At 37.6% G+C, this 288,358-nt stretch overlaps 11 protein-coding genes and 6 long non-coding RNA genes across 21 annotated transcripts; 7 read left to right on the forward strand and 10 right to left on the reverse strand.

Annotated features, from left to right (window-relative positions):
- The first annotated feature begins 1,456 nt into the window (after positions 1–1,456).
- On the forward strand, positions 1,457–29,687 carry LOC144200632 (uncharacterized). The gene is made up of 6 exons (XR_013327157.1): positions 1,457–1,574; positions 6,734–6,950; positions 11,721–11,833; positions 15,436–15,578; positions 24,954–25,129; positions 28,831–29,687. It is a non-coding gene; the product is annotated as an uncharacterized LOC144200632 (long non-coding RNA).
- On the reverse strand, positions 9,091–16,094 carry ankk1 (ankyrin repeat and kinase domain containing 1). The gene is made up of 9 exons (XM_077722875.1): positions 15,793–16,094; positions 15,441–15,723; positions 14,549–14,700; positions 14,413–14,462; positions 13,995–14,150; positions 12,840–12,964; positions 11,715–11,748; positions 10,552–10,792; positions 9,091–10,138 (listed from the first exon to the last, which is right to left on the reverse strand). Exons 1-9 carry the CDS (start codon positions 15,975–15,977, stop codon positions 9,103–9,105), a joined length of 2,262 nt encoding a protein of 753 aa, XP_077579001.1. The 5' UTR covers positions 15,978–16,094; the 3' UTR covers positions 9,091–9,102.
- Positions 20,515–27,217, reverse strand: LOC144200631 (uncharacterized). Its single transcript, XR_013327156.1, has 3 exons — positions 25,804–27,217; positions 25,541–25,703; positions 20,515–21,296 (listed from the first exon to the last, which is right to left on the reverse strand). It is a non-coding gene; the product is annotated as an uncharacterized LOC144200631 (long non-coding RNA).
- On the reverse strand, positions 28,787–46,649 carry ttc12 (tetratricopeptide repeat domain 12). 2 transcript variants are annotated; one of them, XM_077722876.1, is made up of 21 exons: positions 46,356–46,649; positions 46,121–46,275; positions 46,007–46,028; positions 45,791–45,868; positions 45,351–45,472; positions 44,319–44,378; positions 42,984–43,055; positions 42,397–42,457; positions 41,532–41,720; positions 38,704–38,773; positions 37,420–37,508; positions 36,958–37,126; positions 36,728–36,823; positions 34,089–34,152; positions 33,889–34,023; positions 32,774–32,866; positions 32,607–32,675; positions 30,991–31,092; positions 30,515–30,614; positions 30,217–30,445; positions 28,787–29,056 (listed from the first exon to the last, which is right to left on the reverse strand). In XM_077722876.1, exons 1-21 carry the CDS (start codon positions 46,405–46,407, stop codon positions 28,987–28,989), a joined length of 2,097 nt encoding a protein of 698 aa, XP_077579002.1. In that variant the 5' UTR covers positions 46,408–46,649; the 3' UTR covers positions 28,787–28,986. The 2 variants fall into 2 exon arrangements, with proteins under 2 accessions (XP_077579002.1, XP_077579003.1); XM_077722877.1 differs by lacking the exon at positions 46,356–46,649 and having other exon boundaries at positions 45,791–45,866; positions 46,121–46,270.
- Positions 46,650–49,901: 3,252 nt separating this feature from the next.
- On the reverse strand, positions 49,902–65,164 carry LOC144200601 (uncharacterized). Its single transcript, XM_077722844.1, has 32 exons — positions 65,035–65,164; positions 64,741–64,964; positions 63,695–63,856; positions 63,310–63,489; positions 62,821–62,941; positions 62,638–62,733; positions 61,995–62,184; positions 61,560–61,722; positions 61,291–61,479; positions 61,043–61,217; positions 60,438–60,568; positions 60,124–60,300; positions 59,854–59,978; positions 59,617–59,774; positions 58,948–59,175; positions 58,402–58,740; positions 57,904–58,052; positions 57,597–57,825; positions 56,856–57,026; positions 56,573–56,730; positions 56,362–56,503; positions 55,630–55,770; positions 54,634–54,788; positions 54,414–54,539; positions 54,063–54,249; positions 52,871–52,912; positions 52,714–52,788; positions 52,405–52,559; positions 52,211–52,297; positions 51,365–51,511; positions 50,370–50,474; positions 49,902–50,239 (listed from the first exon to the last, which is right to left on the reverse strand). Exons 1-32 carry the CDS (start codon positions 65,162–65,164, stop codon positions 50,153–50,155), a joined length of 4,944 nt encoding a protein of 1,647 aa, XP_077578970.1. The 3' UTR covers positions 49,902–50,152.
- An 876-nt stretch (positions 65,165–66,040) lies between these two features.
- On the reverse strand, positions 66,041–70,893 carry LOC144200936 (uncharacterized). Its single transcript, XR_013327226.1, has 3 exons — positions 70,763–70,893; positions 70,001–70,172; positions 66,041–66,155 (listed from the first exon to the last, which is right to left on the reverse strand). It is a non-coding gene; the product is annotated as an uncharacterized LOC144200936 (long non-coding RNA).
- LOC144200602 (uncharacterized) lies at positions 67,479–68,978 on the forward strand. Its single transcript, XM_077722845.1, has 3 exons — positions 67,479–67,670; positions 67,769–67,862; positions 67,990–68,978. Exons 1-3 carry the CDS (start codon positions 67,616–67,618, stop codon positions 68,753–68,755), a joined length of 915 nt encoding a protein of 304 aa, XP_077578971.1. The 5' UTR covers positions 67,479–67,615; the 3' UTR covers positions 68,756–68,978.
- Positions 70,894–72,198: 1,305 nt separating the features above from the next.
- laynb (layilin b) lies at positions 72,199–76,907 on the forward strand. 2 transcript variants are annotated; one of them, XM_077722594.1, is made up of 7 exons: positions 72,199–72,421; positions 73,864–74,170; positions 74,723–74,880; positions 75,113–75,163; positions 75,275–75,352; positions 75,413–75,527; positions 76,028–76,907. In XM_077722594.1, exons 1-7 carry the CDS (start codon positions 72,349–72,351, stop codon positions 76,356–76,358), a joined length of 1,113 nt encoding a protein of 370 aa, XP_077578720.1. In that variant the 5' UTR covers positions 72,199–72,348; the 3' UTR covers positions 76,359–76,907. The 2 variants fall into 2 exon arrangements, with proteins under 2 accessions (XP_077578720.1, XP_077578721.1); XM_077722595.1 differs by having other exon boundaries at positions 75,425–75,527.
- Positions 76,908–78,135: 1,228 nt separating this feature from the next.
- On the forward strand, positions 78,136–111,218 carry sik2b (salt-inducible kinase 2b). Of its 2 annotated transcripts, XM_077722324.1 has the most exons (16): positions 78,573–78,723; positions 78,954–79,021; positions 82,514–82,630; positions 85,131–85,194; positions 92,491–92,652; positions 94,659–94,783; positions 95,353–95,476; positions 97,301–97,527; positions 98,535–98,687; positions 98,986–99,144; positions 102,149–102,380; positions 102,465–102,758; positions 104,689–104,846; positions 106,611–106,724; positions 107,495–107,583; positions 108,530–111,218. In XM_077722324.1, the coding sequence occupies exons 3-16, from the start codon at positions 82,589–82,591 to the stop codon at positions 109,140–109,142; spliced, it is 2,556 nt and encodes an 851-aa protein (XP_077578450.1). In that variant the 5' UTR covers positions 78,573–78,723; positions 78,954–79,021; positions 82,514–82,588; the 3' UTR covers positions 109,143–111,218. The 2 variants fall into 2 exon arrangements, with proteins under 2 accessions (XP_077578449.1, XP_077578450.1); XM_077722323.1 differs by lacking the exon at positions 78,954–79,021 and having other exon boundaries at positions 78,136–78,723.
- Positions 111,219–116,062: 4,844 nt separating this feature from the next.
- Positions 116,063–122,997, reverse strand: ppp2r1bb (protein phosphatase 2, regulatory subunit A, beta b). Its single transcript, XM_077722164.1, has 15 exons — positions 122,755–122,997; positions 121,828–121,918; positions 121,609–121,709; positions 121,290–121,522; positions 121,067–121,214; positions 120,352–120,507; positions 120,112–120,226; positions 119,948–120,018; positions 119,480–119,614; positions 118,726–118,899; positions 118,585–118,645; positions 117,391–117,545; positions 116,758–116,900; positions 116,597–116,688; positions 116,063–116,515 (listed from the first exon to the last, which is right to left on the reverse strand). Exons 1-15 carry the CDS (start codon positions 122,830–122,832, stop codon positions 116,499–116,501), a joined length of 1,770 nt encoding a protein of 589 aa, XP_077578290.1. The 5' UTR covers positions 122,833–122,997; the 3' UTR covers positions 116,063–116,498.
- Positions 122,998–123,256: 259 nt separating this feature from the next.
- On the forward strand, positions 123,257–124,415 carry med29 (mediator complex subunit 29). The gene is made up of 4 exons (XM_077722168.1): positions 123,257–123,469; positions 123,545–123,603; positions 123,884–123,968; positions 124,034–124,415. Exons 1-4 carry the CDS (start codon positions 123,311–123,313, stop codon positions 124,262–124,264), a joined length of 534 nt encoding a protein of 177 aa, XP_077578294.1. The 5' UTR covers positions 123,257–123,310; the 3' UTR covers positions 124,265–124,415.
- Positions 124,416–124,821: 406 nt separating this feature from the next.
- On the reverse strand, positions 124,822–130,981 carry mlf1 (myeloid leukemia factor 1). The gene is made up of 8 exons (XM_077722167.1): positions 130,389–130,981; positions 129,759–129,909; positions 128,559–128,654; positions 126,941–127,024; positions 126,727–126,861; positions 126,058–126,217; positions 125,842–125,980; positions 124,822–125,303 (listed from the first exon to the last, which is right to left on the reverse strand). Exons 1-8 carry the CDS (start codon positions 130,430–130,432, stop codon positions 125,243–125,245), a joined length of 870 nt encoding a protein of 289 aa, XP_077578293.1. The 5' UTR covers positions 130,433–130,981; the 3' UTR covers positions 124,822–125,242.
- Positions 130,982–131,130: 149 nt separating this feature from the next.
- Positions 131,131–209,292, reverse strand: rsrc1 (arginine/serine-rich coiled-coil 1). The gene is made up of 10 exons (XM_077722166.1): positions 209,215–209,292; positions 208,645–208,839; positions 207,360–207,479; positions 192,423–192,608; positions 180,970–181,006; positions 171,682–171,733; positions 148,838–148,909; positions 134,286–134,392; positions 132,078–132,176; positions 131,131–131,628 (listed from the first exon to the last, which is right to left on the reverse strand). The coding sequence occupies exons 2-10, from the start codon at positions 208,827–208,829 to the stop codon at positions 131,536–131,538; spliced, it is 951 nt and encodes a 316-aa protein (XP_077578292.1). The 5' UTR covers positions 208,830–208,839; positions 209,215–209,292; the 3' UTR covers positions 131,131–131,535.
- LOC144200192 (uncharacterized) lies at positions 203,444–205,650 on the forward strand. Its single transcript, XR_013327061.1, has 4 exons — positions 203,444–203,609; positions 204,575–204,669; positions 204,747–204,814; positions 205,454–205,650. It is a non-coding gene; the product is annotated as an uncharacterized LOC144200192 (long non-coding RNA).
- Positions 209,293–211,433: 2,141 nt separating the features above from the next.
- Positions 211,434–217,937, forward strand: shox2 (shox homeobox 2). Of its 2 annotated transcripts, none has more exons than XM_077722646.1 (5): positions 211,434–212,132; positions 213,080–213,291; positions 215,105–215,162; positions 215,692–215,780; positions 216,836–217,937. In XM_077722646.1, exons 1-5 carry the CDS (start codon positions 211,856–211,858, stop codon positions 217,091–217,093), a joined length of 894 nt encoding a protein of 297 aa, XP_077578772.1. In that variant the 5' UTR covers positions 211,434–211,855; the 3' UTR covers positions 217,094–217,937. The 2 variants fall into 2 exon arrangements, with proteins under 2 accessions (XP_077578772.1, XP_077578771.1); XM_077722645.1 differs by having other exon boundaries at positions 211,435–212,132; positions 216,800–217,937.
- Positions 212,919–219,438, reverse strand: LOC144200468 (uncharacterized). Its single transcript, XR_013327116.1, has 3 exons — positions 219,317–219,438; positions 214,276–214,416; positions 212,919–213,309 (listed from the first exon to the last, which is right to left on the reverse strand). It is a non-coding gene; the product is annotated as an uncharacterized LOC144200468 (long non-coding RNA).
- A 19,316-nt stretch (positions 219,439–238,754) lies between these two features.
- LOC144200323 (uncharacterized) lies at positions 238,755–279,015 on the reverse strand. The gene is made up of 5 exons (XR_013327088.1): positions 278,907–279,015; positions 277,867–277,961; positions 269,421–269,534; positions 247,773–247,919; positions 238,755–238,861 (listed from the first exon to the last, which is right to left on the reverse strand). It is a non-coding gene; the product is annotated as an uncharacterized LOC144200323 (long non-coding RNA).
- Between the last annotated feature and the right edge of the window lie 9,343 nt (positions 279,016–288,358).

The following is a 288,358-nucleotide window of genomic DNA, read 5'->3' on the forward strand; positions in this document are numbered from 1 at the left end:
TTCTTTTTTGTTTAAACTAGTGAAATTTCGTTTCAATTATCATTTTAGGTATTTATGACGTATTTATTGACCGTTTATTTCTTAGGAAACTTTAGTTTAACCTTTTATTTTATAAATTCCTTTGTTTCTCCAAAATCGCAAATATCTGGAAACCCTTTGGAAAGATTATGAAAATATATATATTTTTTATGTAATTTTTAATTGGAATATTTAATGTATTGTTAATTTTGTAGGATAAAAAGCACTAAAAGCCATTAAAGATAGAGCTGTAGTTTGACTTTTATTTTATAAATTCCAAACTTTCTCCAAAATCACAAACTATATTTGTAAACCCTTTAAAAATATGATGATATATATATATATATATATATATATATATATATATATATATATATATATATATATATATATATATATATATATATATATATATATATATATATATATATATATATATATATATATATATATATATATATATATATATATATATATATATATATATATATATATATATATATATATATATATATATATATATATATATATATATATATATATATATATATATATATATATATATATATATATATATATATATATATATATATATATATATATATATATATATATATATATATATATATATATATATTAAAAAAAAAAAAATAATATATATATATATATATATATATATATATATATATATATATATATATATATATATATATATATATATATATATATATATATATATATATATATATATATATATATATATATATATATATATATATATATATATATATATATATATATATATATTATTTTTTTTTTTTTAAATCCCAAAATCCCAAATTCATATTTGGAAACCCTTTAAAAAGATGATAATATATATATTTATATATTTTTTAAATCATGTGGTCATTTAATATTCTAGCTCATATTAATTTCCCAGCCAAAACCCACATTATCTTTTTAAACAATCAGTTGTTTCTAAACATAGCCACATCAATACAATTGATCTTAATTTAGCGCCTTTCAATCTCAGCTCCATTTCCAATCAAAATCATACTTTGATTTGAATCCCATGTGTATATAAGTGTGTATTTTATATGTGTGTATCACCCTCAGGCACCCGTCTGATTGCTGATCATCCAGCACACCTGCCATCTATCATCTCATCAAGCCAGCAGAAAATCCAGCATGTTATTCACGGCGCCGCCCGGCCAGCTCGATGGCGTCGAAGAAGCGTCTTTGTCCTCTTAACTCGGCCCCAGATGTGATTGGATTGCAGACTCCCTTGTCAAAACATCATATCAGCATGCCCGTCCACGACAGTGCTCACTTCCCTCCTGACCTCCATGCTGTCCTCTCAAATTTTCTCCAGGTGATGTTTTTCGTCCGGCCATGAGACCCCGCCCCCCCCCCCCCCCTCACCTTGAATGACCTTTTCCTTCCCCCTTATTTTTTCACCCACTCCAAGACAACGTGACGACATCTCATAAATGTCCATCGTCTTTTTGGTGACCTCTCATTGGACGGTGACTGGAAGAGAAGACGCTCTCTTGAATGTAAGAATCCTTCATTATTTTCTGAATTGTTTAAAAAGTGCATTTTATGACAGCTTGTCATGCTGATAAGTTCAAATATTTTAAAGGGATAAATATCATTTTGAATATGTGCATCCTTGCACAATATTTTTTAATCAATTTGACTGTGTGTCAAAGTGGAGGCTCAGGGGCCAAATCTGGCTCGGCGCATTATTTTGTGTGGTCCGGGAAAGTCAATCATGAGTGCTGACTTTCTGTTTTAGGATCAAATTAAAATGAAGATTATAGATGTATATTATATTTCCATATTTTCCCCTTTTTAAGTTCAATAATTGCAATTTTTATAATTTTTTTTCTTTTGGGGTTTTTAAAATCTTAAGATTCTTAGAAGTATAGATGTATATTAAATTTCCTGATTTTTTTCCCCTTTTTACATCAATAACTGTCATTTTTTAATCATTTTTTCTGTTTTTAGTTCAAAAATAATTTTGTAAAATCTAAATATATATATAAAAAAAGCTAAAATAAACAGTTTTAGATCTATAAAAAACTGAATATTCAGGGCTTTTAATCCAGTTCTTTTAATTCATTTATATAAAAAAAATTAAAATATTATATCTAAAATGGTCCAACCCACGTAAAATCATGTTGACCCAAGAACCAACCGTCTGACACCCTTGAATTACCCCCAAAAACCTGAATTTTGTATTGAAACTGTATATCAAAGCCACAAAATGCCCATCATTGGTACAGTGTATCTTTTCAGTGATGCATTTATTTCTAGCCAATCAAATGCGAGCATCAGAATTTGCCCTTGCGTTTAAAACCGACTCTTTGTCATCATTGAATCACAATCGTCATAGAAATGACTCATAATGATGTGCTTTTCAATATTTTCTCCATTCAAAGAAAAGAATAATTGCCTCTGAAATGCATTATAAGTTGGCCATTTAATAACGACCTAAGCGCCAACACTTTTAAATAATATATCCATAAAAAAAATGTAGACATAAATTAAATGCACGTCCAATTCTACTTTACGACGACTTCTAGTCTATTGCCCTTGTCTTGTCGCTCTCTAACGTTTCCGTATTTTGACGTGCTGCTATTTAATGTCCACTTTCTCACTTTTATGTGACAGGATCTCCTTCTCAAATAGGTTAATTCCAGCTAGACAACACATATTTTTTTTATAACATATGCAATGCTTCTTAAAGCAATCGCCAGGACATGTTATGAATGCTTTAATTTCTGGAAATGACGTACGTGTCTTTTCCTTTGAGACCTTTAACGGTAAATAAATCCATCTGCGATCTGAAGCCAATGTTAGCCAATCAGCAAACGAACATTTTGGTCCGCCTGCCTTCTTTTGAAAGAAAAAACAAATTTGTGAGTGTTGGCCAAAGCAGAGAAAAGTCACTCCTCGGCATGAACGGATTTATCTGCCAGCTGCTTAGGAGCAAAAGACCAGTAAGGATCACAAATAGACAGAGCGCGTTTAATCCCTGGGAAAGACAACAACCTTCCGAAATCTTAATCCCGAGATTGACGGCATTTGGGGGTCGCGTTGAGGCCTTTTTTTTACGGAAGTTGTACGAGAAGAAACTGCTGGAAATTGGTACCATTAGCTTATGTGAAAGACATTTCCATACCTGGCAACGTATATGGTTTTCCCGTTTTTAGATAATTTCTAAATGTGTAGGCCGTATAACAACTTTTGGACAGGATTTTTTTAAGTATGTTTTTTTGTAAAACTGATTATGTTACCCATTTTGGCTCTAATCCGAATCGTCGCCTTTTATCGTAAATTCTACGAGAAGAAACTTCGGCAAATTGGTACCACTAGCTTTTGCGAAACACACTTCCATACCTGGCAACGTATATACGTTTTTTTCACTTTTTTTATGCTTTTTTTTTTTTATCAACAACTTTTGGACAGGATTCTTTTAAGTATTTTTTTTTGTAAAACTGATCTCGTGTTACCCATTTCCGCTCCAATCTGAATCATCACCTTTTTTTTCATAAATTCTACAAGAAAAAACTGCAAATTGGTATCATTAGCTTTTGCGAAACACATTTCCATACCTGGCAACTTTCCCCATTTTTCATGCATTTTTTTAATCAAAATTTTCGGACAGAATTTTTTCTACGTAATTTTGTAAAACTGATCTCATGTTACCCATTTCCTCTCCAATCCGGATCGTCTCGGTCCCTGTTAGCCACCAAAAACGTCATCTTCAACCACTAATATTGTCCTACTTGTCATTAAAACATTCCCCTTTCACCCATCCGCCTTTTCACAATATAAATATAGCATGTCAGCAAGCAATTTACCAGCAGTCAAGCTGTCAACATCATACAGCGACATTTACCAAATCTTGAATTTACTGCATACTGATTGGACGTCCACTTTGCAGAAGATATTATACTTTTAAATGCGCCCTATGTGAATAGATAAAAATTGGCCAAGTTTGACAGGTACACACTTCTTACATTAAATAGCAAATAGTCTGGATTTTTAGCTCCAAGTACAGCTCGGTGAATGCTACTTGAATTGGGAAGTAGATGTAATAAAAGGGCATTTAAAGTGTCTGAAAATGAGGGGGAGAAGTGAGAAATTGGCTCTTGCTGTGTAAAAAAAGAGGAGTGATTTGTACTATTTGGAGATTGGACTGAATTTATGTATATTTTCAACCTGAAGTCTACATTAGAGACGTGAAAAAAATGAAGTTAAAGCTTCTAAAGAGCCTTTGAAAACGTACTTTTTAGGCAAAGTCGAAGAAATGGCTTTACTGAAAGGATGTCAGGAGAAAAAATTGTAGTTCTTTTGGGCTTCTGAATAAACTACAAGCAGCTATTCAAGTATTTTACTCATTTTAATCAGCCTAGTTAAGTAAGATAAGTGCGTTTCTCTGTCAAAAAACCTGCAAATCAATTAAAAGTAAGTAGATGTGATGTACTCATTCATAGACCTGAGCACATGTTTTGACAGCTGCTTTTATTGTGGCGGAGGACTCCTAAAAGCTTAGAAACAAATTTTTACAGGATTTCCCAAGTCATTTTCTCCCTTAGAATTCTTAATAGTAAGTTTACAATCATGTAAAATACATTTAGAACAAAGGTAGTTAGTTATTAGTACAGTTAGCATATTAGCTTTTTTTGTCATTCATTTCTCACACAATGTATTTTCTTTATTACAGTAATCCCTCGAATATCGCGATTTATGTATACCAAACATAGCCGCAACTATTGAAAAATTGTGAAGTTATGATTAATACATACCATAGGATGACATTTAATGATAGAGTATCAGTGTATATTTGTAATACTCGTCAAACTTTGCATTTAAATACCTGGAGACAAAATGTTCTTGCTCGAGGAATAGAAATATTGCTTGGCATAAAAATGTGTCGTTTGCCTGCAGCCATTTTTCCCCACTTTGCATTTTTAAAGAAAAATAGATTTAAAAAAAACCACACTTTTTCTCATCAGTTTATCATCCATCAAAAGTTTTTGGGATTATACATGGGAATTTATTTATTTATTCAATTTATTCAAGATGCTCTAACCCCCAAAATCCTTAAAAAAACAGCTACAAAACCATTTTGCAGGTTTTAGCATATTTATTTTATAAGTGACTCTACTTTGGTGACATCTTGACTTTTAACATATTTTTAAATGCGTCAGTTTTTTGTTTGAAACAACATTGCAACTTTATTTTCATGATTTTTATCGTTATTTCTTTATTTTTGAAGTGGTTTTCAGAATAAAGCTTGAATTTTTGGGGTGCTTAAGTGACAATTTAACATGTACGATAATCATGCAACCAAAAATCAGATTGTACGTTTAAGGCCACTTCATGAACAGAACGTAACAATCGACATAATTTTAAATTAAAACAAAAATGAGTATTTCGATTTTGCATTTTTCGAGACATTTTAATTGCGGCGTGGGCGCTAAATAACGCTTCTGAAAGTTTGGAGCGCTCTGCAATGAATGCCGCTTAATTGAATACATGGTTAATTGGAAGTCCTCCAGGATGAAAACTTTGATTTGAGCTTAATTATTTAGACGTTATTTCCTTTGGAAGATTAGAATTGCATCAGTTAGAAGTGGAGAGAACACAATTTGCATATATCTCTATATTTATGTAGTATCTCTATTGTTGTTGACTCTCACTTCAATTAATGTCAGCTGATTGATATTTTTCGCACTATGTTCTGATAGTCTGTCACATGGTGTCAAAGAGGCGGCCCGGGGGCCAAATCTGGCCCGCCGTATAAGTTGTGCGGCCCTGGGAAGTAAATCATGTCCTCACTTTATGTTTTAGGATCAAATTAAAATGAAGAGTATAGATGTATATTAAATTTCCTGATTTTCCCCCTTTTAAATCAATAATTGTCATTTTTTAATACATTTTTTCTCTGTTTTAGTTCAAAAATCATTTTGTAAAATCAAAAAATATATAAAAATATTTTCTCTTTTCCACTCTAATACAGAACATAATGATTAAAAGAGATTTTCCTTTACTAAGAAAAACAGCTCAAATAAACAGTGTTTGAGATCTAAAAAAAAATGAATAGTGAATAAAAAAGTGTTTTTAGTTCAAAAATCCTTTTGTAAAATCTAAAAATATATTTCATAAAAACTAAAATAAACATTGTTTTAGATCTATAAAAAACTGAATATTCAGGACTTTTAATCCAGTTCTTTTAATCCATTTATAAGAAAAAATATCTAAATATTATATCTAAAATGGCCCAATTGAAATCAAGTTGACGTTCAAGCGGCCCGCGAACCACCCTTTAGTCTATGTTATATATCAAATAAACACACTCTCACTCACAAGGGTTCCTTTAAAGAAACACATAAGTGTGTATTGCCATTCTATAGCGAGTGTATTGCATTGAAATATTATAAAGCGTGTTATTTTCTGTCCCTAAGAGATAGCAGCCATTTCCCCGCCATTAATCATTGCATAGGAACATGACAAAAGCAAAGAAAAATCCTCTTGAAAGGATAATAAGAATAAACTAGAGACCACAAGGTTCTTCTGAGGCCACACTTCAATCGCACTAAAAATAAATTCATCCTCAGAAAGACAAATAAAATAAATAAAAAAATACTCACTCCCTACCAAGACGCCATTGTGAATGTGTTTTTTTGTTGTTGTCTTTCAGTCCAACGAATGAATTAAACCGCTAAAGCACTTCATTTCATGGTAACCTATGAGAAGCTGTCATAAGGACAACAGGAAACCTGCTTGGGTTTTTTTTCCACTGTCAAGGAAATGAGGTCACCAAGAAATGACAAAAAAAAAACATGGAGAGAGGATGGAAATGTGGGGTACCACGGTTTCATCCGCCAAAGCACAAGATGAAGCCCACTGATCCACCGGTAAGTACGTACACATAAAGCTTCGTTCTTTGAGAACATGTCGACTGAAGTCTTGAAAATTTTGCAAAAAATGGAACCCGAAATTTGCCCGTTTTGCTTCAATGTGTGAGGAAATTTCCCGTAGTAACCTGCCTGGTAACAGTGGAAGTAATGTACTATATTGAGAATAAAAGCAGCAACATTTTTTCAGTGATGTAACATTTTTTTAGGTATTTATTGGGAGTAACGCAATTTTTCCCAAAAAGTTTAAATGAAATTTAAAATTAAATTCAATTGGTTGATCATTTGGACTCGCAGTCCTGGGGCCGTGGGTTTGATCCCAGGTTGGTCTTAAATGTGTGGGAATTTTGTATATTCTCATGTGGGTTTTCTCTGGGTATGTCGGTTTGCTCAGACATCCCAAAAATATAAATGCTAGATTAATTGAACCCTCTTAACTGCTCCTAGTGATGATTTGGTTGTCATTTTGTCTCCTTGTGGCCTGCGATTGGCTGTTTTTTTGGATTAATTATATTTTTCCCCCAAAAAAATTCAAATTAAAATTAAATACCAATTTTGTCGAGCGGTTAGCGCATTGGCCTCACTGTCCTAGGGTAGTGGGTTTGATCCCACATTGGTCCTAATTGTATAGATTTTGGATTCTCTCATGTGGGTTTTCTCCGGGTATGTCGGTTTTCTTCTCAGATCCAAAAAGCATAAATTCTAGATTAATTTAACACTAAATTCAATGAATAGCTGTCCTTTGTCTCCTTGTGCCCTTGGATTGGCTGAGTATCAATTCAGGTTATCCCCGCCTAGTTATCTGTGATATACTCCAGCACCCCCGCGACCCTTGTGACGATAAGTAGTCCAGAAAATGAAAAAAAAATTTTCTTAATAATTTCATTAAATCACAAATTAACCAGGGTTGAAATCCCATAAGAATATTGAATTGAATTGAATTAATTATTCAATATTATAGCGTTAACATTACACTGCTAAACAAACATGTTCCTTATATTGGCCTGCAGAAATCTGGCAAAAACTTTCTTCCTGGCCCAAAATAAAATTAGTTAAGCCGCCTTAACAGAATTAGAGGCTAATCGAGGAGATCCAATGTGTCGCCCGACGTGTCCAAAGGTTGCAACAGCGCAATTGATCCAGCTGATTAAACCTACTTTCTAAAAAAGGGAGTCTAATGGCCGACTGCCCGGAATGTCAACATTACCCACAGAAAAGCCTATTTGACAGGCGGAGGCGCAAAAAAATGTGCTTGAACGCATCCGCCCGGGTGCGTATACGCGTGGCCTGTTTCCCATCCTGGTTTTTATGTAACTCGTAAGATGCGGAAGGCGTTATCGTTTTTTTTCTGTTCATAAATCATCGCAATAAGACTTCATAACGGTACACGTTTTCTGTAAAGTCTGGTTTGGAAAGAAATGATGATGGTGGACACAAGGTCGACTGATTGTTCGCTTTGACTACTTTATAAATCAAGCGTGTTGCTCATGGAAATCAGGGGGTGTTCTTTTGATCGCTATCTAAAAGCTCAGGGGGGAAAAAAAGAGGGTGGTTATAAATGGAGAGCAAGGGGTCATAGCAAGTTGGAAAGGACAGTCAAGGCGTTGTAATAAGAAGTATGAGAGAGAAATGATGTTTTATGAATGGAGATGGAGAAAATGGGAATTAATGTTGTAGTGATAAAAAGGTTTTTGGGTACGGATTTTGCCAGAGAATTGTTATTGTGTGTTAAAGTACTTGAGAAGGAAGCTTTTGGGAACATTTCATGTTGTCAGTTATTATTCATTATGACATTATGTCAGATTTTTAGCCATTTTATCACTTTTATTGTAAAAATAATGCATTTTTTAAGTTGAAATACATGAAACTATGTCCGTTTTTAGTCATTTTATCACTTTTAATGTAAAAAACATTTTTGAGAACATTTTTAAGTTGAGATACATGATATGTCTGTTTTTTAGTCTTTTTATTACTTTTAATGTAAAAACATTTTTGAGAACATTTTTAAGTTGAAATACATGAAAATATGTCAGTTTTTTAGTCATTTTCACACTTTGAATGTAAGTTAAAAAAATACAACATTTTTAACTTGAAATACATGAAAATATTTTTTTAGTCATTTTATCACTTTTAATTTAAAAAAAACTGGCTTTCATTCCTCCAACAACTGCACAATTTCATCTCTCCCATATTTCTGTGCCACCTCGACTGGTTTCAACCCTGAAGAATCTCGTAGACTAACATCTGCGCCATTAAGCAACAGCGCCTTAACAATGGACACATTTCCATGCAAAGCAGCCAGGTGAAGAGGCGTGGCTTTATCTGCACTGGTCGCATTTACCTTGGCCTGATGGGAAATCAAGTGCAGTACACTGGGGAAGCTTATACTGGCACATGCCAGATGTAATGGCGTCCAACCCTGGCCATCCTCGGTCACGTTAGGGTCAGCTTGGGCGGCCAATAGCTTAGCCACCATGTCTGCTTCACTCTGATGGCAAGCCAGGTGAAGCGCCGTCCATCTTTTCTCCCCAAGAGCATTCACGCTAGCCCCTAGACTTTTCAGTTCTTCCACAGTAGGTCCATGTCGCTTCATGGTTGCCAGGTGCATGGCAGTCCAGCCTTTTTGAGTCCGGCAATCCGGATTGGCGCCATTGGTTAATAGCTGCCTGCATATTCCCTTATGGCCGTTTAGAGCCGCCAAGTGAAGTGGACTCCGCCCCCTTTGGTCGGTGCTATCCACCACGGCGCCGTTGTTAACCAAGTTTCGTACGATTCTGTTATGCCCCGCCTCCGCGGACAAATGGAGAGGAGTTAAAAGCGAACTGTCGGAGGCGTTGGGGTTGGCGCCACGAGTTAGGAGCAACATGGCGATGTTGACGTGGCCGTAAGAGGCGGCTAAGTGAAGAGGCGTCCTTCCCTGAACTTCTTCTCGTTCTTTCATGGCGTTGACGGACAGCCGCGTCAAAAGCAAGCGGACTACTGGTTCGTGGCCGTTCTGGCAAGCCAAGTGAAGCGGCGTCCAGCCTGATTTTTCGCAGGCGCCTGCAGATGCACCGTTGTCCAAGAGTAGGCGTACGGCCTTGTCGTCGCCGTTCTGCGCCGCGAAATGGACGGCCGTCCAACGGTCTTCGTCTCCCAACATTGGATCGGCGCCGTGCTTCAGAAGCAATGAGATGATATTGTGAAGCCTGCCGGGAAGAGACCAACTGTCAGTCAATTGTCAATCAAAAACCCAAGCCAAAACCTTGAATTGACAAATTCACTTAGGCAAAAAATGATTCTCCATTTCATTCTAGAGTTTAAAAACTGTTTCAGAAAATGGAGAATGATTTAAAGGCCTTCTTGGTTCTCCACCAATCAACAGCCACTTGCAACAATGCTTAAAAACGTAGAAAGCCTTTTAAGCAAGGGTGTTGATCTCACACGTATTTTAGATGTGATATTAAGATTTTTTCAAATAATTGGATTAAAAACCCTGATTATTCATGTTTTTATAGATCTAAACAGTTTATTTTACCTTTTTTTATATATTTTTAGATTTTCCAAAATTATTTTTGACTTAAAAACTGAAAAAATAGCATCAATATGTCATCTTACAAACCTATTGAGGACCGCCACAATCAACGGCGTGTATCCTTTGTCCATGACGTAGTTGACATCAGCACCCAAACTCAAGACGTGCTCCACACTTTTCGCATCCCCGCTGGCCACCGTGTAGTGCAAGAGACTTTTTTTCCCATGAAAGTGCGTACTGACGTGCTCCCGTTTCACCGACGTTCGGAAATTACAGAAGTTTTTTCTCAGGAGCAGTGAAAGAACGGTCTCTTTGCTGCATTGCTCGCCTGTCAAATGAGAGCAAAAGACATCACAGTTACTTAAATGCTATTCCAGTCTTGTAGTTCTGGTTTATAGTAGTATTAGATGTTATTATGTCATACTTGGGCCAATTGCTCCCCTTGTTAAGTTATGGTAAACTATATAAATACAACAAGGCATATTTACTTACACAAGGCGCACACATTTTCCCAAAAAGTGGACATTCTGACCAATCAGAATGCACAAAATTTAAGATTCTGTTGATGCTGATAGCTTGACTTTCTGGGTACATTGCTTGCTGACGCGCTATATTTAGTCAAAGGTGGAAGTATGAGAAGGGAATGCTTATAGCATGTGTCAAAGTGGCGGCACGGGGGCCAAATCTGGCCCCCTGCATCATTTTGTGTGGCCCGGGAAAGTAAATCATGTCAACTTTCTGTGTTAGGATCAAATTAAAATGAAGAGTATAGAAGTATATTCAATTTCCTGATTTTCACCCTTTTAAATCAATAATCGTCATTTTTTAACCTTTTTTTCTGTTTTTAATTCAAAAATCATTTTGTAAAATCCAAAAATACATTTTAAAAAAAAGCTCAAATAAATATTGTTTTAGATCTATAAAAAAATGAATATTCAGTGATTTTAATACAGTTCTTTTAATCCATTTATAAAAAAAAATTGATGGTTTGAGATCGGTTTTACAAAAATTGTACCTCAAAAAATTCTGTACAAAAGATGTTCTATGGCCTGCACAAATTGAAATAATGAAATAATGCATTAAATATGGGAATAGCATGTCTGACGTCAACTGTGATGCACTGCTGTGATAAGATGATATTTTTTCTCTTTCATGCACTTAAACTTGATTTTACAGCGCATTTACGTATATTAATGTTGTGAAAAACACTTTCTGAAGTGCCTGCTTTGATGCTCTTTTTCTGTGCTTACCTGCAGGGGGGTCCGACAACTCTGGCGGAGAAATCTAAGAAGAAGATATGAAAAGAAAAGAAGATACAAAAGAATATCATTCTCCCTGTACTTCACTTCTACATCTGGATTAAAACCTGGTAAGATAAGAACACTACACTACTAAAGTTGCGATAGTTTCATGTTCTATTTTAAATGTCAATTGAGACCACAGTTGGAATACTAACAAACAACCTTAAGCGTGTATTATATCTCTTTTTTGGGAGAAATATTAGTCCAGTCTACAGGGATTAATGCTTTAAACTGTGAAGAAAAAAATATATTTTTGCTCATTGATTAAATAACAAATGAGGCAAATATGAATATTATTGGTTAAAAACCTTACAATCTCGTTATTTTAAGGAAAAAAACCCTTACTATACTTTGTCGTGGTTTACCAAAAAAGCCTTACTATACTATGTCGTTTTTTGGCAAAAAGCCTTACTATACTATGTCGTTTTTTGGCAAAAAAGCCTTACTATACTATGTCGTTTTTTGGCAAAAAAAAAGCCTTACTTTACTATATCGTTTTTTACCAAAAAAGCTTTATTATACTATGTCGTTTTCTTACCAAAAAAGCCTTACTATACTATGTCGTTTTTTACCAAAAAAAACTTTACTATACTGTCGTTTATTACCACAAAAGTCTTACTATACTGTCGTTTTCTTACCAAAAAAGCCTTACTATACTATGTCATTTTTACCAAAAACGCCTTACTATACTATGTCGTTTTTACCCCAAAAAAGCCTTACTGTACTATGTCGTTTTTTTACCCAAAAAGTCTTACTATCCTGATTAAATAACTAATGAAAATGTTAGGGAGGTTTTTTGAGGTGATTGGATCTCAGTTTGGTGGATATTTCTTCGTCTAGTACACAATGGGAATAAATTATGTCTTTTTTGAATACGGAATAATCTGACCTCATTCCACACTGAATAATTGAATATCCGAGCAAAGTATGACATAATCATCTTTACATTAGTATTCAAATGTAATTGTATGGTTATCAATTTGTGCACTGGCCCAGCGGTGGTTTGCTATTCTAATTGGGTCATGAAACAGTGTGAGACTTGATATGTGTTTATACTTATCAAAGTGTATTAACTTCATAAGTTGAAAAAATGGGTTGTTGCGCTTCCACAGTGCATTCGTTTGCGCAGTTCTCGGGACAATACATTGGTCCTGGGATCCTTAAAAGTTCACTTTGGGCTTCGGTTTTCCTCATAATTTCTGCAAAAACAACAGACAGTCAGGTGTTGGCATAAAGTTGCCGGATTCAAGCAAATTATGCATTTGCATTTGTTTGCAAGACTCTGTGGGGACGTTATTATCACAGCATAAAACATACCTTCACGCATGACTTGCAGTTACATGCTTTCAAAGACGCTATCTGTGTTATTAGCAGCTGTTTATGAATAACCATGACTTCACGTGGCTTTAGAGATTGCTGGAGCGCAAAGAATTCTCAGGAGCCAAGCTCATGTTATTAGCACTTGTCAGCTTTTCAGTAACTGACTGGAAATAGTATGCGTGTATGTATTTGTGTATCTAGGAATATATGTATTATATGTTTGGTCAAAAATTTAGAGATGGGTATACAGTGGTACCTGCGAGTAATTTGAGATGCGAGTAATTTGAGATGCGAGTGATTTGGGATACGAGTAATTGGGGATGTGAGTAATTGGGGATGTGAGTAATTTGGGATGCGAGTAATTGGGGATGTGAGTAATTTGGGATGCGAGTAATTTGGGATGCGAGTAATTTGAGATGCGAGTAATTTGGGATGCGAGTAATTTGGGATGCGAGTAATTTGGGATGCGAGTAATTTGGGATGCGAGTAATTTGAGATGCGAGTAATTTGAGATGCGAGTAATTTGGGATGCCAGTAATTTGGGATGCCAGTAATTTGGGATGCCAGTAATTTGGGATGCCAGTAATTTGGGATGCCAGTAATTTGGGATGCCAGTAATTTGGGATGCCAGTAATTTGGGATGCCAGTAATTTGGGATGCCAGTAATTTGGGATGCCAGTAATTTGGGATGCCAGTAATTTGGGATGCCAGTAATTTGGGATGCCAGTAATTTGAGATGCCAGTAATTTGAGATGCCAGTAATTTGAGATGCTAGTAATTTGAGATGCCAGTAGTTTGAGATGCGAGTACTCTGAGATGCGAGTACTCTGAGATGCGAGTAATTTGCGTTGCCATGCAAAGCTCAATATGTAGCACTCCCATTTGATTTGGGGTGAGTAGTATACATACCTGAGAAAGGAGGCCTCTTGTTTTCCTCCTGCTGCCAGCACCACTTCATGATGCTGATCATCTCATCACACTCTCGTGGACGTTGTTCGGGTATGATTTCCAGGCTGGGTCTGCAGCCATGGGACACGTTTAAGAGCACCGTGGTTGTGCTAAAACCTGCAAACAGAAAAAAATGCTAACTAAAACCATGCAAAAGCCCTTAGAAAATTAAATTGAAGAGTGCTCGATTTCAAAACGGCTTTTTGATTTTACCCTTTTGGCAGGGAATCCAATTTTTTTAAATGTCAACGAGAAATACGGCCTAAAGATGAGCCATTTAATTCAATTTTGTAAACTTTTACATCCATTAACGTACAGTGTGTACTTTGTTCTCTTTGCTTTTCTGTGCCATTGACTCAATTGATTTGTTTTTTTTTACCTGCGTAAGGTTTCCTCTGTGTCAGAATCTCCCAAATTAAAATTCCAAAACTGTAGAAGGAAGACAAAAATTGAGTTTTTACTAACTTCACATATTTGCACAGAAAAGTACAAGATTTTTCCCATTTGCAAATCACCTGTAAACGTCAAAGGGAAATCCAGGCGGATCACACAATTGATTAAAAATCTCAGGAGGGACGTATTTCAGGTTCCCTCTCGCTGTCAGATGCTCCAAAAACGACCTCTTGTCCATGCCCTCTTCCCAGTGGATTACTCCAAAGTCTGAAATCTAAACATTTGGGAAAATGTCTGTCACTTTTCTGCAGTATCATTGTTTTTTTTTCTCTACAAAATAAAGACATTGATGGCATGTCAAATGTGAAAAATACCAGGCACTTTATTTAGCTGCCCAACTGTTCAATCTCATCTCATTTTCTGAACCACTTTATCCTCAATAGGGTCCCGGGGGGTGCTAGAGTCTATCGCCATGGGCAAAGTATGGCGTGCGGGCCACATCCGGCCCGTTAGGCTTTTTAATCCGGCCCGCTGACATTGTCCAAATGTTTTTTTTTGTTTTTTTATCCAAGATGGCGCCGTCATGCTGATGCCAGTGGCAGTAGCTCTGTCCACTCTTATTTGTTTTTAGTGTTTTACAGCACCTCTATCTTTTTTTAAATGACATTTTAATATTTCTTAATACATTCCTTTTTACTTTATACTTTTTTACTTTAATGATGAGTATGTTAATACTTTAGTCCTTTTTTCTGTTTATGTTTCATATGTACTGTTAACGGATGCACTTTTTTATATGTATCATATCCTATCAGTACTTTTTAACTCATCGTTTATGATTCTTGTTGCCAGATAAACCAGTTCTCCTCTAAAAAATTAAAGCTTCAAGTTTGAAACGAAAGAAACAGTTTTAAAGTTATTAAAAGAATCCTAAAATTTGCCAAAATGCCTGACTTTAAACCCCAAAAATCATCAAAAATAACCAAATATCCACATTCTTATCCTATTACAGCCAACCTTGACATGGAGATGGTCATCTAAGAGAACATTGGATGGTTTCAAGTTGAGATGGAAGAGCGGCGGTTTCAGGCAATGCAGAAAATTCAAGCCTTTGCAGACCTCATGAATCATCTGGAACTTCTTGGGCCACAACAGGTTAGTGTTGTTGAGAAGATTACATAATGAACCGTTGTTCATGAACTCCATGACAATTCCTGGAACGTCGTTGCACATTCCGTAAACCGACACCAAGTACTTGAATTTCACTTTAGCGATTTCCGATACTTCCTCCATTGGTTCCCTGTAAGAAAATAATGCAATTCGTTGTAAAACACAACAGAAAATAACAATAATAGTGTTCTGTATTCACCTGTAAAGATGTTTGATAGGCACAGTAGTGTCATAGACTTTAAGAGCACACGTTTCACGCCAAATCTTGATCTTAACTCGATAAACATTACTAAATTTACCCTCTGCTACTTTAGTCCAGTCATTTTCAAAGTCATTTTTCTTAAAGCTCTTGATCTGACCGCTAGACGCATCCGAATAATCCATGAGCCACGTCCACTGTCCTCCACGTCACACGGAATTTCTTCGGGTGCTCTCTAATCGCGACCATCGACAGTGTTCCGCCTCATAATCCCGAAGCGTTGGTGTATAAACAAATGCATGGCGTTGAGGTGTCGACAACTCTTGTCATGTTAGGGAGGAAGCCGGCCTCCAAAAACTGGTTTGGGTTGCAAAACCGGTTTTTAGACTAGAAACAATACGATCCTACATATTACATGAATGATTCATATTCGCTGGCAGACTGCATTACAGTCACTTACTACTACTAAAAACACTTATTTTTCTTTTTTTTTTTACATTATTATCATTTATTTATTTGGTTTTCAATAAAAACGTGTTGTTTTTTTACTCGAAAAATATCGCTGGCTCATTATAATGACACATACTACTTTGGAAAAATACTTGTTTTTAATTTTTTACATTATTATCATTTATTTATTTGGTTTTCAATCCATTGTGCTCAAAAGCCATTTTTTGGCTAAAAACAATAAGATCCTACATATTGTATGAATGATTCATATTAGCTGGCGCACTGTAATGACACCTACTACTTTAGAAAAACACGTTTTTTTACATTATCATTTATTTATCTTCATTTTTTAATTCATAGTGTTCCAAAACCGTTTTTTTCCACAAAAAAAACAATAAAATCCCACATATTTCATAATGATTCATATTCCCTGGCAGACTATAAGGACACCTACTACTTTAGAAAAACACAAATATATATTTATATATATTTTACATTACTATTATCATTTATTTATTGAGTTTTCAAGCCATAGTGCTCAAAATATTTTAAGTTTAAATCACTATTCCTCAATACAAAAATGCACAAAGAGAACGCAGTACTATATCTTTCTAATGACATTTCCCGTATCCCCACAATACACATTTATCTTTAAATAATGTGCTTAACGAACCGACAAAATTAGCACTTTAACAAGCTACTTCATCTCAACTGCACCAACTATATTTCACATTAAAGCCATTTACGGAGTGCAATGAACTTATCTGTGAGCACTTGATATATAACCTGGTTTTAAAAAGATAAATAAACAAACTAGCTTTTAAAAGAAAAGCCAAAAACTTGGTGTATTTGCCAAAACACATGCGTATCTGTCTGCATATTTTGACCTCGTTCGGTTATTCTTTGTATTTTAGAAGCAAAAGTGTTTCATGTAGATAATGCCTCGAAGCCGATCGTTCTCGGAGATAAATTGCACGCTGTGGAATTCCGAGGTTCTCGTCGGAATGCTAACTGCTCTCTCAATAGAGGTGAAGGCGGGTGAAAGGATAAAATGGAAATGAATACTTTTATGCTATCTTCATATAATGTCAAAAGGGCACCAAACTTTCATTTACATTGTCTGAATAGTTGCCTAGTGTCAACTTATAGAATCTTGTTTTATACTTAAAATTCAACAAGCATCATTTGGACAAAAAAAAATACAATTTCATGTATTATTATATTTTTTTTGGGTCATTTGTGGGTTTTATAAAAATGCAAAACAACCTATGCCCCTCTCACATTTATTATCTCCTATTTTACATGAATCGTTGAATGTCTTATGATGTTTTATTTTTAAATTCGCGATTATTTGTTTGTTATACATGTTGCAGGGTTAAACATGGTTGTATAATTATTCTAAAAATGTACTCGACTATGAAATATTCACTAATTACTACCTAACCCATCAATTTAGCTACATTCTTGAAAAGACAATATTGAAAATTGCTATAAAACGGATTAGAAAATGCTTGATTGGACTGTACGTGATTAAAAACAGGTTCCAAATGAACTACGACTGTAGTTCTCGGTCCATAAATATCTAGTTAGGCCAGGGAAATAAAAATTCCATCTCTATTGGCTAATGAAGAACATATTTGTAACAAAAAGTACGCTATTTATTAATGAAAACTCAGATAAGTTGGCTTTTAAAATTATATCTTTTAAGCCTTTGGTTTTAGCTTCACATGCAAATAATGTTCATTACTCGTATTTCAACCGGCTTATTTTATTTTAACAAAGTTGCAACTCTACGACAATATTTTTTAGCCTGAGAGGGAAAAAGAAGTGTACAATTATGGAAAAACATAGAGTGGTTTCCGTGAACATGTAGGTTACTGCGGGCCAATTTCATCACGTAAATATTTGGGCCACCTCCCAAGGGTTCTGTCACCAAGAGTAGATTTCCATTCTGCGTAGATCCCACTGCGAGCCTGCTACATGACACTTGCAATCGCGTGCAAGCCTCACCGGGAAGTGGTCCATTTTTTGCTTTGTTGTTCAAGTGATTCATCGTCAATTTTAGCAGGCAGATTGTGTCTCGTGGGGGAGGAGTCACGGCTTGAGTGACTCTCGTCATCAACACTGTTATCCTTTTTGACGGCGTGGTGTCGTTCTCTTTTAAAGATGAGCTTGGCACATTAAGTTATTTCGCTCCAGGGGGGAATCACCGTCTTACTCTTTAATGCAATCGTTGCAGCGTTTACGCACGTCAGTTTACAGTACGCATGTCAAATAGCACCCACAAAAATGTTAGTACCTTAATTTTTCTACATACTTATGTACACAATGTATTTTTCGGACTGTAAGTCGCCAGGGAAGATGTATAGATTATAAGTTGTACCTGAGTATATGTCGCACTAACAAATACTGCATTATGAAAGGGAATATGTATATATTATAAGTTGTACCTGAGTATAAGTCGCACTAACAAATACTGCATAATGAAAGGGAAGATGATATGTTATAAGTTGTATCTGAGTATAAGTCGAACTAACAAATACTGCACAATGAAAAGGAATATGATATATTCTAAGTTGTACCTGAGTATAAGTCGCACCAGCGAATACTTTATAATGAAAGGGAAGATGTATATATAAGTTGTACCTGAGTATAAGTCGCACTAACAAATACTGCACAATGAAAAGGAATATGATATATTTTAAATTGTACTTGAATATAAGTTGCACTAACAAATACTGCATAATGAAAGGAAAGATGTATATATATAATAAGTTCTACCTGAGTATAAGACGCACTAACAAATACTGCATAATGAAAAGGAATATGATATATGTTAAATTGTACTTGATAAGTTGCACTAACAAATACTGCATAATGAAAGGGACGATGTATATATAATAAGTTCTACCTGAGTATAAGACGCACTAACAAATACTGCTTTATAAAAAAAATAATACTTTAAGTCGCACTGAAGTTCTATAATTTGCATTTTTAGGGGCAGCTTTTTAATTTATTAGGAACTAAGAACACCCGTTATAGTGTAAATTAATAATAAAATAATGAATAAAAAACTAAATAGCTACCTGTTAATGTAATATATTAAGTTTGTGGAGTTTGTATGTTCTCCCCGTGCCTGTGGGGGTTTTCTTAAGGTACTCTAGGTTCCTTCCACATACCATAAACATGCACGGTAGGCTAGTTGAATCCCCTAAATGGTCCCTGAGTGTGCCCTGTGATTTGTTGGCAACCAATTTAGCACCCCAGCGACCCTTGTGACAATAATGCCTAGATATTTTGAAATATGGCATCCCAGAATGGAGCCCGTTTTGATCTTGGCACTTGCGCTCCTTGTCGAAAGCCTCCTCTACCTTCACACCTGATAAATTTAACATTCACCAGCACCCCCAGTTTCACGCTCGACCAGCTCACACAATTATTCGGAACAGGCTCGTGAATAAATGTTCCGATGAACAGCCAGCCAATCGTGCCGGGATTTCCGATGGGCTACCCGAAGGGGGGGAAGAAGCAACGCGTGTCGGGGCGGCCCGACACCAGCAGCCTGTGAAGCGACCTCCATTAACCAAACTACTTAAATCCCATTGTCCTTGAAATGCTTCACGTCAACTTCCGAAGCCAAAACCAACGAATCCGCCAAAGCGTTGCCATGTAGCCATTTTAATGATTTTCTCCAAAACATACTTTAATTAAATCAAAACGTATAAAATCAGAACTGACATTGTACCACATTTAAATTTAAAAAAAAAGGAATTAAAATCTGAGAAAATTATGTACAATGGTACCTTGAGATATGAGCTTAATTTGTTCTGGGACTTCGCTCGTATGTTGATTTTTTTTTTTTTTTTTTTTTTTTTTGGAACTCAAATGAACCTTTCCCTTAGAAATGAACTAGAAATGAATTAATTTGTTCCAACCAACTGAAAAAAAAACCCCAAAAACAGGATATTCGATTGGAAAAAACGTTTTATTTGTTCTAATTCTCTAAAAAAAACCTGCCAAAAACAGGATATTGGATTGTAATTGTTTTCTAATTTGTTCTAATTCTCTTAAAAAACACCAAAAACAGCATATTCAATTGGAAAAAATGTTTAATTTGTTCAAATTCTTTGAAAAAAACACCCAAAAAACTGGATATTAGATTGGAAAAGATGTTTTATTTGTTCTAATTCTCTTAAAAAAACCCACCAAAAACAGGATATTGGATTAGAAAAACATGTTTTATTTCTTCTAATTCGCCATTTACGACTTTTTGCACGGCAACACGCTCGTAACATAACACAAACAAACTTAAATGAACTTGGATTACAATGGAGACAGACTCAAAAATGACAATCTAACTTCACACTAAATTTCATTCTAAATTTGTTTGAAATTTTGATACCTTGTTGGCTCTATTTGCCCCGCCTCCACCCTGACTTTCAAATCCAACCGATCAAGGGTTGTTTACTTTTGTTTTCCCTTCAAAATATTCCCAAAATGACTCCCACAAATGTCCTCACCATACATTAACGCACTACCACATGCCAACTACAAGTACTATATATACTACTCTCGTATAAACGAACAAACTCCGCCATTCGCACTGACTAAAATGCACAAAAAAACACTGAAAAAAACACCACTGTAATATAATAAGGGATACACAAGACATTGATAGTTTACAAAGTGAAAATATCTTTTCCCCAGATGGGTGGGTGGTTTTTCTGCAGGGTTGTTGACAACTTGTCCTGCAAATACCGTTAGTCATTAGTGTACTCAGTCTCACACCAGCGTGCATGGTAATTGATAATTAGCCTTAGGGAAAAAATACTAGATTGCTATCACCATGTCTCTCTTGGCCTTGCGTGAGTACTTTAATAGTTCTTTGTCAGGTTTTTTTTACTTTCTAAACTAGGAGAGATCAGTTTTGATGATAATTAATCCCCGCAGGAAATTAACTTTTGTGTTTTTTTTTATTTCTCAGATCACGTTGTAAACAAAGTGATTCGTGCAGTTGGTGGGAAAGTAGAGTCTTGCTCAAGGGTACAAGGCATCTGTCAGGGAATAAATATAACATTTATGAATAGGAATAAGTGGTGTCCTGAATCAAAATAAGTCAAAGTGGAACAAAAGAGGCTTTTATCTTTGAGAAAATGGGGTAAATCAAAAATAATTTCATATTTTTGTCACTTTTTGGCAGAAATCCATATTGCAGTGAATGTGTTAAGATACAAATGAGTGGAATTTTATTCATATTATCATCATTTACTTAATTTTTCATAATATCCGAGTTTTGGTGAAAGTTATAATCAATCTTTCATCTTCTGTCCTGCCTGAAATAATTATTTTTTCATACATAATTCAAAAGTCTTATAAAAACTCATTCTTATATCATCTTTAAAGGATTTTTTGAAGGAATATTAATACATTGGTTAAAAATGTATTACTCTGGTCAAGTTCTATACTGCTTCATATAAGTAAACAGCCTTAATAATGTATACTACATACTTTAAATTTTCATCAGAAATCCATATTCTATACTGCTTTATTTGTTAAAGGTCAGGGAGAGCTTGTGCTTTTCCCATCTTATTTTTGATTGGTCGCCAGTTGGATAATAAACAGCTACTCTTCTCCTATTCCATGTCATATTCAAAACTAACACAGTGTATAGATATGCTTATTAAAGAAGAGAATACACTTATTTTGACAAGAAAATTGATTTACATCCCGACACACACATACACAAGATTGTTTAATATTTTCCATATTATGATTTCTTTGTGAATATCATCCTTATTCAGTCATGTTTAAAATTCAAAGATCAATATAGACATTGTTATTTTCTTTCAATAATAAACAAGCTTGAATTTGCCCTTCTATCAGACACCCTTTTTTAACTGTATCAAATTGGCTCAAATATATGAATTGTATATGAATGAGAAATAATATAACAATTGATTTTATTCGGACCGTGACTCATTTTGACAAAGAATATGTTTGGAATGATGTGTAAAGTTTAATAGGAACAGACTTGATGTGTGAATAAGAACGTTTCATATCGGATTTAATACAATAGTACAGACTAATGTAATTGACTGTGGCTATTTTTGGTAAAGGACATGATCTGCTCAATTGGTAGTGGCCATTGTCATTGCAGGCAAATGTCCTCAATACGTTAAAAACAAAAAACAAATGGACAAAAAAAAAGCAGATGTGAAGGTTGTCTAAATCTCATTGAAATAAAGGAAGGTCAGTTAATACTATGATGAAAGAGAAACACTCCATTTGCTTAAAAATGTTTGATTTGATGTATTTTTTTTTTTTTGGCATCAGCTAAAGCACAGGTGTCAAAGTGACGGTCCGGGGGCTAAATCTGGCCCGCTGTATCATTTTGTGCGGCCCGAGAAAGTAAATCATGAGTGCCGACTTTCTGTTTTAGGATCTAATTAAAATTATAGTATAGATGTATATTAAATTTGCTGATTTTCCCCTTTTTAAATCAAATATTGTCATTTTTTAATCATTTTTTCTGTGTTTTTAGTTAGAAAAATATTGTGTAAAATCAAAAAAATATATTTTAAAAAAAGCTTAAATAAACATTGTTTTAGATCTATATAAAAATGAACATTTAAGACTTGTAATCCAGTTCTTTTAATTAATTTATAGGAAAAAAATATTGTAAAATGTTGCAAGGTCATAATATTAGGTACAGTAATCAGCTTCCATTACAACCTTTGATTTTTCTCCATTTAAATCTACATTTGTGTGAAATAATTATTAGTATTAGTGAATAATACAAAGGAAAAAAGTGGGCTTATTGTTAATTCTATGTCATTTTTACGTAGTTTACTGGTCTGGCCCACTTCATCTCAAATTAAGGTGTACTATTCGGCCCGCGGGCCGTATGTTTGACACCCCTGCACTAGACTATCCACTCGCATCCGGTTAACGACTCTCTATTGTCTTAGCCTTTGGCACCTTCCTCAGACAGCCCCCCCGGGGACCACAGTGCACATAGACTACACGGTAATTAATCATTCGCCGTCGAACGATAGCGAGAACGACCAGCCGGCGCCACTTGACAAGGCGGTGACTAACCGTAGAGTACAACACCGTCTCACTTTATACTTCAGTACAATAGGAAAAGACGGAAAATGTCCAATTAAAACGAGGTGGGGGTACTGTGGAAAGGTAGAGCGGCTTGTAATCAATATCGTAAATTGAATTGAGTTGAAAGGGTAAGAGAGATGAAATCATGTTAGGGAAAGGTCATCGTCTTTTTTAGAGTGTCGCGGCTGGATTCGTTTCTCCAATGGAGCAAGGCACTAAATAATTTGTATTGTCATTAACTTTGGGTAATTTCTTGTAGTTTTTTTCTGTTAAGTTTTTTTTATATTTCTATAGTCAGTTTTTATTCCATTATCAAATGGTTATCAAAGCATATATTTATATTTTTTAGTGATAAACAGATGGTTGTTCAGTACGTGATTTAAAGAAAGTGAAAATTATAAATCATTACTTAGTATAATGCTTATGCTTAGAAATATAATATTAAAGCAACTTCAGATTTGCTATCCCATAGTTTATACTGTAAAATTTTAATTACCCTATAATGTTCTACTTCAAAATGTTTTTTAATGAAAACAGGCTTACAAATATGTATTTTTGTCATTTTCACTGACTAACAATATTATGCTTGGAAAATATTAAAATAACTTCAGATTTGCTATCCAATACTTTATACTGTAAAATTTAAATTGCCCTATAATGTTCTACTTCAAAATGTTTTTTTTTTAATGAAAACAGGCTTACAAATATGTATTTTTGTCATTTTCACTGACTAACAATATTATGCTTATGCTTGGAAAATATTAAAAGAACTTCAGATTTGCTATCCAATACTTTATACTGTAAAATTTAAATTGGCCTATAATGTTCTACTTCAAAATGTTTTTTTAATTAAAACAGGCTTACAAATATGTATTTTTGTCATTTTCACTGACTAACAATATTATGCTTATGCTTGGAAAATATTAAAAGAACTTCAGATTTGCTATCCAATACTTTATACTGTAAAATTTTGATTACCCTATAATGTTCTACTTCAAAATGTTTTTTTTTTAATGAAAACAGCCTTACTATACTATGTCGTTTTTTTAAGAAAAACAGCCTAACAATAGTATGTTGTTTTCTTACAAAAACAGCCCTAATTTGGAACTCCACTTTCAATGTACAGCCTTTAATTTTTGTCAATTTTTAGTTTCTTTGTCTTAAATCAATTAATTTACCATAAATGGATCCCAGCAAGTTCTTTATTATATATTATAAAATTGTCAAAGTTGTATTTTTAAACCATACATTGACAAACATGTATTTTTATAATTTCTCACTGACTAACAACATACTTAACTATTCATTAACTTGCCTATTAATTAAAAAAATGCAATAATTCCAACCTCTCCTAAGCTAAACTACACCTCTCATCATTGCGAAAATATATTTTATTAGCTTTTATTTCAATATCCATAGTTCCTCCAGTCTAGGGTATCCCAAACATCTCTCCATAACTCATGAAAAGAAAATTACTCATGGTTGCTTATAGCACAATGTCAAGGTTGGTAGCTTGGGAGTCTTAATCTTTAAATTGTTTCATCAATTTCCAGCCTGTGCTGCATTAAAATAATCTTTTCCATTCCTTTTCCCTTTTTCAGACAATTTCTCTCAAGCTCTGTGATCAATTGGCCTTCCTTCAATTGATGTGTTGGCGGTGGAAAAAGGACGCCACAGTGGTCTGACAACTGTTTTAATGAATGATTCCTATAGGATAGCGAGCGCCCTGTTGTTCATCAGTCAAGGCTCCAAGAAAAGCTTGACTTATTGAGGCCATGTGAGTAAACAGATAGTTATTTTACTTTATCATCAAGTTGAATGTAGCCTATCATTTGAAAGTAAAATTTTCAAAGTGTATCTTTTTTTGATACAATTATAATTACAATTATAAAGTGTCCATGTAGAACTTATATAGTCCAAAAGCGAATAGGCATATAATTCAATTCAAAACAGATCATTTTAGAAAGGATATATAATGAAATAATATAGTGAGTAAGGCTTTTTTTCTTCAAAAAACGACAAAGTCTAGTAATACTTATTTTCCTAAAAAAAATGTCATAGTATAGTAAAACTCTTGTTTGCCAAAAAAATGATATAGTATAGTAAAACTCTTGTTTGCCAAAAAAATGACATAGTATAGTAAGGCTAAAGCATGGTATAGTAAGAATTAGTGTAGTGGTTAACTCACCTGCCTTTCATCTGGGTGGCCTGGGTTCAATTCCCGGGTTGGGACACGTTTTCACTTAATTCTTTCTGTTTGCTTGTAGTCAATATCTTCAAATGATGACAGAGGGAAGTTGTATCTGCTTGGTGGCGCAGAGGTTTATTCACCGGATTCCCGTGTGGGAGACCTGGGTTCAAATCCCGGTTGGGACACATCATTTTCCCTTAATTGTTTCTGTGGACTTGTACTCATAACACTCAAATGATTACAAAGGAAAGTGTAATCACTTGGTTGGCGCAGAGGTTAGATCACAGGACTCCCGTCCGGGAGACCTGGGTTCGATTCCCGCTGTCGACCTTTGGCTGATCACCGAACCAAGTAGTCTGGAAAATGGAACAAGAAGAAAAAAAAAAAGAAAAACTTTTTAATTTTTATTAAACACTTAGTCATACTTTTCAGCAAAAGGTTATATTCCGAACTGCCTTCGGCAGTTCGGAAGACACTTGATGGACCTGTATGTGCGAAAGGCGTTCTCGGGTCGGCCTTCGGCCGACCCTCGACCGCTTGCTTGGTCAGTGAACCGCCGACACCGGGAAGCGAACTCACGTTCTCTCGGTGCAAAGGCGAGTGTGCAACCCACTACACCAACTCGTGCCCCACTTATACAAGGGTGTTGAAACGCTTTATCCAAGGAAATGGGGTGAAACACTTAGTCATTTTTTGGATAAAATGCTTCATCCACCACTGAACACTTATACACTTATACATTGAAACACTTGGGCATTAGAAGTTATTCTTTTAACTGAATAACATTGGGAAAATCTTTGCCTGCACTGGGACTTGAACCAACAAACCCAGAGTCAGGAGACTGATGACTTAACCACTGGGCCACCACCCAGTTGGAAGGAACAGTAGTACTTGTACGTTTTATCCAAGGAAATGGGGTGAAACACTTAGTCATTTTTTTGACTAAATGTTTCATCCACCAATGAATACTTTTACACTTAAACACTTAGGCATTAGAACTTATTCTTTTAACTGAATAACATTGGGAAAAACTTTGCCTGCACTGGGACTTGAACCAACAACCCCAGAGGCAGGAGACTGATGACTTAACCACTGGGCCACCACCCTGTGGGAAGAAACAGTAGTACTTGTACTTTTACCTCTTTCATTTACCTGAATAATATTGGGAAAATCTTTGTCTGCATTGGGATTTGAACCCAGGACCACAGAGGTGGAAGACTGATGACTTACCCACTGGGCCAACACTCTGCAAGATTTGATTGTAGTATTTCTTGTTTTGTCCCTTTTCACTCCCAGATCATACTTAGTACTTTATGGTACATTCAAGGGGGAAAAGTTAGGTACGTTTACAAAGCAGAGCAAAGCAGGATTTGAACCCAGATCCAAAGAGGTGGGAGGCCAATGACTTATTCACTTATACACTTAAGACTTATACTTATTGTTTTGTCCGTTACAACTATTAGTATAGTAAGGCTTTTTTTTTCTTTCATAAAAACGACATAGTATAGTAAGGCCCTTTCTCTTTAAAAAAAACTACTTAGTATAGTATGACTTTTTCTTTCTTAAAAAAAACTACTTAGTATAGTATGACTTTTTCCTTATTAAAAAAACTACTTAGTATAGTATGACTTTTTCCTTCTTAAAAAAACTACTTAGTATAGTATGACTTTTTCCTTCTTAAAAAAATACTTAGTATAGTATGACTTTTCCCTTCTTAAAAAAACTACTTAGTATAGTATGACTTTTTCCTTCTTAAAAAAAAATACTTAGTATAGTATGACTTTTTCCTTCTTAAAAAAAATATTTAGTATAGTATGACTTTTTCCTTCTTAAAAAAACTACTTAGTATAGTATGACTTTTTCCTTCTTCAAAAATATACTTAGTATAGTATGACTTTTTCCTTCTTAAAAAAACTACTTAGTATAGTATGACATTTTCCTTCTTAAAAAAACGACTTAGTATAGTATGACTTTTTCCTTAAAAAAACTACTTAGTATAGTATGACTTTTTCCTTCTTAAAAAAACTACTTAGTATAGTATGACTTTTTCCTTCTTAAAAAAATACTTAGTATAGTATGACTTTTCCCTTCTTAAAAAAACTACTTAGTATAGTATGACTTTTTCCTTCTTAAAAAAAAATACTTAGTATAGTATGACTTTTTCCTTCTTAAAAAAAATATTTAGTATAGTATGACTTTTTCCTTCTTAAAAAAACTACTTAGTATAGTATGACTTTTTCCTTCTTCAAAAATATACTTAGTATAGTATGACTTTTTCCTTCTTAAAAAAACTACTTAGTATAGTATGACATTTTCCTTCTTAAAAAAACGACTTAGTATAGTATGACTTTTTCCTTAAAAAAACTACTTAGTATAGTATGACTTTTTCCTTCTTAAAAAAAACTACTTAGTATAGTATGACTTTTTCCTTCTTAAAAAAACTACTTAGTATAGTATGACTTTTCCTTCTTAAAAAAATACTTAGTATAGTATGAATTTTTCCTTCTTAAAAAAATACTTAGTATAGTATGACTTTTTCCTTCTTAAAAAAACTACTTAGTATAGTATGGCTTTTTCCTTCTTAAAAAAACTACTCAGTATAGCATGACTTTTTCCTTAAAAAAACTACTTAGTATAGTATGACTTTTTCATTAAAAAAACTACTTATTATAGCATGGCTTTTTTTTCTTAAAAAAACTACTTAGTATAGTAAGGCTTATTTCGCCAAAAAACAACATAGTATAATAAAATAGTTAGCCCACCCCTGGGTTAGTGCATTTTAGGTAAAACTTGTTAGGATATGTCAAGTACCTTTTTGCAGATTTATTATTTACAGTAGGGCATCCTGGTGTTTGTGGTTAGCGTATCGGCCTCGCAGTGGAGGTCCCCGGGTTAAAATCCTGGTCAATCCACCTGTGTCGAGATTGCATGTTTTGCTCAGGCTTGCGTGGGATTTATCCGGGTTCTCCGGTTACCTCCCACATGCATGCAAGGCTGATTGAACACTTTAAATTGCCCCCAGCTATGAGTGTGAATGTGAATGGTTGTCTGTCTCATGCCTGAAAGTAGCCAGGATAGACTCCAGCACCCCCCGCAACCCAAAGGAGTATAAAGCAAGAAAAATGAAATCTTTTTACCGTGTGTGTTGATGCAGCTCATTCATTTAGCCGTGCTGCTGAAGTATTTAGGACAAATAACTAAAAGAAGATTAATATAGTATCATATCCAGTATAGTTAATCATATTATAGTCTGATTTTGGAATTTATTCATCATCTTTTTTTTACAGCAAAGCTGACAGAACTGCTGCCACCTTCACTGCAGCTTGAGGCTAATGATTCTACATTCTAAACGAGCTCAGAAAACGAGGTCAGTCAAGAGCACGGTTAAAAGCCCCAAATAATAAAAAATCATCATAAATAAAAAGATGATAATTGCCACACTATTACTTGATGAGCTTCATACAGGAGTGCAAGATCTCAAAGCCGTGGAGTTCCCGAAGTCTACTCACGTGCCTGGAAGAAGAAAAAAAAGAATTTAAATGGTGACAAGGTATGCGCTTTTATGTAAAAAGGTCATCTTATTCTTTGGTGTTGAGATGAAGAAAGAAAGGAGGAAAAAAAGGACGGAGTTAAAAGAAATGGAAGCAGTGAGGGTGTCGCTGCGGGGCGATCACTTCCTCCTCATGCTTGACTTTGATTTAATACAACACCGGATCCCATCAAGGAAAGGAACTTGATATGGGGGAAGTGTTTGACAGGTCTCCCTGTGGATTAAAAATTGCATATAACAAACATATACCGACCACTAGGGTTTATAAATATATTGAAGATCATCGTCTTTGTTCTCCAATACTTTGTTCTTTATGCTGTACTTAATTGTGGCAGATTGAATAGATCCGTAGCGGCTGTCTAATGTGGACTTGTTATTCATATTAATTGTAGAAAATAATATGTAAGGTATAATCTGCATTTAGATGTTAAATTGCAACAGTAAGTCAATATAGTTTTTAATTTTTTTGGCAGTACTTTAAGAATTTCAACGGATTGCACCATGTCTGGGGCGACCAAACGTCCCGGGCGACCAAACGTCCCGGGCGACCAAACGTCCCGGGCGACCAAACGTCCCGGGCGACCAAACGTCCCGGGCGACCAAACGTCCCGGGCGACCAAACGTCCCGGGCGACCAAACGTCCCGGGCGACCAAACGTCCCGGGCGACCAAACGTCCCGGGCGACCAAACGTCCCGGGCGACCAAACGTCCCGGGCGACCAAACGTCCCGGGCGACCAAACGTCCCGGGCGACCAAACGTCCCGGGCGACCAAACGTCCCGGGCGACCAAACGTAACGGGCGACCAAACGTAACGGGCGACCAAACGTCCCGGGCGACCAAACGTCCGGCTGGAATGAATTTGTTCTTATTTTCTTTCCTATTTTCTTTCAGGTTGCCAGTTTTTGTTTGAATGTGTATACTACTTTTTAAGCTACCCTGTAAACACAATTTCAAAAATAAATGAATAAAAAAACTGGTAATGCTCATTAATTAATTGCGTATTAGCTAGATGTCCACTACAATTTTTGGGAGGGTCTTGAGGGTTGAAATGTGCTAACGTGGACAACATTTCATGCCATCTCATCTACGTTTTTCAAAGAATAACTCAAATTTTTAAGTCACCTTGGCTCTGATTGACACAGCTTCCCCAGCGCAATGGCCGAATTCTGCTGCACGGCTGTTTTTTTGGCGTCACCGGCAGCGTGGCGCAGCAGCAGCATTACGATATCCGTCCCCAACAAATTGCTGGCAACACCTTTTAATTCAAGACAGTGGGCCAAACACAGGGCAGCATTTCCCGACACCACCTCATCACGGCTCGAGCCAATCCATCGCCGGAGAACAGATAGTTCTGCAAACAACAAAAAAAAAAAATGAATTAAAAAGGATGTGAGAACTGCAAGAAGGGATTGTCACTTACTTTTGTCCGACTTCACCAGCTCCTCCCGAGCAAACTGGCTATCAGCCATGCACGAAGTCAGAATCTTTACGGCGTATTTGGCGGCCGCCAAGTCCGCTCGCTGGCAAACGGGAAGAAAACAAAAAGGTTATTTTAAGTATCTCAGTAGACTTTATTAGAACTGGTCCAAGGTACTTTTATGATTAAGGCAATGCATACAAAACATATCACAGGTTGACCTATAAATCAACTACAATTTCGCCTTCAAACATCATTTCATTATCATGTTGAGAGGAGGCAAGAAAAATAATCATTTTAGTCAATCAAGAATCAATTTAGACTACAATAATAAAAGTTTATAATGGAATCAACCAGTTATGGACATATTTTTTGATTCAATTCAATATCCATAGTATAGTAAGCCTTTTTTCACAAAAAAACGACATAGTATAGTAAGGCTTTTTCTGTTAAAAAAACGACAGAGTAGAGTGAGATACCTTGAGCAGACACTGCACCGTCTTCACAACATTTCGCTGAACAACATGATTAACGGCCTCCGAAGACTGCGAAAGGACGGCGCTCAACACACCCATGGCTCTCTAAAAAGGACAAAAAAGTGTTATAATTATCCCAACAATGGCTCTTCAGACAAAGGTATTCTACTTTTAGGCCATGGAGTCCATCAAGACATGTCTTTGAGTAAAAAAAAAAAGCAAACCGAGCAAAATCTACAAAGAAAATGACCTTTTACAGCATTGATAGGAAAATTGGTTGCAAATAGAGAAAAGATTGTATCTTATTTGGTGTTGCTTTAGTTTGCAAGCTGTATCTGTCAGCTTTCTTTCTCAATCAATAAGGATTAGCGCTGAATTTCAAGCAATCAAGACTAAAAAAAAAACGTTATTTGGGGTTGAGCGACGCTATAAAACGATAAAAAGGCCAAGATATTGAGAGAAAAATCAAGTCGCCCCGGGACTGCTCTGATTTGGCAGGCAATTTATAGATTAGGGACCAACCACTGCTTTAGCAACATGAAATTGCTTTTGTATTGTAGTTTAAAAATCACTTTTCTTTAAAAATGTGGACACCAAGCCTTATTTTTAAACCAAAAATCAATGGAAAATATTGTGATTGGCTAGCCTGGTGTGTATAGTTAGCTGGGATAGGCTCCGGCACCCCTCCACGACCTTTGAGGATAAGTGGTTTGGAAAATGAATGGTCACTTAGGGGTTTTTAATCAATTCTTTCTGTTTTTAGTTCAAAAATCATTTTGTAAAATTGTAATATATATATTAAGAAAAGCTAAAATAAACATTGTTTTAGATCTATAAAAAAACTGAATATTCAGGGATTTTATTCCAGTTCTTTTAATCCATTTATATAATTTTTTTTTTATCTAAAATGCTCCAGCCCACTTGAAATAAATTTGACATTAAAGCGGCCCACGACACCTTTTTTTATACAAAAAGAGCTCATCTAATATGCTAATCTGAGTTTTTCTTGACCTTTTTGTTGTCATATCAGTCTTGTAAAAATAAATCCATATATTAATATAATATAGCTTGAAATAGTCAAACTAAAATGTTTCTGTAACCTACAACACTACCAAAACCAGGTAAGAAAACAAACAAAAAAATGGCAATTTCTTTTAAAAACGACAGTAATTTTTCACATTAATGCTTTTACCAATTTAACAAAATGTTTAAAATAAATTAAGGATGTTGTTGCCGGGCAGAAAAGGCCCAGGAGGTAGATGGAGTGCTTTAAAAGCAAGCCACGACAAGACAGATGGAAGGAAGTGAAGTGTAGAACACACACATGGCGGCCGGCTCCTGTTTAGTCAGACTACAAGTGCTGAATTAGCCATTAGCACAGACAACAGCACCTGGAGCTGCACTTTTTAATCAAATATACTGACATGTAAACGGCGCTCCCAGCCGGAACTTGGAGAAATGCAATTTCCACCTTTACCGTTGATGCGCCACGGGCATACGAGTCAGGAAATGACCCACAAATGTCAGATGGCTTTGCTTTGGAAAATAAAACTTTGATAGGAAATTTCAATAGGACTCTACAAAGTAAAATAATTATCATCTGGTAAGTGATTGCTTACCGTTACCATGCCGACGTCGTCTTCTTTTAGCAGTTGGAGGCAGAGATCACATAAAGTAATGGCGTTTTCCTTGAAGGACATTTTTCACATTTTAATACACAAAAATGTATCTAATATTCTTTAAGTTTTTTCTGAGCTTTCAAAAATGAACTTTGAGGATGACTTACCTGTATGACAGGTGAGGTGAGAGTTGAGAGGTTTATGATGAGGCCAAGGAGAGGGTAGAGTATGTCCGCATCACTGCATGCGATACTTTGTTTCTGCCAAAAAATTGGTATTGTCAGACATATTTCAAAAAATTAAATATGGGGTTGTATGCGGTAGGGTGAGACTTTTAATCAGGGCGAACTATTCTGAAAAAAATGGAAAAATAGAAGCCGGAGTATTAATTTGTGGGACCAATTCTGTTCCAGAAATTGGCCGCTAATGTTAAATTTAGTATAACATGATTCACAGCTTTCGTCGAACGTGATGAAATGATGAAATAAATGAAGAATACTTTATATCGAAAATACTACACTGATTAAAACCATTGTTCCCAGACAGCAATTAATCATGTGAAAGTAATAACAAAAAGAATACATATAAATTTCATTATAACTATGCTATTCGACCCTTTGGGGTTAAGGCAAAAAACATTTATTTTAAGTTTTAACCCAAATGTATTTCTCTGGAAAAATATTTTCAAGCATTATTTACTATTTACTCGCATTTTTGTTATTTTTATGTAAATAAATTATTTAAATTAAGGTCCAATTTAAAACATCCGGGCGACCAAACATCCGGGCAACCAAACGTCCAGGCGAACCAAACGTCCAGGCGAACCAAACGTCCAGGCGACCAAACGTCCAAGTACCATGCAATTCTGTTAGAGTATTAATGCAGAAAAAACATTTATTTTAAGTTATTGACAAACTATATTTATCTGAAAAAATATTTTCAAACATTATTTACTATTTAATCGCATTTTTGTTATTCTTATGTATATAAATTATTTAAATTAGGGTCTGATTTAAAATGTTTCACCAATTCCCTAATGACCCCAAAAATATTACTCCATAATATTTTTTATTACTCCATAATATTTTTGAAACATTTAACCTTAGTGTGTCTTCCCAATGCATTTTCTGACTTATACCGTCCACCACTCTTTTTTTTAATTGGTCGGGCGTACTGATTATTCCTATACTTGTCTACAACGATATAAATAATGGTTGGTGACCTTTGACAATTCTGCCATTGTGGTTTCTATTCCACATTAAAGAAATGTGATAATACTTACAGTGGCAATTAGCAAGGCCTTCCAAGTTCCTCCATGACGAGCCAAATCGCGACGAATGACATCATCTTCGATCAAACTGCCAAAAACGGATAAAAGCGCAGGTACGACGTGCCGCTTGTCCTTGCTGATATTGCTCTGGAGAGTGAAACGATGAGAAAAAATGATATAAAGACGCATAAAAATCAATTTTGACATCTTACCATTATGTCAGTGAACGGCTCAGCGATGGAGTCTGTCGTCGTGGTCCTTAAAATGCGGCGAAATCTGCAAAAATACGATAACACACATGTAAGATAAGAATGCGTGTTGCCGGGTAGAAGTTGACAAGGAGCGTGATTGGCTTTGACGGGTACATGAACTCACATATAGATTTTGTTCATGTTACAGTGGGAAAATGTAACCTTTCCCCCAACGATAAATGCTGCATGAAATGGTCGTTTTGTACTCGCTAATTCACGAGAAATGTCAAAGCAATTAGGAAAAGGTATCTCCAAATTTGCTTCTTAATGATTGGCTAGGAAGATTAGACTTGGCATCCACGCTGCATAATTGATGAAGAGTTTTTTATCTATTTTTTTTTCCAACATTGATTTTGCAGCTGAGCAAATCCAGTTGGATTTGAGTATTAAAATTACAAAATTCACACTAGCTATCCATATTAAATATATTTTAAATCAAGGGCGTCAGATTCGGGTTGGTTTGCGGGCCACTTGATTTCATGTGCCATTTTAGATAAAATATTTCATTTTTTTTAATAAATGGATTAAAAGAACTAGATTAAAAGCCCTACATATTTAGTTTTTTTATAGATCTAAAACAATGTTTATTTTTAGCTTTTTTAAATATATTTTTTGATTTTACAATAAGATTTTTTAACTAAAAACTGAAAAAAATGATTAAGAAATGACAATTATTGATTTAAAAGTGGGAAAATCAGGAAATTTCATATACATCTATACTCTTCATTTTAATTTGATCCTAAAACATAAAATCAGCACATTTCCTTTCCCGGTCCACAAAAAAATGATGCGTCGGGCCAGATTTGGCCCCCGTGCCACCACTTTGACAGCTATATTCTAACTGATCACTTATTTACCTATTAAGCAACACCTGCATACTACGACAAGAATAAAACCTTTAAAAACATCTAAATATTGTCCTAACTTCATTTTTTTATTCCTATGTAATTTTATGCAAAAAAAATAAAACAACAACAGCAAGCTAATGACTCAAATAAGATATACTACCCATAAAAATACCACAAGACGCTTAAAAAAAACAAATATTTCCAAACGATTAAACTTGCAATCATATGCAAACATAATTCTATTTTACTTTTAGACCTTAAAAAGGCTTTTCCAGGTCATTTACCACAGAAGAAGAGTACCAATACTAACAGTATCCCATTTCTAATGGAGTAAACTCCATTCAACGAGACGGCCAATCACACGACAGTTCGACATAGTCGTCGCCGTAGTTGTCCCCGGTGACAAAATACCCGGTTTTGACCCCGCTGAACTTTGTGCCACATAACTCTAAAGGAAAAGCGAGCAAAAATTGATCACCTCGCGGCAGTGGTCGGCACGTCCACTTATTTCCCGCTGTGTTCAAGAGCCCCCGTTGTCCTTTCATGTCTCTTTTTATGAAGCTTGAGAAAGGGGAACAGCTTGAAAACAGCCCTTTTACCTTGAAAAGACATTAACACTTGGACCGCGAGTTGATTTATTAAGGATGCTACCTTTTTTTTCTATTCTGTGAGAGCCTTTTCCTCGACCCAGACGGATTTTAAAGTGCTTTTAATATAGATATGATGCATGGCGGTGTAATAGGCTGGCCTGTAGGTCAGATTGTGGGGTTTTTTCTTACCTTGTTCAAGAGTAGGGATCATTTGCGGGGATGTAAAGGGAATCATGTTAACTTTATAAGTAAAAAAAAGCAACGCCCATATATTTACTTACATAGGGGGCACTTAAAAGTCTAAAATTTTCTACAAAGTGGACGGGGTGCCCAATTAATGGGTGCACTAAATTCTAGATTCTATAGATGTCGCTGTATGACCCTGACATATTGATTGTCTGGGTCAGAAATGGGCAAAATACGGCCTGCGGGCCACATTTGGCCCGTGAGGCGTTTTAATCCGGCCCGCCGACATTGTCCAAATATCTTTTTTCCCCAAGATGGCGCCGTCATGAGGAAGCCAGTGGCAGTAGCTGTGTCCACTCTTATTTGTTTTTTTGTGTTTTATATCCCCTCTATCTTTTTTTTTAAATGACATTTTAATATTTCTTAATACATTCCTTGTTACTTGACTTTGTACTTTATACTTTTTACTTGAATGATGAGTGATAAGTATGTTAATACTTGAGTCCTGTTTTTCCGTTTATGTTTCATATGTACTGTTAACGGATGCACTTTTTTATTTGTATCGTATCTTGTGCTAAGTTTAGCATAACGTGATTCACTGCTTTCGTCTGACGCGATAAAAAATAATAAATGTTCAATGAAGAATACTTTAAATGTAAAATACTACGTTAATTAAAGCCATTGTTCATAATTAAGAGACAGCAATTCATCATGAGAAAGTAATAACAAAAAAATGTATCATTATAACTATGATATTCGGGTAGAGCAAAAAAACGCATTTATTTTAAGTTGTTACCCAAATAAATATTTTTCAAGATAAAAATACTTTCAAGTATTATTTACTATTACTTATTGTAGATTAAATTAGCTTGGATTTAAAATATCCACCAATCCTACACCATTTGAAATGATTAAAAAATGTATAAAATACGGGCAAAATGCATAAGTTGTTTGTAGTAGAGGTTGTTTTACGTACTTTTTGTCTTCTGCCAACTTCTGCAAAATGAGGAGCGCTCTGTTCTCCCGTTGCTGCTTTGGCGCCGAAATGCACTCCATGAGGCTCCTCATTAACCTTTAGATTCAGATTAAGGGAAGGACAGATAAATCAAAAAGTAGACAACATTCTACTGGAATTCAATTCGGCATTGCTTACACTTTAAAGTCACTTTAAAAACTTTCAAAAATCTGTGAATTATGACATCATACCTGCAAATGTCCAAGTTGTCCAACAGAAGACATCTACCATGGGACGTAAGAGAGTACAAAGACAACAATTCCAGACACTCCTTCTGAACTGCGTCATTTTTGGATGAAACCAAGGGAACAATCGACTCTTTGGAAACGGGAAATGACAGCAGAGTCTTCTGGTTTTCTTCTGAAAGGAACAAACAAAAAAGATCTTTAAAGCTACAACAATAAAAATATCAAGAAATGGAATTTTTGGAGAAAAAATGGCTGGCATTCAAAAGTGGAAGAAAAAGACTTCTGGGAAAATGCGTGTTTGTCAAATGCCGTCAAATCTTAGTCATGTTTTACTTCATTTGGCTGTTATGACCGGAATCTCATGAACTATGTCACTTTATCTTGTTATGCATTCCCAGTAGCTTTTTTTTTTGGTGATTTAATTTAAAATAATTGGCGTTTGAGGCTTGACTGACGGCAACGTACCATTTTCCCTGCATGTCGTCGTCCAAACATTAAGAATGAGCACACACAAATCCTGGCTGCATAAATCATTGGCTTCCTCCAACAAGCAACTATGGACAAAAACAGTAAAAAATGACAAAAAAGTCATACAATTGATGGTTGTTTAACAATGTAAGATTGCAAATGGCAAAAAACCCTTGGATATGTATTCTGTTTGACCTCTGCTGACCTTCATTCCTCAGCCTTCCACTTCTGGAGGTACTTCTCTACCTTGCCTGATCTCACTATGGATCACAATCTCATCTGCAAGTGCCTCTTCAATAAAATGTTTGCTTAGTGTGGAAGGAATGAATACTAATCTTAACAGTTCATTGGAAATTTGCTGCCATAAATCTGTTAAATATTGGTTCCCATCTACAAACCCCAGTGCTTAGGAAGGTCAAAGAGCATCAAAAAAGACAAAATATACCCTAACTTTGACTTCTCTGACCTCTGGCTTGTTCTACAGTAACATAACAGCCAAAACAAACAGACTTAAGGTCAGTTTTTTACCCAAAATCTGTCATTATATTCAACTTCTGTAGTCTAATCTTAGACTACTTACTATGTGACAACATATTTATTATTTTTCCATTATTTACTTATTTATTTGTCTTTTTGTTGTTTTTTGTGCTCTTCATGGTTAAGCTTTAAATGGAATCATACCATATCTGTCAATTTTTATGTTTTTCACGTATTTTATACATTTTTTAATCATTTCAATTTGAGTACACAGTATAACAACTTTTGTACAGGATAATTGTAAGTAAGTTTTTTGGAAAAACGTTTTTTTTGAATGATTTTGGCACTAATCCGGATCATTTCAGTCACTGTTAGCATACGAAAACATCATTGTCGAATGCCGCGTTCCAATTGGATGTATTTTAAATAGCACTTAATACGGAGAATTGCAATTAATAATAAAGGACAGCAATTGGGTGAGGTTGCCAGGTATGTTATTCCTACATAATGACCAAAAAAAGCATTGAATTCAATTCAACTGCAAATTATGAAGAAACCAGATTGTAATTGTCATTTGGGAGTGAGTCAGTTTTGGAGGTTTCATGGCTAAGGAATAAAATGTACACATGTTTCATTGTGTCATTTACTTTTTCCATTAAGTCAGGCAACGTGAGGCGAGTCAGGTCAGGGAGAGTCGGCGCGAGACTCGGCAATTATCGTTTTGCGGATGCGTGTCGTCTATCTGTCGCTCCATTCGTCAGAGCTCCATTGAGAGCTGACAAACCGTCCCTCCGGTCTCATTACCTCCTCGTTGTGTCGTTGGCGTCGATGATCCCGAAGCCGTCGTGCAATCGGAAAAGCGTCTGTCCACTGCCTGGTTGAAGGACATGAGACCACAAAGTAACTTTTCATTACGGTACTTAGCGGAAAGTGTTTGGCAGTGTGGCCATCTTCCGTTTTATTCGTCTTTGACCTTGTTAGCTGCAAATTCTATCGGCGGGAAGATTAAGATTGTGAATGCGCACTAACGATGAGCTGTCTTACTCAGAAAATCAAACTGAGGAGTGAGGCATTATTTTTTTTTTGTATAAAGCTATTTTGTCAACTCTACGGAGATTATTTCAACGGCAAGTTATGGAGGTCTTAACCTTTTCAGAATGACTGTCATGGGGAGATGGTTATTGTATTACTCAGTAGAAAAATGAGTTGATTTCAATAAAGTAGGGATACTTTAAAAACGATGAGAATGGGATATTACCTAATAGAAACATTACGATAAATATGGGAATGGGGAATTGTTATGTTGACCTGAAAGGCAACTATACAAAAGAAGACAGCTGTAGTTATTAAGATATCTGTTTTTTTGTTCTGTCTTTCTTTATGATGTTTGTTTTTAATCAGTGTTTAATTTAACATACACTTACCGCCCACCACCTTTTTTAAATTGACTCTCTAGTGCAAGTTTGCCAGACTTATTTTTAATAAATGGATTAAGAAAACTGGATTAAACACCCTGAATATTCAGTTTTTTTATAGATCTAAAACAATGTTTATTCTAGCTTTTTTTAAATATATTTTTAGATTTTACAAAATTATTTTTGAACTAAAAACTGAAAAAATTGATTAAAAAATGACAAATATTGATTTAAAGGGGGGAAATAATCAGGAAATTTAATATACATCTATACTCTTCATTTTAATTTGATCCTAAAACAGAAAGTCGGCACTCATTTACTTCTTCGGGTCGCACAAAATGATGCGGCGGGCCAGATTTGGCCCCTGGGCCGCTACTTTGACACCTGTGCTCTAGTGGAAACAGAATTCCAGAAAGCAACACGACCAACTAATTTCCCCCAAAATTCAATTTCTAAAAACAATGCCCAAAAATGTCCAACATGCAAAAATCCACCACCACATACAAAATATTCCAAAAAAAACATCCACTTCACTTGCATCTTTTCACATTATAATCCTTAAAATCCCATCATTTCTAATCCCATTAATCCAAACTCACAATGTGCAATATAATGACACACGGATAACAGCATAACTATAATTTTCATCTTACACTCACGACTCATGCCAATTCAACTGAGGGGGGATGGGGGGTTGCTCGTCACACTGGATGCCACGCACCAGGCTAAATATGGCCGTGCGAATACATTCCATCTCATTGACAACCAGCAATTGCCTGGAATCGCATTGGAAGGGGAAGCAAAAAAATGTCAAGGGAGCCCCCATCGCATGTCTCTGGGACTTCACGGCTGACGGACAGATATGAGCGTATAATCTGGGAAAGACAGGCGCCAGAGTAAGGTCTGGCAACCAGGTGACTCGTAGCCACCTGCTAGCACAGATGTTTCATTAAAATGCAGGCGGCGTGGCTTAGCAATAGTTTACGCCTGTCTTTCTTGTCGCGTCGCTCGGCTTTGTCTGCATCGATGCCAAAGAAATTCAGGAGGAACCGTTTTAGTTTCCATGTCTGTCTCTGGGTAACAAATTGGTGCTGGTGTGTTGTTTTGACAAAATGTTATTCATGCTCAGGTATTTTAATGTTTGAATTAGAATGCCAAATAACACGATTTGCCTTGCTTGATATTGTACTGCAAGTCACTTTGTACCTACTTATTTATTATGTTGACTATAATACTTATTTATCATGTGGACTATAGTACTTATTTATCATGTTGACTATAATACTTATTCATCATGTGGACTATAGTACTTATTCATCATGTTGACTATAATACTTATTTATCATGTGGACTAGGGTACTTATTTATTATGTGGACTATACTACTTATTTATTGTGTGGACTATACTACTTATTTATTAGGTGGACTATACTACTTATTTATTAGGTGGACTATACTACTTATTTATTATGTGGACTATACTACTTATTTATTATGTGGACTATACTACTTATTTATTATGTTGACTATACTACTTATTTATTATGTTGACTATATTACTTCATTTATTATGTTGACTATACTACTTATTTATTATGTGGACTATACTACTTATTTATCATGTTGACTATATTACTTCATTTATTATGTTGACTATATTACTTATTTATTATGTTGACTATACTACTTATTTATTATGTTGACGTGTATTTTTTACAAATTTTTAATCATTATTTAAGATGGTTAACGGTTTGCTTGTTGTTATTTGTGCATTTTCATACTTATTTATGTTGTTGACTACTTATTCATAGATATTTTTTATTTTTTTATTGCGAGTTTGTGTTTATTTTTTGTTGTTGTTATTTTTGAAGCTCAATTTATCAGCTGTCAACATCATTTCGAAATTTGCACTAGAATAAATGATGCGACTGTCAATGATTCAACTAGCCAATTTAATATTTTAGTTACATTTCTTTTGACATATTACTCTTGACTTGGAATGAAAAATGTTGGCTTTACCATCTCGTTATCAAAATATATATAAAAAGTCCAATTTGTTCTTGGCTTCCGGATATTCTGACGGTACTTAAAATAAACCCTTTTGGACATTTTTTTAAAACTCTCCTGAGATGAGTGAATCTTTCAAAAAAGTTTGTTCTAAAGTCCGAGGACAAACCGTCCCTTTTTTAGAGTAAGAATTTTTTTTGTAATACTCACAGTCGGTCACAACTTGGCAAAGAATGTCTAATATTTCGCAGTAGTAGAGAAGCATCTGGCCTGGTTCTGACAGTTTGTCCAGAAGTTGAGGGATGAGCTTAGCCTTCTGCACCCCCTTGTCAAAATCTTGCCTGGCATTCAATTCCTCATGCTCCCTTTTCTCCTCCAGCTCAATCTTGCAAAGATATTCTGCATTTTCAGAAAAACACTGCTTTATTTTAACCAATACATTTTTGACAATACTTACATCATTCATCAATGGCAAATTGGACTTTGAGAGAAGATGTTTTTGTCAGTTTTAAGGCTTTTGATTGGGTTTTCTGTGTTCAATTTGTCAACTATGAATCCTGTTGGTTTTTCAATGTGTGGGTTTAATGTTATAAAGTGTTGAAGAGGATTTTTTTTGTTGTGGATTGAAGTTTTAAGACTTTTTATGTTGTGAGTTTGGCTGTAGAAAGATTGTATGATGATAGTTAAAGAGAGCGAATGTGAGATTAAAGTAGTTTGCATGCAACTATGTAGAAATAAACAGTTATGTAGGTGTTTTTATTGAAAAATGTTAAAATATTGACAATTTGTAAGGAAAATAAAAGTGTAAAAGTGTTCAAAGTCAGCATTTGGCTTCAAAGTAATGGCTAATGACTGATTTAAAAAAAGTTTTCAGTTTATTTCTACTATATATATACTATATTATGAAAAATGGGTATTTTTAAGATGAAATATTTACATGTACATCTCATTTAGTGTTTTTTTTTGCAGAAAAGTGCATGTTTTAAATTTAAAAAAATGATCTAGACTTTATTTTTTGGCAGAATTCAAATTTTACACAAACAATAGAAACAGATAAAACAAAAAAATCATCTACCTTTTGCCATTTCCTCCATTTGTGGATCAAGTTCGGCCATCTTCTCAAAGCACGTCCTGGACTAAAAAAAAACAAAAAACACAAACATTTGTCAATCCTTTTCATCATTTTCAGTGCCTATCTTCTACTTTCACTCAATTATCCTTTTATCTTACCAAAAAGTCAAAAAATGGTCACGAAAATCATTTCCCCGAAAGCGGAAAAAAGTCAAAAGTTAATAACATGTTTTCAAGGTATATTCATTTTCCTGCTGTTCACTTTCACCCATTTAATATTAAAAATGCTTCCCCTTCTGGCCTTTTGCTGTTTGAACATCTCTAGAGTTAGTCTCTTTGTAAATATATTCCATAAATATAGATCAGCACTTCTTTTGCCTTCAGAGCGGACTACAAAGATTCAAGGTTTCAAGGTACTTGATTGACAGACATGCTTTCCACTGGGAGTTGCAAAATTGAGATTTACTAGTGTGGACGTGTCGTGGAACCTGACTTTGTCGTAATTAGAAGCGATGGCGAGCATGCGGCGGCTGCACAAAAGTCAAATAAGAAGCGGCGTAATTAAGTATAATGAATGGTATTTATACTCACCGCACTGTATTGCTTGAGTCCCAAGTATGCCTTGCCCATGTGGAGGTGAGCCTTTATGCACTTTTCATTACACTGATACAAAAGAAAATGTAGAATATGGATAAATGAGGATGTTATTTGGGTAGTTGATGCAGTGACATAAGGGTTTTTTTCTTAGTGTATAAATAATAAGCAATTTTGTGAGGATAAGGAATACACAGTCAATACTTTGTCGTCTGTTTGAAATAGATTGAAGGAGAAAAATTTGCATTTTGGGGATTGTGGAGAAAAGAAATATCAATTTGCTGTGTTTTTTGGTCTAGAATGACATGAGCATTAAGGATAATACAAGGATAGATGATAAATATTCTTTAGTCAGTTCAGTTTCTGGAACACTATGTATACATGTACATCTATGTGTATGTATGTATATATTTATCTATATGTATGTATATGTAGGTATGCATATATATATTTTTTTCTCAGCAACATGCTTATTTATTTATTTACATGCTTTTTTTGGTCTAAAATGAGGTTAAGGAAAATACAAGTATACATACATATTCTTTAGTCAATTCAGTTACTGGAACACTATGTATACATGTACATCTACATCTATGTGTATGTATTTATATGTATATTTATATATATGTATATATATATGTATTTATGCATATTTTTTTCAGCAACACTTATTTATTTATGCTTTTTTTGGTCTAAAATGAAATGAGCATTAAGGAAAATACTAGTATAATAAATATTCTGTAGTCAATTCATTTACTGGAACACTGTATGGATGTATATGTATATTCATATATATTTTGGTATATTTATGTATGCGCATATATATCTTTTCAGCAACATGCTCATTTATTTGCATTTATTTATTATGTATTCCTGTATTTACTTATTACCTATCTATTTAAGTCTAAAATCTCTTTTGCTGTGTCTGTATTCTCACCTTCTACTGTGACAATGAAATTTCACGAATACAGGATGAATAAAGTTATCCAATCCAATCCAATGCAAAGTTCAAAAGTAAATCAGTGTTTTTAATCGAAGAAAAAAACTGCAAACTGGCAGACTGACTAGTTCATATTTGTATGTGGTGATAGAACTAGTGCCAGGTATCGTATGATAAAACACCAAAGGGGCCTGACACATTTATTTCAGCCTACGGAAGGTTTCCACTACTACGTTTTTTTTCCAACACCGTTTCATCTTTTACAAAATGATGTCAGTATATGAGGGCATAAGGAAGTTTAATTGGGGTTTGTTTAGGATCACAAATTAATTCCCTTTATCCGTAGTGACTGCAAAATGACGGAATCGAACTCGGTAGTAGTAGTGCCTTACCTTCAGCGCCCATTCGCAGTCAGTGATGGCGTCCTCACACCGTCCTAGTTTGATATAAGCCTGCGCAAATAAAAACGTGAAGGGATTACAATATAAACAGGAATGATTTGGTAGGCCTGCACAATGGATGACAATACAATAGCTAGCAATTTACTTATCAGAGTTGTGATGACAGGCCCCATATTAATCAATAATAAAGTAAGAGGAGAAAAAGAAGGATAATTGCCTTCTCACATCTCGCTGCATTTTACTGACAGAGACGACATTTCTCCTTTTGCGAAAAGAGCGGTCTGGCTCGGCTCAGCATGACGTACGGATACAGATCTTCTTATTATTATTACCCTGGGAATCTTTTTACATGTCTTTTATACTCTCCTCTACCCTAACCACTTCCTTTCAAGTCCCAAAGGCAAATAAGATTTGCCACTTTTGTGACCACATGTCCATGTCCACTACTTATCTATGTTGTCCACTACTTATTTAATATGTTGATCAGGTCTCTATATTTTTGACTACTATTTATTTATTATGTTGCTTACTTATCTATGTTGACTACTATTTATTTATTATGTTGCTTACTTATCTATGTTGACTACTATTTATTTATTATGTTGATTACTTATCTATGTTGACTACTACTTATTCATGTCTATTATCCATGTTGACCACTACTTATTTATTATGTTGATCACTTATCTATGATGAAAACTACTTATACATATATTATGTTGACTACTTATTTATGTAGTACTTATGAATATTATCTATTGATTATTTGTTTTTTGTCATAATGGGTACACCTTTCTACTTATGTCGTTGACAACTATTCTGTGAACACTTATTTATTACAAATCTATTTAAAATGTATTTTTCAATATGTAACGATTATTTGTTTGTTTGTTGTTGTTATTAGTGCACTTTGTGGGGAAGCTTTAAATCTCATTATTATTTAGGGTAGAAAATTTTAAATGTACATTTAGAATGTGTGTAAGTGTGGATATTTTAAAGAATTTGAAAAGAAAATGTATTTACTTGAGCTCTGTTGGTATACAACTGCTGCATGTCCCGTAGTTCATCCAATCCACTACTGTAATACTTCACAGCGGTCTCATAATCTCCCTGACCGTAGGCTCGATTCCCTTTGTCCTTAAAAACTGTAAAATCAGACAAGACAATTAACCTTCCAGACCAAGGGTTGGGAATCCTTTTGAAAAAGAGAGCCATAAACAATTCCTATTTTCAAATATTATTCCTTACAAGCAGTAACCACTATTTAAAAGTCAAAATACATGAAATTTTGCAGTCACTTTATCACTTTTAAAGTACAAAAAGCCTTAGATAAGAGCCATATGCACATATCATAAGAGCCACATGTGGCTCTTGAGCCATAGGCTCCCTACTCCTGCTCTAGACGATGCAACTACGAATCCATCCCCCCCAAAAAAACGTCAAAACTTGCTGGAACAACTCACCGGTGGCCTTTTTCTCCTGAGCAAGCCTCCTTTTCCTTCTGTCTTCCGCATCTTTCTCCATAAACTTCATGAAATTCTCTAGCCGTGAATAGAAAAACATTTCTATTGGCATTTATGTCTGTGGTTTTACAGTTCCCGACGGCATAAACAGTAAACAATAAAAAGGACATGCTGTGTTATTTATTTTGATTTTTTTTGTCTTCTCATGGGTCTTACCTGCATTTCCAGCCGGTTCATTCTGAAAAATATTAAAAAGAAATGGCCATGTTGTTATTGACCGCCCATAGATTTTATGTTGTTGTTGTTTAAGAAATAAGGTATAAGAATTACCAGTGGGCCATTAGATGCTGGTTTTGTGTTGATAGTGGTTTTGTTGATTTTTGTCCTGCAAGGTTCATTCAAGGCAGCAATTTTGCTATCGGCTTTTTTGAGAGCTTTTTGTTGGACTTCAACATCTGATGAGTTTAATTCCTTCACAAGATTACCTAAAAAAAAAAAAAACAAATAAAGTATATCAAATTCCTAAATTGTCTTTACAGGATTGAATAATAAGGACATGACTTACTTATATCGTCGATATTTTTCAGGAAAACGTCCAAGTCTTCAATGGAGTCCATCTTTACAAATTTATTGCATTTAGCAGCTTTTTATCAGTAAATATACATTAAAAATAGAATGCTAAAATACCACTTGGCGTTATATGCTGACTGTTGTCTTTTTGTCAACACTGTGGGTTGCCATGACAACGAAATGCCTTCAGGGGAAATTGTAAACTGGAGTACTAATATATACAAAAGGAGGATATATAGTTTCTAATTCATCATATTTGTTTACAACTACTTCTTATTGGCATGTTAAATAGTTACATAAAACACTATTTTTTTTTAAATAATTAGGTTTAGTCATTGTCTGAACCAGGAATTTAATAGTAAGTTGTCATGGTCTTAAGGTCGTCTAAATCTGAGCTAAAATGTATATTTAAAAATGATCAAAAAACAACCATTTTGAAGTGTGAGAGTCCAATTGGTGTCAAGGTTATTATATTTTGATCAACACTGCCATCCCGTGTTTGTAATGGAAATTATTCAGTGATGGCAAGTATTGTGAAGTATTTTTATTTAACCAAATTTGGCAACATTTGTCTATTTTGCATGGTCAAAAAATGAATTTATGTTGACTTCCATATTGCAGGAACTCAATTAAGGAGGTTAACTTTAATGCCTTAATAAAAAATATGAATCTATAACAGTTGTTTTCCATATTTTGACTTTGGAAATGCAATAAATTGTGACCATCATAAAAATGAAATTAAAAAAATTATAAAATCTAAAAAAATTAAAAAATGGGGGAAAAAAAGTCTATTTATTTTGTATTTTGTTGGCTAAAAATAAGATTAAAAGTATTAAAAAAATATCAAATTCAGGGCATGAGTGATAATATAAAAATGACATCAAACATGCAAGTGCTGTTTATGCTACAAGCAGAAAATATAGGCTTTAATTTCTATTTTTATTTAAATAATTAATGGGATCCTGACTTTTTTGACTCCCAATAATTCTTTCAAAAAAAAACAGAGCTTCTATAACAAACTCATCTTCTCACATCTTCATTTTCAATTGCAAATAAGGATTAATGCCTCCTATTTGGAGTATATAATACCCTATCCTTTTCTCCAAAGGTTTTTGTTTTATTTTTTGGTGAAATGAATTGCCTCATTTATCATTTCTCTGGTGTCACATTCCATCATGGCAGGCTTTTAAAGACTGAAGAGCAAAGCTGATATTGTTCCGCCAACTCATCTTGAGAGGTCAAGAGATAGTCAAGAAACAAAAAAAGGATGTTATGTAACCGCTTCCTATCGTCTGTTTTGATATATTGTGGCTGCTTAGAAGAAGTTGTCTTGACCGAAAGAAAGTTTGAAAAGTATTTTCACTGATGACTTTGGTTTTTTTGTGGGTACTCTGCAACGTCTCAGGAGGACAACAGTCCTTGATTAAAGGCTTTGTATTCTTTATCTTTTCCTTTTTTTTGCAATCAAGTCATTTCTCTGCAGTTATCTTCCAAAGAGTCCCTACAGGTTGGGATTTATTTCTTCTCGCAAAAACTTTACGGATAATTTGGTGACTTTGGGAGAAAAGTATAATTTCTTCCCGAAAAAAAGGTCGATTCATTAATTTGGGAGGGATCAAAAACTGATTAATTTGTTGCGACATGGCCATTTTTGCACTCACTTAAAAATCCAATTACACTAATAAGTTAAAAGTTGGCCCCTGGTTATGTTTTTATTGGCTCTAAATATGAAAATATTATGGGATATAGCCCACACAAGAAGTTTGAGTACAGATGATATTTTGGGGAAATTGAACGCTAGATGAAGTTAAACTGGGTAACCAAAAAAAAAAAAAGGCTAAAAATACAGTAATCCCTCAAATATCGCGGTTCATGTAGACCCAACATGGCCGCAACAATTTAGAAAAAACACACCCCTATTATAACTACAAACCACACTAAATATTTTCGCGCCTATACAAAAATAGTATACAGAAAACTAAGTCAATTTTCAGTGTTTTTGTTTACCCTGAATAATCTTTTAAACCACAGGTGTCAAAGTGGCGGCTCGGGGGCCAAATCTGGCCCGCCACACCACTTTGTGTGGCCCGGGAAAGTAAATCATGAGTGCCGACTTTCTGTTTTAGGATCAAATTAAAATGAAGAGTATAGATGTATATTAACTTTCCTGATTTTCCCCGTTTTAAATCAATAATTGACATTTTTAACCCATTTTTTTCTGTGTTTTTAGTTCAAAAAGAATTTTGTGAATCTAAAAATATATGAAATTTCCAATTAAATTTTTTCACCGTAATTTATTGAAAAAAATATCTAAAAATGATATCTAAAATGGTCTGGCCCACATGAAATCAAGAATGACATCTGACACCCTTGTTTTCTACAAAAAAGCTAATCTAAAATGCTAATCTCAGCTATCATAGTTCTAATTTTCTTGACCTTTTTAGCTTCATAAGTCCTATAAATAAAAATCCATATATTTTCCAATATTCTTATCCCTAATATTGAACTTAAGAGCCAATTTATTTGAAATCCAAAGTACATTAATAGGGATACTGCATCCAATGGGTGTGCTACTACCCTAAATGTTGCCGGGGGGCCCCTGGAGCCTCAGATATAAAAGGTAATGACTTCACTCCCACAAACATTTGAGGATTGAATACAAGCCCTTGATGGAGCGAGGTCAGACCCGGACTGCGGCGCCCTCTTATTTGGCGTGGTCCATTTTCAATACGTTATGTTGCTGTCTGCCAATTGGAATTGCAGCCATTGTTTTTTCCTCTAAGGTATGTAAGACTCAATCCTATTGGTTGAATTTTTTTTAAGTTTTGGTCCATTTGAGGGTTTTGTTTTATTTTTAGGTCCAAAATGCCAACGCCACTGGGAACTCGGGCGCCGCGGCTGATGCATCCAAGACGGCCAAAATCCTGAACATCGTGGCTTTGGTGTGTGGATTGATTTGTTTGTCCATTTTAATTGCGATTAAAGTCATTGAAAATCAATATCATGACTAAAAGAAGGCATGAGATGATGTAATCTTTTGTTAAAATGGACAAAAAAAGACTTTAAAATGATTTTCCAAGAAAAAAATGTGTCCGAGTGTTCTTTTGCGCAAGAAAAACAAACAATATGAAATGGAATTAAAGTATTTGCAATATTTGTATGAAAAAATGCAAGTAATATTTGAACAAAAATATTTTCATTAAACAAAAAACTGTCTATTTGTACTTCATTAAATCATTGAATACTGTTGGAGTTATTCTGTTATACTATAATATATATATATATATGAAATAGAAATAATATAGAGAAATTAAAGTATTTGCAATGAAAGTATTTGCAATGAAAGTAATTGCAATGAAAGTATTTGCAATGAAAGTAATATTTGCCCAAAAAATATTTTCACAAAAAATTATTTTCACTAAACAAAAAACTTTTTTGTACTTTTTATTTAATGAATGAATGAAAATTATAAAACATTTTGGGTCTAAAAACAATGTCATAAGATCCCAAAATTAATAATAATTAAAGTCCATCTCTTTAAATAAACTATTGCTATTTTTACAAAAAATGAAAGCTTTCAACCTTATAATATTTACCTTCTTAATTTTTTTTTTAATTTTATGTGTAAAATTGCACAAAAAGATGTTACCAAAATACCAATTCATTAAAAAATAAACCTCAATTTACCATTGGTCATTTAATAGGCCTGTAATTTACACTAAGAGCTTTAAATTCCAATCAAACGACTTGTAATTAAATTATCCAGCAGTATTCCTTCTCCTATAAAAACTTCTATCTTTGGCCTTCCAACGTCCTTTTTCTTAAAACTCCTTCGAGCCGGTCTGCAGGAGAACTTTCTCCACTCTCATTGTCACCGTCCTATTTATTCCCCAAAGAAGCCTTTGTTACTTATCGTCTATTTCGGTGCAGATTTCTTTCACTCAGACATGTTGACACATGGCTTCGGACAAGTGGCTGCCATGGATAGCAACCATGTGTGTGTACTCACATGTTGGGGGGGTGCTTGATCCCCAAACAACCAATGGGCTTCTTGGTTTGAGGACACAAGGCCCAGCTTGGCCTGAAACAGCTCCCCAAGAGATGCCTGCATGACCTAAAAAGGTACGCAACAATAGTTACACCTAAGCTACTTCCATTATCTCGCAGTCCTGGGTTCAATTCCAAGGTGGATCTTCAATGTGGGTTTTCTCCGGGTACTCCAGTTTCTTCCCACATCCCAAAAACATCCAAAGCTAGCTGGTTGGTCACTTTAAATTGCCTATGATTGGTTGTCCTTTGTCTCCTGTCCTTTGGCCAGCGATTCGGGTTGCCCGAAGTCAGCCGGGATTGGCTCCGGCACCCTTATTGACTCTTGTGAGGATAAGCAGTGGAGAAATGATATCTCACGTAACAATAGTTACGTTTAAGTGTCTCACAGTCCTGGGTTCGGGGGTTCAATTCTCAGTGTGGAATTTAAATGTTCTTCCCGGGCTAGAGTGGGTTTTCTTCGGGTACTCCAGTTTCCTCCCACATCCCAAAAACATCTGGTTGGACACTCTAAATTGCCTAACTTGAGCTATGATTGGTTGTACTTTGTCTCCTTGCGCCCTGTGATTGGGTGGTCATGGATTTGAGATGCTTGAACTCAGCTCCAGCACCCCCCATGATCCTTGTGAGGATAAGCGGTATGTAAAATGAATGAAAACTCAAGTTTTTCACTGTGATTGAGAAAAGAAGCGCTTCAGAAAATACTTTTTTTTCATTTTAAATGTATTGGGACACCCAATTAATACTATTAATTATTTTAAATACTTTTTTTAAATCCAATTCATTGAAAAAATAATTTTAAATCACAGGTTTCCTATATTTTGGAGATTCAGAGGCCCTTTAGTAAAATAAAAAGTGACCAATGACCCCAGAATGAATAGAAATACATTAAAAAACCATTTTTACTACCCTTGTTTTTACACACAGAAATGAGCATGAGATGCTTAATGTTCGTACCTTACAGAAAAGTTTCCCAAAGGCCGTGGAGGAGTCGTCGCTCATGTCGTCCGTGGCGACATGAGCCAAACAATGTAGGAGTAAGAGGGAGAAGCCCCCAACAGAGCCAAGTCTCTGTCTTCGGACAAAAAGGGTCTCATCGGCTTCCTGTCAACACAAACACATAATCAATACTAAACAAAGGCTACTTTGCGCCATTTTTGTTTTCTTCTAAGCCGGACACTTAAAGAGAGGCAATTTTATCGCCAGGAAATTGGAATTTGTTGCCAAATTGTTTGATTCATGTTAAAATTGGGCCTCTTTAAATTTGAAAATATGGCATTTTAGATAACTGAGTTCTATGTTATTGGTAACTGAATCATGATAAATGGTTCATTACATGCAATATTTGTGTTGTCTTTTTAAGTTTTTTTTCTTGTTATTTGTGTACTTGCCAATGTATTGTTGAATACTTATGTTGGCTACTTATTTATTTGTTACCTATCAAGTATTACCTATTTATTTGTTACCTATTATTTATTACTTATGGATTTGTTATCTATTATTTATGACTTATGTATTTGTTACCTATTATTTACGACTTATTTATTTGTTACCAATTAATCATTACTTATTTATGTGGTACCTATTATGTATTACTTATTTATGTGTTACCTTTTATTTATTACTTGTGTTACCTATTATGTATTGCTTATTTATGTGTTACCTATTATTTATTACTTATTATTTTGAAAACAGTTGTTTGGGATTCAAAATGTGTCTCATTAGAAGTAATAATACACAATAACAAACCAATAAACATGTTGCAAAAACAGTATTTCAAATGGAAAATAACACAAACTTTACCTGATAAAAGAAGGAATTCCTGAAGGCATTATTGCGGTAATTATTCAATGGAAGCCTTTCAGCTATTTGGAGAGAAACAGCTGGAGTCTATAGAGGGAAAACATAACAAGTTGCTTCCTCGTATACCAGTGACTAAATATAGGATCAGTTTATTAGGAAAGGGTTAGAATGATCATGAGTGAAATGTTCCAAACCAGTTGCAGAGCATGCAAGGTGTGCAGGAGAAAAAGTCCATGCTGGTACACCAAAAATTCTCCATGGCTGAGGCTGGACACTTCCATTGGAATCAACTCTCCCTCACATTCCCATTGACATTCCAGGACGTCCACAAACTTGACGCTGTTTTTGTCTGAGGGGGGACGCAGAAGACCACCAATTTGTGTACTTAATAACATAAAAGTAGTAAAAAAAAACTAAAAAAAAGAGTAAAAAACTATTGATAAACAGTAAAAAAAAATGTAAAAAAAATAGCGATAGTCAATGTAAATATGTGCTCATCCGACCTTTTAATTTGACCTCCACTCCTTTCAGGATCTGGAATAGAGGAGAAACTTCCAGCAGCTTTGTCCACTCTTCCTCTAGGAAGAAAATGAATAATAATAATCATATAAATTAATAAAATATCATAACATATATGGATTTGGATTAAAAAAAACATACCTGGAATAGTCGGAACCGCTATATGACTTGGCGGACAGCACACTGTCAAGAAATATTTATTTGTTTTCAGATACTGTTTAACATTACAAGGGTCGCAGGGGGGTGCTGGAGCCTATTCCAGTTTCCCTCAGGCAACCTGAATACCCGATGGCCAGCCAATCACAGGGCGTTAGGGGATAAAGAGCAACCAATCAACCAATTGTGAGTGTTTAACCAAATTTTGGGGGATATGGGAGGAAAGCGGAGTACCCGGATAAAACCCACAAAAGCCCAGGGAGAATAGGCAAACGGGATCGAACGTACGACCCCAAAACTGTGAGGCTGACCCTCTAACCAATCGACTACTTAATAAATATATAAATACACGATAAAAGTTGTTTTTAGATTTTTTGTGGGTATTTCTTGGGGTGACCTTGATGGAATCCGAAGTAAAGCCAGAAGCTTTTTGGGATGTCTGGGAAACAGCTGGGACAGTCTATTCCCTTCGCCAGAATGGCATTCCTTTGGCCCCGCCCCTCCTAGGGGGGCCCCACCATGGCTTTTTCAAACAAGCGTCACTTGGCAACAAGGATTACGAGAAAGTGGACGCCATACTGAACGCGGTATTTAAGATCACCATGAAAACCAGGGACGACTTTATGGCGCTGCAAAACCTAGGGTGGTGAATCTTTAAGGACTTTAGGGGAATAAAAGAATAAATAAATAAAAATGTCTGGGCAAGATGTACATTAAAAAGCATCAATACCCCCTTTGTTGCACTTCAAATTATAGTCAAATTGTAGAATAAAACAATAATGGTCGTTAATTTCAGTTTTTCATAAGCATTATCGTAAAATAATGAGGAATACAGATTCCAGATTTCCATTATAATTGAAATTTGTACAATTTTTAACAAATAGTATTAAACGCATCATAATAAAAAATATTAACTGCCAGATTCAAGTTAAAAGCCAAAAAGGGCCCCAATTTTATCAAATAAAATTAAAGAGCCACTGCACTCATGTGCACCACCATCTTGGATCCAATTCCCAAAGAACCGTAAACCAAAAAATAAAAAAACGATAATTTTTTAGGAAGAAAATGCTCTCTCAAAACCTCTAAAATTTTCTATTTAAATATGATAGTCCGTCCCCTTCCGGGTTAGATTCCAGCACCCCCACGACAAATACAAAAAATGCCCAAATTTACAAACCTTTGTGAGTCTGCCCGTCCATCCCAAAATTCTGCTGTTCTTGACCCTCAATTTTTTGATTGATTTTCTCCAGTTGAGGTAAAATCTTCCTTTGTATCAAACTCACGACATTCCCAGTCGCTTTGGGCTGTTGACACAACCGGATCAGGCCGTATTCCTCATACCAGAGATTCCCTTTCAAGACCACCTAAACCAAAACATCCAAAAAAACCTGATCTCATTTCAATACTTTGTTAAAAAAATCCCTATTTGAATCTATTACAAAAAAATCGCCATTCATTTTCAATAGCAAATTTCCCTTTATATCAATTCTAAGCAAAACCCCCCCCAAAAATAGTGTACCCCTCTCACCTGAGCCACGTCACCCCTCAACTCAGAAAGCTGTCGAAGGAAATGCAGTTTAATGAGCGCCAGATCCAAAATGGAGATTCTGGAAGAACATTCCTCCCACATTTCTGCCAGTCTGGCCTCTCGATCCTGTACTGACAAATTGAACAGGACACAGAGAAGGCTTTTTTTGACATAATAATGTTTCAGTTGAGAATGTAGTATTCCCAATAAGTGGTGCGACCGTGACATGGATACTGGCTGTCCAATCGTCTCCTTTTTGCGTGCTCCATTTGTCCTGGGATTGTCGCAGCTGCTCCACGGACACGTCCATCATGTCTAGGCTTGACATCAAATCAGTGTGCCAAATGCAGTGCTGATTCCACTCGTCTTGGTCGACTGAGGAATAAAAATGGAGGTATATCATGCTCTCAATAAGAGGTGGTTGGGTTTCAAACTTTATTTAAAAAAAATGCATTTTTTGGGTTTTTTTGTGGGTGATGTTTTCAACAAAATTTTCAGGATTTTAGGTCACTTTTAATTGATTTTAAAAATGGAGGAATATCATGCAATCAATAAGAGGTGGTTGGGTTTCAAACTTTATTTAAAAATTTGTATTTTTGGGATTTTTTTTTGTGGGTAATGTTTTCAACAAAATTTTCAGGATTTTAGGTCACTTTTAGTTGATTTTAAAAATGGAGGCATATCATGCTCTCAATAATGTGTTTGAGTTTCAAACTTTATTTTTAAAAAATGGCATTTTTTGGATTTTTGTGTGGGTAATGTTTTCAACAAAATTTTCAGGATTTTAGGTCACTTCTAGTTGATTTTATTTGGGTAAAATATTGGTCAGTAATGATCAAATGGGTCCACAAATTCGAGTTTTTGTGGATTTTAGTGGACAGTCAAGAATTGAATGAGGTCACTGCATTTTTTAAATCTAAAAGTGGACATCATTGGGGCAGCATGTATTTTTTGGTCAAGTTTGGGAGGAAATAATAGGAATAATAAATAATTGTGTGAATTTTTGCAAGGAAATATGAGTCATAAAATATGTAAAATGCTTTAACTTAGGCATTAAAAAAGCGATGTCCTAACCTTTTCTAGATGATACACTTTAAATTTATACTACTTAAACATTGAGGAAGTATTTCTAAACCTGTTCTAAGTATGCCAAAATGTGTAGAGAACTTCCCCTACAAAATGTTCACTGTTAATGGCTGTCATTGGAGCAAATTACCGAGACTGAGGATATTCAAAAGATGCGAAGGAAGGCTCTCAGCCAAGAAAGCATGTTGGGCCACTTTCCTCTGGGCTTCGGCTTGAGCAAAATCGTGCATTTCCGCAGCGGCTTCTCTTAGCGGTCTACTCGTCCACTGTACCTGCAACACAGTACACACAAATTCCATTCATAAACTGAAAACCAACATTTGAAGACCTTTGAGTTTGCTATAAAGATATTTGGCACCATCTAGCGTTGTGAATGGCGATAATGTTTATGACGACCACACTTTTTCCAGTCTTATTTCAATGCAGAAAATATCGTCTTATATTCGGGTCAATGCCAATATAGTAAGCTAGTTAGTGAAAACAAAAATTGTTGAAGTACTATATTTTCACGACTATAAGGCGCACTTAAGTCTTAAATTTTCTCCAAAAATAGACAGGGCGTCTTATAATCCAGTGTGCTTTATACATGGGAAAAAATTGAAATGTGTCATTCATTGAGGGTGCGCCTTTAAATGCAATGCGCCTAATAGTCGTGAAAATACAGTATATATGAAAATTTAACAAGTCATGAATTAATTTCTTTTTTTACCAATTTTGTCATACGCACTGGGTATGATGACAAAAGCCTATGTCTGATTTATTTTTATTTTTTTAAGCCATGAAAATGTCTTTTGGGAGAGTTATCCTATTTTAAATACATCCAGAACCATTTTTTTTCCTTTTTATCAACTGAAACTAACCTCCTGATAGCAATCATCTTCCATCCCACTGAGAAAACAACGAAATACACTGGCGTCCACCTCAGAGAAAATGTCCTCCTCCCTTCGCCTCTGCAGTTGCCAGAAGACATTACAAGCACACACCTCCCGCTCCAAGTTCTCCACCTGGTGGTGACAAAAAAACGACAAAAGCCATGTTCAAATTTGCGTCAATCCCTTTTGTTCTTGACCCACCTGCGTGCCGTCCATTCGATCCATCACGGCCAACCAGTAGGCGGCGGTAATTGGCACGACTGTGTCGGTAATTGCGTCCATCCTGACGCCGACCACTGGGGACAGCGTGGCAGTGACGGGGTCAACTGCCAGTACGCCGTAACGGATTGCTACCAGACCTGGAAATTAGTTCCATGAACGCATCACAACAAAAATAAGTACAAGGTAAATTACTGTTTATGTTTTGTGTACGTTGATGTGTCTATTTCTTTTGAAATTTTAGTTTTACTCGGGGTTTTTTTACCATTGCCGTCTGGGTCTTCCATAGTCCCCGCGAGCCCGACTCGTCTTCCCGAGAAAGGGTCAGCTCGCCATCCCAAAACGGGGACGCTGAGACCCGATCCCATTGGGTCAGGGAAGTCCATGCCTAGCAATGCGGGTAATGTTGCGTCCAAGCCTGATAGTTTCATCTCCCCTGTGGTGAAAAGAATTGTAATTGTTTAACATCCAAAACGAAGAATTATCTAAAAACGGTCTATGCAACAACAGAATGAAGAACTGAATGGAAAAAGCCAATGCAGAGTCAAAATATTTGAGGAATGTTTTCTTGATATTGACACAAAAGAAAAAGTCAGAATTGCATACTTTGCCAAAAAATTAAAAGTATACCAATAGTAAATTAAAATGAGTTGAATTGCTCTCTGAACAATTTCCCCATTGAAATGAATGTAAATGTCAAAGTCTGCTCAATGAAATTATTGCTATTGTTCATTTTAATATTATGTTATATACTTTACAATGTACTTCTTTGCCTTGGACTCCCGAGAGTACATACAAGTAAAGAGTATATCTGTACAAGTTTTAACAAGTTAAGCATTTGCATTTAAATATTGTTGTTGTAATATGCTTTGTCGAGTTCACAATTAAAATTTTCGTCCTCAAATGAAGGCCAAAAATGGTCTAAACAATGCTTTGTATTTCGCTAAACTCCTTCAGATATCTCAAGGCACTATTGTAGTATTAACAAGAACTGCAGTTCACTCACCCATGGACCCTCCATCCTGATGAAGAGCAACCATAGTCTCCATCAGCACCTCCAGCCTGCTCTGCAACTGCAGTCGGCAATTCTGACTCCTCCTCCAATGCCGATGAAGCTCCTCCACCGCTTGGCTGAGATCATCTTGCCATGGACGCCCTCGGTCGGTCGGTCCTGGTTCCGGTTCCTCACATAGGGGCCTCAAGAATTCCACAATTTTGAACATGACCATCAGAACCTAGTAGGAATGAAGTTTTGGACTGTTTTACAAATGCTTCTTTTGCTGTTTTCAATTCCTAAATTGAATAAAATCGACCTTGGCCTCCAAAAGTGTCTGGTACCCCCCCACATGTGGCACCAGTTGTCCGGCTCGGACGCTGACGCTTCCCACTCTCGCCATTTTCCCACTCAGAGGGTCCATGAAGGGTTCGCCCAGTAAGAATCCGCCTACTGGCACCAACTCACCTAGGCAAAGATTTGAATAAACACCATTAGTTCTTAGCTAAAATTCAATTCATAACAAAAATTACCTGTGCAAGCATTGCGTAGTTTAGATTATGTTTGACAGCATTTTTAAAAAAATCATATCAAATAAGAAAATAATCCCATTTAAAAAATAACTGGAATTGCAAGTGGCAGCTGAGTAAACATACATGTAAACAAACATTGTTTTTTGCCTTTTAAGAAAGGAAAAATTATGTTTTTTGGGGAAAAGAATATAAAGAAATCAAATTAATTCACCAGCTTAATAAAACTGCTGCCAGGTACCCCGACCAATCAAATGTGAAATGGTCAAAATGTGATTTTCACTCACCTGTAAGCGAATCTAAAGCAATTCCGACAGTCATCACAACCTTTCCCGTCCGTGAGTCCACCATCGGATACCCAATCTGGACGGGTTGCTGCAAACCAGTTATCGGGCACTTATGAGTCTTTCCCAGTGGGTAAACCAGTCCAGTTTGTGGGTGGATGGTAACAGCAAGAATAGGTACCGGAACCCCCGTGTCTAAGTCTGACATGGGGGCACCCAGTAGTAGTTTTTGACCCGGTCGGAGGCCTCGTAGCCGTGTGCCGGCCAGAGATGGGTTCGAGTGGCAAGAATTCGGGTATGGGATGAAGGGAATGAGAGGATTTTCCCATTTTCTGTTGTCTCCTTGAAGGGGAAAAGAAGGGTGTAACATAATGTTGATTTTCCAAAAGACATAGCACAAGTTTTAGCAATTTTGGATAATAATTTTCCTTGTTTATTCTTATTTTTGTCCAATTATCAATGGTGGTAAAGCCTATCTCGGATAACTTTGTGTTGGAAACCAGGTACACAATGAACCGGCCAATCAGAGTCATAATTAGATGCAGATACCTGGACATGAGTCGATCGTGGATACCAAAGTGGAGCTTTCGGGGTCGTAAGCCACATTCCCGGCAATTGGAAGTACTCGGCCAGTCTGCGGATTTAGAAAGAAATCGGAAGGAACCGGCATAGTCTGACCGCTACCCAGCAACATGTGGCTGTCATCATTGGGCCTTATGAGACCAAGGACCGTATCGTAATGGGCTGGGCAACAGTCCTGAAGGGACTCATCGGAACCTGAGGAGAACATTGTTAACAATTATCAGTCTATCCATACAGTTAGACTTCTATATATGATATAGTATTCAGCTTATAAAAGGCTTCGTTAGGACTAAAATACTAAGGAGATTTTTCTAATGAGTGTGCTTAACATAACTTTAAGAAGTTGTGTGTTTACTTGCAATTCAACCTCATAGGAAAATGTCTGCATAACTATTTCATTTTAATGTCTTAATAAGTAATTTTAAGGGTAACATTAATCATGTTATCAATATAAAGTGCATTTACTCCTTTTAAATCCAAGTTACTTTTGGAATAAATTATTTTTTTATATAGAGGTACGCACATAACATGCAGTAATGCCCTAACCTCCCGTTTTTACACAAAGTGGATTATTTTTCCTTGCAGTTCATGTGTTCACCAACAGATAGCATTGTTTTTGATCCAATTCTCACCTACCAAAGATACTGTCTTTACTCAGCACAGAGTCTGATCCCGGACACAGTAGTTGGGCCCCAATACCTTCACCCAAGAGACCCCAAGCCCCCTGGCGTTGGCATTCTGCTGATACCAGTCCTCCCATTTCACCCACCAGTACTGACAACCGCTGGGTCAAACTAAGAAAGGAAAAATATATTTTTACAGTTACATTGGAAGCAAAATTAAATAAAAAAAAAACCTACATTACTGCCATACTTTTGATGATGCTGTCCACCATAAGCTGTCTGGTGAACCTTGCTTAGTATTCTAATACATTCTCGCACATGAGCTGTGAACATAATTTGGACCTTCTGTTGCGCCTGCTGCTCTCGCTCCAAAACCTAAAACAAGCCAACATGAAACAAAAAGCTGTATTCATCCACTTTTTTGCTCACTTTAACTTTTTTTGTATAGAATTAACTGGAAAATCAGCCAATTGTGCAAATCCTGTACACTCTTTTTGACTAAAATGAAGGTGAGGCTAACCTGGAGCTGAGTATGGAGTAGTGTCCTTATGTTTCCAGCCAAATTGCTTCTGCGGACCATCTCCTTCTCCACTTCCCTCCTTAGCTTGTCGAGGGCATTTCCCACTCTCTCCTCGTCCAATAGGAATGGCTGGAGAAGTTGTAGTTTTTCACCAAGGCCCCGATAAAGCTCTTTGACCTAAAAAATATATCAAATTTCATTCAAGGATGCACAAAAATCTATTTTTTTATAACCACCAAGATGGGAAAATGTCATATAGCATGAACTGTGATGTCAAGTAACCATGTAAATGATTTTTATGTCACGTTATGCACCTCGCCGCTGAGTTGTCCCAGACGTGCAGTGACCGACACACTGTGTTTGAGCAGCAAATTGTAGAAAGTGTTACTACTAAAAGCCTCTAAATCCACCTGCTTTTCATAATCCCAGAACTCCTCCAAGGACTCTACACCAAGAACAAAAACAAGATGTCAGTTGCGAACAAAACATGAACTAAAAACTGCAATTGCATGACATTAAAACATCAAATTGGGTGGAAACTTCAGGATTAATGACAGGACAACATTGGTAATTCCTTAATATTTCAGCCAAAATCTACTTTTTACTCCTAAAACCGACCAATTAATTATTATTTATGACTATGTAAATGTTAACTATAGTTCAAGAATCCCAAAAATAAAGTTGCAACATTATTATATAACATTGAACATTTTCAAAAGTATTTTTTACATATTTACTATATATTTATAAAGTATTTTTTTTATATAATTACTGCCCATAGTAAGTTGGGATAGGCTCCAGCACCCCCCACGGCATACATTGAGGAAAATCAATGAATATTTTAATAAGATAATTCTCAATTATTTTGTTAAGTTTTTCCCTATAATAATAATATAATACTAATTATACATCTTCATACCAAGTTGTACGGAACTCGGTCTAATTGTGGCTTGTTGTTTCCTATGAGTCTTCATTTGTGTGATGACCTTTGAACCCTTGGATGCGTAATCCTCCATGTGATAGGCCATCTGTCGCAATTGATACTTTGCTCTGATTGGCTTCTTCTCGGGCCACCCATACTCGTGGAAAAGGATCTGAAAACACCAGTGGGCTCCGTTACCGAGAATGGCCGATAAACATCCATTCAATTGGAAGTTGTTCACTAACCAATAGCGTCACGCATAAACACAAGATGACCACAGCTCCAAATAAAAGTCCTCCGGTCACCAGCCAATCGGGACGGAGTAAAAGGTTTCTCCTTATCCGGATGCCCAGTCGGGTCATGTGACGTGGGATGGTGGAAAAGAAGGGGCCTGGTTCGTAACATCGGCCGCCCATCGGCATTACTCGCAAATACTGGTGAGGACCAATCACGGGAGAGGAAAAATCTCTTAATTTGTTTTGGTTGTTTATCGGGAATCAATGCGGAAACTTACGATGCATTTGTGGTGATGGCTACTCAGTTTAAAAACGTAAACTCCAGGCTCGTCAAAGACGATTGAAAAGACGCTTGGGGGTGTCCAAGACAAAGTCATCTCCTCGTTTAGTTTCCTCAAAGCACCCCAGTCAAAATCCCGATTAGTATTGTATAAGTTGTCCCTGTCAAATGATGTAATAAATCAAGCTACCGTATTTTCACGACTATAAGGCGCATTTAAAAGTCTTAAATTTTCTCCAAAATAGACAAGGCGCCTTATAATGTAGTTTATATATGGTAAAAAAAATTAAATGTGTCATTCATTGACGGTGCGCCTTTAAATGCAGTGCGCCTTATATGGAAAAAAAATAAAGTATAATTCATTGAGGGTGCGCCTTATAGTTGTGAAAATATGGTATATTTTTGTAAATACACGTTGCACGTGGCTACTTACGTATCATACTGAGGATAGTGACGAGTGGTGACCGTGAAGAGTAGAATATCTCCAAGTTGGAGACAGGTTGTCGGGTTGAGAATTCCAGCAAGGTTTTTGCTTGATTCGTCTGTCTTGCTTTCGGGTATTTTGCTGCCACTACTGCTGATATTTTGCAGGATTTTCATGTCCCAGTGAATAAAAGATGCATCTAAAAAGAGAATTGCAGATCCTGAATCAGTTTCACATTCTATTCCGGAGTAAGAAATGCAAAGTGAATAGATGTCAATTGGTAGTATATTATATAGTATAATATATCAGGTAATTTACCTTGCTAGGCTACCGAGTTTAATTCTGTGAGGGTTCAAAAACCATTTTTTTCTTTAGAATTGTCCATACAGACTAACTTTGTCCCACTTTGGGGACTGTCGGATTATACTTTGGAAATTCCAGTTAGGTCACAAGACACTGCAAGACGTACTTTTGATTGCTAATTTTAGAGGACAAGACACTAACACAACCTGATTTGGGATATTGTTTCTGGATAATTTCAAGCAAAAAGTATCATTGTGCCTAATACTGTACCAACATTTGAATGGTGGACTCAGTAATCTTTATATTTGTGATGATACTATCAATTCCAAAGCAAATAGCCCGTTCTAACCATGGTTCCTCGTAGCATCCCGCAGTTGTGCGAGCGCCGTCAACGCTTGAAGTTCCGTCAAAATGGCGCCACCGAGGAGGCCAAGAAAGCCGGCTTCTGCGTTTCAATGATATGTAAAGACAAAGGAAAATCTTAAGACAAAGGCAGACAAAGGCGTAAAGGGTTGTCACTTGAGTGCCAGACCACTTGTCTGAACAATGTAGACAGGACGTGAGAGGCTGAGATGATTGCCACAATTCAGGTTCCCGTGAGAATCCCATTCTTTGAAAAGCATCTCCAACACGGCACCAGAGATAACCGACACCTGGACACACAGAGAACAACATCCGTTAGCGTAATTGGGTAATTTGGGCCCTGGGCGGGGGCCACATTGACTTCAAAAATGTGACAGATGGGCGGGGTCAGCACAAGATATGATACAAATAAAAAAGTGCATCCGTTAACAGTACATATGAAACTTAAACAGAAAAAAAAGGACTCAAGTATTAACTCATCACTCATTATTAAAGTAAAAAGTTTAAAGTACAAAGTCGAGTAAAAAAAATGTATTCAGAAATATAAAAATGTAATATAATAAAAGATAGAGGGGCTGTAAAACATGAAACACAAATAAGAGTGGACATAGCTATTGCCACTGGGTGAAAATACATAAAAAATTCAAATTCTGCTGACCTGATTTTCCGAACTCAACGTCATCTCCAGTTTTCCGCCGGATTCGCACCCGAGTCTCAGTTCCGTTGCAGGCTTTTTCCGACATAGCCCCCCACAGGCCGCCCTCCCGGGAGGTTCCTCACATACACATAGACCCAGTTCTCCATCATAACCCTTATTTTCTTCTGCGGAAGGACACACCTGTAAGAAAAGATATTAATTCATTAATGAAAGTCCAATTGGGACACTGCAAAAAAAATCAGAGTACAATAGATGGACAGCAAATGTTTTCTTTTGAGTTAAAACCCCCAGTGTTTGTCGGGAAGTCACCGTACTTGACCTTTCCTCCACTTTCTTGCATCATCACAAACTATACATGTACAGTATGTGTTTGTTATCTGATGACCTGTGTCCTGCAATGAAGCGTCCACTCATGTCGGTCCAGGCAGTCTCCATGTTGAGTGCGGGTTTTTCCATTTCTGCAGATGCCGTAGACTTTGTGTATGCAAACATCTTCACTACTGGCCGGGTGATAGTCCAGGGTACATTGGCACTGCCCGTCGCTCTTCTGAGGATAAAAAAGTCAATGGGGTTGACTTATGCAACTACATGGACAATTGGAAAAACAAAAAACTGAACTTAACCCTTGATTTTTCCAGAAAATTTGAATTTATACCCTTAATTTGGTTAAATATGCAATGGTGATTCAACATAGAGGATGTTTATGAATTTGGAATTGTCCTAAATTGCAATCCAAAACTGAAGTTGCCTTGTTTTACGAGCTGGTAAAACTGGTAGTTACGTCAGATTTCATTTCATTTTGTCAATTGCTTTATCCTTAAGGGGTGCTGGAGTGTATCCCGGACGCATGGGACACCCTGAATCGGTGCCCAGCCAATCAGAGGCCACGACAAAACTGACAACCAATCACAATCATAATCTAAGGGCAATTTCGAGTGTCCAATCATGTTTTTAGATTGTGGAAGACAACTGGAGTACCCACAAAAAGCCCATCTACAAATTCTACACATATGGACCAACCTGGATCCGAACCCAGGACCCCAGAACTAACCACTAGGCCACCATGCCGATCTTAGTTTCATTATTTCTTCCTAATTTTTCAAATCCCAACTATGAACACAGTCAAAATCTTTCCTTACTAAATATTTATAGTATTCCCTCAGCACAGGCAGGAAACAAGACACCCCTGTGAGGACACCCAATCCACTTGCCTTTCAACATCATGCTACTGATTGTTCAAGCGTCTTTGCTGTTTTTCACAGTAAAATCCCGACATTTTAAACCACTATAAAATGAATTATCAGCAATAAACATTGGAACTTCAGGGCACAATATACATAGTTAAAAAACATTCCTGGCTGGCTCTAGAGGTGACTGTGTAGTAAAAAAAATCCAAATCAGCATCAAATAAGTGAAGAGAAAGACTATTACCTGGAAGTTTTGTCCCTCAGCTGGACAAACGCAGGTTTCCTGACCAGATTGAGGCTGCTGAGCCACCAGTCCACATTGAAGTGCCGAAGTCAGACCTGGTCTAGGGCAGTAATGGTTAAGAGGACACTTTAGACAGCTCTCTATGGACATACCGTCCGCAGAAGGTCCGTAAGTCCCCCTTGGACATGGGATTGGGCTCCCATTATCTTGCATGCAGTAAAATCCTGGTAGAAACAAAGGCAATTTTGCAGGATTTTATCGTTAAGCTAAAAACAAACAAATGATCGAACTTACCTGGTGGACAGGTTGGTGGTCTTTCTCGGACAAATTGGCTTATGTTTTTCCCGTGGAGAGAATTCAGGGCAAAGGGGACAAAGAGCCAGGAAAGATGGCTGAAGAGATTGGGACGATTTCTTGTCGACATGGTGAAATATATCTTGGAAATAAAGTTTTAAGAAGGAAGGAGAGAGCTACCGTTTGGGCTATACATGACTTTCGTTAGCATGCTATTGCATGATTTATAAGGCCTGGCGGCTAAGGTGACAGCGAGAGTGCGGCAGGAGAAAAGAAAGTATCCGATTGCTCTATTTGTCCTTTGTGACGCTACCATGAAACTGATTAATGATTTGGCGGCTGATATTGCTTAAGAGAAACCGAAATAGGGTTTATTTCCCCCCAAAAATAGGCCAACTTGGACTTATGATGATTTGTTGCCTACTATTCTATTCATTTTCTGAATAGCTTATTGCCAAGGGTGCTGGAGCCTGTCCCAGTTGACTTTGGGGGTCAGCCAATCGCAGAAGGCAAGGAGACAAAGAACGGCCAATCATAGGTCGGGACAAGAAATGTTTTGGAATGTGGAAGAAAAGTGGAGTACCCAGAGAAACTCCGCACAAGCCCAGGGAGAACATGGAAACTTCACACACTTGGAATCAAACCCTCGAACTCAGAACTGTGAGGCCGACAGACTAACCACTAGCCCTATATGTCTATTAATGGAATGGAAATATTTTTTGTTACATATTTTTTAATATTATGATATAGTATTTATTTATTGATTTATATGATACTTTTTTATAAATATATTTTCTTCTTTTTATTATGAAGACCTGCCGAGTTGCCACTCAAGTTGTAGTCTGTATTCGTAGTAGTATTTTGTAGTAGTTTGTATTCAAATACTGAAATCTAAACCCCATTCCACTATTAAAAACACATCAATATATTGCAATTAAACTTTTTCCTGCATTAATTAAATAACACTTGGTTTTTAACCCTATTTAATCACTAACAGTCAAGGTAGTTTTTTTCTTCTAAATCTGCTCAACTCCATGCTGGCATTTGCGTCATTCACCTTCTTATCTGCAAGTAAACTCTTTGCTTTCAGTTGAAAAATCTTTTCCATGGAATGATTTGACCTGCAAATAAATAGCAACCTGTGATTACACACTTCTATGTGTGTGTGTCTAAGTGTATATGTGGGTTTTTGTGTGGGTATGTTAAATAACAAAGATGTGGTTCATACCCTTTGCTCCATATTTCATTGACTCCATGTATTAGATGCATTTGGATATCCAATTAATACCTACAAAGTACTTCCAGATATTGTTGTATGTGTGGTGGATATGTAGAAAGGGATTTTTTGACGATAAAAACGTACAATATTGTAGGGAAAACCCTACATATTTCTTGTTTTTGTGATGAGCAGACTTTGGACAAGAGCACTAACCTAGATACTTCATTATGGGAAGGATGGACTATGACCTTGTGATGATGAGGTCTAGCTTACCTAACCATCCCCTTTCACCTATATCATATGTGTCAAAGTGGTGGCCCGGGGTCTAAATATGGCCCGCTGCATCATTTTGTGTGGCCCGGGAAAGTAAATCATGAGTGCTGACTTTCTGTTTCAGGATCAAATTAAAATGAAGAGTATAGATGTATATTAAATTTCCTGATTTTCCCCATTTTAAATCCATAATTGTCATTTTTTTATCATTTTTTCTGTGTTTTTAGTTCAAAAATCATTTTGTAAAATGTGAAAAATATTTAAAAAGCTAAAATAAACATTGTTTTAGATCAATTAAAAAACTGAATATTCAGGACTTTTAATCCAGCTCTTTTAATCCATTTACAATAAATATTATATCTAAAATGGTGCATACGGCCCACATGAAATCAAGTTGACGTTAAAGTGGCCCGCAAACCAATGCATATTTTCATTGTACGAAATATTCACAATTGGCATCGCATTTGTGCAAAAGTGCAAAAGTCTTCTTACATCATCAGCATTTTTCATTGATTTAATTGAGCTGCCTTGACATTACAATCAACGTTTAGAATTTACATTGATTTGCTTAGACAGACAATTCAGCAAAGACATTAGAATCCTTTTTTGTCATTAAAGTTATTTTTGTTCAGCTCCTAAAATATTACAGTAAACAAAAGTCAATATTGACATTTTAGTTTTCAGTATTAGAATTAAAGCAGTCTTATTTTACTTTTATGATCAGATTAGATGACTCATGAAATGAATGTGTTTCCCATCCAGCCTTAGCATCACGGGGGTGCTGGAGCCTATCCAGCTGTATCAGTTCTATCCATAAAAATGAAAGTTTTATGGCAGTTTGTAATGCACGAGCGTGTATGTTATGCTCTTTTACCCGTGTGACCCTCCACGTGTTGACTATTGACACAGACAAGTTCTGATAACAACAGCCTTTATAAGTGCGCTCAAGAAGAGAACTGACTCCAAAAAGTCCGCCAAGCTTAGGTAACGCCAACAAACTATTTAAAAAAACAGCGCATTTCTAAAGAGCAAAAATCCAGTTCTTCATTTTTCACGGTCCGATTCCTAGACGATCACAGAAAAGTGAACATGCCTGCAGAAAAAGTGGCCATCTTTTGTGCCATTGCAATTTTGGCAGTATCAGGTACATTTCCAGCAAGGGAGTTTATTCCTGGTTACATTTTATTCCACTTTTGCAAATGATTTGCAAAAATTTGACATTTTTTTTCTTCTTTTTCGCAGCTTATCCGATCCATCGTGACCCCAGAGATGCGACCTGGACTGATTCCAAGGCTAACCAAGCTAATTCCAAGTCCCAACTCACAAAGGAAGCGGAGTAAGTCCATTCAATCCGGAATACTCATTCCGGCTGGGGTGCTATAGCCCTTCCCTGCCACAAACAAGCCTTAGGACAGACTATAATCAATAAAATCCGACTACAACAAAGTATTTTTCTTCCACAGCGAACTCTACAAAAGTCGCATAGACCACAGCGCCCTCTACAGGATGGACAATGACTTTGCCAAAGACGCATTGTCGATGGAGATCCAACGCAAACTCCTGATGGAATCGGAACGTCTCAGAGAGCGTTTACGTCACGAACTAGCCGATCTGAAGGCGAGGCTAGCTCCCTCCCGGGCGCAATTGTCCTCCGCCATGGCCAGCCTGCGGGGGCGCTTGACCCCGCTCACCCAGGAGCTCCACAACAATACCCACGATCTTTGCCAACAGCTCAGGGTATACCTCCAAATTCCAAACCCAGTAGAGGGCAAACCCGATCCCATTGTCCGCCAATGGATGGTACGGGCGTTGGAACAGAGTGGGTCTCGACTAACGGAGATCCTGGCTCAAATCCGAGAGGTGACGGAACACCCGATAGGCCAAGAGGAGGTCGCCAATTCCAGAACATGGGAAGGATTTAGCTCCAAGATAGGACAGGAGGTGATTTCTATGAAAGAGGAGGTCCAGAATTCTATGGACAGTCTTCGGGAAGAGCTCGCTAAATCATCGGAAAGCGCCTCACCACTTGGGGGAGCTGTGGAACGTTTCTGCCAGGCTTTGGCGCTGCAGAACCAAGCATTCCAGACCAGGATGGAAAGTCTACTTAGAGAAATGGAAGAGGAACTGGAAATCCAGTCCAGTCCTTTCCAGGATGGTGGTTCGTTGCAGGAGGACTTTTCCGTCCAATTGTCTGCACTCATTCAGGACATTCTACACTCGGTGCAGTGAACAAATAATCATATATTGGCGACCGGTTTGTACATAATGACCCAAAAAGGACTGGGATTGGTCTCACCAAAGATGATGTAACAAAGAAAATGTTCTCTTTTTACAGCATACTTTTTGTAGTACTTGGGAGATTTGGAGTCTGTAATTTGGGAATGGGATTCGACCCCAGAACCTTTCTGACTATGTAATATTGGTATTGAATTCTATTTTTGTCTTTGCAGACGATATTTGGAATATTTTTTTACTTGTTTAAGAAGACATAAATTGTACTATTTTGTTAATGGGTATTTTTTGAGGTATTTTTCTGTTTTTATAATATAAAAAAGGCTCCACTGGATATCAATGTTATTGCATTAAAATATGCATTTGTTGTTTTGGGGTTGGAAGTTTAAATGTTTCTGTTTTTGTTGTTATTGTGCTAGAGTGCAATTTTGTTCAAAAAGGTGGGCGATTTTGTATCTTTTTTTATGTTGTCAAAAAGCAGTCACTAACAGTGTAAATATTTTATAGATTAATGTATATATATACTCATGAAAATTCAGTGTCATTTTACCTTAATAGTGCAATTTTATTGAAAACAAGCACTTTTGACTGACATTGTATTTACTGTAAAAACTACAGAAAATATTGTGTTGCTATGCTAGGTCAAAAGACAAATATATGCTACTATTAATCATATTTTTTGCCAAAACTGACAACAAAAAGAAATAAAGCATTGAAAAATGACAATAAAAAAGTGACATGAAGCTCTAAATATCTCAAAAATTTTCTAAAGTCAATCCTATTGTTGCCTTCAAGGAGTTACGGATCTTTTTTTTCGTTTGTCACTTGCCTGAAGAATGACGAAATAAAAGATTTTAGTGGATATAATTCAGTATAATTTTTTTTATATGTCAAATGCAAGATCCAAGTAGGATGCAAACATTAAAATACTTGGTCATATTAGAAGTTTTATCTGTTTAAATGTGTTTTTTTAAATGTGGTGCTGCTTTACTCTGATTTTCAACTTTAGCGGTGCGACGAAAAGGAATTGAATTAAATAAAATGTCATTTTTGTATTGGATAATGAGATTTTCAGCTTGTAAAAATCACAAAAACATTCATCTGGTCCTCAAAAGTCATTCAAAATGTGGCCAAAATATGATAAAACCACAATTGCATCTTTCATACACACACCATGCATATTCATATTGAGGGAATGCATTGATTTGAGCATAAACTTGTTTTAGTTTTGTTTGTACTCACATTTAGAAGTTCTTGACATTTGCTGGGCTCACACAGTCTGAGAATGCAATGCAAATATATGCTGGATTTGGCTTGATCTCTATGTCGAACAAATCGGAAGGCCTCAAAGTCGAAGCGTGCAAACTTGTCATTTCCGTTAGTCTCTATTGTTGCCCTGCTGTCCACTGAACATCTAGTTTGAATACAAATATTGATTAGATTAAAAATGGGAACAAAACTTGAACACAACCACTATGTACTTACTGCCAGCCAACTCATCTCAACACATTTCAATTGAATGCTCCTATATTATACACATGATATTTAAAGCTTTCATCATGTGGTGCACAAATTAACACAAACAAATAAATAATCAATACTTAAGAAATAATGTGCGATCAAAACAAGCAGCAGTTATTAAAACTGGATAATCTCAACCACTATTTCTTCTTTAAGGTCACGTTGGGTGCTTTAGCCAATCACAGCTGACTTGAGGCCAGGGGGCGGGCACAAACATTCACTCTCATACTTCTACCTTAAAGGCCTTTTAAAGTCTCCAATCAGTTTACTATGCATTTTTTTGGAATGATGGAAGGAAATCGGGGGTCCCGGAGAAAGCCCCCACAGGCCCCGGAAGAACATGCAACTTCTACACAGTCGGATTGACCTGGATTTGACCCCAGAACCCTAGAGCTATGATGCCGACATGCTAACCACTCAATCCACTAGGTTGCCCTAATGTAAATAATAAATCTGCAAAAAATGTACAAGACAGATTCTTACCAGTTTGACTTCAAATGTGTTAACTCAAGGGTGTGCAAACTATTCCACAAAGATCTGCAGTGGGTGCAGGACCTCTCCACAACTGTAGAATGCTGCAAATGCAATCAGTGGATTGCAGACAGACGTTTCCTGTTTAAGCCCCACCCCCAATGATTCAACTTTTTTGTGCAGAAACAGTCGGAACAAAAATATTACATGACATTTTCATTCCGCAAAAGCGTAATGAAGACACGAAGAATGGGAAAATGAATGCACACATGATTTGTATGAGAAGAAAAGCACATGTGTGGTAGTAGTTTACAGTATGCAATTCAATGGGAACTTTACTAACCTCTAGCGGCCATAGTTGGTATGACTCCACATTCTTTTTTGCAATGCATTCTCATTCATCATGAAGAAAAGTTTCCAAAGATGTTCAATTGGATTTAAATCAGGGTTTTGAGAAAGTATTCTCATTATTTTTTGTACCCATTTAATTTCTTGTTAGTAATTTGTTAATAATTTAAATAAATAACAGTTACATTTGTCATACAAAGAAACTTTTTTCCATTTACGGAAACTTGCGATTGAATGTTTTCCTGCAAATGGGTGGAATCGGAATTGAAATGACTTTTCCTTCTAATTCCAGACTATTTTGTAGACTTTCCCCACTTGATTTGTGAAAATGAAGTCACACTACCCAGAGACCAAAGAAAAGCAGTGAACAGGAAGAATGGAGTGGACAACAACAAAAAAAGTGGTTTTCCTGTCTTTCCTCTGGATTCCTTCCTGGCCACTGGTCAATATATACAGTAAATTGTCTTCTATTCTCTCATGACAGGGTCTGTTTGTATTACTGTTTTATTTCAATGTCTTCAACTCTTGGTTGTACTTTTAATAGACATATTTTCTAATTTTTTTATCATCACTGCCCATATTTTGTATTCTACACACTTTTTTTGCTGAGATAGGCTCCAGCACCCTTTCAGATCAGACCTGTTGAGCAAATGTTCATTTTGTGGCCTTTGTAGGGTTAAATATCCCAATTCAGGGTGCTCGGACGTTTGGTACTAAGATATTAAACAGTACTTAGATGTTAAACTCTCTCTCTTTTAGATATTAAACTCTGTCTCATGAATGTAATTTTGAGTGCTGATTTCAACAGTAAACTCTGTCACTATTTGACCGGCGACCAAAAGACCAGCGACCAAACGTCCGGTCATACCGATTCAGGGTGTCCACTCCCTGATCAGCTCTAGCACCCCCCACGAGCTGGTTCAGAAAAGCAAGGAATCTAAAAAAGTGTGTGGAGTTTGCTTTTAGACATAGAGGGGGGACTGGTGGTCTCATTTGCCCCCCTCTCCTCTTCCTCCTCGTCCTCCTCTTCCTCCTCGTCCTCCTCTTCCTCTTCTTCCTCCTCTTCCTCTTCTCCTCCTTCTCCGTCAAATCGTGCGCACGACCCACTTTTCCATCCAACGCTCAAATCGCAGTTCAGTCTTGCTCAGCCCCAGCGTGCGTTTGTCACGAGTTCCGTCCCAAAAAAAGCTTGTTTTTCCTCACTTTTTTCCAGTCAAGAAGCAAACGGCAGCAGACGTGAACATGTCGAGATGGATTTTGTGAGGTGGTTCGGCCTGCTGGTCGCTTTCCTCTTCCATAACGGCTTTGCTTCCAAAATCAATGGTAAGACGTCAATTGACGCTTTTTTTTGGCTTCTTTCTCCAAGTTCTGATCGTTTTTTATTGTTTTTCCCCAACTTGGACGCGTGTTTACTTCGGATTTTCTGCTAAAATTCTAACATAAAGTGAGTAAAAGGAGAAAAAGTCGCGTCAGGGTTTTTAATTATTAACAGGCGACGTGATGTGGAAAATATCAGCAGCCACATGTTGTTTTTTTCTGGGCTTCTCATTCTGGAGGTCCCATCTCCAATTGGACTAAATATCTTCCCCTTACGCCAGGAATAAGGAAAAAGGACCACAAATAAAAAAAAATCTCATGTTTTGGGCCAACTAAACAGATGAAAACAATCATAAAGTTGCAAAGTCTTAAAGTGTGAAGCCAAAAACAAGAGCAAAGTTGCATAGGCTCGCAGTGTTTACTTCACAATGATGTTGTTATTGTTTTGGGAAGGGGGCGGGGTTAGTGTGCCAATTCTGATAATTAATCTCACATGTTATTGATGGTCATACATTTCTGTCAAATACGTATAAATCTATTTAGTGAGTCATTGTTGAATGGCAGCTCGGTGGAGTGAGTGGTTAGCCTGTCTGCCTCGCAGCTTTGGGGTCTTGCGTTCAAATCCAGGTCATGTCCATCTGCACCGTTTTAGGCAAAAATTTATTATGAAATATTGTGCCCACCCCTGAATTAGTGAATTTTAAGTCAAAGTTTTTAGGATATGTCAAGTGTACATTTTTGCAGATTTATTGGGGTTGTGGGTTCAAATCAAGTACCTTTGTGCAGATTTGACATCTGAATGTCCACGATTACACAAAAAAGACCGTATTGCTCTTTATTTTTCATACTTAAAGCACAGTACTGCATGTACCTTCAAGGCCAAGGTAAAAGTCCCTTTATACGCTTATCGGGACTCCCATCATCAGCCCGACTAATACGTCGTGAGACAATAAGGACCTTGGAGTGACTATTAAACAGTAGTTTATTTAGACGACCAAACAAAAATCTATATCATGTGTCAAAGTGGCGGCCTGGGGGCCAAATCTGGCCTGCTGCATCATTTTATGCGGCCCGGGAAAGTCAATCATGAGTGCAGACTTTCTGTTTTAGGATCAAATTAAAATAAGGAGTATAGATGTATATAAAATTTCCTAATTTTCCCCCTTTTAAATCAATAACTGTCATTTTTAATCCATTTTTTTGTGTTTTTAGTTCAAAAATCATTTTGTAAAATCTAAAAATATATATAAAAAAGCTCAAATAAACATTGTTTTAGATCTATAAAAAAAAACTGAATCAGATTTTTCTCCCAATGTTAGAATGCATGGACTCAATGCAATACAAACCCCATCGGCATCTAATTTTCCGACCATGTGACCGCCGTTAAAGTCTCAAGACAACAGTCGGCCTCTTGTTCTTCTCTGTTAACCCTCGCCGTCTATGTCCAGGCCAACGGATCTGCCGGCGGGGGACGGGACGTCCATGCTACAAGGTGTCCTACTTCCAGGACAGCCGGGGCAGGCTGACCTTCCAAGACGCCAGGTTGGCGTGCCGGGCGGACGGCGGCGAATTGCTAAGCATCGAAACGGAAAGCGAGCAGCGACTGATCGAGAGATTCATCCAACAACTACACGCCGCCGATGGAGACTTCTGGATCGGACTTCGACGTGGACCTCAACGCTTTAGGACGGGGAATACTAACCCCGGATGTCCCTCGCAGTATTTCTGGTTGGACGGGAGCAAAGCCAAGTTCAGGTTGCGTTCATTTTTTTGGTCTATTTTCTTTGTCAAATCTGTGCCATGCTGATTTTTCCACTGTCGTTTCAAGATTGATAACCACAGACTTTAGAAAGGAGACTTATTGGAATATAGCCTGTGTTGAGAAGAAAAAAGGTTATTAGTTTAAATGAGTCATTTCTGGGAGGATATCCAGTTAGTCGTGGCAGTTTTAAATGGGAAACTGAAAGGTTTTTGTAAGAATATAATGTATTACTCCACCAGAAGGAACAAAAAAAAACATGCTGTTAAATCCAGTTTAAGAAGATATATTTGGTATTGGCAAAAATGTCAACAAAAAAGATTGGTGAACATGTGGCTTTCGAGCCGCATTCGGCTTCCCAGCCAGAAATGTGATCATGTGATCCTTTTGCCTTGTTTCATGTTTCTATTATTTTTAAATACAATCAAATTCATCAGGGCCCATTAAAATCACATCATAGATTACTTTTAAAAATGATTTTTTGCAGATTAGATACTGTTTAATGCTGCTTTTGATGATTTAAATGAGTCAAAACATGTGCTTTTTAGGAACTGGCACTGGGATGAGCCTTCCTGTGGCGGCGAAATGTGCGGCGTCCTTTACTACCAACCCTCTGCGCCGCCGGATGAGGAAGGTCATTTCCTGTTTCAGTGGAATGACGACAACTGCAACACCAAGAACAACTATGTCTGCAAATATCCTAAAGGTAAACAAAAAAATGACCAATTCCTGCTTAAAATGTAGGTTTGAATCCTGAAATCAGTGCCTAACATTGTGCTATTCCATTTTATTTTAAAAAACGAACTTGCATGACATGTTTATGTATTTCTTACACTCTCCTAGTATTTACTTCTAGTGTAAAGCTTTTAAAGTGTTATTTTCTGTGCATTTGTGGAAATATGAATCATGTGAAGTCAAACATTTGTTCATATTTTCAGAAAAAACGTCAGTATTTACAGAGGCGGGGAAAGGAAACGCACCCCATGCAGGTACAACATCATACATATCTAGTTTCAAAATACACATTTGAAAACAGAATAACAAAATACAGTATTACAGTACACAGTAGTACATAATAAAAATATCTGGTTTTCCTCCAGTTCCAACCGTGACGCCAAATCTATACTTTTCAACAAAAAGTGGCAAGACGATGAAAGAAGGAATTCCTGAGTCATCAGGTTAGAAGATAATTTCTTGATGCCATTTATATTTTTAAATATACTAACTTTTTTTTTTAGTGTCTATTTCAGATAGCAGCCTGTATCTTCCATACATTCTGTATGCAACCATTCCAGTTCTCCTCCTGCTATTACTTGCAGTCTCTGGCTTTTTCTGCTACAAACAAGTTCAACGGTATTGACACCATAATCTCTCATTCTCACACACATTCTCACACATATTCTCATACACACTCTCTCTCACACACACACACACTTCTCACACACACACACACTCTCTCACACACACGCACACACTCTCATACACACACTCTCACACACATTCTCACACTCACATTCTCACACACAAACTCTCACACATTCTCATACACACACTCTTACACACACTCTCTCACGCACACACACACACTCTCACACAGTCTCACACACACTCTCATAAACACAGTCCCACACACACATGCACACACACTCTCACACACACACTCTCTCACACGCACTCACACACACAGTCTCACACACACACACACACACACGCATCCGCACACACACATACCAGTAGCACAGTTTTAGACTGCATTGTAATCCCAATTTTGTTCCAATAATGTACGTATGCAACAAAGCCATCTCTTCACAATTTGCACAATTTTCATCGTAATAACAGTCATTTACTTTCAGGCGGAAGTCAGACAACAAAGCCTCGTCCCCCAGCCAAGCCAAAGCTTGGATGCCCACGGAGGCGCTATCGTGCCCCATTCAAGGACCCTACGCTTTCAGCGACATCACAAAACTGTCCCACTGTGACACCGACAGCACCCTACCGGCAGATTTCAAAACAAAATACCCCCATTCTCCTTCCAGGGAGCCGCAGTGGAATAATTACGAGAACGTTTTATTGACGGACAGGCAGAGCGGCTTCGTCAGTAACGATATTTACGAAACCAGCGGGCCTGACGGTGGACACCATCGCCCTAAACCAGGATGGGTTGAAAATGAGATTTATGGCTAGTACCTGCTCAAAAAATACTACTAACTAGTAGTATTCATATCCCACATGTCTGGTGCAGGATACCTGAACATGTGGGTGCACTTATTGGCTTTTTGAGAGGAACAAATAAGACTTTTGACTGTTAATTATACTTAAAATACATGTACAGAAGTATTGGAATACAAGTATGGGACAATTACTTGTGAATTATGCCCATGAGTCAAGATAATTGATGCAATATAATGTTTTGGGTTTTTTTTTAGACTCCAAAATTGCTATTCAGCCAATCCTGAACCAGGGATTAATAATATCTGGAATGAATGAGTCAGATTATGCAATAACAGATGTTTTAACTTTATTCATTTTACTTCCATTGGTTTACATTGTCCTTTCTTATCTGTCATTTCTGTCAAGTTATATAACAACAGTTTTCATTTCAAAGACGACATAATTAACCCAAATATTCCGACTTGTCAGCTTGCCTGCAAATCCACTGTGACTATATTTGGTTAACACTATTTTTTTCATACAAAAACTATAATATTCATAAAATAAAACAATTCTGCAGGACCAACGGGCCTTTTCTTCAACTCGAAAAAGCCTGTAATGCTAAAAAACTACGGACTTTCCCACTTCCAACTGACAATTTGATAAACTTTGATGACACTGAACAGTCTTCTATGGAATTTTTCCATTGTTTTGTGGGTCGCACACTCTTATGAACGTGTTCGATCCCCTCCGTGACTCGATGAGCGCTGTTTGGGTCAGCTGGTGTCGTGGAAAGCTGGAAACGGCGCCGTCAAGGAGAGGCGAAGTATGTTTCTTGGAGAATAGTGGACAGGAAATGCCAAAAGCACATCTGGAACTCTTACATTCAGGAAGTCGTTGCGTGACAGCGGGGGCCCTTGGAGCACAGTGTGTAGACCACTGCTCTTTGGGAGACCACAACGTTAAAATTTGATGTTCTTTGCAGGGGGGTGCTGGAGCCTATCCCCGGTTTATGTTGTGATTTTTTTGTGGTGGTTTTTGTGGCATTGAATTGATTTTTTGCCCAATTTAGAGTTAGTTAGTTAGTTAATTCTCCAAGTTTAAAAGAATTGGACTGTTATTGTCATGTTAAATACTAGTATGAAATAAAAAAATATTATTATAATTTATTCTTTTAAAAATATATAATTATGTATATAAAAGGGGAAATGAGGCCCAAAATGCAAAGACTATGTATGTGACAGAGTCTATATGGAATACATTGTGTTTACTTATTTATTTTAATCCCCCAAAATACTTTATGAAGGGAAAACTGATGACGTAGTTGCAGTTACATACTTTGTCCACAGAGTAGCACTGTTATGCAGCAGACCAGCCCGTTTTAGTTGATAAAACGAAACTGTTCAGTTTCTTGTCAGGACGTTTTCACATTACGTATGTCATTGTGAATTTCTATGGAACACTATGAGTTACCGTAATACCTCCCAAGAACCTACAAACTATCACCAACCAAGTCAATTCACATAATTACATTAATATCATGTTTCTACTGTTTCCCCTGCACTTTTAACCCACCCGACCAAAATGTCAGATTAAGGTCTCTCAAACCAAACAATCATTCTACCCAACAAAAAAAAGTTACCGTGTGCAAGATCTACACACACACACACACACAAAACACGCATTTCAGAATAGCTATGTTACCGGTTGACGTAGGAGGTGGGTCTGGTTGTCCTGGCAACCAATTGGCACCGAAGTGTGGAGCGGCTGCGTAGCCACGCCCCCTGTACAAATACCCCCATAGCTTTGACGTCAATGCACGTCAGGCGGAGAACATGATGCCTCCTTGCGAGTCAACTCGTGCGCGCTGACTGATAGAGGGAACCTCGATCTGGAACATTAGAACGGCATTGTGGCTGCAGGAAGGCGGCCGAATAGATTGCAGCCTCCCCGATTGAGAAAAAGAAAGAAAATGGGACGCCTCGTGTCGCCGATCCCGACGGCCCACTAAAGTCTGGGTTGGTTTGGGTTCTTTTTTTTTGGATGGACACGCTCCGAATGGCGGCGGCGGCGGCGGTGGTGGTGGTGGAGGGGGTAGTAGCTGTTCGTGGTTTGTTTGGCTTTTTAATCTGCAACAGCTCCAGGAAGCCCGAGTTTTAGCGATCCGTGCACGCCAGCACCGCCACCACCACCACCGGCTGCACTCCCCCCCTTCAACGTGTGCGGGTCTACCCCTCTTCGCCCTCCGCTCAAGAACAGCATGGTCATGGCTGACAGCAACCAAAAACCGCTGCTCCGGGGTCCCGTCCGCGTGGGCTTCTACGACATCGAGCGCACTTTGGGCAAGGGAAACTTCGCTGTCGTCAAACTAGCCCGACATCGCATAACCAAGACAGAGGTGAGTCCACTCAGTCCATGCCCGACAAGTGCTTAGTTAGCATAGATGCTAACTCCACGGCTACTGTGTTGGGAGTTCCAGACCCGAGTTATATAACTTTTTTTTAGTAGCTACTTGTTTTTTTTTTACATCCAGTCAGTATGTCTGGCGCCAGTATTGTGTACACTAAAAAGAAAGTTGATCCGGGATTGTATGTGTTGTATGTGCGTGTTTTGTTTGTGTTTGTTAAGCGTCCCCCGATTGCCGGATGGGCTGACAGCGTGCGTGTTTAACCCCGTTTTGGCACACTTCGTTGCCGGTAAGAGCGCGATGGCTGCTGGGAAACACCAAGTGTAAACATGTAAAGTTCCTTCATGGCCTACCACAACCTGCGTTATGAAGTCCTGTGGTTTTACACTTGTTGACATTGCAGATGAATCCGGATCACTATGTAAGGTTATTGAAACCAAAACTACAAAAAAAGTTGAGTTTTTTTTTTTATCGATCGTCCTATGCATGACTCATCTCATTTTCTGAATTGCTTTATCCTCACTAGGGTAACAGGGGGTCCTGGAGCCTATCTCAGATGACTGGGATAACCTGAATAGGTGACTAGCCAATCACAGGGCATGAGGAGACAGACAACCAATCACAGATAGAGGCATTTTAGAGCGTTTAATTAGCTTACCATGCATTTCTTTGGCTTGTGGGAGGAAACTGGTGTACCTGGAGAAAACCCACACAGGCCTGGGGAGAACATGCAAACTCCACACGGGTGGATCGACCAGGATTTGAACCCACATCCCCCACTGTGTGCATAAAAAAAATTACCGGCAATTTCAGTCATTCATGAAAAAAAATACTCGCAAATACTAGAAAAAAAACTGCAATTTCATGAAAACGAAGATATATGATACCATAATTTTTGCTACTTTACCAAAGTATTCATACTAATACAAGTTACAGTAAAGGGTAAAAAAAATGTAAACAAATTGCATTCCTTGAAACTTGAAGTGTTCTTGCAAACATCTTGACAAATTACAATAACAAAGAACTAAATAACATGCAATGCATTGCATTTTTGCATCTATTTTGGATTTTACAAATAACAATGAAATATAAATAAATACTTTCTTGACATATTCTGTGTTTATAGTAGCCGTAAAGCCTTTCTAATACATGCATTTGACTTTGGATTTTCCCATAAGGTCACATCAAATATGGCGTTACCTGCCATTTATTATATAAGCACCTGACCACTTTGCCCTTTTTACACACCCACATTTTTTTACAATCCCCATGCAAGGTCTTAGACCTCTCTGTCTTAGACTTGTTCTACACAAAAAAACCTTTCAAGAACATGCTTGGCCTTTTGTCTACCTTTTGCATATTACACACAGTCCAAAATAAATGGAATATGACTTTAACTTTGAACTCTAAATACTCGGTGACGTCAACATCAGCAGGATGTAAATTACTTTCCGGACAGCAAGAATTTCTGTCACCATTCCAGCGGTCAAAGCATAAAACATCTCTGTTTTGCTGTAGTGCCGTTGCCTTACACACAGGTGCTATCCGTCCTTCTAAAAGTAAAGTATTTAGTAAGTACAGCAACTGCACGTTCTGTCTGCAGCAATACCAAATATTGTATTGTACTTTGTGCAATTACACAATTTTCATGCGATAATCAAATACCAGATTACATATCTGTGGGTCTTTAACCCGGTTTGTCAGTTTATCATCATTTCGACAACTTTGCTTGGTACCTGTATATATTGAATTATTTTTTGGAATTAATTTCCTAAATCAGGGGTAGGGAACGTATGGCTCGGGAGCCACATATGGCTCTTTTGATGAGTGCATCTGGCTCTTTGCTAACCTGTGAGCTAAAATATGGAACCCGCTAGTGACAGAACTGAATTATTACATCTAGAACTGCTTTATTCTTCATTTTTTTGCATTAGACTGCTAGAATGCATACTCTAATTTATTAGCAACTGCATAAGAATGTTGTCAAAAGTATTTTTTAGTAGTGAAATTACTAAAACAAAAGATAACCATTTACATATATTTTGACTTTTAAATTCGGAGTTTGCTCTCAAGGAATAACATTAGAAAATATGAATTGTTTATGGCTCTCTTTGTCAAAAAAGTTCCCGACGCTTGACCTAAATAATAATGTTATTTCATCATTCTGCAAAAGTGCATGATACCATGCAGATTTTGCAAGTATTTTAATACAAAAATAGGCCACGTGGCTTGCGAAATCTTTCAGATCTTTCATCACTTTAGTTGTCTAAACGTGAGCAGTGATTCTGTACAGCTAACTAATGATTAACAAAGCCCATGAAGGCCAGACTCCTTCGTTAATCTAGTTAATGAGGTTAAATGGTACATTGGCTAAAGTCTAGCTCGCTAATTTGTAGGCACTCTTCACGACGTAAATGGAGATCACCCAATTGACACACCTGGCTACATTCTGGTTTGGGTATTAGCAGAGTAGCTCAGGTTATTATGTTAAGCTACATTCTGTTACAGCATGCTTACCAGGCTCACGTTAGGTAAGGTTAACATAATCAATGACTGTTGCATTTTTGGAACTTAAAGTACTTTATAATATCCTTAAAAACCTGGCCACATTATGGTTTGGGTATTAGCAGAGTAGCTCAGGTTATTATGTTAAGCTACATTCTGTTACAGCATGCTTACCAGGCTCACGTTTGGTAAGGTTAACATAATCAATGACTGTTGCATTTTTGGAACTTAAAGTTCTTTATGATTTGACACTGTTGATATTCATAAAAACATACATAATTTCCACTAATTATATACTTAAACACAGATAGTCGCATTCATGAAATGTGTGTAAAATTCTACATTTGTGCTATTTTAACAGCTGACCTTTCTATTAGTTATATATTAGAAACATGGTCTTTTCGTTCTTATGCGTGTCTTTTATGGATATATTTAACATCAATGTACTTTTAGTCACTACGATGGTAATTTTCCTTTGACACGCTGTGTGTACTGTGGTCTCAGCATGTGTACTGTGTCACAATGACCTATGTGTTTTCTCAAAACAGTGGCAATTTCTTACAGCGTTGTACGCATGCGATTGCCGTGCTGGGAACCGGGTGGTCCTGTTGTCTACTCCTGCAACTTTGCCCACAAAAAAATTAAGAATACTATCGATAAATTTCACTTGCTAATGTTTGGGTGAACCATAAATGTGAGCTAAAAATCTATATCAAAAATTGAGGTACACAGTACAATAAAAGTGGTCTTAAGCAGTAAGTAGTTTAAAAAAAACACAATTTTAGTAGGTGTAAAGATCAAAATCTGTTTGTATGTGAACCAAAACTGCTTTTTCGAGGGGGGAAAAATGCATGTAAATTTCTGAAGGTGTCAAAGAATGTGTTTTGCGATTTTATATTATAATCATTTATCTTGTGATTAAAGACCTGTTTCTGACAGCATTGGGTTATTTTAGACCTGTTTCAATCAATCATTTGCAGACTAACCCGTAGAATGAACAGACTTTGTGTTGGATGAATTCATGTTATGGGCAGATTTTTGGTTGTCTTTTTTAAGTGTCATTTTTCAGTTTTTAACCAAACTCTGTGTTTTTTTTCAAAAGAAAACATGACATGTAGAGAAAAGTTAAAACAAGTACTTACTGTCAAGGACCATATTGTCTTCAATTGTGCCCCATTTTTTCTATCTGTGAATTTAAATTTGATTGGAAAAAAAAACCTGAAATGTCCCAGTCACATGCTTGTTAATAATTATCTCATGTCTGACCACATTACAGGTGGCCATTAAGATTATTGACAAGACCCAATTGGATGCAGTCAACCTGGAAAAGATCTACAGGGAAGTTCAAATAATGAAAATGTTGGACCATCCGCACATTATCAAGCTCTACCAGGTCAGTTTGTTTCTCCACTACACAAACTTCTGAAATATATTCAGTAAATTCCTCAGTTTTTATTTAATTCAAATAAAAAATGAAATAAAATGGGTTATTTCACTATATAAATCTAAAGTTAACTTGAAAATACCATTGTATTCTTAACCATGTTGCACCTAAACCTTGTAAAAGAAACCATACATAAATATGTTAAGCTAACTCACCTCTGATAATACATCAAAATGCTCATAAAATATATAAATCCTAAGTTAACTTGAAAATGCCCATTGTATTCTTAACCATGTTGCACATAGGCCTTGGAAAATAAACCATACATAAATATGTTAAGCTAACTCACCTCTGATAATACATGAAAATGCTCATAGAATATACAAATCTTAAGTTAACTTGAAAATGCCCATTGTATTCTTAACCATGTTGCACCAGGGACTTGGAAAAGAAACCATACATAAATATGTTAAGCTAACTCACCTCTGATAATACATTAAAAATGCTTATAAAATGAGTGAAATTATGTAAGCGACTGGGTCCTACTTTGTGGTTGACATAGAAGGCAAGTGTTCTTTATCATTACACAAGCTCGTGGAGACGTTCCAGCTTTCAGCAGTGCTATTTTGGTGTTTGTCATTCTTTACAAAGACATAACCATCCAATTGGTTCAGGTCAATTAGTAATTTCCTCTCTAGTCTCTGATGGCGTTGTCCTGGTGGCCCAGTGGGACGCCCGAAGCCTGTAAAAAGGAGGTGCATGAAACATCCACACAATAGACTCTACTCTTGATTACTTTTGGCTAAACTTTGTGTTTTTTTAAATAGACTATTTAGTGCATGTGTCAAAGTGGCGGCCCGGGGGCCAAATCTGGCCCTTTGCATCATTTTGTGTGGCCCGGGAAAGTAAATAAGTGTCGACTTTCTGTTTTAGGATCAAATTAAAATAATATATATAGATGTATATTAAATTTTCTGATTTTTCACCCTTTTAAATCAATAATTGTCATTTTTTAATCTATTTTTTTGTGTTTTTAGTTCAAAAATCATTTTGTAAAATCTGAAAATATATTAAAAAAAAGCTAAAATAAACATTGTTTTAGATCTATAAAAAACTGAATATTCAGATATTTAATTTGGTTCGTTAAATCCATTCATAAAATGAATGTAGCTAAACTAGCCTCACCGCATCATCCTAATTATCAAAACTAAAGATGCACATTTTGCTGTTTAGCATTCCAATGATCAGTGTTGGTGAATAGGAGAAAAGCCTCATAGCACAAAGCACCGCGTCGCTTTGCTGAGTCTGGAATTTCAACTATGAATCCTCCACTTGTATTGGCTCTTATGACATTGCACATGTTGGGCGAGAGTTATTTCTGCGCCTGTCGCATGGCGTGACAACAATGAGTCGGTTTACAGCAAAAAGCACAGCAAATATTTCCACTGTTTTGTTTTTATGTTATGCTATCTTTGCCTTGGGGCGGGGGGCTGTGTTTTACAAGATAATTATGTGCTTAAGCATACATAAATGTAGCAAAGACTGTTTTTTTGGGTTCAGATTTAGACTTTCATTAATATTAACTTTGATTAAATGTAGCAAGAATAGAATGGGTTTTTTTTTGGTTCAAATTTAGCTTTCTTTTAATATTAACTTTGGTTAAATGTAGCAAGAATTAAATGTTTTAACCTTCCTTTGACATTCAATTTTTGACCTTTTTTAAGTGTATTTTTCAAAAAATATTGTTGCTTAAGCATTTAATGTGGAATATTTTCAATATCTGTAAATGAATAGCATCAAACTACACTGAGGCTACAAATAACAGTAACTTTGTAGTACCGAATATGCATTCTAACCCTTATTTTATTACATCTCAGACATTCATCAAATTCCTTCATGTTCACTTACAGCACTTGGGATTAAAAATATCATCAACATTGACGTACTAAATACGTCTTGTAATGATTGTTTTAGTCAACCTCAGACATTCATCAAATTCCTTCATGTTCACTTTCTGCATTTTTGCATAGCCAAAAAATCTCCCAAAAAAAAACATATTTTTGAAACCCAGTTCTCCTCCAAGAAACATTTTCTATTCCAATAAATTAGACAACGTAACAGATGGAAAATTGATCATGGACAAAAGGAGTGGGATGCTCTCGTAGGGACGTCTGGCTGCATCCGTCCATGTGTCTGATTCACTCACTCACTCACTCACTCACTCACTCACTCACTCACCCTCCTCATCTCTCCACATTTAATTCTGTTTGATCTTATGAATGTTTCTGCTTCTAAATCGGGTCTCCTCCTCCTCCCACACAGTACCGCTTTAAGCAAAAACACTATGATGATTTTATTTGATTTTTTAGAGTCCCATTCAGATGATTTCTGTCCTCCTCCATTTGTTTTTTGACTGTTGTATTCTTCAAGTTCCTTCAGAGCTCATTTCTATGTAAAGTATTGCCCTCTATGTATTTTTATTCGTTAATCTTCACTCTTCTCTTCTCAGGTGATGGAGACAAAGAATATGCTTTACCTGGTTACCGAGTATGCCAAGAATGGGGAGATCTTTGGTGAGTCATTTCCTAATGTTCTTATGTTTGTTTTACTAACTAATTTTGCTGTTGCATCATGGCTGCATTTTTGAAATAAACTAAATACCTAGTAGGTCACAACCCTAACACAGTTTGGAAATCAGTCCAATTTAATGGGCAATGTTCTGATTGGGAGTTGGTCACGTACTTCTTATATCTGCCGTGTACAATGTACAAATTGTGTTTATTGTATGTGAACTTGGCTTGAAAGGGGCGAAGTGATTTATTGCTTTATGATGGTGGAGAATACCCTGCTGGCTGCTTAAGTTTCTACATGTAATGGAACTTTTTTGTAATTGGAGATAACGCGGGGAAGCGCTGAATACTTTGTTTTGGTTCACCTATACTTTGTATTAGAAACACGACATTTGTCGGTTGGTCAGTTTTTTTGTAGATCTAAAACCATTTTTTGTAGCTTTTTTATATATTTTTTTAAGATTTTACAAAATGTTTTTGCACTAAAAACACAAAAAAATGATTAAAAAATGACTATTGATTTAAAAGGGAGTAAATCAGAAAAATTATTATACATCTATACTCTGGGCCACACAAAATGATGCGGCGGGCCAGATTTGGCCCCCGGGTCGCCACTTAGACATGTTTTTTTTTTTTTTAGCTTTTTTTGCATATTTTTAAATTTTCCCAAATTATTTTTGATCTAAAAACACAGAAAAATGGATTAAAAAAATGACAATTATTGATTTAAAAGGGGAAAATCAGGAAATTTAATATACATCTATACTTTTAATTTGAATTTGATCCTAAAACAGAAAGTCAGCACTCATGATTGACTTCCCCAGGCCGCACAAAATGATGCGACAGGCCAGACTTGGCCCCCGGGCCGCTACTTTGACACATGTGGAATAGACTATTTACTGGCAAAATAGATACTCGAGCCTAATCATGTGCCAGGAATAAAAACAACTCTCACAAAGCTTGACCCTTTGCAAAAAAACACTCGTTTCAACCCGACACTGCACACTCACAGACAACAATGCAACTGCCAAGTTTGAAGTAGAATACTTGACTGACTGTGGAGACGAGCTAAAAAAAGAACACCCACACATTCTTTTTATTCCCTCCTGGTCGGATTTTTCTGAATCGCTGAGAATGTTAAGATCTTATTAGCATATTAGCGTTTTGTCACATGGCGCAATAGCGGCTCACAATGAAGGAATGTTTTAGCGAATATTTATGAACAAAGAATTGGCATACTTTCACTACCGTCACGTGAACATGAATTAATCGTTTACAGGAAAGTCGGAAAGCACTCTCGATTGAACCCTGGATCGAGCTAACCCAGGGGTGGGAAAACTTGGGCCAGGGGGCTACATTAACTTTAAAAATTTGACAGATGGGCGGGGTCAGCACAAGATAGGATACATGTAAAAAAGTGCATCCGTTAACAGTACATATGAAACAAACAGAAAAAAGGACTAAAGTACTATTAACATACTCATCACTCATTATTAAAGTAAAAAGTACTAAGTGAAGTAAGTAAAGAAATGTATTAAGAAATATTAAAATGTAATTAAAAAAAGATAGAAGGGCTGTAAAACACGAAAAACAAATAAGAGTGGACACAGCTACTGCCACTGGCTTCTGCGTGATGGCGCCATCTTGGAAAAAATAAATAAATTAAAACATTATTTGGACAACGTCGGCGGGCCGGATTAAAACGCCTAGCAGGCCGTACGTGGCCCGCGGGCCGTAGTTTGCCCATGTCTGAGCTAACCTCTCGACCATCTTAGCACTAAAATAATAATGGATTTCTACGTCATGATCCACATAGTTTATTAGGACTTATTAGGCTGTCTGAAAATATGAATCTTAATTCCAGACATGGATGGCTTGAGAGGATTACTCAACAGTCATTGACGTCATACTTGTGTGTGTGTGTGTGTGTGTGTGTGTGTCTTTGAGGCCAGTGTTCCACTTGTGATGTTGACTCAGCAACTGCTAATCCCGTTCATGTGACCTACAGCATGCTGCTGGGAAGAAGACAAATAAAACCCAACCAAAAAAATGAAAATAAAGAGATTACAAGGCAATTGCACTAGACCCAAACAATATGGGTTTGAATGTACAGCTGTCGTCGTCGCCCCTCCCTCCCTCCATTTCTCTCTATGTTTAGTCTCTTAAATAACTCCATGGTTGGTTCTTTCACTTGGTAGAGTGTGGTGATATTTCCATGTGGATCATCACTGATTTGGATTTGGATTTGAATGGATTTATGAAAGCATTGTGTCCTGATTCCTCTGACCCCTTTTGCCCCGATTGCACAATGGAATCTTGTTATGCAAGAGGTAGTGTATATGTCATCATCACTTACTGCAGTAGTCGCTTTGACTCTAGACCGACAGATAAGAGTTTTATGAATCCAAGTATGTACAGCAGAACCAGATGAGCAAGTTTACCTTTTAGCAGTTTTTTCTCATAAGAGCGAATGAATTTTGAATTCATCTTTATTTAATAGTAATAGTTAACTATGAATAACTTTCAGCTCTGTGAAATTCCAACTAAAACACTATTTTTTTTCGCAAACGCCCTATTAATCCCCTAAAAAAAGAGTACGGCTTATATGCGCATAAATTAGACTTGCACAACACTGCAAGGAGACAAAGACAAAACGACATAATGCGAGACAATTCGATGGCGTCCGATGCGAGAGAAATTGTAAAATTCAACTATTTTAAAGGCAATTTTAAGGGAATGGCTAATATTTATATTTTTTTAAATAAATGGATTTAAAGAACTATATTAAAAGCCATGAATATTCCATTTTTTATAGATCTAAAGCAATGTTTATTTAAGCTTTTTTTTAAAATATATTTTTAGATTTTACGAATTATTTTTTAACTAAAAACACATAAAAATGATTAAAATATTACAATTATTGATTTAAAAGGGGAAAAATCAGGAAATTTAATATACATCTCTACTCTTCATTTTAATTTGCTCCTAAAACAGAAAGTTGGCACTCATGATTGACTTTCCCGGGCCACACAAAATGATCCAGCGGGCCGGATTTGGCCCCCCGGCCGCCACTTTAACACATGTGCATTAAACTCCTATCTCCCAATGGATTTTCATAGAAAATCTAAATCATGGCATGGAGATTGCCGCATTTATTTTTTGTCAACGCATTGGACGTTTAGCCTTATTTTACTGATATTGCTTTGCGTCTGACACTCCTCAAAATAATTCAAACACGCCGGACGGATAAACCCGGGAAATTGGGTCAAATGCAAATATGGCGGTAGTCCAATGAGTGGAGGTTCAATTCAATAAAAAGGGGAGAAGCATGTGAGGACAACCATTTGAATATGGAAGGCGCTGTTGAAATGTAGGGCATGCATATTTAAGAAAGCACTTCTGGCGTGAAGCTGTGAGAGAGGTTGCTCACTCACACTCATCGCACTCTACCCGATGGGAGAGGAAGGAGACATTTTTTTGCCTTCAAAGAAACACCATTTTAATGCATGCCATTTCCATAAGCTGTCAATTTTGTTTGCTTTTGAACCTGCTAGCATAGGGGTAGGTAAACCTTTCGGCCTGGGGGGGTCACATTGACTTTAAAAATTTGCCAGATGGGCGGGGTCAGCATAGGATATGATACAAATAAAAAAGTGCATCCGTTAACAGTACATATGAAACATAAACTGAAAAAAAGGACTAAAGTATTAACATACTTATTAATCATAATTAAAGTAAAAAGTATAAAGTACAAGGTCAAGTAAGTAAAGGAAAGTATTAAGAAATATTAAAATGTAATTTATAAAAAAGATAGAGCAGATTTAAAATACAAAAAACATAATGCCACTGGCTTCCGCGTGATGGCGCCATCTTGGGGATATAAAGAAAAAGCATTGTTTGGACAACGTCGACAGGCCGGATTAAAAAGCCTAACGGGCCGTATTTGGCCCGCGGGCCGTAGTTTGCTAGAAAGTCCTCAGGTGATTGGGAATTTTTGGACACCAGTATACTGCATATCTGAATTTAATGTTTCAACATGTTTAAAAAAATGTGTTTAACCAATATTTATTCTTATTTTGTCTAACATTTGGGTGGTTTTAGGTCAAAACTCTGGAATTTCCATGTGTTCCAAGTATGTTTTGATTTTTTTAGGTAGTCCAAAGAACTAAAATGTCTAAGACTGTGTAATTGTTTGGGTGTCGAATTGTTCAAGGTGTCCTGACCCTGTCTCTCGTCTCAGCGGTGATATCCACCCGCACGTTAGCCACTTTAATAGGATAAGAGGAATTAAGACGACTTGGAAGGAATGATGTTGTTGCAGTCTTGGGGATAAGTGCCAAAAGTTGCCATTTGCAGGACTCTTTCTCTGAGGAAAAGCTGTTTTCCAATATTCATTTGAAAATTACACCCAACAGAGCACTGGAAAGGTCATGACCTTTGCGACAGACTGACCTTTACCATCTTGTGTATCCTAAAAAATCAATAATGAATTAGTGCCTGAGCTGAATGTTTGAAGCAATTTGCATATTGTGGCAGTTTAGCTTGGGTTATATGTATATTTTTTAAGTTATGGTTCAATTCCAAGCACATTGTACAAAACTAGCAATTTTATTCCAAAGTAGAACCTGCGATTTATAATTTCACCATTTTTATTTAATCAAAAGCCTTAGATTTCCTTAAACATAAACCTAACAATACTTGGAATTACATCAAGCCTTATTAAATGTCTTAATATTACACCGATGAATCTGGGATTAGAGATTAATTAGTCTTTCTATGTCAGTGATGAAATTGTATCACAAGGCTCGAATACGATTAAGAATCTATAAAATTATATCTACCGGCAAACTATTCTTCTCTTGTAAAACTGCTGGTTTAATAAAATAGAGCTACCCAAATAGAATATTTAAATAAAAATCCATGGATAATTTTCAATTGCCATATAAATACCATTAAATGGTTCAATGGATAATATTCAAGTGCCATTATAAATACCATTAAAAGGTTCAATTTCTTAACAAACATAGTCTTAATCAGCCAAATTTCTATCAGTTATTAATCTTACAATGCGCTAAACATCTTGCGACTCCTTAGGGGTGCTGGAGTCCATCCCATATCGCCATATATGCATGTCAACCAAACCCGATGGAGTTTTATCTTGGATGCTAAACCAAAACAGAGCTCCAATGGGCTCTAAGCCATTTTTAAGCGCTTAGAGCTCCAAAATGAGATGTGACTTTAATATGTTTAATATTGCTGCGTTTCAATGCTTTAGCTATCGATTATTCATGTTTTTTTTAGCCCTTGTGCTTCCCCACCCACATGAAAGCTGTGCAATCAGAAGTTAGTCCAAAGGTTCAATCCCAGAAATCTGCACTGTTTATCCCATCTAACCTGAGCAGCTGTTAAGAGAGTCAATTCTCCTGCCAACTCTTTGGCATAGCAAAGCGACTCATAGTCTATTCTCTAATACTCCAATGATTCATGCTTGTTCTGTTCGTTTTCCCAGGAAGCACAGCTCAATTTGTCGATACTTTACCCTGGGCCAATATTGCATTAGAGGGGATTACTCCTTCTGCTCCACTTTGACTTCTTTTGGGCACTCTTTTTAAACTCTGTGGCCAGATAATCAAAGATGGTTGGGTCAAGTTATTTTCTAAATATTTGGGCTCCATTGGAAATAAGCTTTTTCTAGTCGGTGGCCTCGTTAAAGGTTAGCCAAACAGCAGGCTCAGATAAATATACTCTGAATTTGTTGGGTGTCATGGCTATATATTTAGAATCATATCATATTTGCTAAGGAGATGCTTGGGAAATGTGTCATTTATATTGATATTGTTATCCAATAAAATCCAGTCTTAATATTGGTTCAGCTGACACTCTGTAAGCAGTTCGTAAAAGTGATTTAAATCGGGAATCAATTCTATTTGGTTTCCTCAATTGAATCATTCCTCTTGCTACTTACATGTGACAGTAAAGTCAATTACTAGGTTTAATCTAATACTGTTTCTAGACTTGTGTGCTGTTATTTTTTTTTTCTGGGTAATATCAATCTTGTTCCTCAAAGTTATTGTAGTCATTGTTTATCTTATCATGCTTTCAATATCCGTCGAGTGATATTTGAATGGGTTTTGATTCAGAATTCTTCGGGTGATGACAGACAATGGAACTTTTGTGAAAAGCAGTGACAAAAAAGTGATGACAGGAAATCAGTTGAGTGGAACATTCTCAAATTTCAATCATGTGACTAAGGCATCTCCAAATTTAATCGGTGTGTTCTCGTCTAACCGTGAGAACCATTGATTGAATAAAAAAAATGTCTGAAAAATAACCATGAGCAGTCTAATTGCTATAATTTTGCCAACTCTTATAACCACAATTGGCTAACATTCCTATAGCGCTCTCTTCTTTACCTCCTCGACACATTCCCCTTCATGGTGCTTCTTTTGATTAGCAGTGTTGCATGAAAGCATCCGAGCTAGCCTGGCCACTCAATGCCCTCCTTTGTGGAATGTACCAACTTCTATCTAATCAGTCGCCCTTTTTTTCTAACGTTAGCAATTGACCATTGATGACAATGCAGTGGAAGTTAATATTACAATTTAAAAAAAATGCTATCTTTAATTACATTGAGAAATAAAGTCAAGCCATCTAGTCTTCCCCATTGTGGGTGTGACCAATGACTGCTTATACCGCGCCCTTCAAGTGTAAAATTGATCATTATTCTTATAGCTTGTTACAAAGTAAGTCAACATTATATTCATGAGAGTTTAATATCTAAATATCTACTGTTAAACCAGCCCTCAAAATTATATTCACCTGGGTGACCAAACGTCCGGGCGACCAAACGTCCGGGCGACCAAACGTCCGGGCGACCAAACGTCTGGGCGACCAAACGTCCGGGCGACCAAACGTCTGGGCGACCAAACGTCTGGGCGACCAAACGTCCGGGCGACAAAACGTCCGGGCGACCAAACGTCCGGGCGACCAAACGTCTGGGCGACCAAACGTCCGGGCGACCAAACGTCCGGGCCACCAAACGTCCGGGCCACCAAATGTCCGGGCCACCAAACATCTGGTCACGTTAACAAGTCGTTGCATTCATTCGTGTTGGCCAGAATTGATGAAATCTACCAAAAATATTATACTTGATAAAAAAAACAAATTACCCTTTTTGACTTAGCCAGTCACCGAGTAGATTGTTTGGTCCCGAAATACTTCCGATTGTGTTTTTTTTTTAAAGCCTGTACAGTCTTAGTTTGTTCCCATTCTAACAGTTTTCCCTTTGTTTGTCTGTAGATTACCTAGCAAAGCACGGAAGGCTGAGTGAAATAGAAGCCAGAAGGAAGTTCTGGCAGATCTTGTCAGCAGTGGAATATTGTCACAACCGCAAAATTGTACACCGGGATTTGAAGGCCGAGAATCTGCTGCTGGATAATCACATGAACATCAAAATTGCAGGTATGACATGCGTGACCAAGTATTCTCTCGTTGGGGGGCGGAGAAATGTAGTTTTGATCCACAGCCACGCACTGATGTCAACGCTTACGTAGTTCAGAAATGTATTAACTACCCGCTTTAGTCATTCGCACGTTTGTGTTGTGAAGTGGTTCAGGTTTGCGTGTGAGATGAAGAAGGCTCTCTTTTCAAAATCGAATGTGAAAGAAAACTGTAGCTTTGTATTTGAAGTGGCAAAACATTCAATGAAGTTCCAAAAATGAAACAATACCAGATGTAGGCATGCAAGACAAGTATTAAAATCTTTGAAGTAGTCCATTTATGGAAAGATATTTTGGAGTTTTCAAATTTAGTGACACATTAAGGGAGGTCCTCAATAGTATTTTATCATAAAACATGGAAGAAGATGGATAATTCATCACTTAATGTATTTTCTCGCATATTAGCCGTCTCCGCGTATAAGCCGCACCCTTAAAATTGCCTTAAAATCATTGATTTTTACAATTTCCCTCATATAAGCCGTTTTTTGGAGCGACTAATATGACGTACATCTAAGAAAATACGGTAATTGTTTTTTCTAACTGCTTTCCAATATCAAACTATTACCCTGATGTGTCCAATTATATGAAGTGTTTAAGAAGGTGGAGATGAGGAAATCTGTTATTTGAAAGCAGTAATATTTGAGGCTACTCAATTGTTTGGACAGCACTTAAAGCCGAAGAACTGTTTGAGAACATTCAATTACAGTTTCCATTTATTTGTCCGCAATGTTCTAAACCAAAAAGGTCACATTTGACTGAAGCATATTACAGCCAGGAGAGTTCCATTTTAGGGCTACATTTACTTGGCCCATTGTTTGCTCATCTGTTTCTACGATTACTCTCAAGATTGCAATCTGAAGATGTTATTACCTCCATTTTAAAGAGATGCTTTCAACCCACCGGTAATTGTCTACATCACATATTAATTATGAAAAAACAATGGTCAGAACATTTAGTTTTTTTTAGAGATTAGGCAGAAGGTAAAAACATTGCACTCAGACAAAGTTAAGCTGCTTTGTTGTTAGTATTAATCTTACCCAGAATTCATTCTATGAAAAATTGAGGGTGAATTATGACTAACATTAGTGGTGTTAAGACGGGGAAAAAAACATTTACCATATTTTCACGACTATAAGGCGCACCCTCAATGAATGAAATTTTTTTCCATATATAAGGTGCACTGTATTATAAGGCGCACTGTCTATTTTGGAGAAAATGTAAGACTTTTAATTGCGCCTTATAGTGGTGAAAATATGGTAATTGCTATTGACTTCCAGGTATGAAGCACTCATTACACAGTCACCTCTAGAGCCAGCCATTGTTGATTTTTTTTGTATAAAATCTTGCAGTGGGGGAGGAGCTATATGATGGAAGATTTTGTAAACTAAGATGGCATCTGCATATTTAACAATATTCTTTCAGTTCAGGCGTTTGTGTTTTTTTAATATCCAACATTTCTTGAAGGAATTTTTCAGTTTGGTGGAACTTGGTGGTCAAGTGGTTTGTTGTATAATCTCTTTTTACAAGTCATGACACGAAAATCCTTGGAAGAGGTAAAAACTACAAAGAGACTTTGTTGTTGTTGAGTACCCTGCATAACACCACCTGTCTGCATCATATGACATGTTTGTGCAACAGAAACTTGGGTTGAGTCACTCGGGAAAGAAAATACATGACTCAACCAACCATCCTTCTTAGGACTATCTCACTATCTGTAGCGCCAGATAGTCTAAGCCACAAATTTCTCCCTCCAACCAAACTATACGATTCAATTGATATTGGTGACAACTTAATGATAGATCAGTCAAATTATGAACTAACCAATGTTGTCATTAGAGTTGGACCACATGACTAAAATTGTCAAAAATGAAGTGATTTAAAAAGATTATTCACTATTTGATGCAGCTTTTGTATTATAAGCCATTGTTTTGTTTTTTTGGTGTTGACTTTATGAAATTTATCTGGCAGATTTTGGATTCGGGAACTTCTTCCAGCCTGGCGAACCGCTTGCCACGTGGTGTGGCAGCCCACCCTACGCAGCCCCCGAGGTCTTTGAGGGTCAACAATACGAGGGTCCGCAATTGGATATCTGGGTGAGTTGTCATTAATGACGTTTTGCAGCAATTTTTTTCCCATTCAGCGTATTTTCACGACTATAAGGCGCACTTAAAAGTCTTAAATTATCTGCAAAATAGACAGTGCGCCTTATATATGGAAAAAAAACAAAACCAAAAACGAAAAACCACCACTGTCAGATATGAAAAAAAACACAAACGCCTGAACTGAAACAATACTGTTAAATATGCAGATGCCATCTTAGTTTACAAAATCTTCCATCATATAGCTCCTCCCCCACTGCAAGATTTTATACAAAAAAATCCAAAACATCAACAATGGCTGGCTCTAGAGGTGACTGTAAAGTAGTGAGTGCTTCATACCTGGGAGTCAATAGCAATTATCGCATTTTCACCACTATAAGGCGCACTTAAAAGTCTTTTAAATTTTCTCCAAAATAGACAATGCGCCTTATAATACAGTGCACCTTATATATGGAAAAAATGTCATTCTTTGAGGGCGTGCCTTATAATGCGCTGCGCCTTATAGTCGTGAAAATACAGTATGTCCTAACAGCTAATTCATATGTTGGTGTATCTTTTTCCAGAGTATGGGTGTGGTGCTATACGTGTTGGTCTGTGGTGCTTTGCCTTTCGACGGACCCACTTTACCTGTACTCCGCCAGCGGGTACTAGAAGGAAGGTTCCGAATCCCATACTTCATGACAGAAGGTAAGAATCCTATTTTAGCCAATGGGGGGTCTTCCTCCGTTAGTGCACCGAGTTGGACTCCACATTACAGAAATTTGTGGTTGAAATACATCAGAAACAGTGTACCAGACTACCATTGAAACTTGAGTCATTGAGCATAATTTAAATAAGGAATTTCTTCACTAATAAATCTTACGACATACCTCATATTTCACATCCTTCCTTTTAGTACAAATATCCACATTTCATGTCTCTATGACATAATAAGAAAAGATATGTGTCAATTTGTCCTTAATAAGAATTTCAAATATAAAAGGCAACAATTGATCACTTCAAATTATTTTCATATTTACAAGCATCACTATCCTAAGATTCATATCACATTCTTAATAGTTCATCCAGGGTAAATTTGTGGAAATATCTTCTGCAATTATCCAATAAAAGAAGGAAACATTCAAATAAAATTAGTGTGTAAAATGTCAGTGAAAATATTTATTCGCTTATTGCTTAAAATTAATTAGTATGACAGTTTATCCATCCAATAAATCCAAATATTTGCATTTTTTAAGCTGTTTTTTGCAGTTAATGATGCTTAATTTTATTTTTTCTTAATGTTTATGACCACATTATTTATATTTAAAGCAAAATAACGTCAATTTTACTTGAAAGCTGCTTTATATGGAATTAATAATGAAGTACTGGCTTCTTGATGGAAGCATTTTCCTCCACTTTGTGAATTTCTACAACTCTTGAAGCCCATGAACGTTAACTGGAATGCTTCTGTTCTGCAGTCTGGTTGTGTAATATCCTGGCCAGGAGCAATGTGTCAGTCAGCCAGTCTAGCGGCCAGCCAATCAGCATGTTCCCAGCAGTGTCCCCCGACAGAGTGCACAACCTTGGTTCCCCCCGCACCATATTCATCTTTCATTGTTGTTATAAACACAGCTGCGGCAACGAACAAAAACCAATTTGTCGATGACCATACAGCGCTTGCTACTAAAATCCAAGTTTTTATATTTGTGAGGATAAAGGGCCTGGGATGTTTACCTTTTTATTATTAAAACAAATATCTAGAGGTCATCTATGAACGATAAGCAAGTTAAATGAGGTCCTTGAGAAGATGCATATTCATTTTAGTTCTCGTTTTTAATTCCAAAAATAGAATTTTAGGCTGTCTGTCGTTATACTCCATTGCGAAACACTTGGTCATTTTTTCCCAGCAAAATTCAAGCAGGGGAAATTCATAAATAGATTCCTTGTAATCATACTTAAATGCTAATCTAATTGCTCATAATGTTATTTACAAAAAAAAACATACCTTACATTGTCCCTGATTTCAAGTTTTTGAGGTTTTTAGGGATTTCCCTTATTTTTTTAACCCAATAAATAACATTTACTTCAATTTTACCCATGTTATTATACCAAACAAGTATTTTCAGCATCCCTCCAACTTCGCTAAGCATTAAATTCGCTTTTAGGCAAAAAATAAGAGCATATATGAATGAATAAAAAAGAAAAAAATCTATTTAAACAATATTTTTCAGCAAAAGAAAACATGTTTATGCTTCAGCAGAAGCAGTCTAAAAGTCCTAAGGGTGCCGTGGGTAGGCTAGGAATGCAGTTGAGGGCGTTTCGGGTGCAGGCAGGGGACCTTTATCCTGTTAAGCTGTGTATGACGTCAATCTCATCTTACCATTAAGAAGATGTCAGGAGGTCTCGTTTTAGACAGTAGGAATGTAGAACAGAATGTAAAGATGTTGCTTTTCAGTAAAGGACCAAACCTGAAATTGCATTTAATGTTCATTGTGGTGATGGTTATTGTTTTTTTTTCTGTTTTTGTCTTAGATTGTGAGCATCTGATCCGCCGGATGTTGGTCCTGGATCCGTCAAAACGACTGTCCGTTGCTCAGATCAAAGAGCACAAGTGGATGACTCTGGATATTCCGGTGCAGAGGACGCTGTTGTACAAGCAACCCGTCTCGGTGGAGGGCGAGACAGGCGTGGGCGAATATAGCGAACAGGTTCTGCGTTTGATGCACAGCCTTGGCATCGACCAGCACAAGACTGTGGAGGTAATGACAGAAGAGACACATTTGGCTTCTCTCACAATGCACCGTTTGAAAAGAAAATAGGATTTTTTTTCTGACTCGGTAGCATGAAAAAATTGAAGAGCAACAATGACCAAATGCCAAGGTTTTTTTTTTTTTTTTTGCTAATCCCGATTGGCACACTCAATATCAAAATTTTGATTAACCTTGATTCATTCTTGAGAAATATGACTTTAAGAGCAACAGTGTCCAAAAAAAACAAGTTTTTTTTGTTAATCCCGATTGGCCCAATCTATATTTATTCATTCTAGAAAAAATATAACTTTAAAATCAACTGTTTCCAAAAGCCAAGGTTTTCTTAATATATTTTTTAATCCCGATTGGCAGACTCAACATCAAAACTTGGATTACCTTGATTAATTCTTTAAAAAATATGACTTTAAGAGCAAGTGTCCAAAAGCCAATGTTTTGTTTTTCTGTTAATCCCAATTGGCACTCAACATCAAAACTTGGATCAACCTTGATTCATTCCTGAAAAAATATGACTCTACAGATATGACATTAAAAAATATCAACAGTGTCCAAAAGCCAAGTTTTTTTAATACATTTTATTAATCCCAATTGGCAGACTCGACATCAAAACTTTGATTAACCTTGATTCATTCTTGAAAAATCTGGCTTTAACATCAACAGTGTCCAAAAAAAGCCATAGTTTTTTTTGTTAATCCCGATTGGCAGACTCAACATCAAAACTTTGATCAACCTTGATTCATCCTTGAAGAAAAATAACATTAAAATCAACAGTGTCCAAAAAAGCCAAGGTTTTTATTTATTTTTTGTTAATCCCCATTGGCACACTCACCATCAAACCTTTGATTAATTCTACCAAATTCCAACAGTCAGATATAATAATCTATAATTAAAAAAGTAGTCTCCTTCAGTCAGACTCTGACATCACCAATATCAGTAGCCCATTCCTTTGAGAAAAATAAATAAATAACCTTGTTACATTTTAGTTATTCCTTCTCCAGTCTCTGCAGAATAAAAGCTACAACCACTTTGCCGCCATCTACTACCTGCTGGTAGAGCGGCTCAAGGCCCACCGTTGCAGTTTCCCGGTAGAACAACGACTGGACGCCCGTCAACGAAGACCAAGTACCATCGCCGAGCAAACCGTCGTCAAGGTACTTTTTGAATAATCCATCAATGACATCCTGATCAAAGCCCCCTTATTCACACCTGCATCTAAAATCCGTCTATTCATTGAATTTCTCCACCTGTTCGTCTTGACAACCTTGATCTTTTCCACTTGATTATACATTCTTTTCTCCTTTCTCCAAACCCACCGCCCAATTTATCGTTTGTAAAATTTGAACAATGGCGGCAGCTTCTTTTGTTGCCTCGTCGTAATTGGAGAGTCAACAGCTGTGGTTGGAAAAGAAAGACCCCGAATAACTTTACTATTTATTTTTCTCCCCGTAGTCGTCTAGCGGCTCGGCCCAGGTGGGCTTGCTGCCGCAGGGGGTCCGTCTGCTGCGGTCCCCCGCCGTTTCCCAAGCCGCCTCCGATGCTTTTGCCTTCGCCCAACCCACGTGCACCTTGGAGCAGAATTTCATGGCTGAGGACGTCAATACGCCCAAAGTAAGTCCAAAAACAGTCATTTTTTAAACTAAGATATTTGTGATTTCAAGCAGTCTCACCAAATGTCACAAAAAATTGAGTTGGTTCACTTTGAAGCCGCAGTGCAGGTGGCGTGGCCATATGTTGGGGGCGTGGCCAGGTGATGGGGGCGTGGCTGCAACCGGGCTTCACCTTGGCCATATTTTTATGGATGTAAACGATTATTGGCGTGAGCTAAAAATCATGTGCATTTCTATAATACCACGTTTAATAGGGTGTACGGTTTTTACTCGCATATAAGCCGTATCTGCGTATAAGCCGCTGGCCCCTGATTTACAATTTCACCTTGCCGAGTGATTTTTTTCAGGTTTTATGCTCGATATTTTTTTTTCTTGAATTTCATTCATAGACATCAAAATAATTGTTTTACCTGTTTACATTTTCTCAATATTTTGCATTATGGCGTTTCGTCTTGCAGTTTCGTGCATGTCCAGTGGAATTTATGCGCATATAAGCCGTACCCTCGATTCTAGTCATTATTTTTTACAACAAATACTTCATATATGCAAGAAAATACGTTACTTATCAGACTATTTACAAGCACCCTTGCTACAACAACCTCTACAAATATCTCCACTAGCGCCCCCTCTCTACACCCCTTCCCTAAAGCCCCCCTCCTCCTCTAATCCCTAAACGGATTTGTTCCGCCACTGCCTCAGTTTACATTTGTATTATTACTGCATATGTACACCAAAAGGCCAGTCCGCTCATTAGGCTTTAAAATTCCACATCCAGGGTCAACATGGGGTAAAAAATGTAGCGTCTCATCGTCCACAAAATGACGGCAAAGACCATTTAACTCCTAGCGTATGTGTACACGGTCTCTAACTCCATATGACAGTCCATTCACATCCGGCTTTGGTTATGGAAAATGTAGTTATTATAGTCATTATGGTCCTGCCAAAGAATGTCCAGAAACATTATCCCGATGTGCTCTGACAGTGATTCGCTTTGATAAGCCGGCTCGCCGTGAGTCAGAGGCGTGTGTGTGCTCGCATGTCATGCTTCTTTTCGCATGCTTCGTCAACCTGTGAGAGTTCAGATGACTGGTCCTTTCCTCTTATGTAAGCTCCGAGCCAAAATGTTCACATCAGAGACACCAGGACAGCTGCACGTCCTGCCCGGCACCCCCTGTGTGCACGCATACCGTATTTTCACGATTATAAGGTGCACTTAAAAGTCTTAAATTTTCTCCAAAATAGACAGGGCGCCTTATAATCCAGTGCGCCTTATATATGGAAAAAACAGAAAACCAAAAACGAAAAACCACCACTTTCGGATATTAAAAAAACCACAAACGCCTGAACTGAATACTCAATACTGTTAAATATGCAGATGCCATCTTAGTTTACAAAATCTTCCATCGTATAGCTCCTCCCCCACTGCAAGATTTTATACAAAAAAATCCAAAACATCAACAATGGCTGGCTCTAGAGGTGACTGTGTAGTAGTGAGTGCTTCATACCTAGAAGTCAATAGCAATTACCCTATTTTCACCACTATAAGGCACACTTAAAAGTCTTAAATTTTCTCCAAAATAGATAGTGCGCCTTATAATACAGTGCGCCTTATATATGGAAAAAAAGTCATTCATTGAGGGTGCGCCTTATAATGCGGTGCGCCTTTTACTCGTGAAAATACGGTACTTTTTTTCTAATGTGTTTTTATTTTTCCATGTGCCAAACACTGACCTTTTCGCTGCCGGCTTGTCATGAGCTGGCAGACGTTTACATGAAAAGTCAGCCTGGTGCGGTTTTTCGGAGCCAAAACAAATTTATTTGCTGTTTATTACTCTTTGATATGTCTTTAACGGCGTCTTCTACAGGGAAAAAATAGTGTGTGTGTGTGGGGGGGGTTTGCAGAGTAGGACAGGGACATGGTAGTGTGTGTGTTGTCAGTGTTATCTGTGTGAATAGAGTACGGTTATGTAAGCGCTCCTGTAATGATGGGACTAAATGTGTTGTTGAGTAAATGCACATTGACAGGAAGCCGCTGGACATGATCACCAATTTTAATACTTTTTTAGTTGTTTTTGTTGCTCTCATTAACTTTGCAATGTTTTTTTTTTTTACCCTCCAGGATTTAGCCTTATCCTTTTGTTCTTCTCATCTGCGTCTATGATTGTTTCCCCCTTTGTGTATTTTGTGTGTGTGTGATGGGGGGGGCTGTTGGGTAACAACATTCCGTTCCCGGCGCAGTAGTGAAAACAGATGGAGAAGTTAGGACTTTGATGATGATGGGTTTCTGTGGTTATGTTTATGAAATTCATATGTCGGAAATGCCTCCCCCTCTTCCAAGGTTGCCATTTAGAAAAGGGGATTTGTCATTGAAAGAGTTTAGTGTTGTGCTCTTAAATTGGGGATGGTTACTACATTTTTTAAGGATTATCGGCTTTTATTATTTACACATTTAGTCAAGGTCGTGAAAAAATGAGTCGGTAAGTGGAACAGGAACAGATTAGGGTTTTTTTGGGTGTTATGTAATGGTATGTTTCAGGTTTTATCAAGTTGACGGTAACCAGTCATTCTGGAACGTAGTACTCTTTAATTTAGATGAGAACACCTGGTATGTGTTTTCTTTTGGGGAAAGACAGTAGCTCAAAATGTTTGTAAAAGCGTGAAGAAAACATTTATGAGCTCATAATTTAATGTCAGTTATACCCATAAACACATTAATAGACTCAAGCAAAAATGAATTTAATTATTAAAAAGAAAAGAGGAGTTAATGTGGCATACTTGCGTTTGATTGGCTAAAATATTACTAGCCTTTATTTTCGTTTTTCATCACTATTAGTAAACTTCAAATCTCGGTTATTTCACTTCATTCTATAAGATTCTTTCTGCTGGGGTTCATACAGTAAAAGTGTCTACTTTCTTTTTCACCAAATAAGTGATTGAGCTTTTCTATTTTTGGGTACCAAAATGGATTTGAAAGAGCTAAAGAGTGTCTTGTAAACCCCGTTTAGGTAAATGGCTGTCTTCTGGACCCCCTGCCTCCCTTAACTGTACTTCGCAAGTCCTCCACTTCGTCTCCTAGCAACATGATGGAAATGTCGATTGATGAGGGCATCGAGACCGAGGAGCCCGACACGGAAGAGGACACACCCCACATGCTATTAGCCTATCAGACGGCCCGTTTCGGCCAGAGGCGACACACCCTCTCTGAGGTCACTAACCAACCGGGAACGTCCAATCAGGGTACGTCATCCAATCTTTACTCCAACATATATATATTTTTTTCTTCCATTTTAGCCAGAGCTTTTTCGTTTTTCTTCCTCTTAGGTAAACTATTCGCTCTCAGTCACAACCCCTCCACGGGAAGCATGGACTCGGACATGGGCTACGATATGGGGTCCGTGCACAGCGATCTCAGTCTACTGGAGGACTCCTCGTCGCTTGGCGAAGTGGTGCTGGCCAACAGCACGGGGTCCCGCGTCCCGCCCACGTCGTTCCTGACCGCTCGGCCCGCCAACCCGGCCATGGCCGCCCTGACCTCGCAGCACAGGGACGCTCACAACCGTTCGCCCATCAGCTTCCGAGAAGGACGGCGTGCCTCCGACACGTCCCTCACCCAAGGTCAGTAGCTTGTAGTGCTCAGACGTTTGGTCGCCGGTTAAATGGTGACAGAGTTTACTGTTGAAACCAGCTCCCAAAATTATATTCATGAGAGACTTTAATATCTAAGTACTGTTTAACATCTAAGTAGTATTTAATATCTGAGTACTGTTTAAAACAGTAAATATTTAGATATTAAACTCTCATGAATAGAATTTTCAGAGCTGTTTCCAACAGTACTTAGATATTAAACAGTACTTGGATATTAAACAGTACTTGGACATTAAACAGTACTTGGATATTAAGCAGTACTTGGATATTAAACAGTACTTGGATATTAAACAGTACTTGTATATTAAACAGTACTTGTATATTAAACAGTACTTGTATATTAAACAGTACTTGGATATTAAACAGTACTTGGATATTAAACAGTACTTGGACATTAAACAGTACTTCAATATTAAACAGTACTTCAATATTAAACAGTACTTCAATATTAAACAGTACTTCAATATTAAACAGTACTACTATTTTAAACAGCAGTTAGATATTAAAAATGTACTATTATATTAATCACTCTTAGATATTGAACTCTTTCTCATGAATATAATTTTGAGAGTTGTTTTCAACTCTAAACTCTCTGTCACCATTTGTCCGGCGACCAAACGTCCTGTCACGGTATCCCATTCCTCCTCTTCGACACAATTCCACACCCTCAATCTCCTGGCGAGCATCGACATACGCAACAGGATCAAAAATATCACCCACAACAGAAGGCCTCGGGTTCGATGCCGAGATGAAGTGTCAGTAAACTGTCAAATGCCGTCTCTTTGGGTGGCGTGGCAGGGTTTGAGGGGAGTTTTGACATCCGCCAGCCAACCCCCGCTAAAGCTGCTCCTTCCTTCACACCTTCCCATGAACTGTACATACCACCATCTACATATGGCACATATAGTATCTTCCCCATTGGCTCATTCTCACACCCCACCCTCTCTTTCTCAGCACCCCTCCCAGCCGCCGCCACCTCCTCCACTCAGGCCCTCTGATGTCTGATTCACATCATGAATCACCCGCCGATATTAGGTTTCAACCCACATATGTCGCCATCTTCCCTTTTTGCAGTTTCCCCTGCAGCCGGCCCGTCTTGCTTTTTCTTTCGGTTTTATGTTTTTCTGCAATGAACTCTTGATATCGCACTCAGGTTTAGTTATTCGTGGCCATTTTGACTGAGAAGGGATGGCAACAAATAATAGCCCAGGGCCTTGAAATGGAGGTTAATTGAATTGGACCTCGTTAATGTCAGGCATAAGTACAGATTGGATTGGATTTTATTTATTTTCAATTGGAGACATTTTGTTTTTCCGTCCATTACAAGGCCCTGCAATGGCATTTGCTCAAGGGCAGACCTCCTCCATTCAAGTCCTAATTATGGATCAACACTAAATGGTACAACCTCATATTTCCACGTACTGCACATAGCGACCTTTAATTACATTGGCCTATGCCCCTATCCTGCCATTTAAAACAAAAACAGCAATCAAAACCTTTGCACAAATAATTAGTAGAAGATTTTTGGACATCCAATACCCTTCCTGATCTTTGTTCTCTCACATGACAAGTCCAAAATACAATTCCAGCTTGAAAACATTTGTTTTTACAGCTATAAACTGACAGCTAGTTTGTTTTTTTCATCCTCTTTAGAAAGTTGACACAACGGATTCTTTTACGTCAGACCGCTGACTCGGGTTAGAAATAACTCCCACCGCCATAGTGAGTCAGGTCCTATCGTTAGCCAGCCACAGCTCATCACCACTGGATGGCTCTTATCAGACACGCACACTCTCATGCACGCATTCGCCATCACGCCACCCACCACCACCAAAGGACTCGGTGACATACGTCAGCAGCAGAGGCCATTGTGAAATCTGACTGAGAATTATTCCCGCAGGTTTAGTCGCCTTTCGACAGCATCTCCAGAACCTGGCGAGGACCAAAGGCATCTTGGAACTGAACAAAGTCCAAATGCTGGTCGAGCAAATGGGCTCCGCAGATGGGACCACTATGGGCCACCCGGTACCCCAGCACCACTTGCACAACCTACTGGAGGTCAGTAACACTTCCTTAGCTGCTCCACTCTAGTCTGTTTAGGCCAAACCACGGCCCGCGGGCCACATCCGGCCCGTGGGGTTTTAATCCGGCCCGCTGACGTTGTCCAAATATTTTTTCCCCCAAGATGGCGCCGTCATGCGGAAGCCAGTGGCAGTAGCTCTGTCCACTCTTATTTGTTTTTCGTGTGTTATAGCCCCTCTATTATCTTTTTTTAAATGACATTTTAATTTTTCCTAATACATTCCTTTTTACTTGACTTAGTACTTTATACTTTTTAGTTTAATGATGAGTCATAACTATGTTAATACTTTAGTCCTTTTTTTCAGTTTTTGTTTCATATGTACTCTTAACAGATGCACTTTTTTATATGTATCGTATCTTGTGCTGACCCGGCCCATCCGTCTAAATTTTAAAGTCAATGTGGCCCCCGCCAGGGCCCAAAAGTTTGCCCACCCCTGGTTTAGACACATACCATATTTTCCCATATATAAGGCGCACTGGATTATAAGGCGCCCTGTCTATTTCGGGGAAAATTTAAAATTTTTAAGTGCACCGTATAGTCGTGAAAATACGATATTTAAAAAACAAAAACAGACACAACCGACTGTTGTGTAACCCCTCGAGAGCTGGCCAACTGAGTCTTGTTTACAGTGTCTGGCACCCCCCCTCAAGGCCCAGAGCCGTGGCCAAAAACTGAATGCCACCATTGTCAAAAGTAGTCCGTCTTACCCATAGCAGAGACGGGCATTGAAAAAAAACGGAATCACGAGGCCGCATTGTACGAGAACAACCTCCATAGTTTTCCAGGAAATAAAAACAAAAACAGACAATGAATAGCCAAAGTTGAGAAGACCAGCTTTTTTCCCACCATGTTGTTCCCCATCTTTCATAATGTAATGGCATAGCTCAAGGGTGTCAGACTCTGGTTGGTTCGTGGGGCGCTTTAACGACAACTCCATTTCATGTGGGCCGGACCATTTTAGATATAATATTTAATATATATATAAATTATATGTGAAATTTAGATTTTTCTTTTTTATAAATGGATTAAATAAATTGGATTAAAGGGCGTGAATATTCAGTTTTCTTATAGATCTAAAATACTGTTTATTTTAGCTTTTTTTAAATATATGTTTGGATTTTACAAAATATTTTTTGAACTAAAAACACAGAAAAATTGATAGAAAATGACAATTATTGATTTAAAAAGGGAAAAATCAGGATATTTAATATATATCTATACTATATTTTATATTTTCCGATTTTGCAAAATAATTTTTGAACTAAAAACAAAACAAAAAAATGCAACTTTTCATTTTAGAAGGGGAAATCAGGAAATATAATATACATCTATAATCTTCATTTTAATTTGATCCTAAAACAGAAAGTCGGCACTCATGATTGACTTTCCCGGGCCACACAAAATGATACGGCGGGCCAGATTTGGCCCCCGGACCGCCACTTTGACACTATCCCATAGCTCATAGAGTTGGGGGTGTAGGATGGCATCCTCCTTTTAATACGCGCTCATTCTATTTAACTAATGTGTAATCCCTGTGGGACATGTCGTTTAGTGGAAGGCATCTGGCTGATCAGTCAACACTGACATTTTGGCAAGGCATGCTATGGACAGACCACTTAGAAGAACGACGCCTAGAAGCATTCGGGGCCCTGACACGGCTTGATTAAGCAAGATGATTTGTTTTGTGTGTATAGTCATTGACAACCTGTGCTTGAACTTCTTGTTGTTTGTGTTGGAAGACGGAGGCAACTAAGCAACAGGAGGGTCCCACTTTATACCAAGGGGGCTCGCAGCCGCCATTGCTGTCCCGTAGGCAGAGTCTGGAGACGCAGTTTCTCACCCATCGTCTGCAGGTATGTTAAGCTACAACGCCTAATGCTAAATGAACAAGAACTATGTTGATCCATTGGTAGAACTTGTTGGACTTCTTTCAATGTTGAAGATATCTCAGTAGAGTCTAGAAATGTGACATTAGTTTAAAGTCACATTGTATTTGGACATAGGAATCTTGTTCAGAAAATAATGTAAGCAAGTGAAGGAACTTTGTGGTGTAACAGTTGAACAAGGCTTGATGTAAACCAAGGTTGGTTCGCAGGCCGGGTTAACGTCAAATCCATTTCATGTGGGCTGGACTATTTTAGATATAATATTTAGATTTTTTTTAATAAATGGATTAAAAGAACTGGATTAAAAACCCTGCATATTCAGTTTTTTATATAGATCTAAAACAATGTTTATTTTAGCTTTTTTTAGATCCGTTTTTAGATGTTACAAAATGATTTTCGAACTAAAAAATTGATTAAAAAATGACAATTATTGATTTAAAAGGGCAAAAATCAGGAAATTTAATATACATCTATACTCTTAATTTGAATTTGATCCTAAAACAGAAAGTCGGCACTCTTAATTGACTTTCCCGGGCCACACAAAATGATGCGGCAGGCCAGATTTGGCCCGCGGGCCGTCACTTTGACACATGTGATGTAAACTCTCAAATCTTCTTGAAGAACACCCTTAAATCGAGTCACTACTACATTTTCACTCCCTTCAATTGATTGAACATTTTTGCCCAATTGATTTAATGAGAGACTTATCTGATAGCCACTTTTTTTGTGTCCAAAAGACAAACGTCCTGGCCAGCAGTCCTACAAGTTGCCAGATGTTTTGTAAGGAGTCTCCTCGAAGTTTAGAGCAGCAGCTACAAGAACACCGGTGAGTTTTTCTTTTTTGCTAGATGTGTGACTGGTCTATCCAGTTAGACATATAGTTAACAAACAAGATATTTATTTATGAACCTTGGACGGTTTACAGACCAAATGTTTATTTATTGCCTACAACCTTTGGAACAGAACAGAATCATGTCTGAATAAGTGTTTTCAAATTACATTAGCATATAAATCCATGTCAAAATGTGGGAAATAATTATTATACAATCTATAAATTAAAATTTTGTAAAGATATGAACCATCTTATCAAATTAGAGTAATAAAACTAACATATAGTAATTTGTAGATACATTTTGTTGTTGAATGGTGATGACAAAGTTGACTAATCGGCAAGAATCCGGTTTTAACTGAATTTTTAGCAACATTTGCGTTCCCAAAATTCTACCATGAATTTATTAGATCTTAACAAAATTAAACTACTAAATTATTTCACAGTCACTCATTATAGCACCAGAAAATTTGAACCGTTTTTGGACCAAATCTACCTTTTCCAAACCAAAAATGTCAAAGTCCAGACTCATTTATATCTTCTAACATCATACAAAACATAAAATGCATAATCTTAATGATTAAAGTCATTCAATATCCCCAAAAAACCTTAAATTGCTCAATAAAACAACACACAGCCAATTAGAAAATCACTAATGAACACAAACATCCATAAAAACAAATAAATTCCAAGTAATTTTCCATATAAATCTGCCAAAATTCCCTTTTCTATTCATCTGGGATATCTTCCATTGCTTTTTTAATCTATTCTCACTTTGGGCTGGCCCAATATCTTTTACATAACGGCTTCATCGCGATAATCTTTCCTGGAAGCCGCCTAGAGTTTGTTTGATCAAGCTCTAATTTTAGCCCTGCAACACAACCAGTCATGTTCCATCCATCCAACCAATCACGCGTCTAACTGGGCTATGTGGTCCTCACAGACTGAACCAGAAGAGGATGTACCTACAACAGTCTCAGGGTCTGGGCTTGCCGGTCTACTTCAATCAAATGCAGATCGCCGAAGGCTCCTACCCGACTGTCGGAGCACCCCTAGACCCGGTGGTTCCCCCTAACTCCCAGGAAGCCTCACCCTTATACGGGCACCCTCACAACCTGAGCCCACTAATGGAACCGGGTGATGGTACCCTTTACGACCCCTGCCTAAGTCACCACCACTATCCCCAACACCCATCCAACGTCCCGCTACTTCAACAGCACCCTTTACCGAGTCTCCATCACCCCCAATTCCACCACCACCACCACCATCAGTTGCCTCACCAAACTTCTGCTGCTAATCTAGGCTTCTGCTACCCCGTCGAACAGCAAGCTAACGAAGCCTTCCCAACAACACCCCAGTACGAGTTCCCTATAGACATAAGTCTGCTACCTAATCCCACCCACGTAGGTGAGGCTCAAGGGCCCGGGGACGGAGTAGGTTCCGCAGAAACGGGTGAACCATGTGGTCTGGTTCTCACCGAACTACAGAATCCACTCCTGGAAAGCGAAATGATGGAAACGGTGGATTCCCAGCATGGTTTCGTGCTGGTTAATTGACGCTGATAGCAGTATTATTAGTGTGAAAAACCGTTAAGAGCTGAGACTTGGAGATGGGAGTGTAGCAAATGGCGAAGGGAGATAAAGAACTAAGAAACGGGGATTTTCGGACCATGTTATTTCCTCGTTTTGGGGGTTGAAACTTTGGAGAACCGTTTGTACCAAAATCCTACCCCTTAGCTGACCTCCTTTAGCATCCCTTGTCCTTCTCGTCGGCGCCACCAGGGCGCCCAGAAGAGATCGCCGTGGGAATTCTGGCGCCGAAAGGGCGAGAAGACGATGATCATGGCGGGATGATCTCGAGCATGGTGATGGTGGTGTTTTTACGCCCCAAATGCTTGGAAAGTGAACTTGTTTTGGACTGAGTGGCAACCAAAAAAAGCACAACATGGCTGACGTGGATGGCAAAGTGTTGGGTCATTGATTCCGAGGAATGGGTTTATGTTCTTGGATGTGATTTGATATCCCTGATTTGGAGCTATAAATTTATGTCACTACTTTTTTTAGGATATGTGGTGCTGCAAAACATCTAGAAATTACACCCAAGGAAAAACCACATTGACGTTTGTCCCTATGTTAGAAATTTTGGGAATCTAGACATTTAAAATCTAGAAATTTCAACTCTAAAGGAAAAAGTGAAGGTTTTAGATGTCCAGTTTTAGATTTTTCCAGATAAACTACACTTAAGTAAATCCACTATTTCTTATTTCTGGTACCTTATTGGACTTGCAAAGTTTTACAGGAATTAAAACAACATTTTTTTTTTATTCCTAGAAAACAATCTTACTTAAGTATAGTTCATCCTTGGGTGTCATTTTCAGGTGTTGGTGTTGTTTCACAAAACTACAGTATTTTTCAGGTGAGTTCAACAGTTCTTGTCGTTATTATCCAAAAAACTGGATATCGCAGTTATTGACTAAATGCTCAGGACCTCAAAACGAGCTTAATTGAAAAAAAAAAAAAGCTGAAAATCAAGGATGTCAAATCAACGTTTTCAGACTTTCCCATTTCTTATTGTTGTTCTTGTCAATCTAGTCAACAACAATACAAAGAGAAGACAACGAGCTACCCTCATTTATCACCAAGCTGAATTTCAAGTATGACCGCGCACAGATAGGTCGCACGGGGTGCCGGGGTCAACCACAACAACAACAGTCGTATTGATTATTTGCAACACTATTAATGAAGACACTCAGTATTTTTGACCGGCTACACACACACACAACCACAACACACGGATCTTTTCAGTGTTTTTTTTTTATAACTACTGAGCTTACACTACTGAAAAAAGGCTCCCAATTTCGGGGGTGCTTGATTTTAGCTCATTGTGATAAATGAGGGTGCTTGTGGCCATTGTTTCCACGACAACAACTTGCTAATTCTACCTATTTTTGTGGCAATACTGAAGCAATATTATCCCCCTCCGAGATGATGATGATGATGATGATGAATGATGCGGGGTCCAATCCCGTGGCTTCGGCTGATGACATCAGCAAGTGAGCGCCAATCCGAGTGAGTCATTTATTTTGTTTGTTTTGCACAAGTCGGAGAGAATGTCACATGACTGAAAAGGGCCGGACTACTTCTTGGCCAGCGAATGTAACGGATCAACCCCGAGTGAGTAGGCGGGGCCACTTTTTGGTGGTGGGCGGGGCAAAAGACATTTTTCAAAAAGAGAAAAAAAATAAAGGAGAAAAGTACTTTTAGTTTTTAGTCGCGTTCAGACTGATGATGAATGCATTGGAAATATCTTCCGGGTATGATGATGATGATGATGATGATGACATTTTAGCAATGTTAGCATTGTTAGCAAGCACATAGTTTGTAGCAACCGCCACGGACTTTTGAGCTCAAATCCAACGGTAATTTAATTGTTTTATTATTTGTCGTTAAAGGCTATCCACGTCCCTTATTTGCCAATTCTTTTTTTTTTTGGGCCAAACTGAAAAGCAAAATTCATTGAAAAAAAATATTAGGAAGAATGTTTTGGTAGACGTTATCAAAAATAATCGAGTGTTTAACAAGGATTTAATTTAAATTTAATACATTTCATAAGTACTGGTCGTCAAATAAAATCCATTTTTTGATATAAAATAACCAAATTGACGTGGAAAATTCCCAAAAGTACTTTTTTTTAACTGAAATTTTAGGCTTGGATCTATTCTTAACATTTTTAAAAAAAAAAAAAAAATATATATATATATATATATATATATATATATATATATATATATATATATATATATATATATATATATATATATATATATATATATATATATATATATATATATATATATATATATATATATATATATATATATTTATTTATATATGTATGATAATGAGAACTTAATTGATATTTCCACTATCCCCGTAAATTTTATCATTATTTATTTGATCAATTCTTTAAAAAATACAGTTTTTGGACCTTCAATTTCTCACATTTAAACACTCAAATTACAATTAAAGTAAAATTCTGACTTTAAATTTATAACTTATAATATTTGGTGGGCATTTGTCATTTATTCTCATAATTATTGTAACACTGCAGCAACAATTTTCTTTAAAAAATATACATATATTTGGCAAATATTTGAATATTTGAAAAAAACAAACAAGAAAACATGTACAATCCTTTTCAGATTAGCCCTAAATAAAATTCATGGTAGTAGTACTGTCTTTTAAAAACCCTTACATCTAGTAACTCATCAAAACCTTTTTAGACCCGCCCCTTTTTTTCCACATATTTGCACAATTTTCTCACCTAACATTAACATAATATTACGCTAAAAACTGGCAACTCCAGCAATAATGACCGATGTTTTTGGTCTTTAACGCATCACAGCCATAAAAGACCCCCAAAAAAGACTCTAATATTGTATTCATTCATTCAAAACGTGGACTTTTATTAGATAAATTGTACAAATTAGCATCAAATAGAGTGCGCTGGTGGTATTTGTATTCTGTGTGCCTTTTATTTTCCACATTTTAAATGTTTAGTATTGGTTTTGTCTATAAACCCCGCCCCTTTTTTGAGTAGAAACCCTTTTTACAAAAAACTTATCAAAACCAAAGTCTCTCAAAAATTTTGTTAATGTAGTATGAGCCACTTAAGAAAATGTTTTATTTTATTTTTATCTTGGTGGCCACATGTTTCAAAAGTATTCTAGCAATATTTTTTGTGTATAGTAGTTGAAAAACGGAAATCTTACGAATACATACTAAGTGGATAAAATACATTGATTTTTTTTAAGCCACGCCTCCCGCCCACTTTGAGCTCCCTTGCTGATGAAACGCAACATGAAATATATTATTTCAATTTTTTCCCCCTCATTGTCGTCAACCACACATAAGCTAACTTGCTGTTGAGATTAAATAAAGGGTTATTGAACAGCTCATTTGCTGATTTAATGTCTTATATAATGTCATATAGCTGCTGCCAAGAAAACATATTTCTCACATTAAAATGACATACATTTTAAATAGTAAATAGTAACCATGCCGTTATTTAAATTATAGCTATCTATTGATTTTTATCCCTAATTATAATTAAAAAAAAACACTTGACGTTGATACGATCCCTAACAATAAAAAAAATGGGGTTAGGGTTGAGAAAGAAACACAAAGTTTAAAATCATTTAATAGAAAATAACCCTGATCATCTCGGTCACTGGTATCAGAAGAAAGTGTCATCCATTGCTAATATTATCATGCTTTTACACATTTTCACTATATAAATATAACGAGTCAGCAAGCAATGTAGTACCCAAACTTAGTCAAGCTGTCTGCAACATACAGCAACATCTACCTAATTTTCAATTTAGTGCATATTCACACTTTTAAGTGCACCCTATGTGAGTAAATATGTTTGTACGGTTTTAATGTCGCTTAATAAGGGCAATTGCAATCATTAATAAGAGAAGTAATTGCCACTAGAACTGAAAAGCAAGGCTTTAGTTGGCAAAGTGTTTGATGGGAGAAGGTGACAAGTACACATAATCCAAGGATTGACGTTCCGATATCGTCACGGAAAACAAACGTGTAATAACTGAATCATTCCGAGGAGTGTGAAGGACACACAGCGGACATTTTTAATGTAAAATGGGAGGGCAAGAAAGTTCCGATTTGTAGAAAAATTGAATTAAATTGGAGTGAAAAGCAGATGAGCAGCAAAGCTCAACTGTGTATTTCTCCCTCCCTCGTTATAAAATACACACACGTCAGGTCAAAGTACGCTTTAATGACATCAGCGGTTGCCTTGACAACGGGGGAGGGACCATTACAACATCCAACTGCGTCTTTGCCGGCAGAAGATGGGGAAGGGAGGGGGGGTCTGGATTAGAGCTGTGCCCTTCATAAAAATACAAAAAATATGTTAATAAAGTCTTGCATGCATGTGGGAGGAAACTGGAGTACCCGGATAAATTCCACGCAAGCCTGAGCAAAACATGCAATCTCGACACAGGTGGATTGACCAGGATTTTAACCCGGGGACCTCCACTGCGAGGCCGACACGCTAACCACAAACACAAGGATGCCCTACTGTAAATAATAAACCTGCAAAAAGGTACTTGACATATCCTAACAAGTTTGACCTAAAATGCACTAACTCAGTGGTGGGCTAACTATTTTATTATACTATGTTGTTTTTTGGCAAAATAAGCCTTACTCTACTATGTCGTCTTTTTAAGAAAAAAAAGCCATACTATACTAAGTAGTTTTTTTAAGAAGGAAAAAGTCATACTATACTAAGTATTTTTTTTAAGAGGGAAAAATTCATACTATACTAAGTAGTTTTTTTAAGAAGGAAAAAGTCATACTATACTAAGTAGTTTTTTAAGAAGGAAAAAGTCATACTATACTAAGTGTTTTTTTAAGAAGGAAAAAGTCATACTATACTAAGTACTTTTTTTAAGAAGGAAAAAGTCATACTATACTAAGTAGTTTTTTTAAGAAGGAAAAAGTCATACTATACTAAGTACTTTTTTTAAGAAGGAAAAAGTCATACTATACTAAGTCGTTTTTTTAAGGAAAAAGTCAAACTATACTAAGTAGTTTTTTTAAGGAAAAAGTCAAACTATACTAAGTAGTTTTTTTAAGAAGGAAAAAGTCATACAATACTGAGTAGTTATTTTAAAGAGAAAAGGCCTTACTATACTATGTCGTTTTTATGAAAGAAAAAAAAATCCTTACTATACTAATAGTTGTAACAGACAAAACAATAAGTATAAGTCTAAGTGTAGAAGTGAATAAGTCATTGGCGTCCCACCTCTTTGGATCTGGGTTCAAATCCTGCTTTGTTCTGCTTTGTAAACTTACCTAACTTTTCCCCATTGAATGTACCATAAAGTACTAAGTATGATCTGGGAGTGAAAAGGGACAAAACAAGAAATACTACGATCAAATCTTGCAGAGTGTTGGCCCAGTGGGTAAGTCATCAGTCTCCTTCCTCTGGGGTTGTTGGTTCAAGTCCCAGAGCAGACAAAGATTTTCCCAATATTATTCAGGTAAATGAAAGAGGTAAAAGTACAAGTACTACTGTTTCTTCCCACAGGGTGGTGGTCCAGTGGTTAAGTCATCAGTCTCCTGCCTCTGGGGTTGTTGGTTCAAGTCCCAGTGCAGGCAAAGATTTTCCCAATGTTATTCAGTTAAAAGAATAAGTTCTAATGTCTAAGTGTATAAGTATTCAGTGGTGGATGAAACATTTAGTCAAAAAAATGACTAAGTGTTTCACCCCATTTCCTTGGATAAAACATACAAGTACTACTGTTGCTTCCAACTGGGTGGTGGCCCAGTGGTTAAGTCATCAGTCTCCTGACTCTGGGGTTGTTGGTTCAAGTCCCAGTGCAGGCAAAGATTTTCCCAATGTTATTCAGTTAAAAGAACAAGTTCTAATGCCTAAGTGTTTAAGTGTATAAGTATTCAGTGGTGGAAGAAGCATTTTGTCCAAAAAATGACTAAGTGTTTCACCCCATTTCCTTGGATAAAACGTTTCAACACCCTTGTATAAGTGGGGCACGAGTTGGTGTAGTGGGTTGCACACTCGCCTTTGCACCGAGAGAACGTGAGTTCGCTTCCCGGTGTCGGCGGTTCACTGACCAAGCAAGCGGTCGAGGGTCGGCCGAAGGCCGACCCGAGAACGCCTTTCGCAATACAGGTCCATCAAGTGTCTTCCGAACTGCCGAAGGCAGTTCGGAATATAACCTTTTGCTGAAAAGTATGACTAAGTGTTTAATATAAATTAAAACGTTTTTTCTTTTTTTTTTTTTCCCTTCTCCTTATTCCATTGACCAATTCTTCTTTCCAAGTATTTTCAGCCAAACGACGGCAGCGGGAATCGAACCCAGGTCTCCCGGACGGGAGTCCTGTGATCTAACCTCTGCGCCAACCAAGTGACTACACTTTCCTTTGTAATCATTTGAGTGTTATGAGTACAAGTCCACAGAAACAACCAAGGGAAAATGATGTGTCCCAACCGGGATTTGAACCCAGGTCTCCCACACGGGAATCCAGTGAACAAACCTCTGCGCCACCAAGCAGACACAACTCTCCTCTGTCATCATTTGAATATATTGACTACAAGTAAACAGAAAGAATTAAGTGAAAATGTGTCCAGACCGGGAATTGAGCCCAAACCACCCAGATGAAAGGCAAGTGACTTAACCTCTACACCACAGTGTCCACACCTTACCTTAAAGCAAAGATGCGCAATATAGGAAATGAATGAACAAGTAAAAAGCCTTATTATACTATGTCGTTTTTTACGAAAATGTTTTCTCATGTTTTATCTTAAGGTGAAACGGGAAGATGAGTCATTACAAAAATATCGCTATCAAAGTTAATGATGTCGTCGTGTCACTGTTTAACTTCCCTTTTCTTGTTAATTTGTGCCGAGAGAGCGAAAGTGCATGACACACTTATTCTTATTAACTTCATTCAGATGAGGGAGGATACAGTAGAACAGCATCAAGTGTGGGAAGCACTGAAAGGAACAATAAAACAAAGTACACTGATCATCAAGGTAAGAGTTTTCAAGAAAAAAAAATACGACTAAAATGTTATCTTCAATTGAGAAGGGTATTTCTTATTTTATTTTTTTTAGAATTTCAATAGACACTGGATAAAATGCTCACGCAAACATTGCTAGTTGATGTTTTGAGGCTAAAACAATGGAAAATAAAGGGTGTTTCAAGGCAAAAAAGAGGAATGTGAGCTTGTGTAATACTTGGACTATGGAGTAATATTAGCAGGGCCTGATTTTACAGCTTTCTAATTGGTCTGTACAGTTAGCCATTGATCTTACACATCAATAAATATCTTGTAAAAGGCTTGAGCTGAGACTTGTCGCTTGACTTAGGCCAGTGAGAGAACTACAAAAAAGAGGAGATCACTTATTAGGATCTAAAAAAAAAAAGGAAACTAAGGGGGACATTTAGAAGACTTTTGCTTACCGCTAATGGCCTCCTGGGCAAAGTACTTAACGTCCATGTCTGTGTCGGTGGCCAGCTTCTCCAGGACTGGTTTGACTTCTCCCTGCAGTGTGCTGGCGACACAAAACGACGGTGAATTTACTCTACGCCCTCCTGCTTTCGGCAACTCTGTTTGGACTTACCTGGCGTCCAGGATGGGTCCGATTTTCTGCAGCGATTTGGCCACGTTGAAGCGCACGTTGGCTACCTGATCGTTGGACATTTTGAGGACCACGGGGAGCATTTGCTTGGTGGTGATGTCTTGACCGCATGCCTCGGACAGAGCCTGATGACGACACAAATTGGTTAGTCGAATAAAAAACACAAAATAAAACTATTTACATTGACTTTAAAAATGTGTCAGATGGTCGGGGTCAGAACAAGATATGATACAACTAAAAAAGTGCATCCGTTAACAGTACATATGAAACAGAAAAAAGGGACTAAAGTATTAACATACTCATCACTCATCAGTAAAGTGGAAAAAGTATAAAGTACAAAGTCAAGTCAAAAGGAATGTATTAAGAAATATTAAAATGCCATTTTAAAAAGATAGAGGGGCTGTAAAACACCCAAAAAAAAATAAGAGTGGACACAGCTACTGCCACTAGCTTCCACCTGACGGCGCCATCTTGGGGAATTAAAAAAAAATATATATATTTGGACAATGTCGGCGGGCCGGATTAAAAATCCCAACGGGCTATATGTGGCCCGCATGCCTTAGTTTGCCACCACACAGAGTCTATTTCTTTTGGGTTAACATTTGCAAGACTCACGTTGATGCAGAAAAGAGTGGTCATCCTGTGAAGGTAATTGGGATCATTGGCCATGCCCAAAACTTTGGGCACGATGGTGTTTTGCGCCCACTCGGCCCCAAAGCGCTCCACCAGCTTCATCAGGTTGCAGGTGGCCGCCTCGCGGATGGCGTACACTACAACGAGAAATTTGAGGTGAACATTGAGATTGGGCAATTGGCAAAAAAGTGCTAAAAACGCAGGATGAAGTCAGCGAGGAAAGCATGTCTTTATCCCCCCCTTTTTAATTTCGATCTTACATAACAGTAGTCCGCCTAACCCCCAGACGCGCGACATTCCTATGATGTAATGCAGCTGGCCATTTGTCCTCCATCACACATCTCTAATTGGGGAAAAACTCCAGAGAGGAAAAAAAAGCGCTTCAACGCGACCTACTACGAAAGACAACGTTCCAGTGTGGCGGTGCAAAGCAAAGTTTAGGGAAAATATACGAGCGTTGAGCGCTTTGTGCTCACTGAGCACCATGGGAAGCGAAAAAAATAAATAACTTAAGGCCATATCGCTTTTATTTGGTTGAACTGTTAGACCTCAACTAATGACAGCTTCACTTCTTCCCTATTGACTTTGAAATTACCATTAAACAAATTTCACTAACTGGAATATTAGCACATACATACTATAGCCTTACTATACTATGTCATTTTTTACCAAAAAAAAAAAACCTTACTATACTATGTCGTTTTTTTTACCAAAAAAAGCCTTACTATACTATGTAATTTTTGAGGGGAAAAAAACATACTATACTATGTCTTTTTTTTTTTTTTACCAAAAAAAGCCTTGCTATACTGTCATTTTTTGAGGGGAAAAAGCCATACTATGTCGTTTTTTTTACCAAAATAAAGCCTTACTATATACTATGTCATTTTTTGAGGGGGAAAAAGCCATACTAGACTATGTCGAACGTCAAAAATCATATTTGCTGGTGGGTGAAGATAATTTTTAGATCGGTGTCCCTTATCAGCAACATGTATAATAAAAAAGAAAAACACTCAATATTAATTTAAAGGTAATTTCCCCTTTTACAACAGTTAAAAAAAACAATAAATCACCTATTGCTCACTGTTTTATTTTAGCTGACACACATCGATTCCACTTGAAAAAGAAAGCGATCGCACGACTTTCAAAAAACGAATAAAAAGACCGAAGTGTACTTACCATGGTCGATAAGCCATGCCATGCAAAGAGTGTTGAGCTTCTCGTCAAAGAATTCCACTCCCTGTGGAAACAGAATGCCAATTTAAACCAACAGTAACACAAAAAAGCCACATTTTACTTGTATTTTCTCGCATTTCTCACCAGCTGACCCGCCAACAGGGGCATGTATTCAATAATAGCCAGGCGAACCCTCCACTTGGCGTCCTCGGCCAACTCCACGATGGCCGGCAGGAGGGATTGGGACAGTTGACGGATGCCGATCACCTCATTGACGCAGTCCAGGTTGGAGATGATGTTGAGACGTACTTCAGGGCACTGTAAGGGAAAAGGAAATTATGTATTTTTGCTCAGTAACTTCATTTTTGTCATATCATATAAAGGAGAAGCACAAAAAAACTGACTGACTTTTACTTGAAACCGCCGGTAGTGTGAATTTCCCATGCGCCTCCATAAAGAAAGTACCTCCCCAAATAAAATTTAATGAACCGAGCGCATGGGGGGGTCTTTTCGGTTTACGACGCCAATTCTGTAAACCAAGTTTATCAGAAACTAGGGGGGAGGTCATAATTACAGTATTTATTCCCCTTAGGAAATGGTGTATTCTGCTTTTTTTTCCTCCCATTACGAACACATCCAACTATTTTTGCATCTAAATCATTTCTGGCTGTATTTCAAAAAGTCCAGGACAAATTCCTTTAAAAAAGTCCAAGCAAATGAACGTAAAACGTCAAAATCTTCAAAATTTTGAATGCATTTTGAGGACAATGGCCTCCTAAAAAACTTTCAAGGCATGCACAAGTTGTCTAAAGTTTGGCCAAATGTTATGATCACATGCTTGGGTAAATAAAAGAAGAATTGTAAGAGGAAATAAAGAACAAATGTGTATTTCCTTTACCTCGTCCTTGAGCTGAGCCAGGAAGAGAGGCAATAAATGCTCTATTGTGTTATCCTTGCCCAAAATGGCAGAAAGGCCCATGATAACCAAGGCCAGTGCTGACTTCACGTGTTGGTTAGTGTCGGAAACCAGCTCCTGTAAAGATTAAAATATAAAAATCAGCATTTATGATGAACACATCAATATACATTTAAGGCTTCCCACTTAAATAATGATCTACGCAAAAAAAGTAAGCTTAAGTTTTTACACATGAGTAGACACTGCCCCCTGCTGTCTGGAAAGCAGTACTGTTCAAACAGCATCATAAAAATTACAAGTTTGTTCTTTTTTGTCCCCAAGGTGTCACAGAAAAGCACATAAAAATATTACAAGTTGGGCAGTAAAAAGAAATATCTTGCCCTTGGTCCAAATGACCATAAAAGGAGATTATAGTTCACCAGGAAGATATATATAAATATATATTTTTACCTTGACGCAAGGTAGGATGTGAGTCATGATGATCTGCTCACGGTTGTCCTCTGGGAGATTCTCGCAGAATTCTAGCCAATAGATAGGAAAGATATTTAGGTTAAGTAGTAATATTTGATAGACATATCCTTATTAATAAATTGGTGGTGGAATTATGGACTGACCTTTGACTTTGTTGGCTGCAGCAGCACGGACTTCAGCTTCGCAGTCCTTGAGAAGGTTTTGGAAAGCTGGGACCAGGTCATTCTTGGTGATTTCTGGGCCAACTGCCTTTTGGAGCTATTGAAAAAATAAAGTAACAATATTACTTGCTCATCAAATCGTTTTATTGAAGTAAAACCAATTTTAAAATATGCAATTTTTCTCTCCCTACTTAATCAGTACAAAAATCAATAAAAATTCACCTCAGAAAACTTGTCGGCCACCATGTAGCGGACCCTCCAGGACTTGTCTTCAGCGGCCTGGCGCAGGGTGGGCATGACCAGGGTCTCCAAGTCTTCTGGAGGGAGAAGAGTGGCAATGCTGACGCACGCCTCTACTGCCAGAAGCCGTACGGAGTCCTGGTGGGAGAAAAAAAATGGAGTCAACAAATGAAGGTATTGTACGTTTAGATAGGAGTACAAAATCCGAGCCAAAAATCGAAATCTTATGAAATGCTCAAAGTTAGTAAAATAAAATAGGTTACATGCTCCCAAAAAATTCAAATCATGTCCTAAAATAACAAATTTCTTAAAAAAAAAAACAGTAAAAAGAAAAGCTCCCTAACACAACGTGACTACATAGTAAACAATTGCAAAATAAAAGGGGAAAAATGTTGTCAAATTGCAGTCTTTTACCAGTTAATAGCACAACAAATTATTTTAATGAGGCCCAATGTTGACAAAATAATTGCTATACTGACTCAACTTGAGTAAAAAAAAATATTTGTCTATGTCTATATCACTATTTTTTTTACTAGAGTTCAGTCAATCTAGTAATTATTTTTATAATTATTATTTTTATTTACTAAATATATATATAGACATTTTTCCTACCACAATTTATAGGATGTTTACATGCTTTAATATCTAATTGAATAGCTTTTTAAAGGCAATAACTGCTAATCAACAACCAACTGACCTGCTCATCGGACGCCAAAGCGGTGAAGAGAGAGATGATGTCACTCCTGACGTAATCCAACTCCAACACCCGGGCAAACTCGCCCAGTTTGGAAGCGGCGGCACGTCGAACCATCGGCGTGTCATCTGAACAAAGGGTGCGGAAATGCCTACAAGAGACAACAATGACATCGTCAAACAACTTGGAAATACAAACATAACCACGGCGTTGAAATGAGACTCACTGGCGAATTTCAGCCTTGACAGTGCTGGAAACGCGGGGATAACAAACGCTGAAGAGTCCGCAGGCGGAGGTTCGGGAGGTGAACCAGTCACCGCAAGACAGGCGTTTGACCAAAGGCTCGAAATGGACCTCCAGGTCAACTGGAGAATGCTCCTGAGAGATCTTGCGAAGGGATTCCACTGCTTTGTCACGGACCACAGTCTCCTCTACTGTAGCGAGGCTCTCCAGGGGAGGCTAGATGTCAGAAAAAAAGGGGCATTTCATATATCAATAATAGGCAAAAATCATTTTTTGGAAATTGTAGAAGGCGTTAAACCTACCAGGAGACAGTGGACGTACTCTGGGCCACCCACCAGCATTGTGAAGTTGCCAAGCTGCTCGGCCAAGGCCAGCAATACCTCATCTTCATCATAGATGGTGTCTAACAGAGGGAAATAAAAAGATGATTCCAACTGACCAATCACGCGACAGCTTCATTTAATAAAACATGACTGTCAGCCATGGTTTATTTTGATTGGGTGGTGGTGTTAATAGGTAACCTGTGAGGAAGGGAAGCAGTTCAGTGCGAGTCCGTTCCACACCGAGCGCCAGTGCAATAGTAGACAGCTTTTTGATGCTGTTCAGTCGCAACTGTAGAAAAATGTTAAAAGATAAAGATAATCATATATTATGGTTAAATAAATTGAATGTCCTATTGTTGTAAATAGTGGGAAATATGTTGGATACTTCATAATCTACAAACAAACTGCATTCCTGTTTATTAACCATATATCAATAAAGATATATACAAAAAACGGGATTGTGTTTTATAAACCTGGCAACCTGGAATGTACGAAAGCTTTCTTGACATATGCTATTATATATATAAATATATATTTTTTGTAGTTAAAAAAAGCAAGACGAATAAACTCTAGGTTAATAGTTGACCATAGTAGAGAACAATGATCATTATCGATGCAAGAAATTGTGATTATGGGAGTGGGTGGGCGAGTCTTTTATTGGCGGCGTTATGTTTTGTTACCGCGGTTAGCTGTAATAAATACAAGCACGGATCTTGTTGATCACTATAAAATGTAGCCATATTTGTTATCGTACGGATGAGAACAACTGAATATCGCACCAAAAAAAAACGACTGCTACTGTCATGGTGTCCAATCACTTGATACGGAAAAACGTCAGAAGGTAGTTTGGATCAGACCAAATCTGGTCCATTTAACTGCTGAACACAAATCGAAAATAATACTAGATCCGATTGTATGGGTATTAGGAAGTTTAGCTTTGAAGAAATGCATCATCTGGACATGGGTGCGACCGTTTGCGAAAGCCGCATAGGCCATGGCATGTTTTCGAGTTAGCAATGCTAACTAGTTACCAAGCGGCAAAGAAAACACCAAGGCGATCCGTGCGATCACGCGATCGGGAGAAAAGCGACAGGAACGGGAAAAAAATTGCCGATCACCACGTACCTGAACATCCTCGTTTCGCAGTTCGTCGATGAGAACAGCAATAGGGTACAGAGAATCGTCTCCGTCGGCTCCGGCCATTTTGGAATATACAGCGGTGATGATGCGAACGGTGAGAACTTGGCCTGCTACGGGGTTTCCGGTCCGTTTAGAAGGAGCAATGACGTATTTGAAGAAATGGCTTCTCCCGCTCTAGTCATACATTCATATAGAAGACGTTTATGCTCGTTTCCTCTTTTTCATCTTTTATTAAGATCACGTCAAACTGTGTCCCCAATTGCTCGCAGAGCCTGACATAATAAGATAGTTTACTTTCAAAAACATATATCCATTTGCAAAACACGCACAAAATGATAAACGTTGCATTCATCACATTCATATGGGTTATATATTTTATTTTTTAAAAGCCATATATAGCTATTTTAAAGGACACTCAATTGACAACAATGTTACATATAAAAAGACCAACAACTGACGACACTCATTTCCATTGGCCCGCAGCACATCAGAAATCTACTCTCATATATGACATCTACCGAACTGCATCGGTTGAGCCAAGATGGCGTCCCACCAACACCAACCCGGTGTTCCAAGTTTACAACAGCAACAAGCTGCATCCCTGCAGCAACAGCAACAACAGCAGTTGACTCAACAGCAAGACTTTGACCCGGTCCATCGCTTCAAGATGCTCATTCCACAGTTGAAAGAAAGTCTACAGGTAACACACTGGCTAAAACCCCAACTCTTCCTATTAACAGCGCCTAACGGAGTTTATTTTTGTTTCACTTTGCAGAACCTCATGAAAATCGCTGCGCTCAACTTCGCCCACAACACGAACATTGATAACGGAGTGTACGTACCCTTATATTTCTTTTGTTTACACGTCTGCCGTTAACATATCTACGTCATCAAGTGGCGACCCAGAATGGAGGACCCATCACACGGTGGTTTATTATTATTATTTTAAATCTAATTTATTATTTGTTTTTAATGGGGCCCTTGTGATTTTGAATGTTTGTAGAGAGATAAAAAACTGAAAGTATGTAAAAAGCCACATTAGATATAAAATAGACTAAGCAAAGAGCCACGTGTTCGCCAATCTTATACTATGCAATGGTTGTTTCTCTTCCAGTAAAAGCAGTGACACTGCAGTCCAACGCTTTGACAAAAGCCTCGAGGAGTTCTACGCCCTTTGTGATCAGCTGGAGCTGTGCTTGGTGAGATCCACCCACCTTGACCTACCCATTGACCATGACCCTTAACCTATTGACCTTTTCTTTAGCGGCTGGCTTACGAGTGCCTCTCGCAGAGCATCGACAGCGCCAAACATTCGCCCAACCTGGTGCCCACCGCCGCCTCCAAACCAGACACGGTGCAGGCGGAATCCATGTCCTACGCCCAGTATCTCGGCATGATCAAATCCCAAATTTCATGTGCAAAGGACATCCATAATGCTCTACTTGAGTGTTCAAAAAAGATTGCCGGAAAGGGACAACCTCCGGGAATCATGTAAATTTTGACTTTTAAAAAATGCCATTTTGTGTTGGTTTTGTTTTGCCTGCTTCTGTGCAAGAAGTCATGTTTTTTGGTCAGTTTTCACATTATGTCTGCACTTTGGAGGAATCCATTAAAAAGGTATAGGATTGAAAACTTGTTTGTCTTATAATTAATGAATTAATAATTGCTGTGAGCGTAACATGATCAACATCAAATTTCCTGACATAGCACCAATTCAAGATTTTTCCAATATTTTCCCTAAAAAATTGGAAAATTGTGTCAAAATGTGCACATTCATGTTGACATTTTTATTTTTCAATGCTGTGTATATTCCAAATATACCAGATCAACAGTTGCGTCACTAAGCTTGGATGAAAAATGAACAATATACATAAAAAAAAGGAAAGTTTTTTTTTTCTTTGTACAAAGATTACAGCAAAAAAAAAAACAATACATTTTCAATACTTAGCAACATCTAATTGCATTTGAATCATCCCAAATCACACACACTCAAGTTATGGCCCTTTCAGTGTCATTTTTCTTTCTTTTTTTGACACCAAGTCAAACAAAACATTTAAGTGAGTGGATTTAATTCCAAATGGCACACACATTCCTCAGCATTCTTCAAAAAAAATCCATAAATGCCATCATATCTCCCCGATAAAACCTGTGCTTTCCATACATCTCCAACTTAGCTTCTTCCATAAACCAGCTAGCTAAGCTAATCACAAATATGGTTGCAAATTTCTCACTTCCTCCATCCTTTTTTTCCACAAAGCGGGAACATTTGAAATGGGCAAATTTTAAGTGATACGATAGCAGAAGAAGACGTAGAAGAAGAAGCAGCTTGATGGACAAACTGCGGAACGTTAAAACCTTGAGGAGCACTTACCAGATGAACATTCAAAATGGAGAAAACTAAAACATCAGGGATGAATGAAACCATTATGTTTTTGTGCCTAGTTCTGAATGCGTTAAGGAGCAATGTTTTTTTTTAATCTTTTGTTGGGTTGGAAGTCTTCAGGATACTTTTAGGTTTGGTTTTTGGATGTTCTCTGCAAAAGGCACATAAAAACAGGTCATATGACAAAAGTCAATCCACTAAATCATTCATTTTTTTTACTATTAAGCCTTTGGTTGCCCAATGAAGAAAATGGCATTTTACTTTTAAATATATGAACGTTCTATTTTCTTCTTTTGCATCATTTTCTGATGTTGTGGAAAACATTCCCATCCAAATATATCAATCTTAGCTTCCTGAGATTATATAAATATATATTTAAAAAAAAAAATCATAATTCCATCTTTCATGCAGGTTTAAAAATCCAGAAAAAAATGCTCATCTGCACTCATCTTTTGTTTACATTTGAAAATCTCAATTCCATTTAACTGACTTTAAACATTTTTTTTATTGTTTAAGGTGTAGGGGAACATAGCATTAACTTCAAAACATTTTTTTATTTTTTCTATTTAATTTTTTGGCCAAAGTTTGGCAAACTACGGCCCGCGGGCCACATCTGGCCCACCAGGCGTATTAATCCGGCCCGCCGATGTCCAAATAATGTTTTTTTTTTTCTCCACTAAATGACTAACCTGTGGGTGCGGGGACTACCGGTGAGAGCTGCCGGCTGGCATCGGTGATGATGTGGCGGTTCCAGTCGAGCCATGGAAACAGGCGGTTTGAACTTGGACAGCTCCTTCTGCCACTCCTCGTCAAAGGACTGCGCTTCGGCTAAAGTGTGAATAAATCAAGACGCAAGAGTTATATGAGAGGAAAAGGACATGAGAAAAAAATGAGTCTAGTCGCACATTCATCCATGTTCTGGAAGTCCTGGCTGAACTCTTTATCTCCCGTTTTCTTGTTCATTTTCTTCTCAACGACGTGTCCCCGGTCTTGGATGTGGTGGCCGATGGACATCTTCTCCATCCCGCTTTCCGAGTCTTTTAAGGCTCGCACAGTCTCCTTCATCTGAGCAAAGTATTTTTTGTGTTTGTGTACTTTCAAGAATTACCTGAATAATTTGAGACTTTTCTCCAAAATACACTTTTCTACCAAAATATACAATTCAGCTTCATTCTAATACTACAATAACTATAAAATCAAAGATTATATTTGAATCCTAAAAAAAAATTATGCACAAAGACTTGCACTACAATACATCCATAATTACCAAAATTAACACAGCATCATATTAATGATATAAAAACTCCAAAAACATCTGCTAATTTTCCCATTAAAAAACTAACTAATTTTGTTTACCTTCAACAATATAGACACACTATTTATAACAAATACTCTATTCAACTTCATTATAATATAACAATTTTAGTGTAAAATATAACATTTCCACCCTTAAATTATACTATAATGAAAAACAAAAAACTACAATACCCATAATTACCAATGACAACATAACATTATACTCTAACGGACTCCCAAGTCCAAAAACATTTGTTTTTACACAAGTGTTTACTTACGCCTCCGGGGCCCCGACGCGTCGACGATGAGGCCTGGAAGACCTTTGGGGGGTCGTTCCCAACCTTGGAATACGTCATGACTGACGAGGAGCTGAAGGTGTGGGTGTTGGCGTCCATGGTGTTGCCCATGGTGTCCTGGACGCAAAAACCCAATCAAAAGCGTCAGGAGGGGTAAAAAAAAAGCTTTGGAGGAAAGTCAGTAGCGTAAACTCACCAAGTTTTTGTGCATCCCGTCCATTCTGCTCCTCATGTTGGTCACAAAGTTATCAAACACGCCAAAAGGGGTCATGGCCGTGTCCTGCACAAACACAGAAGGGAGAAAGAATGCTGGTCAGTCATGGCAGCTGTTTTCAAGGCATTACCAGCTCATAAACGACGGCCTTATAGTTGTACGTATTTAAAAAAAAAAAAACATACATTAGATAGTCGCTTTTAAATGTGTCAAAGAGCAAATTGGGACAAAATCACTAAATATTTTGACCAAAGTTGGCAATTAATTTGCATTAAATGTTAAGTCTGTGGATGTTTTCTTAGTGGCATAGCTCCGCCCACTCGATCTAGGATAGAGATCATTCCACGGCATGAACGTTTCAAAGCATGGAAGCCGAAGCCTTAAGTACTACGACCGGGGCTTTATCTGGAACAAACCTGCTGGGTGTTTATGACCGGCGCGAGCATCCCGGCACGTACGAGGGGCTACGAGGGGGCTACAACGGGCACGGTGTTGAATGACTTGTGTTCCAATGTGTAATTGGGTCGCATTGCCGGAGATTAACGGCGACTTTGGCGCTTCATTCTGAGAAAGCTTGCACCGACCGGGGGGCCGAAAAGCCCAAAGGCTACCACGCTGCGCTCGCTCAGCTCTTTTCCAAAAGGTCAAGCTGATGTAAATAAAACACTCTTGCTCACTATCTCCTTCCAAGGCCAATTTTATCCTAGAGTGGCATCTACGGGCAAATAAATGCCAAGTCCATTTGGGAGCGTATTATATTTAGACCGGACGGCTTGGTGTTGAAGATAAGGGACTGAAAAACGGACAAGATGGCGTTCTACGTGATGAGAACGCAGTATATGGCAGTAGTTCAGGAATAATTTGTGTGTTGATCCGAATATAAGACGATGTTTTGTTGCATTGAAAGAAAACTGAAAAAGTGTCGTCTCATAATCGGGGTGTAGACATTGTACCTGTTCACAACACTAGGTGGCACCGATATTGTTTACATAATTATTAAATATATTGGTTATTTATATTTCATTTAAAAATGTGATTGAATTTTCATTTATATATTTAAATGTTAAGATTTAGCATTATTTAAATAAGGAAAAATAACATACTTTTTCTCTTCAATATATTGTTATAATCATTTGTTTCAGATGTACTGTCATTATTTGGTGTAAAAAATTGAATTTGATGTTTTTTCAAATTTGAGTCTAAGAAAAACAGGGGGTCGTCTTATTTTCGGGCCAATGAGGTATTAGGATATTTGAGGGGAACGGACTGTTTTGAGACTGTAAAAATGGCATCATGTGACTGCAGATTTATAAACAAACATGGACAGAAAGTGAAACGCGATACAAAGATGTGAGTGGCGATCCTCAAGGGGATGGCGGGGAAACGTGAACCCGCGTTACTATGTTATCTAAGTGGAAGGTAAATAGACTGGTCGTATTTTGTGTTGAATACTAGATTGAAAAAAGAAAATCACGACTATGACGTGGCTGACATGTTGATGTATGAGTTGTTTTTTCTATGATAGGTGCATTTTTTACAGTGCAAAAATCATTACAGCTTATTTTTGTATAGTAATAAGTAAGTAAGATGTTTGTCTCACAGTTCTGAAGTTCCGAGTTCGAACTGCTTGGTGGCGGCCTTCATGTGTAGAGTTTGCAAGCTCTCCCCGGGTTTGCGTGGGTTTTCTCCAGGTGCTCTGACACAATCCAAAAAAACATGCATGTCAGGTTCAATGTTTTTTTAGCCAATAGTCAATTCCCAAATACTTTTGTCCAGAAAATCTTTTAAAAGCAAATCATTTAATTAGCAGAAAATCTGAAGAAGCCAAATGTGGCTTTAGACACAAAAAGCAGATTATAGTACGCCAAACTTCTATTGTGAGAGCAGATTTAAAAAAATATGCGTATTGTGTATCAATTCTTGGAAATTGCCTTTTTTGTGTCCAATTATAAAATGATTTTACCCATTTATAAACTGATATCAACTCCAGAAGGATCAAATCAAAAGTTGGAATGGCTGCTTTTCCGGCACCGAGTGAGGTCATTAGCGCGGGGGGTATTATCTAGTATTCAAGAGGCATCAAGTTGCTGTTTATTAAGGCCCAGTCTTGTGATCAAAGTCATTATCAAGGATAAATATACAGGCCTCCATGGCATAACAGGATTAAACTGGTTCATGTGCTTGTCCTGATTTGAGGGAAGGTTAGCGGGTGCAAAACTGGAAACCAGTTCCTACAAAGTAGGGCGTCTTGCTTCAATTTGCTTTGTAAACAATTTTGGGAATACCAATACAACAGATATGCAATTTAAACAATTTTGAAACATTTTAAACAATTTCGAAACATTTTATAACAATTTTTAAACATTTTTGAAACAATTTTGAAACAATTTTAAACATTTTTTTTGGAATACCAATACAGCAGATATGCAATTTAAATTGTGTACAATTAGTTTGACGTTTTCAGCTAAAATTTGGTGCAATTTTTTTTACATCTACTTGATTTCCCTACAGTTGAAAAACTAACACCAAAAAAGCATCCTATTCTAGTCTTCTTATCTATTTAATGTATTTATTTTTAGGACGGTGTTGTCCACCATTATAGCAAATGTTTACTAAATAAATTAAATGCAACCTATTGATTCTGCAGTCATTTCTAGTGCTAAAAACGCTACACTAAGTATTTTGCATTTATATTAAATTGTGGGCTGTCTTGATGATTTTATATTGGATTCAAATGGAACTTTTAACATGAGCAGTTAACATTTGGAACAGTTTAATGACTTTGTTGACATGTTCTCACCCTGTGATTGCCCCTCAACGTTGGCGGGTCCACCGGGTCGTGCCCGCGGCTTCTCCCGTCCGTGATACCCGGCATGATGGCTCCGCCCATCGGTTCCGAGAAACTCCGCATCACCTGGCGCATGTGATCTCGGTGTGCCCGGAATGGATCTCTACAAAAAACAAAGGAAGGTTGCTCAGTTGGATACTGGGAGTGTCATTTCTAGTTTTGATGAGGAAATAGTGTCCAAAATGTATATTGTTAAGAGTGATCTGAGTCTTAATGTATTGGATATTGAGCCCAAATTCAGATGGATTTGATGTCAACTGTTGTCAAAAGGAGACTTGGCACAAAAACTGTTATTATTTGTTTAGCTTAGGTTATTTCTTTTCACTCATTTCCAATACTGCTTATTAAAGTCAAGGTCATTTTTTTCATTCAAATGAACATAAAAAATGACTTTAACACAGAATATTGGATTTATTTGAGTTGAAATATTTTGAGAATGTTGTCATCATGCAAGTTAAATACATATATGAGACAGTAATGCTCACTTTTGAGTTATATAGCAATATAGATTTGCATATATTAAAAAAAACGTTGAGCTCTGATAATGACAATAACAACACAGCTTTTGACGTCAAAACTTACGAGAAAAATGGGTCATCGTCAAAATCTCTGTAGTTTCCAAACATTTCCAAAAAACGTGAGTTTAAACAATATGGCCAGATGAACAAAAAATGTAATTTAATTCGATTTAAACAAACATAATATGTATTCCGAATGGGCTGCAGGTGTATCACGTCCGAGAGAAGCTTCGGTAATGTCCCTGTGGGGAGGGTGGAGCTAATTTAGGAGAGTGGGCATTTGACCACGTGACGTCAATACCGGACTCTCATTGGCCGATGGGAGACCACTTCCGTCAACGAGGTTGTTGTCTCGCTCAATGCTGCCATGACGACGGCGCTTTGAAACTTGTCGTAAAAAGTCGCCCCTGTCTGTGATACTAGTCATCGTATTTTAGTGAAACACAGCCATTTAGGCACCTTCTGACAAAACGCTGTCCAAAGTCCACCATTCACGTTCATTCCGTGGGTGAAATATCTTGGGAAGCCACGGTTTCAAGGGTGTGCTCTTGCTTTTTTAGCCTGTATTTAGGAGCTCATTACCGCAGCGGCTATTTGGAGGGGCAATGGCGGGGTGACAGTGTCCCACACTGGGTATAGATTTACCATCTGGCCCGGGCCATAAATAGGCCCAGCTCTGATTCTCTACACTGCCTTAAAATGTCACTCATAATTAAAATCCAGACATGAACGAACGCGACTTAATTAATCTTGGGCAGTCAACAAGGTCACAGTTTGAAAAGGAAAAAGAAAGGTGAAAAGACGTCTGTCAACTAACGCTCTTTATTAATGGAGTTGTTTACAAAGTTTGACACGCCATATCGGCGATTTCAAGAGTCTTAACTTTTGTTCAAATTGTTTTTGGGGGGTGAAATATAAAAACGAGACCGAAATTAGTAGTCATATAGAAAATTGCAGGAATGTTTCCAAAAAGTTTGAAATCGACTAGTACTCGAAACATTGCTTACAGCGACGTCTAGTGGCCATATGCAAGAATGCCATAATCCACTATAAACAAAGTATTAATTCTAGCAAAAAATGATCTCACAGCTTCTACTAAGAATTAATTCTCACTGTCATTCATTCAGCTAAACCAATTTAAGTAATAATTGAATAAAACTTGAAAGGATATGATAGCCAAATCCAGATGAAATAAAAGTGGCGTTCCTGGGTTAAGCCACGGGACTTCCCATGAGCCTCTCCTGGCGTAACGAATGAAGTCGGTTGAGCCACAATTCCTCAGCCTTCTCTTTGTCAATGAACAGCTGCGTGAGACAAAGCACAGAACTCATTTGTTGCCATATTAAAAAAAACAACAGATCCTCCAATTTAACTACTACCTATCACTAGCCGCCAATAATACAACCCATAATTATATATGTAAACACACTACTCTCTTATAACATTTGGAGGACCCAGTAATGTACTTGGGAGCCAGAATATGACCCGGGGACATATTAGTGCCATATATCAGCCTGTAGCAAGGACTTGTGTGTGTATATTTATGTACAATCTGTGTATATTTGTTATCTGCATATATCAGGTCATAACTTAGTTTGCCCGCAGGAGATAGATGAGCAAAAACCCGCTGAGCATTAGTGCACTTTAAAGTTTTCCTCTTGTTTTTACATTTTTTGGGGGTGTATGACACCCTCGAGGGTGGATGACAACTCCTGATGGGGTGTTGTTAGGGGTTGTCATGGTGACCACTTACAGAAGGGTGAGCAAGACTGTCCGTGTCATTGTAGACGATGGATAGGGGGAAAGTAACGTCCACAGGTTCGGATTCCTGTTTTACCACCACAGGCTCAATCTGGTGAGAAAAAGAGGGATTTTTAGAAATAAAATGGATACTTATTGGTGTCATTTTTATAAAATTTTGACAATTTGGAAGGTGAATGGAAGTGATTTATAATTGTCTTCAAAACCATGTCAGGTGAATATTTTTTTTTCCTTAAATGCATGGAGATATTTGAAGATAATTACCCCCAAAAAAGATTGTTTTGTATTATTCTACCATACACAGAAAGCTTATGCACAGCACTATTTTAAGTCATTAAAACAACCTAAAAAAAACACATATAGGCCAAAATATATAATTTTTTTGTACCCAAGTGTCACCCACAAATGTGGACACTAGTTGTTAATTATAATGATTAATTTTCATTATTAATCACATCTTTACAAATAAACAAAATGAAAAAAAATACTTCATAAAATTAAAAACAAATAATTTAGTTACGACCCCCAGTAGCACTATCATCCTTTTTTCCACATAACTATTTAAACAAAAAAATACATATATTTTAAGGAAAAAAAAACATTAGATAATAAATAGGAATATTTAAAATGCATAATGCATAAATTTATAAATAAGTGAAGACCTCCATTTATCCAGCAGATGACAGTATAGTTCTTCTGGATTCATAAAGTTGGATTGAAGCATCATGGTCATATCATTAGGTACACCCACACAGTAAATATATATATATATATATATGTAAAAAGGGTTGCATTAAACATCGAACAATTTGAGTTTCTCATATAAAACAGTGTTTTTATAAGTGATTATTTTTTGCAGGTGCGGAGGAAAAAACATTTTGATGTTTGTAATAGTTGTTTTGACTGTCTTCAGCTTTTAAATTAGCTACTCTACGTATTGGAAATGTAATGAAGGTATTCTAAAAGCTTGTTACGGTAAGAGATACTTGATCCAAGGTTTCCAATTGCATTCGTCAAAAAAATAAATAAAGAAATGACTAGGAGCTATTTTAAAATGGACAAAAAGAATGAGCCGTCTTCCACCTGCTTAAGTAGTAAACATTGAGCTGGAAAATGTTTGCCAAGTGTGTTCATGTTTCAAAGTGTTTGTGTGTGATGAGGAGCTCCAGAGCAAATGTTTATCATTTGGAAGCTTCTTCTGACATTCAATTTGGCTGCAAGCTAAAAGTGAGGCACATCTAAGAGGTTCACAAGCTAATAAGCAAGCTGATAAGCCAAGAAGCAAATATTCAACCCACTCATTTTAGCTGTAATGTTCCACAGAAAAGCTAAATTTGATTAAAAAATATCTCAATTTTAGAAAAATACCACTTCCCACATGTAAACGTGTGTTTTAAAGGGTTATAGAATTTTATTGAGATATTTCTTGTAAGAATTTTGCCTGAAAAAATATTGCTTAAAAATATTGCCTAAAAATGTAATTCAATGAGTTTTTTTATTAGCACATGGTTTATAAAAGAGTCAAAATTGGATTGGGTATAAAACAATAACCATAATTCATCAATTTTTTTTAAAATGTACCAAAAAGTGATGGAGAGCAACATGTCTCCAGAACAAGTGGCTCTTGAGCCGCATGCGGCTCCCGGCCAAAATGAATGTGGCTCTTTTCTTCTTATCATATTTTGAATTTTTGGTGGCTCTTCTTTCCCTGGTTTCATGTTTCTCTTATTTTTATTTTCTCTTAAAACAGACTCAAAACAATTTATAAAACAAATAATATTTTTAAAAAAAATTGGCGAGTTGGATTTTGTGATGCGTACGTAAAGAGTGACTCTTTTTGACACATTTTGACTCTGTGTCTAGCTTATTCGCCGATATTATTCCATTTATTTAAGAAAATATAAATATTTTTGAAAATATATCTATATTAATGTTAAAACCTCCCAGTTGGGGGCGAACAATATGGTGGAATCTCGACCTTGGTGGACACACGACCTATATTAGATGAAAAAAAAACCCAAACAAATCAAATCGAAGTAACATTTCAATAATAACTTATGTGCTTGGTTTCTATCCCATTGGGTGACAGATCCAGGACGGATCAGTTTATCTGAATGGCTAACATTTGATTGGTCTCTGGCGGAGGGGGTTATGAGCCCCCAATTGAATTTAAAGAGCAAAAAAAATTGCCACACCGTACCTTGACGTCGTCTCGAGATGATTTGAAAGCCTGTGGAACAAAAGAGTCGCTCTCGATAGCCTCGATGTCCTTTATCCTTCGCACTTGGTCCTCCAAAGAAGTTCCCTCTGTAAGAAAAATTAAGATAAAATAAATAAACAGACTCCGTTTGGACAGATTGAGTTACCTCGATTGTATGTGATCCGTCTAAGTAACAATTCTTGACACGTAATGTGACGTATGGGATGTTATTTTAATCTTTAAGGGAGATTTGGCTGCCAAGGACGCGTAGCGGAACTTCGAATAAATGCTAATAAAATGAGAGTAAATTACACTGAGAATAATGCATTGTAAAATAATCACAGATAGAAACGCAAACTGGCCGCAATGGAATTTCATTTAGGAGACAAAATGGGATTAGGTTTCATCCATTGTTGCCGCGGTTTTGACCAATCATGCACAAAAATAGGAAAAGGCTTCCATTATAAATGATTCCTGTATATAAACAGATATTATTTGCAAAGGACGTTTTTTAAGAGAGAGTCGGTGGAATGAGCTAAAAGGAAAAGTTTGCCTAGGTAGGGAAGCTATGGCTCCGGAGCTACATGTGGCTCTTTGGATGGGCGCATATGGCTCTCGGATGCTCATTTATTGGCAATGATGGTAATGTAGTAGTGTGAGAAAATTTTTGAAAGATTTTTAGATATTTTTGTAGTTTAAAATGGGTGAAATGACTAAAAAATATGCACACTTTGATATCAGATATTTTGGTGCATCAAAATGGGTGAAATGACTGCAAAAAATGCACAGATTTGCATGTATGTTTACTTTGATATTCTGAATATGGCTCTAAAAAATGTAATTTTTAAGTATGAAGGTCTCTCAAAAAGTCTACAATTTTTTTTCTACATTTCACTCCAAATTTACAGTAAAAATTGTTTAAAATGACATCGTGAAAAGAGCTATCTTGCACTCAAGTGTTTTTTTTTTATATTTAGGCCATCATTTGCTAAATTTTTGCTCTAAATGCCAACTTTTGAGCAAATATACCATAAAAATATCACATCATATTTGACATATTTCAACAAATTGCTCAAAACGCCAAAAATTGAGCAAATATACCACAAAAATATCACATCATATTTGACAAATTTCAACAAATTGCTCAAAACACCAAAACTTGAGCAAATATACCATAAGAATATCACAGCATACTTAACATATTTCAACAAAAATCAGCATCTCGGCGACAAACAACTAACATAGCTAAAATTTGACTGAATTACTATCAGCATTTCCCTTTTGGAATAAATCAAATCCAAAGAGAATGTGTTCCACTTGAGAGGCGGCGCTGGTACGTGCAGTTGACTCAGGCGTCCGTGTACACACGACTAATACAGAAAATGAATCCATTAGTTATAACAAGATGGCTGTCACAACACTTGGTCATGGCGTGGGGGGTGTTTAATGAATACATGAATATTTGTCTGGGCATCTCACACACCCATAGACGTGCAATTAGAACGGCACTCAAACATAACCGGGTTTTGATTTAAACACAGTATAGAATTGGACAAATAGGTAATAATTATGCCTGGGAGCGTGTCATGACTCATTACAGCCACTAGACGGCAAAATCAAGGCACCATTTTCATTTGGACATTTACCACCTGCATTTTAAACTATTCTGAATGATTCTTTAATGGAAAAATAAACACCCCATCCATTCATTTTCTGTTAAGGCTAATTTTAGATATTCAGTTTTTCAATAGATTTAAAACAATGTTTATTTAAGCTTTTTTAAATGTATTTTTAGATGTTACAAAATGATTTTTGAACTAAAAACAGAAAAATTGACTTAAAAAATTACAATTGTTGATTTAAAATGGGGAAAATAAGGAAATGTAATATACATCTATACTCTTCATTTTAATGTCATCCTAAAACAGAAAGTCAGCACTCATGATTTACTTTCTCGGGCCGCACAAGATGATACGGCGGGCCAAATTTGGCCCCCGGGCCGCCACTTTGACACCAATGCATTAGGTGGTCCACCCTTCAAAATAAAGGTCTGCGAGTGTTTGAAAATCCTACAATACCAAACATATCCACTAGGTCTCCCTTCAAAATAGAGCGATGTTATTCAACTCCATTAAAAAAAACTACAAAATGTCCAAATGTGTCCTGTTGCATCATTTTTATGTTTAAAAATTGTCCTCAAAGCACTGTTTTTTTCTAAATTATTTTTTATTTTTAGTTACCATGTTTGTTTCCTGCCCATAGACTAACATAGACAACATATACTGGCCAAATACTTCAATTTGAAGTATTTAAATACCAAGAAAAGTTGGTAAGAAATAGAGGTTGATTCATGATGTTTGTTTGTTATTGTTTTTTTTCCCCAAAAAATAAGAGACGGGGCCCATTTTGTACAATTCTATGACACACAAACATCTCAAAAACATCTTTTTCAGTCACATTGGCACTCAAGTGCAATTTGTAGTCTTCAACAAAGCTATCAATGTCAAACATGCACCCATCAATGTCGATATCAATGTCAAAGACGCGCAAATGGAAATGCAATCAATCCATTACGACCTCCATTTTTTTAGGGACAAACACATTATGGGTAGATAAGATAACTCGTACATGCTGTTTGTCAGATATCAGCGGCCAAGATATGTATTTCGCCCACATGATGGACTCAGGCGGACTGAAAAATCGATAAAATAGCGTTCCGCTGGCTCAAAGGTCAAAGTAGATATTTAATATTGACACATTATCTGACAAATGAATTTAGTTTAGCCCGTGACAGTGACGAGAAGAAGGCAAAAAAGAGCGAGACGTCGATTTTCAAAGGGAAATGAGAGCCGCTACGTAAACAACCACACTACTTTGATGTCATATTTCCCCCGCTGTGGCAAATGTTTTCCAAATTCCAGTAATAAAAAATAAATACATAAAAACACCAAGACATCTATCCTGTTAAAACATTGCAAGCAAGAGTGATTTACTCTCAAATTAGAAATGTTATTAAATGTAAACAAACTAGCTGGTTTGAGCAGTTTTGTATAAAAAATACAACAAAATTTGGCAAAAAGCCTTAAAACCTAATTGTAATTACTGTATTTTCTCGCATATAAGTCGCATCTGTGTATAAGCCTTACCTTTAAAATGGCCTTAAAATCGTTTAATTTTACAATTTCCCTCATATAAGACGCCCCCTGATTGACAATTTTAACCTCCACATTTAAGGTTTTAAGAGGGACTCCAAATGTGTTACTTTGAAGGGAAAATCTTTAAAAAAATATGTAGTATTTCTGTGATAATGTAGAAATTGAAAGGATAATCTACTGGGTTGTCTGGTCATGGACAAATTCAAAAAGGAAGTCATGTGAGCAGTACAACAAGGAACTGTGTCTGTAACAGTCTAGTGTCTTGCGTTTTGAGTGTTTTTCTTTGTCATTTTGCAGTTTTGTGCATGCCAAGTCTAATTTATGCACATATAAGCCTCACCCTTGACCCAGTCATCATTTTTTTAGGTACAAATACGGAATATATGTAAGAAAATACAGTATTTAAAAATGGCAGTCCCCAATAGGCCAATGAAAATCCTGATCAAGCCACGATTCCAAATGAATCTGAGCACAATTCTGCTTTTGAATTCGACCAAAAACAGCAAAAAACAAACAGGTATGAGAATGCATTTTTCCAAAGGAAAGCGGCAGTCATTAGCGAGAAGAATCGGACAGACAACCACGCTGACAAGCGAATCAATACGCTATGCTTTCCTCTAAATGGCTGTTTGTCCACCTCATTGATTAAGAAGCAGAGGAAATCAAACAAGCCAATAGCGAGCGGCCTGATTTGGAAGCCATCAGCGTCCAAGCCTCAGAAACAACTGGTCGCCGAAAAATGGCCACAAGAGGGAACTGTTCAACAATGCATGTCAGCAGATACTGGCGGACAGGAGAGCGCCTGTTTTGACCGCAAAAGTGGATGTAATGCCAAATAATTTCATTAGATCAACAGTTTTGCTGAATTTGGGTTCAATGAATAACGTTTTGTTGCCTTGGGAACAAAAAAATGCAGCAAATCTTGAATTTCGTTAGCAAAAAAGGTAAAAATTCAATTAGCCACATTGATATGTTGTATGAACTATACATAAGGTCTTAACTTAATGAAAAATAACCTAAATTTTTTGTTACAATTCCAGTGGCAACCAGAAAAAAATTGAAAATGAATATTTTTCTTAGTGTGACATCATTTTTGAACAAAAATAAATGATCTAAATTTGATTCTACTACAGTATATCAGTTAATTTATGACCCTTGTTATTAAAAAAATGACTCTAAATTCTACTTTTTTGTTCTTCAAATTCAAGATTTTTTTGTATATAATCATATAAAAACCACTTTAAAATTATACCGAGTTAAAACTGGTGTCATATAAAGTAAAACTACTGGCGTGTGGAAATATTTGAATATTTTGTGAAGTATTGGCTGAATTTTTGCACTATTTTACTTTACTAACTCAGTCATTTAAAGTTGTAAAAATGGAGTAACATGCTCATTTATAGTAAAACACAGCAACACTCAATTTAAGCCATCTCATTATAAAATTATTCAAATTTTTCTTGCTACTAATTGATAGAAATGAAGCCATTAATCAAGCCAAAAGCCATCACTCAGCCCAAGGAAGAGGAATAGCAAGTTTGCTAATAAGCACCTTCCCTATTTGAGCCCTCATTAGCATTCATTTTTAATGTAATTATGCGATTCTTTTACAGAGGGCTCATAAATTACGGCTCTTTTGTTGCCGGCTGGCCTTGTAAAATCTAAACTAACGCTTTGTAGTCTGATCTTTAAGGCAATTACTGGCTTCTTTACTCTTTTATCTCGCTGCATTTTCAATAACCTGCTCTCCAATGATTTATCTCGCCTCTTTTTCTCTCTCTCTAACCGGCGGCCAACTGCCCCATCGCCAACCCCCCCGTACACCCACCCACACGCGTGACGCACCGACGCACGGCGCCACCCGGTTGTTTACCATCTCCATTACATATTTTCCAAATAACGCTATATTTGCGAAAATAACGTCCGTTTTTAAGGAGACCCGCTCTCAGTTTTTGAGTTCAACTTTAATTAATTGATTTTCTGAACCGCTTTATCCTCACAATGTTCGCGGGGGGTGCTGGAGCCAATCCCAACTGACTTTCTGGGACACCTAGAATCAAAGATCAGCCAATCACAGAGCAAAAAGACAAAAAGATGACCAATCATAGTTATGGGCAATTTAGCGTGGCCAATCAGATGACAAGGCATGTTTTTGGAATGTGGGAGGAAACCGTAGTACCCGGAGAAAACCCACAAAGGTCTGTGAGAACATGAAAACTACCCACAAGTGGTCTGACCTGGATTTTGGGAGAACATGAAATTCTGGATTTGAACCCAGGACCCCGGAGCTGTGAGCCCGATGTGCTAACCACTCAATCCACCGTGCCGCTGAGACAATACATATTAATGAACATATATACATGTAAATATGTGCCCTCTTTGTGTACCGTCTGTTCCAAAAAATGCACTGGCCACATCTAAAACGGGTTATCACTGCCATCTACTGGTGGTTTCTCATTAGTAATATTTAGCTGCGTCAATTGAATTTTTGTTTTTGTCCTGCCTGTTGGTCGGAGTTAATTTTAAATGTGTTTTAGTAGTACAAGTTGCTTCCAAGTCCTCAATTTGAACCCCCAACACTTTAAGATAGTCTCCTATCCTCACCCTGCATAGTTGTTGTTTTATTGGAAATAGCTGTCAAATTATATTTCTAGTCTATAAAATCTAAAAAATGAAAATAATTTAACTGCAAGAGGCGAGTCAGAAGCCTTACAAACATTTGCAAGTGGATTCATTAAAAAAGGTGTCCGGCACGAGCACTGGCAAGGCTAATACTTTTAGAGTGTATCGATTACCAGGACCACGGACAGCTCCTGATGTTTATCCCTTGGAATGCATCAAGTGGCTAATGAGCAGCTATTAGGCTCATCGATTTGCTGATTTCAATTGATAGCTGGCAGGCCAAAGCTGCATGTCAATATTTGCATAGCTAATAGCCGCTGGCTTCAAGCAATGAACGGAAGAGAAACGAGGGCGGAAAATAAAAAGCAACACCAGGAAACAAACATGGAGAACGCGTCCATTCTAAACGTTACGTCGGGGGGTCAACGGGCCCACCAACAGACAGACGGAGCCAGATGTCTCAAGTGTGTCCCCCAGGAATGGATGCACGTATATATATGTATGCTTTTTCAATTGTGGCTGAGAGAAAGAGATGTCCAATAACAGAGCAGGTGGCTAAGCCCGTTTAATGTGCGTTCCCATGAGACACACACACACACATACACACACAAAAAACACACAATCATAGAGTACCCCTAGCGCTAAAAACCTTATAATCCACTAGGCTCACAGATCACATCATTAGGTACAATTATACAGGTTTAGTACAGGTTTTATCAAGTGCAAATCCTTTTTAAGGGGATTTGGAACTGGATTTTTTTGGGCAATTTTACAGCAAATCTTGCTAAAAATGTTCCTAAAATTTCTTAAACTAAAATTATACAATGGAGCACAAGGAAAAAATGTTATGAGAGGGAAATTTAACAGTTTTAAGACACAAATATTACTTAAGATAGGTGTCAAAGTGGCAGCCCGCGGGCCAAATTTGGCCCGACGCATCATTTTTTTGTGGCCCGAGGAAGTAAATCATGTGTTTCACATTTTCTTTGCTTATAAAATTTCTATGAAAAAATATTGCATAGGATAATGGTGCCACATCTATAGAAAAAAAAACAAGCATTTAAAGGGTTAACTTGACGTGAAACTAAGCCATGGGTGTGTGTGTATGTTAAAGACTAAGTGGCAAGGTCTTGGCTTTTTCGATCCTTTTTATGTATACGTGTATAAGCCGAGTAAAACACCAAGTAGCTAATTACTTAACGAGAGAAAGCTCTTCAAAATGAAAATGATGTCATCGAAATCCAGGAAACGGGCTCAGCTAACACCAAAATGTGCGTACACCACAGTCTTCTTGACGTGGAGCCATCGAGCAAGTTGCTACGCTTTTAATTGATTCTTTCTTTCATTGGATTGGCTGACGGGATGTGTGTGTGTGTGTGTGTGTGTGTTTCGCTGCAAAATATATGAGTAAAGGTCAAAGTCGTGTGTGTTTCGGAGTTGCAATTAATTAGGAAAATGCCCTCAGCCCTCCTTTTCTGACCTCCCTTTTTAGACTAATAATCTTGTTACAGGGTTGTCAGTATACTTCCCGTTTATTTTTTTCCGGACAAAATGACCAAAAAAATGAGGATAAAATAATGTCATCAAATTTATTGATAAGAAGAATTGTTTTACTTAAGTTTGCCAAATATATTGTGCTCCTGGTATCGAGTTTTTTGATACGTTTAAACTACAAAAACGATGACCAATCAGAGGAGGTTAAAAAGGCTCTGCCAATCACAACATACGTGACCCTTGAGATGACCCCCAATAAACAAGAAGTGACCTGGAAGAGTTAACCAACCAGTAGAGAAAATTAAATGGATGCAAATAGTATAGCTTTTGTTTTATTGTGGCAAAATTATCTTATTAAATAGATTTTTTTAAAGGTAAAGTTGTTCTTAAAGGTAAAAAAGTGGTGATTGACAAGGCTACTAATCATACAATCATTCACACACATGTCGAAGGAGTAAAAGGGGGCGGAGCTGAGATTAAATGGGAGGAGCAATGAGAGAAATGAGCATTAATAAAAAAATCTATAACGCAGTAATTGCCCAGTTTATTACTTCTTAAATGAGATAAATAGAGAGGAAAAGGAAAGGTAAAGACAAACCTGGCAACCCTTTTTTTTATTGTATTTCGTTTTTTTTACCCGCATTTTGGCTTTAATGCATACGACAGAATTTGGGTTTCACTTGGGGAGGGAGGAGCAAAAAAAAAAAGGTCTCCTCGTGATAATTAAATCTTCTCACACTGATTTTCTGCCAAATTTATTTCCCCCGGGAGCGGAACTGTGATTCAGTGCTTAGCAGCCTTGCATAACTAATGATCTTGGCGTTGGGGTTGGGAGGGGGGCTACATCGGGGGTGCCGTGCACCTGAACGAATTGGGAGGAGCAAATAAAGGCAGCCAATGGCACTTTTCATCTCCAATCAATCATTATTTTTCGGCAAATGGGCAGGACGGGTTTTATGTAAGTTTCAAAAAATGGACCTTTGAGGGAAAAGTGGAATTAATTGCAGGCCTGCTCTTCTTCTTTGAAATCAATTCTGCGGTGAATTGTGGGCCAAAAAGGGAGCTTTCATTCCGGGAGTGAATGAAACTGGCGTGGTGAGGGGTTCCATAGTTGTTACTGGTGGGATTGTGTTGGACATGATAATACAACAAATAAGGCTATTTATCGCTAGGAAGGTTAGGGGATGAGGCTAATGCAGAGGATTGTTAAGAAATTAATAGAAGTGGCATTTTAAAAAAAAAAATTGAAATCACAAGGGGGTAATAATGCCTGTCCAGATTGGGTTTCACTTTTTGTTTCGAAAAAATCTCAAGGTAATATCTGAAATAATTCCCAAAAGTATTATTTTCATGCCGATCTAACGTCATTAAAGTTGATGTTAAAAAAATATAATGCAGTTTTTATTAACCTTATTTTAATTTTGGACTTTTTCCTCAATATAATGCAAAATTAACATACTATTATAGTTATTAACGTCATTCAGAAGAACAAAAAGAAGAAAAAAGTAATAAATAACTTGACAGCATGTACTCACAAAAAAATTAAAATATACCGTATTATCCGCACTATAAGACGCAAGGAAAAACTACAATTTCCTCAAAAACCGACAGTTCCCCTTAATTAAGGATCAATATTGGTTAATCCAGCTATAAAATTCCCTTTAGCACAATTTCTTTATAACACAACTCCTAACCACTACAACTCCCTCTAGTGGATATATAACACAATCCCCTACTACTTCAACCACCACCACTGCTGCGCCTTATAATCCAGTGCGCCTTATATATAAAACGACTTTTAAGACACTCAATAGTATGAAGAATTCGCTAACAACAAATATTTAACCACAAAAAAGATAGTTTTCTTTATTTTTTAAGTCAATAACACCTCACACACAGACCCAACGACCCCCCCTGGAGTCGAACAAGCTCTAATAACATCTTTATTTAACGCCTGGCGTGTTTGTTAATACGACGAGAAGGCAAACAAAAATAGCTCCCATGTTAAATTTGGTCTCTTGTCCTTCACGCGGCGGCCCAAACGTTGGCCTTGGTAATTAAAACATTTCAAGCGCAAGGCAGTCAGTCCCCCGCTAAAAAAAAAAGCCCCACCCGCCACCTCCACGCTCCCCGGGTGTGATATGGGGGTCACGCGCCTGTAGATTCTAATTTGCGCGCCATTTGTATTCATGACAGACACGTGCTAAATATTTAATAGCAGCCCGGCAGGAGTTTTGTATTGTTAGGCTTTCCAGGTCAAATAATTTGATTTCTAGGCAGATTACATTAAGCATCAATGTCCAAGCAGGCACTTTCACTTGCCTCTCATTTCCTGGCTTTTATTGCAGCTCAAAACCCGAAAGGATATTCGGCTTTGGATCTCACAAGAGCTTCTTATCCGAGGGATTACTTATTATTTTCAATTAGAAAAAGGTATGGCGAGGATCGGTAGGAAAAAATGCGGGTGCGAGTGGAATGAGGTTTGAGGAGGCGTGTCTTCATGAGCAAGACGAATTAGGATTATGGAAGGAATATTTAGTGTCAAGTGGTTTTCATTTTGATTTTTTGAACCAGGTTGGGGAGACTTTTTAAAATGCATTGTAAAAGTCAGGAAATATTGAATTTAAAATTATTTTATGAGAATTTTAAGGTGTTCAAGAGTGCATTAAATGATCACTAATTTGAATAAAATGCTGTCGAAATGTAACAAATATTTCTAGGGTATAAATATTAATTTCAATTATAGATGGGTGGCTATTAGGCGTGTTGAGATGGTTAAAAATGGTGAAATAAAAGTATTTTTGAAGTAAAATAGCAAGTTGGGGTATTACAGTAATCCCTTGAATATTGCGGTTTATGTAGAGTAAACATGGACGTGATTATTGAAAAATCGCAAAGTAGTAGTCAACTATATAACTTTTTAAAAAGTTTTTGTAGCAAGAGTGGCTACCGCTTACGAGATTCAGCGTGGATTTTCACATTTTTATGAATTTAAAAAAATAATAATTAATAATAGCGGAAAAATTGCAAAGTAGGCTCACTATATTATAACTTTTTTCAGTGCTGAATTTTAGTAGCAATAGTGGCTCCCACTTACAAGTTTCAGCATGAATTCCCATATTTTTATGAATAAAAAAATATATATAACAATAATAATTAATAGCAGGAAAAAAATCACAAAATAGTAAATTCGCGATAATCGAGGGATTACTGTACACAACAACTGAAAGCCTCCACAATGACAATCACTTATCCTCATTACATTTACAACATACTTATATCCTTCCACTTCAGTTCTTCCAAAAATGAACAACTGGTGACCACAAATATGACGCCAAAATGATTGACAACAGAGATAGTTCCATAGCAATGAAGGCCTTATTGGATGCCAGGTCGAAGAAGGGGGGTTGCATCTGAATATTTAATGGACATATAATTCCTCCATGTGCTTCCACACACACACACGGGTAGACACACAAGTCCAAAAGCACCCCGTGACCTGTCCTACACACAAAGTAATTAGAGAAACAGTCCTTTGGTTTGGCTGCCCAAAGAGCAAACGCTAGGTATATATTCCCCTAATGATGTGGGTTAAAGAGCTATTATACGTCTCATTAAAATATATGATCTCCCAATCTGCTGCTGGTTTGAGCTAATGGCCAGAGAGCGGTAGGCGGGAGGCTAAAACACTAGCGTTGTTAGCGCTTGACAGGGCAAATGTTTACATTTTGGGATGCCATTGACGGCTGGAGACGTCCTCTCCATTTTGATTGGAGAAACTTGAAAAAAATATTAGTATTACGTATATATACACAGTATTTTCACGACTATAAGGCGCACTTAAAAGTCTTAAATTTTCTACAAAATACAGTGCGCCTTATAATCCAGTGCGCCTTATGTATGGAAAAAAATGTCATTTATTGAGGGTGCACCTTATAATGGCAGTGCGCCTTATAATGTAGTGCGCCTTATATATATGTGAAAATACGATATACAAATTTGAAAATTCGGGTGCCAGGAATTTTATTAAAATAAATCATATTGAAATAAATGTTTTTTAAATGATTTATGATGACCTCCATGCTTTTTTATCGACTTTTGACCACTTGATCTCTTTTTCAGAAGCACTATAATTCCCAAACAATCCTTTACATATGTATTTTTTTTCTTTTGACCACTGACAACCTATTATTATTTTTTCTCGGCTATATTTATATAAAAAACTGTTATGTTATGAGATGCCTATTTAGCCTATTGTTACTTTGACCTATATTTCTTCTAGGTTTCTACTTTAATACAAAAAAGGGCGACTTATATATGCATTTTATCCTGTTTTTTTCTTCATTATTTGGCCAGTTTGACCTTAAAGTCCAAGAAATCATTTTTTTCAAATATAATTATCTATATATAAAGACACCCTTATTCATTATAAAGTTTCTTTTGAACTTACTAACCACAACAATAGAATTGTATCGATTACGCAGGCGTACCTACAAAATGGCCGGAAACATTTCTCCTTCATTACGAATGCAATTTGCACAACAAAAAGGGCAAAACGGAAAATAAAATAAATAAAAAACAGAATATCACGGATGTCAAGTGAGCCTGTTGGGCATGCAAAGTACAATCTTTTGACTTGAAGGGATTGGACTCAACAAAAGAACCAACGTTTCCTTTTTCAAGCGTTAGCATCATCTGGCTGCCCTTAACCAGCGAGGCAAACATTTCTTTTTAAGTGGAGACTACTTTGTTAACTGATGGCCACGGGGCCAGTTATTGATCCTTCTTGTTTGGCTCTGAAAAAAAAAAGAAAAAGCCCTGATGGTGAAGCCTTCCATCATTTTCTCGCAGGGCTTCAACGGCAACGATATTGCACACATTGCTGCTGTTGTTGACATGAATCAGATCCGGGTTGGTTTCGATTAGCGCCACGCTAGCGAGAGGACGCGTTGTCGGTCTGCGATCTATTTGTGAACGAGGTGTGTAGGAGGAAGCGTTCCTTTCTACTCTTTAAAGGTTTCCTCATTTCGCACGACTTTAGTGTTTTCGAATAGAAACTTTCTGGTAGTGTCGACCTCGTAGAAAACCCTGAGGGGAACGCGGGGAACGCCACAAATTCAACTTCATCCTCATTTTGCACTTTTATTGCGTAAAGGAAAAATGGCTGCCCTGTTGTGTCAGTTCCGGTCATAGAAAAGAACCCCAAAAAAGTATTTCTGTCAACCTATCCCAATTATTTAGAGTTGTTAATGATTGAAATTCTCCTTATTAAGTGATTTTTAAAAAGTATACATTATTTACTCTTATCAGGCGCACTTAAAAGTTGAAAATTTTCTACAAAGTGGACGGACGGGCCAATCGGTACATTGCTTACTGACGCGCTATATTTATATAGTGAAAATGTGGTATATCGGTTTCACAATAAACATAATAATCAACCCTAAATCCACAAAACGGCAAACACAATTAGAAATGCTCAAAAACAGTATTAAATATGGGAAAAACTGTATAATAAAGCCACTATGACCATTATAAGTCTGTTTTTAAAAATTTCATAAAAGTTGGTTAGCAAATCAAGATAGCAAGATTGTTACTTAGCATTCAAAGTTTTAAAAACTCTTTTTTTGTATATATTTAAAAAAAAAAACAGTACCGGTATAGTATTGTCATCAGAATCAATATATCGGGAACCCCCAACAATGGCATTAGAACGACACTACTTGTATACTCTGTATACATACAAATATCCCATTACGCGTCATACTATGATGATTATGGGTCTTATTTTTAAATTTCACATACTTTTTTAGTACTGTAGCAGGTCTAACCATGTCATGACTGCAATCAAAGTGAGTTATTTAGCATAAAAAAGGCAAAAAAACAAATTTTTTGACAGTATTGTCATCGGAATCGATATATCGGGAACCCCAAAATATGTCATAAGAACAACACTATCTGTATACTCTGTATGTATAAAAATATGAATAGTCTACAGACAGAAGTAAAAATAGCTGTCAAACGAGTACTCACACTTGGTTGGCTAATACTACTACTATTATACGGAAAGGTATAAAGAAAAGGAGGAAAAGAATGTGCAAAACGGAGAGCAAGAGGAGAAGGAGGCGGTAACGCATGGCATCCCAACCGGAGCCGGTGACCAAAGAAGGAGTGCAAGGCTAATTACTTTCTGATGGCTGCACTTTCATTGGGCCAAAAGGGCAGCTAACTTTAAAGGTCACACTGCCACACACACACAAATGACACAAAAGCTACAAGAACGTCTCGGCCAATAGAAAAACACTAAACACCCACACTAGAAGGAATTATTCTGCGGCTACACGGACGGAAAGACGGACAGAAAGACAGACGTGCTCTCATTTATACGCTGCCCTGGTTAGAACAAGGACTGGCCTCATTATTCTGTCTCAGGACTTTTATTAGCAGCAGCATATCCCGTGGAAATGACTCTTGGCTTTATTGGAATGTCTATCGAGATGGGATACGTGCAACAACGGGCCGTCGGGAGTTTGCCGCTGCCAGCAAATGTATTTATTCACTAGCTGCGGGGGTAAAGAATGCACATTTTTTCCTTGGCAATTGAATGCTAATGAAGACGGTTTTCGTAGAAAGGCACGTACTTCAAGTTCATGTCAGAAGTGGAGTGCAAATATGAATTAAATATAGGTTGGACTTTAAACTTCGTTTTAAGTTGCAGGTGGTAAGAAAAGGATTCTGTAAAAAAAAAATGAACACGGAGAAATAGAGGAAAAATGGATGTAAATAGAAGGGAAAACGTGTATTTATTTTTAAAATGGTGCGAGAATAGAAATAAAGGGGAAAATAATCTACATAACAGAAATAATAGGTCTTTTTTTAGGAATAAAATACTTGTATGTATTGAATATTTTGAATAAAAAGGCTATTATATGATGGTAACATTTAGCATTTTTTAGCATTATGATTTATCCGCTTCTTAAATATGTTTTTGATATTTTTAAAGGTTTTATTTCTTAAATTAGCTTCACTGTAACTGTCAATGTTAAATTATTTTAATGGGGGTGGGTTTTAGTTGACATTTGCAATTCCGACTCGTATCTCAAATTTCTGCTCGCATCTCAAAGCAAAGAATCGCAATTGTTTTTGGGAAAATCCATATCACAAGGCACAGCTGAGCGATAGAATTATAATAAAAGAGGTCAGTGATATTTCACGAAGGAATAAAGTAATCAAAGTGGGTGTAAAAGTTCTAATTCATACTAGATATGCGTAAAAAAAACTCACCCATATTCATCTTTTTACGGACTTCGTCCTCTTGCTTGGCTATTTTGGCCTTCAGAACTTCATCACTTTTGGCTAAAGGGAAAAAATAAATAGAAAAACATGAGGGTTAAATTCAGAAAGTTGACAAACAAACAAGAAACAACCTGAAAAGTCCTTAAAAATCAATAAAAACTGATCCAAAATTTTAAGTAAGTACCATAAGTACTAAGTTAAGTCATTGCCTACTATTGACAATAAAATAATAATTAAAAATAGCAGAAAAAAATCGCAAAGTAGTGAATTAGTCGATAATAATTATCATTTATCATTATTTATGATGTAGTCGTTTTCTTCGGGTTTAGTTCTTCCAAAATGAAGATTTAGCAACATTAAGAAAAATTAGCAATACAGCCTGTAAATAAAAAACATCCCATTTTTGCGCTATTTTATTTATACATCACTGTCACTAAATTGCAATTTTAATGTGTAAGTTATATACAATAAATTCCATGATAACATGACACTAAATGAGTTTAAATAAAATCAAAAATTAAGATGTTTTCTTCCAAAGTGGGCGGAGTAACCCGATAGAAGAGTAGGTGGAGGGCAATCAGAAAAAAGCTCAAAACGATGAATCCTTACAATGATTATGCTTTGTCTGGAATACTAATTGGAAACGACAGGCCGCCTGGTTGCCAAGTAAACGCGTTCCAACAAAAAACCCGCACGGCGTAATGTGTAAAGTGTGCGGGTGCATGCGAGCGAGGCCACGGGGTGAGCTCGACTGCGCCGCTGGTTTTGTTGGCTAATTGGCCGAGACAAAGAAGCCGTCACAGCGCCGCTACGGCTGCTTAAGTCTGGAGGTTACGCATCTTTACTAACAATGACTCGACACGGATGACTGCATCCTGGCGTCTGCCTCACGCCGCCGCCTCCGTGTGCGGGCGCCGTACGCGGCGGGTGGCTTGTCGTTGCGGTCTGAAGACGGAGCTACCGACGGCACCAATTTGAGAAGTCGGAGGTTGCCGGGCGGGGAGCCAATCGTGACTTGAGGATTTTTGCGTTTTGGGAATTAGAGGGAGGAGCTTGTGGTTAAACATGGTGGCTTTCTCTAAGATATAGTCAGGTTTTACAGTGTTGCTAGAAGGAAATATTGGGATTTTTTTTGCAATACATCCTAAAAATATCTATTTATATATATATTATAACTTGTATATTTAAGATACTGTATTTTCACGACTATAAGGCGCACCCTCAATGAATGACATATTTATTTATTTTTCCATATATAAAGCACACTGGAATATAAGGTCTATTTTGGAGAAAATTTAAGACTTTTAAGTGCGCCTTATAGTCGTGAAAATACGGTTTTAGTATTTTGGTAGGTGACGCTATTTCTTTCTTTTAAATAAGTCTTCATTTCTACTTAATATTTTAATATGGTAACTTTCTAGTTTAATAATAATATTATATTATTATTATGAATATGGTGACTTTGTAGTTTAATGCAAAAGTGGAAAAACAGCTCGTTTTGGAATTTGAAAAAAAAAAAAAACTAATATATATATATATATATATATATATATATATATATATATATATATATATATATATATATATATATATATATATATATATATATATATATATATATATATATATATATATATATATATATATATATATTATAACTTGCATATTTAAGTTATATATCATTCTGCCTTGTTCTTAATAAGTCTTAACTTCTCCATAACCCTTTTAAAAACATGATGTTTTGTATTTTACTACAAATTGACTATTAAATAGTAAGCCCTGCTGTAATTAAAAAGTAAATTAACTCATTCTATGCCTATGACGCCAATTGATATTCAATACATTTGACCTTTCCAGTTAATAATAACATGATTTCTGTTCATGATGACTTCCACTTACACAGCACACTATTTTCTCATATAGTACACAATATAATTCAGTAGTAGTCTACCCTAACTAGCATTTAAGCTAAGGTAGACATTCCACGATCTCAGGGCTACACCCAGATAGAAAATAGATGGCGCTGTAGAGGTGCCATAGCCAAAAGAAAAGGGTCCATAGACATGGCGGCCAGGTAGGGTAAAAAAAAAGGAAGAACCAACAGCTCGAGGGGGGACAAACTAACATGTCGAGTAAGAGAGAGAGAGAAAAGGGCCGCTAACAACATCGGGGGGATTTGACGCCTCTTTAGCGTTGTTTATCCTCCACCTCCATCCCTTCATGCCGGCGCCAAAAGCGTCTCTCATCCTCTCCTCCTCCTTCTGTTTTTTTTGCCCTCAACGCATCGGCGGCGCCGTTCTCTCCAGTACACCGTGCAGCGTGCCCGGGGGCCATAGCAGCAAATCAAACTGTTTATCCATCCATCTCTCATCAGCGTATACTCGCCCGGCGGGCCCCCCCGGCCCCCTCAAAACAATGAAAGCGCCAAGACAGGGATGCCGTTTGATTATATCAATGCGGAGCGCTCCTTGAAAACATGAGCTGGAACACCAAATGGCTAAAAAAATATTGGGACAACAGTTTCAAAATAAGAGTCGGGGAAGACCTCCAAAGTAGGGGTTTGACGTTTGTGACGTCCAGGTTCGATACTCGGGTATTTTTTGGGGTCCTACAATATCCTATAAGTACTAGCATTGAGATTTTTTATATTGCAGTACATTGAACTAATGGGAAATATTATTTCTTTTTAGAGAACGATGTAAAAACGATTATTTTACACAGTCACCTATGGAGCCAGCCTTTGTTGATTTGTTGGGTTTTTTACAGTGGAGGCGGAGCTTCGTTATAAAGGATTTTGTACATTAAGGTGGAATTAGGATGTTTAACAGTATTGTCTTGTGTTTCTGTTTTTTTAATGAGAATATAGACACAGCAAAAGACATTGTAGACATAAATACATAGGTAATAAGTTAATAAATAAATGGTTGTGTATAAATGTGACTTTTTATATTTTTATATTATTTATTCATGTTTTTGTACTGGGAAAAAGTACTTTTTTGGAGTACTAGGACCACCAATTTTGTTATACGCAGCTGTGTATAATGACAATAAAAGCTTTTGATTTTAATTCAAATTGGTTTTAGTGTTGTTGGGCTTGCTTTAAAATAAATGAGCTTGAAATTCCAAAAATAAGACAATTTCTTGTCTTGGGTTTGACAATTATATTAGGTTGAAGGGTCTGAAATGGATCTATTTATCTAAAAAGTAAGTTATGCTGTAGCAATACTGCAAAAATATGCATTCATGTAAATATCTTCCTTAACAGCTTTGTGGCTACGGTCCATTTTTGGTATAATAGCATGACGGACTTTTATTAAAGCGAGTAATAAACGTTCTTTCACTTCATTTAGTCGGCGTTCCATCTTGGCCGCACGGCGGTGGGTGGAGCGTGGCCTGATTACGAGTGTAATTGCAGCTCGGGGGAGTCCCAACCACCACCACCACCACCACCACGTCTGCCAGAAGATGTTTCCGGCGCTACGACAGAGAAGAAGAAAGTCCGCAAAAAAAAACAAAAAAAGGCAGGTTGCCATTTCTTTTATTCCTCCCTTCAGAAACTCTTCTTCTATCACTTCTTTTCCCTCCATTCTCCCCTTGGCAGGATTAGCAGGGTCTCGTTAGAAGGGGGGGGGGTTAAAACGCAATAACGCTCCAAACCAGGTGGAACGGGGCCATTATCGGCCGCGAGATGGATAGGCCGAGGGGGGAGGGGTTGGGGGGGCAATTTAGATTCAATAAACTGGCAAAGCAAGAGGCGCAATCTGATTTATCTCTTTACACGCCGCCAATGCTCGCCGCTCCGTAGCTGATTCCCTATTACGGCGAGGAGAGGGACTATTCATCGGATGTTGTCGAGGACGGCGACTTGACAGAGTAGGGAGGGGGGGGGCGGGGGGTGTTTGGACAAAAGCAAAACAGCCATAGCAAAGGCTTAAATGCGCTTACCGTATTTTCATGACTATAAGGTGCACCGCATAATAAGGCGCACCCTCAATGAATGATATTTTTTTCATATATAAGGCGCACTGTGTTATAAGGTGCACTGTCTATTTTGGAGAAAATTTAAGACTTTTAAGTGCCCCTTATAGTGGTGAAAATACGGTAATTGCTATTGACTTCCAGGTATGAAGCACTCACTACTTTACAGTCACCTCCAGAGCCAGCCATTGTTGATGTTTTGGATTTTTTGGTATAAAATCTTGCAGTGGGGGGAGGAGCTATATGATGGAAGATTTTGTAAACTAAGATGGCATCTGCATATTTAACAGTATTGAGTATTCAGTTCAGGTGTTTGTGTTTTTTTTAATATCCGAAAGTGGTGGTTTTTCGTTTTTGGTTTTCTGGTTTTGCTTTTTTTCCCCCATATATAAGGCGCACTGGATTATAAGGCGCACTGTCTATTTTGGAGAAAATTTAAGACTTTTAAGTGCGCCTTATAGTCGTGAAAATACGGTATGTAAAGATAAACAATTAAATCCAAAGCTGAGGTGAGTTATAGAGTTATATTGAGGATGGATAAAGAAGGAGGTGGTTGCTTAGGCCTTAGGCTTTTTGCATCCAGTAAGAAAGGATCTCATATTACGGAGTTTGAAAGAGCAGCATCCAGCCCACGTTTTGCAGAGAGTCAATAGCACATGTAAAAAAGCAGCCTGCCGAGGTCAACGCTACAGTTATTCACTTAGCGTGGATGCGCGGGTAATGCGAGAGGCCGTGTGTTGGCGGACAGGCACGGCGACGCGGCAGTTTTTGACGGCCGGCGTACGGTGGGCGGAGCCTGATGCTCTAAAGTTGGATAAATCGGCCTCGTGGCTAACGACAAAGTGAATATTAGAGATGGTGTGCTGACATTGGAGAAATGTCCCTTTTCAATTAGGTGGGAGCTTTACTAGCATATGAATCGGGGTCCGAGAGATCCAGGTGATGAGTTAAGGGATAAGAGAAAGACAAAAATGCTAGCAAAACGAAAAAATGGCAATTTTTGGCAAAAAAATAACCCGTAAAGACCTGGCATTTACGCTGGTTGTCACATTTTGGTTCGTGTAGGCCACAAAATTAATATTAAGTATGGCTTATGTGACCCAAAAAGTGGAAAAGTACGTCAATTAAAATTAAACACAGTTTTAGTTGTCGTTCTTGTGGACAATAACTTTGAAGAACTATTCTTCCGTCATTACAAAACGCATAGTTTTGCAACTTGGTAGCCAAGATGCTTGGGTTAATATTAATTGATACTTGGACCCCGATTTTTAATTTGTTTGTGTATGTAAAGCTGATTAAAGAATTGCAAAAACATTGTTTCTGTGGGTTACACGTTTGCCACTAGCTACTCCATCACAGCCTACAGTGCACTGAAAAACACTCATGTATAAAAAGCAGTTCTTAAGTATGTACTCAAAAATAAAATACTACAAAAAATACCTTTAAAATGATGACAAACAGCATCAATGGGCGCCAATATGTCAAAAATGTGTCCTGCAACGAGCGAGAATCGTTGTAATTTAAAAAAAAATATGATAAATATGAAACTAGCGGTGTTAGGATAAGAAACAAAAGCAAGTAAAACTCTGACTTTTTTCCTAACCTTTGTTAAATCAGGTCATTTGCGACAATGCAAAATGCCCAACACACATTTACCAATGCATACGTTTTTCATCATCCGAGTGAATATAACAAGTACAGCAGGTGCACAAGAGTTTATCCACCACCGGGGAGAACCACTAGGTGGCACAGCACACAGGCAAACCGAAGGTTAAGACGCCAGAGGCCTTCACTCAAACTTGGGCTTGGATTCTTTTGTGGCATGGCGCTAGGACATAGGCAAGACTCCACGAAAACGTAAAGACAAGAAATTGGCTAGGGCGTGTACGTCCTCCTCAAGTTCTGCCAGGAGAACTTTTGCCGGAGATGAGTGGGTAAGTGCACATGGCGGGTCTTGAGAGGGCAATCAGAGCAAATCCATAATGCAGGGATTGCCGCGTGAAATATTAAAGCATTGGGCGGCCCGCCCATGACATCTCACCCCCGACTTCAACCCCGTCATGTTTCCGCACTTCCTTTTTGTTCGGTCTGATATTTTTTCCCTCCCCTCTCATCTCATCTCATTCATGTTCTTCGTATCTTTCTTTTTTGTTTCAAAAACAGCTCTTAATTCTTGGCAGATGTTTTTTTTTCCAGTACTCATTGAACTGGATGGGAGATATTAAAAAGGTCCATGTACCTGTTGGAAAAGCTGAAAATGGGAGTTTTGGCCATTTTCCATCAAGCTGAACAACCTTATGAAATTCTACAGGATTTAAAGACCTGAACACATACCTGGCAACCTCAGCACTATACTCCCCTTACTAATATTTGCAATTCCACCTATTAAACATACAAATGCAACATGGCAAATATTTAGTCACATAGGGTGCACTTAAAAGTCTAAAATGTTCCCAGAAATGGACATAGTGCTTGACTCTCTGGGTACATTGCTTGCTGACACGCTATATTTATATAGTGAAAAGGTGGTATGTTGAAAGCATGACTAATAGCAATCGACGTTGATGTTTTTGTTTGTTAGCAGTGACCTAAACGATCCGGATTAGAGCCAAAATGTGTAAAACAAGATCAGTTTTACACAAAAAAAATGACTTAAAATATCGTGTATATAATTTGAAATGATGAAAAATATATAAAATACGGGAAAACGTACAAGTTGACAAGTATTTGAACATTACAGTGATCAATTATAGTCATTTGTCGCTTACGCCATGTTTTTGCAACTAAAATTACACCAAAAAATTGACATTCCACCACTAGGCGAATACTGTGCTCTCTATTTAGCTAAATTGGAATGTAATAAATCAGATCTGTAGAGAACTAACATTTCCAACAAAAAACAACAACTTAACACAGCAATTTGGGTACGAAAATATGCGTGCAAACCCGTGTATGTGTCCACTTATTCTAGGGTGAACGCACTTGATCGGGGCTTTGGAATGGTGCAGAATAAGCTTGAGGTTCCCCGCTGAAAGCCGGCTGGATTCCATTGTGGTAGCACAGTTATTGTGTGTGTGGTGCCGGTCGTGTTGTGGGTGTGTGGGTGGGGTATGTTACTGGTTTAAGACCATCAAAACCCTCGCACATGAAAGGTAAAGCGCAGCGGCTAATCGGCATAATGACACAAGGAGGCTAGCAAAGAGGCGGCCACTTAGAAGAGGAGAAAAGGCGAGGAGAGGCTCTGGCTGTGTCAATGGGGTTTGGTTCAACTGACCATATTATGGGGACAAACACAAAGTGATACAACAGAGCTGCAGGCTTGGTGGTCTCGGTTGGTCTTTTTGGGGGGATCGTGTCGTCAAAGACTGGGAGGGACGAGAGCGTTATTATTCCAAAATCAGACTTTTTTGTTTGTTTCTAGAAGCTGTTGCGGAGAATGCAAATATCAACGTTTTTGCAGATATTCTCAAAATGAACAATCACTTTAATTATTTTTTCTTTATAAATGGATTAAAAGAACTGGATTAAAATCCCTGAATATTTAGTTTTTTTATAGATCTAAAACAATGTTTATTTTAGCTTTTTTTAAATATATTTTTTGATTTTAAAAATGATTTTTGAACTAACAACACAGAACAAATTGATTAAAAAAATACAATCATTGATTTAAAAGGAGGAAAATCAGGAAATTTCATATACATCTATACTCTTCATTTGAATTTGATCCTAAAACAGAAAGCCAACACTCATGATTGACTTTCCTGGGCCACACAAAATGATGCAGCGGGCCAGATTTGGCCCCCGGGCCACCACTTTGACACACATGAACTAGGTGATATATTTGGGCACACCTCATAATGCTATTTTTAGATCCAAACTGCTTATTTAATTGTGTTTCTCCTGCCTTTGTATCCTATTTTTTCCCAAATATGTATTACACATACATCCTGAACGCCAAACATGGTTTCTAACTCCACCCCAAAATCTTCCTTGACACCATCCTAATGAAAGAATCATCCGTCTCTCCTCATCCATCGCTAGCGGCCAGTCTCGCCTACGTCAAAGCGCCAAGCTAGCAATAAAATGTCCGTAATCTCCGCTCCGGCATGTTAATTTTCCAGTCTAAAGGGGGGCAGCTCCCTTTTCATCATGGCGAAAGCTGCAGGAATATTCAGCGTGCTGCAGATGTTCATGAATAATGTCTGTGGCCAAACCCCTGGCTGAGAGAAGGGGGTGAGGGAGGGTGTGCACGGAGGGGGTGAATGAGCCAGGCCAGATGAATTACACGTAGGGGGGATCTGACAGGCGGCGTGGAGCTTTGTGATCATTCCAAAGTTCTAATAATCTCTCTCACCTTCTCCATCTCCACGGTAATGAAAGAGAATAGGTGATTGCACCTCGGGCTATGTTGGGCTCGTAATGACTCCTCCAAAGGCGCAAAAGCCGAAACCAGGAGAAAAAAAAGAGAGAGAGAGAAAAAAAAGATGAACTTTGAATGAGCCGCCAATTGGCCTTGACAGAGTGATGGAGCGCGACAGCCATTCTTGTAGCAAAACAGACGTAGTGCTAATTGATGATCAATATTTTAAGCAAAGCCGTGAAAATAAGCATTAAGAGACGAAGGGGAGGTAAGAAAGGGGAAGTGGATCTAACATAAATTCCCTTTTTTTCCTTGACATTTTCTTTCCCCAGCTGGAATTATTCGGAATTCAGTGCTAATAATGATAAATGGCAGTGGAGAATAGAATCCAAATTGCTTTGAGTCCTAATGCCAAATATGCAGGGTTTTTTTGGGGAGTGAAAAATGACATTTTTTGGCTGTCATTTGTGGGGGTTTTGGACTAAACTGGAATATGTTTTGAAAAGGGTATTGGCTAAGTTATTATGTTTTTTTGGATTTTGAATTTCTTAAGTTAGTTTACCCTAAAAAGTGTACTGACAACTGTGGTTATAGTTTTAAGATAGGTTATATAGTTTATATAACAGAAAAAAAATCGATTTGCATTCTCTATTGGCGAAAATCTGACCGTCAACCACAAAAAAAATTGCAGGTAATTAATGTCATCCTCAGAAATAAGACATTTAAAACTGAGCTTCAAGAACCAATGAACAACCTGTCCATCAAAAACTACAGTCCTCCTATTGGCTGAGTGATAACAGCCTGAAGTGACTCAATTTTTTGACATTTTTCAGTAACTGTCCAAAACATAGATCAATTTTAGCAGTTAAAATTCAAAAGTAGAACCACAAGAACCGAACATAAACATCCTCTCGTCAGTTACCCAAACTATGATCAGAACAAATTCCAATTGACGATATTGATACCTTCCTTTTGCGTAAAAAATCTCAAGCCTCCAATCAGGATGTTCACCATATGAATATCCGACAATGTTCCCCACTAAAGACTCATCAAAAAGCTGCTTCACCTGCATTTCCAGGCCTTTCATTTTTTCTCCATTTCGAGAACGAGTGCTATTCCTCTCTCGGGCCGCGAGGAACGCAGCTGGAATCCTGCCAAGCGACAGCTTGGCCTCTTTCTCATTCTCGCGTTTACGAGCTATGCTAGCGGTGCTTTTGAAAGGGCGCCAAACCTCTGAGAGGGGAAAAAAAACTGGTTAAAGCACTACAGGACAGCCTTTACCTCTGAAGGCCAAAAGGTGTCCTTCCAGATCCTTTGGCCTAATATTACAGCCAAAAGATGTTATTACTGACAAAAGAATTTGGGGCACTCTGAAGTCAGAATCTTTGACGGGTTCTACTTCTTCCTGAAACTACCAAAAGATTTTGTTCTTGACCGGACGTTTGGTCGCCGGTCAAATGGTGACAGAGAGTTTACTGTTAAAGCTGGCTCTCTAAATTATATTCATGAGAGAGTTTAAAATCAATGAGAGAGAGAGTTTAATATCCAAGTACTGTTTAATATCTAAGTAATGTTTAATATCTAAGTAATGTTTAATATTTAAGTACTGTTTAATATCTAAGTACTGTTGAAACCAGCTAAAAATATCTAGGTACTGTTTAATATCTAAGTACTGTTTAATATCTAAGTACTGTTTAATATCTAAGTACAGTTTAATATCCAAGTACTGTTTAGTATCTAAGTACTGTTGAAACCAGGTCTCAAAATTATATTCATGACAGAATGTTTAATATCTAAATATCTACTGTTTGCAACAGTACTTAGATATTAAACAGTACTTGAATATTAAACAGTACTTAGATATTAAACTCTTTCTCTCATGAATCAACTGTAGATATTTAGATATAATTAGATATAGAATGAATATAATTTAGAGAGCTGGTTTCAACAGTACTTAGATATTAAACAGTACTTAGATATCAAACAGTACTTAGATATCAAACAGTACTTATATATTAAACTCTATCTCATGAATATAATTTTGAGAGCTGGTTTCAACAGTAAACTCTGTCACCATTTACAAAGTCAAAATTTACAAATACGTGCAGAAATTCTATGACCCAAAACTCCGAATCCATCCCAAACTTTTCCCCCACTTAAACAAAAAAAACAATAGCTAGTCCTATGAGATTATTGAACCAAAAAAGATGCCTTACTGGTATAATGTCACAGCTTAATCCCCGTTTATCCCCTCGTTTATGCTGACTCGATTATATTTTCTTTTCAATTTGCAAAGATTCATTTCTACGAGTCGTACCAGGTATGAAATTAATCTTTATCCCGTTTTTGTTAGGGTTTGCACCACTCGGACGGACAATGAACGGGCGGCAATTAGTCGGCTAGTTTGGTTCCAAGCTTTTTTAGCCGAGTGCCCCCATTTGCCAACTTTTTGCCTTTTGTTCTAGCCACACAATGCCGCCCACTCACCCGTGGTGTCGTTCTCCTTCTCTAAAAAACCCTCCCTCCTTCCCTTCCTCACACCCACACGAGGCATTACACAATCTATCCAAATGTGCTTCCATTTAAAAGCCCATTACCAAGTCCCTGTTGTTTTGTTCTACGCAATTAAAAAGAAACGCGGCCTTTATAAGAACTCGGCTTCATTTGCGCTGACTTTATTTTGTTTATCTTTTTGCCATTGGCGCTTTCTCTTCTTCTGTTCCAAGGAGTTACTACTACTGCGAACAGGCCAAGTGAGCTCCTCTTAATTCCTCAGGTTTTGTTTGCATATAAGCTTAGATTGCTTCCATTTGAAAAGGCTCGGTGCCATGTTTCATCCTTAAGCTGCGATAATAGCGACTGCCAAATTGAAATAAGGGTAGACACACGCTTAAAGTGAGATATGCTGACAATCTTGGACACCCAACTCACTAAAACGCTGACATGCTCACAAAACAAACAAAAAAACAACAAGTTAGAAGCCGTATTGTGAGTGATGATCAACTTTTTAAACTTCAAAAGAGCATCCGGGGATAATTTCAGACTGGCGGGTCAAAGTTCAAAGGATGACAAACAGAAATTAAAGACAATGAGTACGTAGTGACAACAAGGTCGATAATAGTTGAGTTGGTAAATTACTGTGTTGTGTCATCCATGTGTTTACAAATATTTTGGGCTTGGCGTCAGCTCTCTTTAACAAAAGAAAATGGCTGTCTTAGGACCTACCATATGCATGCATGTACATCTATGTGTACGTATATATGTACAATGTGCTTATATATGTATGTGTATGTATATATGTACTATGTGCTTATATATGTATGTGTATGTATATATGTACTATGTGCTTATATATGTATGTGTATGTATATATGTACTATGTGCTATGTGCTTATATATGTATGTGTATGTATATATGTACTTTGTGCTTATATATATGTATGTTTATGTATATATGTACTATGTGCTTATATATGTGTATGTGTATGTATATATGTACTATGTGCTTATATATGTATGTGTATGTATATATGTACTATGTGCTTATATATATGTATGTGTATGTATATATGTACTATGTGCTTATATATGTATGTGTATGTATATATGTTCTATGTGCTTATATATATGTATGTGTATGTATATATATATGTACTATGTGCTTATATATATGTATGTGTATATATATGTACTATGTGCCTATATATATGCACTATGTGCTTATATATGTATGTGTATGTATATATGTACTATGTGCTTATATATGTATGTGTATGTATATATGTACTATCTGCTTATATATAAGTACTATGTATGTGTATGTATATATATATATATCAGCAACATGCTTATTTATTTATATATTTATTCATGTATTGACCTATTAACTTACTTATTAACTATCTATTTATGTCTAAAATGTCTTTTTCTGTGTCTGTATTCTCACCCTCTTGCTACTGTGGCAACAAAATTTCCCGTATACAAGATCAATCAAGTTATCCAATCCAATCCAATTCCAAATCTAAGTTGACTACCAACACGCCCTGACAGGTGAGCCAGTCTTTCTTGCCAAAAATTGATAAAGACATTGAAGTCAAATCACAAGAACCGGTTACAGTCACTGACCATCATTTCCTAGTCCCGACAGCTCTATAATTCGCTTTGGTCAAGACATTTCTGAACCCCACAATGGCTTTCAAGTGTCTCTCAACATGGCTGAAAAGGAGCGTGACAAGTCGCTTTACTAAATCATCGCCTTGTGGAGAACTTCAAGTGGGTTTGAAGTATCCTTCTCTCAAAGACACTTCAATAGCAAAACAACATGACACGCCGTCTCCCACCACAGCCAAACGGGCCTTTAAAAAACAGCATATTGTCCTTATTGATCTCTACTATAAGCCCTCCAATAATAAATTGGTCCCCCAACCAGAGAAAGGAACGCCACACAGAGGTTTAAACCCGCTAATTGAGTCTGTGGTGAAAGGAAGCCATCGATCTGGAGCATCATGTGAAATTAAACAGTACTGCAAAACTGGATCAAAACCAATTAGAATTCTTTAACCCTCTGGATGGAAGAGATTATCATCCTTAAACATGATGTGATTATAGCGTTTAATACAATATATACGACCATTGATGACCAGATCAGTTCTGTTGACGAATAACTAAGGAAACAGTATTTCATTTCAATGTAAGGTTGTCATTACAAGACTATGTTCTAGCTCAAAAACCTGTGGATTTAGTCCACTGGGGGAATGAATAAAGCAAAAGGGGCCGTGGTTGGTTCATCTATTGGCGCCCGGAGACCAGCGTAATCTGGTCCCCTTACTCCCCTCTAGCAAGCCCCACTGGTGTGCCCTTAAAGCTTCTAACCGGAGGTTTTCTCATGTTTAATGATCACCTTCTGGGATGATGCAAACGTATAAGAGGGAATAAAACTAATCAATTGTGTTTGATGTAAAGTTTAGCAAATTGACAATTGTCATTGAAGGCAATGAAGTAGACAATTATGTCCTGCTCACTTCTATCGTTTGTAGTCATTTAAATGTTTAAAAAAGAGAATAATGACTGGTTTACATGGACTAATCTCTATTTTGGGCCTAACCCGTTTTAGGTTATCTGTCAGGAATTAAAAGAATTAAAATTTATATGAACAATGGGAAAAAAGTGACTATTTTCCAGCAAACGTTAAATGGCAAGAGGTTTTTATAACTTTCTACATTAGGGTGGGAATAGAGTGATATGACTAGATTAGATTAGAATTTTATTTCATCCTGTATTGGGGAAATTTCCTTGTTGAAGTGGCAATACAGACACAGAAGACATTGTAGACCTAGCTAAAATGTAAAAGTCAACGTAAAAATCTAGAAAAATCAATTCCCGAGTTCCCAAAAGTTTCTAGAATACCAACCATCCCAACTTTATTGGGTTTTGTCCAAAATCCAACCTGATGGAAATATTTTTTTCCAGCATGGACTCACCAACACGCCAATGTCCCATTAACCATTGACCTTAGCTCTATCCTATCACTAATAAATTGTAATTCCTCCCACAAGTAAATCAGTGCAACTTTGCAAAGAAGGGAAAGTTGTATATCTTCAACATCATCCTGAAAAGTACAACAGTTGCTTTTCCGAACTATCCCAAAACTTAATTCCCACCGCGCTGTCACTGTATAAACGCCACTACCTCAAACCCGCCTCCACACCACATCCACTTAAAACAAAGTTAACTCCATCCACTCCACAATGTCTCTCAATCTACTTACCCAAGCAAATCCTAGGATTACATTACACTTAAATAAGCATCGAATATTATCAAAACGGCTTTTCTCATAACCGGCTTTCCCGATTGGAATTTCCCGACCTCCGATTTTGCCAAAAAAGTATTCGTCGCTGGCCTCCATCTCTCCACGAAGAGTTCAGGACTATCGTCGGGGGCGTTATAAGATGATTTGTAAACCCTTTCTCCTATCAGATCATCTCAAAACGTGAGCGATTACACCGGTAATCATCCTCGATCCGACTCTGGCTCGGTCTGCCTTCGCCGAGATAAAAGGGCGAACGACTAGAGTTAAGAACGGATAAAATGAGACCTGAGAAAAGCAAGGAGGAAGGTGGCAGATTATAACAAACCAGGACGACCGTTTACACGCTTTTACAGATTTACTCCCGTCTCAAACATTGTTTCTTTGGGGGGAAAACGGGCCAAACAAATAGCTGACACCGCCTCATCAAAGCTCGGTAGCGGCAGCCAAGTGTAGCGTCAGAAAAAAAGCGGAGGTAGGAAGGGAAAAACGACAGAAATCCCTTTGCTAATTCCCTAAACTCTAATCCACTGGGTTTAATGGTCCACGTGTAAATGTGTGTTGGGGGATTACACGTTTATCGTCAATGTTCATCCCAAATGTGTCTATGTGTGTAGTTACAATACTGGCTGAGGGATTTAAACCCAAGTCATTCACTATCACACAAATACACATTCTGTCCAAGTGAAAATAATAACAACAGGCTTGATATTCTAGGGGAAGTCCCAATGTGGAGATGTACTCGTTTTTTCGTCAACTGGAAACGTTCTTACTGCTGGGTTAAGGTAGATGCTATCGACACAAGGTCAGAGTTCCTACCTTGCGGCGTGGGGGCTCAGTTTTAGCACATAATGGGGATTTGAAGGTTGGTCAGATTACATCTGTTACACAGCAGTAGCTTGGCTATAATCGTATCACTTGACACACATGATGTTGTCATACATACGGGGGAAAGCTGATGTGGTGCTCAGACGTTTGGTCGCCGGTCTTTTGGTCGAAGGTCAAATGGTGGCAGAGAGTTTAGTGTTGAAACCAGCTCTCAAAATTATATTTATGAAAGAGTTTAATATCTAAGAGAGAGAGTTTAATATCTAAGTACTGTTGAAAACAGTAGGTATTTAGATATTAAACTCTCTCTCATTAATATAATTTTGAGAGCTGGTTTCAACAGTATTTAGATATTAAACAGTGGTTAGATATTAAACAGTACTTAGATATTAAACAGTACTTAGATATTAAACAGTACTTGGATATTAAACAGTGCTTAGATATTAAGCAGTAGTTAGATATTAAACGGTACTTAGATATTAAACAGTGCTTAGATATAAAGCAGTACTTAGATATTAAACGGTACTTAGATATTAAGTAGTACTTAGATATTAAACAGTGCTTAGATATTAAACAGTACTTAGATATTAAACAGTACTTAGATATTAAACAGTGCTTAGATATTAAACAGTATATAGATATTAAACAGTACTTAGATATTAAACAGTGCTTAGAAATTAAGCTCTCTCTCATGGATATAATTTTTAGAGCTTCTTTCAACAGTAAAATCTGTCACCATTTGACCGGCGAACAAAAGAAACCAAAAGACCGGCGACCAAACGTCCAGTCATAACCCAAGAACTTAGCTAAGAACAAAATAAAGTTTTTGGATGGGGGAGAATAATAAGAGTTTGCTAATAGAATCATAATTAGAGTATAACATTTTAAGACACATCCAGATTAACATGTAACATTTTAACCCACTTCTCTAGAATAATGTGTCATCTTCCATGCTTATTTTGCCAATGTGTTGCAAACGGCAATGTGAAAATTCAATGAAATAATGAGCGCGGGGGGGAAATTCATTAGACGCGTATCAATCAAATCCTTCTCAAGAGCAAGATTCATGAGGATGTTCACACGCTGCATAATCATGCCTCCGTCTGCTCATCCCGTAACGGCATAAAACATTTCATCTGGGAGGAATTCTTTCAGTCTTTGGACTGGATAAACGCCCCCGCCGACCCACCCCCCCAAACCGCCCCCCCACCACCATTCCATCGTCTTGATCTTTCCGGCTCTGCGACTGCCAGAAGCCACAATCATAAAATTATTAAAATGCTGTTTGCCCGCCATTAATCAGCGGCGGCGATAAATCGTCAACGCGGGAAAAAAATGACGACACACATTAGTCAAACACCTCTCGGAAAAAAAAAAAACGCCGCAACGGGTCAATCATAAACTCATCAAAAGCGTCATTTAATTCCTCGGTTTGGACAAACGCAATTTGTTTACGAGAGCCGTGTCAGGTGTTGTGGAATGAGGAAGGGCGGCAAAATGCTTGGCGCATTCATCACAGTTTGATTACGTGAGACTCGAGGCTTGTTTATCCTAATTTCATTCATTTTCTGTCAACAAAGTAAACACAAGCGAATATACAACCATTAGGCTCGGCACAATTAAAGGCTGGCCATTAAATAGACTGATGATGAATGGGCCAATAGGAACTAAAACAAAGGGGTTTTTATTACTTCAATTGGATCTAAGTGTGTGTGTTTTGTGTGTGTGTGTTTGTTGTCAATTCTAAATAGAAAAAAACTGTACAATGTGACACACTGATGAGATCGGAAATGAAAATACAAGAATGTATGCACAAGCAAATAAATGCGCCTTTAAATTTGATTTAGATGTTGTAAAAACTTTGAATCCATCATGGATAAAGATTCTGTATTTGAAACATTTGAAGTATTTTGTTGTTTGCCAGATTTGTCTTAAAGCGATAAGGGTGTAAATGATGGCACAAAATGGGCTTGTTCCAATGCACTGATTTGACATTTTCAACCATATGTGAAGGTGTTTGGCACTGGTGTCAAAGTGGCGGTCCGGGGGCCAAATTTGGCCCACCGCATCATTTTGTGTGGTCCGTATAAGTAAATGATGAGTGCCAACTTTCTGTTTTAGGATCAAATTCAAATGAAGATTATAGATGTATATTATATTTCCTGATTTTCACCTTTTTAAATGAATCATTGCAAATTTTTCATCCATTTTTTGGGTCAAAAAGCATTTTGTAAAATTGAAATATAAATATATACAAATATTTTGGGTTTTTCCACTTTTAGTATTGAAGATAATTTTAAAAACAATTGTTTCCATTTGAAATTAAAAACAAATGATTATTATGTTTTCCCTTACAAAAATAAGTTCAAATTAACAGTTTTATATCAATAAAAAACTGAATAGTTAGAGCTTTTGATCCAGTTCTTATAGACCAACAAAAAAATTCCTTATGTAAAATCTAAAAATATATTTAAAAAAAAGCTAAAATAAACATTGTTTTAGATCTATAAAAAACTGAATATTCAGGGCTTTTAATCCAGTTCTTTTAATCCATTTATTAAAAAAATCTAAATATTATATCTAAAATAGTTCAATCGAGTTGATGTTATTGCGGCTCACGAGTCACCCCAAGTTTGACACCCTTAATTTAAGCCCTTCACCAGAATCCAAATTTAATTCAAATCAAAGACTATTAAGTGCTATAAAGTTAACCTTATTTTAGTCACCACTTATGGTAGCATAACTTCGATAGCACGAGAACGGCTCCGGGTGCTAATGGGTCTAAAATCCATTCATGTTGACACGTTAAATGAACAGATGCTCCAATGTAAAAGGACAGCTGGCAGAAAGATGTACATGTGTCCTGGATCTTGCCAAGATGTACTTTGACTGGAATCTTTAACGTCCACGCGGTGATATTTCAATCACGGCACATCAGTCTGGATAGCCCCGCCCACCATATAGTGCTGAATAAATAAAATTGCCCAGCCATATGTTGTTAACATTCTCAACTCCTTCCCTTCTCATCTCATCTCTCTCTTAGTGTCTGCTGCCCCCCCCGCTTGGTTCTCCCCAAGCGCCTGCCAGCGGTCCATGCTAATTAAATTACTTAGCAAAGTTTACTTAACAGTAAACGCTTAGCAAAATTTTTAAGGCGTTTGCAAATTTGCTTTCATTTCACTTCAGTGCCGAGGCTCTCCGTTTTCGTCTTCTCTGAAAATAATTAGCATGTGCATTTGCATCAAAATCATTTTTTTACCATATGTTGCAAAATGATGGAAAACAGTAAATTAAAAAAATAAAATAAAATATGTTTTTCTGTTATGGAAATGTCGACATGTTGAGAGACAGATGGGGGGGGGGTGATGCTACCATGTGTCTACAAACACTGACGACAAAGGGGGGGGGGGTGCAGAAATAATTCTATTTGGATTGGAAGACAGTTGTTTTAGTTTGAAATGAAGAAAAACAAAAGGTCTGTTCAGAAATATGTAAACTAGCGACAACTCTAGCTTTTAGCTGGGTGTCCAGGTAGACTAATTTGGCGGATTTGGCTTCTTAAGTGAGCAGGGACCTTCACAACATCGCTATCTCAGCAGAGCCAGGATAATTGTCAGGGACCAATACCACCCTGGTCATAACCTAGCCCTCAAATAGATTTAAGGACAGTTTTTTTCCCATAACAATCAGGATTCTGAACTCGAGTTAGCATGACACACAATAACTTTGGGGTGTGCAATAACAATGTGCAATATCTTTGAAATATGTTCAATATTTTAGAATATGTGCAAAATTTTAGAATGTGCAACATTTTGGAATCTGCAATATTTTAGAATCTGTACAATATTTTAGAAAGCTGTGCAATATTATGGAATATGTGCAATATATTAGAATTATGTGCAATATTTTAGAATTATGTGCAATATTTTAGAATCTGTGTAATACTTTGGAATGTGAGCAATATTTTATAATCTGTGCAATATTTAAGTATCTGCAATATTTTAGAATATGTGCAATATTTTAGAATATGTGCAATATTTTGGAATTTGTGCAATATTTTAGAATCTTGGAAGATGCATGACAAATACTATCATCACCTGTTGAGATATATTTTCTTTTAAATTAAGCTTTTTCGTCTGTGATGCATTTGTGGTCTAAATTCCTCGGGAAAAATTAAAAATATATAAATATATATGATTGGAAAAACTGAAATCCTAATTATTTTATAACACAATTGCAGCCACTAACAAATGTGCAGTTAGTGGAAAAACAACAGGTCATTTAGTCATAGGACTGAAATTGTATGTTGGTTTGTATATGTGGAGACTGGAGGGATGATGAGGGAGGACTGGGGGGGGGTGGCCCATGGGGGTGGGGTGCAAGAAATCCCCTTTGAGATGAAGGTCAACACCGTCTAGTGCTTACATTAGTCATGAGTGACACAAACAAGTGGTGCTGTGACCAGAGTGGCGGACAAATTAAGATGTGCAAAATGTCTAATGACTGTTATTATCCAAAGTAATCCACTGCAACATTCCACAAATAGCTGGGCTATATATGACCGAGTCAAAAAATCACCATGTGAAGGTGCTTGAAGACAAATAAAGTGATTTAAAAAAAGGGGGATATCCATTTCTTTTAAAAATGGAGGTTCTAGCATCCTAATTATGTCTAAAAAGTGGCAGAACAAAGGATGGTAGCCTCCTTAATGTGCCGCATTAGCCTTTTAGTTCCAGAGGGGGTAAGGTGACACCCCACCTCTATGTATGTGGTCTATGCACCATACATCTGTCAGGGCTGTAAGGGGGGTGGGCTGCGTGGATGGGGTCTCTGCTAAAAGAGCAAAGATTGAAAGAAAGTGCATGTTTAGGAACCCCTGTATGTATAAAAGTCATTTGAATACTGTGTAAAGAAAGAAAGTTTGTTTAAACCTTTTTAGGTAGTGCCAATATTTAGAGTTTTGTTTTAAATTGGATTAAAATAATGAGATGAAAATCCCTAAATAGTTTTTATAGATTTTATAGACTCAATGTTTAATTGAGATGTTTTTTTTCGTAGTAAGGGAAATGACTTTTATTCATTAGTTTTTGATTGAAAAAAGAAACTAAATATTTTTATCATGTTTAAAATTAAAGTGAACCACAAAAAATATTTTTATATATTAATTTTAAGATTTTACACAATTCTTTTTTAAACTAAAAACACCAAAATAAGAAAATGTTTTAAAAAATTGCAATTATTTGTTTAAGAAGGGGAAAATCTGAAAATATAATATACATCTATAATAGTAATTTGAATTTGATCCTAAAACAGAAAGTCGGCACTCATGATTTACGTTTTCGGGCCGCACAGAATGATGCAACGAGCCAAATTTGGCCCCTGGGCCACCACTTTGCCACCCATGGTGTAACTTGCCACTAAATATATTTCTGAGTAAACAATCTCAGCCAATCGAACCACCGCTGCCAACATTCCACTTGAATACATCACAATTATCTTTGCCGTGCATAACATAACGCATTCAAACCAGAAAAACAGCTTAGCGTACTAAAAGTCCCCCAAAAAACAAGCCGTCCAATTTAGAAAATGTCTCCTTAACGACTTCAGACAGGTGTCAAGCGCAGACGAAATGGCGAAGAAGTTCATTCGGAGCCCCCGCCAAGTTCAAGCCCGCGATGAGAGCTTAAGGACTGTTTGTTTTTACAGCCGTCAAAGGTTCAAACGGGGAGAGGACGGAGGTTTTGATGACCCCCCCTGACCCTCGGGCCCGCGGTGGGTGTTCTGCAAACACTCCCCATTGACACGAGGATAAGGAGAAACCCTCCGACCCTCCGCCACGGCCGCCGCTCGCGCTCATTTGAGCGGAAATGGACGGACGGCGTCTCTCAAAAGAGGCTGAAAAGACACGAGTACAATAACGGGTGGGAATCTGCCCGCTGTGTATCAATGTACTTTTCAAGGGGGGGAGCGTATTAGCGTAAGATGGCGTCGCTGGTGGGATTTAAATGAGTCACAAGGTTGCCCTTGACGGGGATTGACGTCCAATACTTTTCAAAATGGACGAGGATGCTGAAATGCGAGTATTTATAAGTATTAAGTGAACTTTTGTGGTAGTCAATGTCAATTATTGACCAAAAAAAATTACAACCATGCCTGCTTTAGAATGGCATGAATGGGTAAATACTTGCCATGATTGGCATCTCCATTTTTGATGCAAAAATTTGACAATGTCATGGAAATGAACCAATTTGGTATACATTCAATATGTTTGAATTGGAAGTTCAAAAAAACTTGAATGATTCACTTGATTAATTTTCCCCCCGAAAATATTTTAGTTGACTATTACGTTTGGCAAAAATGATTAGCAGATCTGTGGATACTTCAATAAATATAGAAAGAATACAAAAACGATATACTGTATTAAAGGACAAGGATGGGAAAAATTGATGGAGATGATCATATATATATGTGTATGTATATATATACACATATATAGTTTGTTTATAGGTAATAAGTTAATAAATAAATACATGAATAAATAAGTATATAAATGAATAAATAAATAAGCATGTTGCTGAAATATAAACATATATATGTATATATTTATTCAAGTATTTATTTACTAACTTACTTATTACCTATCTATTTACATCTACAATGTCTTTTTCTGTGTCTGTATTCTCGCCCTCTTGCTACTATGACAACAAAATCTCCAAATACGGTATTAATAAAGTTATCCAATCCAACTCAATAACAACAAATCCACGTTCGGAACACCTATACAACTAAAGCCACATAGATCATTGCAAATCACAACTATTATCCTAATAATATTCCTTCTCATAATTCCATGCCGGCCTCTCACGATAAGTAAGTTTAAAATACGAACTGACTTCTGTGTGTATTTATTTGTTCATATTCACATACGTGTATTTGATATGTAGTCCAAGAAGGAAGTGACCCATAAACATATCCATCCAACTCTTTCATAGAGAGCCAGTGATGCCCTCCTCCTCATAATCCACATACACTGTCACTCTATAACACACACATACACACACACGTTTTAAAGCCCCCAGCGAGCGCTAAGCAGGCCAGCGGGCCAGCCGAGGGGGCTCATTACAGGTCCGCCGAGCCCCCCAACACAAAGGCCTTATCCGCTTTAGCCACGGGATGATCTGCTCTCTACTGACTAGAGAGAGTCCATAGACGGACAAAAGGCAAGGGGGGTTTTGCGGGAGGGGGTCGTCGGAGAGAATCGAGGGAGCCGCGGGCTTCAAGGATGTCAGGAGACCCCGGGAGAGAAAGCCTGGCGGCCGCTCACAGAGGAGCTCCGAAGAGGAGGAGGCGGCTTAAGCTCCGTGGCTACGTCAGGACATTAACATTCACACAACCTCCCAACATCTGCTGCCTCCCTAAACTACTCCCCTACCCTACCCCCCAAACTTGCTCCCTCGTCTGTTGCTGTCCAAGATGGGGGGCGGGGGACAAAGACGGCAAGGCCAGGAAAGCACTCACCAAGTTACTTAACCATCTTTAATTGACTGGTGGTGCTTTTATGTATACAAGTGCAAATGACCTGGACCAAGATGGCTACTTAAAACTTTTATAATGTACTCCTTACTTCTCTATGTAACCACTTATTCAATGTTGACAACCACTTATTTATTATGTTGACTACTTATTTATTGATTATATTTGTGTTGATGACCACTTATTTATTATTTTGACTACTTATTCATTGATTATATATGTATTGGCTACTTATTTCTTGATCATTTTTTTATAATGTTTCAATCATACCACAGTGGTGCATTCAATGCCTGTTTTAAGGGGAAAAATACGAAATTTTGGTCTTACCGGCTGCCTGTAGAACCAACTGCATTCGAACTTTTGCCTGCTCTGCTGGTGTCTGTAAAGAGAGAAGGAAGTATTTGTTGAATCCATTTTTTTTTTTATCCATCAAGTACATCATCAATTCAATTTTTGTTAAGATGTTGTCTAATGGGACAGAATTTTAGAAGGGGGAATGCAGCAAAGTTGAAGGCAAAATCTTGTAGTAGCTATATTTCCATTCTTTTTCTTAAAAAAAGACAGATTTCACAAATTTTGGCAAAATGCAGTCGTGATTTGAGCTTGTTTTTATTGATGGGCCTCATAACTTATAGCAAAAAACATTTTCTTTGGGTGGAGATAAAGTGATAATGCCACTGAGAATGTCAGTTCCCGAGAAATATCAATCTGAAATACAAAATATATCTAATTTCATATCAGAACCTTTGAAAACATCCTCAAAAATCCCTAAAAAAACACATTTGAGTGTTCTTCATTCCCCCAAAAAATATTTAGACTTTTTGGGGTCCTCTGTGCCTCTGTTTGTGCCTTTAACTTGTCCGTTAATATATCTCCGATTATATTTAAAAATCTTAATTGTCCAGTAAGAATGATGGTGAAGATGATGAGCAGAGCCATTAAAAAAATGAGAAAAAAATCATGTGTTTGGAAACATTCCTCCCGCGTTATAAAAGCGTGTAGGATTAGAACCAAATTAAATGCTAATGGGGACGGGATCTGAAACTGCTGCCTGAGAGCATCATTTAGACTGCCGGGGTGTCGTTGACAGGAAACGAGACCCCCCTACCCGGCACCCCCGGCGACCCACCTACTCACCCAAAACGAAAAAAAAGAAGAAAATCTGATTTATCAAACTGTAAACTTGTCACTTTGTAAAAACGTCACTTTCCAGTGGCAGGGAAATATAATGACCCGCTTTAATGCAGCACACTTAATGCGGGTGTGTGTGTGGGGTTTTATCCCGAGCCTAGCAGGTGACATTGCGCATCACGCTCCACGTTGACGGGCGCCGCTCGACAGCTGAAATTACCGATGGCTATTATGCCTGTGAAAAAAAAATAAGGGATGGTTTGAATTGCTCAACGGCGCCCATGCGAACATCTCCACGCGTTTGATGGGACAATTCAATTTATTTTCTGGAGGACTTTCTATTTTTAAAACAAACATCTTTGCTGTTGAAATAAGATGCATCCTCCACATGGGGAAAAAATAAAGGGTACATTTAAAGGTCAAATATTGTATATGGTTCATTTTTTTCATGCTATTCTCTATTTTAAAGTATTTTTACGACTATAAGGCGCACTTAAGTCTTAATTTTCTCCAAAATAGACAGTGCGCCTTATAATCCAGTGCGCCTTATATATATGGAAAAAAAATAAAATATGTCATTCATTAAGGGTGCGCCTTATAATGCATGCGCCTTATAGTTGTGAAAATACGGTACATTAGATTAGACTTGCCGTTTTTATTAGAAAAGAGCGTATTAGGTGGAGTTATTGCAGGAAAAAAGTCCTTATATTTTACATCATTAATATTAGTATTGGTCTCAGTCAACAAAGGGTGAATTGATATAACTGGGTTTTCTTAATAGTTGAATTTGTTGTTGTTTTTCTTGTTTTTTTCCTAAAATTATATCATTTTAAGATCACATCAACTCAATTTTAAGTATCAAGTCTCCTATATACTTTGACTTACAGTCTTAATATAGAAAAATCAAATCAAATGCATTTCATATCATCAAAATCTACATTTTTTTTTGCACAAACGAGCATATTCCACAAAAATACTTCAAAATTCAATGCAATAATCACACTGTGTTAATTCCGAACTAGTTAATAACCTCAATATTGGAAGCAATATCTTTCCATTGTTGGTTTACTAGCTTAAAGTAGAAAATGTTGGAAATCTAGACATATTTCTTGTACAAAAACTGCAGTTAGACGTACTGAAAAGTCTGAGAAGGCGAAAAAGACGTGGCATATTTTCCCTTTTGAATTGACATGTGCATGGCCTCTTCCTCTGTGTGTAATTCATTAGTAAACAATAAAGAGGCGTTAATTGCCCTCCCCGGAGACATCTGTCGGAGCCAGAGAGAAAGAGTGAATAAGAGAGGCTGCTGAAGTAGCATCCTGCTCAATTAGAGCACAAACAAACACAAAAAAATGCCTTCTGTGTGTGTGTGTGTGTGTGTGTGTGTGTGTGTGTGTGTAGGTTGAAATAGAACACACGCCTTTAGCTTATTAAAGTCAAAAAAAGATCAACAGAAGCTGCTAGAAATTGAAAAGCAAACTTTTCAAACAATGCACATTGTATAACATGGCTTATGTGTGTATTGTACTATGTAATATATAGGCAATGTAGAAAAAGTATGTTAAGCTTCCAGCGAAAAGAGATAACGGGCTAATGATGATAAGTTTACTGTGAACAAAAATGGCTGCGGAGTCCAGTTTAGGTTTACAGGATATTGTTCTTAGTTCAATATATGACCATTTAAAAATTAAAAATAACATACTTATTTGGTTATTAGTTCTTAAGAACTTAAAAATCGTATAGTTTATTTTGTATTTATTGTTCAAATTGTGCATGAAGTGGTTGGCACATTGGTCTCGAAGTTCTGGGGTCAATAGTTTGATCCCACGTGTGGAGTTTGTGTGGGTTTTATCCGGCTATACTAGTTTCCCAACCCAAAAAATACACGGTATGCTAGTTAAATACTCTAAATTGCCCCTAACTATGATTAGTTGTCCTTTGTTTACTTGTCCCTTGCGATTGGATGACCACTGATTTTATCCAGAGTCAGCTAGAATAGGATCCAGCACCCCCTGCGAGCCTTGTGAGGAGAAGTGGTTGAGAAGATGAATTGTGTGTTAAGTTACGAGGGCTAAAAGTGAACTGTAGTTTAATATGGTTTATTTAGTAGTTATTTTAGGTTCAATGCTAGTCATAGTGAATTTGATCATAAATCAAACCTTACTCAATTGAATAAAATCATTAAAAATGGGTAGCCACACAAAAAAATGGGATTTGTACTCAACTATTTGGCTTGGAACAGGTAATACATGAAGTTAAGGAAAAATGGAAAATGTAACATTTGATGACTGTCCCTAAGAAGTTAACATTCGTTTGTAGGGTAAGAGATGCTACATTTTTGTTTGTTTGTTTTTTTAGCTTTCGGAGGCCATTTTTTTTCCATTTCCAGCTTTGCTTCTCTGCGCCGTCTCTCCTACTTGCCGACCCAGCATGCCTCACTCTACCCGGTCAGCCTCGGGCCTAATAATAACAATAATGGCCTCTCAGAGCAGCTTTCCATTATAAATAGATGTTTCCTTCAAGCCTCGTTATGCACAACGTAGCATTGTTTTTTTTTCTTCTTTACCTAGCTGACCGTCCAGCCGGCTCAGGCTTATTTATTTGCCTAATGGCTTGTGTTTATTTTTGACTAATGGGACAGACGCCGGGCACTTAGACTTGACAAAGCATGTCCGTCAACACGGCGGCGAGGTCGGCCAGCGCGGCTTGCTTGAGCGGACTTCCTCCTCCCTCGTGCCGGTCGCGCATAAATAATTGAAAAGGAGCTCGAGTGGTATTAACGTTTTAAAGCGGGATGTTTGAATGAGGGAGCGATGTCGGACGTTTAAGGGAATGGAAACGACCTTGTTGTTTTTTGGAATTGTTGTAGACTGTCAAATAGGAGAGAGCATGCTTAAAGGCTTAATTTAAAAAAAAATGGCGGTCAATCACAGGTTTTTGATCCTCCAATTTTACCAGAAATGCCAAACAAGTACCTGTACATGATAGTAGGGTGTCAAACCTATGGCCCGGGGGTAGGATTCAGCCCACCACGCCCTTTTTTACGGTCCGCCAAAGGTAATCGTGTGCTTCAGATATAATTTTAAAATAATGACTCAAAATCAATGTGAATACAATTTGGGTAGTCCCAGATAAAATATCCAGATGTACAGAAATCAAGAGAGTAATGACAAATTCCTTCTTTTTTAACATATTAGCAATAAAAATAAATTTAAAAAAAATCTACAAAATATGAAAACTATATTTAAAGTGATAGAAAAGATTATTTGAGTTGTTTTTGTTCAAATTCAGAAAGTGTTTATCAATTGGATCTTATTCTTGTTAAAAATATATTTATATATACAATTTATTTTTAATAATATGAAATTATTTGAGGGAATATTTGCTATCAAAACATATTATTATTAAAGGATTCAGTTTTAGGTCAAATATTTCTCAGAAAAAAATACATTTTGGAGTATTTTGACCTTGATCATCAACAAGAGTTGTTGATTAGTATCAGGCCAAAATGGCTGCCATTACGATATGCCCTGTAACAAACCAGTTAAACACCCAAAACATTTTTTTTGTGGGTGTGTCCCATATTTGTCAATTTTATTGACCAAAAATAATGTACCGCAACCCCAAAAAGCTCCCTACAACTTCTTACTCAATAGTTATCTCATTATATCCCATAATATACCATCTTTCTCCGCCCGACCTCCATCCCAAAGAGAACAACCCCCCCAAAAAATGTGAGAAAATGTAATATTTCTGTTTTTAATATCAAGGTCTATAAGATCAGGGCAGAGATGGGTTCCACGGCAATATGTTTATTTAGATATTTTATATGAGGGGGGGTGTCGGTAGAGGGGGTCCGGCTATCGGCGTGTCTACAGAGTATATGAAAAATAATGTTGTGTATGGCTATACTTTTATATATATTGTCAATATGGCATGGGGGCGCTTTTTTTTTTTTTTTTTTACAATGTGCCATACTTCAGGCCGGGGCTAACAACATTTTATGGCCCGATGGTAGTTCATCTTCATGTCTGGGGCAGGCAGAAGCGCTGCATAATAATGTCGTTTCAAGCCCCCAAATGCTATTTGGCGGGCGGGGGCTCATTTCTCAAACTTCACCGCTTTTACAATTTCCTCAAACTTTTATTTCCGTCATTATGACCAACAAGATTTCATTACGTATTTAGAATGTAAACAAGCCACAGCCATGACACCTAAACCCCTATCTCCAAAGCCCCGCCTCTCTCCTTCCCCCTGCCAGATTGGGGAAAAAAAACAGCAAAAAAATGGCGACACTTTACGCAAAAAAGTACGAATACACACTTGTAAAGTACTCGGAACAAGATACGACTTAAAAATGTGTGTGTAGGCTCTCCACAAAGATGGAGGTGTGGGTGCGCGGGGGGTGACGGCGACAGGGTGGGGGTGGTGGGGTGCAGTTTACGCTCGACTCGCATAAATCATGTAGAAGAAAAATGAGCAAATCTGCGAGCTAACTCATCTCCTCTCCATCCGGAGAAAATGAAATTCACGGGAATAGCTATCAAAACTGCAATCATCCAGAGATAATATCTTCTTTGGTCTATCTGCACTTTCCGATTTAATTTCCTCCATGCCCTTGACATCCAGCGATAGCATTAAGATGAAGCACGTAACGTACAGTAAGGGAGTAGTTCTTTTCTACCATGCTTGATATATGACATTGACGTGGTACGACGCCGTGGGGTCGTTTTTGGGGGGAATGGTTCTTTTGTTTGGGGTGGGGGGTGGGGGTGGGGGGAAATTGACACAGGTTGATGGAGATGAGGCAGCTGTCAGGGGGGGGGGCGACGCAAAGAACATACTCGTCTTGCGTGGTCATTGAAATGACTCCATTATTTAATCGCTACCTACACATGAGAAACCCTAAGGCAAGGGTTCAGACTTTTAGGTTGGTTCGCGAGCCGCATTAATGTCAACTTGTAGGCCGGAGCATTTTAGATATAATATTTAGATTTGTTTTTAATAAATGGATTAAAAGAACTGGATTAAGATCCCTGAATATTCAGTTTTTTATAGATCTAAAACAATGTTTATTTTAGCTATTTTTTAATATATTTTTAGATTTGACCAAATATTTTTTGAGCTAAAAAACCCCAAAAATGAGTAGAAAATGACAGTTATTGATTTAAAAGTGGAAAAATCAGGAAATTTAATATACTCTGTCTATACTAAATTAATTTGATACTAAAACAGAAAGTCAGCACTCATGATTGACTTTCCCGAGCCACACAAAATGATGCGACGACCCACATTTGGCCCCCTGGCCACCACTTTGACACCAGTCCCCTAAACCCTCAATACTTTGCTTCAAATATTACAAAATCCTCAACATATTTCCATGTTTACGTGGAACAATGTTGTCTACCCAATGACTTGCCCATTTTCTCTCTTAGATCAATCTTTTCTTTATCCTCTGAAAAGATAAAGAAAAAACGCTATAACGATTCTCAACCAAACTTGCCCTCAGGATCACCCCAACCGGGTTGCCAGGTCAGATATCATCACATAGTCCGAGGCATTTCCAGCTGTCTGTAGTTATCTGTCATTAAGCCAACCGGGCTACCATTGGTGGTCAACTTTTCAACTCGCCAAGGGACGCCATCAAGTAGTGCTCAGTTAGGACATGCTCCAGCACCCCCACACAAGAAAATGCGAACATTACTACATCCGCCAATCCCTACTGAGACTGATTTACTTATTATGAAAGCCTTCATACGAACAATAAAATTTTATAGGCACAAAACAAACATTTGGAGTCTCAGAACCTCTTTTTTAAGGACCTTTTCTTAATATGAAGCCATTATTAGAAGAAAGGCTTGAATAGAACGGATTGATGAATAACAGAGGCCCCGGTTTTATTCCAACAGTTTCAAGAGCGCCATCTAAAAGAATAATATGTCTCAGACTGAGTCGGTTTGACGTGCTCATCTGGAGAGCAGTACATCAATACACACAGTCATAAATGCCTGTTTGGAAATCTGCTGGGATGTTTATGAGAGCGACTGAGAGGGAACAACATTTTCAACACTTCTACAAGTCTTCCTCAAGGGGGCGGCGGGGAGGGGAGGTGGGGGGGGAAATATGTATTCCATTATTTACTGTTCCCGATCTGGAGTCCTAATCAAGAGTACCGAGTTAGTTCCCCAGGCAGGCAAGCTCCGGGGGTGCAATCTCCCGATAAGCATAAACATACCCATAAATTCAAACAAGGTGGCGGGTTCCCGGAGACATTTTGCGCGGAAAAATATACGACAATAAAGGAACGAATGTGTGCTTTTATCGCTGTGTGTGTAATGCTTAAATAAAATGTTAAAAATATACTCTAGTGGGGGGAACTAAACGGCTGGGAGGAAGAAGGGATGACTTGCATGTAGATTTTGTTTAAAAAAATACGTTTGTTAAAGATCAAATTAGAGTTAGAGACTAAAATGTACAAAATAATAAGATATTTGGCGAATAAACGTGCCTTGGATAAGTGTAACATAACAAGAGAAAAGCCAATTTTGCTATTGTATTATGTATAGTATTTTTTTAAATAATTTTGTTAAAGATTAAATTAGACTTGACTAAAATGTAGAAAATAATAAGATATTTATCGGAGAAATGAAAATATTTTACTTTTTTTTGAGATGGGGTACAAACGTGCTTTGGATGAGTGTAACATAACAAGACGGATGCTGATTTCCCTATTGGATTATGTATTGTTTTTTTTTTCTTTAATATATTTGTTAAAGATGAAAGACTAAAATATACAAAATAATACGATATTTAGCGGAGGAATGAAAATATTTCCTCGACAAGCACTATTTTGGTAACAATGGCGTATAAACGTGAATTGGATGAGTGTAACATAACAAAACGAATGTGAATTTCCCTATTGTATTATATATCATTTTTTTTGTAAATACATTTGTTAAAGATCAAATTAGACTTGACAAAAATATACAAAATATTAAGATATTTATCGGAGGAATGAAAATATTTCCTTAACAAGCACTTTTTTGGTGATGATGGCGATAAACATGCATTGAATGAGTATAACATAACAAGACAAATGCCAATTTCCCTATTGTATTAGTTATTGATTATTTACTTGTCTGATTGTTTATTGTTGTTATTAGTGCACTTTGTGGTCAAGCTTGAAATCTCATTATACCTGTATACTACTTTTCAGTAACTGCATCCAAGTCTGTTTGTTTTTAAATGGTATACAAGTGGCTTTATTATACTCATTTAAGATGAGTGCATCTTATGCTATCGCTATAGGTTCACTTACACAGTATACACAAAGTGATTAATAATGTTAATGCAAGTAACTCTCACTGTGAATTATTAATGTTACTTGTTCTGGAGCTTTGCATTATTGCAGCCATCTTTTTTTTTACCTATACATTCCAATCTACCTCTTCAGATCTTAAACTAATTTCCCTTCTGCTTTGACTGTCTAACAACCAAGGAAGGGTGTCAAACTGTTGGTTTGCGGGCCGCATTAACCATTTTAGATATAATATTTAGATTTTTTATATATAAATGGATTAAAAGAACTGGATTAAAAGCCCTGAATATTCATTTTTTTTATAGATCTAAAAAATAAATGTTAATTTTAGCTATTTTTATATATTTTTAGATTTTACCAAATGATTTTTGAACTAAAAAGACAGAAAAAATGACTAAAAAATGACAATTATTGATTTAAAAGGGCGAAAATTAAGAAATTTAATATACATCTATACTCTTCATTTTAATGTGATCCTAAAACAAAATCGGCATTCATTATTTACTTTCTCGGGCCGCACAAAATGATGTGGCTGACCAGATTTGGCCCCCGGGCCGCCACTTTGACACCCATGCTCGAACCAGCCAATCACTTAACATCTATTTTCAATGATAAAATGTTTTCCTTCAAAATAAAACACACACCATTCAAACTCAACAACTCAGATCAATTTGCCACATTGTCCATCATAACTGCATTTTACAGTTTAAAAATGGCCTCAAACTTCCGACATTTTGCCATATTCAGGATCATTTGCGTGTGTATGCAGTTTAGTATGCATGGGGACCAAGACGTGCGACATCCACAGAGAACCAGGACCCTCGCTGACCCCCGTTTATAATTCATCCATCGAAATATAGGGGCCAAAAGAAAAGTCTTGCTTCTTTCCCACCCAAAAAGACGACGAGAGAACCTTTTCACTTTGTTGCATGGCATCGTGACCTCGGATTAAAGCAAGTAAGAGAAAAAAAAGCCTAGAAAGGGACATTAAATTTTCAGGTTTTTTATCCCTGGAGAGTTTCTAGCGGGCTCTCGTGTGAAGAACAAGCCGGTGTGTGTGTTTTTAAGTGAACGGCATGATTTAAAATGGCCATATTTTGCTGAAATTTAGATTAACTAAAGTGTTTGTTGATGTGTTAAAGTGTTTGACGTAAAATAGAACTTACCAGATGTTCCAATCCTGCTTTCATGATGGCGGCATCCCTGCAAGACAAGATCAAATTTCCAAAGTGTTACTTAAGTTCCCACGTTTAGAAACAAAGTTATTTACTATTAATCACTTTGTTTCATTATACTCTCACTTTTCTTCATCAGAAAAGTGTGTGTAAACTTTACAAATGAATGAATAAAATGAAAATAACCCTAAATATTTCAAATATTTTGCTAATTTTGCAATTACAGGGCACATATATGTCACAAAATATCATTACTTTAGGTTGAGTGTATAGTTAGGTGAATTATTTTATGATTATTACGTTAAAGATAGCTGGAAAAGTACTTTTTGGGGGGAATATTAGTACAATTCAAGCAACAGCATCAATAACATGTCTTTGTATTCTATTTTTTTGAATCTGGCAACCAATATTTATATATACATCATATTCAGAGAGTATGTGATATAGTAGTTAGCAAAAGAAGATTTAAAATGGAAAAAAAACTGCAATTAGTGGCTAAACATGTCCAATAAAAACATAAACATGGAAGTTAGAAAGTTAAGCTCAATATTCCGTTTTTGCCAACCAGAATCCAAAACATTAAATTGCAAAGACACCTTAATAGCCAACTGCTTTATTAAACTGACTCCTCCCACTTCAAAACGATTGGACGAATGCAGTATCTTCATCAGTGGCAGCCAATGAAAAAATAATATTCAAAAGTGTGTGTGTGCAGCAGAATGACAAATGGGAAAATGTATGTATGTTCTATAAGAGAAAAGGGCAAATAGACAAATAAAATAATGGATGCAATTTTGGCATATTTCAAATTTGCAGTAGTGGAAATTTACTGACAACTGTGTGTGTGTGTGTGTGTGTGTGTATGTTTCTGTGTGTGTGTCCGCACATGAAGAGGCTTATCGACAGGCTTCAGTTGCTAATGCAGCCGGCAGCATCACAGTGTAAATCTATACCATCTCTAAAATTACACACTGTCCGACGCGAACCCCCCCACCATCACTGACCCTTTCCTCCTAAAAATCTATCCATCCATCAAACCAGATTCCATAAGCGGGGTCAGCCCCACATCATTAATTTCAAATAAGGTCTGATGGAATGATAGGAAGATAGATTAAAGAAAAAAAATGGGAGATGGAAACTAATACGAGTAGGGTGGTGTAGTGTTACCAAAAAAAATATATCATTATTATTTCCGATGCTGATTGAGTTGGAGTTGGATGTATTTAATTAAAGGACAGCACATATTAATAGACATAAATATGTAAATATGTAAGATTGAAGCAGAGAGTTAATTTCTATCTTTAGGGCCTTGTGTGGTAAATGATGACATATTATAGACACAAATAGCGCAATTTTAGACAATTGTGTGGGCATTTTTTTGTCTAAAAACCATGCTTTAAGATAATTGGCTAAAAGGTTCAGAGATGACATTTGGTACTGAATTTTCACAACTATAAGGTGCACCTTATTATAAGGCGCACCCTCAATGAATGACATATTTACATTTTTTTTACATATATAAGGCGCACTGGATTATAAGTCGCCCTGTCTATTTTAGAGAAAATTTAAGACTTTTAAGTGCACCTTAGAGTCTTAAAAATATGGTTTTAAGGTATGTAAGGCAGGAACAGAAAAGGTGTTTTGGCTAATTTAACAGTCTTTTTGAAGGGAACTACACATTCACCTCTAGAGCCAGCCCTTGTTGATTTTTGTACAAAATCTTGCAGAAGAGGAGGAGCTTTGTAATAGAAGTTTTTGTCAACTAAGTTTGAATCTGCATGTTTAACAGTATTGTTCCAGTTCAGACATAATTTTTTTTTAAATATCTGACATTTTTTATCTTACAATTTTGCGCAATTTGACCAAAAACGACATTTAAATTCCACCCAAGCTCAAATCATCTAAAAACCAGGTTCATCTAAGTTCCTTTCCCAAGTGTTTCTATTTTGATAAGCCACTGATTACATCAACAGTGTGCGAGCAATAACACCTCTAATTTGACAATTACAGCCCTCCTTCTCTCTAAGGAAGGTGTTCATTTGCTCAAGATAGACACAGATCGATGGATAGGTAACATCCCTAGAGGGAAATTAAGAAAATATAAAGTGGCAATGAAAGCCTTGAGGGTCAAAAAGGTAAGCATGGAAAAATCTGTCTGTTGTTTACTCCTCCTTCTCATTGCAGCACAAAGTCAACCACTTAAGGCCAACTTCATCTGGACTGTAATTAAATTACACGGTGACAAAACACCCCTGCCGCATTCATTATACATGGCGGGGAGACGGCGAGACATTTGTTACCGTGGTGACAGTGCGTGTAATCCGCTAATGAAGCGCAATTAACGGGAAACAATCTAACACGAGGGAGACCAGAACACTGTCCCTCCTCCTCTTCCCGTATCGTTTTCCTCTCTGGTGCGTTTTGGTATCAAATTTATATTGAAAAGCGTATTTTTAATGGACATTTAAGCAGCTCCTTCTTTTAAACGGGCAAGTGAAAGCCATCCGTTTGACATGCTCATTCCTGTGTTGAACACAGTATCTAATCCGATGAGGTCTTCGGGGAGCCGGAACTCCGCCCCCCCTCCAACCCCCCGAATCTCCCTCCCGTCTTCTACTCACCCCTCCTTCTTTGCGGCATTGATTTCTGAATTACGCCACAATATTAAATAATTAATATACTTGCCGTGATTGATGTTTTGCATTAGGCCCATATTAGGTTATCAATCAAAATCCACTTGGTTTAATGTAATAATATTGAAAATATGTCAGCGCCTGTTGGTCCACTGGGTTGGAGAGTAATGGCGGTGTAGGAACAGGGGATTGCCAGATGTACTAGCAGTACTCGCTATAACTGTTAATGATGGGTGTGACAACAAAGTCCAACTCGTGTTTTTGCCTTAAAATTGTGGTTGGCAAGCAACTGGCTAAGCTAGAGAATGTAAATTAAAAGTACTACCATATTTTGCTGTTTAATATACCCCTCAGTTTAATATACACGGGTATATTAATACCCCCGGTTTAATATATTATATATAGTTATATATAGGGGTATATTAAATGGCGCACAAAGGGGAAGGTACGATCCACTACGCACTTTTTATGTCGTGACGGGGTGCATCAAGGTTTTGAACTACATAAAAAACTACATAGTACTCAGCTACAAACTACTTACTGCTGAATAAAGTCTGACTTGGAATTTAAATGAATTTAAGTATCTATAATGATGCCCTAAAGGACCCCATACAAATCTTGCCAAAAAAGCTGAGTTTCTGTTTAATATACACGGGTATATTAAATGGCAGGGGTATATTAAATGGCACACAAATGGGAGGCTCAAAAAATAAATAAAAAATCATTTAATATACCCAGGTATATGACATGATTTTTGCTCAAAAAAGCAAAAATCATTTGATATATACCCAGGTATATGACATGATTTTTGCTCAAAAAAGCAAAACTAATTTAATATACCCGGGTATATGACATGATTTTTGCTAAAAAAAAAAAAAAGCAAGGATATATTAAACCTCTCTTAATAGATAGATGTCCATTCCATTTGAATGGGGATGCCTTAAAGTCAATGCTCATTTTCAATTGCCATCCAATAGTAAGAATCAATCTGATTGAACGCAAATTCAATTTGGAGTAAATTTCAAGTTGGACATGATATTGTCCCATTCAACCTTCTTCAATGTAGCCAAACTTCAAAGCTCCAACCGGCAGACAATTAATTACAGGCAAGATGAGTTATTATTGTGCTAAAGTTTGGAATAATTGCATTAGGTCTATAAGAGAATTTCACCTCCCAGACGCCAATCTTTTCCCTGAATGGATGAATACCTTTAGAAATCCGGACGAGAAGAAAGAGTATGAGGATTCATTTGATTTCCAGCGAACAGAGCTGCCCATTAGCCAGGCACTCATCAGCTACACATTATCAGCAAACTGTGTAAGGGTGTGTGTGTTGAAGCACTTTAATAGGCTTTCCCTCTTGGACTTGGGTTATCCCTTTTGCACAAGGCTTATAAGAAAAAGCTCGCAATTTAGCTCACGTGTCTCAAAGTGGTGGCCCCGGGGCCAAATCTGGCCCGCCGGAAAATTTTGTGTGGCCCGGGAAAGTCAATCATGAGTTCAAACTTTCTGTTTTAGGATCAAATTCAAATGAAGAGTATAGATGTATATTACATTTCCCGATTTTCCCCTATTTAAATCAATAATTGTCATTTTTTAGTCATTTTTTTTCAAATAAAAAGCCAAATAGTATAATTGTACAAGTATGAATACACCATTTTCGAAACCTAAACTTAAATATTCAAGTACACAATGAATCTAACCCAAAGATTTCTCTATTCCTCTCATGTATTTAAGGCTATTTAAAGTACTTGCAAAAAATTTAGATTAGATTAGATAACTTTAATCATCCCATATTCGGAAAATGCCATTATCACAGTAGCAAGAGGGTGAGAATACAGACACAGAAACCAAAAAAAAATGAATTTCTATCCAATATGGTCAATATTAACCACCATCAAGATAAACCCACTACTGCCACTCTTCAACATCTACATGTACTTTTAATAAGATTAGTCCCGCCTCCTGTCTCTCTCTCCCTTAACCTATTTTCAGATTTCAACACAATATTTCCATATTAAACGCGAAGGGCCAGTTACAGGTGACGTCGTCAACTCTACATGACAAAAACGGATAAAGCAACATCAAATTGAAAAGCTCCGCCTGCAAAAAAGTGCTCCAAAAGAAAAGCCTAAAGCTAAAAACCTGTCCTAATCCTTTCCTCTCCTCTCTTTTTAGCCTGTGTCAGCTGTACCCGGCTGGCCCAAAGTGTCAGTTAGCCTCGGTTAGCAGTTCATTTACATAATCAATATGACAACCTTATTTTTCCAATGCAAACAGGATTTACTTGCTGAGCTGTGTTTGCTGATATGTGTGTGTGTGCGTGGTTTTTGTGTGTGTGTGCGCGCCCCAGTCGGTCTTTGGCCAGCAGCAGTCATGGCCCTCTTTAGGCTTAATTAGATTAGGTGCGATTATCCCGGCTCTACCTTACGAGTGGACGGGGAGGATAAAGCGACCACAAAGAACCGCCTGTCAAAGCAACTGGGTTCTTGCGTGCAGGTTATCGGGGGGTCCACGTTGCGTATATTGTTATTCATTTCATCTGTGCGCCCTGTGGCTTTTTTTTGGGACTTTACTTCGACGCTGGTTACAAATGTTTAAGTCCGTCAGAATATAAAGGAAGGTTGATTTGCGGAGAGTGTCGGGGTGAAAGATTTTAAGGGAGGGAAGGACGAGTTTGGGTTGGTGAGGTGGTCGATTGTGACAAGATTTGAGGTTTTGAAATGGTTCTGATGCAAAAGTGATGGTTGTTAATGGTAGTTTTGTCGCTATGTGCTGTTGGTGAGGCTGTTTACTGTGACCGGACGGTTCGTAGACGGACACTTTGTCAACTGGACAATTCGGCGCCGGCGTTTTGTATTTTCACGACTGTAAGGCGCACTTAAAAGTCTTACATTTTCTACAAAATAGACAAGGCACCTTATAATCCAGTGTGCCTTGTGTATGGAAAAAAAATAATGTATTCAGTGCGCCTTATAATGCGGTGCACCATATAGTTGTGAAAATACGGTACACCAACTTTCTTTTTCCTATATTTGCAACAAAACATATTTTTCTGCAAAAATGCATTTACATACTGTATTTTCCCGACTATAAGGCACACATAAAAGTCTAAAATTGTCTCCAAAATAGACAGGGGGCCTTATAATACATTGTGCTTTATATATGAAAAAAAAATTAAAATGTGTCATTCATTGAGGGTGCGCCTTTAAATGCAGTGTGCCTTATAGTTGTGAAAATATGGCAATTCTCCTAAATGCCTTGCAACCTGCCACACCAAATCATGACTTTGGAGATATCAAAAACAACTACAGCAAACCGAGACGAGATCTTTAACACTTCATTTTGCCTTCCGTGAAAGTCAGATGGTATAAAATGGTCTGAAAAGATATAAATGAGTGCAAAGAAAAGAGGGGAACAGGGTAATTGGATTGGGCATGCATGCGAGTGGACTAGGTGTGCGACTTTCTCAGTGTGTGTTGGAAAGGGGGGGTGGGCTTTTATTTGGCCGGATCTGGTCTCTGTCATCGCGCTCCAGGCCTGGCTTCTCTCTCCGCCTGCAGCGGGTCTCAAACACATCAACACACTCGGACACACTCGCAACGCTAAATGTGTTAGCGTTGTGAATCGCCAACGGTCAGTCCGAGAGCCAGATTTTTCCTGTATTGGTGTGTGTGTGTGTGTGGTTCGGCCTACACCCCCCAACGCAAGTATTTGCATACTCCTTTAACAACTGACTAAATGGTTAAGCAGATTACAGAGCGCACTAAGTGGATTGTCACAGCTCGCTATCACTCGCTTGGGGATGGCTCTCCTGTGATTAAAAGTGGCCAGATACGTATTGCCCTCGCTCGTAGACACATTTGGAGCGGTCATTTTCAGATGCCTCGTTGTACAACGGGACTCTGGAGATAACAAAAATAAATCGTAATATACTGGTATACTGTTTTCTTCATTGAATATTGCAGAGGAAACATTTTGTTTGTATTGGAGTAGCAGGATGATTTCGAAATGTATTCGTAGGATATCGTAAAAATAAGAATGTGAGCAATAAATCTCAATCATTTGACCTCATTCTCTCACTAGATCTACAACACGTGTCAAAGTGGCGGCCCGGGGGTCAAATCTGGCACGGCGCATCATTTTGTGTGGCCCGGGAAAGTCAATGATGAGTGCCGACTTTCTGTTTTAGGATCAAGTTCAAATGAAGAGTATAGATGTATATTACATTTCCTGATTTTCCCCCTTTTAAATCAATAATTGCCATTTTTTAATCATTTTTTTCTGTTTTTAGTTCAAAAATGACTTTGTAAAATCTAAAAATATATATATAAAAATATCTAAAATAAACATTGTTTTAGATCTATAAAAAAACTGAATATTCAGGCCCTTTAATCCAGTTCTTTTAATCCATTTATTAAAAAAAATTCTAAATATTATATCTAAAAAGGTCTTACACCCCCTGATCTCCGCCTTGTAACTGAGCCCAATCTTTCTCCTACCAACATCCACTTATAATCTCCACGTCAGACAATTATTCCTGTTCTTTGTTCCCATTCCAATTCAGCGCAGACATTTATACCCAAAGCGGTTTCAGCCAAAGCAATCATCGCCTAACTACAATCAACTTCTACTTACAAGACAATGGATTGGTACTTCTCCTTAGCGTCCCAGCTAACACAACCACAGGCTACATACAACACATCTAACCCTTTGCAATATTCTTACAGTCCATCGTTAAAGCACCATCTCGCACTCCCCTTTTAATAAACCCTCAAACACAAGCAACAACTCATTGATTTGATCCAACGCAATGCGAGACCACCCGAACCTTCCTTGGACTTTGTTTTTGAAGTCTTCCTGATCTCCCAAAGTCCCAGTCCACCCATTCAGACATACAGCCTAGAGTCCTTCACACAAAGCAATAGCAGTCACATCCATACCACCCATATACACACACAAGCTCCCGATAGGCCGAGTAGAAGCCTTAGGCTTTGGCTACCTACTTCCACGCACACACAAAAACACTTACTTTGTCCGCTTACTGTGGATTACCGACACTAATGAGCCGATAGATGTTCAACAGAAGGGGAAGAAGCGGCCAATCGGTTTCTCGGAGTGAAGCGAGATGGGAGTTAAAAGCAAACAGTGGTTAGGATACTTGATTTTGTTTTGGCTGTGCCTTGTAGCGTTGTGTCTTGACCCAAGACCCCATCGGCGAGGCTGTTTTGTCGAAGAAGAACGAGATAATGAGAGCGTAAAATCAAACGGCGGACAATAAGAAATCCTTATCTGAATGTGGATCAAATTAAAATGAAGAGTCTAGATGTATATTATATTTCCTGATTTTCACCCCTTTTAAATCAATAATTGTAATTATTTAAATCATTTTTTCTGTGTTTTTAGTTAAAAAACCATTTTTTTAAATCTAAAAAATATATACAAAAAGCTCAAATAAACATTGTTTTAGATCTATAAAAACACAGAATACTCAGGAATTTTAATTTTTGTAAAAAATAAAATAAAAATCTAAATATTATATCTCAAACGGCCCACAAACCAACGGATAGTTGTTTGTCTCCTGGGTCACTTCGTTTCAACAAAAAACAAACATAGCATGTTTGCCATAACATGTTGCAAATTCTTTGATTTAAACAAAAAAAGCCATCTAAACTCAAAGACTCAATAGAAATATGACAATCCTAACCTTCATATACACTTCTACAAAGGCTCCAAAGCTGCTACCAGAGGAGCATTTTATGAACGTGGCCTGTTTTAAATGTGACTCTTTTGGTGTTGACAAACAGCCATCTGCTAACTTAAATAGAACAACTGTAAAGAACCAATTGGGAAATGGATCACAACAATGGGTGAACAATACCAATATGCTATGTACTTGTTGATACAAACTCTAGAATTAAAGCTCCTAACCTCATTTTTATACCTTTATTTTATCAAGAATACCAGTATGCTATGTACTTGTTGATACACAAACATTCTTGAATAGGGCTCCTCAGTTCAATCAACCAACCAATCAAAATCCTTTATTTCTAGTTAGTTCTTTAGTTCTCCAATGACCTCACCATGGAAATGAGTTAAGTCTAACCCTGATATAAACAGAAACAATTCCAATCCCCTTGGGGTCCAAGATCATTTCTCAAAGACTCTGCTAGTACAAGGGTGGTCAAACTAGTCCAGGAGGGCCTTTGTGGGTGCAGATTTTTGTTCCAACCAGTCCAGCACAGGCAAATTAAACAATAAGATTTCTGCAGAAAACAAGAAGTACCTGAAAACCTACTGTGGCCCTTAGTGGACCAGTTTTCCGACCCCTGGTACTAGCCTATCAAATCCCTTTGAAACTCCAGCCAAATCATATTGACAAGTCAATTACCATCCCAAAACGACATCTCGGACACGACTCCATCAACCAAAACAAACTCTTTCCACAGCCCAACAAGTACAAGCGCATAGTCAAACCACAACACCCCATTTGACCTTGTACAATAGTCTGATTAAGATTAACATAACCACACACCCACACCCATCCAATCAGCACTTTCCCCTTCACCACTGTTGAACGGCAATAAGATCTCTTAACACGAGCCGGTGGTTTTCAATGAATTTTGCATGAAAACATGCCGGCGGAGCACCAAGTTGCCTGCTGTCATACTAGAAGAGTACTAAATGTTTAATGACGACAACAGCGCGAGCACAACAGAGTGGCTTGTCAGGGTGCCGCTGTGAGACCCCCCCTTACCCCACTTTCATCCTGACAGACTCTTTAAAAAAGCTCCTGATCCCCCCCGTTTGACATCAACATGGCACTGCCTGGCTCCCCTTTTTCTTCCCATCCAGTAAGAAAACCTGGATGTAAATGAGCTTGGAGTAGTGTCTATGTGCGACTGTTGTGTAAGTGTGATTGTGTTTCTTCAGTGATACGGATGACGGCGGGTTTTAAAAGAAGAGCCAAGCCGTTGACATCACCATTAGACGAAGAGGAGAGGAAATGAGAGAGAAGACAAGGTGGCAGGCGTACAGAAAGGATGCACAGCTGCAATTGGTGTTTTAAATATTCCTCAAACATTTCACATCTGTCAGCTGTCTTTCTTCAGCTAAAGGAGCATTTGTCATTTGTCAGATTTCCCCATCTCTAGTGGAAGTAGGCGAGGAACATCTACGTCATACCGTGTCGACATGAAAAGGTCCATGGATAGACCGGCTATGTTTTTTGAGTCAAAAAAGTTGAGCCTTTTTTCCAATGCAAGTACTGAAGTATTGTTAATGGTTCTATTCTAAAAGTTCACTTTTTTAAATAAATTTACAGAATAGGCTTTTCTTAATCAAGACAATTAGTCAAACTTTTACATCTTCATTTAGTTTCCATACCGTTGATCTTCGCAGGGGGTGCTGGAGCCTATCCCAGTCAACTATAAGGTACACCGTGAATGAGTGGAGAACCAATGGTGCGGCTAAAGTTGACAAACAACCATTAAAGAGTGTTAAATGCCTGTTTTTTGTGGATGTGGGTTGGAAAACTGGAGTACCAGGAGAAAACCCACGTGGGCATGGGGAAGACATGCAAAAGATTGGAAGCCATTGACGATTTGGAACGTTGAGAAGTGAAAATCCATCCGAAATTGATCATTTTAGTGCTAAAAATAGAAGGCAATTGAACTGGACTGGAAGGGTTGATAGTGTTCATTAGCTGCCAACCCTTCCCAGTCCAAATGATTGGACATCTACTAGCTATTAAGGGTAACCATCATGTTGGGAAGTTGATATGTATGCTGAAATAAAGACAGTCTAAAGCGAGGTCAGAGATAAAGAAGGAGATTCCTATCAATGCTAAAGGATATTGAAGCCTTAATAAGAAAATAGATAGAGTAGTCTGCCTTAACATTTTCCTTTGATAGCTTTATTTGTTTTTCTGATAGAGATCTAAAAAAGAAAAAAGCAATATATTTAATGGTGGCAAATATACGGATTGCTATTCGGTTAAAAGAAAGTGCCGGCATTGTCAAAATGAAACGTAAAAGACCTTGAGAAGAGAATAATAAACTTTTACTAACTAAAATCCCTGATTATTCAGTTTGTTATAGATCTAAAACTGTTTGTTTTAGCTTTTTTATATATATTTTGAGATTTTACAAAATATTTTTTTAACTAAAACACATAAAACGTGTTAAAAAATAAATTATTGATTCAAAAGGGAGAAAATCAGGAAATATAATATACATATATACTCTTCATTTGAATTTGATCCTAAAACAGAAAGTCAGCACTCATGATTGACTTTCCCGGGCCGCACAAAATGATGCGGTGGGCCAGATTTTGCCCCCGGGCTTCCACTTTGACACCTGTACCTTAGAACAATACTCTTAATACAATCAGCCTTTTTTTCCCAGATTTGAAAACTGACCATCTTTTCTCCCATGACACTAAAACACTAGAAATCCGATATTTGTATGCACCAAAACTTATTGCAGTTGGACCACAAGTGGCTAAAGTTGAATTAAATATAGTAAACTTAAAAAGTTACACACCAAAAAAAATAGCGTCCTATCTTGCAAAGGGGGAACTGGATGCGATTATCAGAAGAGCTCAGATACATGTTTGATTGCAAAAGGAAATTGAAGGAGAAAAAGATTGAGTAACAGACGTATGGACGGAAGACCAAGCTTCATATTTAACTTCTTTAAGACCTCATGTGTCCTCTGTGGACAGGACATTGGGATTGAAATGGGAGTGGCCTAAACACAGCAGCATTCTGCGACATGTACACTTGTATGTAAGGAGTTATTCATCACTCACCCCTTTTTATCCGCCTTGTCCTTCTTGTCTTTGTCTCTATCTCTGTCACGTCCTTTGTCTCTATCCCGGTTCTTGTCCCGGTCGCGGCCCTTGTGGCGACTGCGGGTGCGATCCCGGCTTCTGCTTCTTCGACGGCGACTGCGGCTCGCGCTTTTGCTTCGAGATCGGCGGTGGCGAGAATGAGACCTGGGGGGAAAAAAATGGAGTGCATTTTAAAGATCTTGCTATCCTGTTTAATATCTAAGTAATGTTTAATATCTAAGTAATGTTTAATATCTAAGTACTGTTTAATATCTAAGTACTGTTTAATATCTAAGTACTGTTTAATATCTAAGTACTGTTTAATATCTAAGTACTGTCTGATATCTAAGTACTGTTTAATATCTAAGTACTGTTGAATATCTAAGTACTGTTTAATTTCTAAGTACTGTTTAATATCCAAGTACTGTTTAATATTTAAGTACTGTTGAAACCAGCTCTCAAAATTATATTCATGAGAGAGTTTAATAACTAAATGTTTACTGTTTTCAACAGTACTTAGATATTAAACAGTACTTAGATATTAAACTGTCTCGCATGAATCAACAGTAGATATTTAGATATAGTTAGATATAGAATAAATATAATTTGAAGAGCTGGTTTCAACAGTACTTAGATATTCAACAGTACTTAGATATTAAACATTAAAAAATAATAATAAAATCCACTTTTAAGCATTTTTGTGGGCCATTAACCAAGTGTATTTCTGTTTTCAGTTATTTTAATGTGTATATATTGCACATACACACACAAGCTTATACTACAGATAGACATAAAAATACAATACTCTTTTACTATCACGATATGACCCAATATTTCATGAATAAATCAATACCCAAAAACCAGAATCCAAATTCCACACAAACCCCAGCACGAAAATCCACTCTTCCACTTTTGCAACCAGATGGGGTAATATAATCGATGCCAGTTTTATTTTGAAAATCAATCAGATCAAAGTCATCTTCATGGATTGTGGCCTGAATTAATGAATCGAGCCCAGAAAAAAAATAGCGCTTTTGCTCATAAATCTCCCTAGAGTACTTTTAGTACTCTTTTATAGTCTCAGTTGGTTTCTCTCAATAGTTTTGACAATAACATATAGACAATACCATAAAACATCAAAACTAAAAAAAAAGATAACATGACTTGAAAACGCCAGAGAAGTAGATTAAATCGACTGTTGGTGACAGCCCACCTCGTCTTCACGGGGTCGTTAGAAAAGACGGAAACAAGGTAATTCTCGCCAAAAGGCCGACTTCCAGCCTTTTGTGTTCATCCTTCACCATTTGGCTTTAATGACACCCAGTTACATAAAGTCAAAGACTACACACACAACCACACACTACAACAATAAAGCCAATTAGACGGAGACTCCGAGGAGGACCCACGTCCTCAGGTATTGATCCCGCGGATGACCCTCTGCTCTCCAAAAGATTTACAACGTAAGATTTACTCTTTTAGTTAACACATGACTGCACAGTTTACCACGAATCAAAATGACAGACACAAAAAAACGCAATTCCGTTTACAAACGTATAGAAAATGAAGTTGTTACCGTGCATCTGATCAAGAAAAAAATGTCCGTCCTAGATTACGAGATATTCTCGACGTGATACCGATTCCTGATTGGAAATCCCAGCAGAAATCAGCGGCGAAGATAGCGTTATTTTCTATCATTTATCATTTTATTGATTTGTCTATAAAAAAACGAAGAGTCAAACCTGCTGTCCGCCAGCTTTATTGCTTTGTGCTCTTCTTTATTAGTTTGCAGTTTGGGACATCCACAGCTGTCTCTCTGCCGACAGAAAACTAATCATTTTTCTTCAGAGGCCTGTCACCACACAAACAGACAACGCTTTGACAACTGTTGCCATCAATTAGGAGATGAGGCGACGATTGAGATCGTCCAACACCAGCGCCCTTATTTCGGGTCGTGGCTGTTGGGGGAGGACGTTGTGTTCATAGCGTTGAGCCAACATGGCCGAAAGCCACATTTAGATGTCATGATCGAGGTCTCGGATAAATAAAATGGCCTTGAGTGCAAAGGAGCATCAGCGTTGAACGTAGTTACAGTTTTTACTCGTATATAAGCCGCACTTGTATATAAGTCACACGTGTATAAGCCGCACCCTTAAAATTGCATTAAATATGTTGAAGCTTACATTTTGAGGCATTTCTGATACTTGTGGACAGCAGGTTTGACTGTTTTTATAGACTACCCTATTTACTCGTATATAAGTCGCACACGTATATAAGCCACACCCTTAAAATTGCATTAATTAATTGCAGGAAAAGGCAGAACAACAGAAAATAATAATAATGTAATCATTGATGTGTCACATTATTTATGGTCGATATAAAAAGGGTACACAATTCCCTAGTTTTAATAAAATAAAAATTCTTTCCACATTTGTTGAATATGTCAACTACAAGTTGTACTTTTTGAATTATTAGTAATTAGTTATTATTTTAAATTATAAGTTATTGTGGTGAACTTGTTGCACTCAGCTTTTTTCCCCCAATTAAGTTTTACAAAATAACAGACATATTAATGGTGAAACATGTTCTGAAATTCACCAAGATGAATATTTTAATATCTTTCAATTCTCACATTTGAAGGGGGAATTGTAAACTATTTCCCAAAGTAAAAATGCAAGTCATATTTAGTCTTAAACGTCAGTGGCTTGAATTATGATACTTAAAAAAACAGGAGTAGCATGTCATTAACATTGTTACTAAAAATATATATATATATTTATCTAATTCTGCTACTATTACTGGATGATTTCTACTTCCCAGAAAATGACTTTACTCGTATCTTGTCATACCCCATTTTGATCAAAACACCCTAATCCACTCACTAAAATCTATTCATTAAATTCACCACACATTTGATGGAGTCTGTTCATCAGTGTATACAAGATCAGCCATTAGCCTGCACGAAGAATAACAACTAATAGAGAAAAAAAAGAAAGAAAAACATTGGCATTTTAAGCCTTTGGAGTCTCCAGGCGAGATAATTCATCAATGGCACAAACAGACTTTGGAATGAGTGACTTTGTGTGTTGACAATGCCTGCGCATGTTTGTAATCAACACTACATGAGGGGGGAAAAAAATAGGACAGAGTTGCAGTGTTCCAAGCTTTTTTAGTCTTACATTTAGCGCCAAGCAAATTGTGGCCAGAATGGGCAGATGCATTTGCCGCAAATCTCTGTTTCTGCAACAAAAAACAACAAAAAACAACAAAAAACACCCCCTTTTTTATTTTTCCCTGTGAAGAAACAGCCCACTTCTGGTGGTGTGTGGCAAATTAAATGTTCTGTAGTTAATAGACTGAGCTTGTGCTGCTAAATGTCAATTTCCTGACCAAGTCCTTCCCCTTGGAGAATGATTAGCTAATTTAAAGCAGTGAGATAAATGAACCAATGTGGGACAAACCCGAGATAAACAGTCATACTCCGACCAATCAACCAATCAACCGACCGACCGACCTGGCGCCGTTTCTCTTTCTCCGCTTTACGTTTCATTGGCCTTATTATCGCCGGAAAAAATAGGTCTCCTATGGCCTAAACATATTTTCATTTCCAATAAAAGAACCTTGCTGTTTAGCCGCCTGACATCACTGACTCAGTTTCGCCATTCCTCGCTCGTTTTTCCGCTATTCGGTCTATTAAATCCCAGCTCCCCCATTGGTTGAAACCGTTTTCCTGGTGAATTATCAATCGAGTAATTATGCTGCATGTTGTTGGAGGCCCGGGCTAATGCTTATCGGCGTTGACCCCCCGGTGCGAGGCGGGATATGATCCCTCGCCGAAGCCCATTGGAGTAATTATGCGGACGGGTGTGAAGCTTGATGGTGTTCCTGGGCTTATCTGTAAGAATTCCATTTCTCTATTTTATGGAGGGAAGAAAAAAATTGGACATTAATGGTGGTGATGCGATATGACGGGCGTCAGATCCAGGTGAACGCCTCTGCTGGTATATGACCCCGACGGAGTCATTATTAATACCGAGGAGGGACATGGAATGGACGTGTGGGCCAAGACCAATCCTTTATCTTCAAGGAATTCCTATTGTTTGCTTGTCTTCTTGTTTTTCTCCAAGGCGAAATAGCAAGGGAAGAAAGTGGAATGGTCATTTGTAAGTTGTTATAGGCAGTCCGTCTTGTTGAAATAGTCCCTGTCTGTCCATTAGGACACTACGTGTTTATTCAAAGATGAATGGATTTGACTACAACGCGAAAATGCTGGAGTAAACAATAGCAATTGTTGAGTTGTGGGTGTCTGGGTGGGATCTTTGTTAGCAGCACAAACTATGGGACTTTAGAAGTAAGGGACTGATATTGACATGTCGTTAAATATAAATACTATGGTAGTCCCTTGAATATAGTGGTTGATGTAGGCCAAACATGGTCACAATCATCAAAAAAACGCAGGGTCACCACTATTATAATTTATTATATAAATATACTGTATTTTCACGACTATTAGGCACACTTAAAAGTGTTAAATTTTCTCCAAAATAGACAGAGCAAGTTATAATCCAGTGTACTTTATATGTGGAAGAAAATGTGTCATTCATTGAGGGTGCGCCTTTAAATGCAGTGCGCCTTATAGTCGTGAAAATACGGTATATATTTTTTTTATTTTCTTGAGTGCTGAGACCTAGTAAAAAAAAAAAGTGGCTTATGCTAAATAAAACATATTCCTCAGTGCTGAGTTTTAGTATATTAGATTAGAACTGTATTTCATTCCATATTCGGTAAATTCAGGACAGACACAGAAGACATTGTAGACCTAGTTAAGATTTTTTTTATAAAGTGCATGAGTGGCTTCCACTTACAAGTTTCAGTGTGGATTTTCACATCTTTAAGAACTTCATAAATACATAAATAAAATATGTATTTAAAAAAACAATTTATATAGGGAAAAAATTGAAACATAGTGAATTTGCGAGGGATTATTGTACTTCAGATAATGACTGTCTTTGGTAGACCAGACACGGATTATTAGTGAATTTGTTGACAAGAGAAAGGTCATAGTATCAAACATTTAAAGTACAACCCCACATGTAATACTGACTCAGGATTTGTACTCGGAAGAGAACTTGAATCTGGTCTACAACTGCCTATTGTCAGCCATGCTTGACAATACTTGTGAAAAACAAGAAAACCAATCAATTTAGCATCCAGAGTTTCAGATTTTCTCATTTTATAGGAATGTTTGTAAATGTTTGCCTCCTATATGTCCTTAACCAAGTCACTCTGATCAATCAAACTCATCTTTCTGTAAATATTCTATCCCCCAATCACACAAAAGTAAGAAACTATAGCTTCCTTGGCATCACCATGTTTCCGACACTTCCACATTTGAACAACTTCATAAACGTCGCGTTAATTCCACCAGCAGTGTTACTTAAAAGTCACTTTTCTCTTCTTATTTTGTTTCTTTCTGGCATTTCAACATGTCTGAAAAGCACCTTGAGTGAGGAGTGTGTATTTTCCCGCAGCCAAAAGACGTGGAAAAACAGCTGTTCCCGCCTGCCGCTGCCAGCTGAACGGAATGCAAATATGTTCGCCATCCAGAATTTATTACTTTTGAGTGCTCTTCAAACGCCTCGGCAGACACAAGTTTAATTTATGATATTCCTCTAATTACCAGAGATGTCGCAATCATTTCCCAAGCCGCTTCCTCCTTCCAAACACTCGCATTATCCCTTCCCTCGGTTCAAGGCCCGCGGAAGGCGCTAGGAATCGCCATAAAGTACGCGATGGTTTAGACCAGATGTGATAAAGTGGAGGTCAGGGGGCCAAAAGTGGCCCGCCACATCTTTTTGTGTGGCCCAGGAAAGTCAATCATGAGTGCTGACTTTCTGTTTTAGGATCAAATTAAAATGAAGAGTATAGATGCATATTAAATTTCCTGATTTTTCCCTTTTAAATCAATCATTGTCATTTCTTAATCATTTTTTTTCAGTTTTTAGTTCAAAAATAATTCTGTAAAATCTAAATAAATATTTTAAAAAAAGCTAGAATAAACATTGTTTTAGATGTATTAAAACGGAATATTCAGGGCTTTTAATCCAGTTATTTTTATCCATTTATTAAAAAAAAATCTAAATATTATATCTAAAATGGTCCGGCCCACATAAAATCGAGTGCTGACTTTCTGTTTTAGGATCAAATTAAAATAGAGTATAGATCTATATCAAATTTGCTGATTTTCCTCCTTTTTAAATCAATAATTGTCATTTTTTAATCCATTTTTTTCTGTCTTTTTAGTTCAAAGATCATTTTGTAAAATCTAAAAATATATAATAAAAAAGCTTAAATAAACATTGTTTTACATCTATAAAAAACTGAATATTCAGGGCTTTTAATCCAGTTCTTTTAATCCATTCATAAAAAAAAAAAATCAAAATATTATATCTAAAACGACCCACGTGAAATCAAGTTGACATTAAAGCACCCCGCCAACCAACCCAAGTCTTTTACACCCTTAGCCAATCAAGGTGAAAAATCCACCAACAAGCCCCTCCCCTTCCCATCCATAAAAATCACGTCACAATCTGTCATAATCTGCCGTTTGCTTTCTATTCAAAAACGAGAGCATCAACAGTAACTTCTGCAAAACCCAACCAGAAACAAAACATCGGGTCGGACCACCCACCCACCAAAAAAACACACGGCGTTCCAGGCACTCGGTCCACTCATTTGGCCGAGTTCAAAGGACCCTCACATCTAAATGAGCCGACATGGGGCGGTCCACCACCACTACGCCAAAGAACAAATTGTGCAGAAAGAAGCTTTTTCAATTTACGTCTCCGTACGCCAAGCGTCACTCAGTCGCCCTACCGCAATCCTAAACCCTGAGCACCCGTCACCTTTGACCCCAGCATGGCCTGGGCTTGACATGACACCCATTAGCAGCTGGGGACGCGGAAGGCCTGGCCGCAAGGTCAAGTGAAGGTCACGCTAAAACTAGGTGCTAACTTGCCAACTCGCTCACAGCCACTCATGTAGACCCAAAGCCAGATTTTTCTGGATTTTTGCGACCTACCAATGCCTATTGTGGCCTTCAAAAATTAGTTATGGGCTGTTTGGAGAGTTGGTAGTGCTTGTCAAGGCTGCTTTTATTTGTAAAAGCCAGATTCATGACAATATCTCAAAGTTTTTTGGGTTTTTTTCAATAGGCACAAGAAAAAAAAAATGAAGAAATCCCTTAATATGAGCCATTAAAAGCCAAACCACATTTGGAGAAAAATAAGAAGCCTTGAAAGAAGACCAAAAAATGTCAATTTTGGAAGTTAAAAGTGGAATTGCGACAACAAGTGATTTTTTTTTGCACAAATTGGACAGCTCAAAGAACAAAAGGTACTCAATTCATGGTGTGCTGTTATTTTTTTAAGTTTTAGATTGTGTGTAAAAATGAAATCACTTTTTTCTTTTAAAAATTAAATGTGAAGTTCATTGAGGCTGCGCCTTTAAATGGGGTGCGCCTTATAGCTGTGAAAATACAGTAAAAACTTTCACCACAAAGTACACAAATAACAACAACAAAGAATCAGACAAATAATCCATAAATACGAACTGGTTTCTGGATATTTTAAGTTTTAGACAAAGTATCGTTCCATATTTTTTTTTAGTATTATAGTCTGCATTTTGTTAACATAACACTAATACAAGACCTAAAAAATGAGTGATGAATGCAATTTCATGATGATGAATAAATCTGTGTCCAATTAGCAGGTGTGTGGCGTCTCCATTTGAAAAAATAATGTTTTTTTTCTCCTTCCCACCTCTTATACACATCTCATATTTATGAAGTGGCGCAAGATCTGAGGGCCCCGACAACGAGTGCCTTTTATTGTTTAAATGTGGACTGAATGTTGGTCTCTGTGTGCTTAAGTGATTTAGGAGAACAGTCACAAGTGTGCTATCGAAAAAAAAACGAGAAAAAAAATCATAAACGCTGAGACAAACCATGTGGGCGGACTGTAACAGGCACCGAGGAATGGCCGACAAAAAACAGACGCCAATTCCACTACCAACGGGAAACTACACTTAATTAAACACCTAAGAAATAACTTGGGAAAAGACCTTATTTAAAACAATAAGCAGGATTTTTGGGTTTTCCAGGAGAAAGTTGTCTTTTCAGGGTTGCCTCCATTTTTCAAAAGCTTTTATGTCAACAGCCTCCCGGGAAATGAATGGAAAGTGAAAGAAAAAACAGTTATGTGTGACCAGACAGCCCTTGAAAGGACATTTATTTATTGTACTAATCCCCGTTGGACGCCACCCATAAAAACCAGGTCTTGTTGTTTTAAAAGAGTTCATAAAAAAGTGATATTATTGAAAGAAAGCCTTTAGTCTCCTATATATGGTCTTTACGACTGTAGATTATGATTCGGTTACTAGTTTTGGTCAAAGTAGGGATAACAATGACTATTATATACTGTATCAAAGTGCCATTATATACAAGCAGATTATTCACTATTCACAATTTATTTTAGTAATAAATAAGACAATTGGCAATACAGTATCCATTATATTTATGTACCGTATTTTCACAACTATAAGGCGCACCGCATTATGAGGTGCACCCTCAATGAATGACATTTTTCCATATATAAGGCGCACTGCATTATAAGTCGCACTGTATTTTAAGGCGCACTGTATTATAAGGTCTACTGTCTATTTTAGAGAAAATTGAAGACTTTTAAGTGCGTCTTATAGTCGTAAAATGGATGAATGAGGCACTCACTACTTTACAGTCACCTCTAGAGCCAGCCATTGTTGATGTTTTGGATTTTTTTGTATAAAATCTTGCAGTGGGGGAGGAGCTATAGGATGGAAGATTTTGTAAACTAAGATGGCATCTGCATATTTAACAATATTGTTTCAGTTCAGGTGTTTGTGTTTTTTTAATATCCGACAGTGGTGGTTTTTCGTTTTTGGTTTTCTGTTTTTTTTTTTCCATATATAAGGCGCACTGGATTATAAGGCGCACGGTCTATTTTGGAGAAAATTTAAGACTTTTAAGTGCACCTTATAGTCGTGAAAATACGGTATTTTAAATCATGCCATTCACTTAAAACACACCGACCGGGTTGAATCTCATCTGCCACCCTTGTTTTAGGACAAATCCAGTTTTGGGGGGGGAGCAACTAGTAGAATTTCCTTATCTTTTCTCTTTCTCTATCGTCTGTCACATTTTACCGGATGACCGGTCTTTTCTTCTAAAAACGAGGCAAACGGCTAAATGACGACGCTCGGGCCTTGCCAATTAGAAATAATTAGACAGGCATTTCGGTGGCAAACCTTTTTAAGTGCATATATAACGACGTTACGAAGACGCCTATTAAGCGGGCCGAGACGGCGAGGAGGAGGCGGCGGCCTGAAAAAACGCTTTGGTGCCTGCAAAAAAATAATTATGCCAGTGATCACAAAGCGAGCGGCACATCTCTGTACTTCACCTCCACGCGTTTCAAAAATCCACTTCATTAGCTCCCGTAATTAATCCTCCAATAATTGCAGGAAGAGCCCAGTTTACCTCCCTTCGTTTCTAATTATCATCTTATAAATAGTTATGCTTCTAATTAATGTGTTCATTAGGCAGGATATTTCTCTCAAAGCTTTGCTAGGAGCCAAAGGTCCAGTTTGGCTCTCTCTGAAGCCTAAGCAGCCAGAAGGTGAGGCCATCCTGCCTGCATTTGCTTTTATTTTACTACATTCAACCTCCTAATTGGCATTTAAAACCCAATTTGGATGAACTTCAAGAAGCTTAAATAGGGGGAGAGAGAAAGAGAGAAATAGAGAGAGAGGAGACTGTTATATTTGGTGGTTGTTTTAACATGGTAGAGTTAGAAATGTGTCTGACTTTTTTGTTTTGGACAGACGGATAAGCTTTTCCATTGTTATCAAATCAGAGGTTTACGATTGTTTCGGCTTGAAAAAGAGGTTTTGGGAGAAAAAAATAGTAATCATTTATAAAACACTTTTTGTAAAGGATTTTTTCTTTTTAAGTATTTAGTTAGTTTAGTTTTTGGTAGAAGCGTATTCGCGATTTTGGCTCTAAACTGGATTTTTATCAAATTGGAGGATTACTATTGTTTCACATTGAAAAAGTCTTTTTGGGGAGAAAAAAATGGTAATAATTCAATTCATAGCTATCAATGTATACGTTTTCCGTAAAAAAACAACTTTTGTAAGGTATTTTTTAAGTATGTTTTTGGTAGAAGTGATGTCTTCTTCACCATTTTGGCTCTAAACTTTTCCATTGTTATCAAATCGGAGACTTACTATTGATTCGCCTTGAAAATGTGTTTTTGGCAGAAAAAAATGGTAATCATTTATAGTTGTCAACTCATACGTTTTCTCTGTTTTATATGTTGTTTGCTGTAAAACAACTTTTGTAAGGTATTTTTTTTAAGTATGTTTTTGGTAGAAGTGATAATGTCTTCTTCGCCATTTTGGCTCTAAACTTTTCCATTGTTATCAAATCGGAGGCTTACTATTGTTTTGCCTTGAAAAAGTGTTTTTGGGAGAAAAAAATGGTACTAATTCATAGCTGTCATCTTATACGTTTTCCTCAAATTTTGTACATTGTTTGCCATAAAACAATTTTGGTACGAGTATTTTTTTTAGTAGGACTAATCTCGTCTTCCAAAATTTTGGCTCTAAACCGAATCATCACGGGTAGTCTTTTGGCTCTATAAACATAGCGTGTCAGCAAGCAATGTACCCAGACAGTCCAGCTGCATCTTTTTAGATTTTTTATTTATTTATTTCTTGGAAAAGTATGTCTTACAGAGTGCAGACTAGGCTGCCACCCTTGGGATTTTAAACCGGTGTGTTTTTGGAGGCATCGGGATAGAAAGCTATGCTATTGGAGGACGAATGGCGGAGGAGGGTTGGCGGCGGGGGGGTTAGCGCTCGCGGCGAGGCAAGGATGAAAGCGCCTGTCCGTGTCAGTCACTTATTCCTCCCTTTGGTAAATAAAGCTTTCTGACAACAAAGGCTGGCCTTTGCGCTGGATAAATAAAAAAAGACAACAGAGAAAGAGTTCAGGTTGAAGAGGATCGGCATCCCTGTGTCAAAAATACGCTTTGGATCTCACAAAAAGGGGAGCGCCAGGACTTAAACCAGGTCAACTTTTGTCTTAAATGGACATCTTGCATGTTGACCAATTAGAGAAGAATGACCCTGGAATGAAGAGAAAGTCAAAAGTGTATTATAAGGCGCACTGTCTATTTTGGAGAAAATTTAAGACTTTTAAGTGCGCCTTATAGTGGTGAAAATACGGTAATTGCTATTGACTTCCAGGTATGAAGCACTCACTACTTTACAGTCACCTCTAGAGCCAGCCACTGTTGATGTTTTGGATTTTTTTTGTATAAAATCTTGCAGTGGGGGAGGAGCCATATGATGGAAGATGTTGTAAACTAAGATGGCATCTGCATATTTAACAGTATTGTTTCAGTTCAGGCGTTTATGTTTTTTTAATATCCGACAGTGGTGGTTTTTCGTTTTTGGTTTTCTGTTTTATTCCATATATAAGGCGCACTGGGTAATAAGGCGCACTGTCTATTTTGGAGAAAATTTAAGACTTTTAAGTGCGCCTTATAGTCATGAAAATACGGTACCCTCCTAATTCCTACAACCATTTACTAATCACGGCACGTTTAAAACACCACGTGAAAGCAATATGTCTACCAATATCAAAACCGAATCCCAACCTGGCACGATGGAGTTGATATGACTTAAGTAGGCAAAATTATTCTTATTTTCTTGCCTTGTATCTGATGATACAGCTCAAAAAACCTGTATTTGCACCAGGCTTAATGACTGACTGAGCCACCCCGCGTTTAACCACGGTAGCCGTGGCGCGTGACAGCGTGATGCCTTGCCTGTGATCCGACCGTGATGAGAGTCTACGTCGGAAACGGGTTGTGCCGTGCGTACATCACGACGCGTGTTGGTTGGCAGGCCGCGACACACACACACCGACACACACACATAGCAAAAAACAGAGAGATGCCTGCTCAGATCAAAGAGAATAAACATTAATGGCAAATAGGTAATCTGCTCCTCTTGTCTGTTTTACATTTCAGGGCAAGATTGACTGCCTCTGGGGGACCGGGCTCTCCTGATTGAGGGCACACGGCAAAAAAAAAAAAAAAAGGGAAAGACAAGAGAAAGCAACTGAGTGAGCTACGATTGATAGTAACCACATGATAGACTATTATTCTTATTTGGTGTATCTTTTCATTCCTATTCACACAGCAGCCATTGGACAGAAGATAATAACGTTCACCTTTTTTTTTTAGACGGTCCTAATCATGCCTTCAGAGGTAGGTAATTATTCCCTTTTTTTGTCTGTTCTCCATTTTCATCATTCTGTGTTATAACCCAAGCACTTCTTCAACATTCAAGGCCACATCTCAACTTTTTTCCAGTTCTCTTCAAAGTTCTAGTAGTCTATTGTCTTGGTTCTGATCATGCACCCCCGACACTCGGTCATATTCAACTAGGATGCGCCGGGGTGGTGGCGTACTCGTGGTGTCTTATATCCTATCTATGTATCCATCATGAGGTCCTGTCCACTCAATCCTGTACTGATCTATCAAGGGTGTCCTCATACACACACCCACACAACACCCACACACAGCTACACACAAATCTAACCGACTAATATCACTGTACAGTCCAAGTAAGCCTTGCTCTCAGTCCACTGAAATGACAGAACAGTTCATTTGCTAGACAGTGGATATTAAAAAAAAAGTTTGACCCTATCCATAGTGAAATGCCATATTTTTATTTACGACAATTCCCAAGTTTTGCCATTAACGTGACCTCTAAAATGAACAAAAAAAACAATGTTAAAATGTCTACGCTGTCCTCTGTAGTGTCTTTTTCATCTTAATAATAACATCATTAAAATGCCACTACTCTTAGCCTTTTTAATGTTAAAAGCGTTCCTCTTTTTTCAGATTTGCAATTGAGATACAAATTTAAAAAATGGAGCCTGAATGGAAAAAAATGTCCGACCTCGGCGAGCCTCCAGGTTTTGATGTGTGGGAGGATGTAAAAGTACCTGGAGGAAACCCACGCCAGCAAAGGGCAATCATGCAAAATGCACGCTAGAAAAAAACATTGCTTGGTACTCAAACCTGCGACCTCTCAACTGCAAGGCAGAGGTGCTATCCACTTCAACACCGTGCCACAAATATTTCCAGGGAGTGGTATCACAACGATAACAAAATTCTACACTAAACTTCATATATTTATCTGTTCAAATTGGCACAAAATGGTCACATGATCATATTGAATGTATTATTCAAAAAGAGTCGGCTCTGACTACGGCTCTTTTTCAACTCTGTATCACAGTTGTAAATATAGACACAGCTATATAAACAATTTTGATATGTTTGTGTGCCGCCGTCATATAAAAAATATCAATTCTTCCTTTCCAAACGCCCGTCTAATGTTTGTCCTCCCAAAATAACACCCTGAATTTCCGACAAAATAGCACTGAATCACTCCGGCTCCTTTTTTCGACTCTTCCCAACTGTTCGTCGTCGCTAAGCTGATTACACAACTGCGCTAATCACGTCTCCGCATTTGTACGCGCCAATGTCACGGGCTCCATTTCTAAATCTCCCAAATCCGCCGCACCTTTCATCTGACGCCGTTTCCCGACAGATGTTCCCATCGCCGTCGCCGCGGTGATTGACTGTTCATCCTGAAAAGTGAAGCCCCCCCCCCCCCCCCCCCCAAAGTTGCCCAACAGTGCAAGCATTAACTAGCATGTCAAAGGTCTTACTTTCCTTGGTGCTAACACCTTTCTAATGAGGATATGAAACTACGTTTCCCCTCCATTTGTGATTGAAATGATCCCATTTCTCCACGGCGCCCACATGCAAATAAACAAAGGACGGCGCTCGCTGCATACATTACGAAAAACCTTTTTTTCCGCGTGTGCATCTGTGCACGTCTGTGTGTACGTGTGAGGGATTTAAAGGAGGAAAAAAACGGCATTTTACTGGTTCATTAGCAGCAGATTAGCGATGGTAATGACACGAGGGCACCGCACACGGAGGGAGACGTTGCCTTTATGTTGCGGAAAAAAGAATACATAGGCTGCAATGTATGTTTATGTGTGGTGTAAGTGTGGATACTGAATTTGTGAATGGCTTGAAATGCTAAAGAAAAATAAGTTGTGTATGATATGGAGGTTATTGTGACTCAACAAATCAACTTATGGCTAATTATGTTGTTTTTAGCATAATGACTGAATGGAGTTGGCATCATAAGAGATTTCAAAGTGCAAAAAAAGGATGGCAACAATGATGACTTTGGCAATCTATATCTAAGTTGACACTATTGGATTAGAAACTATGCAATTATATAATGTAGTAGATGCAACAATGTCATTGAACTTACCTTTTGGCAAACACAATTGGCAATTGTAAATAGTCTAAATTACCATATCTGGTTAGACATATGTTGGATGAATACAAAACTACATTAAACAACAAAAGACTAGCAATTTTTTGGATAAAATGTCATTTCCTAGCTAACATATTCAACACATAATATCAGTGTCTTTGATTGACATAATGTTTGAATATTTCAGAAATATTAGTACCTTCTAAAATGTTTTTTTTTAATATTCAATACATTGCAGCTGTATTAGCAGTTCCTAAAAATGTATCCTAAAAATATAATATTGCGGCATGCTTGGAATCCTGTTAGATGACAATTTTTCTACTTTTTTTGTAATGCCTTACTCGGCACGTTGCTATGATTTTTTTCTTAACAGTAGCATAGTATCCAACACAAAGGATTATATACCACAGAAACAAATACTTACTAGTAGTAGTAGTTTGTTTTTACCTTCTGTCCCGACTCCGTGATCTGTGCGAGCGGTGGCTCCTTCCTTTCTCGCCGCTACGACTTCGCCTCTTTCGTGATGAACTGTGTGTGGACGAGCTGCTGCTCGAACGCTTCTTTTGTCTAAAAAGAACAAAAAAAATCTTTAAAAAAACATACATGTATGTATATATGTGCTTATATATGTATGTATGTGTATGTATATTTGTGCTTATATTTATGTGTGTATATTTTTTTCAGTAACACGCTTATTTATTTATATATTTATTCATGTATTTATTTATTAACCTATTACTCATCTATTTATGTCTAAAATGTATTTTCTGTGTCTGTATTCTCACCCTCTTGCTACTATGACAACGAAATTTCCCGAATACGGGATGAATAAAGTTATCCAATCCAATTCAATCACGACAGGTTTAAAAACTGTACATTTGTGTAATTTGTGACTTCCTTGAAAACTTTCTGTATACCATTTGCGCACTAGATCTCACTATATATACAAATTGATCAAAATGTATTGGTTAACATAAGTGATGAGAGCTCCCAGGGTCTGCTAGCCCCGCCCACCCTGCGTAGACAGGCAACGACTTCCCATCAGCAGTAATGGACCTTGACCAGGCCTCATAAATAATTACCATCAACCGGCCTTGTGTAAGCAGCTTCACATAACTGAGGATGGATAACGGCTTGACGGGGGCTCCAGTCACTCTGAACCTCTCAAAAGGGAGCGTTGTAAAAACTGCCTGCCATCAAAAGATGAACTAATAGCATTTGAAAACAAATTATAATATCCATGTTATTCTTACTATGCATGTTTTGGGGATCTGGGGGAGAAAACATGTCAACTTCAAACTGATTGACAGTTCTGTATCATTAATGAATAAGGTGTATCGGTATCCTGTAACTCAGGGGTAGGGAACCTATGGCTCGGGAGCCACGTGGCTCTTTGGATGGATGCTTATGGCTCTCTGCTAAACTGTGAGCTAGAATCTGGAGTCAATTTGATCTTCCAATTTTTAATTAAACCTTTCTGCATGCAGGCATCTCATTGATTAGCATCAGTGCAACACTTTTGTCAACATATTTCTGGGACATTTTCTACTTTAAAGGCAGTGAAATGACTTAAGATGCATGCATTTTCAAGAATTTTTACTTCTTGTAAATCCTGACTATGGACTTCAATGAATAACAATTGAAAATATGAATTGTTTATGGATAAAAATTGTAATTCTGGATTTGCATGATTGTACAGTGTTGATTTGAATGCATAGATGGTTGTCTTCACCTCCTGTCTCTGTCTCTGGACCGTGAGCGACTCCGGCGGATGGATCTATGACTCCGGCTACCTGTCGCTCGACTCCCGGAGGAGGAGGACGAGGATGAGGATGAAGATGACGACGATCGCCGTCGTTGTTTCTTCTTCTTTCTACTTCGGCTTTCACCTTCGCTGCTGGATGAGCGTCGACCCATGACTGGATCACTGACACAAACAAATAAACACGAGGTTCACAAATGTTTGTGGCATGTTTCAGAGCAGCCACTTGCACGTCAAACAGTCCCGATCAACACTACATTCACGCGGTTACTACAAATAACTCATCGGAATAGAGACTTAATGGGAAATGTGTTGCTTTTCAAGGATATAGTATGCCAAACATTTCATGTTTACACTAGCTAGCGTGCTAGCCAGGCTAAAATTACAACGGTATGGTCTAATTATTGATCCGATTTATCAGATTGCAATGCGATTTGAAGCACATATATCTTCGTGAGGGGTAGGCTCATTTGCATGTGAAATCAGAGTTTTAAAATAGAAGAAATAGACATTATAGATGTTGTGCATCACGCTCCTCACCGTTGTCGAGCTCCACGATATACACGCTAGAGTGTTTAGACAAAAAAAGTCGAACCAGAGCTTGTCGTTCGAATCCATGCTGTTACACTCAGCTTCAGATACATCGATAGATTGACTACTACAGTCTGGTAACAATTCCATGTGCGTTTTTTCCCGGATTTTCTGATTTGCCATTGATTAGAAAGTAAATAGTATTATTGAATACCATTTTTTTAAAGTGACATTGGATTTCACTTGTGAAATAATATTTTAATGATATTTTCTTTTTCATCTTGCTATTTCTCCATGTAATTAAAATGTTTCAGTAAGTATTTCATATACATTTTGCCTTTTTATTCTATTTTTACATTTTTCTGCTCTAAAAAAACAGATTATTATCAAAGTAAGTGTTCATCAACAATGAAATTTACATAAAAATGTATCAAGCATGAATTATAAATGAATAGTAGGAGAGAATTCCTAAAGATGAAATGTTCGGGAAACCGATATAAAAGTTAAATACAACTGAACTGTACTGTATCATTATCATTTTTACCACTATAAAACAACATATTTAGAATTTTCAATGTAATAGATTTCATCAATTCTCTTGCAGACAAAACAGACCCAAAAATACTTGGATTTTTCTACATTTATACATTTGTATTCCATCTATAAAGTACTGTTGAATTCATAACATGATTTGCCTGCAACTCTTGAAATCGGGGGGAGTCGCAAAGGTAAACAGGATGCTCATCACCGCAATTAGGCAGCACGCAATGCTGCTTTGGGCTGCGGCGTTTCGGGAATTACAGTAATTAATGCTTAAAGGTTCACACACTGAAGCGTCGTTAATATTTAATCTGCGGGAATTATTATCATCACGGTGTGGAAATTGAGATACATATAGATTATCAATAAACACGGCTCATTTAGCAGCGTGGAAAGAAAAAAAAACCTTGCTCTTTTCTCTTAATTGCTCTCATTGTTTATTTACAAATATGGACCATAATAATTCCATCGGTAATTAGCGAGCCCATTGGCAAGGCATACGAGGAGAAGAGAGAGAAGCGTTATAATTGAACGTTTAGCTGCTATTTAACAACATAAAGATGTCTTTAAAAGGGCCTCTGAGGATTAAAGCCACGTATATAGCATTTCTGCGGGGATCATTCAAGGCGTAGCATTTCATAAAATACAGATGAAATATTATATATAATATAAGAAAAGGTCAATTGTACTCAATATGAGTCAATATTCAAGTTTATCACGTATTTTTTTGCAGAATCAAATTTACAAGTCGTTTTATGTGGTGAGTAAATCAACTCAATCAACATTGTTATGTATTTTTAATTGAAATATCATATCATAATATAATTTAAAGGATATGATATAACCTAATCTAACATACTATAACATAACAACATAACATAGAGCATCATGATATAATATAAATCATATGGTATAATGCAATATATAATGCAATATATCATAATATATCATTTAAACTTTGAATTCATCATTTAAAACAATGCATTCTCCTCAAAACCTATAGAAACGAAACCTAATTTCAAATAAAATGTGTTTGCAGAAACTAAAAAGATGCATGTACATATATTTTTTTGTCCAGATTGCAATAATCCAAAATCCAGGCCACCTTTGGGCCCTGAGCCTTAGTTTTATCGCCCTTTCACTTCCACTCCAATCTCCATTTATGTCTTCATTTATCTCCAAACGAGTTCATTTATTCTCTCAAACGCACAAACACACAAAAACCTCCCCACAAAGATAAACAAAATGCCCAGTGCTTGCAAAAAAAACACTAATCAAAACCTCCTCATAAACTCGTCTATCACTCATCACCTCCATGTTCTATTGATCAGCGATAGAAGAGAAAACTCTCTCGTCATTTTCCCAGATTTCCAAGCCACTCCCCTGCAAAGAGAGAGAGAGAGAAAAAGAAAGAGAGCAAGAGCATCCGAGAGAGAGAGAAAGCTGAGATTCATGACATTCTCTCGGGTGTTTAAAAAGTAACTCAGGACAATAGCATCGAATGAGCTCTTAATTAAATTAATTAGTCCTTCTTGTCAATCTAGGATGAATGACCAATAGCTGAGGCGGCCCTGCTACTGCTTAATATTTCTTCTCCTTTTTTTCTTCACTTAAGGGTGGATGGAAGGAGGAGAGGGAGGGATGGAGGGAGGGAGGAAGGCAACGAGGAGGTGTGGGTGGGTGTGGGGGGGTCTCGTATCCCGGCATCCTGAGGGGAGGTAATTTGCACGGATCAAGGGGGCAATGCGCCGCAAAGTATAAATAGTGTGACTTCAATCGAGGATCACCAGCAGGTTCCACAACTCCGCTGTACTAAAAGGAGGGAGAAATTGGCCGGGGAGGAGAGACGCGTTTTGACGTGCCATTTTCGGGCGCCTGACTTGGCATCAGCATCATCTCAGCTTTTTTTGGGGGGGTTGTTTGGTGTTTTTTTTTCTTCTTTTCTACCCTTTTGTTTCAAGGGGCCACACTACCTTGATGTCTTAAGCCGCCTGCCGTGGAGCGAAAAAGGACGCGGAGAAAAAAGTCTGCCTTGCCTTGACTGACTCATTTTTCCCTTCTTTTTGGGCGAAAAAGGGGGGAGAAAAAACCTCGAGAGAGTGTGTGTGTGATGGAAGAACTCACCGCCTTCGTGTCTAAGTCTTTCGATCACAAAGTCAAGGAGAAGAAGGAGGTGATCACCTATCGGGAGGTGTTGGAGACTGGTGCGGCTAGAGCGGCCGCTAGAGCCGCTGGAGGGGAGAGCCAAGCCCCGGAGCCAGGGAGCCGGGAAGAGGCGGTAGCGGCCGCACTCGTGGCCCGGAACGTGGCGCTCTCGCCGGCTAGAGAAGTGGAGGGGATCGGGCCCGAGAGGCACAGAGATTCCGGGAGTCCCAAAGTCATTGACGGTAAGGATTTTACGTTGATTGACCGATATATTAAAAAGTTGGGGCTCGGAAATATGATTTTGGGAGATAAATGATAGATTTTATCACAGATACTTTGGATGTTTTTACGTTTGGATCATTTAATATTTGACAATGATATGATGGGTAAAAATATATGAATGGAATCAATGTTTTATATTTTGCAAATGCAATTTCGTTTGTATTTTGTTTTTATTGCTGGACTTATTAGTATCATTTTTTTAAACGTTAAATCTTTTAGGTATAGGTTAACTTGTCAATTTGTAACCGTAATATGACCTATAAATATATTGATTCCTCAATTTAGTATCCAAAAGAATTAAATAATCATACTATCATATGTACACAAAAATGCATTCATTCAATTCATGACCTTTATTTATAAATCCATGCATTTTAAATTTCCACCTTTTCTCTATTTCATGTTTACAAAAAAAAACAATTTATCAGTCAAAATTTTGCTCTACAGCAGATTAAAACATGTCAACATATCCTCTTAATTTCATTTTTTCTCAATATAATCATTTATTTTTTTCAAGCGGCCTTGCTCAACCGGGTTGCGTGTTTCCCGCGTGGCTCTCCCTCTCTCTCTCACACACACACACTCTCTCACACACACTCTCACACATGCACGTGCACGCATCCCCAACAGTACCATGCACACAAAACCTTGCATATTTATAAGCGCTTAATAATTAAAGAGCTTTATGTAGCTCGACAAAACATCCGAGCTGTGATCTGCTCTTTGATGGGTATTTTTTTTGGGGGGGGGGGTGCTTATGATGGGGATCCTCACCTTTTTTAACCTAACATATCTTTCAATAAGGCAAACCTCCATCTTTCATGCAGTAAAGTATCTAAAAAAAAGTGTGTTTGAGATTGGAATAAAGCAAGAAGTTGTAGTCTTACGTGGATATTCTTTTCGGAAGGTAACACGGATGTGAAAGAGAGGAAAGAAGAATCCGGGAAAAGCATGGAGGACGAAGCGCAGACCAAAATCAAGCAGAGGAGAAGTCGGACTAACTTCACATTGGAGCAACTCAACGAATTGGAGAGGCTTTTCGATGAGACGCACTACCCGGATGCCTTCATGCGGGAGGAACTCAGTCAGAGGCTCGGCCTGTCCGAGGCCCGTGTACAGGTCAGTACATAAACACACCTGCACACACACATTTTGTACACATATTTGTACACACACTTGCTTGTGTTGCACTGCATGACGCTGTACAAGAGAAACAATATTAGAAAATGCAATACTATACATTGATGCATAAATAGATAGACAGATAGCCATAACCAATGGTTTATAACAATGTGACAAGTTATTTATGAATATATGTATGGGTTACAATGCTATACTGTGATAATAGTAATGGGTAAGTCAAAAAATGGGGAAAATAGAAGTATAATGCATTAAGGGGGAAATTGCATGTTTTTACTTAGACCAAAAATGATGGTAGTTCTATTAAAGTTGTAATTTGTGGAGATTTGATAGATATTGGGGGAATATGTGATTGAATTTAAAATGTTATTTGGTGTCGTTTGTAAATGGTAATACTCATGAATTAAAAAATTTCCATCCGTAATCATGCATTGGAGTTGATTTCTCCAGGGAATAATTAGTCATTCCAAATAAGAAATGCACTGCTAAACATGCGTGTGCATTACTTAAACGATATTTTCATATTTGGAATGATTAAAAAAAATGACACAGTTATTTTACTTTAGCTGGGATTTAAACATTTACATTTCCCCTATTAAATCTCATCATCTTATGAAAAAACTTTATTAATAAACCATATTCTAAAGCATATATTCAATAGAAATCTTTATTTTTCCCAACGTGATAGTCCTAATTTAATATTATGTGGATCGACATAGTTTATTTGTCCACTGTAATAAAAATATATCGACGTATTGCCTCATTTTGATGTATTGTTGCCCATTCAAACAATGATACTTACTCAATTAATGTGTTAACAATCCCACTTGGGAGTCATGTGTGTGTATATAAGTGTGTATTTGTGTGTGTATTTACGTCACGTGAACGCACATGCTTTTAATCCTCAATGAATGAATGTGTGTGTGTGTGTGTGAGTGAGTGTGTGTAACATGTTGTTGTTACCTAGAGGGCCCACAAGCAAAAAAAAAAAAAAAAGACCATCTGGGCAAAAACCCAGTGAGGCTTCCAAGGAAGGATGAAGCGAGGGGGGGTCTTGGGTGGGGGTCTTTCAGGCACCACCAAAAGAATTAATATCCAGCCTTTCTGTGGTGAAAATAATAAGAGTGCTCAACAGATTTGTTTTGTTCCATTTGTACCCCCCGTTTACTTTGCAATCCCCCCCATTTGCATCCTTTAAACGCTGATTTTTTCACATCACAATCACCACCAGTACATATTTACATATTAATATATTAATATCTTGAATATAAAGCCTTTTTTAGCTTTATTTTCTATTTGCTCCTTGCCTCGATTTACATTTTTTAATGTTTTATACCGCAAAACATCACCTAAAAGGCTCCATAATGTCGTTTAATATAGATTTTTTCCTATTTTTTTGTTGGTTGACGTGCAGTAATTAACGATAGCGGTCATTTAATGCCGTGCAAGGAGAGACAACAGAAAGAGAAGTGAGTGGGAGGGACGGCAGGCCCATAGATGGCGGCTACTCGATAGCACAGTCCATTCAAAGCGAGTCTGTAGGGACCCTAGTGAAGAGAAAGATGACACCCACCCTGACAAGGTTATTTATGACAAGGCAATCGTCTTGCAACATCTTTGCAATTTGCCTGCTGGATGCACTAGTCGATATTTCTATTTTCTTTCTTGCTAAACACCCACTTTTTTTACAGCTCTCGCACATTTCATTTTGGAGGATTTTAAATGGTCACTTGTCGTCGTTAGGGTCACTTTAAAAAGATCAAATTGATATGATTTTTGTGTATTTCAACAGGTTTGGTTCCAGAATAGAAGAGCTAAATGCAGGAAGCAAGAAAACCAGTTACATAAAGGTATGATTATGCTGAATTTACCATTGATAAAATGCACTATACAACATGATGTAGCATAACATAACTAAACATAATGCAATTAATTGTCATTTCACATCATTTAATGATGTTATGAGGGTGTTTAGTGATGAAAAATTGTTCAAAATACTTATTTTATGACAAAAAATGGAATACTCTGTACATTTAATGTTATGTTAATCATTTTAAATCAATTTTGCGCTTAAATATTGCAAAAAAACAGAGAAGACGGCCATTGACTGTTTTAAAATGTATTTTTTAGGAGGCTTAAAAATGTAGCAACATCCATATAAACATAAAGTTAAATACAACTAAGCTCTTTCCAGGTATTGTTTGATTTGTTCTGTTTAAAGGACTTTGAAAATGATCAAAATTTTGACATTTTGAGCTTGGAAACGTCAAATTATAAAAGAAAAATAGCCCCATATTAGCAATGGGATGAAGAAGAAATATGTATTTATTCCAACTTTCTCGTTCTTTGATAATAATTGTTCTTGTTTTGTACCTCCAGGGGTCCTGATTGGAGCAGCCAATCAATTTGAGGCTTGTCGTGTGGCGCCCTACGTCAATGTGGGGGCTTTACGGATGCCTTTCCAACAGGCAAGTGTCTTTTTCAAGGTGCCCTTAAATGTTGTTACAATGCTAAAGATATATTGTAGCATATGGCGCCGATTCGGAAGGGCCTACTTTGGGTCAGAAATGGTTTATATTTTTTTAAAAGTTATTCTTTGAGAGCCATACGGAAAATTTCAAAGTCAAAATGCATGAAAATCTGGGCCTTTTTGGGGGTCATTTCAATTATTTTAACAATATTGTTATGCTATGTGTTTTATTAGTATTATTTCATGTTAAAGATTTATGATATATGATATATGATCCCTGAAAAATAACCTTATCTTGCTGCTCAAAATTGATGTAAAGAAATATTATCTACGATTAATGCTCTATCACCTAATGATAAATAGAATAATTGTAATGGTATCAAAATGTTATATTTATAACAATACATTTCAATTGTAAACAAAATGTATTTCAGTTTCATCCTGATAAATTGGAATGCATAAGATAAGAGTTTTAACATTATAAAGGCCCTATATTGTAAAACATGTCCATTTTTAAAATGATAAGCTTCACATTTATTAATTTCATCATTTTAACGTTCCTTTGGGATAATTTTAGTTATTCAACCCAATGCATATATTTAATAACCACCATCATTTTTTCAACAAGATGCTACTAAAAATCCAACAAATCTTATATGTACATTGTGCCTTGGTAACCTTATCTACCATTTTACCATGACAATTTTAAAAAATAGTGCTTAAAAACGAGTTTCTATTCAAAAAATAAGTCAAAATCTTCCAAAAAAGCATTTTTAAGTCATAACATGAACCAACATCATCACACAAAAATCTAAAACTGACATTTTACACCATTTTCTTAACATTCCGTAGACCTAAATCCAATAAAAATGCCTAAAACCCTAAAACCACACCGAAAAAAACAATCTCAAGTTGACAATGAATGTCCCATGAGCCACTCCAAACTTAACGCATGTTCTCCCCCCTTTCTCCTCCCCTCCCCATCCCCTCTCCCCCCCTTTTGCGTGCGTCCTATAGGATAGTCATTGCAACGTGCCGCCCTTCTCCTTTCAGGTTCAGGCGCAGCTTCAGCTGGACAGCGCCGTGGCGCACGCGCAACACCACCTCCACTCTCACCTGGCCGCACACGCCCCCTACATGATGTTCCCGGCGCCACCCTTCGGCCTACCCCTCGCCACACTCGCCGCCGAATCGGCATCGGCGGCGTCGGTAGTCGCCGCCGCCGCCGCCGCTAAAAACACAAGCAAGAACTCCAGCATCGCCGATCTGAGACTCAAGGCCAAGAAACATGCGGCGGCATTGGGCCTGTGACGCCCAACATCACCACTAGGAGGCTATTTACGTTTTTTTTTCGTTTCCAAGGAAGGACATCTAGAAGAATAAAAGACTATTTATGAAAACGATTAAAAAAAAGGGACTACCTGATGATACCGAGCCTACAGGAGTGATTTTTTTTTTTACGGCCAAAAAAAAACTACTAAAACGCCCCCTGGTGGCACGAAAAGGAAGAGGAGGAGGATGCAGCTGGCACGGTCGATACTTTGTCAAACAAGGCGAACCATTCTGCAGTTTTGTGTTAACATGCTGTTATTATTATTATTATTAACATTATTATTATTACTTACAGAGGCTGGCCTCGTTATAGTTCAACACGAAATCCTCCTAAAAAATAAAAATAAAATGAGGGTATTCTTATCCAAAATGTTTGCATGAGGCACCACGTTGACCTATATGACCTATGACCTTTATTTTCGTTTATTTTCTTTTTTTTTTACCCAATTAAATTTGGGTAAAAGTAAAATTTTTGGACACAAATGTGAGATCATAATATATGTTTTTTTTTTGGTTTTTTTTTTTTGCTGTGTGGTGTTAGATCTCCTTTTAAAGGGGATTTTTATGTTATATATAACAATATATAACAAAAAAATGACTGTAAAATACGGTACGGGCACATGTAAAATATGTTTATACACAAAAAAAACATTCATTATTTTTCTTTTTGTATTTCACCTCATTTGTAAGCCATTTTTTTTTTAATATTCCTGAAATTTAAATCATCTGAGGCATAGGTTTCATATGAAAAAAAAGATTTAAAAAATAACCATGCCAATTTTTGTCCATTTCATGTGAAACGTGACTCCACCAAACCAAAATGTTTTTTTTTCGCTATAATAAATGAACTAAAAGTACAAGTTGACGCTTTTTTATCGGATCGGGAACGTCTCTTTGTTCCAAACATTATTTATTGGTAAAGAATTGTTTTTCAATAATTCATGAGCCCTTTTGATAACGTCAATGGTGACAGGTCCGTTTAGTGAGCAACATTGCTTGTTCTCTTGCCAAACTCATAAATAATACATCATTTTTGGTTATGGAACAATTTCAAGAGGTTTTTTCATCAATTTGTCGACATTTACACCCAAAAACAAGGTAAAAATATCAGATAAACTCAATTTTGGCTCTTAATTCTTTGTTATTTTCGGAAAAAAACTTGCTGAAGCGCTAATTGTTGAATCAATGGTGGTCAAAGGGGGCTTGACGGCCATTTTGGGGATGACAAGGACTTTGCGTGAAATCTTGATTAAGGCCCACGCCTGGCACATTCATTTCCTGACATCTTAATTGCGTCTTATTGTGTCGGTAGGAAAGGAGATCGCCTTACGATTGGAAAATATCCGCACGCGACAATGGTGTCCTGAGCTATTAATTAATAGCCGACTCACTTTGACTCCACACACACACACACGTGTGTGTGTGTGTGTTGGCGAGATCTAGACGCCAAATCTATTGACTTATTGATCGCCGGTAATGGAGGAGACGGAACTGGGAAACTGAACTGATGCTGGTGGGATCTAAAAGATACACAATATTTAAAGAGTTGTCTTTTTTCCCTTATAATAAATTCAGACTATTTTTTTATAGTTTGGCTGGGTGTAAAATTCAGGTTTTTATTTTTCTTTATGGATATGAAACCTGTTTTTTTGGGTTGTGATTTAAAGAAAAATGGCCTTTGGAAAATGACAAATAGTTTTATAGCTATTTTTTGGTGTGAATTATTTAGCTTATAGTCCGCAAAATACGTTATGTGAAAGAAAATGTACATTTTTTTATGTTAAATGGCAAACAGGGAGAGCTATATTTATGATTATGGTTTATAGGAAGGGTGTCAGACTGGGGTTGGTTTGCGGGTTGCTTTAGATATAATATTTAGACATTTTTTTAATAAAATGATTAAAATAACTGGATTAAACTCCCTGAATATCCATTTTTTAATAGATCTAAAACAATGTTTATTTGAGCATTTTTAAAATATATTTTTAGATTTTACCAAATGATTTTTGAACTAAAAACAGAAAAAATAGATTAAAAATGACAAATATTGATTTAAAAGGTGGAAAATCATGAAATGTAATATACATCTATACTCTTCATTTAAATTTGATCCTAAGACAGAAAGTTGGGACTCATTATTGACTTTCTGGCCACACAAAATGAGAGATTTGAGCAAAAGAGCAAAAATAAGTATCTAAAAACCTGAGTTTGATGACATCTTCTCTTTCCAACGACTCTCACTGAGACATCTTTCTACCAAGGAGCTTTCTGGATGCTATCAGGCCGCCCCGAGGTGTTGTGTGGGAGGGAGACCAGGACCCTGGAGACATAGAGACGGGGACACACAAGGGCCTTTCTGATTAGACACACAGACCGTCCTACTTCCCTCTCAACACACTCTTAAGAAACACATTCTACAACCGCATACACCTAGTCAGACGGGAGCCAACTGGCCTAACACTTTGTCTTGGTGGGCAAACTTTTCGGGCCCGGGCGGGGGCCATATTGACTTAAAAAATGTGACAGATGGGCGGGGTCAGCACAAGATAGGATACATATAAAAAAGTACATCCGTTAACAGTACATACTAAACATAAACAGAAAAAAATGACTATTAAGTATTAACATACTCATCACTCATCATTCAAGTAAAAAGTATAAAGTACAAAGTAAAAAGGAATGTATTAAGAAATATTAAAATGTCATTTAAAAAAGATAGAGGGGCTGTAAAAACACCAAAAACAAATAAGAGTGGACACAGCTACTACCACTTCCGGGTGACGGCGCCATCTTGGAAAAAAACATATTTGGACAACGTTGGTGGGCCGGATTAAAAAGCCTAACGGGCCCATAATTTGCCCATATCTGTTCTACACTGTTGTTATCACATCTCCTTAAAATGCATGTAATCCAACATGGGAAATTGCCCATCCTACTATCTCTACACCCACACATTTACAGGTCGCAAACAGCACTCCTTCATATCAACTGGTGGCGTTTTGTTGCTATATTTACCTCAGCACGGCGGCCCCTGAGACAAATGCGCAATGCGCTCTGGTACCCCCCCTAAACCCCCTCCTCCACGCCGGACCCACCAGCCCCTCCCCCTTTTTTTGAATCAAATTAGAGCTTGTTAAACACTCTGGCACTGACAGCCAACAGAACAGATTGTAAATATGCTGTTTCTTCACATTGGAGGATGTGAGCGTATTGTCTATTTTATTTCATATATTGGGCGCATGTAATGAATTCTGCAAAGATTGTCGCGTCAGTAATTTTTAATGAGGGGGGGATATTCCGGCCTGGAATATTTTTTTGCGTATATTAGTTAAATAGTGGAGTTAAAAGAAAAATGTTATTTCAGTAATGAAAAAAATGAAGGGATGGGATGAATTCATGAATATGTGAGATATTGTGAGATAAGTTTTTACTTTTTAGGGACAATTTATGTCAGGAAATGTCATTAGATCAAAATATACCCCCCAAAAAAGGATTTATATCATTTTACAGTCAAACTAAACAATAAACAATTTATTATACAATGTATTTAACCAAAATGTGTTTTTTTCTAAAATATTCTTAAAACTTGTGCTAGTAAAAGCTAGCTGGCAAATAAAAAATGGCATGAACAAACAAAAAAAACCAAAAAATAGCACCATAATAAACAAAAAATAAATAAAAAACTAGTATTAGGAACTATGCACCACAAAACAAATAAAATATATAAAATTTTAAAAAACTAGCATTATGAACCATGCACCATAAACAAACTAAAAAAATAAATAAAAATACATCAAAAAACTAGCATTAAGAAGCATGCACCATAAACAAACTAAAAAAATAAAAAATAAAAAAATAACATGCATAATAAACACATTTTTAAAAATTAATTAGAAAAAATAGCATCATGAACCATGCACCATAAACAAACTGAAAAAATAAAATTAATCAAAAACTACTTTCATGATCCATGCACCATAAACAAACTAAAAAAAATAAAATCAATCAAAAACTAGCATCATGAACCATGCACCATAAACAAACTAACAAAAATGGCATAAATGTAAAGAAAGCTTTTACACAAACAGTAATGCCAATCCTTTTATTTTTGTAACTTAACCATGCCACCACAATGAACCAAAATGATAGCCAATGTACAGAAAACCTGTAAAAACGCAGTCATTTTTTAACTACATTGACATAAACTACATTTTGTCTAAAGAGGCATCATGCGAGTTTACGTCTTGCACCGCAGTCGAACCGACAAACAAAAAAAAAAAAAACCCGACATCAAAGACATGAAAAGAAAGGCAAAGTGCTGAAAACCCCCTGCCGTAGCAACTCTGCCGAGCAATTAGGACGCCGCGTTATGGCGTGCGTACGAGCACGGGGAGCTGACCGCAGCACTCGCTGTGGGTTGCGGTCGGCGGGCGACCGCTCGCTTACGCCGTCTATTTGATTTCACCGGCGGATGAAAAGTTAACGTTTGCAGATTTGAACCCTGCCGCGTCTGGAGAAGCCCAATAAAAACGTCAAAGTAGCAACAAACGCTAACACAGGAATGAACAAGCTTAATGTTTTTTACTCTTTTTAGTGGCCTTAGGGTGATGGAAGAGATTTTTTTGTTAGCCATACATTTTGTGGTTGTTAGTTCTCTCCAAGTCCAAGGAACCAAGTGGATAACGGAATTTTCTCGCATATAAGCCGCATCCTTGTATAAGTCGCATCCACGTATAAGCCGCATCCTTAAAATGGCCTTAAAATATAGTTGAATTTCACAATTTCTCTGGTATAAGTCGCCCCCTGATTCCCAATTTTAGATTAAATTAGTTCATCCGTATTTGGGAAATTTCATTGTCACAGTAGCAAGAGGTTGACCAACAAAAGCGGACTAAAATATCAACATAGACCTCAAATAGCATATTTTTATGACCTAACAATGTAAAAATTTCCCCAAAAAATTCACTACTCATCTGACCTGAGACCAGTTTTCCTAAAAGAAAATCAAATCAATTACTGAAAAGCATAAGAAGAAGTGTTGATTTTTGTATAGTGTTTACAGTGGCCATTAAATAGGATGATCTACCACTACTTGTGTGGGTTTTCTCTGGGTAAACCTTCCACACAAGTAAAATATATTTTAATATTTCTTAATACATTCCTTTTTACTTGACTTTGTACTTTATACTTTTGACTTTAATGAGAATTAGTGATGAGTATGTTCCTACTTTAGTCCTATTTTTCTCTTTGTTTCATATGTACTGTTAACGGATGCACTTTTTTATATGTATCCTATCATGTACTGACCCCACCCATCTGTCAAATTTTCAAGGTCAATGTGGCCGCCGGGCCCAAAAGTTTGCCCATCCATCCTCCAGTCGCTGCACCCCACCCCACAATCCGCTACGACACCCCCTTTGACGTAAAAATGTTGACATATTGATCAAATAAATGAATAACAGTTCAATTTGGTCAAACTCAAAATGTGCAAAGCAATACAATGCCACAGAGTCTCGTTGTGTTTAACCACTGACGAAATCTATTTCGCTCTTTTCTGAGACCGCTAAACAAATGAATGGCATTTTCTTTCATTTTAATCCGTTTGTTATTAACAGACAACCTTTACACACATCGGAAAAGCCAACTACAGTTTCCAATAAGTCCATCAATCATGGCCGAAGTGTAATTGTTACACGTTAAAGTGTCCCTTTTGCTGTAAATCTACGTTTGTGTCATGTCCCAAAAAATCAATACATTTTATTTAGGTGGGAAATACTATAACTGTGGTTGATATACGTTGGCAATTGCCTACGAGTCCAATGAGTGGGATTTTTATGGCAGCTACTTAAGCGCATTGAGCAAATATTAGCTGTACTTAGCAATGAAAGTGGCCACAACTATCGGCATGTGTCAGACGTTTATTACCGTGTAGTCGAAGGGTATTTGTGCGGGTGAAACCTCCAGGGTTGAGCTCGATATGTGGGAATATTTCACGTCAAATGCTCTGTGGTGCCCACTTGAGTTTATGGAAGGTCCGGTTACATGCAGATCAGACGAATGGAATCTATTATTGATTTTTTTTTGTTTTGTTGGGTTCATTTCCTGCCCTGCAAAAGTCTGTCTGTCCAATCTGGTGTTTAGAAAGAGCAGACGGCAGAATAAGAAGAACAAATGTAAACAGAGTTAAATGAAATATAAGAAAACAACTATGTATGTATATATTTTTAATATTTTAAAATTTTAATGATACTCTGATAATGTTATAGGCATTTTTGTTGAATTTTATGGTGGAAATTTGACAAATATTTGCAAAAGTTCAAGAAAACAATGTATTTTCCTTACAAAAATATTTTTAACATTTAAAATACTCTACTTTGGTAACATTAGAAATTCTTATATTTTATTGTGGAAATTTTACGAAGTATTTTTTGTAAAAAATCAAGAAAACAATGTATTTTCCTTACATGGGAATCGAACCCTGAACTCCAGAACTGCGAGGCAGCCCATGGCCCACACAACATTAATATTGTGACACTTATTTATTCATTATAGACTTATTTTGATTATGTATTAATTATTTACTGATTATAAATTGTATCTGTTAGTTTGATGTTGTTATTTTGTGTTATAAAGCTTTAAATCTCATTATATTTGTATAATGACAATAAAAAAACACATTAAATTCAGTTGAATAAGCTCACCTGAACACATATTACAATGGAAATATTTTTTTTCTTCATTTTTCCGACTAAAAACGTGTCTGTGAGACAATAACTGGACTTTGGCAGCGTGGGAGAAGATAAAGTGGAACTAAGTTGGACAGACTTGTCTGATATTGAGTGCGTCAGAGTGAGCACTTTGCTTCTCTAAAGCACCTTTAAGAGATGGACCCTTATCTTAATAGTGATAGACGGGCCTTTTCTGAGGGTCACGTGCATCCGACTTGGCCTCGGTCGTAGAAATTAAAGGGCCAGATGCGGAAAATTAGGAAAAAAAAAACTAATAGGTGACTTTCAACAGTTGTTGGAACAAAGCCAGACCTGCGTGACCCCAAAACAGCGGCAGGTTTGACAGCAGGTAAAAGATGGGTGAGTGTACAAGGTTGTGTCTGACAGTTGTTTGTGGGGAAGACGAGCTGGAGACATATTGGCCGTAAAGACGAGGTCGTCAATCTGGAGTTAAACGTGTCGAAAGTGCAGATAAAACTAAATACGTGAGCACTGAAATGTTAGTTATATTCACAAATGACCAAAACCCTACAGAGATTTTTTTGTTTCTTCGTAGTTACGGAGTACTCGAACACCCAAATAGGACTCCATTCACTTTGTATTTTGACTTAGTACTTGTTTGTGGAGGAAAATTACAAAACTATTGAGATATTTTATTCCAAATTTGGCCTAAAATGCATATCTACCAATATAAAATGACCAAAACCCTATACAGATTTTTCTTCTTCCTTCCTTGTTACGGTACTCGAACTCGAACACCCAAATGCGACTCCATTCCCTTTGTACCTCAACTTTGTACTTGTTTGTGGAAAAAAAATACAAAACTGTAGAGATATTTCATTCAAAATTTGGCTTAAAATGCATATCCACCCATTTAAAATGACCAAAACCCTATAGAGATTTTTCTTCTTCCTTCCTTGTTATAGCACTTGAACTCGAACACCCAAATGCGACTCCATTCCCTTTGTCCCTCAACTTTGTACTTGTTTGTGGAAAAAAAATACAAAACTGTAGTGATATTTCATTCAAAATTTGGCCTAAAATTAATATCCACCAATATAAAATGACCAAAACCCTACAGATATTTACATTTCTTCCTTGTTACTACCATTATACTTTGACTTTGTACTTATGTACTGTTTGTGGTGGAATATTGTACTTACTCAATGTTTGTGGTGGAATATTACAAAACTAGAGCTATTTCATTCCAAATTTGCCTCACAATTAAAACTCCTATCCACAAATGACCAAAACCCTACAGAGATTCTTCTATTTACTTCCTATTTACGGTACTCAAACTCAAACACCCAAATGCATCTTCCCTTCCTCCTCAAACAAGACTTTACAAGGCATAATTGCACACTGCATAGCTTTCCTGGCGTCAACACTTTTTTCCCCTATTAATCCCATTTGTTTACTTCATTACCCAAAAGCCATCTCTCTTTACTAGGAGTGGGCTGGATAAGTACCACGTAGCCCACTGACATCTCCTAACACAACCATGTAAATCTAATATATCTTGATGAGATTTTCCTATGGGAGAAAATGTACAACCCCATTTTCCTCCGCTACAATCGGAAATAATTACACATGAACAACAAACCTGGTCGTCCGGAAAAGTCGGGAAATCCTTCGTAGTGGCCCTACGGACACAGAAAAGGAGAGCAATGTTAAAAAATCTCGGTGGTGGCAGCTTCTTATAAAACGTACGTACGGGACGGGTCCAAAATGGAAGACGACACTTTAAATGACATTATTATAAAATGCAATACTCTGGCAATGATCCTTTATTAAATTAGGCTCGGCGATCCAAGATGAATTCCCGGCTTCCCTAATCCATCAAGAGGGGAATATTAAAAGATAGGCCTCCAGCGGCATTAGAAGCTCACTCCGTCTCGACTTTCATTATTCTGCATTAGGTGGCTGCTGGGGGAGAGCCTCTTAATGAGAATTACAATGATTCACTGGCCTCGGCCCCACTTCTGACAAGTCAAATATTAACTCCTCAGTCACAGCTGTCGGAATTAAAATACTTGGGAGCGCCGGACGCGCTAAATTAAATTGGCCTTTTATGTTCTTTACTCCGTTGACCCCCGCGGGGATCCTCCACTGAAGCGAAGGGACGACGACGACGACGGTGCCGCTCTCACCGATAAAAAAAAACACGTGTCGGTACACCCCTCGTGTCGTCGTTTTCTGTGTCGAGATCGGAGCTGGCTTTCTTGGCAGACAACTTGTCGGGTGGCGTTTGTTCGAGAGCCAATCGTCTGATTTTGTGTTGGACAGGTTTGTTGAAGAACGTTGTAATTTGGTGCCAATGTGACCAAGGATGCTAATTAAAGAGAGTACTTTATTTTGCTGCTTAATATACCTGGTATATTAAAGGGTAGGGGTATATTAAATGGTAGGGGTATAGTAAAAGGCAGGGGTATATTAAAGGGCAAGGGTATATTAAAGGGCAGGGGTGAATTAAATGGCAGGGGTATATTAAATGGTAGTGGTATAGTAAATGGCAGGGGTATATTAAATGGTAGCGGTATAGTAAATGGCAGGGGTATATTAAATGGCAAGGGTATATGAAATGGTTAGAGTATATTAAATGGTAAGGGTATATTAAATGGCAAGGGTATATGAAATGGTTAGGGTATATTAAATGGTAAGGGTATATTAAATGGCAAGGGTATATGAAATGGTTAGGGTATATTAAATGGTAAGGGTATATTAAATGGCAAGGGTATACAGTGATAATTTTACAATTGTCACACTGCGAGTCCCAGGGATTCGCTTGTCTGAAAACTGTGCGTCCCAGGAAACTTGTCACGAGTCCCAACATACTACGGATGCAAATAAAACATAAGCAACGATATATAAACATTCAGATTTAATTTATTTATTATATGGTTTAGGGTTAGGGTTTATTTATCATTGTACTAGTCTTTCAGCTCGTAGATCCTCCTCTCTTTGCAGCCAAAAGTCTTTTGAAATGTGCGTATTTTTCCTTGCTTCCCCCGTTTTGCTTCATGATCATCGATCGAATCTTCTGCAGTTCTTTTCTTACTAGTTGTATTTTTTAACTGCGAAATAACTATCCAGACTGTTTTGGTTTTTCTGAAACATTTTTTATCTTTCTTACACTATTACGAAACTCTTGCTATCGCTTTTTCTCCTTCGTCTGCTAGTGTCTGCTAGTCTCGTTCACGCGAGAATTATTTCGCAAAGATTATGTGGAATAAATTGGTTTGCTATCGGATATATGTGTTTTGTTTTGTTTTTTTTTTGATAAAAATTTCTTTGCGTCCGAAAAAAGCACATTACTTGAAATTGTGCGTCTGGAAGAAAAGCTGTGCGTATCAGACGCAGGACGCAGAGGTAACGAGAACACTGGGTATATGGAATGGTTAGGGTATATTAAATGGTAAGGGTATATTAAATGGCAAGGGACTATTAAATGGCAGAGGTATATTAAATGGTTAGGGTATATTAAATGGCAGGGGTATATTAAATGGCAGGGGTATATTAAAGGGCATTTCCATCTGCACGCTCTAAAATCTCAAACACTTAAGACTCCAAATATGAAGTCATGTTATCTTCCAATATATTGTCCCGCCCCTGAGGTCATGAGCACTCCTCTCCCAGGTCGCCCGCCGCCATCTTTGTTTTACCCCCTCCAGCATTTTCACTCCACCAATCTATTGCCAAAACGGCGCCAAATTCCATTCCTCACTCGCTACAAAGCATCGATTTGGCTGCTAAAGTGAAAAATAGGCTGTAAAAAACACAACTAGCATTGACCCTGCCGTCTGTCAAATCGCTGTATTTAAAACACAACCCAAAAAAAGACAACATATAATAAAAAAACACATATAGACGCCTGAGGACATCACCTCTCCCCTTTCAAAAGTCAAGTGAATGAATAAAGAAATGGCTGAGCCTGATAAAGAGAGACAAAATGCGCCCAATGGAAAACGGCGGAGGCTTAATTCAGTGGGCAGATGGGTCCTGGTGTCAATTTATGCCATATTCTGATCCGCACCAGTGAAACCAGAGCTTTATCCTCAACCCAAAACAAGTGACCTTTGACCTATTCGTACAAAAAGCCATCTTGCTAGTCCGTTTTGGCGCACACTTTTATTTGGACTCTTACGACTACGCATTTGAGGTCATGTAATTAGCATATGGAAGTCAACGCAAGTTTTGCCGCTCCCGCATTTGAAATGGAAACGGTAACATTAAAAACATATTTGACCAAAAAGGTTATCAATTATCGTTTGCAGAAAAGCAATTACTTCCCATTCAAAAGCGCGATCCGTTTGGTGAGGATTTTCGTGGTTGCCTACAGGAAAAAAAAAGATATTTCTTTATTATGTAAGCTATTTGAATGAAGCAGCGCTCTGACCTCAAGATTGAATATCCAACGTTTTCGCGGATCTCATTGTGCTTGTAATTAGCTTCAAGTGCGAGGCCGCTTGTCGGGGAATGGACGACTATAATCCGACGGTGGATGCGCATCGACGCCCTGATTTAGAGAACATTGTTTTAACGTTAAATAACAGGTGTGTCGCATTGATATTTAGTCGAGTAGAGTGTTTTTGTCGATTGGTTGCTTCCTCGCCAATGATTGTTTTGTTGCATTAATCATTTGTTGAAAGCGTTTAACCAGGTAATCTCTCTCAAATTTATAATCACCCTAACCTGAACCACTATCCCCTAATCCACGTGTCAAAGTGGCGGCCCGCGGGCCAAATCTGGCCCCCTGCGTCATTTTGTACAGCCCGGGAAAGTCAATCATGAGTGCTGACTTTCTGTTTTAGGATCAAATTTAAATGAAGAGCATAGATGTATATTACATTTCCTGATTTCCCCCCTTATAAATCAATAATTGTAATTTTTAAATCTTTTTTTTCTGTTTTTAGGTCAAAAATCATCTTGTAAAAATCTAAAAATATATATATAAAAAAAGCTAAAATAAACATTGTTCTAGATCTATAAAAAAATGAATATTCCGGCCTTTTAATCCAGTTCTTTTAAACCTTTTATTAATAAAAAAAAATCTAAATATTATATCTAAAATGTCTAAAAATCAAGTTGACGTTAAAGCGGCCCGCGAACCAACCCGAGTCTGACACCCTTGAGTTAGGGGATGGTTGTTAAGATTAGTGGTTAAGGTTAGGAATAGGTCCATCGACAAAATGTCCAGGGACCAAGTGTCTGTGTACCACTCACGATCCGTTGACCATTAACAAAGCAACTTCCCTCAACCAGGTCACCCCGGCAAGGGAAAGTTTGCATCTAGTCAATGTCCATATGTCTAAAAGTTGGGACATATCACCGTTTGAGGTTGCCCTTTCAGGCTAAGCCAATAAGAATGCCCGTAAACACACACAATCAGCTGTAAGGGGCGAGTATCATTAGCTGTTCCGCCCAGTGTTGCTGGCTCTGGCCTTTTTAAAAGCCATCCTTCCATCCATATTGATCAGTTATTCTTCTGTCTTTCAGAGGGAATCTTCTGAAACTCTATTTTTTGTTCTCCCCGGCGTGATTCCACCAAGCGTCCAGACGCTCCTCTATTGATCCCCCGCCGTGATTGGTGGAGCGGTAATTTGAGACGGACGTTGACAGATGAGCGCAAACTGTTTTTCTTTAGCGGCGGGTGGCTGATGATGAAGTCGCAATGTGAGTGACACAGTCAGAAAAGGGACCAATAGAGTGGCGAGTAGACAAATAACCTTTTTGAGGATTCCGTGGCATGCTTTTAGATACGTAGAAAGCGTTAACATGGAAGTAGACTGGAACCAGACAAAGTGGCTACAATGACGAAATGCGAGTCTGTCGTGATAGAAATAGAAAACAGTCGCATCCCCGTCGGTGTAATTGTATGCATATTGGGTTTTAATAAAAGTGTCGAATATCATCAGACGGTGATCAGCGGGCCGCTTCCACTCTTTGACAAGTCAATCTCTCAATGCCGCTTTCTCTGCTAATGCTATTATTAAACACACCCGCACAAGAAAAAAAAAACAAAAGCCGACAGCTAACTTTCAATGTTTTTTTACCCCATATATATACAAAAATATGTATACCATATTTTCACAACTATAAGGCGCACCACAGTATAAGGCGCACCGTCAATGAATGACATTTTAATTTTTCCATATATAAAGCACACTTGATTATAAGGGGCCCTGTCTATTTTGGAGTAAAAAAATGTAAGACTTTTAAGTGTGCCTTATAGTGTACTCGCCAAACGTCCGGCGACCAAACGTCCGGCCCACCAAACGCCCGGCGACCAAACGTCCAGCGACCAAACGTCCGGCGACCAAACGTCCGACGACCAAACGTCCGGCGACCAAACGTCCGGCGACCAAACGTCTGGCGACCAAACGTCTGGCGACCACACGTCCGGCGACCAAACGTCCAGCGACCAAATATTCGGCGTTCAAACATCCGCCGACCAAACATCCGGCAACCAAACATCTGGCGACCAAACATCTGGCGACCAAACATCCGGCGACCAAACGTCCGGCCAGGGTCTTTTATAGTTATGAAAATACTTTATATCAACCTTGTTTTCCCTTCCTTATTTAGTCACCCTTAGATTTAATAACACATGCAATACACCAAGTTTTACAGACGGCAAAACGTTGACGCCAGCGGTCCAAACTGGGGACATTTTGATTAATATTTCCCATTTATTCAGCGAGCTTTGAGCTAAAATTAGATAGCCACCTCTTCCCTCAGCAGGACAGCAGCAGTGACTTTGGTTTCTAAGCCAGGCCAGTGCAAGAAATACACACCCGCACACACCCACACACAAAGACACACTCAAGAGTGGGAAGGGAGGGTTGGCTGGCTCGGGAGTAATTTCAGCGGATTGTGAGCGGACAGTAGCTCCGCTGGGAGAGCTGGCAATCATGGGGGAAACAATGTTTACATCGATCAGCTGTCAAGAAGATTTATGGCCTCATTTTGCTGTAATGGAGAATTAGTGGGGAGATTATCAGCGACTCAACACCGACGCTTGTTACCCGTGTCCAGGCCGGGCACATTTGTCTCCCCCCCCCCCCCCCTCGGAGCGCCACGAACGCTTGTGACAGCGCCGGCGCTTTGCCCTAATTCAATCACGGGAAAATGTTGGAATTAATTTGTTACAAGAAAATTTAAATATCTTCGGCTCGGATGCCGGCCTGAGAAAGCCATACGTTGTCGTGGGTGGGTGGGAGAAAGAGGATGGGTCGCTGATTTATAGCGTAAAAGGGGACGTTATCGATCGGTTTCGATCGGAGGCATGCGCGTCCGGGGTTTAATGGGTCATAATTTCCAATTTAAAGCTCCTTTTCAAGATCACGGCTGGAAGGAGAGTTGGGAAGGCGACAGGTCGGGGACACGTGGTCGAGGCACTATGCTCGGGGTTGAATCTGACCGCCATATTGGAGGTAGTGTTTTCTATTTGATAGGAAGAAGGATGCCAAAATGGGTTGGGATTTTTTTTTAGGGAAAATAACAGGGTGCAGCAGGAAATTTAACATGTAATTATTATTTTTTTTGCACCTAGAAAACAAGGACAAAAAAAATATTTTTTTTTGTAGAGGGATAAAAAGAAGACAGCAGGAGATGGAGATAATAAGATAAAAAACTAAGTTACAAAAATGCTACAAAGAGAAAAGATGACAAATCTACAGTATGTCGTCCTCTAAATAAAGACTAATTATTTACTTTTTTCTTACTATTTAAAATGATGTTCATACATTAGATAAATATTATTCATTCATTTTCTCTATCGCTTCTCCTCACAAGGCTCGCGGAGGGTGCTGGAGCCCATCCCAGCTAACTACAACCAATCACAGCGCACAAGTAGAAAAAGAACAACCAATCATAGGCAATTTACAGCCTAATCTGCATGTTTTTATAAGCGAGAGGAAATTTAATTACCCAGAGAAAACCCACACCAGCCCAGGGCAGAACATGCCATCTCCACGCAGTCCAAAAAACCTGGGATTGAACCAATCACAGAGCTGCAAAGCCAGCCAATGCGTTAAACCACTTGACCACTATATATTAAAATGGTATCATTGATTTTACATTAAGTACCACTTTGCATTATTAACTGTCTTAATATTAGGGCTGAAATTCCCAATGGTAGAATTCATTTTTAACATTTAGCATTTTTCCCATCACTAACATGCACCGGTCACATGAATAATCAATAAGCCCAAAGCAAACACACAAATATAAATTTGTATATTTGAATATTTCGACAGATACTTTTTTTGTCAACGGGATACGCGACCGGGCCCCTAACCGCCTCCTAGCTCCGCCCCCCCCCCCCCCCCCACCGAGAAGTGCTGTCAGCATGGCCGACCTATTGATCTATTGATCAAGCTAGCCGCCGGCTGCTAAACACTCCTCAATGAGGCTTGCGGGTTTTAAAGGAAACGGCGAGATAACTATCACATGTAGCGGTCACAGGACACGTGGTATGTTGCTGATACCAAGATGGATTTGATTTCAGACAACATTTAGAGGTGAGATGAGGCCAAAAAAATACTAAGTTGCTGGAAAAGAGTCCAGAGGATGATTTATTTTAGAATATATTTACATATATTTGCGCCAATTCACTAAAAAAGTTAGACGCAAAAAGCCAACATTTTATACTAATGTCAGAAGCAGCATAAAAAAAAAATCTTATTATTTTTTTAGATATAATTTATTTGTTTTAATCCAATCTACTGAATTATGTTTTTAATATCATTTATTAGTTTTTAATCCAATCTAATGAATTATTTTTTGGAATACCATTTATTAGTTTCTAATCAATCTATTAAATTCTTTTTTAAATACCATTTATTTGTTTTTAATCTAATTTACTACATTATTTTTTAAATATAATGTATCAGTTTTCAATCCAATCTAGTAAATTATTTTTTAAATATCATTTCATATTTATTTTTAATGTGTCCTGAAGGATTGGAATTAGTTTTAAGAGAGAATAAAAATAAGAGAAACATGTCACCAAAAATACTAAACATGATAAGAAGCAATTCAAATTTCTCCGGGAGCAGCATACGGCTCTAGAGCCACATGTTCACCACCCCTGCACTAAAACTTTGTTTGCAATAACTCATTTCTAGGAAAACACTATTATTTTGGACATTTTTTGGTATTTCTATCATTTTTGCCTGGGGAAAATATAACCGTGAAACAATCTAAAACGTCCTTAAGTGAACTTTTTGGCCCAAAAAATGAGACCCGCCAATCAAAGTCATTTTACAACCCATCTTGAGACTACCCCGCTTTGTTTATTACCATCTGAAGGCTCTCATTTCCAAATCCTCCAGCCTACATAAAAAAAGACGCCGTCAGTTCCAAACCACTACCGTTTGCGTGAAACACTTTTACAAATTAGCGAACAGGCGGACTTCCCCCCCCCCAAAAAAAAATCAGATGCGTACACATTAGCATGAGTTAATTGATACCTAATTACTTTCTGCTGCCATGCATAAATTTAGCCTGCCTTCCCTTTCTACGCCGCCAGAGACCAGAGACCGACCGGGGTGATGATTTCCAACGCTTGCCATAAATAAAATGAATAAACATCGAGACGGACCAGAGCGAAGCGGCTCGGGCAGAGTCGCCAGGTGGGCGGGGTCAAAGAACAACCTGCCAGCTACACACACACTTTTTTTACACACTTAGTGGGAGCAGGTGCTAATACAAATGATCTTTGAAAGTCTAAAAGAGGCGGCGTGGGGGCGAAGTGGTGCGGCATCCAAAAAAAAAAACACAAAAAAAAGCAGATGTGTGGTTATTTATTCTATCGGAGCAATGTACTTAGATGCTGTGGTGAGAGGATGATGACGATGGCGGCTTCTCTCGCCTAATTGGCTGTAATTGGTGGCTTATTAGGTGAAGCGGGTCAGAGTCGTGGGGAGCAGGATGCCGGGCTATTGGGCCGTTGGGTTAATGACAGCCAACAGATGTAGATAGACGTGGAAAATGACATTGGGTACTTGAATGCAACTCAAAAATGGCAGTTTTACAACTGATGGATTTTGAGAAGGCGTTCAATGGAACACTATTTGGCAATCCGTGATAAAATTGGGGTGTTTTTCTTATCCACTTGTTGCATTTTTCAGCAATAAATGATATGTGAGGAAACCGGAGTACCCGCAGAAAAGCCATGCAAGCCTGGGTAGACCATGCAAAGTCCACAGAGTGAGAACCAAGCTGGGATGGATCCTCGATCCCCATTATTGTCATTTTTTGACATAATTTGTGCTACCCTTAAATTAGCCGCATTGCAATTTGCTTTATGTATAGACGCCCACTAGAATTGACAATTAAAAAAAACATTTAGCCTCAAGAGCTGTAAAAATTTAGCACATATTATCAAATATATTACCAGACCAACAACATCAACAAAAATGAACTAATGCCATATTATATTCCTATTTTACCCATTTTCCCAACTCCATTCTGCATTTTGAACACTCCCTTCCACTCTCATTAACTTATTTAATCCATAAAAAGTATTTACCCCGCAGTATTTTTCTTAAATAAACAAATTTGCAATTTAAATCTGCCTCCATTCCAAATCTGGACTAAACTTTATGACCCTTTCTATAACCACATAAAAAAATGACATTCAACCATATTTTTACTACAAAACTACAAGCTTATACATACCAAAAATACCACAAATTTATGAATAACTAAAATTCACGGGCTCCCACTATTAATAGGTTTGTACATACATATGTATATAAACACTTTAAATGCATACATGCAATATGCAGAACCAAATTTTGCACATTGATCATCAAATAGCACACACATACATAAAAATACACACAAATACACACACACATACACATGTAAGAAAATATGAGCCAGTTATACATCACAGACTGCTATTAATTTCTCTCTAAATGACCACAAAATGTATTTTAGTGCAGAAACGCCATCATGAAACTGATATCCAGTCGCAAATAGGTAGCGTAGACTATGAGACTGCACTTAGAATGCAAGAAAATGAAAAAAAAAATGAAATAAATAAAGAAATATGCAACTTTTATTAGCATTATGATGGATTTTAAGAGTGTAATATTAACTAAATGAATGAAATTGAGCTTTTTTGGTTAAAAAATGTGATTTTCCCATCATAACGTGGGAATAATGACTAACTAATTTAGATTATGTTACATCAATTGTGTCGTTGTGAGGACTCAAAGCACCACAAGGCATTGTGGGTAATTATCAGCTGCCACCCCCCCCCCCCCCCACGACGTAATCGGCGCCTTTTTGACAGCTGAGTTATTAAATTGTCTCCTCTACCTGATAAACATATTAATTTATTTCAAGATAGATAATTTCATCAATGGCGGATTGATATGGTATATTTGGCCTCTCCTTTTTAATTATACAAATATCACAGTTGTCAGAACACTGACAGCTTTTTCTCGTTTTTTTTTTTCTTACCTGGAAGTTTTGATTAAAACGGCAGTGCATTTTTTAAAAGCTTTGTTTTATTTTCAAGTGTCGCTGATTTATAACATAACTCGGCTTTTTGGTGGAAGATAGAAATAAAATTTGACGGCATATTTTTTATAGTTGATGAATGGCATTTTTTAAGGGACATTAAATTGTCAAGCGTGTCCTCAATCTTGGGGTCGTTGAATTGGAATTGAGGGGAAAATAGGAGAATGGAATATATGTATTGACAGTATATTGTGTTGTAGTATTGATTTGATCCAAGTTTTTTATAGTTTGTTATTATGTTAAATTTTTGTGCTAAAGTAAACTTGAAATGAAGAAATTAATTGGGCAAGTTGCACCCACAAGGGAGCAGCACCATGTCCATTCAAATTGAAGTAAAAACATATTTAAAAAATGTTATTTTTTAACATTATTTTTAATTTTGTAACTAATAAATGCAAACAACTAATATGACATGGTGATATGTTCCTTATATTGTTATATTTTGACCTCAGTTGGCTAAATTGCAGATTGAAAAGGTAAAAAAACGTATTTTTTTAATTATTTAACATTATTTTTAATTTGATATATGTATAAAACCAATACAACCTGGTATTTTTTCCTTATATTGTTATATTTTGACCTCAGTTGGCTAAATTGCAGATTGAAAAGGGAAAAAAAAAATGTTTTTAAATTTTTTAACATTATTTTTAATTTGATATATGTATAAAACCAATATGACATGCTATTTTTCTTTGTAAATAAAAAAAAAAATGAAGATTTTTTCTGTAAAACTCACTCAGTCAGCTATATGATTGTAAACATAGAAAAACTGCAGGTAAAGCTGAAATACTACCATTAAAAAAAACAGTATAGTACTATTTCCTATCAAGTTTTTCAGTTTTCCTGTCCTATAGATTTGGGGAGCTCTGCACGATGACCCCCCGCTAAGAGTGTACGCACAGCTGGGCTGATATTGTCCTGAAGCCTCAAATAATGTTCCACGACAAAAGGGATATCTTGTGTTTATACAGTACATCATCATAGTTATTTTTTCCCTTTTGCACATTCTTTCTGGAAATAATGTGTCGTGTAATCCCGTTTTTTGAACTTCTGCGGGTATTATATTCAAGATGAGCAGAGAGCAAATGTTGACTATAAATTCATTCATTTTCTGTACTATGGTGGGGTGCTGGAGCCTATCCCAACTTCTGAAACGGTGGCCAGCTAATCGCAAGGCACCAGGACGTGGCTAAGAACATTTTAGTGTTCATGCAACTAGCTTAGCATGCATATTTGTAGGATATGGGAGGAAACCGGAGTACCTGCAGAAAACCCATGCAAGCCTGGGTAGTCCAGGACCTCAGAACTCTGAGGCCAATGTGCTAACTACTACTGAATCATAAATAAAGCAAAAAATGGCAATAAAAACTCATCTCCTCCAATAAATCCAATAAATCGAACATCTATATCAATGCAAAAGCACCCAAAAACGACAATACGATTGGGAAGAGCCCAGTTTGAGGACATTTTGTTTGAGGTGACTCTTCCAGACCAGTCCTGTGATTGACAGGACCTCATCAGTAGAGGTATCTCCCCAAAGACCATCCATCCACCACCACTAAAACCCCCTCGCTAACAACAAGCCATGACGAGGACATGCCGACACCTCTTGTTGTTATTTTATTTATTTTTTCGTCCACTTGGCGGTCCCTCCGGGTAAAAAAAAAGGCCTTCCGTCAAATATAAAACTTTCAGCGTATCGCAACTCGACAAAAGGACAGTCAAGTTGCGAATGAAAGTGGAACATACGGTCTTTGTTGATCATTAGCGACCAATTAATCACTCAATTAGTGAAACGGTCCACGGCGTGCATTGAAGAAAACGCCATCTAAGATGGTTGACATCAGTAGGGAAACGTCTAATGAAGTGCGGTTGAATTCATCATGAAAAAAGCTAATAATTAGCAAACCACGTCTCAGGAGGGCGCTTCAAAAAGGGAACCTCAAAGTGGTTGAATCCCTTCAAATAAGCCGACAAAAGCGCGTCGTTTTCGGCGTATGATGGCTATGCAAAAATGTCCGCCGTGCCTTTAATGGACGACAATAAAAACGTATTCATCACCCCCAAAAAAGTTTAGAAGGCGGATTTGTTTATATCAAAAAGGCCGTGACCTTTACGGCGATTTTGCGGAAAAAATGAAAGCCGAAAAATCAACAAATTGACATAAAAAATAGGCTTTGGTTGTCGGTGGGTAACGTGGATCGGCTCGACGGATTTGCTCCGTCGGGACCGTGGCGGCGGTGGCGGAGAGACTGTTGGGAAAAGCGCGGCGTAATTAAAATGACATAAACAAAGTGAATCTAATTAGGAATCCCCGCGCCGGAGCTCGTTAGCGGCTGACATGGTTGAATTATTTCCTCCCGTGGAAATAAATGAGGCCACTTGTTTTTGCGGGTTTGTGGGCCGCGAGGTGCTTCGGGGACTACCGACACGCGGCCAAAGTCATTATTGTTTAAGTGCGACAGTCAAGTGGCGCTACGCCGACTCGCATGTGCTTAACGTATTTTGACAAGTACAGTAAAGTATACTTTGAAAACAATTGTGGTTCACAAGGGTCGGGATAGTACTTTCAATGTAAGTACAAAAGGACTACAATAAAGTAAATGATGGTTGGTGGATTGGGTGGACTAGTGGTTAGAGCTTTGAACTGCATGGTTTGGGGTCGTGGGTTTGATTAGAAGTTGGTGGTCACTGGGTGGAGGTTGCATGTTGGTGTCAGGATTGTGTGGGTTTTCTTTGGGTACTCCGGTTTACTCACATAATCCCTAGCTAAGTTAAGGGTGTTGGAGTCGGGTTGGTTCGCAGGCCGGTTTAACGTCAACTTGATTTCATGTGGGTCAGACCATTTTAGATATAATATTTAGATTTTTTTTATCTTATAAATGGATTAAAAGCCCCGAATATTCAGTTTTTTTATTGATCTAAAACAATGTTTACTTTAGCTTTTTTTTAAATATATTTTTAGATTTTACAAAATTATTTTTGAACTAAAAACACTAAAAATGGATAAAAAAATGACAATTACTGATTTAAAAGTGGGAAAATCAGGAAATTTAATATACATCTATACTCTTCATTTGAATTTGATCCTAAAACAGAAAGTCAGCACTCATGATTGACTTTCCCGGGCCGCACAAAAGGATGCGGCGGGCCAGATTTGGCCCCCAGGCCGCCACTTTGACACCTGTGCTCTAAGATTTCATTGGTTCCCCCGCCTGGTGCCCACCACAAACATTTTCATGCCATTTCAAACTCCAATTATGATCCGAGTCTGCATGTTGTCACTTTGAAAATTTAAAAAACTTGAAATTTTGCCTACCGTGATTGGGTGACGGTTGATCCGCATGCCATTCTGCAAAAATCAGATAGTTGGCGATGGTGTTTCCCAGTCTCTGGTCTAGCTTCCAGGCTTGTACCGCCATTCGCACCCCTTGTCTTGTGGGGTGAGGTAAGTGAATCCAGTAGTTGGTAGTTTTGAGGGAGCCTGGGGAGCCATTGAGAAACCATTAGGAGGTTAAGTCCAGGAACCTTTCCATTGTTCTGCTGTTTTGATTCCTGCCCTGTGACCCACACTCTGCTAGCCAGAGCCTGGGAACCCCGTTAGTGATGATGAGGGGAAATAAAAGACCCACAAAGGCACGGCCAACGGCTAAAATAACTAAAAACACAGTGTGGAAGCATCGATGGTCGGTCAGGTGAGTCAGAGAGATTTCCGGCCAGATGAAGAAGGAATTTGGTGATGGTTAAAAAAAAAAAATGAGATGGGAGTCCAGTCATGTGTCTTTTACAGTAAGTCATCAAAATGAGGGCAATTATTTGTGGGAAATATTTTGGTCAGGAGGCCCTTGTCAGAATTGAAGGTTTCCACTTTAAGGTGGATTTTATTAACAAGTGCAAAATGTAATAGACAAATGTTTTGCTCCTTTGTGGGAAAAAAATGTGAATATGAATTGACTATTTATTGAGAGATAAATTGTTTCAATTGAAATGAAGAGAATGAGCATTAAACTTAAATGCAAACCTGGAACTGGTATGTTAAGCTAACTCATGAAAATACTTGAATTTTTGGGTTTTGGTCTCTTCTATAAGATAAATACAAGTACGAATTTTCTTACAGTTTAAACTAATTTGAACTAAGTGATATGAACTTGACAATATAATAATCTCGGTTTGATGCTACATATTTCCGTCCTGCAAAGAAAAATGCCATGTCTCTTTTCAGGAGGCTTTTACAACAAAAACAGCCATCAGGAGTGAAAGAAGACAGATACCTTATGTACCAAGGTGAAGTGCAGATTTGCAAATGCCTTTAGATGAGATCAATACCACTCACTGCGCACCGAGCACGAAGACGAACGAAGTCGTGCCGGAGCTAATCTACCAGACGTGGCAAATGACTCGAATCGAAAAAACGTCCCGTCTCGTTGCGCACCATCGCTTTTTAAAAAGTGGACGAGAAGGGAAGGAATGAAGAGTCGTGTAGAAGATGACGGCCTAGTGGGAGGATGGAGGACGAAGGGGGGAGGAGAAAGAGGGGAGGAGAAAGCTAGGCTGGATGTCTTGTTTGCCTGATAGTAATCTGACAGGTATTAGAGGGCGTAGGGTTAGAGACCTGCTGGCTTGGGGTGCTGCTGTGTGGGGGTGATGTGATATATGCTTCCCCCACTCAGACCTGCCTATATAAGGCTGTGTATCAGTGTGTATGTGTGTCTAGGACTTCATTCTTCTACATTCAATTCTCTCTTAGCCTCAATGGCCTCCCCTCGTCTCCCCCCGTCTCCCCCCATTCATTTCTCTCCGCTTTTTCCTCCGCCGCTACCGTACGCTGGGGGTGTCTCGCCACGTTACAAGCCGTGCCCTTAATTTGACAGTGTCACAGAGATCCATCTTCATTCTCTCACTCTTTTCATAATCTGATCCTCTTCCTGCAGCATGCAATTAGCGCCCCTCCCCTTTTTATCCTCCCCACCTCCACGCCACGCGCCGTTTTTCGGTCCCCAGAGTGCCACCGCCGCCCCCGTTCGAGCCGACCCGGATGATTGCTACGGCTCTCCCTGTGCAATCCATTTAGAGCAGGGGCCCTGTAATGAATATGTACATTGAGAGGGACCTGGGTGGGGGGGTGGTTTCGGTGGGGGGGTCACGAGCAATCAACCTTGAATTCAATTATGCCAGTGAAGGTTAATGACTGTGCTCAGTGGTCAGAGGCACGCGCCGCGGTGCCCATTAAAGCGGCTTGTCACAAGTGACAGCGGACAGAGAGGGAGGGGACAACGGGGGGGGGGGGAGGAGTCACGTGACCAACGCGGTCAGATAGATGGACGGATGGATAAAACACTAGCAGTCAGAGGCGATAGATTACATTGAGTTGCTGCCCCCCCCTCCCCAACAAATGGCTTTGTAAAGTTCTGGAAGCGCTCCCCCTACCCTAGAGGAGGGGGGTCGAGCACGTTAGCTGTAATATGATTAGTCTACATAAAGACGTGTCTGGAGTGTAATTCACTGCTCGCTAATGAGGCGCTGTCTGAAGCCAGGACGGATGAGTGGCGCTCGCTGTTAACCAATGGCGAGGTATGTTTATCTGCAGCTAGATTGGAGCCTTTCCTACATATATTTCTTCTTCTTCTTCACCTTTACTTCTTTCTAATGTCCTTCCTTGACATGGTTGGGTTCAGTCTTTCAAGTAACTGCCATTTTATTTATGGAAAACTCACTCAGAATTGCCCAATTCATTAATTTCTCCAATCTGGATTAGCGTCTAAACATGGCATTCCACAGATGTCAATTCCAAAGCACTTTAGAATGTGGACAATGTCCCTAACAAGATACCTAAACCAACTTATGGCTCTTTCCTAATAATGATATTCAATTAAAAGGAAAATAAAAACCAGAATTTCCATTTTTAATGTGTCAAAGTTCAAGAATTTAACCACAAGCCAACAAACCATAGCTGCCCGATACTCAGCCTCCATTCACAATACAATTTTAGTACTTTACTTTATTTACTTACTACAAAAAATCTCTAAAACTGCAAAAAAATTGCCAATTCAACTCTAACAAACATAAATATTTACTGACATATTCCCAAAAAAAGCTAGATCTGACATTAATTTGTAAAAATACCATTCCTAATATACAGTAGTAATATATGGGAGTACATTCCCCTGGGTTAACACTCCTCAATCTGTCCAACATTGGAATATTTCCTTAGTATCCATCAAAGGGGAATATCCAAAAGCAAACTTAAGACTGGCAAAGAAAACTTGGCCCTCCCCTTTTTAAATAGTTTACGTTGTTCACTGATGAAGAAAATATCAAATTCCCCATGAAAATGTATGGAAATTGTATCAATGCTATTACGCGGGTGACTTTTTCAAGCAATATATCTCCTTTCCAGCGCCGATGACAAATAGATGCTCATCGTAGAGACTTGGGGAGGATCTTTGCAAACATACTCGTCTCTTATTACATTTCAGCCAAACAGGATCAACATGCATATACTTAGAAATGAAGAACAAACCCCCCTCATCCGGCACCCCCAAATAAAGCTGTCGCTTTCTACCTTTCGTTTACCACTCACTTTATTTGTCATCAAGAATCTCATAGGCTTCTCTCGCCTCACGGAAGAGTCAGATTATTGTAAATAAGATGAGATTTTTCTGGGTGAGTGTGTGTATAAGTGTGTAAGTGTATATAAGTGTGTGTGTGTTTTTACAAGGCGAAAAAATGGCTTTCAAATGGTGATTCGTCAGCTTGTCAGAATCAGGCATCTCTGTGACTCTAATAACGATGTGTGTGGCTTTGATTGACAGTTCCTTGCTAACATACACACACACACATCCACACAAATGTTGTGCACTTGAGCTGACCCCGTCACTATTTTACACCCAGACTCGTCTCACCATCCGCCAAGTGGCCATAACTCGCCAAGTCGGCCGGCTAAGTAGTTTCGTCTTTCTAATCAATGCACTGGTTGTTATGAAAGAATGGAGCACTTATTCAAAACGGAACAATTTCTCCGTCTTTACAAGCTGAGATATTGATTTTCTATTCATCGCGAGTGCATGTTGCATTTGAGCTCTTGTACTTTCTCGGATGGAGTGTATTGTTGCAGTGTGGGAGGAGTTAAAAAGAGGCTATTTGGATAGTTTTGGATTAAGGGATGGATTGGTGGATTACATGTTCTCACATATTAGTGGAAATCATAGCCAAAACCATGAGATACATATACAAGAGAAGATGTTGACAATAAAATATGTTTTTGTTAATTAGCAATCATGCTTTTAGGGTTCTTGACAGATTTGGTTTTGTATGTTTTGACGCAAAAATTGACAAAAACTAGCGGCTTAGAACTAAGCTGGGGCTAACTCCATACACATTCCCACCAGCCAATCAGAGACGAGGCCTTAAAGGCACAGATGCGAAACCCATCTAAAAAAAAATCAAGTCTTGTAGTACATTTAAAAAGTCACTACACAAGTCCCTCCCCCTTCATCCTATCCTAAAACCTTTGCCCCAAACAGCCCAAGCAAATTCCCTCAAAAAAATAACTTTTTCTCTCAAAATCAACGAAATTCCCTCATTTTTCATGTACAAATTGTTTTGAACTTCTCAATCCTTATTGGAGGCTGTCATTTACTTCTCCTCAGGACAATGAGGCTCTTAAATGAATACAGGGAAGTGTGATAATTATGTCTATTCTAAGAAGTAGACCCAGAGACCAGAAGAAGGCAGGCAATTATTGTTCTGTAGCGGGGAAGGGAAATACTCGTTTCCTTAGCCGGACCTAAATATTTACCCTGCTCTAACAGACAGCTGACTCACGCTATGGAACGGAACCACGGCATGGAAAGGCCCCCCCGAACCCCGCAATCTGCAGTCGACAACCTCCACACACACATACAGGAATGTTTTCTCTCAGCACCTTACACACCCGACTTCCCCAACCGATTAGTGGCCTGGTGGTCCACGATAGCCCGTTTCCCATTTTTTTTTGCCATCAAAATGGGGTCTTTTTTTCTTTTTTTTCGTCTGGCAGGTGTTAAAAGACTACAGGAAACGAGGGTTTAGGAGCTTGTGCCGTTCAGGAAGGGAGTAAGTATCATAAAATAAAAAAAAAAACGATAAAAAAGGAATTTAACGGAATAAGCAATTGGGTATTTTTCGACTTGGCTGCAAATGTTTAATGTGGAATGTGATTGGTCAGTTAGAATGCTGAATTCATGCAGAAACTTTAAATATGTGAAAGAAAATAGTATTTTGCTTCACTGATAGTAAGAGGACCAAAAGAAAAGGCCATGCAAAAAAAAAGGGGAAAAAACTGCAATACGTAATATTTTATGAAGCAAAACTAAAGCCAACTTTGATTTTTATCCATTTTGCCGTTTTTTTCTGTATTTGGTGTAAAAGTTGTGAGATGGTTTCCAGGCAGAACTAATTTCCCATTAGTTTTTGTAGTAAATACATGTATTAAAGTTACAGGTAGGTCTAGGCATGACATGGTATGAGAATAACATAGCATCCATTTTTTTAGGTTATTGTATGTCGGCACATTTAACTGACATGTCGATAGATGATTATTTAGAAGCTTCAGTTAGTATGAATACTTAATCATTCAGATTTGGCAAGCTAATATCAACAATACCATTTATGTACTCCTTCTAATCCAGAAAACATTGGTACTATCACTTAATTGACAGGTATGAGACGCTAATTTATTCAAAAAAAGCAATAAGGACAAGCAATGTATACTCATTAACAAGTAAGTGCAATTTCCAGGTGTTTCAAGGTTCAAACTCGAACATTTTGAGTGAAATTATTTTTTTATCAGCAAGGCCAATGCAACAAAAGACAAAATTTTCTAGCAAAAAACCCCAAAGAGTCCCTAGATGGAATCATCCAAAAATCACATCTTTTAGCGTCTAATAAATTGTAAATCTGTGAATGAGTCGTTGAACATTTTCATCCAAGCCTCGATTTAGCGATACGTTTAACAATTACTGCTACATTCGCTTCTTTGCTCCCAGGTGAAAACAAGAGACAATAAATAATACATTTTTCTCTTTAAGCTGTGTTCCTTACATGAAAAAATAATGCCCACTAACACCCATCTTATAGCACATATTTTTTTATTTTAACTGATTTTAATGAGGACTGTTACTCGGGTTAATTACCAGATCAATTATGTAGTTTGTATGCGTTGTTATTTCTATTTATTCTTAAAACGAAGAGTGGAAAATGGCTTAACTTTGCAATTTTCTTCAATACGCATCGAGGACTCCTAAGGACTGAAAACGTAGTAAAAAAATGGAATAATGTGGATTTAGACAACAATTGATAGTGTCTAAGCTAACCACCATTTTTCTCAAAGTCTACTAATGATCTGAACTCTGCATAATGAGCATTGTGTTAAATACCCTTTTAAGTGGTTCCATATCAACGATAAATGTGTGTGTGTACTCTAAAAAAAAGGATTGGACACTCTGAAAGAGCTACAAGTATTGATGAATGAATGAATAAGGAGATATTGAGAAACACATATTGATCGCCAGCCAATTCAGGATTAATGGATGCCAATAGGTTGTCTCGGCAGGCTCTTGAATAGTAAATTAGGCTTAATAGAAATGCTCAACTTAAGCTGTGTTTGGGTTTAGTGCTACGTTTGTCTCGCTATTGTAGACGGCTCACTTTTTGTCGGGTTGTTTGACGGACATTTTGATATTTGAGACGATAGCGAGGCTGTTTCGGAACTTTCTCTTCCTCCGCCACGGTCCGATAATGAAAATGGCGTTTCCTGGTTTTATCATTGTGACATCTCCTGTTTGGCCGTGTATTTTCATCCCAGTGGCGCACGCGGAGGAAACAGTGGACTGTTTAGCTAAACTTGATTAGAAGGAAATGTGTCTTTATACACTCTCCATTTGACCTCAGGGAGACATTTATTGTCTCGCTGCAATAGCTTTTCTTGGTCGTGATTAGGTTAGGTTAGGACTTTATTTCATCCCGGATTGAGGAGATTTCTTGGTTGCTGCAGCGAGATGGGCATAAGACACAGAAGACATTGTAGAGCTAGTTAAAAAAAACTGGAGCTACATGGTGTTTCTGGTCCAGATTGCGCGGAATGGACTTTTCCATTGATTTGAATGGGAATGGCGTTATTTTTGCTGCATTGGTAAAATGTATATGTACAGTGTTCCCTCGGTTATCGCGGTTAATGGGGACCGGGACCACCCGCGATAAGTGAATTTCCGCAAAGTAGGAATTCCCCTTCAAAAATGCTTGATTTGAATTTAATTCAATTTTTTATTTTTTTACACTTTTTTATTTTTTTACAGTGTTCCCTCGGTTATCGCGGTTAATGGGGACCGGGACCACCCGCGATAAGTGAATTTCCGCGAAGTAGGGAGCTTAATTTGAATTTAATTCAATTTTTTTTTCTTTTTTAAATGTTTCATTTTGTTTTTTTACCCCCTGTATAAAGTACACCATATAGAATACGGGTAGAGAGAGTGAAATTCATGTTATAACAAAAAAAAAACTGTAAAATATGCTGTTTCAATGTAATATTTGTATTTTTTTCCCCCCAAAAAATCCGCAAAGCTCTGAGTCCGCGGTAGCTGAACCGCAAAGTAGCGAGGGAACACTGTACAGTAAAAAAAACAGTCTTTTAATGTTAGTTTGAGTAAAAAATAACTGTTGAACACAAAAGAGCAAAGTTTGATTAAGCATAGCGATTGAGGTGAAGTGTTAGCGTGGCTTGTGAATCCCCCAAATGGATGCTGTCAAATCCCAGCTGATGCGTATCAAGCGTAGTAGGAAACCATCCCAGCACGTGCCGCGACGCCATGGCGTGCACGTGTGAATGGACACGTCATGGCGCACAAAGTAAATCAATTTAATGTAGGGGAATCTCTCGAGGGAGACGGTGGCCGGGTCCCTCGCCCCACCCACAAATCCCAGAGGACTTTTAAAATACACAATATGAGTGAAAATGTAATCTGTGTTTCCATTACAAAGCCTAAGCCAGTCTTGTGTGATGGTGGCAGCCCATAAATAGAGCAGATTTACGTTTAATTTCGACAAACGCGCTGTTAAAGATAAGTGAGGCACACAGTCACTTTTAATCAAAATTGTTGCGTTGTTTCTTAATCTTTTTCTAAATGCAAATATTTACATATTAGGCACTAAATCTATCTGAATTGGGTACTTTAAGTGGAAGTGTAAATTCAAAGTGGGCGGGGCAAGTGTTGAAGGTATGCTTTGCTGCTACAGGAGTTGGCGAGAATGATTTGAAACCTACTTGAAAATGTCAGATAATGGTATAAAAAGGCAATAATTTTATGATTGCTTTAATTTAGGGTGAGTTTTCATACCATTAAAAAACTAAGGAATTAATATCTCACAAAAATATTACAAATATTCAATTATGATTATTAAATAGCTACATGCAAGTAGTAAAAGAGTCAAAACAATGAGCCTCAGGAACTTTTTATATAATAAACTCAATATATAATGTTCATCCAAAAGCACTGTTTATGTTTGTTATTGCTTCATGCTTAAAGGGTTATAGAAACGGTTATATATATATATATATTTTTTTTTAATTAAGATAGTCTATATTGGACTGAAAGGGCAAAAGATCTGCTTAAGTTAAGTCAAACCCTATTTATTTATATTTTAATGTTTCTTTTAGCACAAAAGTAACCGAGAATGGCACTAAACTGTCTTGTTTACTGCTCACCAATTGTCAAAAAACGGCTTCTTGTTAAGGGAGTTCAATTTGATAAAAAAAAATTGAATATTTGGTGTCTCGAGGCACCACTGTATTTCTTAATGTAAAAATATATATACATATATTTTTTTTGCCTCCCTCATCTCCAGCCTGACCTCTGACCTTAAACATCTGCAAAGCAGGAGAGGCGAAACATGCAAAAAAGTGAGAACAAAAAAGTGCCGCATTTTAATTAACTTCCCATAAGTTATTTGAAAGATAATTATAGCCACAAGCTGTAGACCAACGCCACATGCAACAATCAAACTTTATCATTCCATGTCAGGGAACGGCTAGGTGACATGTCCATAAATATTTACATAATCAGTCCATCACTGTAACCTGAAAATAAATAAAAATGATATAAAATGGGGTCCACCAATTGAGTTTTTGGTGATTTCGTTTCTTTAAAATCCACACTGGCTTTTGCCTGAAGGCCACGACGAAACCCGCCGAGTTGAAAAACGTGCGCTTGGTGTGGTGGTGCTAATGTGGGAATTAATTATGAATTAATTAACATGACACTAAGGAGTTGCTACTTTTAAACACACGATAAAAGGGCAGCCAGGGACAATGTGAGGGGTGAGGGAGACAAAAGAAGCTAGCGGTGTTGGTTGGTACGTACCAGAAAGATGGCCTCCGGGTTAAGATATTAACGGAGAGTTTGTTTCTCCTGGTGAGTCGTTCAATATTTCATGCGTGCACAACCTCATTCAGGCCGCAATTAGAGGTCCATTATCCCTCTCGGCCTCCAGAGCGCCAATAAGAAGTCCTGTGATGAGAAATGATAACACAAATGATGAATAGTGGGACTTATCTTTTAGGCTTTTTAATGAAATGGCGTCGTCGGATAGGGCCTCTTTTTACTACGGCGTCGTTTCTGAAGTAAATGGTTTGGGTTTTTTTTAACTTGAAGCTTTAAACTATAGTAATACCTTGAGATACAAGCTCAACGCGATCTGGGACTGAGCTCGTATCTCAATTTACTCGTATCCTAAATTAAATGTTCTCATATCACATGACTAAAAACAAATGAATCCATAATGAAATGACAAGTTGTTGATTTTTTTAACTTAAAGCTTTAAACTACAGTATTGCCTTGAGATACAAGCTCAACGAGTTCTGGGACCGAGCTCGTATCTCAATGTATTCTTATCCCAAATTAAATATTATCACATCACATAACAAAAACTAATTCATCCAAAATCAAATGACAAGGTTTCTTTTTAACTTAAAGTCTTAAACTACATTAATACCTTAAGATATGAACTCAACACGTCCTGGAACCGAGCTCATATGTCAAATTTACCCATATCCCAAATCAAATTCTCTCATATAAAACAACTAAAAACAAATTAATCCATTCCCACTCTAAAAAATAAAAATTACAATGAAAATACATACATTTTAGTCCTTTATCCATATTAAAAGAAGCCCTTCCCTTTCTCCACAAATAGCACTGCTTGCAAAGGACCAGCTACCGGCTGTGCTCTTATGTCAAATTTGTCTCGCATCTGAAATTTCTCATATGTTAAGACGCTCATATCGCAAGGCATTAGTGTATTTTGGCTTGAGTCATTTAACATACTATCACGCAATAAGGGAAATGGCATTGCGGCATATTGGCAAGCTCATTTGCTTTTCATAGACGGGTGTCGCCGCCACCCCTCCCTTACCCCAAAAAATTGCCCCCTGGGATAAACACGTGTACGGGCGGGGCGGGGGGGACGTGGAGCCCAAGCGCCCCAGCAGCAGGTGGCCCATTGCAGCCTAATGAACAGCGCAATCTGTTCCTATCGCAGCCTCGCCTTTCAGCGCACAATTAAGCGACTAAGCATGTGATTATTCCGGGCCAACGAGAAGAGGCTCTTCTCTAATTCTACCTTTTCATTCCTGTTTACTCACCCGCGTTCCCCTCATTAACGAGAGATATTCCAGTCCCAGCTAATTGGTTTCAATAACATTCATTTTAGTTGAAAGGAAACGATTCTGTTAATTGAGAAGCGCCGCAAAAAAAGAGAAAGACGGAGAAAAAAAAGGGATTTGATTCATTTTCAAGTGCGTCTATGAGATGACGCCTTTTGAAAAAGTGAGCCATGGGTTCACGGTTAATGAAATTATGGGATGTTGGCTGTGGTAAAAAAAAAGGGAATCCCAAATTAAAAGCAATTTATTTTCATTCAGGCACCTGCCATTGTTCGTGAAGGGATGGAAAAAAAGGAAAAGGTTTAGAGATAAGTATACTAAGAGAATCCTAATGAGGAGCATTATGTTTTGATTGGTTGCTTAACCTTTTTAAATGTATTAGGATATTAAAAAGAGGAGGTGTAATGATGAAGTGACAACTCATTGATCTATTGTTTTAAGGATATGGATCATTTTAGCATTATTTGTGATCAAAATGAATGTTTGAAAACAGCTTTTTTTTAAAAATAAAATTGTACTTCAAAATATTTGAAATAAACATATTCACTAAGAAAACAGGCTATTTTCATTCAAATGCACTACATTTTAACCGAATGTTAAACAATGAAAAATGGCAAAATAACAAATTTTATCATTTATCTTAACATTTTCCTTCCTTTTCTTTAATAATGTATTTTATGAAAAATTACATTACATTTTATCTGAATTCAACAGTAATATTTTTTCCTACGACAACACAAAATATACATATATTTTAAAATATTTTTCTACCAAAATGATCAATAAAATGTCTTTTATTTTCCCTATGGCGCCGATGCCATGCATTTAATAACCATATAACGTATTTTCCCGACTATAAGGCGCACTTAAAAGTCTTACATTTTCTCCAAAATAAACAGGGCGCCTTATAATCCATTACGCCTTATATATAGAAAAAATTTAAAATTGTCATTCATTGAGGGTGCGCCTTTTAGTGAGCCTTATATATGGAAAAAATAGTGTAATTCATTGAGGGTATGCCTTATAATGCAGTGCGCCTTATATATGGAACAAAATTAAAATGTGTAATTCATTGAGGGTGCGCCTTATAGTCATAAAAAATACAATACCCTTATTTCCTTCCCATTCAACAAATTGTATTCATTTGGTACTTGTTGTTTAGATGTCACAGAGTCCCTAACGTAACATTTGGATTCACTCAATCAGCTGACCAACCAGCCTTGTTATAGTCGTTTAGTCACGGCTAACCGAACACGCTAATGGCGCTGTCGAAACATCCTCGGCTGGGATTGGTCAACATCAACCAGAAGGTTTTTTTTAGACTGTGTCCAATCGAATAGAGCGGCAAATTCTAAAATAATCGTAGATGGTGAAAGTAAAATGGTTGATTCCTGTGACTAAACCTTTGAAACATCCATCTCAATGTGTCATCCGGCCAATGAGAAGAAGTCAAATAGGAGAAGTACAGAGTAGAATTTAATGGCGGGCGCTTTACGCAGGCAAACTGCAGATGACGGCCTTGATTTACATAACATTTGCATGATGTCAGGACATGAGCTACAAATAGGTACGAGTGTGGCGCTTAATTAGAAATGAGCCAAGCTTTTCAAAAACACCCTTTTGCATCATAATGGAGGAAGTTGAGCGCCGAAGGGAGGCCATACTCTTTATTTCATTCATTGGTAATTCCACTGAGCTTTGGTTCTTGTTGTTGTTGTTGTTGTTTTTCTATTTATTACTCCGCCCACAAGGAAGGATGCCCTGAGCCACAGCCAATGATATGACAAGACCATGAAACTGTTATGGTTAGGGTTAACCATTTTAGATATAATATTGAGATTTTTTTTTTATAAATGGATTAAAAGAACTGGATTAAAAGCCCTGAATATTCAGTTTTTTATAGATCTAAAACAATGCTTATTTTATATTTTTTTTAAATATATTTTTAGATTTTATAAGATGATTTTTGAACTAAAAACACAGAAAAAATGGATTAAAAATGACAATTATTGATTTAAAAAGGGGGAAAATTAGGAAAGTTCATAAACATCTATACTTTTCATTTTAATTTGATCCTAAAACAGAAAGTCAGCACTCATGATTGACTTTCCCGGCCGCACAAAATGATGCGGCGAGCCAGATTTGGCCCCCGAGTCGCCACTTTGACACATATTCTAACTATTCTAGTTTTTGTCAGTCTCTTAAAGGAGTAATACCGAGTAGAAAGATCACCATTTGTGTATAGTAGTTAAAAATTGAATTGAAATGACTGCCATTTTTGGCATTATTCAAGTATAATGAGGTTTTAAAAATGTCCAAAAAACAAAATCTCTAAAAACACCAGAGAAGGCTGCCAATCCAAAATGGTTTCCACAAATAGTGGCGTAGTCATAGTCCGAAAAATACAGTAATGAGAGATGGAGCGTCTAAAAAGGAGACCACAACAATGTTTTTTTTGGTTGATTCCATGCATTACTTTGCAGTTGAATAATTCATTCCAAGTTGAGTAGCATTTTACCTCCAAAACTAAAGCAATCCGTCAATTTGCCACTTTTTCCAACTGTACCAATTGTGTTCTTGTCATTTGCCCATATTTGATTTGTTTAGCGAAACACCACAGACGACCTTTTTTTTCTAACACCGATTGCAACGAGTTGGAGCGTTTTGGAGGACCTGCACGAGGGTTACCAAGGTTACCAAATTGAATCGTCCCCTCAGACATGGCCCATCTACATAATTTGGCGCTATCATTCACAGCGTCTCACATCCCGGATGATGAATGGCAACGACGCAAGATAATATTTCTGCTTCGCCGTAATAAATCTTATGTAAAGTGCTTATATACAGTAGCTCTGGCAGAGAGGGAGGGGGTGAAAAAAATATATAAAAAAAGAACACGCTCCTTATATTCTCTTGACGCCATGTTTTAATGTGTTTCGCACAGGTATGAAAGAAAGCCATTTTAAAGAATCATCCCATCTTTTATAGTGCAGGAATGTTTTGAAAATGGCGTTTTTGTATGCACATGTGACTTGGAATTGTCTAAAAATGGTTGTGTTGATTCATATGTGTCAAAGTGGCGGCCCGGGGGCTAAATCTGGCCCACTGCATCCTTTTGTGTGGCCCGGGAAAGTCAATCATGAGTGCCGACTTTCTGTTTTAGGATCAAATGTAAATGAAGAGTATAGATGTATATTAAATTTCCTGATTATCCCGCTTTTAAATCAATAATTGTCAAATTTTAATCATGTTTTTGTGTTTTTAGTTCAAAAATATTGTTGTAAAATCTAAAAATAGATAAAAATATTCTGGAATAGGGCCGACTAACCAACATTTATTCTAGGACTTACTCTATTCCGTCTTGAAACTTCCAATAAACTCTGTTTTTAGTGCAATCGCTACCCTGTAGTAGTGACGTTACTACAAACAAGCAAATCATGGAACACTACACCCCTCCACTTTCTGGCTTGATCCCATGGCCTCCAAGCCTCATGTGGGGGTCATAGCCAGAGGTGCCGGGCAGTCATAGGTCAGAGTTTGGCACTGCCCGGGGGAGGGTGGGCTTTAGCCATAGCCAAGCGTTGCGGGCTTTTCTTTGAAGGGATGGAAAGGGGCTGTGATCAATACAACAGGTACAATGAGCCACAGTGTAACAAGCAAAGAGAGAAAAGATCCCTGAAGGGATCAACACAACCATTTTAGACAATCCCAAATCACGTGTGCATATCAAAATAATGCCATTTTCAAAACATTCCTGCACCATAAAAGATGGGATGATGATTTAAAATGGCTCACTATCATACCTGTGGGAAATACTTTCTAATATAGTGGAAAACAGAAAATATTTTTATATATTTTTAGACTTCAGGAAATGATTTTTGAACTAAAAACAGAAAAAATGATTAAAAAATGACAATTATTGATTTAAAATGGGGAAAATCATGAAATATAATATACCTCTATACTCCTCTTTATGTTCCATATTATATTGGAAAACAAAAAATATTTTTATATATTTTTAGACTTTACAAAGTGCTTTTTGAACTAAGAACACCAAAAAATTGGATTAAAAATGACAACTATTGATTTAAAATGGGGAAAATCATAAAATATATACATCTATACTATTCATTTAAATTTGATCCTAAAACAGAAAGTCGGCACTCATGATTGACTTTCTCGGGCCACAAAATATGATGTAGTGGGCCAGATTTGGCCCCCGGGCCGCCACTTTGACACCTCCATGCTAAAACATTGAAAAACAATACTATTAACATCATATACTTGTATATCAAACCTGCACAGTCCCCCCCAAAAAATAAAAACTGATATCACCCCTTCCCTAAAATATATACATTCCATTTAATGTCGAATTGAATCTGCGAGTGGGCTGGAAGTCAAAGGCAGAGCATGTCAATTAGAAAGATTACAGATCTAATTGTTTACTAATTACGTTTTTCAATCTCCCTATTATGTCTGTTTTTAATAACTTGGAATCAGGTGTACTTGACAGTAATGAATGGCTGATTTGAGATGATTGCCATCCAAGCCATTACGTGCACCAGTGTGTATGCGAGGCTCATAAAAGGGATAATTGTGCCATCTTTGCTAGCAGACACATAAAGAAAGCGCTCTGTGTGTGTGTGTGTGTGTATTGACTGTCTGACAGCCTGTGATTCCACTGGCGCTAATGGCTTTCTCAATTCTCCCGCTCCATCCATCAAGCCCTGAGAGCACCCTGTCATGTTTCCAATTAATGGAGGGAAAACTATAAAAGTAAAATGGCCGCATGACACGGGAGGAGTAGGAGGACAACAAGCGGGAACCAGTACGGAAAAAAACACTACGTACACGTGGTTGGAAAGAAATGTAGCTTTTAAACATGCTGGTTTTGTGAAAAGGATATTTTTTGGGGGGCAAATATGGAGGCTCATCTCGGAGATAAATGAAAACTTTGACTCTACTTGGGGGGATGATAGTAAAGTACATCCCTTAATTTGGGCAGGAAATTGCAGAGTTAAGTGGCTTGGTGGCTGATAGTCAAATGAAGGCAAGGTGATTGGATGCTAAATCTCATAAAGCGACCGGTCGCTTTTAAATATGAAAACTAAGTTCGGAACGAGACCTTGTCGTTACCTACCACACGGAGACACAAAGCTCCTAAATGGCTACTTTACTTTACCTTACTACTGCAGTTTCCTAACTAGTTCCACAATGTCTTCTGTGTCTTTGATATGTTTTGCTACTGCAACCGAGAAATTTCCCGTATACGGATTGAAATTAAGTTAGGTTAGAAATTTATTTCATCCTGTATTCGTGAAATTTCTTTCTAATGTGGATTTAGATGACAATTTATAGTGTCTAAATATTTATTTGATCAGAAACTGATATTAAAGTATCAAAAGTGAAATGGAGAAGAGCAGGCAAAATAGACAATAATAACACAAGTTGTTCAGATATGTCAAGCCTAAATAAAATAACATAAGAGGTTGTCGTTGGTTAGAGAGAGAAAAATAAAACATATACACAAGTCAAAATACGTCCAGTCAAATGATAGAAAAAAAGTGCGACTATAGACTAAAAAATATGGTACATATTCTTTCTAGCAATTCAGGAAAATAATGCCATTCACATTCATTTCAATGGAAAAGTCCATTCCACGCAATCTGGATCAGGAACACCATGTAGCTCCAGTTTTTTTTAACTAGGTCTACAATGTCTTTTGTGTCTTTTGTCTGTCTTGCGACTGCAACCAAGAAATTTCCCAAATTCGGGACGAAATGAAGTTCTAACCTAACTTTATTTCAATGTCTTGGTTGCAGTAGCAAGACAGACACAAGACACAGAAGACATTGTAGACCTAGCTAAAAAACTGTAGTAGTAAAGTAAAGTAAAGTAAAGAAGAATTGATATACATTTTTCCATCCTCCTGAATGTTTAAAAATCCCCTTTTACCAAGAGTAGGAATCATCCAAATGATGATCAAAGGTCCTCACAAGTATTGAAAGGAAGATTCCAAAGCGATGTCATAATTTAGCAACCCTAACCCTGACCTAAAACCAATAGAGAATCCAGCTTTGTATCAAATCTACCTTAAAACCTGAAACCAAGCTAATGAAAAGTAGCCTTCCCATATTAAATTCCAATTATTAGCATGAATTGAACAAGTTAATACTCTCCCGAATTGCTGCTCAATTTCCAAATTGCTCTGCAAATGCACTCGGAATTTAAACACAAAGCGGAGAAGCATTGTGTTCCTCAAATTGTGCCCGGCGAGAAAGCAATTTTCTCAAGACGAGCGCAACTAATGGTCTGAGCATCGGCAATCTAGACATGGCGTCATCACAGGCGTAAAAGAATTAATTTGAAATGATTGACAGGCCTTCATATGCATACTACTAATCTGGGTAATTCTCCATTACCTTGCCCGATTGAATGTGCCAGCAGGGAAATGGCGGAGGGTTGAACAATCAACTGGGACTCATTTTTCACAATGCCACTTCAATAACAATCAATTAGAAATTAAAAGTATACACTGTCGCCATCAGCTGCGCCATTTTAGGTCAACTCATTTGTGACGAGAGTACTACAGTGGAAATGATTCCAATAAAATGGGTAGATTTAGACTTGTTTATAATTTGCTGGAGCCAATCGGTAATGCCGAGTGAAATTAGCAAATAAATATGGGAAAAATTGATGTCTGTTAAACTGAAAGCTGTTTTTTGCGAGATGTGGAGTGGCGGGAATTGATTAGTCGTGAAAATGACTCAAACGAAATTGGTTTTGTACGAATGTAATTGTCATATGTATTTCCTGTTCTGTATAAACTGCATTAATGAAGGAATGGAGGGATAAAGTTGCCGTTTCAGTCACTTTGAAAAAGAATTTTCATGCACAATTCGATAAAAATCAGAGTTGGGGCGTCTTATGTTTTAGCAGAATATGTAAGTGTAAATCTGGCAGATTTTATTTTACCAGAAAAAGCATGTGTCATGAATGCCATGATCTTACTTTTCCAAATTTTAGCCATACTGTATTTTGCTGTTTAATATAACCCCCATTTAATATACCTGGGTATATTAAACGGAACACTGACTTGGAATTTTAATGAACTGAAGTATCTAAAATTATGAACACCATACAAAAAGTTGCTGTTTAATATACCCGGGTATATTAAATGGCAGGGGTATATTAAATGGCGCACAAACAGGAGGCTCAAAAAAATGAAAATGTCAGCCATAAATTATGGAATCAAGCATCAATTTTGTCAAGTAGAACTGGATACAGTTTGAAATTTACAGTTTCTGCTGATGACAGACTGGATTTTGGCTGTTTTTTTTGTGTGGCACGTTTGTAGAAAGAATTTTTGGGATGTTATATGTGTCTACAATCTGTATTTTCGTTAATAAGGGGGCGTGGCTTTGGTCAGGGATGTTATTTAGTAAATCTAGCGAGCGGTCTTGAAACTCCAAATTCCCCTGTTTAAGTGGTTAATGTAGCAAAACGCCGATCTAATTGGAATACAAACAAGACAAAACCTCCCAAGTGGAAAACGTGGGCGCCACGTGCTTTGCAAATTGCTGAATGGCAGCTTTGTTAAGGTTTCGCCCTCCAAGCTCATCGATTTCCTGACCACTAATAGCTTTAATGAGATGCCATTGCCAGGCAAATATAAACAGCAGTCAATTTGGCCCAAAAATATGCGAAACAAAACGAGGAGGCGTCTTTTATCGGAGCGCCTGAACGCCTCCACACAGAGTTGAAGGTGAGGGAAGAATGCCCGAAAGTGACGTAACGCCGCAAGTCCATCATCATCATCGTCATTTTTGACTTGACTTGCTAGTTGAATGTGACATGGACTAAATTCCAGTCTTTTGTTTTTTTTAAAATATATTTCTAGGCTGAGAAGAAAAAAAATGGAAGCGCAGCTGAGGGATAAAATGCATTTTTCATTATTATAGATTCTCTCCACTTGGACGCTGGCAGAGAGCGCAACCTCTGCTTAAACATCTTCCCACAACCCCGCGGCGCTTTACCCGTGTTTTGGATGGCGGCCAAACACACACACACAAAAAAAAAACTAATTTAAACATTACAGGGAATTTAATCTCACATTTCCAATTTTTAGCCTTAAGTTTAGGCACAATGAAAATGTCAGCCATGAATTATGGAATCAAGTAGAATTTTGGAGGATAACTTTAAACTGTAAAACGTCCTTGACAACGAGGCGAGAGGGGGCGGTCGGGACGTCGAGGGGCTTGCTCGTTTTCAAATAAGGCGCTAACGGCTAACTGCAGTATCTCTCGCGTATAAGCCGTAGCCTTAAAATCGTTGAATTTGACAATTTCTCTCCAGATTGACAATTTCCAACTCGATATCCATGGTTTAATAGGGAGTACAAATGTGGTACTTTGAAAGGAAAATCTTAATAAAAATCATCGAACGTGGTATTTCTGAGATACTTTATAAATCCATTGCTAGATTGCACATTCCTTAAGGGTGTCCCTGCACTAAGATACATTCAAAAAGGAAGTCATGTGACCAGTACAACCCGAGAAGTGACTCCATAGCGGTCTCGTTGGTCATCCCTAAGTAAGATGGTGGTTCCTGGAGTGAGCAATGGCAGTTTTTCTATGCAAGATACTTTTTTCTTCTTAAATTTCATTCATAAACGTCAAAATAAATGTTGTTTAGCTTGTTAATAAATGACCGTACCGACTGTTTGGTCGCTGGACGCTTGGTCCCCGTTGGTCCAAATGTCCCGGCGACCAAACGTCCAGGCGACCAAACATCCGGCGACCAAACATCCGGCAATTCGTGCATGTCAAGTCTAATTTTTGCGCATATAAGCCTCACCCTGGATTCAGCCATCTTTTTTTTGACCGACCAATATGCCAGTAAAACACAGTAATTGATCACCAATCTTCAACTCATTTTCTCATTATATCACCTCCTTCAATATTTCCACCACCAAACTGTTGAACTCCCAAACAAACGCTCCAATCTCTCACCTTATCTACCACTAAATCTTCCACCAAGACATAAGAGTTATCCCAAGATCAGCCGTTATAACGGCCCATATTTCATTCTCTAAGCGGAGCATTACGGCAAAGATAATACATCCACTTGATGTGCCTCCCACCCTGACCAAATTATATTTACGGCTAAATCGCATTCCTCACGGTACCGCGTTATTAGAAAATTGCATGTTGCGCCTATGATTGATGTCCCGGCGTATCTAGACGCACGCCAAAAAAAAAAAAAAAAAAAAAAATAGGAAACCGCCACCACCCTCCCACGCTCGCAGGTGAGATGAGTTCTCGTAGATTGCTGTTCGTGTCATCCTGCGGGCTAAGTGTTGTATATTAAAGAGACATGGACGCCGATTGTGAACCCGGCTGCCCCGCCACCTAGCAATGGGCCATCTTTAATTACAAGGCGACAAAGAAGAATGCATCAGAAAAAGGCCTGACGGAGCAGGCGGCGTGGGGATGATTTTAATTTGCGCCCCGCCTCTTTAGGTGAGCGATGCGGCCGGCCTTGACCCTCCTCTGACTGCACGGATTAACGCTTGGTAATGACTGCTGAGGCTATCATTGCGCCGGGCATCATTAATTATCCTTATTGATTGTCGCTCTACAGATAAAGCGTTCTGCTGACTGGAAAATACCCTCCGTCAGGGGGGAAGGTCAAGGTAAAAAAAATAAATAAATAAATAAAAGTCGGATAATCACGTTGATGTTGGCCACACCCACGGCGGGGAATATAGAGGAAAATATGGCAATGCTACGATGATGTTTTCGAGTTTTTTTGACGTTCTGGTTGGTGTCATTTCGATGGTTATGGAAGGGTTGTGTTTTGAGGATATATTTGTACTATCGGAATGAATGCTGCTGGTCGACTCTGGTGGTCAAAATGGATAGGACAGCTAGCTATGGTCAGGGTAAAAAGTCATGAAACTATCGTATTTCCATGACTATAAGGCGCATCACATTTAAAGGCGCGCATCAATGATTGACATTTTTTGCATATACAAAAGAACACTGGATTATAAGGCGCCCTGTCTATTTCGGAGAAAATTTCAGACTTTTAAATGTGCCTTATAGTCGTGAAAGTACGGTATATAAAATGTAGCATAAATCGAGATGGTTTAGTTATGTGATCTTCATTTATATTTTTATGACATTTATTGAAAAAAACAGAGATTCCCCTTATTTATCAAATAATTCTCCTACATATGACATAACAACCAATATACTACATTATAATGGGTGGCTTAATACAAGCAATGCAGAATATAATAGAGTTAACCATATTTTCAAGACTATAAAGGCACCGTTAAAAGTCTTAAATTTTCTCCAAAAAATAGACAGAGCGCCTTATAATCCAGTGTGCTTTATATATCGAAAAAAATATATAATGTGTCATTCATTGAGGGTGCGGTTTTAAATGCGATGCACCTTATAGTTGTAAAAATACGGTAGTTTCCTTTAAAAAGCACCTATTTAATTCGCTAAAAGTGTGTTCAATTTCACAAAAGAGCAGTTTTTTTCTATTTCCATGCAACTCCATCACCCCGCCATCCCATCCGAAGCCCCCCCTGCTTACCAATAGCCAACCTTCCTTATGTGTCCACTAAAAAGTCCCAAGTGGTAACGTAATGTCATGTCATTTCCCAACAGGTGAAGTGGGAGGCCCTCTAATGTTATCACGAGACGCCTTGAGTGTGTAGTGTACTTGAGGAGTGCCTGACTCAAAGTCTCCAATGCCTGACTCACTCACAAACACACACAAATACCCCGACCGACACACACAAAAAAAAATCCAGCGCTGCTGAGGGGAAGTGAGCGTGACAGAAATGTATTCTCTTTTCAAACGTTGCTTGCAGAGAGGCAGACATAGTGGAAAGCCAGTGTCCTCTCTGGTGTCTGTGATTGGCGCATTTCTGGCATTTGTGCTCGGCCCATTCCTTCCAAAACGGTCTCTCATGTCAAATGACAAATCAAAGCACGTCTATTTATGTAACTGCATCAAAAAAAGGGAATTGGCAGTCCAATTGGAGGTGGATTTGAAATTGCAAGGGTTGGTTTGTTTTCTAACAAAAAATACCATTACATTAACAATGTATATGAATAATGCATATACGTATACAGTTCTGGGGTTGATGGTTCGATTACAATGTGTTGTTTTGTATATTCACCCTGGGATTGCGTGGGTTTTCTACAGGTACTCTGGTTTCTTCCCAAGTACCCAAAACATGCATGCTAAGATGGGTGGTTGCTTCTAGCTATGATTGGTTGTCCTTTGTCTCCTAGTGCCGTGTGATTGGCTGGCCATCTTTTTCAGGTTGTCCTTCACCTAGTACTTGTAGTTTACAATGATAGGCTCTAGCACCCCCTGCGAACCTTGTGGGGATACATATTAGAGAAAAAGAACAAATAAATTGGAATAATGGAGGAATCATTTTTCATTAACTGGGATTTTGGTGTTAAATGTAAAGTTTTCAAAGCAAAGCAATACATTAATAGAAAATAGTCTCTTATTTTTTGGTTAAAATATTGTCAAAACATTTTTTTGCTATGAAAAAAAATAAAAAAGGAAAAAAAAATGGAAATGGGATGGTGTCAGAGTCAAATAATACATTTGCTCTTGTTTTGAAAGGGCAAAAGGTGAAAAAATAGGCCTTTTTTTAGTGAGTTAATGTTTGTAGTGTATCAAAAAGACCAGGTTTCAGTCTGAAAATGCATTACTGGTCAGGAGCTTTGAAAGAGGACTATTGCATGAGTGTGTGGGTGTGTGTTTGTGTGTGTTTGTGTGTGTATCCCTTTGTATTCAGAGCGGAATTGCTAAGTAGTTGCCTGGGGCCAAAGGGAAGGCAGCAATGGCCAGGTATGGCTAGCCATTACTGCGGGGCATCTGAGTCCATCAGACTCTCTTGAGAAAAGATCATACGAATCGTGCACACCCGTCCGTATACGTAAGTCTGTGTGTTTTTGTTTTTTGCTTCCGTGCGTGTCTCGGCAACAAAGACAGACGCCGAACACGTCTTCATGGGAAAGATGGGAACATTTTGGCTGTCTGGTTGCAGGTTGGAATGTTCCATTTGGAAATTTAGCCAAGAAAGAGGAGGATTGTCAATTTATGAGGATAATCGGGGGTTAAATGTTTGTTTGAGGTGGAATGGCGGATTTGCTGGCTCTTTGTTGTTTGATTGTGGTGTATTTTGATTGAATATTATATTGGAGATAGATGTTTTCATCAAGATGGAATATTCAGTTTTTTAGATCTAAATCAATGTTGATTTTAGCTTTTTTTTAAATATATTTTTAGATTTTACAAAATGATTTTTGAACTAAAAACACTTTTTAAAAAAAAATGCAAAATATTGATTTAAATGGGTCAAAATCAGGAAATTTAATATACATATATACTCTTCATTTCAATTTGATCCTAAAACAAAGTCAGCACTCATGATCGACTTTCCCGGGCCACACAAAATGATACAGCGGACCAGATTTGGCCCGCAGGCTGCCACTTTGACACCTGCACTCTAAATGACATATAATATGATGATATGGACCTAACATCCAATAATATTTACATAGCAAAGACAAATCCCAACTGAGACCCTCAGATACGGGAAAAGATAGCATAGGGGTGCTGTGGTAACTTTGCATTATTCCCATCTATCTTGCTGCCATCCCCTGACCCAAACCCAATAGGGCCAAGTGAATTCAAACCTCACCATGAGATAACCTCACAGCCTTTTCCTCAACACGTGTGTGTAAGTGACTCACAAAATATCACACAAACAAACACATTTGGACTGGTCCTGCAGTCCAGAAAGGCCCTGTTACTTCCTCCTCCTCCCCCCCCCCCCCCCCCCCATCTTCTTCTCTTCTCTCTCCGCCCCCTTTTTTGCCTCCCAGCCAATCACCACGCCACCTCTCACGCTCCCTCTTCTAGCTCTTCACTGATTGCTGGCGCTTCCCGGTGCCCATCGCTCTATGTTTCCATCAAACGCAGCATTTATCTTATCATTGTCGTGACAACTGACTATTAGTCCGAAAAGAGTCTTGCGGGCTGTGTGTTCCCATGGCGATGACACGGTGACATTGCTCCACAGCTACAAACCCACCCAGCAGAGACACTGTTCACATTGTGGTTCTTTTTTTTTTAATGTTTACACTTATGGATCTTGCAATTCACTCCAAAGTATGATACATTTCGAGAATCTTTTGTAAATATGTCCAATCAATCAGATAATTTAAAAAATGCTGGTCAAAAAGAGGAAAATATCAGGCGAACTTTTTGGAAAAATGTGTTCATTTCTTTTTCAAAGCTCATACGATGGAAATGTTTGTTTAGTTTGGATTTTATTAGGTTTATTTAAAGGCAGATGTGTCAAAGTGGCGGCCCGGGGGCCAAATCTGGCCCACCGCATCATTTTGCGTGGCCAGAGAAAGTCAATCATGAGTGCCGACTTTCTTTTTTAGGATCAAATTAAAATGAAGAGTATAGATGTATATTAAATTTCATGATTTTTCCCCCTTTCAAATCAATATTGTAATTTTTTATCCATTTTTTTGTGTTTTTAGTTCAAAAATCATTTTGTAAAATCTAAAAATATATTTTAAAAAAGCTAAAATAAACATTGTTTTAGATGTATAAAAAACTGAATATTCCGGGCTTTTAATCCAGTCCTTTTAATCCATTTATTTAAAAAAATGTAAATATTATATCTAAAATAGTGAAATCAAGTTTACGTTAAAGCGGCCCACGAACCAACCCGAGTCTGACACCGTCTTTTTAAGGTTTTGTAAGTCATACTGTGGACAAATAAGACAATTAAACATTAGCGAGTCATTTCATTATTGTGTATTTTGTTGTCACGTCGACCCCAATTAATGTAACACAGGAATTCTTGATATGGCGTCTTTGTCCTTGTAATGTTTGAGTTTGGAAGTACGACGGGAGTGGACACGGACGGGTACACAATCATTTAGCTGCTTATCAGCATGTTCTTGTGCGCCTGGTGATTCAGTGCATTAGACGACGCCTGGTTCTCAACCAGCGGGGAAGAATGAGGGGTCTCTAAGGGCAGCTCACAGGGGCCCCGGCTCTAATAATAGAGCGCAAATCTCAGTCATTACTGCTCTGACAGGATACTGTGTCATCATTTGTGCCCAACCCCAGTCAAGTGGTGAGGCTTGGGGTTAACTTGAGCTGTTTATTGTGGCTCAGAGCACTAGCTCTTAAAAATGGTTCTATAAGGCAGCGACATGACACACTAGAACTGCCAGATATTAAAAAAAAATATATACAATAACATATATAACATAACATATATACATAACCTTGTTAAATATGCAGATACCACGTTAGTTTACAAAATATTCCAACAAAAAGCTCCTCCCTTTGCAATATTTTGTACAAAAAAAATCAACAATGGCTGGCTCTAGAGGTGACTGTGTAGTTTCCTTCAAAAAGAGTCCTAAATTAACCATAGCACCTTCTTTCTTCATACCTGGAATTCAATACCAATGGCCAAGCATCATCTCTGACCCTCTTGGCTACAGGTGTAAAAGTGATGGCCCGGGGGCCAAATCTGGCCCGCTGAATCATTTTATGTGGCCTGACAAAGTATATCATGAATTCTGACTTTGTGTTTTAGGATCAAATTCGAGTGATTATAGATGTAGTATATTATATTTCCTAATTTTCCCTTTTTTAAATCAATAATTGCAATGTTGTAATACAATTTTGTGTTTTTAGTACAAATAGCATTTAGTAAAATCTAAAAAAAATTGAATATATAATAATATATATTTTATTTTTTAAAATCAGATTAAAAAAAATGGGTATTTTTTTTTAAATAGATATAAAACTGTTTATTTTGACTTTTTTTTAAATGTATCTCAATATTATACCTAAAATTTTAATACATTTATTATTTTTTTAATTATTATTATAACAAAATTGCCAAAACAATGCTATTTAAAAAATTACACCGCTTATGTGTATGTGTCATGGTTTACTTTCAACCTGCACAACGGACTAAAGATGGAAGTCAGCCCTCTGGCTACAATTCTACATATTTACATATATACGTTCATTAACATAAATATGAATACTTTCTATGGTATGTGCTGTCCCTTATGAAATAAATCAAACTCAAACACGCTTGTAAAGTGCCCAAACGCATCGTGGAAAGAAGAAAATGTGTTTGTTTTCAATGATGGCGAGCCACCATCGCATTTGGGGCATCCATTGATTTGAATTTGATGGTAAATGGCAGGTAACGAAGCGTGAGGCCAGCGAGCAGAGCAGCCTGTGATAAACAGCTAAAGAAGTTCATTTCCCTCCACTGAACTACAGCTTGGCAACAGAAAAATCAACACTAATCGGATGAGAGGCAGCAAAACAAATTCCGCCGTTGTGCTTTCAACGCGCAACTCTTGGGAGGAGACCAACCCGCATAGGTGAGGGGAGAGTAAACGTGTTATAAAGAGGGATAAAAGAAAGAAAAAGTGTGGATGAAGTAAGAAAATAAAAAGGGGGGAACGCTGCAAGATGAAAGACGCAGAGGAAAAAAATATGAGATAAAGAGGCCCCATTCTTGGTTCTCTCTCTCTCGGTTATGTGAGATATGCTTTGCATAATTGACTAATGAACAGCAGGGGAATTGAAGTGAATTTGCAAATTGCTACAAATTACACATTCATTACTGATTTTCCAAAACATACCTTCCTTTTTTTTTTCCGATGATGGAACACAAGGGGATTTTTATATTTTACAGAGTGGGTCCTTTGAGAATGGTAAGGTAATATATTATGGATAATTGCTTGAAATGTAACATAAACTCTATTTGTTTCATGTCTGGTGTATAAATAAAATGTGGATATATTTTTTTGAGATTTGGGTGGATATATTTTGTTGGGTATGGCAACCATTGCTCCAAAATAGTTCAATTGTGTTTGGAATTTAAGTTTAATATATTTGAAAGGAGTGTAGCCATTTAAAAAAATATATAGTAAATGTATATATGTCTTTGGGTGGAGATGTTTTTATATTAAACATCAATAATGGGGCTATGATCAAATATTATTGTTTTGGAGTTCAGAGGGGGATTGATTTGTGTTTGTTGGAGCCAATAAGAGTTGAGTTTAGTGTAAGAAATGAAATGTTGCAGTCACTATTGGTGGAATTGAATTATATAGAACAAGGGTGTAAGACGGTTGGTTGGCGGGCCGTTTTAACGTCAACTTGATTTTATGTGGCCCGGACTATTTTAGATATATTTAGATTTTTTTTTTTTATATAAATGGATTAAAAGAACTGGATTAAAATCCCTGAATATTCAGTTTTTTTATAGATCTAAATTTTTTTTTATTTGAGCTTTTTGACATATATTTTTAGATTTTACAAAATGATTTTTGAACTAAAAACACAAAAAAATGATTAAAAAAATGACAATTATTGATTTAAAAGGGGTAAAATCAGGAAATTTAAAATACATCGATACTCTTCATTTGAATTTAATCCTAAAACACAAAGTCAGCCCTCATGATTGACTTTCCCGGGCCACACAAAATGATGCAGCGAGCCAGATTTGGCCCCCGGGCCGCCACTTTGACAAATGATTTCATTTCCCTGTTTGTTCCGTTATGACGTTCGTATGTGGTCGAGTGTCACTAATCTCTTGTGGTAAACCCACACGACGTCGTCTGTAAGCCAAAGCCGAGAAAACAGCCCCAAAAAAAGAAGACTAGGTTAATGATAAAAATGAGTGACAAGCTAAGCAATGGCAAAAGGCAGCAGTAAGTTAGCGTGGAGAGCAAGATTCAGTTTGACCCTCACTGATCTCTGCTGTCACCGGCACTCAGAGCTCAAGAAAGACGATTTGCTTTAAAAAAAAGCGCTTGGCTTGTCAAAAGGAGCTGTCAGAGACGCTAAGGCAGGAAGGCACTTCAATTATACAGAAAAAAGGAAGCGCTTCTCCTGGATATGACATGTCTCTTGATCTGGCATCCTCACCGAGAAAAGAGGGGGAGGCCCCACTACTGAAACATTTTGACTAAACACATTTGTCGGGGAAAATTAAGACGACATTCGCTTAACATTTCTTGTCAACTAACGCTAGGTGTTGCATTTCAGGTAAAAGTACGACTATTGGAATCAATGTTACTTGAAAATGGACATTGAGGACTACTGTGGGTGACATCATAATTATTCGTTATGGCCACAAACCAAAAAAAAAACAATTGTAATGTGTTGTTTTTTAAAGAATTCAGATTGGATTTGATTTTGTGCACTGCATATGTTTACTGTGAGAACATAAATAGTGCACAATAGCCCTATAAGAGGGAAAATTGATTATAATTAATTCTCCAGGTATCTACCTACATATTAATCGAGAATATAATATCATTTTTTTCTTAAAAATAGGTTTACTTCATATTTCATTATTGAAAGCCAAAAGACAGAATCATAACCCCATGATGGAAACTCAGTTTCCAGTCATTATCATTTGAAACCCACTCATATCTACAAAACAATAAAAATACAAGTCAAATCTTGGGAAATATTTCTAAATTTGACTTGCCCACTGTTTATTTTTTTGTCAAGAAGAAGAATTCCAAAGAGGAAATGGGAAAGGGCTTGTTAGCAAGCCAGGGAAAGACGAAGAGAGAGATCAGAGAGCGTTTAGTCCGATAACAGTCCGCCCAGATGGTCGTCAACTTAGCCGGTTAGCAAAGCGTCTAAGCGAGCCTTGGCCAGTCTGCATAATTCCACGCAGAGGTCACATTCCTGCTTGCCTTCATTAGCGTTTGCAGGCAGTTTAAAGCTTTAACCGAAGCCGTCAGGGCAAGGATGCTTGCATGCCAAACCAATTTAGATGTTGCTGGTTAAAGGCTTTGCTGCCCAGGCTAAAAAAATAAAAAATAATAAAAAGACGCTGGCATAGAGGCGAGAGGTTTTAACTGAATTGAAATGAAGATGAAAACACAGCCCGCCAGGTCATATTCCATAAAAAATAAAAAAAAATCTGCAAATTAAGACATTTCCTCGTGTTGAGATCAAATTCGGGTAAAAAAAAAAAAAATAGAAAACCATTGATGTACATCATAGAGTTACGCTCTGGGGATCCAAATCAGGAATTATGTATTTTCACGACTATAAGGCGCACTTAAAAGTCTTAAATTTTCTCCAAAATAGACAGGGCGCATTTAAATGTGGTGCGCCTTATATATGGAAAAAAAAATGAAAGTGCCATTCATTGAGGGTGCGCCTTATAATCCAATGCGCCTTATATATGAAAAAAATCAAAAATGTGTCATTCATTGAGGGTGCGCCTTTAAATGCAGCGCGCCTTATATATGAAAAAAAATGAAAATGTGTCATTCATTGAGGGTGCGCCTTATAATCCAGTGTGCCTTATATATGGAAAAAAATTCAAATCTGTCATTGATTGAGGGTGCACCTTATATATGGAAAAAAATTAAAATGTGTCATTCATTGAGGGTGCGCCTTATAATGTTTTGCGCCTTTAAATGTGATGCGCCTTATAGTTGTGAAAATACGGTGTTTTTTTCCACTGTATTTTCCTTGGGTGGTGAACTGTTCAAAAAATAAAGCAATATTGTCTGCAAAGTAGAACAGGCAAATTGGACGGACACATCTGCGGGATTCCCTCCACCCCCACGAATACTTGCTCCTAGAGCTACGCCTTACCCGAGGTTAAGCACCCTCTGTTCAGTTCTCCTCAGCTGTCTAAGCATAACACTTTAATGACACGCTATTAGACTGTCATCACACTTAAAGCATCGTGTTCACACCACAACCGTCGCACGCAGTTAGATAGATCGTCTCTAGGCTCCTCCAACCCTGCTGATTCCACTTTAGAACTTAACCAGACCAAATCCCAGTAGGATAGGTCAACGGCACCCCCGTGCTTCTACCAAAAATGCCTGAAACAAGTCCCTTTCTCCTTCAACTTTGAACTTCCCAGTCCGTAGTTTCAACAGTTTCCCCAAACTTTGTCAGCCCTAATAAATTTTACTGTTGTTTTTGTGTGTGTGTGTGTTTATTTGCTTGACTGCTGAGCAAAAAGTCAAATTTTTAAAAAGCAGTAGCTGACATCTTTGGGGAAAGGAATAAAAAAAAACGCTGAACCCACGCTTTTGTATTCTTTTGGTCTTTGTAAAAGCTTCATACATGAGGAGGTGGTAGTTGGCACAGTGTAAGCAACATCAAGTAGCCAACACACACACACACACATACACAGATATAAAAACACACTCAAATGCACCCTCATTTGTTCCGTCTTTAAACCCAATGTACAATGCCGTTAGATTGTTATTTGAAATGGAGGTAGCAATCTCAATGCCAAATGTCAAATGGGATGCAGATGACTAGGAGGGCTCTTTATGCTAATCTGACGATTAATATTCCGATGATATGTCTACATGAAGCCCGGGTGTTTTAATATCCCAGGGAATGTGTGTGTGTGTGTGTGTGTGAGCTACACTATGATACTCTCGTACCCACGGGCGAATCAGCTAGCCTGTGTCAGCTCATCGGTAGCGCTTCGCTGTTTTTACCGCGGGAAGTAACACAAAAGAGCAGCAGGAATGTTTATGAACACCTCCAATCCCCGAGGGCCCTGCGGGCTGACCTGATTATCGCCGGGCTGTAATTCAACAGTCGGCAAGGTGCTCTTACGCCTAGGGGTCTCCGAGGGAGGGTGCGAGTACGCATCCCCCGTATCCCCGTCACCGATAGGGTATCATTAGACATCATTAAAAAGAGGGTCGGATAGAGTCTCGGTCGGGCTTGTTTTTTTTTTTTTTTTCTGTCAGACACGCTCGAGGAAGATCACTCACAGCCGAGCCCCGAAGCGACACGCGCCGGCGTGGAAAACATACAAAAGCACGCACAGTGAAAAAGAGGGTATTTATCAGTCAAGCTTGTTTTGTTACGCCAGGCTGTTCTTTTTGACACCGGCTCCGACGGTGGCCTTTGTTTAAAAAGAGGAAATCAAATAACGGGGCCGCTGTTGCCGTTGCTGTTGTCCCCTCCGGCGTGTATACAAACGGAAATAAACCGCCGCGCGGCGTGTCTAACAATAGGAAAATACAACTTTTACTTCAAGGACATTGCAAAGTTTTAGCGTTTTGAGTCGGAGACAAACATTTTTTCCCTAGATGGATATATGTTTGGATAGATTTAGATTTGCGGATAGCATATTTAAACAAGGAATATAGATATATATATATGTGTGTATATATATTTAAAGTGGGATGCCATAGTGAGGATCTGGCCTTCAATGACCCTAGTGACCTACCTTTCAGTGTGGTGGCTTCAGAAGCTTTCAATCCAACGTTGGTTCAAGCATTTTTCAAAGATGAGGCAAAAGTTGAAGCCAAAGCACAGCTGAGTGCTGCCATCTTCTGGCTACCTGGCGTGCAGAGAGAGCAAACAATTGCATTAGCAAATAATACTGCAAATTGATTGAACAAGGAATCAATTAATCCAACTCAAGGAAGACCATCCCAGAGTTTTTTGTAGAAAAGCACGATAACATAGCTGTCAACTTATATGTTCTCCCCTATGTTTTTTGATCACTTCAAATTGCCGTATGCAGACTTTTGTACGTTTTTTTTTTAAGTACGTGATTTGTAAAACCGAAAATCTCGTTTTACCCAATTTAGATTAGATAACTTTATAAATCCCATATCTGGGAAATATGACTTTTAAGACATTCCAACAGAATACATTATAGTTCCAATATCATAATTCTCTTACCATCTCTTTCAGACTACTACAATCCAAAAGGCCTCCATACACGTCAGTCTAATAAACAGTGATCCATTGTGAGTTATTGCCCTGACAAGCAAAGCCTTGCTTCAGTTCACAATCGTTTGATCATATATTTACAGTTCTTTTGTCCTCAGGACATTTTTCCAAAGTCTTTACACTCAAAAAAAAGTACAAACGAAGGTCACCGTCTGGCTACGATTCGAAGAAAAAACTTCATACCATTTACAACCAATATTCCCTCATTGGTGTGCAATTGCGCACTATTCTCGTCTTCTTTGCGCAGCAGCAATCATATGGCGCGCAGTAAATAAAATCCAAACTTTATTTTATTTATTTTTTTACCATTTTCCACAGGATGACGACGTTTACGCGGCAGCCAGTGGCAGTAGCTCTGTCCAATCTTATGTTTTTTTGTGTTTTACAGCATGTTTTACATAAAAAAATATAGGGAACATTGTTTACAACGTGTGGAGTTTTAAGAACTACCTTAGTATCACGACTATAAGGCGCACTTAAAAGTCTTAAATTTTCTCCAAAATAGACAGTGCCTTATAATCCAGTGCGCCTTATATATAGAAAAAACAGAAAAACAAAAACGAAAAACCACCATTGTCGGATATTAAAAGAACACAAATGCCTGAACTGAAACAATACTGTTAAATATGTAGATGCCATCTTAGTTTACAAAATCTTCAATCATATAGCTCCTCCCCCACTGCAAGATTTTATACAAAAAAATCCAAAACATCAACAATGGCTGGCTCTAGAGGTGACTGTAAAGTAGTGTGCTTCATACCTGGAAGTCAATAGCAATGACCGTATTTTCACCACTATAAGGCGCACTTAAGTCTGAAATTTTCTCCAAAATAGACAGTGCGCCTTATAATACAGTGCACCTTATAATACAGTGCGCCTTATAGTCGTGAAAATACGGTACTCAAAAGTAGCTAAAGTAGATTAAAAAAATCCTCTGGATAAACCACTTGGCTTCAAGAACGGTAACCCACGATTGGCTGGAGCAGTTGTCTCCATCAGGCAAATAGAGCCGTAAACCTCAAAGCATTATTCCCCCATTATTTTTCCGCAGGTCGCCATTGCGGCATAATGCGACGGCATTCATCTACTTCATTCATTTTCCTTCTTTGAGCGCCCCATGCAATTTAATTAGCTCCACTCCTCCCTGAATGTGAAATCAGGAAAAAAGCGTCTAGCCACCTCCCCAAGAACGGAGAGTGCCGAAACAATGATGGATAGAGTCTGAAAAGTGCATTATTTCTGATGCATTTTTAGATGATTTCCAGCCTCACCCCCTTTTTTTTATTCTGCGGGTAACGCAATAACCTCGATACGGACCGAGTACTGTCAAACGCAGTATTACGACGGATCACAAATCGCGAGAAAGTCATAGTTTCTGAAACGAGGAGTCTCGGGTTATCTTATCATTTTTTTTCATTTACTTACGCTTCTTTTACTCCCCCCATTTTTTTCCACCCATGACTGTCTTTTTTCTCCCAGTTTGCCAATTTGTTTTGAGCTCAAAGACATTCTCAATTGGACGGTTGCCTCAGATACCCCAATAGATAGTTCCTTATTTCAAAAAATATATAAAAAAGGAGTTCTTCAAAGAGAATGAATCAATAGTACTCAAATATGAGGTTAAAGAAAAGGTTATACTGATTGTATACAATTGTAGACGCTCCCTTAACACCGAATGTCAAGAAGAGCCAATAACTCAATCTGTAGAAACAATAACAAAAATACTATATACATTCCTCCAAATATAACCTGGAAGAATTTAGTTTCTGCTCCAAAAACAAAACATACACAAATCCTAAGGGTGAATTCTCCCCCCTGCAATCAAACAATGCAAATGTTTACTGCGACTTTAAAACAAAAAGGAGCCCTTGGCAAGAATTGATCCCAAATCCCCGGCAGCTTTTCTCAACTAAACCCATAGTGGTAGTCTTGTCTTTGTTTAGAAATACACAATAACCAGGTTTTGTGGTTTGGCTTTGTTAAAAGTCGTGAAGGTTTGGAGAATACACCAAAATTTTGCTACTTTGGGAAAGTAACAAAAATGTCCATCTTGATTATAGGATGTAATAGGACAGTTTAGGAGGATATAGGCAAGGAAGATGATCTTTAAAATTTCCAGACTACTGAGGGACTACTGTGTGAAGTATTGTGGTAGTGGCTCCAGTTTCTTAACTAGTTCTACAATGTCTTGTGTGTCTTTTGTCTGACTTGCTACTGCAACCAAGAAATTTCCCGAATGCGGAATGAAATAACATTCTAACCTAATAATAATTAGTAAGTTTTGCCTTTTTTTTAACCCTAGTGTTGTTGGATTTAAGAGACGGACAACCACTTACGCTAATATTAAACCAGCTAGCCTGGTATGCATGTTTTTGGGCCGCAAGAACCCGGAAAAGACCCACACAAGCCCAGGCAGACCCCACACAGTGAGGACTAACCTGGATTCAAACCCTTGATCGCATGTAATTCCAACACGCTAACCCCTTAACTAATTTTCCTATAAAATCCTCGATGCCATGTTCGTATGTTAACATTTTTTGAATAATAAATGGCGGCTTATACGAGAGAAATTTTCAAATCCAACGATTTTAAGGCAATTTTGAAGAGTACTGCTTATACACGGATGTGGCTAATACCCGAGTGTCTCACAACAACACTTTGCCATCGTCATATGTGTTACTCCACCAAAAAAAAAAGGTTTCTTGTTCACACCCAAAGCTCTTTTGGCACGATGTAGTTCCTCCCAGACTGTGACTGCACCACCTTCCTAATTCAGTCTTCACATAGCAGTGTTCATCACTACTTTTCTTTGATTCGGGCAACTACGCTACACAAAAGAGCTACACCGCATCGGCAGGTCACGAGCACAGGTGAAGCGGTCCAGGTAAGCTTGGCAGGAGATTGAAGATGGCTGCTGGCTGTGTGTAGAGCGTGAAGCTCAGACAGGCACTCCATCTTGGCATCATACTTCACACGCCGACACCGTAACACGAACGACAAGAGTAATAAAAAGTACAGTATGCGCCATTGGCCAGGTTCCATCGAGGCTACGTATTTGTCACCGTCCTTTTTTTGCAACGTACAAAAAAAATATTGTTTAATTAGTGTGTCAAGTCATTTTTCTAAGGACACATTTCCTGAAATATTAGCGCAAGGAAGACGGTACAAATAGGGGCAACTTTTGTATTTTTTTTACAATCAAAAGCCTGTTGTTGTTCTTCTTATGGACACTAAGGTCAGATTCTCAATGAAGTGAAGGCTAGAGTTGATTGTACTATATTCTCTAATATATTAGCCACATTTGCGTATAAGCAGTACCCTTAAAATTGCCTTAAAATCATTGAATTTGACAATTTCTCTCGTATAAGCCGCCCCCTGACTCTTAATTTTCACCTCCATATTTATGGTTTTAATAGGGAGTACAAATGTGTTACTTTGAAGGGAAAAAAATGTTGTTTAGCATTTTATCTTTTCTCTATTTTGAAATAAATAAATATTGCCTTGCATTATGGCGTTTTGTCTTTGTTTTTTTTGCAAAAAGTACGACTTATTTGCAAGAAAATACGGTAATTTCAATATTTTGACTCATTTCGATGACTACTCCATAAATCGTGAAGCATTTCGTCCTGAAAAGAGTCGATAAAAGTTCTACAAAGTGCACAAAAACAAAAGCTAAAGTTTTTCGAGCAGTCCCGAAGTCTCCCTGGCTCGGCTTCTTTGGTGACATTTTGTCAGCGGGTGATTACGGCACCCCGGGCGTGCCGACGAGATTGGCTGTCTGGCTGACCTGCCTAAGATTGATGGAGCGGTGGGGCTGGGGGTGCGCCTGGGTGGCTTGAGCCTAGGTGGATGTGTGGAGGCCTTTCAGAGAGGGGACAGACTGAAAAGGTCAAGGCTTTCAGGTAAAGCCCCCCAGTATTGACGTTGTAGACATTCGCTCTGATGAGGCTGGAGCAGCCGCCATTGTGGTGGGAGTGGAAACAACACACGCCATCAAAATGCAGTGGCGTGGACTTTGTCTTGATTGCAATACTTGATAGTAGGGAATTGAGCCTGAGGAAAACTATTTGTGTGCAGGTTGAACAACTTGATTAACATTTAGTGAAGTTAAGGACGGGAATGTAGGAGTTGGATAGGAATAATGATTATTTTGGTGTTTTAATAAATGGTCTTAATATTGTTATGGTGATGTATTTAATGAGAGTTACATTGTAGTGGTGGAGCAATGAGAAGACATTTTTGTAGTCCCTTAGATTTAAAACTGATCCGATCCAAATGATCTTTACTTAGTCAGGTGACTTGAATAAAACTGCCTAACCTATGTAAGAGTTCAATGTTTTTTGCCTTAGTCTGGAATAAATTAAAAAAAAAACATCTCTTTAAGAAGATTTTGCGTCTACCGACCAGTTTTGTTTAGGCGTTAATAAGCCTGACTTCTACTCCCAAAAAAAAAACAAGGCCCAAGCAATTCTAGCACTCTAGCATTCTAGCACAACTACAGTATAAAACAACAGCCATCATTTTGGCTTTTTAAGTTCACTATGACTAAATCTAAGCTAGTGACCCATTGCTTTAAGTACTCCATTATAGAGCAAATGAACACGCCTCATAGCAATGAGCAATTTGCAATTGGGTCCAAATGAAAGTTTCCTTGTCTTTTGTCTCCAGTCGCATTTCTCTTCTTCCTTCTCCCATTCTTCTTTCCATCATTCTCTCAGCACCGACGGCTATGTTTTCTCCACCACATTTCCCATCATTGTTCTTGACTTAACAGCGCCGTCCATTTATGTTTCCTGTCCATTCTCACTGTGCACACGGCTCCATTTGTGAAACATTTGCTGCTAAAGTAGATCTAATTTTGATTTCTACAAAAAAAAACACCAGGTACTTCCACAAAATCAGTTCTGTCAATCATTTTCTATACTAAATTTCAACTTAATTTGAAAATAGTTGCCGATATGCACTAAGTTTGAACACAACTGTCCATTTGTAACCACATATCAATCCACAAAGTATCAAATCTGAGGACAAACATCTTCTTTCCATTGTCTCCTAGCATGTGGCGAGCGACCATTCCTCTTCCTAGATATTTTCCAAAGTGGCCAATCCGTTCTTAGGCAGGAAATTCGTGTCAAACTAATTCACTTTTAATGAGAGGAAACCCACTGATTACAGTGTTTTCCTTGGCAAATGAACCCATTCATACGTTAGTTGGTTTGAGGAGTCCGGGGTGAAGGAATCTCTCATTGGTCAGACCACACCCCCCAGAACACAACACCCCTTTCCATAACATACCCACACACCCACACAAAAACACATGTTCAATGTTAAAGTGGGAAAACAGAAAATATTTTTATATATTTCTTTTTAGATTTAAAAAATGTCTCTTCCTCTAAACCAGTGGTTTTCAAAGTGGGCGGTACCGCCCCCCGGGGGGTGGTGTGAACTTTCAGGGGGGCGCTGACGAATAAACAGGCGAATGGGGGGCGTTGAAATAGTGAAGGGGGCGATGGAGCAATTACAGTAAAATGTGACGTTGGTGTTTGTAGAAAGACCGGAAAAATTGATTGTCTGTAATAAAAAGTCGACAAAAAACAAGCTTTATTGAAACAAGAAACGTTGTCTGCTCGAGCGCTCACGAGCAGCGCGCATATACCGTATATCACTAATTGTCGCGAGTTTATCGTCGATGCAGGCGACTGGGGAAACCACCACCATCCAGTCAGCCGCAGAGGAGCACACAATAGCGCGCCGGCAACGCTTAACCACAGACGTATGCGCACAGCCACCGGCTTAATGCATCAGCTATCAATTTTTATGATTCGAGGTGAACTGCGCATTGGTCTATTAAAAGAAACGAAATTAGCGAATAATATCTGAGGCGCCTGTCTTCTATTTATTTAAGCTTCGTTCGTTGGAAAGGGGTAAAGAGGGGGGCGTTGGCATTTTGGCCCGGCGGTGAAGGGGGCGGTGGCCAAAAAAGTTTGAAAATCACTGCTCTAAACCAACACAAACTAAATAATTTAAAATAATATAAAATTAAAATATCTAAAAAAAATGCAATTATTAAATTTTTAAATCAATAATTGCTTTTTTTATTTTTATTTTTTAGTTTAAATTATTTTGTCGACTTTCTGTTTCATGATCATATTCCAATGAAGATTATTGATTTTCTGTGTCTCCAATGCAAACAAAATAATTTAGAATAAAAAATAAAATAAAAAATCCAAAAAAATATTGTTTTTTAAATCAATAATTAAAATTTTTGTATTATTTTTTATTTTAAATTATTTAGTTAGTGTTGGAGGCACAGAAAATCAATAATCTTCATTTTAATCTGATCAAAAAACAGAAAGTCGGAACTTTCTCGGGCCGCACGAAATGATGCGGCGGCCCAGATTTGGCCCCCAAGCCACCACTTGACACCGGTGTACGAGTTCAACTACAGAAAGCCCTCCCGCGAGCGCACTCGAATCATATGCGGTGAGAGCGTCGCGCTACGTGGCAATCCGTCCCCAAACAGTCTGCTTTTTCATGTTTAGCGATGGGCGCGGTGGGCCTTTCACAACCTGGCGAACGTCCGTCTCATCTCTCAATTACTGTCGTCGTTTGAAGCGCCCGTGTTCCGCCTTTATCTGTCACAATATGGCTGACGTTTGTTGAAGCGTGTGCGAAATAAAGGCAAGCCGGTGAGGCCCAAAAAAATAAAAAATAAAAAGCCAGCAGCTGTTGTGCTTTCAAAGCCGGCCCGGCCCTAAACACTTAAGATGAAATCCTTTTTGTTTCAAGTGGCGAGCCCTATCTGCCTGATGAGGGCTCAAGGGGTGAGAAAAAGAGAGGAAAAAGAGAGGAAAAGTGAGAGACAGATGGAGATGCTGTTTGATTTGTCAGAAGTTTTGGGGGAATTTAATCTACAGCTGTCAGGACGCCGGCGATGGCCGCCTTTTATCCGCCGGATTCCCCCCCAGGCACCAGATACTCGTCTCTTCTCATACGTGGAGAACCAATGAGAAACGGCCTTGAAAGGATGTACGACTGTTTTGTTAGAAGAGCAAATAAAAGTCAAGAACAAAGTGGGGATTTTTTTTTTGTTTTTGCAATCCTGCATTTGGACTGACTTTTGTCAAGTCAAGATGAAAAGGAAAATACTCGAAAAGGCCTCAATGGTGTGATGACAACATGCTTTTGTTTTCAAATGTGGTTAAAAAAATAATAAAAAGACTACACAATACAGTTCAATACAAGTCAAGTGAGAATATCAGGGACATTGGGACTTACCTGTGGTCTGTGGTACCTTGGTCGCCCGGACGTTTGGTCGCTCGGACATTTGGTCGCCGGACGTTTGGTCGCCGGACGTTTGGTCGCCGGACGTTTGGTCGCCCGGTCGTTTGGTCGCCGGACGTTTGGTCGCCGGACGTTTGGTCACCTGGGTGAATATAATTATATATATTATTTATAATTCAACAGTAAACTCATGTTGTCAAACGTCCTGCGACCAAACTTTCAGCGACCAAACGTCCGGGTGACCAAACGTCCGGGCGACCAAACGTCCGGGCGACCAAACGTCCGGGCGACCAAACGTCCGGGCGACCAAACGTCCGGGCGACCAAACGTCCGGGCGACCAAACGTCCGGGCGACCAAACGTCCGGGCGACCAAACGTCCGGGCGACCAAACGTCCGGGCGACCAAACGTCCGGGCGACCAAACGTCCGGGCGACCAAACGTCCGGGCGACCAAACGTCCGGGCGACCAAACGTCCGAGTATTATTCTGATTTCATTTTTTGAACTGCTTTATCCTAATTAGGGTTGCGGGGGGTGCTGGAGCCTATCACAGCTGACTTTTACAGACTTTTACAGAAATGGAACAGTAAAACGGATTACATCTTTTTACCAATCTAGTGTTTGACATTTTTAACAGTTTATTTCAGTCACCTGTTGCTGTTTTTTTGTAGAAACTTCATTGGTTAAATGGCCTCTTCTGGATCGGCTGGAACAAAAGTGGGTCTTGAGAACCGCTTTGACGACCCCTGCAATAGTCAAGAGGAATGCTTTTGAACACATCTACTGTAGCAATTAAGATAAACACAAGAAAAATATAAACATTTAGCTCTTTTGATGTGTTCTCACATCTGTGCTTTGGTTACTGAATACCGTGTAACTCCAGCCATGTTTTAATACCAAATTTACTGTACGACAGCTGGATTAATCGTGGATTGATTAGTCATGCCTACAAAGTGTAGTGCAAGCATGACCATGAAAACTCCACTTTTGGATTATTTTATGCATTGTTTTTATTTGCCATTTTCCCATGATATCAACTTTTGGTCAACAGTTAGAGGCATAAATGTTAAAAGTTCCTGTCCATATGTTAGATGGATTTACTTCTTTAATGCTTATCAGCTGCATGCATTTTATATTGAGTGCATAAATCCCTTCATTTTATGTTTGCACACCACCAAAATATCATTTTTTTTAGGGAATAAAAAGCTTGTTTTCTCCCACATAACCTTCTAGAACTCTGGCATTAACGCATAAAAGGTTTTAAAATCTTTTGATTATAGTTTTATATTCTAAGTTTTGGGGGGATATATTAATAAAATGACTTGAGAAAATAATTAACTCACAGAGAACGGTACAATACTGCCACTTAGTGGCCATGTAGGGTATTACTACCTAAAATATATGGTCACCGGCCTGCACAAACGTATTTAAGGAGCTTTAAATTGAGTTATTTAAACGATCGGGATACATACAGCACTCAAATAAAGTACAAATAACCCATCAAACGATATAAAAGCTTATTTGAGTCCAGGAAGTTAAAAAAATAATGTCCACATGTCTATTGTGTTAATACACTAGAAATGTTTGTTTCTTTGGTAGTGCAAGTAAATACACTCGATTTACAGGAAAATCGTGCATAAAGTTATCTAAATAGATCATTGAATTAACCGTTTTCGGATTAAATTGCTCACCTTTCTGTTTGTGCACGAAAATATCGTTTGTTCAACACAACGAGTTAGCGAACATAGCAAACAGGAAGTTACCTCAATGGAAGTACAACTAGTAGTAGTGTGTACTAATTGACTACTGTGAAAACATGGTGGTTTTCTTGATTACTGTTAATCTCCAGCGTGTTGTTATTTTAAATCTCCATCTTGTAGTTATATTAAACTAAAGCGATCTCCATGTTATCCAGTTAGTATACGACCACCCTGGGAGAAAGGTAAATTATATTTTACTTACCCTAACTTTGTAGATTCTTGTGCTTTGTGAAGCCATCGATCTTCAAAAAGTGATTCTAAAAAATCGGGGGGTGAAGTTTAATGTTAGCGTGACGTTTGCATCATACAATGATCTATGTTACCCCTTGATTGTTTATTAGATTTTAAAGAAAGCACTTCAATGTACCGCCAACAGTGATTGAGTGTTAATGGAGCTTTGAATTAACAAACATTTGCCATCTACCTAACATAACTGCTTTTGTACACTCATCAGAAAACGTTAAAACTAAATAAGCCAATGCTTTCTTTAGCGTACCTTTTTGAACCCCGAGTTTTGATGTTTAAGTGCAATTGAACTATAAGCACTAATGTCGACTGCAGTGCTGCATTGACACGCTAGGGGCGTTACAGTACTGTGTCACAAAATATTGTACTATTTGTTATCACCGCCAAGCGTCACTGTTGAGTCGCATTGTGATTTATGTCACATTGGTCGTGACCGCACTCTTAATTAATTTGCATCTAGATCTCATTTCTTTTAAGATCAGACACCATATACTTTAAGTTGAATATTGTATCATTCTAGTTTTCATTTATTTGTGGTTATTGTCATTTAATAACGTGAAATTTCTACGAGAAAGAGCAAATTACCATTCTTTTTCACGTAAAGTTACAGAGATTGCCATAAAGTGTGTTTCCTGCAGGTTTTCAAAATAAGTGTGGCTGTCTTCCTTGGGTAGGTGTGTGTTTTACCTTACTATCAAAAACAGGAAATGTTTGTTAGTCACATTTTAGTCTTGTTTTCTCTGTGTATACTACGGCGTGTGCGTAAACAGAGGACTCTGTCTGCTCATGTTGGCAGCGAGGAGAAGCAGGGCTGACTGCAGACAACGATCCACCGGACTGTACGGAACCCTGCCGCCGCTCGGATGACGACATGGCGTCGGAATCGACCCGGAGATTCACCAAGAACCTGCTAAAACCCGGGAGCGCCGCCGAGATACGGCAGACAGCATGCAACGCTGTCAGACACTCTGCAGTGGTGGTGAGTAAAAGAACCGGTGTCAATTGTCAAAACATGGTAGTAAAAACAGAAAAAAATATGAAATTAATATGCAATCACACGTGATCATAATTTATTGGAAGTATAAAGTCGATCTGATTGCTAAATTTTGAGGGGTATGATGATGAGTATACATCTGAGTGCAAACCGCTGCATCCCATCCAGATGTATGAGAACTGCCATTGACATTCATCTTGCATCTTTCTATGCAGTGCAGGCATCAGTGCAGCAATGCTTCGTCTCTATTGATCCCATGGGGTGCTGGCTAGGTGGGCGGGGGGCTTTATCCACTGTCTTTAAATGGTTAATATGTCTTTCATACTCATCTATATCCATACAAACCTGCACAATGGTTTACGGCGTGACCATGACGACGCAGTGTAGGGGGTAAAGGTGTTTTGGAGATGAATGAAATAGTGGAAAATGGAGGATACATGACAGCAACCAATAGGCTTCATTTACTACCATCTTTTCTATTATGGTGCTATGTTATGGGGAAGGTGAGGTTTGGTGGGCGTGCCACGCCTGGGAGATGGCGAGGAGGTTTTTATTGATGAAAAGGATGCTTGATGGGGAGGTTTGGGTTGTTTAAAAAAGGAAAAAAAGGTAAGATGAAGAATGTGGGTGGTTTTTGTTTTGGATTTAATGGGAGGATATAATTGAGTGAGGATGTGTGGGTTTTTTTTGTGTGTGTTCTTCAGATTTGCATGAAGAAAGGTCACTTCACTCCACTATGCTCGCCGCATTCTACTCGATGGAGTGTTAGTGTGTCAGTAGGACATAGTGGCGTGTGTGCCGTGCATAATTGATTGCAATACATGTGTGGATGTTATGGTATTTGGGGGAGGATTTGTGGATATTGAGGGTTTAATATTTTCAGATTGGGGCAACGCCCATGAGATGATTAAAAAAAAACAGAGGTACCTTGAATTACAAATTAATTTGTTCCAGAAGTAGGTTTGTAACTTGATTTTTTTGGTGAGTAGAGATGCATTCTACATGTAAAAGCTCGAATCCAAGGGTATTTTACGTCAACTTGATTTCACGTGGGCTTATGGACCATTTTAGATATAATATTTAGATTTTTTTAGTAAATGGATTAAAAGAACTGGATTAAAAGCCCAGAATATTCAATTTTTTATAAATCTATAACAATGTTTATTTTAGCTTTTTTATTTTTAGATTTTACAAAAGGGTTTTTGAACTAAAAACACAGAAAAAAATGAATTAAAAAATGACAATTTTTGATTTAAAAGGAAGGAAATGAGGAAATTTAATATATATCTGTACTCTTCATTTTAATTTGATCCTAAAACAGAAAGTCGGCACTCATCATTTACTTTCCTGGGCCATACAAAATGATGCAGCGGACCAGATTTGGCCCCCGGGCCTCCACTTTGACACATATGTCTTAGTTGATTTCAAAATGTTTTCATAGCATCAATGTCTTGGAAAAAGCTCTTGTTTTTTTGTTATATGAAGCAGTCCTTGGTGAAAAAAAAAGATTTTGATGTAAAGTGATGTCATTGAGGACAATATTTGGCATCATTTGGATGCGAGAGGATTAGTTTTCATAACTTGTTTGGTACCAATACCAGTGGGAAAGTCTGAGTAGTGTAACTGGGCAGTTGCAGTGAAAAGAATAGATTGTCATGGCAACAGTGTGGACCAGCGTGAGCAGAGCGGCAGAGAGCAATAGCTATTTTGCCAAGGAGTTTTCTTACATTCTTATTGTCAACAAAAATAAACATTTTTTTAGATCTACAAAAAAATGAATATTCAGAGATTTTAGTCCAGTTCTTTTAATTCATTTCTAAAAAAATATATATATATTATATCTAAAACCAACCTGAATCTGTGGGTTAAATGTGCTGGTATGATGGCGCTACCATCCACAAGCTCAGCTTAAGCGGGCGTGTAAAATGTCCACGGGCGTTATGCATAGATGTTTTGTGTCCATGCGTTAATGCATGGCCTTTTTTATTTATTTTTTTCCTGGTAGTGAAAAGAAAGCAGGTCAGCTTTAGCTGGCCCTTTGGCGTAACATTCATTGAAGCGTGATGCTTTCATTCTCACTCTTATTGACCATCTCTTTCATTTTTGCTCATTCACTGATTTTTCGGCCTCTTCTCTTGTAATGCTACCACAAATCTCTGTTTTTTTCTGCTTTAAAGGCCAGGATTTCTTTATAAATACTCTTCCTTGGTAGACCACCCATCTTCCAATGTATTTTTTGTGGTCTCAGATACTTGTAGGAAGAACTTGACAGGTTTGTACAGTTAGGTGCCAGCCACATTAACCATACGCCCACACTTGTATCCCATAAACCACAGGTGTCAAAGTGGCGGCCCAGGGGCCAAATCTGGCCCGCCGCATCATTTTGTGTGGCCCGGGAAAGTCAATCAAGAGTGCTGACTTACTGTTTTAGGATCAAATTAAAATGAATAGTATAGATGTATATTAGATTTCCTGATTTTCCCCCTTTTAAATCAAAAATTGTCATTTTTTAATCATTTTTTTCTGTGTTTTAGGTCAAAAATCATTTTGGAAAATCTAAAAACATATTTTAAAAAAGCTAAAATAAACATTGTTTCAGATCTATTTAAAAACTCAATATTTAAGGCTTTTAATCCAGTTCTTTTAACCCATTTATTAAAAAAATCAAAATATTATATCTAAAATGGCCCACATGAAATCAAGTTGACGTTAAACATAAAAAAAATATGATCTCATTTTGTAAAAGACTACAGTAATGATGCTAAAATACCCATTTCCTTGTTCTTTTCTCAGGTTTTAGTTCAACCCATCTTAAACCTCTTATGACCAAATGTGATTAACGACCCAAAACTTTTTGATTTGATTAATATTCACACAATAATAACACATGATCACTTGGCCAAAAAACCTTAAAAGACTTTAGTGTTTTTCATCCAACTCCAATTCCCCAAACAGTTCCTTTCCATGACAACCACTTTGAATATTTTCCCACGCCAATTCCAACCTACCAAATCTGGTAGTCTGATGATCGCAATGTGCTCAATCTTAACCGTGTGAATATTTCAACATGACTCTTAAAGACCTATTTCCTTTCCTTATTTTTGAGATTTTTATCAACGACCTGAAGCACACAAATAGGTCACATCTGCCCAACATGTGCGTCCAAGTGTGTTTGTGTTTTTTTCTGCTGATTCTTAAGCTTTGCCGGGTCTGTTGACGTGTAATTTATCAAACATCTGCTTTCTGATCTTGTAAATGGTCTCCTTTGGCGTTCCTTTTTGGGCTAATATTTATTTTTTTGGGTTGAACTTGAGATTCATTTTATTCTAAGAATGATATACTATTTTAGAATATAATATTTAGATTTTTTTAAATAAATGGATTAAAAGAACTGGATTAAAATTCCATTTTTTATAGATCTAAAACAATGTTTATTTTAGCTTTTTTTAAATCAGTTTTTAGATTTTACAAAATGATTTTTGAACTAAAAACACAGAAAAATTGACTAAAAAAATGACAATTATTGATTTAAAAGGGGGAAATTCAGGAAATGTAATATACATCTATACTCTTCATTTTAATGTGATTTTAAAACAAAAAGTCGGCACTTTTTTTTTACTTTTTGGACCACACAAAGTGATGTGGCGGGCCAGATTTGGCCCCCGGGCCGTCACTTTGACACACAATCTAAAATGACTGGGCTACCTGTAAGATGTCACATTTTGCGAGACATAATTTGACCAATAGGATGCATTTTTGATACAAATGGAGCATATTTGGAACAGACTTTAGCATCAAGTCGACTCTTGGCGAATGTGGTCAAGCGAGACGCTCCTCCCCGCCACGTAAAAGCGACTTTTACGATACAAACGAACGAAGCGATGGTGAAAATCAATTGGCCCAGAGGAGAGAAACTGCTTATGTTAACAGTGAGCTTTGCTATCTGTGCAGCGGTTACCACGGCAACAGAGGAAGGTCAATTAAGATGGAATTCTAACAGGAAGCCCTGCCGTCACTCCTCAAGGATGTCGTTCGTTTCCTTTGTTCCGATCTTTTATCGCACTTGTTGCAAATTTGGTTGCTTTTGCTCATATTTCGACAATTTACATTTTATAAAAAATTCCATATCTTAAATATTCTTCCACGCTAGACCAGGGGCAAGCAAAAACAAAAACTATTTGTAGTATAGTTTTCTACCAGCGGCGAGAACTATATTACTCTTCTTTTGACACATAATTATTGCAATATTTCCAAAAATACTCATATTTTTTCACATATTATTTTCAATATCTCTTGTTTTGTTACATAAGCATCGCCATAGTTGTACCTAAATGCAGTCAAGCAAACATGGCGACCAGGACGTGAAGTGCTCTCATAAAACTTTAAAATTTTAGGCAAGAATCTTTTAAAAAATAACAAGAACTTAGAAAACAAACCCCAAAAAACAAACCTAACATGGCGAGACAAAAAAAACATGAAACATGGCATAGTAATTTGGCATGGAGTAAACAAAGCAGACCATCCGATAATGACTCCCAAACACACGGGTTTTAAATAGACTGACAAAAACTGATTACCAAATTACGCCCAGCTACAAGAAGACGAAAAGCCCTGAGGGAAAAAAACACACACACATACACACACACCTCCACCCAAAATCCATAACAAGACATGACAGTTTTAGTCTGGATTGCCTCATTCCGAATTTTTTAAACTTCATTCCAATGATTCAGACGACAGGAACGAAAAGGATGAAAGAAGATGAATACTTCTTTGACATTTTGATAACTTTTCAACCAGGAACGGCCATGATTTAGTGTGTATCTTCTTCTCAAAGACTCATTCACACACAGACAAAAAAACTGAAAAATAGCGCAAGAAGAAACAACAACAACAAAGCCGCCGCTGTCCAACTATGAATCGGGCCACTGTTTAACCTCACACTCGTCGTAACCATGCACGGCCCAATACCATCGCCAATTTTCAACCTTCATCCCCCCCGACAAAGGAAAACGAGGTCACTGTGAAGTTGGCTGAAGTCACTAATATCTCTGGTTATACTTAAGCTTCTTATTGGGGCCTGGTTGTCTATGTAAGGGCTTGAAAACCTTGCAGGATGCCACCAAAAGGGGGACATTGGGTAGGACCACTTCACATATCTGGTCCAAGAATAGTTTGGCGACTCTCTTGTGTGTGAATTGAAGTGTTGTGTCTTTGCTTAACTCGGCATTCCAGAGTAGGAGGACGGAATATGCTAGCGCTATTAGCATCTGCCCCCTTTTGTGCCTTTATTTTGCCATACTGTATGAAAATGTGGGTTTTTAAGATGCTTTACTGTGAATATTGATGTTAGGCAAAGTCCTAAAAAGATTGATGTGCAATAAAAATGATGTGAGCTAAGAAAAAGTCATCAGTATTTTTACCTGACTTCATTTTTATTGTATATCAATTTTTTATGACTACTTACAAAGTTGTTTTTTGAACTAAAAAGTGAAAAAATGGATTAAAAAATGACAATTATTGGTTTCAAAGGGGGAAAATCATTCATTTTTTTTTATAAATGGATTAACATAACTGGATTAAAAGCCCTGAAGATTCAGTTTTTTAATAGATTTAAAACAATGTTTATTCTAGCTTTTCTTCAAATATATTTTTAGATTTTACAAAATGATTTTTGAACTAAAAACACAGAAAAAATGATTAAAAAAATGACAATTATTGATTCAAAAGGGGGGAAAATCAGGAAATATAATATACATCTATATTTTTCATTTGAATTTGATCCTAAAAACAGAAAGTCGGCACTCATCATTTACTTTCCCGTGCCTCAAAAATTGATGAGGTGGGCCAGATTTGAACCCCCGGCCGCTACTTTGACACATGTGGTTTTAGGGCATGACTCATGTAACAAATTCTGAATAAGGACATACTTTTAAAGTTGATAGTGCAAGAGGAAACGGATATCATCGGTGTGACGGTTTCCGAGTGACATGCTTTGGAACAAGAGGACGGGATGTGGCTTCTTGGAGTTTGATTTGGCTCTGATACCCCCTAACCATTTCACCTAGTCCGGAAACGAGCCGTGTAACTGGCTCAAACGGACATAGAAGAATTATACTATTACATATATTATTATTGTTATAGTACAATCTTGAGATTTTGATGAGTAGATGAAATGAACCCAGCAGAGTGAAGTGAACCTTCTGTCATTTCTAATTATTGCCTGATAAAACAGTTAAAAATACTATTTTAGAAATAATATTTAGATTGTTTTTATTGTATAAATGGATTAAAAGAAATGGATTAAAAGCCCTGAATATTCAGTTTTTTATAGATCTAAAAATGTTTATTTTAGCTTTTTTAATATAGATTTTTAGATTCTACACAATGATTTTTGAACTAAAAACAGAATAAATGGAATAAAAAATGACAATTTATTATATAATATTCATTTTTTATAGATCTAAAAGAATTTTTATTTGAGCTTTTTTAATATAGATTTTTAGATTCCACACAATGTTTTTTGAACTAAAAACTGAAAAAAAATGGAAACACTTCTGTCTCTCATTTTCACATTTTCGGGTTTTATTTCAGTCGGGCTTTTATTATGCCGCCTCATCTACTTCCAAATGTCGGAACAATACACCAGAGGTTTAGGACCAGTAGAGATTTCTAGGGTGGGATGCCATGTGGGAGAGTGAATTAATGATACTGCAACCATGTGACAGTAGTTATGCGTCTTTCTACCGCTGCTATACATGCATGCAGTTTGATGAATAGAATTGTGTCTATGGCTTTATTTTTTTAATGGCTTTCTTGTTAAGATGCTTATTCAGGATTTGAACAGCAGGATGGCAATAGAATGCACAGTATGTTGGTGCCATTAATTAGTTTCAGATGCACAAGGGAGTATTTTTAATGGCACAATTCAGTTTCGTTTTTAAGACAAACAGTGAATTCATCATTTTTCTTGATTTTTTTTTAGTCATCTGTCTATGTTTTGTTCAAATATCTGTTAGTTTTATAGGCAAGATTGCTATTCATGAGCTCATATTGGTGTTTTGCATTGTTTGTTTATTATAAGATAGGCAAAGCATCCTGTGGCAACGTTTTCTGGCTATTTTAAATACACAGTGTAATTTTTTCCTTCTACAGGGAAGAACATACTTCCCTTTCCCCAGCCACTTCATCCAGTTTCTTGCATTGGCGTTCCTGTGCCAGCCGGGAGACATAGTCCCCCAGCCTTCTCCCGGTGGTACAAGCCCAGTACACCTCAGAATGGAGGCACAGACTTCCCTGCCCCAGCCACTTCATCCACATTTTCAAATTACATTCCCTAACCAGCCGGGAGTTATAGTACCCCAACCTTCTCCCAGCAAGACATGCCCAAAACACCTCAGCAGGAAAGCATCGCATCGACTTCCCTGTCCCCAACCACCTCATTCAGTTTTCACATGGCCTTCCCAAGCCAAATGGGAAACATAGTCTCCCAAGCCTTCTCCCAGTAGGACTTCCCCGGAACACCTCACCTTGGAGGCGTCCAGGGGGCATCCTAATCAGATGCCCGAGCCAAATCACCATGCCAAAGCCACATTTTACCATGTTAAATGATGGACTACATTCACAATGGCTACTGATTTCCCTCTCCAAATAATTTAAAGTAGAATCCTCTCCACTTGTTGCCACATTTTTAACAATATCGCCTTGTCTTCCTTCCATACACCCTTTCCCAGCAGTTTTTACTCAAGTCTCCACCCGTTCCCCTTCCCTCTCCAACACGTATACCGCCGCAGGTCTTAAGTTCTCAGTTAAAGACATTTTAATAGCTTCCTTTTCTAAATAAAGCGGCTGCCAGCTCGTAGATAGCATCGCTGGCTCTTAGCGCCTCCTGCAGAGTGTCTTTTAAAGTAACAGCGTGTTGTGTTTCGCTCTCAGCACTAGATGGCATTGATAGTGAGTGGATGGCTTCTAGTTGCCTCCTCAATTGAAGATGACAGTCTTCATTTGGAAGACTGTAAATTACCAGAATAGGTGGAAGAAACATTTATTTGAAGTTGGATCTGACTTAGGTTTCAGGTAAAGTAGTAAGCTGTGGTTTTTAGAGTGCATATTAACATGAGGAGGGGAGATGTAGAGGAAAAAA

This window comes from Stigmatopora nigra, chromosome 8, assembly GCF_051989575.1.
Source record: "Stigmatopora nigra isolate UIUO_SnigA chromosome 8, RoL_Snig_1.1, whole genome shotgun sequence".
Classification (NCBI taxonomy): Eukaryota; Metazoa; Chordata; class Actinopteri; order Syngnathiformes; family Syngnathidae; genus Stigmatopora; species Stigmatopora nigra.

What these genes read in the sequence shown, in the direction of transcription:
- ankk1 (XM_077722875.1), bottom strand. Translation starts at nt 15,977, where the DNA reads ATGGATTATTCGGATGCGTCTAGCGGTCAGATCAAGAGCTTTAAGAAA. An exon ending in ATGACCATCTCCATGTCAAG is followed by an intron (nt 14,701 to 15,440) that starts GTTGGCTGTAAT and finishes CCAAATGTTTAG; the next exon opens with ATTTCAGACTTTGGAGTAAT. An exon ending in GTTGTCGGACCCCCCTGCAG is followed by an intron (nt 10,793 to 11,714) that starts GTAAGCACAGAA and finishes CTCATTTGACAG; the next exon opens with GCGAGCAATGCAGCAAAGAG.
- ttc12 (XM_077722876.1), bottom strand. Translation starts at nt 46,407, where the DNA reads ATGGACTCCATTGAAGACTTGGACGTTTTCCTGAAAAATATCGACGAT. An exon ending in TTGCCAAGTTGTGACCGACT is followed by an intron (nt 38,774 to 41,531) that starts GTGAGTATTACA and finishes TCCTTCAACCAG; the next exon opens with GCAGTGGACAGACGCTTTTC. An exon ending in AGGCCTTGCTAATTGCCACT is followed by an intron (nt 32,867 to 33,888) that starts GTAAGTATTATC and finishes ATTTTTTGGCAG; the next exon opens with AAACAAAGTATCGCATGCAG.
- LOC144200601 (XM_077722844.1), bottom strand. Translation starts at nt 65,164, where the DNA reads ATGTCGACAAGAAATCGTCCCAATCTCTTCAGCCATCTTTCCTGGCTC. An exon ending in CACTATCCTCAGTATGATAC is followed by an intron (nt 61,723 to 61,994) that starts GTAAGTAGCCAC and finishes ATCATTTGACAG; the next exon opens with GGACAACTTATACAATACTA. An exon ending in CAGCCAGTATCCATGTCACG is followed by an intron (nt 54,540 to 54,633) that starts GTCGCACCACTT and finishes TTGTCAGTACAG; the next exon opens with GATCGAGAGGCCAGACTGGC.
- LOC144200602 (XM_077722845.1), top strand. Translation starts at nt 67,616, where the DNA reads ATGCCTGCAGAAAAAGTGGCCATCTTTTGTGCCATTGCAATTTTGGCA. An exon ending in TGCAATTTTGGCAGTATCAG is followed by an intron (nt 67,671 to 67,768) that starts GTACATTTCCAG and finishes TCTTTTTCGCAG; the next exon opens with CTTATCCGATCCATCGTGAC. An exon ending in CAACTCACAAAGGAAGCGGA is followed by an intron (nt 67,863 to 67,989) that starts GTAAGTCCATTC and finishes TTTCTTCCACAG; the next exon opens with CGAACTCTACAAAAGTCGCA.
- laynb (XM_077722594.1), top strand. Translation starts at nt 72,349, where the DNA reads ATGGATTTTGTGAGGTGGTTCGGCCTGCTGGTCGCTTTCCTCTTCCAT. An exon ending in CTTTGCTTCCAAAATCAATG is followed by an intron (nt 72,422 to 73,863) that starts GTAAGACGTCAA and finishes GTCTATGTCCAG; the next exon opens with GCCAACGGATCTGCCGGCGG. An exon ending in AGGAAACGCACCCCATGCAG is followed by an intron (nt 75,164 to 75,274) that starts GTACAACATCAT and finishes GTTTTCCTCCAG; the next exon opens with TTCCAACCGTGACGCCAAAT.
- sik2b (XM_077722323.1), top strand. Translation starts at nt 78,586, where the DNA reads ATGGTCATGGCTGACAGCAACCAAAAACCGCTGCTCCGGGGTCCCGTC. An exon ending in CCCATACTTCATGACAGAAG is followed by an intron (nt 95,477 to 97,300) that starts GTAAGAATCCTA and finishes TTTTTGTCTTAG; the next exon opens with ATTGTGAGCATCTGATCCGC. An exon ending in CGACACGTCCCTCACCCAAG is followed by an intron (nt 102,759 to 104,688) that starts GTCAGTAGCTTG and finishes TTATTCCCGCAG; the next exon opens with GTTTAGTCGCCTTTCGACAG.
- ppp2r1bb (XM_077722164.1), bottom strand. Translation starts at nt 122,832, where the DNA reads ATGGCCGGAGCCGACGGAGACGATTCTCTGTACCCTATTGCTGTTCTC. An exon ending in TGGCTCAGCTCAAGGACGAG is followed by an intron (nt 118,900 to 119,479) that starts GTAAAGGAAATA and finishes TTTCCCTTACAG; the next exon opens with TGCCCTGAAGTACGTCTCAA. An exon ending in GGACCCATCCTGGACGCCAG is followed by an intron (nt 116,689 to 116,757) that starts GTAAGTCCAAAC and finishes TTGTGTCGCCAG; the next exon opens with CACACTGCAGGGAGAAGTCA.
- med29 (XM_077722168.1), top strand. Translation starts at nt 123,311, where the DNA reads ATGGCGTCCCACCAACACCAACCCGGTGTTCCAAGTTTACAACAGCAA. An exon ending in ACGAACATTGATAACGGAGT is followed by an intron (nt 123,604 to 123,883) that starts GTACGTACCCTT and finishes TTTCTCTTCCAG; the next exon opens with TAAAAGCAGTGACACTGCAG. An exon ending in ATCAGCTGGAGCTGTGCTTG is followed by an intron (nt 123,969 to 124,033) that starts GTGAGATCCACC and finishes CCTTTTCTTTAG; the next exon opens with CGGCTGGCTTACGAGTGCCT.
- mlf1 (XM_077722167.1), bottom strand. Translation starts at nt 130,432, where the DNA reads ATGTTTGGAAACTACAGAGATTTTGACGATGACCCATTTTTCTC. An exon ending in GAACTCGGAACTTCAGAACT is followed by an intron (nt 127,025 to 128,558) that starts GTGAGACAAACA and finishes GTGTTTGTGCAG; the next exon opens with GACACGGCCATGACCCCTTT. An exon ending in GGTAGTCCCCGCACCCACAG is followed by an intron (nt 125,304 to 125,841) that starts GTTAGTCATTTA and finishes TGCCTTTTGCAG; the next exon opens with AGAACATCCAAAAACCAAAC.
- rsrc1 (XM_077722166.1), bottom strand. Translation starts at nt 208,829, where the DNA reads ATGGGTCGACGCTCATCCAGCAGCGAAGGTGAAAGCCGAAGTAGAAAG. An exon ending in TCCAGAGACAGAGACAGGAG is followed by an intron (nt 207,480 to 208,644) that starts GTGAAGACAACC and finishes TGTTCTTTTTAG; the next exon opens with ACAAAAGAAGCGTTCGAGCA. An exon ending in ACAGTCTTGCTCACCCTTCT is followed by an intron (nt 131,629 to 132,077) that starts GTAAGTGGTCAC and finishes TGTCTCACGCAG; the next exon opens with CTGTTCATTGACAAAGAGAA.
- shox2 (XM_077722645.1), top strand. Translation starts at nt 211,856, where the DNA reads ATGGAAGAACTCACCGCCTTCGTGTCTAAGTCTTTCGATCACAAAGTC. An exon ending in GAGTCCCAAAGTCATTGACG is followed by an intron (nt 212,133 to 213,079) that starts GTAAGGATTTTA and finishes TCTTTTCGGAAG; the next exon opens with GTAACACGGATGTGAAAGAG. An exon ending in TGTCCGAGGCCCGTGTACAG is followed by an intron (nt 213,292 to 215,104) that starts GTCAGTACATAA and finishes GTATTTCAACAG; the next exon opens with GTTTGGTTCCAGAATAGAAG.